This window comes from Podarcis erhardii, assembly GCF_964252035.2.
Source record: "Podarcis erhardii genome assembly, chromosome: 2".
NCBI lineage: Eukaryota > Metazoa > Chordata > Lepidosauria > Squamata > Lacertidae > Podarcis > Podarcis erhardii.
Window position 1 is genome coordinate 121,034,757 of NC_138498.1, and position 270,278 is coordinate 121,305,034.

The window sequence follows — 270,278 nt, forward strand, 5'->3', positions numbered from 1 at the left end:
ACAGCTCTTCCTGTCAGAAAGCCCTTCCTAATGTTGAGTCGGAATCTCCATTCTGGTAGCGTGAAGCCCTTGGTTCGAGTCCTACCCTCCAGAGCAGGAGAAAACAAGCTTGCTCCCTCTTCCATGTTATTTGAAGATGGCTATCTCCTCTTGGTTGCCCCTTTTCCAGTGGAAAGAGCCAGTTTACTTCCAGGACGGAGCAAAGGTGAACATCAGCAGGAATGGAAAACTACAGAGCATGGAAAAATCATTAGGGAAGCTGTGGCCCTCCAGATGTTGCTGCACTCCCAACCCCCAGCAGAAGCCAGCAGGGCCAATGGTCAGAGCTGGAGTCCAGCAGTGTCTGGAAGGGTCACTGTGTGATGTGGTGTCTCTGTGCAGAAATGTTTCCTGCCGGTTCATTACCAGGCTCCAGGCTTGGAGCATGACATCAGGGGAAAACCCCAAGGCTATAATTAACTTCCAGCTCAGTGAGTGTTTGGCTTGTCCTCCTCTCTAGGGACTGAGAATTTCCCGTCCTGCCTCAAGAGCTACACAGCAGGCAGGAATCCACCTGGTGCTGCTGTTCCCAGGACTGGAGAGTTGGCAGGAGGTTTTTTGTTTGTTTTTGCACTGCAATCAAAGGCACAGGAGCCCTGCTTGAAGAAGCAAGTTGGCAACCCTTTCCTAGGAAAGCGTTTCCATGCAAACAGCGGGTGCTTTAAGGGCAGGACCGGGGAGGCCAGCTAGCCAGGCCCTCATTCTGCAGAAACAGCAGGAGGGGCCGCTTTTGAACTCAGGGAAATAACGCAAAAGTCCAGAATCCAACATAATTGCAATTGCAGCAGAGCTGCGATTTTATGGGGCCTGGAAGGTGGACTTTTTGGGTTGATCAGGAAGGCAAGGGGGAAGGGCAAGAACACTGGCCATCTGCTGCTTCTCTTCTTCCTCTATCGCGTCGATCTAACAGGCAGGATGCGGCCCCTGCGGTTTCCTCTCCTCCCGCCCCTCCTAGTACAGCGCCTGGCACTCCGCCCAGCTGATAAACTTGGCCGTGTCCCGCCGAACCAATGGCTAAAGAAGGCATGGGTGGGTCATCAGTTGCTGGGTAGATTCGGTCACGCAAGGTTGGAACATTCGGGGATTCCCCTTGCTGGCCGCCGCGGCGCGTTTAGCTAGCGCCACCTAGCGGTTGAAAGGAGCAGCGCAGCGCACCGGTTGCTCGCTTTTGAACCGATTTGTAGCTGCTATTGACAATGTTTCACGAATTCTGTGCTCGCTTTTCTTTTGTTTGCCAGCAAGCGAGACCTCCCATCTTTGCAGGCTGCAACCCTGAGCATAATCAAGGCTAGGGAGTTTTTATTAGGATCAGATTGTAAAGAAGCCGCTCTTCATTTTATTGTGATTGGAACTGCATGCTGGAGATAAAAAAAAATTAAAATCAGAATGGAGTTGCGGCTGTTGAAGTCAAGTCTGTTTCCAACCCAGCGACGGGTGCTGTGCCCTATTCCAGATCGGACCCTGTTGCAGGGCCTGCGAGACCCCGATTCAGCAAATGCATGCTCATGCGCAGGGCCGGATTAGGTTTGATGAGGCCCTAAGCTACTGAAGGTAATGAGGCCCTTTATATGTCCAGCTGTCCTTTGTCAACAACAAATTGCCGCTGTTTTTTGTGTTGACTATATGCTATATGGTAATTTATGGACCTAATAGGTATCTAAAGCCATTTGCACATAACAAATAGGAGCCTACACAACACAAAACACTGTTGCTGTATGTAGGTTTTATTTTATTTGTTTTTTATCTTATATTTTGCAAATACACATCCAGTTTTTATCCTTTAAATTTTTGGGGGGCCCCCAAGAGAGTGGCGCCCTAAGCTATAGCTTGTTTAGCTTATACATAAATCCGGCACTGCAAGTCTTGCGGGAGTGCGTTGGGAACGAAGGTAGCACCCAACTCAGGTTGCCACAATTATTCGTTTGTTGTTGTTGTTTAGTTGTGTCTGACTCTTCGTGGCCCCATGGACCAGAGCACGCCAGGCACTCCTGTCTTCCACTGCCTCCTGCAGTTTGGTCAGACTCATGCTGGTAGCTTTGAGAACCCTGTCCAACCATCTCGTCCTCTGTCGTCCCCTTCTCCTTGTGCCCTCCATCTTTCCCAACATCAGGGTCTTTTCCAGGAAGTATTCTCTTCTCATGAGGTGGCCAAAGTATTGGAGCCTCAGCTTCAGGATCTGTCCTTCCAGTGAGCACTCAGGGCTGATTTCCTTAAGAATGGATACATTTAATCTTCTTGCAGTCCATGGGACTCTCAAGAGTCTCCTCCAGCACCAGAATTATTCGTTTAGTTGCAGCTTTTTTGCAGTCTCTTCTTAAGTTCTCCTTCCTTTTAAAGGTTTTAAAGCAGATGTTCGAATGGCTGTCTGTCATGGATGCTTCAGCTGACATTCCTGCCTTGCAAGGGGGTTGGGCTAGATGACCCTTGGGGTCCCTTCCAAGTTCTGACACCAGTGGGAAGGTTGCAAGCAAGAGTAGCACTCTTCCCAGCTGCAAGCTCTCCAGCAACTGGCCGAGGCATTTACTGCTTCACATGGTGGGGGGACATAGCCATGAGCTCTGCAAGTGCGGCTTTCTCCAAGACTGAAGTGCAGAGTGTATGAGAACCGGGACATTCGCAGAGAAACCAAAATGCGGTGGTGCCTTGCAAGACGAAAATAATTCGTTCCACGAGTCTCTTCGTCTTGCGGTTTTTTCGTCTTCAGAAGCACGGCTATTAGCGGCTTACCGGCTTACCGGCTATTAGCGGCTTAGAAAAAGGAAAAAAACTCGCAAGAACTCGCAAGATGTTTCGTCTTGCGAAGCAAGCCCATAGGGAAATTCGTCTTGCGAAGCACCTCAAAAAACGGAAAACTCTTTCGTCTAGCGAGTTTTTCGTCTTGCGAGGCATTCATCTTGCGGGGCACCACTGTGCTTGTTTACAAAGCTATTGTACTATCAACCTTACTATATGCTTGTGAAACATGGACCACTTATAAACGCCATCTCCAACTCCCCAAAATATTCCATCAATGGTGTCTCCGAAAAATTTTACACATCACTTGGGAAGACAGGTGAACTAATATCAGTGTGCTGGAAGAAGCAAAGATCCCCAGGGTTGAAGCAATGATTCTTCAACATCAACTTCGTTGGACTGGTCATGTTGTGTGGTGCCTGGTGATCGTCTTCTAAAGCAACTACAGTGGTACCTCGGGTTAAGAACTTAATTCATTCTGGAGGTCCGTTCTTAACCTGAAACTGTTTTTAACCTGAGGTACCACTTTAGCTAATGGGTCCTCCTGCTGCCACCGTGCCGCCATAGCACGATTTCTGTTCTCATCCTGAAGCAAAGTTCTTAACCCGAGGTACTATTTCTGGGTTAGCGTAGTCTGTAACCTGAAGCATCTATAACCCGAGGTACCACTGTGAAATAACGCAAGACAGAGAAAAGCAAGCAATTGAAACCACAGCTGGGGCGCAATGAACCTGGAAATATCCAAAGGGCCATGGCAAAAATTTACAGAACCCTGCAGGGAACTTGCCGTGGGGGGGGGTTCTTCCCTTTGGATTCCCCCCCCCCACAGCTTCCCCCCACTTCCTTCCCCAGATTCTCCCACCCCCCTCCAACAAAGAGGGTGGAGTGGGGTCCGTTTGGATAGTGCACCCTCGGTGCGCGCCTCTCCCCAGCCGTGCGCCCTGCTCCTTCGCCGACCTCTCCAAGCGCGCCCTTGCCCATCCCCGACGTGGCGCACGGAGGAAGGCGGGGAGGGAGGAGCAGAGCGGTGGCGGGGGAGACACGGAGAGGAAACACGGGTCGGGCGCTGCTGCTTTCGCTTTCACCGAGAAGAAAAGAGGCGAAGCGGCGATGGCGCTCCTCGACGTTTGCAGACTGGAGCGCGGCGCCTGGGACTGGAACCCGCTCGGAGGAGCCGCCACCCCGCGGCCGGGGGCAGCCGGGCATTACGCCTTCGGGGTAGAGAAGCCCCAGATCGCCGTGCCCCCTGGGAGGCAGGTGAGATGGGGAAAGGGGCGAAGAAGAGGCGGGAGGGCCACTGCGGCTAGTGCCTTTCCAACGCCAGCGAGCGATCCCTGCCCGCTGCCCTCTGCTGGGCGGTGACAGAAGCAGGAAAATATGTACAGTATCTGTATTCCGGAAGGCGCAGATTGGGGGCTCGCTTTGACCTACATGTTAGGGTCTGGAAATCGTTGTTGTTGTTGTTTATACCTCACCCATCTTGCTGGGTTTCCCAGCCACTCTGGGCAGCTTCCAACAAAATCTTAAAAATACAATGAAACATCAAACATTAAAAACTTCCCTAAAGGGGGCTCCCTCCCCCGCCCTCTGTCATTTGTTCTCCCAACCCACCAGAGGCTGCTGTGTTTTTGCATTTGTTCAGTACTGTTGTAGCATCTGTCTCTGGACCCATGTGCGCCTCACTGAACTTTCTCCTTGCTTGATTTGTGTTAACTTTCAAGAAAGCACTGGTGGGATGACAGCTCTTTAAAAGCAGTGACCCTAAAACAACTCCCAACTGATGAAATCGGAACAAAATTAAAAAAAATCCTTCCAGTAGCACCTTAAAGAGTGTGCATGCACACGAAAGCTCATACCTAGAACTAACTTAGTTGGTCTTTAAGGTGCTACTGGAAGGAATTTTTTTTATTTTGTTTTGACTATGGCAGACCAACACGGCTACCTATCTGTGATGAAATCAGGTTTAAGCTGCATATCAGAAGTGCATTCCTTCCGATGTAACCACCTTGGTCTAGCAAGGAAGGGTGGGGAACCCCCCCTTTTCTTTGGGAAAATGGGCTGTCCCTCTGGCCAGTGGCATAATCTGCGGGTTGCCTTCTGGTCGGATTTTATTCTGATCCTGATTGGATTTTAGAATGTATTTTAATTAATTGTCTGATTTTATGTTAATGTGTTATACATTTGATGTTAGCCGCTCTGAGCCCAGTTTAGCTGGAGAGTGCGGGGTATAATAATAATAATAATAATAATAATAATAATAATAATAATAATGCCCCATTTCCAATTGTTATATGAAAATTCAGAAGACCCAAAAGGAGACAGATAGGGAGCTTTTGTGACTGCTTCTGCCTCAGGCACCAAGACAGCCTCCTGCTATGCTGGCTTTCTTTTATATCTTACTTATGATAATTTGCTGTAATTCTGGGGATTTATTTTATGATTTGTGATCTTGTCTTTTGCAAAGTTAACTACTTTTAAAACGCCTGCCTGCTGAGAATGACGCTGCCCGTGAGCATGTGCAGAATGTTGCTCACCGGCCTTCACCAGCACTTGAAAGATCTGTGAGGAAGATTGACATGTGTCACTTCGAAACGGGATGGGGTGCCGAGCTGAGAGGCCCCCACAGCAAGTGCCGCAGTGACTTAGGACAGAGGGCGGGAGGTGGTTGGCGGCACCAAATTTTGGCATCGCATAGGACACCACTGAAATTTGAGAGCCCCAAATGCACCACTGCCAGCTTGATACCAGTTTGTTTTGTTTTTGTCTTTTTCAATGTTTTTTGTTTGATTTTACAACTCCAGTCACAATTATAATCACACACGGTAAAAAAAGCACAAGATTCTTCCGAATCTCAGGACTTCCCTCCTCCCCTCTGTGGGTTCTTTAAGTAACTTTTTAAACTGCATATAATAAGTCCATCTAATTTACAACCCTCCATTATATCTAAAGTCTATGCATCATTGCAAGAGTTACCGTATTTTTCGCTCTATAAGCCGCACCAGACCATAAGACACACCTAGTTTTTGGAGAAGGAGAACAGGAAAAAAAATATTCTGAATCCCAGAAGCCAGAACAGCAAGAGGGATCGCTCGTAGCGAAAGCAGCGATCCTTCTTGCTGTTCTGGATTCTGGGATAGCTGCGCAGCCTGCATTCGCTCCATAAGACTCACACACATTTCCCCTTACTTTTTAGGAGGGGAAAAGTGAGTCTTATAGAGCAAAAAATACGGTACAGTGGTGCCCCGCAAGACGAATGCCTCGCAAGACGAAAAACTCGCTAGACGAAAGAGTTTTCCGTTTTTTGAGGTGCTTCGCAAAACGAATTTCCCTATGGGCTTGCTTTGCAAGACGAAATGTCTTGCGAGTTCTTGCGAGTTTTTTTCCTTTTTCTTAAAGCCGCTAAGCCGCTAATAGCCGCTAAGCCGCTAACAGCGCTAATCCGCTAATAGCCGTGCTTCGCAAGTCGAAAAAACCGCAAGACAAAGAGACTCACGGAACGAATTAATTTTGTCTTGCGAGGCACCACTGTAGTTAAAACCTGCCAAAGAGTTCAAGTGTTGACAATGGTCTTTCAAATATACTGTACATTTGTCCCCTTCTTTATAGAAGCTCAGCTTGATACCAGTTTGGGTAGGGGAGTGTTTTGTGGCCGTCTTCCTAGGAGGAAAGGAAGCACCCAAACATTGAGATAATTTATTGTTGCTGTGTATTACAGAAGTCTCAAAATTGGCTTCAGGTGGCAGATAAAAGAGATTTCTAAACATTAACCATTTCTGTCCCTTGCCTCCTCTCTCCCCCCCACCAGCCATCTGAGTTCCTGCAGACCCACTGCGAGGGCAGCAGCAGCAACGGGCAGCGGATTGAGCTGCAGCATGGCACAACCACCATGGCCTTCACTTTCCAGCATGGCGTCATCGTCGCCACCGATTCCCGGGCATCGTCCGGCAGCTACATCAGTGAGTAACCACAGAGACATAGAGAGTTGAAATGGCACCACAGATTAAATGGAGGAGGCCTGGCTGACCTGGGCCTCGACTGTGGGGGCAGAGGCTCCCCACCGCTGGCTTGAACCCCCCACAAACAACTCTCTTCCCCACAGGTGAAAAGGTGTTCAACAAAGTCATTGAGATCAACCCCTACTTGTTGGGCACCATGTCTGGGAGTGCTGCAGATTGCCAGTACTGGGAGCGACTCCTGGCCAAACACTGCAGGTAGGTACCTAGAATCAGAGATTTGTAGAGCTGGAAGGCACCCTGAGGGGCAATCTAGTCCAACCGCCTGCAATGCAGGAATCTCAGCTAAACTCGGTAAACCTCTGTCTTCTGCAGGTATTTTCCCCATCTCACAAATATGCAGGACAGGGCAATGAAAAAAAAATGAATTATTGAGTGTGTGCTCGTGTAAAGGCAGCCGGGCTGACCCATAAATAAACTCCAATATCCATTCTAAGGTAATGCCTTTTATTAGGCCAACCAAAATGGCACAAAACAGTTGTGCAGGTCTGAGAGTTCTGCAGAATTCTTCATCTAGCCTGATGAAGAGTTCTGGAGATCCCGAAAGCTGGTACGCTTTTATTGTGAATATTTTGGTGGGCCTGATAAAGGTATTGCTCTGATATGCATTGACTGTCGTTTTTGCTTCCTAAAAGTCACATGTCCTTCCTTCCTTCCTTCCTTCCTTCCTTCCTTCCTTCCTTCCTTCCTTCCTTCCTTCCAAGCACAATTCAAAATGTTGGTGCTGACCTTTAAAACAGCCTTGGTCCAGTATACCTGAAGGAGCATCTCCACCCCCATCGTTCTGCCTGGACACTGAGGTCCAGCTCTGAGGGCCTTCTGGCAGTTCCCTCACTGCGAGAAGTGAGGTTACAGGGAACCAGGCACAGGGCCTTCTCGGTAGTAGCGCCTGCCCTATGGAACACCCTCCCATCACATGTCAAGGAGATGAACAACTTTTTGACTTTTAGAAGACATCTGAAGGCAGCCCTGTTTAGAGAAGTTTTTAATGTTGGATGTTTAATATTCTGTTGGGAGCCACCCAGTGGCTGGGGAAACCCAGCTAGATGGGCGGAGTACTAATATATTATTATTATTATTTATTCCGGCAGGTTGTACTACTTACGCAACAAGGAGCGAATCAGCATCTCGGCTGCTTCCAAACTGCTGGCCAACATGCTTGTTGAGTACAGGGGGATGGGACTGTCTGTGGGGAGCATGCTGTGCGGCTGGGACAAGAAGGTACCAGCAGCGTGACTGCGAGGAGGGGGGCAGTTGGGGGGCAGGCGGAGTTGGGGGGAGTCAAAGGAGGGGCTGCTGGGTATTCTGATGAGAGAAGAAGTCTGGTTGGAAGAGCGATTCTAGGATTCCTCCTCATTCATTGCCAGCCAGGTCCTGCCTAAATACACACTGCACATTTAAAGCCAGCCCACCCCAACCCCCAGAATCCTAGGAATTGTAGTTTGCAAAGGTTCTGGGAACCGTAGTTTATTTATTTGTTGGTTTAATTTGCATTCCGCCCTTCATCTGAACTTCTTCTTCTTCTTTGGCGATCCCTCGTAGCCGAGTAAGATTGTCTTCCATAAACACGGTTTTAACAATCAGTCTGTAAGTGACTGTGGAGGCCAATTCTGGATCCACACGTCCTTCCACAGTGGGGACATAGGATTCTGGACGGGAGTTGATCACGGTGAGGGTTTGCCAAGCGTGCCTTCCTCTTAGCACATTTCTCCCTCGAGTCCTGAGTTTGAGTGTCTTCAAAGCCCATGACACCTTTGGTCAAGGCTGTTCTCCAACTGGAGCACTCGCAGGCCAGTGTTTCCCAGTTGTCGGTGTTTATACTACATTTTTAAAGATTTGCCTTGAGAGAGTCTTTACACCTCTTTCGTTGACCACCAGCATTACGCTTTCCTTTTTTATGTTCGGAATATAGTACAGTGGTACCTCGGGTTACATACGCTTCAGGTTACAGACTCCGCTAACCCAGAAATAGTACCTCGGGTTAAGAACTTTGCTTCAGGATGAGAAGAGAAATCGTGCGGCAGCAGCAGGAGGCCCCATTAGCTAAAGTGGTGCTTCAGGTTAAGAACAGTTTCAGGTTAAGAACGGACCTCCAGAACGAATTAAGTTCTTAACCCGAGGTACCACTGCAGTTACTTTGGAAGACGATAATCAGGCATCCGCACAACATGACCAGTCCAACGAAGTTGGATGATGTTGAAGAGAATTGCTTCGACACTGGTGATCCTTGATTCTTCCAGTACACTGATATTAGTTCGCCTGTCTTCCCAAGTGATGTGTAAAATGTATTTCACCCTTCATCTAAACATCACAGGGCAGTTTACAACATAAAAATACCAAATGAGAACACAAAGCACATAATGAAAGCAAGAACAAACCCGCTGTCCCACAAACATATTTAAAAGGCCATAGAATCAGCCAGAGGCCTGGTTATAGAGGAACATTTTCACCTGGTGTCTGACGACATGAAATGAAGGTGCCAGGTGAGCCTCCCTGGCGAGAGCATTCCACAAGCAGGGGGCCACTGCAGAGAAGGCCCATTCTCGTGTTGCCACCCTCCGGACCTCTTGTCAAGGAGGCCCACAAAGGTCTCTGATTATCTGTTCTGTGGGGGTCAGTAAACTAATGTTCCCAGGATTCCTTTGGGGGAGGAGGTTTTGCTTTAAATGTATGGTGTATACAAGGCTGATGAATATTTATCATACCGCCGGGAACTCACCCAGGGCACATTTTCAAGAGAGGTTTAGTGGAGGGGGTTTAGTGTGGGTCTTGGGGGGGGGGGGGCACATGGGAAGTGCTGCCAGAATGAGGGCCTGAGGGAGAGAAACAACTTTGTGACTTTCAAGGAGTGGGGTGGGAATGAGCGGGTGGGGAGTGGGTGCGAGATCAGCTAGGCAGGGGACTTGGGTGGAAGCGGCCGCAATCAGAGGCAAAAGAGGCCAGTTCTTCCTCTTTTTCTAGGGTCCTGGACTTTACTACATAGACAATAACGGGGTGCGCCTGGGTGGCCCCCTCTTTTCCACGGGAAGCGGGAACTGCTATGCCTATGGGATCCTGGACAGCGGCCATCGCCCCGATCTCAGCGTGGAGGAGGCCTACGAACTCGGCAGGAAGGCCATCTCGTACGCCACCCACCGCGATGCCTACTCAGGCGGTGTGGTGAACAGTAAGTGCCCCCCACCCTCACTCTGCAGTCCAAGCCCCACGTCCCCCTTGTTTGGTGAGAGCCTGCTTTCATTTTGCACAAGCTCACTGGTGTGGTGGTACCTCTCTGTCGCCCCGCGCAGTGTATCACATGAAGGAAGACGGCTGGATTCGGGTCGGGCGCACAGATGTCAGCGAACTGCTCCACCAGTACGCCGAAGCCAAGAAGTGAGCGGCCGGGAACCACGAGGAACGTCGGATATGCTTCAACACTCAGGGGCGAAGGGCAGAAAGGGACAGAGCTACATTTATGACGGGGCAGCAATAAAGTATTTTCATTGATAAAGTCTTTGATTCGGCGCTGGTGTTTTAAAGAAGATTTTAACCGGTCTGAAGTAGCATACAGGATACACGTAGGGGGAGGTTCTGGACTGAACATTTGGGAATTATTGTGTTTAAGATAAGCTTATCCACGACAGCTTCATTGGATGAATTTAGATGAGTAGGACAGGATATTTTATTTATTATTCTTCCTCTTTTTCTCACTTGTGTGAGAATGCAGATATAGTGGTACATCGAGTTACATACGCTTCAGGTTACAGACTCCGCTAACCCAGAAATAGTACCTCAGGTTAAGAACTTTGCTTCAGGATGAGAACAGAAATCATGCTTCAGCGGCGCGGCAGCAGCAGGAGGCCCCATTAGCTAAAATGGTGCTTCAGGTTAAGAACAGTTTCAGGTTAAGAACGGACTTCCGGAACGAATTAAGTACTTAATCCGAGGTACCACTGTACCTCTTTCAGCAGATTAAAATCACCACCCGTTTGCCGTTTATCTTTAGACGCTTTTGGGGAAAAGGTTGCTTAATCTTCTAGACCAATTATGATACCCAAGGATACTTAGGCAGACTTGAATTCCTTTTCTCCCATCTACATTTCCCTCTTAACAAAGAAATCACTCACAGACTGCTTAAGTAAACAAAAAAATATAAGTTTACTCACATTAAAAGCCTTGCCAGGATTCAACAGGCACAGTGATGAAAATCAGGCAGGCAATAATCCTTAAAAGTTACAAAAGTCCGTAATTCAGTTCAAAATGGAGTGGCCTTGACTGTCCTTTAATCTTGCTGCCACACTTAAACTGCGTTGGGCCGTTAGTCCACCTGCCCCAGTATTCCCTGCACTGACTGGCAAGGCTCCCCAGGGGTTCTGAGAGGGGGACTCTCCCAGTGGAGATGCTGGGGGATCAGGGATGATGGGAGCTGTAGTCCAACAACATCTGGGGACCCACAGGTTGAGAACTGCTGCTCCAGAGTCAAACCCACAACAGTTGTTCTGAGCCCACGTGGGTGTCTTGTGGCATTGCAGTTCCAGGAACCTCAACTGCTCTCCGTTAAGGAAGCACCTGCGGTCATCAAGCTATTGAGAAGATCTGGGAGGTGTTTTCTGGCTCTCTCAGTTTTGCACAGCAGAACAGCGAAGCACAGCCCTTTCTGAGATGCTGACGAACCTCTCTGGTTTAGGTTCGCTGTGAGGACTTCAGGGTCTGGAACCTCTTCCTCATCTCATTGCCTTCCACATAAAGTGTATGCAGAGGGTTCATGTAGATCAATCCTGATATGGGGGGAGGGGGTGCCCCATGCCTGTTGCTCATTCCTCATTCTGCCTTCTCGAGTCCACACAGCTCAGCATTGTCCACACCAGGGACTAGGAATAGAAGGAGAAGAAATTTATTTATACCCTGCCCATCTGACTGGGTTTCCCCTGCCACTCTGGGTGGCTCCCGACAGAATATTAAAAACACGATAAAACATCAAACATTAAAAACTTCCCTAAACAGGGCTGCCTTCAGATGTCTTTTAAAAGTCAGATAGTTGTTTATTTCCTTGACATCTGATGGGAGGCCGTTTCACAGGGCGAGCGCCACCACCGAGAAGCCCCTCTGCCTGGTTCCCTGTAACCTCACCTGAAAATAGGGACGTCCCAAGGAAAAGCGGGACATTCTGGAATCAAATCAGAAATCAGAAACTGGGGCGGCTTCTGGAAATCCGGGACCCTCCCTGGAAAATAGGGACACCTGGAGGGTCTGACTTTGATCCCTGCCCATTGGGGATGATAAAATCTAGCAGGGAGTTGTTCAGTATAGATATCTTTTCAAAATGAGAGCAAGAGCATCAAGTTGTAGCCTTATGAGCCTTTGCCCTCGGGTGGGAAAAATATTGCGCCTGGGAAAGGGAAGTGGGAGTCAACAGACACTCAAGGAATATCAGGACATCAGGACATCGGACATCAGGAATCACAAGACAGAGAAACCAGTAGGAGAACATTTCAATCTCCCAGGACATTCTATACAAGATCTCAAAGTAGCTGTTTTACTACAAAGGAATTTCAGAAATAGACTGGAAAGAGAAGCTGCTGAATTACAACTTATCACCAAGCTCAAAACCATGGAGAAACCTGGTCTGAACAAAGACCTTGGATTCTTATCTCATTATACATGACAAAGCCATTTTTCACCTTTTCACCCCTTGCTTTTTCCTGTAAGACCTATTGCAGTCGTTAAGAGTCGTCAACAGGCTCATCACAGCTATCTGCCAATCACCTATTCCCAATCACCCATTCCCACCACCCATTCCCAACACCCTTCTGAGTAATACCCCTCCCCACCTTCTCACTATATAGAAGGGTCTGGAAACTTCTGTTTCAGTGTATCTGAAGAAGTGTGCATGCACACGAAAGCTCATACCAAGAACTGACTTAGTTGGTCTTTAAGGTGCTACGGGAAGGAATTTTTTTTGTTTTGACTATGGCAGACCAACACGGCTACCTATCTGTATCAAGGAATAGTTTCGGAGAAAAAGGTTTTTATTTCTACCATCCATGAACTGGTAGAAGGAGCAAGTGTGATAAGTCACAAAAAGCATGCACGAAATTCACAGTCATGTGCACAAACAGATATACCCCTTTCCAGTTCCCTCCTCCTTTCTCCTCCCTCAGGAGTTCTGCCCCATGAGTTCCTCTGAGCATGGACAGAAAGCTGTCTTGGGACTCTTGGACTCTTGGTGCCCTTCCCAGGAAAAGGGGAATGGGAGTGGTTCAGCATGTCCACTAGAATGAGATAAGATTCAGTTTCTCAGGCCTGCTATGAACAGAGCCTATTTATTAGCCTTTAAAAGTAACATTTTGCCTATGCACAGCATCTTGTGATAGAGCAGAGGAGAGCAGAGAAAAGCTGTTTTGGATTTTTAGAAGACAAAATGAGTTTTGGACAGTTTTGAGGCCTGGTGTGATGGGGTGATTTCACAGACAGGATTTGGGTATCCTGTCCCTTCAAAGTGATATTGCAAGCTCACATTTCTTGACCAGTTTGTATACCTGCATAAGGTACGTGACAGGTATGAGACTCGTTTATAATTCTATTTTGGGAATGATTCCTGTTCTTCTGTAGCTGCATTGTTTTAGACCAGGGGTCAGCAAACTTTTTCAGCAGGGGGCCGGTCCACTGTCCCTCAGACCTTATGGGGGGGCCGAGTATATTTGGTGTGTGTGTGAATGTATTCCTATGCCCCACAAATAACCCAGAGATGCATTTTAAATAAAAGGACACATTCTACTCATGTAAAAACACGCTGATTCCCGGGCTGTCCACAGGCCGGGTTTATAAGGCGATTGGGCCTGATCCAGTCCCCGGGCCTTAGTTTGCCTACCCATGTTTTATACTTTATGGATGCCCCACACTCATATTACAAAGTATTTGCGTCCTGTGCGAGTTGTTCTCCAATGTACTTCGCATCAATAAAAAAACTGGGAGCGGCGCAAGCAAACATTAGCCTGGAGAAGAGGAGGTTAAGGGGTGATATGATAGCCATGTTCAAATATATAAAAGGATGTCACATAGAGGAGGGAGAAAAGTTGTTTTCTGCTGCTCCAGAGAAGCGGACACGGAGCAATGGATCCAAACTACAAGAAAGAAGATTCCACCGAAACATTAGGAAGAACTTCCTGACAGTGAGAGCTGTTCGACAGTGGAATTTGCTGCCCAGGAGTGTGGTGGAGTCTCCTTCTTTGGAGGTCTTTAAGCAGAGGCTTGACAACCATATGTCAGGAGTGCTCTGATGGTGTTTCCTGCTTGGCAGAGGGTTGGACTCGATGGCCCTTGTGGTCTCTTCCAACTCTAGGATTCTATGATTCTATGATTCATTTTTCCTGAAAATGTCAGCCAAGAGTTTGAGAACAGCTGTGATGGAGGTTGTCTAAAGCGCAGGCGGCGGGCTCCCCCTGGCGGCGGAAGCGGGGAGCGCGGCCGCGTGGGCGGGGGAAGGGAAGCGGCTGGATTTCCCCTTTCGAAAGCGAAAGTGGGCGCCGGTTCGATCCCCCGCGAGCGCAGAAGAGCTCAGTTCCTCCCTGGGAGACCGGAGGGCAGGTAAGGCGGGCAGGGAGAGGAAGGCCAGGGGGCTGGGGGGTGGGAGACCCAGGATAAGGGCATCATGGGGGGGGTGCTGGCTGGGGGGGTGCATCAAGCAATGCAAATCGGGGAGATGCTGCAAAAGAGGCTCTCGCGCAATGTTTGATTTCTTCTTTTGGGGGGGGGTTTACTTAATGTAAAATAATTTGTAGTCCCTGAGATCGGATCTGCATTTTAGCAGGGCTGGGACACACACAAACACACAATAAAAAATCGCCCCACAATAAATATTCCCCCACCTTTTAAAACCATCCCGTTTCAGTTTTATTTTCTGATCGGAGATGGAAAATAATAATAATAAGTGTTACAAGAAAGAACCCGGTTCCAGAAAGGGCAGCCCCGCCAGTCTCTTCGGAGCAAAATGCCCCAAACTAGAAAAGCCCCCAAAGTTAGAAAAGTGGCTTCTACTGGGTCTTGAAAGTTTTTTTATCACTTTCTGCGCAGTCTTGGGCAGTCTAACTCAGAGGTAAGAGTAAGCCCCCTTGATTTCAGTAGGGACTTACTTCTGAGTAACGGGCCTCATGTGCACTATTCATTTAAGCTGTACTGTATTCTATTGCCTTAAACAGTCCTGTCCTCTCCCAAAGCCTTCTGGGAACTGTAGTTTCAGGCTGCAGAAAGTTGTTAGGAGACTTCGGTTCCCAGAGGAGTTTAACAATCAACCCCTTTTCCCAGGGAACGGAAGTTCTGTGAAGTTCATGCTGTTTTAAATAATAAATAAATAAATAAATTTTATTATGCTCCATCTTCCCTGGCCAGAGCCGGGCTCAGGGCAGCTAACACCAGTCAAATTACAGTAAAAACGTAATAGGAAAAGAAAAAAACCAATCTAAAATACAGGTTAAAATGCAGTTTAAAATGCAGCCTCATTTTAAAAGTAGCCCATAGATGTTAGGATTGCTCTTTAAGTGCCATAGGGTAGCTTACATCTGGCTCCTTCTTAAGCACAATGCAATTTTTATTTTGCAAAGTGCTCAACAGTCGTAGGATCCTAGGGCTGGAAGGAAGCATGAGGGTCAAATAGTCCAAACCCCTGCAATGCAGGAATCTTTTGTCCAAAGTGGGACTCGAACCCACAACCCTGAGATTAAGAGTCTCATTCTCTACCGACTGAGCTATCCAGTAGCTGCTCTCATGAAAACCCACCAAGGCCCCAGTGGGCTCCATTGAACACACTGGGAGTTGTTTCTGGGTAAGAATAGATGGGATTGTGCTACTTGCTGGCGAGGTCACTGCCATGCCCATTTTACAGATGGGTAACTGAGACTGACAGAAAGCATCTGGAGGGTGGGATTTGTGCCTGGCGTCCCTTTAGGCCAGGGATGAGGAACCTCAACCTGGTACCCTGGACTACAGTTCCCATCATCCTCAGCCATTGTCCATGTTGGCTGGCACTGATGGGTGTTGCGGTCCCTCCCCCTTTGGGGGGAGTGTCGCATGGGGAGGTCGAATTCAGCTTTGATGATGGTGGTGACGGTGATGATAATTTATTATTTATACCCCGCCCATCTGGCCGGCTCCCCAGCCACTCTGGGCAGCTCCCAACACAATATTAAAAACAAGATAAAACATCAAACATTAAAAACTTCCCTAAACAGGGCTGCCTTCAGATGTCTTCTAAAAGTCAGATAGTTGTTTATTTCCTTGACATCGGATGGGAGGACATCTTATTACGTTCTGTACATCGGAACTCAAATGGAATCTGTTCTGGAAGTCTGTTCAACTGTTCCACAACCAAGGTGCAGCTTCTGATTGGCTGCAGGAGCTTCCTGCAGCCAATCGGAAGCCTTGCTGGACGTTCAGGTTCCAAAGAACATTTGCAACCAAAATACTCACTTCCAGGTTTGCAGCGTTTGTGAGCCAAAACATTCGACTGCCGAGGCATTTGTGATCCTTGATACAACTGTATTATTATTATTGGTGCTGCTGTTGTTGTACAACTGTATTATTATTATTATTATTATTATTATTATTATTATTATTATTGGTGTTGGTGTTAAATTTATATCCCGCCCATCTGGTTGGGTTTCCCCAGCCACTCTGGGCAGCTTACAACATATATAAAAACACAACAAAACTTCAAACATAAAAAAAAAATCCTATACAAGCAACAAACAAACCAATAAACCAATAGCAACCAATAACAACAACAATAACAAGAATAAAAAGTTTACAGTTCTACTCAAAATAACCGCTAACCCCAAGTAAACATTTGACCAACACCAATCTGACAAAAACAAAACAGAGGAAAACGTTTTAAACATTTTAACCAGTTGCCCCAACCCAGCAATGTCCCAGTGCCCTCCCAGGAGCCTCTTTTAGCTGTTCAAGGTGAGTCTGGGCCAGGTGGAAATGGGCCTTGCGCCAGGGAGCAGGTCTCCGTTCCAGCACTTGTGGCGGCAGCAACGTGTGGGTCAGGCTGCTGAGATTCTCCCTGCACAAACCCTCTCTCACACTTCAGACTGTTAATTACACCTGGCCATTCCTTCTCTCCCCAGACTCGGCCGCCATGATGCTGCCTGCCCCCTTGAAGCTGGCCGTCCCTCTCATCCTGTGCGACTTGGTCCTTCTCCCCTTGCTAGATCTCCAGCGCTCCGCCTTGGCCTCCCTGGGGGTCCCTGCGGCCTGGCTGGAGGCGGCTCTGCGCCTGCTGGTTCTCTGTGGGGCCCGGGGGCTCCTCTCCCTGGCCTGGCCCTCCCAGATGCCCCTCGCAGGCCTGGCTGCTGTGAGCCTGCTGCAGCCCCTCTATCTTGCCGTGGGGCGCTGCTTTGGAGACCCTCCGTTCCTGCTGTCGTCAGCCCCTCGGTCCTGGCTCCTGCTGGGCTATGGGGCAGTGGTTCTGGCCCACTTCATTTGGGACGTCCTGGGGCAAAGGGAGGAGGAGGATAAGGAGAACAAGGGAGGAGAAGACAAGGCCACCCTCTGGAAGCTGGTGAAGCTCTTCCGCCCAGATGTGTCCTACCTCGCAGGGGCGTTTTTCTTCCTTACCACGGCTGTGCTTTGTGAGTAGGGTTGGTTTGCATGTGTGTGTGAGAGAGAAGTGGGAAGTGAGAGAGATACATACAGTGGTACCTCGGGTTACATGCGCTTCATGTTACAGACTCCGCTAACCCAGAAATAGTACCTCGGGTTAAGAACTTTGCTTCAGGATGGGAACAGAAATTGTGCTCCGGCAGCGCAGTGGCAGCGGGAGGCCCCATTAGCTAAAGTGGTGCTTCAGGTTAAGAACAGTTTCAGGTTCAGAACGGACCTCCGGAACAAATTAAGTACTTAACCCAAGGTACCACAGTACATATTATTTGGAAATAGAAGACCGTATGTTTGGTACACCTCCTTTCCACACAGGCTGTAAAAGCTTTATTGCCAGTGAAATGTAAATAATGGCCTTGAGATGTTATAACTCAATAACAATGACTGAACAGGGAAAGGAAATAATCTGGTTTGTGTACGGAAAGGAAGACTCTCCGCTCAAAAGGTTCGCACAAACAGGCAGAGGCTGGAAACTGAGGGATAATTCAGGGTGGAAAGAAGAATGAAAGATTTAAATTACTATAACCTCACTCGTTGTTATTTGATATACAGTGGAACCTCAGTTGTTGAATATAATCCATTCCGGAAGACCGTTTGACTTCCAAAATGTTCAACAACCGAAACACAATGGGCGGTAGGAAAATTCAATTGAGAAAATTGAGAAAACCCAGCGGAAGTTGTTCAACTTCCGAGGCGCATTCATAAACCGAGGTTCCACTGTAATTTTGTTTTATCTATATGCAGGAGCTGGTAAAGGAACAGCTGAGGGATGAGGAGTTTGCCGAAAAATGGATGTTAATTAGAGTAGGGCTGCCATATGTTAGGAATTTCCCGGACACAGCCAGGATTTGGCCAGGGTGGAAATCGTTGGAATGCCCGGGAAAATATGGATGTATGGCAACCCATGCAGGAAGTGTAGATTTTGGCAAAGTTCCTTATAAATAGTTTTTTGTGTAAAACTAAAAAAAACAACCTGGACACCTTTCTGCAATATGGGAACTCTAAATTGGAGTTAGGTAAAGGTACCCCTGACCATTAGGTCCAGTCGTGACCGACTCCGGGGTTGTGGCACTCACCTCGCTCTATAGGCCGAGGGAGCCGGCGTACAGCTTCCAGGTCATGTGGCCAGCATGACGAAGCCGCTTCTGGCCAACGAGAGCAGCGCACAGAAACACTTTTTACCTTCCCGCCAGAGCGGTACCTATTTATCTACTTGCACTTTGACATGCTTTCGAACTGCAGGGACCGAGCATTGGGAGCTCACCCCGTCTCAGGGATTTGAACCGCCGACCTTCTGATCGGCAAGCCCTAGGCTTCGTGGTTTAGACCACAGTGCCACCCACATCCCTTAAATTAGAGATAAATCTGTAAAATAAGTAGCATGTAAAAGGTGAAGGAATGGAATATATCTGAGAGTGTGGGGAATCCATTTTGGGGGTGGTGTGTATTAAATTAAGTTTACTTTGGTTTTGATGTGTTATAAATTTGAAGACGACTAAAAATTAATGGGTAAAAAGGAAATAAAAGACCATAGTTTAACGTTAGAAGGTTCCAAGCTCAATTTCAGATGGAGCCATGCCCCCCACCTGAAATCCTTGGAGAAGCTCTGCCTGTCTGTGCAGGGAGGTGTCAACGGGGTGAATGGGCTCTTCCTGTTTCCAAAGAGTCCCCCTTCCCTATTTTCAAAGCGCAAACTCTCTGCAGGTGAAACCTTCATCCCTTACTACACGGGACGCTTGATTGACATCTTGGGCAAGAAGTACAACTCGGATGCCTTCTCGTCCGCCATCTTCTTCATGTGCCTGGTGTCGCTCGGAAGGTGGGTTTCTTCCTGACAACACCCCCTGCCCAAAAAACAAAGGAGCCCTGGCTCGGCTGGGGTGTGTGCAATCTTCTCATAATCTGGGGAGTTAAATTATTTCTTTGGAATTAAATTGAATTCAGAAAGCAGTTTGGGGGGGGGGAAGGGGGTGCTCGGAGAACAGCTTCTACTGCAAAGGAAAGCCCCCACGTTTCCAGAATGTGACTCAAAAAGGTGATCACATATTTGGGGGGCCAGGAGCTCCGATTTTGCCATTTCGATTCCTACCCTCCAGAGTGGGACTCACACATTCACAGTTTCCTTTTGTAGAGCAGTCTCCATTTCTGTTCCAGCTCACTGTCTGCCGGCACTCGCGGGGGACTCTTCACGATGTCCATCTCCCGGGCCATCATCCGGATCCGAAGCCGCCTCTTCTCTTCTCTCGTCCGGCAAGACCTGGCGTTCTTCCAGGAGGTGAAAACAGGTGAGAGCCCCCTAGCTCCAAACCCAGGCCTGCCTTTCAGTCCAGCTCCCTGAGTGTCCTCTAGTGCACGTACAGAGCGCTTGTGGTGGTTCCTACTTGCAACACCCCTGTTATGACTGGGCCTTAAATATTCCCATTTTATGGGTTGCATAACTGAGGCTCCATGAGGAATGCCAAGATGTGAGGCTTTCCAGAATTTGAACTTGGGTCTCCCAAGATCCTGCTCTGGCACTCAAGTGGGCAACTCTTCATGTTTGTTTTTGCTGCCGAGTTCAGAGGTAAGGAATATCCTGGTGCCCTCCGGATATTATGGGACCCCAACTCCCATCAGCCCCAGCCAGCATGCCCAGTGGGCAGGGATGATGGGAGTTCTAGTTCATCAACAGCGTCTTCTTTCCTTCATCTGTTCATCAAAGGACTTGATTCATCTATCGGTCGTTCTCTCCATCCCTCCATCTGCTAATCCACCAACTATTTCTCCTTTCCATCCTTTTCTTTTAAAAGTGTTTTTCTTTTCACTTTTTCATGCACAGAAAGCAATAGTCACAACAATCAACAATAGAGAGAAAGAGGAGTTTCTTCCTGTCCTTGCAAGATGTTCTGTCTTCTTTCCCCCAGGTGTTGCTGTTATCCGTCTTGGTTCGGGCGGAGCTTTTTAAAATGTTTTTATTATTTTTTATTAGAATGCACTTTCAATTTTTTAAATTTATTTAACATAATTGTTACAAAATATAAGCAAAATATAAGCAAAAGGGGATGCGGGTGGTGCTGTGGTCTAAACCACTGAGCCTAGGACTCAGAAGGTCGGCGGTTCGAATCCCCGCGACGGGGTGAGCTCCTGTTGCTCGGTCCCTGCTCCTGCCAACCTAGCAGTTTGAAAGCACATCAAAGTGCAAGTAGATAAATAGGTACCACTCCGGTGGGAAGGTAAACCGTGTTTCTGTGCACTGCTCTGGTTCGCCAGAAGCGGCTTAGTCATGCTGGCCACATGACCCGGAAGTTGTACACTGGCTCCCTTGGCCAATAAAGCGAGATGAGCGCCGCAACCCCAGAGTCGGTCACAACTGGACCTAATGGTCAGGGGTCCCTTTACCTTTATAAGCAAAATATTGCAAATGCATACATACATACATACATATATCAATTAAGCATGTATATATGAAGAAAGGAACAAAAGAGAAAAAGAAAAGAAAAAAGAGGAAGAAAAAATAAAGAGAAAAGAAGAAGAACAAAAGCTGGAAGAATTTCTTCCAGGTTTATTCTACAGTCTTGCTTAAAATGTATATAGGAAGTGCAGTGTAAGCGAAGGAAGTCAATCAGTGAAATTTTATTATTATTTTTGTACAGTGGTGCCCCGCAAGACGAACGCCTCGCAAGACGGAAAACCCGCTAGACGAAAGGGTTTTCCATTTTGGAGGCGCTTCGCAAAACGAATTTCCCTATGGGCTTGCTTCGCAAGACGAAAATGTCTTGCGAGTTCCTGCGGGTTCCCCCCCCTTTTTCCCCCTTTTCCTAAGCCGCTAAGCCGCTTATCAGCTGATCCACTAAAAGCCGCTAAACCGCTAATAGCGCTAATCCGCTAAGCCGTCAATGGGCTTGCTTCGCAAGACAAAAAAACCGCTATACGAAGAGCCTCGCGGAACGGAATAATTTCGTCTTGCGAGGCACCACTGTATCGAGATATTTGTAGAATTTTTAGAATGCGCTTTTGATCCCTCCAGTCTCCCGGCTCTGAGCGGCCTCTCCTTTCGCCCCACAGGAGACCTGACCTCCCGCCTTTCCAGAGACACCACCATGATGAGCCGCTGGGTGCCTCTCAACGCCAACATCTTCCTCCGCAGCCTGATCAAGGTCTGTGGGCTCTGCGCCTTCATGCTTGGCCTCTCGTGGCGCCTGACGTTGCTCACCCTCGTTGAGGTGCCGGTCATGCTGGCGGCCCAGAAGGTCTACGATGCCCGCTACAAGGTGAGGGGGCCCTTGGGAGCAGGCGGGGGGAGACTGGAAGCTGTGAGTAAATGAAAGGGGAGCTTCTTGCCAGGGATTGCTGTTCCCTCTTTTCCAAACCTTAGAGAGATAGCCTCTCCCTGTGGACGAGAGGCAGGGTCCCATCAGAGGAGTAACACCAATGCCTCCCATTTTAACAGTCAAGGCTTCCCCCAAAGAATCCTGGGAACTATAGTTAGCTTACTGCAATGAGAGTCATTAGGAGGCCACTCGCAGAACTACAACTCCCAGCACCCTTAACAAACTACAATTCCCAGAATTCTTTGGGGGAAGCTGTGACTGCTGTAAGGGTGCTTTATAAATATATGGTGTGGATGTGAGAAGTTGGAATAATAATAATAATAATAATAGTTGTTGTTGTTGTTATTTATTTATACAGTGGTACCTCAGGTTACATACGCTTCAGGTTACATACGCTTCAGGTTACAGACTCCGCTAACCCAGAAATAGTGCTTCAGGTTTAGAACTTTGCTTCAGGATGAGAACAGAAATCGTGCTCCGGCGACACAGCAGCAGCAGGAGGTCCCATTAGCTAAAGTGGTGCTTCAGGTTAAGAACAGTTTCAGGTTAAGTACGGACCTCCGGAACGAATTAAGTATTTAACCTGAGGTACGACTCTACCCCGCCCATCTGGCTGGGTTTCCCCAGCCACTCTGGGCAGCTTCCAACAGAACACCAAAATACAGTAACCTATTAAACGTTAAAAGCTTCCCTAAACAGGGCTGCCTTCAGATGTCTTCTAAAAGTCTGGTAGTTGTTTTTCTCTTTGACATCTGATGGGAGGGTGTTCCACAGGGAGGGTGCCACCACCGAAAAGGCCTAGTTCCCTGTAACCTCGCAGTGAGGGAACCGCCAGAAGGCCGTCAGAGCTGGACCTCAGTGTCTGGGCTGAACAATGGAGGTGGAGACGCTCCTTCAGGTATACTGGGCTGAGGCCGTTGAGGGCTTTAAAGGTCAGCACCAACACTTTGAATTGTGCTCGGAAACGTACTGGGAGCCAGTGTAGGTCTTTCAGGACCGGTGTTTTATGGTCTCAGCAGCCGCTCCCAGTCACCAGTCTACGGAATAGATAGACATAACATTTTACAAGGACAGGAAGGGATACCATGGACGGAATATATGACACACACAGGAGGAAGATATAGATATAGATATAGATATAGATATAGATATAGATATAGATATAGATATAGATATAGATATAGATATAGATATAGTTTGAATGCTTCACCTATGGGTTTATAAATCATTTAATGTGTCAAGACGAGTGGATGTCGTTAATATTGCAGTTGTTGAATAAGGGATTGTTATTTTTACTAGAGTATAATTGAGATGGATAAGATTTTGGAATGCAGAAACAAAGCAAATCATCAAACCATGCGGGAGGCCACCCAAATATAATTTGGCACCTGAATGATTGGGATTAGTACTTGTATAATAACTTGGCAATGTTATAATGAGGCTACCACTGGATTATTGTAACTGAAAACTAATAAAAATTATTGTTAAAAATAAGAGAAGTGATTTTCCCCAAGGAGCCTTTGTGTTTGACTCTGCTTGTGAGGCCAGCTGTTACGATATTTAACCTTTTGTGACATTTGTCTGTTTTTAGCATATTGCATATTTCCACTGTTGCTTGGTTTTTATTTTTCTCTGCTGCTTGGATGGTTTTTTTTACATGACAGGGAGTATATAAATATTTTAAAATAAACGGGATGGAACGGAGTTATGGCCGATTTGCTGGTCTCTTTGGATTTGGTAATGCTGTGGACCAGAGATAAGGAGCCTGGTGCCTTCTAGAGACTGTTGGACTACAACTCCCATCAGCCCCAACCAGCAGGGCCAATGGTCAAGGATGCTGGGAGTTGTAGTCTGTTGAACCCTGCTGTCAATCAGTCATGTTAAGGTAAGCTAAAGCACACACCCCTAAAGGAATCCTGGGAAGTGTAGTTTGTTAGGGGTGAGGGATAAACTACAGTTCCCAATGTTCTTTTGGGAGGGGGGAAATGGGCTTTGAACATTCTTTAAAGGAATGGTGGGCATGTAGTCTGAAGTAATGGGATCTTGCAGCCAAACCCAGTGGTCTGCCCCCCTCTGGCATTTAGCGCAGACTCCTAAACTCTCCCCTTTGCCATTTCTTTTGCTTTCTGCAGGTTCTTCTGCAGGCGATCCAGGATTCCCTGGCACGTTCTGGGGAGGTGGTGCGGGAGACGGTCTCCTCCGTGGAGACGGTGCGCAGTTTCGCCACCGAGGAGGAGGAGTCTGAGCGCTACGATGCGGCCTTGGCCGAGACCCACCGGCTGAAGGACCGGAGAGATTGGGAGAGGGCCGTCTACTTGCTCCTCAGACGCGTGAGTCCTTGGGGTCTTGTGTAGGGGAGAGGCTTGGGGGGATCAGAAAGGGGACAAGCATCCTCCCAAGGAGAGCTGTGGCAGGAGAGCTTTCTGGAAATGGCACCCCTTTCTTTCGTTCTTCCATTGACCAATCAGCTTGGCATCCCGGGCAGCTTTTTCAAGGTCACTGTTCACGTTGGAATATCGAGCGTTGGTGGTGTTATGTATTCAGTGGTCTGTGTTTGCCTGAGCTTGGGTCTGGACTAAGGATTCTGAGCTCCTGTGTTCGGATTCGATACATGATATCCAATCTCAGAACATTTCAGGATTTGGGCCTTAAACTCTGAGTCATGATTTGCAGCTTAGAAGTATAGACAGCCAATCACGTTGCGAGTGGGCCAAGCCTTCAGAAATGTATATAAGCAGTTGCTTTGCCCCTGTGAAGAAGAAGAAGAGTTTGGATTTGATATCCCGCCTTTCACTGTTTTGCGGGGCACCACTGCACCTAAAAAGGTAGAGGGACCCCTGACCATTAGGTCCAGTCGTGACCGACTCTGGGGTTGCGGCGCTCATCTCGCTTTATTGGCCAAGGGAGCCAGCGTACAGCTTCCGGGTCATGTGGCCAGCATGACTAAGCCGCTTCTGGCGAACCAGAGCAGTGCACGGAAACGCCGTTTACCTTCCCGCCGGAGCAGTACCTATTTATCTACTTGCACTTTGACGTGCTTTCGAACTGCTAGGTTGGCAGGAGCAGGGACCGAGCAACGGGAGCTCACCCCGTCACGGGGATTTGAACCACTGACCTTCTGATCGGCAAGCCTAAGGCTCAGTGGTTTAGACCCCAGCGCCACCCGCGTCCCTTCTCATATACCTACCAGTGGGATAAATCAGGCTGGTAGGTGAAAGGGTCTTTGTACTGGTGACCCCACAGACGTGGGATGCTCTTCTAGGTGGGGGGCACATGGCCCCCTTTCTTCCAGACCTTTACGTGCACTCTGAAGACCTCCCTGCTCTGTGGTGTTTTTCCTTTAAAAACTTTTAAAACTGAGCATTGCTTGCCAAAAGGCCTTCATTGGGTTGGACAGTGGAGTTCTCTTTCATAGCCCAACCGGAAGCTCCAAAATAGAAATGAGGACAGGGGAAATCACAAAGAACTTTCCAAAAGGATACAGGCCTATTTAATTCTGATTTAAACTGGGTGCATCTGTGACTCTTGGAGAACCTGGGAGGGAGGGAAAAATCTGTCAACGTCCATTCTCCCGGTTTCTCTCTTTTTGCAATCTTAAATTCTGTTCTTCACATTTCTGCAGCGATTTGTGAGTTTTCTTTTTTAGAAACACATATGAGAATTCCTCAGCATTTCAGAGTGGCTTTCTTCTAATAAACATAAACAGTTTCAAGTAATGGGCACATTTCTGCAAGCATTTCCTCTTAATACACATTACTTGGCTGGAGCAGTGCATTACCAAATTTGGAGAAGTCTAAATTTCAAAGTCTGCCTGTCTTTAGGTTTTTTGTCTCATTTCGGGAAAGTGCAGATTTGATAGATTCAGAGACCAGCTGAATTGAATTTCATCCTTGGAGGGGAAAGGGATAAGCAGAACAGCCAAGCCATCAAACGTGGCCAATAGGGTGGCTGCCAGTCCTCAACATCTTCCCCCGAATTTCTCTCTCTAGCTCCTGCAGCTGGGTCTGAAACTGATCATGCTTCACTCTGGGTACCAGCAGATCCGTTCCGGCCTCATGACCCAAGGGAACCTGTTCTCCTTCATCCTCTACCAGATGGACTTCGGGGACTACATACAGGTGGGTGAAAATCCGCAACGGGAGGCTGCAACAGTGCTGGCATTCCAGCCTTGAATGGCATTCTGGCTATTCCGCAATTGGAGTCACGCTTTCAGCTTTTTAAATGGGTGTGACGCTCCTGCCCTTCCCTTCATTCTCCACATACTGTGTCCATCTGCTGCTTCTACATCCTTCAAGGAGCTGCCTTATATTGAGTCAGACCACTGGTCCATTGGGTTCAGCATTAACCAGTGGCAGCTCTGTAGGTTTGCTGCCTCAGGTGGCGAAATGTCTTGAGCTGCTGGGAACTCCCATTTTGGCCTTGAAGGGCCAGGGCCAAGATGGTGCCAAGGTCTTCTTCACTGGCAATCCCTCATAGCCGAGTAAGATTGTCTTCCATAAACATGGTCTTAACAGTGAGTTTGTAGGTTTCTGGGCGGGAGTTGATCACGGTGAGGGTTTTCCAAACGTGCCTCCCTCTTAGCTAGTTTCTCCCTTTTGTCCTGAATTTGAGCATCTTCAAAATCCATTTACAGATAGGTAGCCGTGTTGGTCTGCCATAGTCAAAACAAAAAATTCCTTCCAGTAGCACCTTAAAGACCAACTAAGTTAGTTCTTGGTATGAGCTTTCGTGTGCATGCACACTTCTTCAGATACACTGAAACAGAAGTCACCAGACCCTTCTATATAGTGAGAAGGTGGGGAGGGGTATTACTCAGAAGGGGGGTGGGATTGTGTGATTGGCAGATAGCTGTGATGAGCCTGTTGACGACTCTTAACGACTGCAATAGGTCTTACAGGAAAAAGCAAGGGGTGAGAAGGTGAAAAATGGCTTTGCCATTGTCAGAGCTGCCTCTAGGTCCCAGCTCACAGAGGACCAACGCCAGGTTGATGTAATGTACAAAAGTCTTTATTGAAGTTTAGTTTCCATTCCAACGCCAGAGCGTGCAGCCCTACGTCTTGACCTTAGATCGGCGAAGTCCCGTCTGACTCACCACCCCTTCCGCACCAGTTTAAGATCCTAGCTCTACTCCACCTCTTCCGTTGTTCTTTCCTCCTCTGGGTCCTTCTGCCCCCTGGGGTTTCCTCCTTTCTGGACTCTTCTGACGCTGACCCCCCTGAGTCTTGCCCTTCCTTCCGGCGGGCTTTAGGACCTGGCTCCCTATCCGGGCTACCTGCTGTGCCGCTCGCCTGTACATTTGAACTTGGCGCGCGCGCCCAGCCGGTAACCTTCCTCCTGACCGTTTCCCCGCTCTCTGATGGAGGCGTGGTCAATCCTGACTCATCCCCTCTCACTGGTAGTGAGAACACTGGTCCCGATTCCTGGGACTCCTCCCCCATACTGCGCTCTGGTGGGGAAGCTGGTCCTGATTTCCAACTGCTGCTCAGGGAGTCCCCGCTGGCCCCTTCCTTCTGGGGTTTCCCCCTTGGCACCTCCCTCGCCCTGGCCATCGGCGCCCCCTTCTGTGAATCTTCCGATTCGCTGGAGAGGCTCGTGGAATCCCTCTGGCCACTGTCACTGCCTACACCCCCCTCGGATTCCTCCTCCTCGCTCTCCATTTCCTCCCTCTCCTGTGCCTCTGCTCCTGAGCCCCTGACAGCCATGTATAATGAGATAAGAATTCAATGTCTTTGTTCAGACCAGGTCTCTCCATGGTTTTAAGTTTGGTAATAAGTTGCAATTCAGCAGCTTCTCTTTCCAGTCTATTTCTGAAATTCCTTTGTAATAGAACAGCTACTTTGAGATCTTGTATAGAATGTCCTGGGAGACTGAAGTGTTCAAAATCCATGACACCTTTGGTAAAGGCTGTTCTCCAATTGGCGCACTCGCAGGCCAGAGTTTCCCATTTGTCGGTGTTTATACTTCATTTTTTGAAATTTACCTTGAGAGCATCCTTAAACCTTATCAGAGCTCTGCATAATCCCTTTTAATTATACAACAGGGCTTTGCTTTGCTGGCTTCTCTCCCCTCTTTTTTTCTTTTTAAAATTCCTCTTTTCGAAGGCAAGGTTGTTTTATGTGTTCTGGCAACCCCAGGAATTTGCACCATAGAACTTCGTGAAGCCAGCGTTGGAAATTTTAACAAAGCCTTGCAGTCCTCACCCTGATTTCCTGTTGGCTATATCTCCACATTTTGAAAACTGATTTTAAAACTTATTTTAAGGACTTTTAACCTTCAAAACCTCTGAATCTCTTACAATCCTTTTTAATTCCTTTGACCCCCTATATTTTAAACAAACTGAGAGGGGAAATTGGTGTTGCCGAAGAGACTACGTTGAAAGAACGTCCTGTTTGGTTTTTATCTTTTTACCCTCCTATTACCTCCCTGTCCACAAAGTAGCTGTAGATAAATCTGGACTGGATGAGACTGTGGATTTGGGTCTCCACCAATTGATCTGAGAAGTATACTTATTTATCAGTATATTCCTGATACATGCAGAATTCCAGAAATGAGAAGAGCAAAAAGACCCAGGTGTCCTGATACAGATAGAGATTCACGGTCTTTAATTCTCAAGCAGAGTAACTTGGACAATTATTTTCTGCCTCTTAAAGAGTCCATATCACCACCAAAAATAAATAAATCCCTTTTTCCCTCCGCAGAGGAGACACTCCCTGGATTTAAGAGAAGGATAAAGCGAATACTCCCCTAATTGTGGGATTGTGAAATAAGTTTAGCATATTGACAAACCTCCTCGTCTTGGTCTTCTTTCGCCCCTCACAGACCCTGATGTACATATACGGAGATGCGCTCAGTAATGTGGGAGCTGCAGAAAAAGTGTTTGACTACCTGCACCGGGAACCGTCCGTTCGCACTGAGGGGACGCTGGCCCCCGACTTCCTCCGAGGTCACGTCTCCTTCAGGAACGTCTCCTTCTGCTATCCTTCCCGCCCTGATCTTCAGGTCTTAAAGGTACGTGGCCAAGAGTCCGGTCCCCTGAGGATGTTGGAGCAGAGAATCTCGGCTCAGTGGTGCTGGGAGGCAGTTTGAGATTCTGGACTTCATGGCCCTATGGGGAGGCCTGTCTCTTTAAGTGAGAACGGGGACCCCCTTGACCGACCTCCCAGTGCAGTGGGCCAGCCCTCCTTAAACCCCATTTGGGCCAAAGGTTCAAAGCAGCATCATACCACTTTAAACAGTCCTGGCTTATCCCAAAGCATTCTGGGAACTGTAGTTTGCTAACAGTTCTGAGGGTGGTTGGGAGACCCCTTATTCCCCTCAGGGAGCTACATTTCCCAGAGTTCCCCGTGGTGAGGGATGGCTTGTTAAAACCACGCTGGGAATTTTAGAACGGTCTTTCAAACCCCATCTAGGTTTATAGCTGTCTGGTGGCTGTGAGTTCCATAGGTGAATCACAGCCCTGGTTTTTTCTCCTTTCATCGCTCCTTCTGTGCAGAACGTCTCCTTTGAGCTCCGTCCCAGGGAGGTGGTGGCGCTTGTGGGTCTCAACGGCAGTGGGAAGAGCACCTGCGTGGCACTGCTGGAGCGCTTCTATGAGCCCCAGTCTGGGGAGATCTTGCTGGACGGGGTCCCGATCCGGGATTATGAGCACAAGTACCTGCACAGCAAGGTGAGCAGGGAGCCCACAAAGTGTGGCTGACATCAAACTCCTGTTTCCCCTTCATTATTTATTATTTATTATTCATTTTATTTATTGAATTTATATTCCGCCGTATACCCTCAGGTCTCAGGGCAGAATAAAATCATAATATAAAACCACACAATCCATAATCCATTCTTCCTTATGGAATATGCAGAAATGGCAAAACTCTACTGGAAGAGTAAGAAATCAAGTTAACAAGTTTTTTTTAATAAAAGAATGGAAATGGTTTATTGAATATTTACAGATAAATTGTAAACAGATTAAAAACACCGGCAGGGTTAATGTAATAACCTGCAGCTACATAAGAGTGTATATTTAAAGAAGAGAAATAAGTTAATTTGGATAGGCAGAAGATACTAACAATAAATTTAAGGAACTGCATAAAGAGGGGGAAGAAAGTCCAGTTTTAAAATGTCAAAATGATTGTAAAATCAGTGAAATGTATCTGAAAAGTATAAATGTGTTTTTTTAAAAAATCCACAATCCCAATAAAAACAGCCCAATAAACCCCCCCAAAAAAACCTACATTTTAAAAGGACATAGGCTCCCAAATTATTCATTTATCTCACAAGATTTATATACCACTTATTTGTAATAAAACCTCAAAGCAGTTAGCAAGAAGATACAATTCAAAAAGTTGAAAACAACTATTTACAGCATTGAAAAATAATTAAAATCAACAATAAGCTAAACAAACAAACAAAACCCAGATTAAAACGCTTGTTAGTGTTCCCCACATTTGGATAGAGTTGCCTGGACATATATTTTAGCAGGCACTGAAAACAATGCGGCAAAAACGTCTGCCTGATGTCAATTGGCAGGGAGTTCCAAAGGATTTTTGGGATGTTAGAGGGTTGTCAGTGCCACGGGGATGGCGGTTCTGTTTTTCACAAAACAGGAAGCGTCTTTTGCAAAAGAGGAAACGACAAGGTGTGGCTGAGCACTGGAGAGGAAATGTGGGTTGCAAAAGGCCATGCCCACCAAGTTTTCGTGATACACAAACACTTCCCAGCCTGGTACTTAAGCTGTAAATTGTGGTTGTTTTTCAGGGGAGGGTGGCCAGAGACGAGTTCCCATAATGAGATGCTTGCAAGGAATAATTGTGGCTGTTGAGCCTTGAGAAGGGATGTGTCAGGGCTTCAGGAGCAGAGACACAGGAGAAGGAGCAAATGGAGAGTGAGGAGGAGGAATCCGAGGGAGGAGTCCCAGGCATCGGGACCAGTCTTCCCACCACCAGAGGGAGGAGAGGAGTCAGGATTGGCCACGCCTCCATCGGAGAGCGGGGAAACGGTCAAGAGGAAAGTCACCAGCTGGGCGCGCGCGCCAAGTTCAAATGTACAGGCGAGCGGCACAGCAGGTAGCCCGGATAGGGAGCCAGGTCCTAAAGCCCGCCGGAAGGAAGGGCAAGACTCAGGGGGGTCAGCGTCAGAAGAGTCCAGGAGGGAGGAAACCCCAGGGGGCAGAAGGACCCAGAGGAGGAAGGAACAGCGCAGGAGGTGGAGCCGGGCTAGGATCTTAAACTGGTGCGGAAGGGGTAGTGACTCAGAGGGGACTTCGCCGGTCTAGGGCCAAGACGTAGGGCTGCACGCTCGGGGTTTGAAATGGAAACTAAACTTCAATAAAGACTCTTGTACATTACATCAACCGGGCGTTGGTCCTCTGTGAGCTGGGACCTAGAGGCAGCCCTGACAGGATGGTTCAGAGGGGATACGAGAGCCTCCTTCAGATATTTGAAAGGATGGAAGGGCCTGCCCCTTCCTGTTCACTCAGTTTCTCATCTTTCCAACTTTAATTTAGTTCTGTACATTAATGCAGTAATTTATGGGTTTTGTTTTTAAAAATTTGCTTGAAAATTTTTCAGTATTTCAGTGCAAATCTCTCCTAATGAACATGCTATTGTCTGCAGATTTGACTAATGCACACATTTTTGCAAGCAATTTCTCCCAATGAAAAAGCATTTTTGTAGGCTGTTTTCACTAAAATCTTCATTTCTTATGCACATTTTTGTAACGCTTCGAGTTGGGAAACGGTTGCAAAATTCAGAGAATTGTGAATGTTGAAGGTTTGCCTGTGTTTCAGTTCTTATATTGTTTGAGAAGGTGCAAATATGGTGGAGTGTGCTTTAAATGCAAAATGAATCCAATTTCTCTCTAGTCGTCACACTTCATTCTGCCTGCAGGTGGCGCTGGTGGGACAGGAGCCGGTCCTCTTCTCTGGCTCCATATGGGACAATATCGCCTATGGGGTGCAGGATTGCAGCCAGGAAGAGGTGGCGGCTGCGGCAAGAGAAGCCAATGCCTTAGGCTTCATCAATGAGCTGGAAGGAGGGTTCGCCGCAGGTGGGTGAAACCTCTTTCCTCCCATCTTCTTTTGTCTCTGCTGGCCTGATTCTTACCCTCTCTAAGATAACATGAATTTCTGTGGCCCACTGAATTCCTCCAGGAAAATTGGTGGGGCTCCAGTCTCTTGTGACGAGTGAGAATTCCAGACTCTGAGCCTCAGCTCCTCTTGTCACTGTGCCCGACCCTCCACCCAACGGCTCACTCCATCCCATCAAATGAACCCAGGAGTTCGGGATCCTCCTTTACCTGCGACTCACCTTTTGCACACCTGCCACCACTCCCACTCCTCTGGCAACCAGGCTTTCTTTTTCCCTCTTCCCACCCCTTCTCTCTCGTTCTTGCCTCCCTGCAGATGTCGGGGAGAAGGGAGGCCAGCTGTCCGCAGGGCAGAAGCAGCGTCTGGCCATCGCCCGGGCCCTGATCCGGAACCCCAAGGTCTTGGTGCTGGATGAGGCCACAAGTGCTCTGGATGTGGAGAGCGAAGCTGCCGTGAGTGTCGGGGCGGGGGAGGAATTGTGGGACTTGGTTGACATGAGAAGCATTAGCCAAGGGGGGGGGGTGCGGCGGTTTTATATTATTGTTATTTATAATATTAATAAGCGGACTTGCATTTTCCAGTGCCAGACAGCTTTTAGTAAAATGCTCACTGGGGACCAGACCAACTTGCCTTTTCAGTTTTTTCCATCATTTCCCCCCAGTTTGGCCAAGCTTAGGATGAGAAAATTATATTGACAGGGAACTTTTTTAAGTTTGATGTTTTATTGTAGTTTTAATATTCTGTTGGGAGCAGCCCAGAGTGGCTGAGAAAACCCAGCTGGATGGGCAGGGTATAAATTATTACGATTATGATGGTTAGTATGTATCCTGGACTGCATCCTATTCTGACACCCAAATGCTAGGCTACTTAACATGGGCAGGATGATGATGATGATGATGATGATGATGATAATAAAAATAAAAATAAAAATAAATGTAGAGCACTCCAAGTTCTATATCCTTGTGTGGGAAAACAGCAGGATTCATAATGCTTACAAACATCTCTCTCAGTCTCTCTCTTACACACACACAGCCAGTGGTTAGTGTGTTAGACTGGGCCCTGGGTTCAAATCTCCACTCAGCCTTGAAGCTCACTGGGTGACCTTGAGCCCATCCCTGCCTCTCAGCCTAGGCTACCTCGCAGGGTTGTGAGGAAGAGCCCCATATACGTCACCTTGAGCTTGAAGGAGGGCTAGGATATAAACCTAATAAATAAATAAAATAAATCTAAGAGGGGGTTTCTGGCTTCTTCCCCTAGATCCAGCAGTCACTGATGAGCGGCCAGGCCAGGGCGGTGCTGGTGATCGCTCACCGGATGCAGACGGTGGAAAACGCGAACAGGATCGTCGTCCTGGAGGGTGGGGAGGTTGTGGAGGAGGGGACGCACTCTGAGCTGATGAGCCGGAGGGGCCCCTATTACCGCCTGGTGCAAAGGAGCCAGGCTGAGTGACTTCCGCACAGGCTGAGTGGTCTTCTGGGGTCCCCCTCTCGAGGTGGTCATGTGTGTGGCATAACTGCGTTTAGAAGGGGGGTCTCTGTGCCTTCTGCTGAGTGGGATCTTGGGCCACAGCCCCAAAGTCCTGCCATGATGGGGCAACTAGGAGACTCACCTAATTGGCTGGTCCTTTCTGAGTGCAGAAACTCTGGCTTAGCCAGAAAAGTGGGTGTGAGCCCCCCTTTGGAGAGCAATGAAGTGGGGTGTGAAAAGGACCGTGTGGCACCCCTTGTAATCACTTTGCAGCTGTTAAATAGCAGACAATTGGGAGTATCAGTGTTTGCCCCAGGAGAACTTAAGCTGTGACTTTGAAAGTCTTGTTCACAAACTCCCATTTTTGAAAAAACCCTCCAAAAAAAGCTTCTTTCCACGTAGCCTTCTGCTCAGAAGCCCTACTGAGTTCAATAGGGCTTACTCCTAGGTAAGGATTTCATCTTGAGTTGCTTAAATAAGGAGTCTGGCTTCTTTCCCAATCCTGTCTCTTGGTCCCGTATGTCTTAGGTGTTTCTGAGTATGTTGTAAAAATATCTTAAGGCACTTTTGGTCTCTTGCTGTTGATTGTCCAGGACTATGATGGCATGAAAGCGGCGTTTTGTAAAATAAAATGTGTGCATGTGATAACTCTTTGAGGTTTGAAATTTTGTGTCTTTGGGGGGTTGCAGAATGGTGCTTCTTCTAGGGTATGGGGACACAAGAGGCTGCTGGATTAGGCCAAAGGGAGCCCCACTAGTCCGGGGCTGGATCTACACAAGATCTGAGTGCTTGAGAGACACATTGGCCTGCCAAATGGCTGCCAGGTTCCTCAGCTAGAGGAGATCCTGCTTTCAAGGGGAGAACACTCTGCCTTGTACAGAGTGAGGCCATGTAGCTCAGTGTTGTCCACTGACTGGCAGATGCTTTCCAGGGTTTCAGGCAGGAACCTTCATCTCAGTCCTAAATGCAAACACCAAAGATGGAACTCATAACCTTTAGCTACAACAAAATTACAAAGAGATGAATCCATTTATTCACTTTCGGAGACGCTGAAAAACATTCCTGTTAACCCAGGTGTTGGGTAGCTGACAGGTGCTGCCTAGGGCTGGGCAATATATTGATATATTGTCTGGAAACCAGTTTGAAGTCCATATCATGGTATCAGTTTCATAATTTTTGACCTAGCACGTGTATTTTTGACCAAAACGGCCTCGGCCCAGTATACTTGAAGGAGCGTCTCCACTCCCATCGTTCTGCCTGGACACTGAGGTCCAGCGCTGAGGGCCCTCTGGCGAGAAGTGAGGTTACAGGGAACCAGGCAGAGGGCCTTCTCGGTGGTGGCGTCCGCCCTGTGGAACGCCTCCCATCGGATGTCAAGGAAACTATCTGACTTTTAGGAGACATCTGAAGGCAGCCCTGTTTAGGGACGTTTTTAATGTTTGATATTTTATCGTGTTGTTAATATTCTGTTGGGAGCTGCCCAGAATGTGTGCTATCCGAAAATGCAGGAAAAACCGTGAAGCCAGCTGACGCCTCTACATAGCTCCATCCTTATTTCAGACATTGTGATATATCAATACATTGCAATGTTTAGCTGGTGGTATATCATGATGTTGAAAACCAGATATTGCCCAGCCCTAATTCTGTCCATGGCAACCCCAAAATGAGTAACGGAGGCAGCAACACAATGTGCTGGTAATCTCCCCTGGGTAGTCCCAATGTTCTGCTCTTGATCTGTTTGTGGTCTGCCCATTGAGGCATCTGTGAGGAGCCTGGACCACATGGGCCATTGGTCTGATTCATCCAGGAAGCTCCTCTTAGATTCTTCACAGGAAGGGTATTCCAACTGTTTAAAGTCATTTTAGGGTGCTTTAATTTGTTTTAAATTATCTTATTTTAAATTTTCATAATTCAAATCTTTTAAATGTAATTTTAAATTTAAATGGTATTGCTTTTAACATTTTGATGTTTGCTGCCCTGAGCTCCTTTGGGAGGAAGAGTGGGATAAAAATTTAAAATAATATTTTGGGGGTCTTTTCATCTCAGTGGGAGAACTTCCTCCTGGGATTGTGGACTTTTGGAGCAACCCTGCCTTGGTTGCCACCACCCCCTGCCCCAGATCACCCCACCACTCCCTGCCCCAGATCAGATATCTGCACATTTCTTTTATTATATTCCCAACCCTCCTTTCTTCCGTCCTGGAACCAAAGGCAGCATCAAGGTGGTCCCCAATCCAGGCAGTGCCCAGACTTCAGACCCTCTTGGCTTCAGCAACACAGCGGCCTCATGTAACTTAAGTGCACCCCTGCAAAACCACAGATTATATCCCCATCTCGCTTTGGATACTTGTTCTTCAGCCATTTTGCAATGTTAGACCAATTATTGGCACCTCTTTGCCAGAGGCTACAAACTCTGAATATTCTGAGGACCCTCAAAATCTCTGGAACTCCTGTGATAAGAAGGAAAGAACCACTAAAGAAGAAGGGGGTGCACTCTTATTTATTTCAATCAAACAGAAATTACAAAAGGAGTAATAATAATAATTACATCCAGTGTCTTCAAAGCAAGATGCAGCAAAGAAGAGTCCTGCGGCCCTTGGAGGTCTAAAAGAGTTATTGCATTCTTATTTCTAAGAAAGAGTTTCCTGAAGGAATGCCGGTCTATGAGAAAGGAAGGAAGATGGTAGGAATCATAAGGAGGGAACCGCAGATGGGCGGAGTATGTTCCTCAACTGACCACAGGTGAACAAGCAAGAACGTGTGAGATAAAAATTAGGCAAATTGAAGGCAACAAAACTAGTTCATTTGAAAGAGTTTGTGTGGTCTGACTCCCAGTGGGTCACCCCTCCTAGAAGGCTGTGGGGACTAGGCTAGAAGTCTCATGAACTGAAAGCTTGCAGTCAAAAAGATGGGGCTTCTTATTTCAGATCAAACTGTGGCCATGAAGCTCCTGACCTGCCTCTTGGCTGTCAGCAGGATCAGACATTACATCCATTTACCCAAAAGCTGGGCGGCCCAAGAGGCAGTAACAGCTTAGCCTATTTCATGCATAATTCACCTAAAGCAGTTCTCAGATGTTGCCTTTCCTTCAATTTGGATGGCAAGCGAGGGACGCAAGGTTGGGGAAGGGATTGTAAAGGAAAACACAGCAACAAAGAACCAAGAGAAAACATCAAAATCACTGCAAGTCATGCTCAATCTCCCCATCCCTTTTAAAAGCTTTTAGTTGCATATATCTGGCACATTTCTGATTAATACAAGCATATTTCCGAAAATCAGCTGCAAAGCAAAAATTGGCCAAAATCCATCCAAAAAACATGATTATCCTCAAATACAAGTTACAGCTGAAGTCAGAGTAGATGACTGAGAGCCAGGATTAAGGAACATCAGAAACAGCATTAAAGGACAGCAGGAGCTCTGAGTCTCTGCAATTCACAGCAAAACCTGGGCAGGCTCCTTCTGGTCTCATCTCACACACTGGGCTGGTATGAAACTGCAGAAATAAAGAACAGGAGTGTTTCAAAAGCCAGCATCATGGTGTGGGGACATCAGCATTACAGAGCTAGTGGGAACCCAAGGGCCATCTAGTCCAGCCTCCCAAGGAAAGCCACCATCCCTCATCATGTCAGATCAGACATGAGATATGCCAAGAGCACCACCAAAATGGGCCTGCAGAGCAAATGCCTGCAGAGGGCAGCTCGGGCAAGTAAGCCAAGCTGAACTCTTTGGGGGAATACCAGAAGGAGAAATCCTTTTCCAGAACCCAAAATGTGACTCCCTCTTATTGAGATCCTGGGGAGAACCCATTTGTCAGATGGAGGGGATCCTCTGTGGAGCTCAGATGGACAGCCAGAATGAGTCACAACAGCTTTTTCCAGCTCAATGGACACTCCAGATTATGTCACACTTGGAAACCCAAAGGGGGGTAACAGGAGAAGCTTTTCACCATTTGGGGATGTTCCCCACGAAGTCTTCTGCAAGAGCCTCCTTTGCCCCCACCTGCATTGCCACTTACCCTTGGTGGAGCTGTCGGACCCCTGGTCACTTGCTGCAAAAGGGAGGAAACACAGGTGTCAGGATCCCGGGGAGGGAGATCCATCCCCCCAGCCCTTCTCCTCCCTCCTTCCAACCCCATCCCAAATCAGTCTCAATATGGGGAGGGGCCTAAGAAGAGTTCAGGGACAGGCAGCCCAGAGGCAAGGGGGCTCAAGGGAAGCACTGGAGGGAGAAGCAGGTGCTGGAGGGCAAAGAGAGATGGGCACAGCCTGGCATGGAGGCAGCGGGGTACTAGAGTGGTGGTGGGTGCGACCTGGGCAGGAAGGCAGAAGGGGGGAGTGCAGTGGGTTCCTGACACCCACAGACTTGAGCCAACGAACCAAATCTTAAGCTTCAGGTCCCAGTAAGTTAAACCACCAGAGACCCCTCCCCCCCACCCTCGGCTCTTCCTCCTGCTCCTTCTTGGAGCCCCTCCCTCAGCCGACAGTCTCTCTGCAGCCTTTTCCTGGCCCTGAGGGGCCCCTTGCTGTCCACAGACAGGCTGAGCGGACAGGCTGAAGCTTTCCATCAGGGTCTTGGGCTTAAGGACTAGGCCACCACCAGGTTTGGTTCTGTCTGTTTGTAACCTGTTCCTGCTCCATATTGGGGGGAGATATGTCAGACAGAGAGAGGGGAGGAGTCACTCACTTGAGGCTGCTTTGTAGGCTAATTTCTCGCTCTGTTTCCCTGTGAAGACAAAAGCAGAAGGTCAGAGCTGGAGGGAACCTGCAGAGGCCACTCAAATCCCATTTTGACCATTTCCCTCTCAGATGCTGAAACCTTCCCAGCAGATGCTTCTCCTGTCTCTTCCAAAAACCTCCAAGGAAGGGGAGCCCAGAAGTGGAGCTTTTCAAGGAACTCATTTTACAAAGAAGTAGAAAAAATTGATAAAATTAAATTTAAAAGATCAACCTGGGAAACCAGGCTGTAGACAAATTCCAAGAGGCTGGAAGGAAACATTATCCAGTCCTTTCATTCATTTTCGGATTATTATTTGGTGATTATCCAAATAAAAATACAAAATGAGAGCACAGAATACATAATAAAACAAAAACAAACCAGTAACTCACATTTAAAAAGCTCAAGGCCTGGCTCGAAATAAACGTTTCTGCCTGGCGCCTAAAGATATGTAAGGAAGGCTCCCTGCTAACTGTGTACAGGATTGAAGCCTTAGGATTGATTAAAACACCAGGTGGGAAGTGAATTTCTTGAGCACAGAGTGAGCGCAAAGCAACAACCACTATGACTTTTGGTTCATGTTCACAGGGTGTTTTATGGGGAGGGGTCACTGTCGGGATATAAGGAGCAGTTGCCAGGAAGCTCCACCAGCACATTCCCAGTCGGAGGCCAAGACAGGAGAGGCAGCAAAGACATCCAGGGTTTACTTACTGCGGATGAAGAAGATGATGATCCCAGAGACCAGCAGGATGGCAGCCATGACACCCAGAATGGCTCCCACAATGAGCCCCAGGTTGACTGAAAGGGGACAAGAGACATTTTTATTCAGACTGGCAGCAGCAGCTCCCCAAGGCTTCAAGCAGGAGATTTGAGTGAAGGTGCTGAGCTATGAGCCCGGGAGGATTTTACATGTGCAAAGCAGGCCCTCTCTCTCTCTCCTGACAGGCCAAGGTCCTCTCTGTAGTGGCCCCGATACAAGGGAGTTTTTTTCCACCAGAGTCCAGCATTAGAGGTCTTCAAAATAACCAATTCATTTAAGGAAGACAGTTGACAGGCAGACCTGTTTCATCACAGACTCAAGACTTAAAGCAGGTCTCCTCCTGCTCAGGCGCTTCAGCCTTCCCTGTCCGGACCTGAGAGGAAGGGATTCCCTCCCCTCTGAGACCCCCCAGAGCCCAGCATTACAGGCCTTCAGGGAAGACACAAACCCTTAGGAAAAAGCATCTTGTGCAGGGTTGCCATACGTCTGGTTTTTCCTAGACATGTCCTCTTTTTCAGACTTAAAATGTCTGTCCAGACAAATTTTTTAAATGAGGCAAAATGTCCAGGTTTTTTTGTTTGGGTGGAATCTCTGAAGTCCGTAGCGCTAGTGAGTGAGCCCTGGTCCCCTCTCCCCTGCCTGGGTGAGTCTTTGGCTCAAGGGCCGCTTCCATAATTCTCGCTTGCCCGTCTGTGAGAAGGAGAGTCTGGGGTGTGGGTGGGGATGTGCGTTCATGTCCTCCTGCTGGGGAAGAGAGAGTTTGGCTGCTAGACATTCTGCTTGACTTCCTGCAGGCGCAGCTTCCCTGGCGGTGTGTCTGTGGGATGAGCTTTGTTATTAAAAAAAACCTTTCTTGCTCTTCCCAGCGGTGTGCGGGTGTTTGGGCTGAGTAGGGATGAATATCAGTTTTTGTCACAGTTGTGAGGAGGAGCGAGTGAGAATCTTTTTCACTGTGAAGTACAGTCAGTCTGGGACTCCCTCTTTTAAGTTCATTGCCCCTTTTTCAGTTGTAGTGATTGTAAGTTTGATTTTGAAGAAGTAAAATATGTGCCCACATTCTTTGACATCACAACTACTTAGGCTTAAAGGCAAGAAGGTTTTTTACCTATAACAGTTTTTACCTATAACATCCAATTTGAGTTTAAGGCCTATGAGACACTTGTCAGAAAAGGCATCTACAGATTCTGATTCAGCTGCTTCCCTCCAGAGACAAAGACAGGATCCAACTGGGGTTTCCCATCTGAGCTGTGCTGCTGCTGAAGGGAGGAGTTGGGTGGAAATCCCCCTCCCAGAGCCCACCCCTTCCCCTCCTGTCTGTCTGTCTGTCTGTCTGTCTCTCACCAGGCTCCTTCTCCCAGGCCACGTCCAGAGGCTTCTCCAGGCTGTCATGCTCCACGCGGCACCGGAAGCGCTCCCTCTCCTCGGGGTCGATCTGGACGCTGAGCAAGAGATAGTAGGTCCCGTCCGAGTTGGGGGCGACCAATCCTCGGAGGGTGCCCTCCTGCCAGACCTCCCCGTCCTTCACCCAGTTGGCCTCAATCTCCTTGGGGTAGAAGCCGTGGACTTGGCAAACGAGGGTCTCCAAGCCGTCATAGTCTGCCTTCCTGGTCACCTTCACCACCGGAGCCTCTGCAAAAAGGGCCACATTGCGGTTAACAGAGAGACATCCACAGCAGAAGGAATCCTGTATTTTTTAAGAGCAGAGGAGCAGGGACCCAAGGGGCAACCTAGTCAGAATCTCACATCTGCAGAAATTTAAAAGAACTGCAAATAAATGGGATTCCTCAACCTGCCTTGGCATCTACCCCAGTCAGTGTCTATGCTGGAACTATTTTTAGATGTTTTATCCTTTGTTTGCCAAAGCAGACTCCTTTGGGGGGGAGGATTGGTACAAATTAAATTTATCATCTTGAAAAGCTCTAACACTACTCAACAATGACTACTTGTGGTTCCAAGATTGTCCCAGTGAGCTGCCTCTAGGCTGAGGGGCAAATTCCACCCGGTCCCCAATGGTGGGATTCATTCAGATCCTTCCAAGTTGCAAGTCATGAACTGAGGGCAGCTCAGGCTGATCCTGGTTCCTCTCTTGAGGGGGAAGAAATGCTGGACTCGCTGCTCTCCGGGACTTTCCAGCTCCATAGTTAGTGAACAAAGCCAAGAGCCCTGGGAAAGACAGAGCTCCTTTCTGGTTCTCCCGCCTGCCCTGAAAGGGTCCCTGGAGGTTGGAAAGGGCCCATCTCCCTTCTCCACAGCAGCCTCCCCTGGAGTGGAAAGGGCAGACCAGGAGGCCCAGTAAGCCAGCAACTTGCGCACATTAAACTTGTGCACATACAGCTTTACGCAGTTGCCAAAAATATTCTAAAAACCAAAAGGAGGAGGCGGGCGTCTGGGGAAGAAGGACTTTGGCAACCCAATCGCCCTTGAATCCAATGTCTTTTGACTATACACAATTTTAGCTTTAGGCACAATCCTCAGAATGTAACCCTTGTTCAAAAACTGGCTCCCTGGGTAGCTGTTGTCTGAAGGGGCTGTTCCAGGATCCCACCCACTTTGCAGTGCCTGGACTGGTTAACTCGGGTCTAGCATGGGATGTGACTCTGCTGGGGGGAGCAGGAAGGAAGGAAGGTCAAGCCCTTTCCCCACAGAAACCCAAAACAAGACCTCCCACCCCATCCAACCCCTCACCTGTCCTCAAGAGAACATCCATCCTAAAGAGGATGATTCCCAGCCTCCTTTGCACGTTGTCACCCTTGAAAATGCTTCAATGTGGCTTTTGGGGTGAAATCCTCAACCTCAACAAATATGCTCAGTGTCTCTGGGGTGAATTATCACCAGGCCCCCATAGATGAATTTGCTCAGATCTCTCTAAGCACGGCTAATATGTATGTGTCAGTCCTCAAAAATGGAGGGTGCTAGAATTATGTCATTTTAAATTTATGTTAATATGAGCAAAGCTAACAGAGAGAGACAGGAAGAAAGCCAGTCAAAACATTGTGCCAGATTCTTGAAGGCAGAAGAGTGGACTGTACCATTTCAAGGCACGGGGTTGGGGAAGATGATACTTGTGAATGTTCCCCATGGGAAAAAGTACTATTCCTCACAAATAAAAAATATTAGAAGGTAGAGGAGGGAATTTCCATACTCTCTCACCATGTGCAGGATTTCTGCTTCTAGGCCATGAGTGGATAACCTACAGACTTAGTGAGGGAGCCACATTTTCTATTTAAAAAAAGGTTAATTAATTAATTTTTAAATACTTTTTAGCGGGGCCAACTAAAAAATTACGTGAAATGTAAAAGTGTTCCAATGCTGTTTTTCATTGTTTAGTTAAGATTTAAAAATACCAAAGGTAAATTATCCCACTCAGTAATCAGGATTACACGTGATTTTTTAAATAAGTTCAGTGGTTTTATTAGAAATTGTTAGTTTTTTGAAAATGTCCATTGGGGCACTTTGATACACTCTAAAAGTGCCCCGCTCATGTACAATAGTGCCCCAATATACAAGTTTGCATGAAATCTCTAATTTCCTACCTATGAAATTTGAAAAGAAAAAAACTGTTGTTGACTATGTGGCTAAAGTCATTTCTAAATATAATATGACCGATTATCAAGTGTCATATCTGAGGAAATATCCAGGATCTTGTATGTTTTTCTTCCCCAATGTAGAAGATAAGGCAAGCGTTGATTTCAAGGATGTTGTTTTGCCAAAACCAAATTTCTCAAAGGACACATCTCGAACATCATCTCTATACTTTTTCTTTTAACTTCAGTGGATATAATGTGCAATAAGCATTTTGTTTAAATTATAAGAATTTTGTTTAAATTACTATTTTTTGACTACCAAATGTGAGATCTTATACTTTCTAAAGGGCTGATTATGATCTCTCACAATAAAAATTGTTTTTTTAATTTTTTTTTTGTAAATAATTGCCATTCTCATGCACTGTATCAAAGTGCCCTGTAGGTGGAGCAGAATGATACAAAACCCATTTTTTTTACTCAAGTCATTATATTCTCATTATCTTCTAACTTGAATGGTTCTTTTGATTGCTATTATAATATTAATTATAATTAATTTATGCCATGCATAAAGCAATTTTTTTAATTATTTGACTCATTTTGGTACATAAAATATGAGAGTGGATTTTTCTGCATCAATCTCCCCCACTTTCCCCTACCCAAGTGTAAAGGCAAAAGGTTTTTCTGTATCCCGCCTCAAATCTGTCCATTTCAATTTTATTTTTTTAGTTAATTTAAAATGCATTTTGCTTTCCTGGCCCCTTCCCTGCTGTTTCTTTGTCCCCTCCTCCTGTTTGTCTTTTGCCTCCCTTATTCTAGCCAAAGGGGCATGGGGGGGCTGTTTTTAAGCATCTCCCCCCCAAATCATACTCTGAAGTGACCCCCTTTTCTCCTCCCAGAGCCCCAAACTTCTTTCTGCCTCCCCCACCAAGAAAAGTGTTTGCTGTTTGGTCCAGAAAGGAAGATTGTTAAGGGGGGGAGGGAAATTTGTAGGGAAACTGCCCCACTGAGCCCCCTCCCCTCCCCCTGCCCCCCTCACCTGTCCTCAGCAGAGTCTCCTTCCCGTACTCCAGGTATCTCTGCAGCCACGCAATGCATTCCTCCTCCAGGTAGGCCTTCTGGTACTGGTTCAGGGCCAAGTCAGCATCCCACTTCCTCTTGCTCACTTGGGCCTCCGTCTCGGCTGCCGTCCAGGTGAGGGTCTCCTTGTCAAAGGCGAGGAAGTCCCTCCCGTCGTAGCTGTACTGTCTATGCCCTCCTTTGCGCCCGTCTGACCTCAGCTCACAGCCAACCATCTCCTGAATGGTGTGGATCCCTGGAAGGACCAGAAGAGGCCCAGGAGGTCAAGGGGGGGTCAGAAAAGCCCCTCCCCCCCATCAGCAAAAGAGCCCAGGAAAAAGGATTTATTTGCCTGAGACTCAGGGAAGAGGCAGCAGTCAGAGGGGGGAAAAATCAACCAGCATTGTATCTTTCTGAAGGCTCATCCGCATAACACGTTCCCTGAGGGAAACGCTACAATGCTGAGCCTATAAAGCCCCCCTTTAATTGCCCTCCTCTCTCTCATCGCCTCACACTTTCTCCCCCCCCCCAATTCCTAGTGGATTCTCCCAACTCCCTGGAGGCGGGGGAGGGGTGGGGTTTCCCATCCTGTCCAACAGGGGCATCCCTTGCGGGGTCAGAGGTCAGTCTGTCCATCTTTCCCCCCAGCTCTGCTCCTCTGGATCTTGCCCCTTTTGGAGAGATGCCTCAGCTGCCCCCCACCCCCCTAGAAAGGGGGACACCCACACATGGGGGGCCCTTTAAAGAGAGCAGGTCTCCTCTTCCCCTCCATCTCTCTCCCCCCAGCTTCTCCATATCAAGGACCTTTTCCCTAAAAGGAGGAAAGTCATGGAAGGGCCTTTGGAAAAGAGAAGTTTCCTCAAAGCCTGGGAGGGAAAGGGAAGCCACAAGGGGGGTTTGCCCCACTTCAAAATGGCCCTCCTTCTCAGCAGAAGCCAGGCTGCCCTTGTCAAAGATGGTGGGTCCCTGCACCCTCCTGCCCACCCCAGGGGGCTACCGCCAAATCTTCAAAACAAACAACAACAACATATAAATAAATAAATAAATAAATAAATAAATAAATAAATAAATAGTGTTTGCTGATGTTTTATGTACATTTTATGGATTTTTCCTGATTTTATTTTAACTTTCTAGGTTGCATACTATCTTGTTACACTTTTATGGAAGCTACATATTATAAATACTTTGATAAAACCTTCAGTCGATTGATAATAAAAGAAGAGCTGGTTTTCATTAGCCAGTCAATGTCCACCAAATAAATCCTTCATCAGTGAACACACGATCCTTATACACTGGTTCCTTGGATGTCAATCGGCTTGGCTCCCGAACACCGCAAACCCAGAAGTAAGTGTTCCGGTTTGCAAACGTTCTTTGGAAGCCAAATTTCCAATGTGGCTTCCGATTGAATGCAGGAAGCTGCGTCTTGGTTTTCAAACGGATCTGGGAGTCAAATGGGAGTGGAATCAACTGACTTTATTGGAAGGCAGCTCAAAGATTCAGTACATCCCATTTATTGCTGTGGAAAGAGGTGCCATGGATAAATTTTGACCTCTGTTACTTCAGTCACAACTGGTTTGAATGGAAATATAGATTATTCTGCTCTCATTCAGACCACATAACTGGAGGATGTTCTTATATATGCTAATGCTCGTGACTTTTAAATCTGCTCTTCAATTCCAGTATCTGAAGCATTGATCTGGTGTTTTCGCTTGGCAGGTGGCATCACCCGGCACCCGCTGAGACCCCAGACCCCTGGCAGGGCCCATGGGTGCTGAGGACCCCAGCCCTGTCTCCTCTAGGCCAGTCAGCAGGGACAGCAGACAGCCATTTTGATTTCCCACCACAAAACCATGGAGAGAAGCTACGTCAGGCACCCCAAGACAGGATGGGAAATGGTAATGGTTGCTCCTGGCCATGCAGAGTTCTGTTGCTCTTTGTGTAGCCTGAGGGAGCTCAGCAATGGAGGAGAGGCTGTCCCAGAGGACACCAGGTTGCTCTCACTTCTGATTTAGGCTTCCCCTTTCATCTCAGGAGCCCTTGGCTTACAGCTGAATTGAGTTTGGGTACAGAATGTCTTGCATTACAGAAGCCTCTCTCAACAGAAATCCTGCTTTTCTGGTCTGGATTCAGCTAACACAGCTAGTCTAAAAACCAAATCTTACTTACACAACTGGGGCTTTCTCCCCATCTCCTTCCCCACAAATCAGCTGGGGGGTGGGGTGGGGCTGGTAGAAGCCCCAGAAAGGTGTGCAGGGGGAAGAGAAGGGAAATTGCTCCCTCTGGGAAGTAGAATGATTGTAACAGAGCTACTTTGGAGTCCTCCCTCTAGAACTACTCAACATATTTAATAATAATAAGAATCAGTATCTTCTACAATGCCATGTCCCAAGGTGATAGAGTTATTTTTATGCACTCAAACAATGGTTTGTGGTTGGCCTATGCAAACAACAAAGGTGATATAGTTATTTCTATGTACTCAATGGTTTGTGGTTGGCGTACGAAAACAACAAACCAAACCACAAACCCCACCAGCTGGTCTGGATATGGAGCTTTTGCTTGGAGGGAAGTTGCTTTGTCTCATTGCTTCTTCAGCATAAATTGCTTTCTCCCTCATTTTATGAATGAAGCTCACTCCCCTCCCGTTTCCTCAAGATGTTAAGTGGGATCAATCCTGATACACCTGTACCTTCAACATTGATGTTAAATAGAATCAGATAACATTTCCGGGGCTGTCCGTGGCACCTTTGAAGTGGCCCCCCAATTTTGGGGGATTTTCTGAGCTAGGAAATTGCAAGAAATGATCAGGAATCGAGAGGCGCCCCTTGGTGACATTTATGGGGCATTTTCCATGGATAGGTGCAGGGGCTCGGGAGGGGCCCAATCCCCATTTTTAAAAGGGGGAGAAGCAGAATTCGCAGGAGCCCAAGAGGAAGCCTGCAAGGCCAGGCCAGGCCTGATCCCACTGCAAGAAAAGCAGACCTGCCCCTTGCAGCGCTGGCTTGGTCTCAGCTGACCCCCTGGGTTTCTTCCTTGCAAGCCTGACAAGGCCAACGAAGGCCCCAGAGGGCTCTGGACACACTCAGGCTGACCCCTTTGGCAAGGCTCCTTCCACCTCCATTATTCTGTGTCACAGGTGGGGAATCTCTTCAGGGTCAGATCCTGATCAGGATTGCCCCCATGGGCCAAAAGGGGCAGGAGGGTGAATCTGACATCCGTCAATCTCACCCACCTTTCTACCCCTCTACTTCAGTTATTGTTTTAAGTGCTTTTGATGCTGTTAGGGGCAGGGGTAAAATCCTGAAGCAGGAAACCTGCTTAGGAAGTGAGGAAGTGGAGAAGCCTGGAAGGTAAAGGTGCAAAATCAGAGAGATCTCCCTCCAGACCCAGCAGAGGCTCCCACTTCTGAAGTTCTGCTCCAAGTTCTGCTCCAAAATTGCAATTAGAGGGGGGAGTCACTCAACTTTGGGGCTAAACTGCCTCCCCCCACCCTTCCAGCATGCTGGCTCCTTTCACACAACTAACGTCTCAAAAGGACTAACATCTTCTGACTCATTTCAGAAGGAAGTTTTAAAAACAAAAATGTGTGCCAAGAGGCTTTTGCTGGATGTCTACTAGCTTTTACTAAGTTTAAATGATTCCTGTCTTCACAGTTCCAAGGCTGGATGGGGCAGGGGGCGGGGGAGGAGTGTGGCAGAAATTGTCATAACTGGACAAAGGGGGTGAAAGACCTTTCTAAAGGGTCCTGCTACTCTTCCCTAAGTGTAGACCATTAAGAGATTAAAGTAAATACAGATGTATAATGAATGCTGGAGGTGTGGGAGCCTTGGGGGCTCTGGTCCACCCCCCACTTCATGTATTTGCCACTCTGACCCCCCCAAAACCCAGTCCATTTGTGTTCCTTAAAAAGGCTTCTCTTTCAACACTGTGCCAGGGAGTGGGAGGGGCTTGGTGATGGTCAGAAGGGCCAGCCAATCAGCACCTCAGTCTGGGCAGCTGGCTTCTCCTTAAGCAGGACCAGAACTCAAGGCTTGCTTGTCTCAGCCTCAGGATCTTCCCCTCCCAGAGGAAAATGAACTAGACAGATTCCCACCTCAGAAGGCCTGAGCCAAGCCCAGCATGGAAGGAAGGGCAGACAATGGAGACATTTCCTTGGTAGGATGTGCAGGTCCAGAGAGGGTCATACTGGGGGGGGGGGTCTCTCCCCTCCAAGTCTAGTTCTCTGTCCCCCCCATCCCACACCATCCCAGCCCCCATTAAGACCTTCATTAAGGGAAGGGGAGATGCCTCTGCCCTGGTGGAGACCCCCACCCTCCATTTCCTTTCCTCCCAGCAGCCCCCTCCCTGCAATTCTGGCCCTTGGAGGAAATGTTATGGGGGGGGGGAAGAGGCGTGACTCTGTTCCTCTCCTGCCTTCCACTCACCTCCGCTCTGGTTGTAGCGATTCTGCAGAGTCTGCAGATTCACCCTGAATGACAGCTCAGAGCCCTGAAAGTTCTGGTTGTTCCTTTCCTGGTACTGAGGATCCTCCATCTCCGCCTTCTTCATCCAGGGAACTAGGGACAGATACTCCTTGGTGTCACTGTCATACTGAACAAATTGCTGGTCATCCACGTACCCCACAGCAATGAACTGGGGCAGCCCCTGGCCAGGCTCAGACACGGCTGTGGCAAAGTAGCGCAGGGAGTGAGAAGTGGAGCCTGGAAAGGAAGAGAAAAGGGGGCAGAGAGTTAGGGGTCCTGCAGATGAAGGAGGCACCCTAATCCTGCTGTATTACAGGCAGCAGCCCTAAATTAGGAGATCCATGGACTACATGGAACTTGCCGAACTGACTGGGAGACTCCGAGACCGGAGAGATGAGACGGTGGAAGAAGATTGGAAGAAGTTTAAAGAATATTTGGAAAAATATGCTAATGGAAGTGGATATAGGCTGTAGGGTTAGAAGTAGAACATAGTGTCTTTTAAAATAGTATTACTTGTAAGGGATAAAATGTCAAGATTTTTATGGTAAAATTAAGTGTGATTTAAAAAATGGTTAAAATTATGATATATGTAAACTGCTAAAGATGAGGTAAAGTGAAAATCAGATACGGGGGACTTGGGGAAGCTCACATAACAATGTTTAGAAAAAATAAGGATAAGACAAGAATTTGTTTGTATTGTCTGTTTTTCTGTTTGTGTTGTTGTGTTATAAAATGAATAATTTTTTTTGGGGGGGGGGAGAATAAATAAATTAGGAGATCCAAAGTTCAGCAGGGTTTGGGAGAGTTTGTAGACCTGCCCTTAAACACAGAGGAGGCAGAGCAGAGGGAGCCTAAGAATCAGAGAGTTGAAAAGGGCAGAGGACATAAATACAAGTAACAACAACAATATCCCATGGAGCAGAGGGCGAGAAAAAGCTCTGCCAGGCAGCACTAAATCCCTGCATGTCTCTGCTGAGGCTCCATGTGAGATAGAGAGAGGCCAGTCCCTCCCTTTTGCCAAGGGGGCAGGAATTGCCCCCCACTTGCAAGCGCCAGGCTGATGAGAGCTCCCACAACATGGTCTGAAGGCTCAGGATGCAGGCACCGAACGGAAGCTAAGCAGGATCAGGTCTGGGAAGTGGATGGAGGGGAGACCAGACTAAGCAAAATCCATATATTGGGAGAACAGGAAGCTGCCTCCTCCTGGGTCAGAACACTGGTCCAGGGAGCTCAGAGTTGTCTGCCCTGACTGGGATGGCTCATATCTGCAGAAACGGGCCTAGTTCAGCCACTCCCTTGGAGCTGCCCCACCATCTGACCTTCTGGAGCCATGCACTGAACAGCTCTGACCTGGGTCTTGCTTCCTGGGCTCTGGGAGGCTTTGGCAAGATCTCCCGGGAACTGAGGAGAACCGCATAAGATCCTGTGAGAACCTGCCAGAGTCTCTTTTGCAAGGCAGAGAGCTTCAAATAATAATAATAATAATAATAATAATAATAATAATAATTTATTATTTATACCCCATCCATCTTCCTGGGCCTCCCCAGCCACTCTGGGCGGCTTCCATAGAAAGCAAAAATACAATAAAATATCACACGTTAAAAACTTCCCTGAACAGGGCTGCCTTAAGATGTCTTCTGAATGTCAGGTAGTTGTTTATCGCTTCAAAGCTCTTTCGGTACTGGGAAAACCTTGCACAAAGAGAGCTCTCTGCCTTCTGCATATGTAATTGGTGTGATTCCAGCATACAGTTGAAGTCCTTCAAGCGAAATGCATTCCAGTTGCTAGTTTCCTGCAATTTCCACCAGTTTTCCAGGGAGATGTCAAGTTAATTGGCCTGTAATTTCTGAGATCTTTCCTTGATCCTCTTTTGAGAATTGATGCTTAAATGGTTCAGTGTTGCAATCTTTCAATGGTCTGAGCTGCCACCCACAGAGCGAGTTCCCCACTTGAGAAAGAAGGCCCCCCGGGGATAGCAGGGGCAGGAGGGCAAAAGCAACTCTGGGGTCAGGTCTCAACATGTGGCCCCACATCCCCTTTCCCCACACTTGCCCCTTCACGAGGTCGAACACAGGAAGGGGCACAGAGCTCTGGCCACCAGGGGGCCTAATGAGTCTCCACAGCAGATCCCCATCAGAAGCAATCACAGTATTTTTCGCTCTATAAGACACACCAGACCATAAGACACACCTAATTTTTGGAGGGGAAAACAAGAAAAAAAATATTCTGCATCCCAGAAGCCAGAAGAGCAAGAGGGATCAAACAGCCACGCAAAGCCTCTTCAGGGCAGGGGGAGCGTTTTTCCCACTACCCTGAAGAGGCTTTGCATTGCTATCCCAGAAGCCCTCTTGTTATCCCAGAAGCGATCCCTCTTGCTGTTCTGGCTTATGGGATAGCTGCGCAGCCTGCATTCGTTCCATAAGACGCACACACATTTCCCCTTACTTTTTAGGAGGGAAAAAAGTGAGTCTTATGGAGCAAAAAATACGGTAACTTTTGTTGACGTCCATCAGCATATTTTGCTGTTTCTGCTCACTCCCCACACTCCTTAACCCTCTTCCCAAGTCACAGTGAATGTGTACCAAGGGGGCTTTGTGCCTCCTTTGCGCAGGAGGAAAGAGCCAAGGCTCCATGGTACTTCTCTAGGGACACCGCTGTACAGGGTACAGGATGAGCCCCACATAGAGGGCCCCCCAAGACAGCTGCAGCCCCTTAATTCCCACCCTGGGCTCCTTTGGGAGGAAGGTGGGGATATAAACTCAATTTTAAAAGATGACTCTGTCAGTACCAAGAAAGGCCTCACAGATTTGGGCGTAAAGACGAGGCCTTCCTTCCAACACCTGTCCCATTCTCTGCCTAGAGATTATCCGAGACCCACAGAAACAGCTCACAAAGACTTGGGGAGGGAGGGAGCTGATCAAAGGCTTTCAGCATCATACCCGGGGCTTCTGCCCCACCAGAACACCCCCCCGACAGAAAACTCGAGTTCAGCGGGAGATGGGGCATTTCCCTGGCGGAAGGTAGAGGGGCACAGTGCTAAAAGGGGAAGAGAAGGCTATTCCTGTTTTGCCTCAGGTAGCAGAAATGGGACGTATAATTATTATTATATATTGAATTTATATACTGCCCTATACCTGGAGGTCTCAGGGTAGTTCACAGAACAAAATCAGAATACAAAACCACAAAATATTCAATAATAAAAAAGCCAACACGCCCCCTCCCCAAAACCCCACACTTTTAAAAGGATGTCAATCAAATCAATCAAAGGCCTGGTTAAAAGGGAATGTTTTTGCCTGACTTAGTCCAACAGGTGTATAATGAAGGTGCCAAGCGAACTTCCCTGGAGAGAGCCTTCCAGACGGGGAGCCACTGCACAGAAGGCCCTGTTCTCACATTGCTTTAGACAGGAGGCACAGGAAGGAGGGCCTCAGAAGATGATCTCAGGGTCCGGGTAGGTTCATAGAGAAAGAGGTGGTCCTTGAGGATCCTGTGAAAATTGTCTTGAATGCGCTTTGGACAACTTCACCCTCAAGGAGGAAGAAGCCCGCTTGAGTTTGGCCAGTGATTCATCTCAAAACAACTAGGAAATAAAAATTATAGACAGGACTCTGAGGGTCCAGCCCCCCTGCGATGCTGGCATCTTGACTGCAGCATCCATGACAGATGGCCTTACAACCTCTGCTAACAAATCTCCAAGGAAGGAGAATCTTCCACCTGCTGAGGGAGATCCACTGTGGAAAACAAAGTTCAAGGAAGCGTAAACCTGCAAGATGAGTTTGCTTGAATTACATACGCCGTGATGGTGTGTGGACTCTGCTACCTCCCTCCGGCTTGGTTTCCTTTCAGGCAAGATCAAATGGGATCCACTTCTAAGACCCTCCCCTCCCAGGGCAGGGGCTCCCCCCACTTCAGACCACAAGAGCTCAGAGCAAGGCTGCCTCTGGTTGTGGCATCTGGCTAAACAACACAGGCAGTTCTGCTCAGTGGTCGGGAGACAAAGAGCCACAAAATGAGTCACACGTGAGACCCCAAAATGAGGAGGAATCTGAAGGAACCAGTGGTCTCCACCACCCTTTGCCCAGCCCTGTAGCACAGTGAGGGGGCAGCCCCCCCCCCATATGGAGAGGGTTCAAGAGAGAAATAACAGGTCTTGCTCTTTAGTTCTTAAAGCTTTTAAGTTACATTGAGAATTTTTATGCAAGAAGCAAGTTTTAAACTAAAGATAGTATTATATTCATACCATTTTCCATTAGAGAACCACAAAAGCTATTTACAATAAAGATCCAAGTAGGTAGCCGTGTTGGTCTGACGCAGTCGAAATTAAAATATTGTCCAGTAGCACCTTAGAGACCAACTAAGTTTGTTCTGGGTATAAGCTTTTGTGTGCATGCACACTTCTTCAGATACAAAGTGTACACAACGTAGTGAAAGGGACTGTACAAAAATGGCACAGAGGAGCCCCCTGCATAATTTACAAAACCTACATTTTTGACAGGCAACAGGAAGGGAATTTTTTTGGGGGGGTGGGGGAGTTACAATTGTAAAGCAGGAGAACCAGATTATGAATATGGCTGTGAAAGGGAACTCCTGAACAAAACAACATTGGGAATTGCGGGTGGGGACCCCTTATTCAGACGTTTCCCCCGCAATGAAGTCAGCTCTACACGCGTCCAGCTCCCACCCCCAGGCTGGTCCCCATGGTTTTTAGCTGAGTTTTTAAGAGCGGCTGAGGGTTAGAAGAGGGAAGGTAAAAAACAGAAGAGGGAAGACTCTGTAACTGTATCTCTCTCTCTCTCTCACACACACACACACACACAAACCAGAGTCACCCCGAAGCTGCGGGGGGCGGGACAGGCGAGTCCCTTTCCCCCCCCTGAATCCTGCCAACCCCTTCCAGCTTTGTCTTGTTCTTTGCTTGAGCCTCGAGCCCAGGAGTGAAGCGGCCCCTGCCCCGGGCGGCACACAAAACAAGACCCAAGTCGGGGAAACAGGTGTCTGGGAAGGGATCCGGCTCCACTTCGGACAAGAAACTCCCCGATCACCCTTTCAGTGCCCGCGAAATGCAATTCACAGAGAGTCGTGTGTGTGTCCCCCCCCCATCAAAGGGGCTTAGTGCAAATGATTTTCTCCCCCCGCCCCCGAGCCCAGTCCTCACCTGCGCAGTCCAGGAGCAGCAGCAGGAGGGCAGCCGCCCCCAGGATCAGGGGGGGGCAGCGAAGGAGGACCCCCATCTCCCCCCAAAACGAAGCTCCTTTTCCTCCTCTGACTCCAGCGACGTCCTTCTCCTTCGACTGTCTGAGACCCGCTCTCTGCCCCGCCCGCGGAACCAGCAGCAGCGAGAGCCGGGATTGGGCAACGGGGTAATATTCCGCCAATCGGAAATCTGCGCGCAGATGGCGGCACCTGTCGCCAGGCAGAACTCGAGGCGCAAGTTTGGGAGCGAGGCTGGAGAGGGAAAGAGAAAGTGATTGCAGCTCCTCGCTGGGAAACGCCGCCTCCCCCCTCCCTCCCTCCCTCTGCCCCCCCCCCGGCAGCTCTTCCTGTCCTGCCCTGCAGGGGGGGCGGAGGGGGGGTTGCCAGGGGAGTGGGGAAGGTAGAGGGGGGGTCCAAGAGAACATCTTCCCTGGAGAGGCGCAAGAAGGTGAAGCCTTGGCTCAGTGGAAGAGAAGCTGCTTGGGAGACCCCAGGTTCTTTCGCATCTCCAGGGGGGTCTGGGAATGTCCCCCTCTCAAAACTGGGGAGAGGGGCTGTGAGATCCCCAGGGAGATGGACTCGTGGCTGTCAGTGCGGGGCAGCCTCCTGGGTCCTGTTTTTAAGAAGCCCTTGCATGACTTCAAAGATGGCTCCCTTCTTCCTCCCCTGTCAGAGGCAGTAAATGCATGAGCATCCCACTCGCTGGGTGTCCCTCCCGTCCTCCTTGCATGCTTCCTTACTGGGGCATCTGGGTGGCCACTGCGAGACAGCCATGCTGGACTCGATGGGCCCCTTTGGGGTGAACCAGCAGCCCACCTCTTCTCCTGTGTCCCTCTATCTAGTGGCAGGGGGTTCCAGCGGTTCACTGTGTGCCTTGTAAAGAAATGCTCAGTGCTGCAACTAGGGCTGAACCTCAGGGTTGAAGTCAAAACGGGGGGAGAGAGAGAGAGAGAGAGAGAGAAATGACCACACAGAGAAGCGCTGCAGGTGCTGGGAGACTGACAAACAGGCCGGAGCCCACCAGCTTGCCACAATTTCCTTTCCCCATGTGGTTTTTAAAAGGGCATTTTATATCTCTACATATCTCTGCTTCCTTCTCTCGTCCTACTGGCCCCAACATGAGTTTCTTTCCCCCTGCCTGGGACCCTCTTAAGTCTGCAGGCCCAGGGGAGTTGGGGGTCAGGGAGGCCCCCTTTGCCCAGCCAGCAAGACCCGGGGGCTGCCCAGCCTCTTCTGGAAGGCCCTGAGCCAAGGCTGGGTGCTTGGCCCAGAGAGTGCTTGGCCCACATCCCACTGCCAGAAGCCTGAACGCTTGAAACCTGAGCTAAGCATGGGACACACGCAGAAGCTGCTGCCTTTTCCAAGAAATCAGGAGAGAGACAAGTAGTGGCCGCTCCTTGCCCAGCTACAAGGAAGCTTTGGACTTAAGGGGGGGGGGGCTGTGAAGTCGGAAGGTAAAGAATTATTTGGGAGTTCTCTATTTCCCAAGCTGCGTGATCTCTATCATCCCTATTTCCCCTTGTCTGATGCCAAAAAGAGAGAGAGAGAGACATTATCCTAGCAGAACTGAATGATAGTTGTATATAATAAACAAATGGAATAAATATACTAGAAGAATATACAGTAAAAGTTATAAAACAAACTGCGACAAAATTAAGACAATAAAAAAGTACAATCTGAATGATTGGAAATTTATTTCAGAAGACTTTATTAGATAAGACAGAATGTTATAACCATTATTCATTTCTTATTGTTAACTCTCTTTTTATTTTTATTATTTTTTAATCTTTTTTCTTTTATAATTTTGTTTTGTTGTGTTTAGTTTTGTTTGCCCAGGAGGACTCCCCTGAGTGAGTGCTTGAGGGTCCTGCTCTTGCCACTTACCATCTGGCCTGGGGCGGGGCCTGAAGCCTCACAAGGACTGCGTGCTGCTTGCTGCCTGCTGCCCAGGAGGACTCCCCTGAGTGAGTGCCTGAGGGCCCTGCTCCTTCCTGCCACTTACCATCTGGCCCAGGGCGGGGCCTGACAGGCCTCACTAGGACAGTGTTACTGCAGGAGGGGCACAGAGTGTTTTTAAAATGTTTTAAAAAAATTTCTTTTGGATTTTTTGTATGTGGGGGGTGGGGGTGGGATGGAAGGTTGGTTGGGTTTGGGGAATTATTTTTTTATTTTGATGTTCTTGTAATTTTTACATTTTTTGTTTGTATTGTTTTATTGGTTTTGTTTGTTTGTATAAGTTGTTATTTTGTTCTTAGGGGGAGGGGTCAGGGCTGCCGGGGAGTGGGCCCCAGCCCACAAAATGGCTGGGGCATGTTCCACAGAGGGGAATGCACTGGGACAACCGATCTCAGTGATCACGGGTAGGAGGAGGAGTTACGCTAAGACCAGACCATGTCATTACAGAGGAGGCAGGTTTAGTCGTTGTCTGAGGACTATTCCTGCCTCCGGGTCTGGTCCTGACCGGATGGATACTAGAATCAGCAAGGGATACCCACATGACCTGAAAGTGTTGCTGTGCAATGCCAGGTCAATGATTCATAAGACCACTGCCATCCATGACTTGATCATGGATGGAGGATTTGATCTGGCATGTGTAACAGAGACTTGGTTGGATGAAGCAGATGGGCCTGTCCTTGCCGCTGCTTGCCCACCAGGTTTCTCTTACGCACAGCAACCCAGGTCATGTGGGCGGGGAGGGGGGGTTGCAGTGATTTTTAGGAAGTCATTAGTCTGCACCAGGCGCCCTATTGGGAAGACCCAGTTTTCTGAGTGCATGTTCTGGAAGTTGGGCAATAGGGGCAGTACAGGATTCCTATTGGTGTACCGACCTCCCCACTGCACCAAGGATTCCCTGCCCGAGCTGCTTCAGGTCGTGGCGGATATGCTCCTGGAGACACCTAGCTTGGTTGTCCTGGGGGATTTTAACATCCATGCCGACACGACCTTACAAGGGGCCGCTCGGGACTTCGTGGAAAGCATGGCCTCCATGGGGCTGTCCCTGAATAAGTCTGGCCCAACTCATAGCCACGGACATGCCTTAGACTTGGTGTTTACCTCTACGGATGCTGGTGATCTGACATTAACTAAAAGCGAAACAAAAGAAGTGCCATGGTCAGATCACTTCCTGGTGCAACTGGACTTCTCCGCAACCCTTCCCCTCCGCAGGGAGGTGGGACCGATTCGGATGGTCCGCCCCCGCCACTTAATGGATCCAATTGGCTTCCAGAGAGTGGTAGGGGATGCTTTATCCCAAGTTGATGGCCTTTCAGCTGATTCCCTGGTGGCCCGCTGGAATGCGGAGTTAACCAGGGCTATTGACTGTCTGGCTCCGAAGCGCCCTCTCCGATTGCATGGAGCCCGGACAGCCCCGTGGTTTTCCCCGGAGCTGAGGGTGATGAAACAATCGTTGAGACGGCTAGAGCGCCGGTGGCGGAAAACTCATTCTGAATCAGACCGGACACGGGTTAGAGCTCAACGTCGAGCCTACCAAGTGGCAATGGCGACGGCGAAGAGGGCCTTCTTCACCGCCTCCATTGCATCTGCAGAAAACAGCAGCAGGAGACTTTTTCAGGTGGTTCGCAATCTATCAGAACCACCTGTACCACCGGGGCCTGGTAGGGACCCCAAGATCTCCTGCAATGCTTTTGCAAAGTTTTTTGCAGATAAAATCGCTCAGATTCAGAAGGAGGTAGACTCCACCGTGGGAGCAGGGCCAGGGCGGGAGAGTGCTAGAGTTCTGTCTGGTCCTGTTACATGGGATCAATTCCAATCTGTTACCTCCGAGGATGTGGACAGGCTGCTTGGACGAGTGAAACCGACCACCTGTCTCTTTGATCCTTGCCCATCCTGGCTGATAAAAGCGAGCCGGGAAGGGCTGGGCGATGGGATCTGCGGGGTGGTGAATGCTTCCCTCTGTGAGGGAGCCTTCCCAGACCCGCTGAAAGAGGCGGTCATTAAACCGCTTCTTAAAAAAACATCTTTAGACCCGGCCAATTTGGCCAACTATTGCCCAGTCTCAAATCTGCCATTCTTGGGCAAGGTGATTGAGCGGGTGGTTGCTGAACAACTCCAAGCACGCCTGGAGGAAACGGACCATTTAGATCCCTTCCAATCGGGATTCAGGCCTCATCATGGGACTGAAACTGCCTTGGTCGCGCTGGTTGATGATCTCCGGCGGGCTAGGGACAAAGGTGAGAGCTGTTTCCTAGTTCTGCTGGATCTCTCAGCGGCCTTTGACACCATCGACCATAACATCCTTATGGACCGTCTAGAGGGGCTGGGAGCTGGGGGCACTGTTATACAGTGGTTCCGCTCCTTCCTCCTGGGCCGTGTCCAGAAGGTGGTGGTGGGGGGTGAGTGTTCAGACCCCTGGGCTCTCACTTGTGGGGTGCCTCAGGGTTCTGTCCTCTCCCCCATGCTTTTTAATATCTATATGAAGCCGCTGGGAGAGATCATCAGGGGGTTTGGACTGGGTGTTCATCAGTATGCAGATGACACCCAGCTCTACCTCTCCTTTAAATCAGAACCAGTGAAGGCGGTGAAGGCCCTGTGTGAGTGCCTGGAGGCGGTTGGAGGTTGGATGGCGGCTAACAGATTGAGGTTGAATCCTGACAAGACAGAAGTACTGTTTTTGGGGGACAGGAGGCGGGCAGGTGTGGAGGATTCCCTGGTCCTGAATGGGGTAACGGTGCCCCTGAAGGACCAGGTGCGCAGCCTGGGAGTCATTTTGGACTCACAGCTGTCCATGGAGGCGCAGATTAACTCTGTGTCCAGGGCAGCTGTCTACCAGCTCCACCTGGTATGCAGGCTAAGACCCTACCTCCCCGCGGACTGTCTCGCCAGAGTGGTGCATGCTCTAGTTATCTCATGCTTGGACTACTGCAATGCGCTCTACGTGGGGCTACCTTTGAAGGTGACCCGGAAACTGCAATTAATCCAGAATGCGGCAGCTAGACTGGTGACTGGGAGTGGCCGCCGGGACCACATAACACCGGTTCTGAGAGATCTGCATTGGCTCCCAGTACGTTTCCGAGCACGATTCAAAGTGTTGGTGCTGACCTTTAAAGCCCTAAACGGCCTCGGTCCTGTATACCTGAAGGAGCGTCTCCACCCCCATCGTTCAGCCCGGACACTGAGATCCAGCGCCGAGGGCCTTCTGGCGGTTCCCTCATTGCGAGAAGTGAGGCTACAGGGAACCAGACAGAGGGCCTTCTCGGTAGTGGCGCCCGCCCTGTGGAACGCCCTCCCATCAGATGTCAAAGAGATAAAGAATTACCTGACGTTCAGAAGACATCTTAAGGCAGCCCTGTTCAGGGATGTTTTTAATATGTAATGCTGTATTGTTTTTAATACTGATTGGGAGCCGCCCAGAGTGGCTGGGGAAACTCAGCCAGATGGGCGGGGTATAAATAATAAATTATTATTATTATTATTATTATTATTGTAACTATTTGTAACATATATGTAAGCTGATATTTTAAATCAATAAAGACAAATTTAAAAAAAAAGGAATCTTGTCCAGCTCAGAGACTGGGGTGCTGTGTGACAGTATATTCAAAGCATATATGAAGAAAACAGCCCCCATAATCATTTGCAGAAAGGGGGAGACTGTGGGGCAGTTGGACCAGCATCTAAAGTCAGTGATGGGCTGGATGAGGGTCAAGAAACTGAACCTCCCTCCCCAAACAAGGCACAAATGCTGCTCAGGGAGATGCCATTCGCCCCGTCCTAAACTTCGACAAACGTGACAGATAGTTCACATTTTGTTCTGTTGCTGCAGAATATCTCCTGGATGCCTTTAGAAGAGGTTGAGATTAATTCATGGAGGAGGAGGAGGGGGCTATGGATGCCCCCCAGCCAAGATGGCTCCGCTCTTGCTCCCCCTTTGGAGGCAGCCATGCTTCCGGATCCCCCTTTCTGGAAGCCCCAGGAGGAGGGCAGAGTGGGGCTCTGGCGCTCAGGGCCTGTTTTGGGGCTTCCCAGAAGAGGAGGCATCATCCAGTCGGCCATTGTGAGGATGGGAGGCTGGACTCGAGGGGCTTTGGCCGGATCCAGCACCCAGGCTCTTCTTCTTGCTTCCCCTGTTAAAGTGACTCTCTCAGAGTCCGTTCTCTTCTTGGCCATTATTCACAGCAACAATTTGTGGTTGCAAGATGAGCCCCTGTGAAGAAGGAGGCTGGCTGTTTTGAGGGGGGCTCTCCAGGACCCACTTTGGGGACTCAATGGGCTCAGTCACCTCAGAGATGTCTTAAGCTTCACTTTTCACCTGCTCCATCCAGTTTTTCTGGACAGGGATATGTCTTCCCACAAGGATCCATGTTCTGCTCACCTCCTGACAAGATTATTGTAATATATGTTGTTTTTCCCAATACAGTAGGGAGGCTTCAGCTGCTACAAGATAAACCTGACAGGATTTTCACTGTCACAGCTCGTTTAGGGCCAAATCTCACCGTGGCCAAAAGACCCTCTGCCTGTTTGACTGGTTCTGAGTTCAATTCAAAGGGCTAGTCTTGTTTTAGAAAGTCCTCGGTGGCTTGAGGCTCCTTCTCCTCCCCTGCTCTCCTCTGTGGAGACTTTTCTCCCTCTCCTTTCTCTTATTTATGGAGGTGCAGTGGGCGACAACAATTAACGGCCAGGAGGAAAATGTTTTGTTCTTCACAGACTTTTTAAAAAGTTTACAGGACTTTAGACATTATTTTTTTCCTGTTCTTGATATCGTGTGGAAACAGCAATGAGTCTTCTTTCCCCTTAAAGGCTAACAAATACAATACTGTATGGAGTCTAACAAATAGATGGCATAAGAAACGTCCTTGGTATTGTTACGGCAAAAATCCAGGTGCGGAATTACCCTTGCCACCCGGCTCGTCGGACGGAGTCCGCGGGTCCTAGCGGAGAAATGAGCTCAGCCGGAGACAGGAGCAATAAACGGAGATCCAAAGTTTATTGCGCAACAGGTTCAAAATGGCATTGAACCCCGATAATGGGGCGACATAAACTTTTAAAAGTTCCCTCCAAGTCCCAGAATACAGTGCAGAAGACGTCACGAATGCATCACAGAAAGGTGGGGTTACACAGATCAGCACTTCAGTACAGTGGGTGGGGGTTTACATAGATCAGCAGTTCAGTAATGTAGGGGTAGCATGGATCAGCAGTTCCGTAACGTAGAAGTAGCATGGATCAGCAGTTCCGTAACGTAGAAGTAGCATGGATCAGCAGTTCCGTAATGTAGGGGTAGCGGAAAGAAAGAAATATGCATAAACGTTTCCTGAGTACAGGTGATGGCAAGACAATGGCGGAGATATGCATCGCCCATCACCTGGCATTGCCCGGAGAAAGGGCTTGACGGAATGATTTGATCAGATTAGGGTCTTCCTGAGTACGTGACCTGCCGCTCAGGGGATTATGGCAGTGAGGCGGCAGCATGGAGTCCAGAGGGGAGAGAGTAGAATGATGTCAAAACGGATAAAATCGGAGCTTTGGCTGATTTTATATCATTTTCCGGAGGTTTCGGCCGCCTCGCCGGCCAAGTGTATATTGTATATTGGAAACGGAAACAAATGGATACATTGTAACCTGACTTTGACAGTTTTACGAGGTTGCTGGAGGTCGCTGGTTTCGGTTCCATTGTTCTCGCAGCGGGGAGCCGTCATCAGCTCGTCAGGAGGTTAAATGAGGCGTGCAAGAGCTCTCTGGGCTAGCTGCTGCAGGGGAATGCACGCTCTTGATTGGCTGAGGCGCAGCCATTATAGTCAATGGAGGATGTAGTTCGACACGGTCAACCCGTGAATAAAATAGGGCGAAGGAAAAGCATAGAAAAGAAGGGCTTATTTCGCCCGTATATGAAAGGAAGAATATTGTTTCATAAGGTCAAGGGGTAGAGTGTGGTGCAGGGGTATAGTGTGGTGCTTGTGCGACAGTGTGGGGGTTTCAGGAACTGGGCACCGTCGAGGTCATCGCCTCGGGCCCGCTTTCCAGAGGAGGAGGAGGTGGAGAGGAAAGGTACCCCCCCCCCTCCTTCCGTATCAGTCCCCCATTCGGAGATAGATTTGCATTAAAGTTCTGTAAGAACTTGCAAATCCTTTCTCCGCACCCTATACCCCTGTGATTTCGTACTCCCCTTCCCCCAGGTGTCTCATTTGCACATATTCGGGGAAGACGGGGGCGCTGTGAGAACGAGAGTAGGCTCGGAGAGTAAGAGGGGTGGATGGAGCAGGACAGCGGAGAAGAGAGCAGCAAGGAGAGACACAGTGTATAGCACAGCAGAGCACAGAGATGCAAAGGGCAATAATAAGGGCAGTAAGCAATATCACCTTAAGCAGCTGCCGGAGCCATCCGAGCTTGGGTAACCATCCCCATAAGTCTATGTCGGACAGTCCTTCATGTCGTATCTCATCCAGCTTTCCTGCCAGTTCGTGAATATTGTTTAGATGTCCGGTGATATTCAGAGTCTGATCAGTCACGTATGTACAGCACTCAGTGCCTATTAGGGCACATGTCCCTCCTTGACTGGACAGGAGAAAGTCCGTCGCAATCCTGGTCTGTAAACTAAGTTGTCTCACCTCTGACAGCTCTGACATCAAAGAATCCGTGATTTGGGTTGCCTCTTGCATGAACTTTAGAAGGATGTCAGTAAGCCGGAGGATGTCCACATGATTAGAGCCGGCCCCATAGGCGGGGAAGAGTGCTCGACCGACAGTCTCCCCATTAGCAGCGACATCGGACAGATCTGACAGCTCCTTCTGTTCTCTCTTATTCCTCTGTCTTCCAGGGGGTAGGTGTGGGACTACCCTTATACCGGGGACAATGTACCCGACAAAGCAGGAACCAGACATATGTGGGCTCACCCAGGTGTATGCGCGATGGCCACATATCCAGAATAGGCCGCTGAGGTAGGATTCCATCCGTCCGGACGCAAAGGCAAGCAATAGCATGGAGTCAGCGGGCTGAGGCTGCCAGGTTGGAGGGTGTCCGATAACGGCAGTCCAAGCAAGGGTGAGATTTGGGAATGTGTGGGATCCGGTCATATCAGTAACGGTGACATGGCCGGTGGGTAAGAGTTCTATGTTGGAGGTGCAGGTGCTGGACCCAATGAAAGTCCCTTCTCCGGTGAAAATGCGACACAGGGGTCCCTTTGTAGGGCCAGTAAGGTAGAGGTATTGGTGGGTCAGGTTCAGGGCAGTCAAGTTCCAAGAAGCGACGTCTCCGGACCGGAACTGTTCAGTGGTCACAGGTACCGGAACAAGGGGAAGACTTTGCTGGAGATGGCTGGGTGCGTGTGCACATATCCAGCACTCCGGATAAGGTGCTTCTTTAGCCACCTGGCCAAGAAGTTTGATGTAAGAGTTCTGTTCCCAAGAGGATAGGAGATCCTCCCCCGGAAGGGCGGGATCTATGCCGAGCTGGCGAGGTGCCGTGCCGACTGGATGAAGTGGGTCGGTGGTATTGAGGAGTCGCCTGTCCTTGGCTATGCCCCCGCACCTCAGAGGACCAACGTTATCCCAAGTGGGAGAGCGTGAGGGATGCGCCGGATGATACCACCCTTCTAAATACTCTGCCCCTCTCCAGTCGTGGGTGACCCCAAGGTTCCAGAGACAGCAAAATCCTCTCAGGCAAAGTCCTTGTAGTTGGGGTTTTCGGGGTTTTGGGGTCATGAGGAGGCATTGGAATCCGAAAATGAAGTTATCAGAGGGGTTTGTCGAGTCGGTGTAAGATGAAACGGCCCCTCCGTTTTCGACTTCGGTCCAATTTGGGTTCCTCAGGAGTTCGCCGTTGCCATAAAGGAAATGAGTTCCGTTCCTACAGGTGAGGCGGTAGTAGGAATGGTCAAGGGTAACTGCTGCTGACCCAATTCGATGTACACATCTGTCTCGGATGAAAAGTTCCCAGTAATCGTTGTCAGTTAACCGGGGTACCAAGGAATGGCGTAACAATGTCCGGGACTCTGGGAGGCAAAAGTCAAAGTCCCCCATTCGTGCGGGATTTAACTTCCCACCGGTTTCGACTCTATGGTAGTCCATAAAATGGTAATCCGTATCTAATCCGGTGCAATGATCCATGGGTGTAGCTGGAGATCGGGCCAAAGTTCCATAAACGATAGAGATGAAATAGAGGTTCATAATCAAAGTGAGGGAATGGCGAGGCATTGTCAAAGGGGAAGAGTTATCAAAAGCGCGTCGTCAAGAGGACTGTCGAGCTGTCAAAGGAGCTGTCAAAGGCGCGCTGTCAAAGGAGCTGTCAAAGGCGCGCTGTCAAAGGAGCTGTCAAAGGCGCGCTGTCAAAGGAGCTGTCAAAGGCGCGCTGTCAAAGGAGCTGTCAAAGGCGCGCTGTCAAAGGAGCTGTCAAAGGCGCGCTGTCAAAGGAGCTGTCAAAGGCGCGCTGTCAAAGGAGCTGTCAAAGGCGCGCTGTCAAAGGAGCTGTCAAAGGCGCGCTGTCAAAGGAGCTGTCAAAGGCGCGCTGTCAAAGGAGCTGTCAAAGGCGCGCTGTCAAAGGAGCTGTCAAAGGCGCGCTGTCAAAGGAGCTGTCAAAGGCGCGCTGTCAAAGGAGCTGTCAAAGGCGCGCTGTCAAAGGAGCTGTCAAAGGCGCGCTGTCAAAGGAGCTGTCAAAGGCGCGCTGTCAAAGGAGCTGTCAAAGGCGCGCTGTCAAAGGAGCTGTCAAAGGCGCGCTGTCAAAGGAGCTGTCAAAGGCGCGCTGTCAAAGGAGCTGTCAAAGGCGCGCTGTCAAAGGAGCTGTCAAAGGCGCGCTGTCAAAGGAGCTGTCAAAGGCGCGCTGTCAAAGGAGCTGTCAAAGGCGCGCTGTCAAAGGAGCTGTCAAAGGCGCGCTGTCAAAGGAGCTGTCAAAGGCGCGCTGTCAAAGGAGCTGTCAAAGGCGCGCTGTCAAAGGAGCTGTCAAAGGCGCGCTGTCAAAGGAGCTGTCAAAGGCGCGCTGTCAAAGGAGCTGTCAAAGGCGCGCTGTCAAAGGAGCTGTCAAAGGCGTTTCAAGCGCAGTTTAATAGTGTCGGGATCTGGGACGATCTCGGATGTCCAATTGGGTGGAACTGTGTCTGGTCCGGTCTGTTGGGCCCGATTTTGGCCCCGATCTGGTCCGGTCTGTTGGGCCCGATTCTGGCCCCGATCTGGTCCGGTCTGTTGGGCCCGATTCCGGCCCCGATCTGGTCCGGTCTGTTGGGCCCGATTCTGGCCCCGATCTGGTCCGGTCTGTTGGTCGTCGTCGTCGTCGATGTATGAAGTTGGTGGAGTGGGAGGGGTCGAAAAGGTGAAGTCGTCGCCGACGTCTTCCTCCGTCTCCGTGGGGGGTGGCGATGACTTACACCTGGTGTGATGTAACCATGAGTGTTTCTCACCTACTTTCACGGCGGTTGGCGATGTCAGGAGGATTTGGTAGGGGCCTTCCCACGCTGGTTGAAGGGGTGCCTTCTGATAGACCTTGACAAGGATCCAATCGCCTGGTTCGAAGGAGTGGGCTTGGACGTCGATGGGCAGGTTTTGTCCTTCGATGGCCGCGTAGTGGTGGAGACGTTGTAGCTGTGTCTGGAGCTGAATAACATAGTTAGTGAGCTCTGCTTCTCCTAGTTCAAGTTCTGAGAGTGGAAATAAAGTGTTGTAAATGGGAGGAGGTCTCCCAAATAAAAGTTCATATGGAGATAGTTTCAATGGTCCAGTTGGGGCACTCCGTATATTGTGGAGAACTAGTGGAAGTGCGTTTACCCATTTCAGTCCAGTGAGTTTGCATAGCTTTCCTAATTGTGTTTTAACTTCCTGGTTCATGCGCTCTACTTGGCCTGAAGACTGTGGGTGATAAGGTGTATGAAGGTCCCATTTTATTTGTAGGGCTTTGGCCACCAGTTGTACTATTTGAGCTGTGAAATGGGTTCCTCGGTCGCTGTCTAGTCGACGGGGTACCCCAAATCGAGGGATAATGTCCTGTAGGAGGGCCCTGGCCACTACAGAGGCGGTGGGTTTCTTGCAGGGAAATCCCTCTACCCAGGAGGAGAGTTTATCGACTATGATCAAGGCGTGTTTGAAACCCTGACAGTGTGGCAAGTCGATAAAATCTAATTGCAGACTTTCGAAAGGGACGAATGCCCATAGCCTGGCTCCTGGCGGTGCTCTGGGTTGTCGTTTGGGGTTAAAGGAGCTGCAGGTAACACAGTTCTTTGACGCGGTCGTGGCTGCGACTGCAAGTCCGGGAGCGTACCAGGACCTTTTAACATGTTCTATCAGTCTCCCTTTTCCCCAGTGTGTACGTTGATGGAGGACCCTCACTAATTTTGGAACCCAGGCCTTTGGAAGGACAGTTCTGCCATCAGGGAGAACCCAAACGTCATTTTGTTCGATTGCGCCCACAGAGCGCCAGAGAGTCTTTTCTTCTTCGGGGGCTTCTTTGTAAATTTGTGTGGGATCTATGTTGAGCGGGATTTGTAAGGCTTGGAATTCTGACTCGTTGTTAGGGGGGCGGAGTGCGGCTGATTGGGCTGCTCTATCAGCTCGCCTGTTACCCCTCGAGATAGGGTCTTTACCACGGGTGTGAGCCTTACAATGGACCACTGCGATTGCGGTAGGTAGGTGGATAGCAGTCAGTAGTCTCTCTACCAAGGCGGAGTGTGAAATTTTAGAACCCGCAGCGGTTAGGAAGCCTCTTTGTAACCATATCTGCCCAGTTGTATGGACTAGTCCGAAACAGTATTTACTGTCGGTGTAGATTGTAGTTCGCTTGCCTTCACTGATTTCACAGGCACGTATGAGTGCTATTAACTCTGCAGCTTGGGCACTGTATTGCGGGTTTATCGGATTAGATTCTACCACTTCAAAGTCCGTGACTACAGCGTACCCTGTTTTCCTTTCCCCTTCTACAACTTTTGAACTACCGTCTGTATAGAGTATTAAGTCTGGGTTCTCTAAGGGTAGGTGATCTAGGTCTTCTCTGGGTTTCTCGGCTTGGCGAACTATGGTCGCGCAGTCATGGTGTGGGGTTCCATCCTCGGGAAGAGGAAGAAGGGTGGCTGGATTGAGGGAGTTAACTCTCTTTATAGTGACGTTTGATGGTGTTAGTAGAAGAGCTTCATACTTATTTAGTCGAGAGTTTGAAAAATGATGACAGCCTCTCAGAGTTAATAGGGTGGAGACGGAGTGGGGCACATGGACGGTGATTTCATGTCCCAGGACTGTTTCCTGAGCCTTTTCAAGGAGGATCGCGGCGGCGGCTATGGCTCTTAGGCAGCTTACTGCCCCTTTTGCGGTGGTGTCTAATTGGAGACTATAGTATGCTACGGGTCTTTCTTGGTCTCGGAAAGGCTGGGTCAATACCCCTGAGGCTACCCCCATTTGCTCATGGATAAACAAGTTAAATGGGATCCTGTAGTCGGGTAAGCCTAGGGCAGGGGCGGACCTCAACTCTCGTTTTAATCGTTCAAAAGATTTGTATGCCTCTTCTTCCCAGACTAGGGTGTCTGGATGATCTTGGCGGGTCATTGCGGATAGTGGTTTTGTTATTTCGCTATAACCCGCGATCCAGGCTCTGCAGAAGCCAGCCATTCCTAAAAATCCTCGAAGTTGTCGTTTAGTTTTTGGAAGGGGAATTTTTGTGACTGCTTCGATCCTATCGGTTGCTAAGCTTCGGGTGCCTACTCCTAGGATATGCCCGAGGTACTTAACTTCTTGTTTGCAGTATTGCAACTTTTTTGGTGATACTTTATGTCCCTTTCTGGCTAATTCCGAAAGGAGATGCTTGGTGTCTTTTTTACATGCTTCCTCACTGGTGGAACAAAGGAGGAGGTCATCTACGTAAAGCAAGAGGGCGGAGCTTGCTGGGAGATGGATATCCTGTAAATCCTGGTGTAAGATGGCCGAAAATATTGCAGGTGATTCTACATATCCCTGGGGTAATCTTGTCCAAGTTAATTGACTGGGTCCCCAGGTAAAAGCGAAAAGGAATTGGCTAGCTGGGTCCAGAGGAATACTAAAGAAAGCGGAACACAGGTCTGCAGCAGTGTACCACTTGGTTTCTGCTGGAATGGCGTTCAAGAGGGAGTTTGGGTTGCCCACTACTGGATGGCGGGGTATCACGAATTGGTTCACCAGCCTCAAGTCCTGTACAAAACGGTATCGAACTGGGGCGCCCTCTGTCGATGGTTTCTTTACTGGGAGTACCGGAGTATTACATGGGGATGCACAGGGGATCAAGATACCTTTCTCTAGGAAGTCTTCTATCATAGGAGTTAGTCCCTCGATGGCTTCCTTGGGCAATGGATATTGTTTAGTACATGGGAAAGGCAAATCAGTTCTGTAGGTGATTTTTACTGGGGCTGCCGACAATAGGAGACCTACTGAGGTTGACTCAGTGCCCCATAGAGAGGAGGGCAAGTCACTTTCCAGTTCGGGAGGGAGTTCCGGAAATTGTCTGTCAGTTTTTACTTCTTCAATTATCCCTTGGAAAGCGGGAATGGATTCTTCTGGCATGTATAAGTAGATGCCCTCTTCGGAGCATTTGATGGTTGCATTTAATTTACAAAGTAGGTCCCTTCCTAAGAGGTTTACTGGGCTGCTCGTTAAAAGGAAGGTATGTTCAGCCAGTAGGGGTCCGAGGGTGACTTTGGTTGGACGTGATAATGGACAAGTACGGGGTATCCCATCTAGACCCATGACTTTCCTTGTCTCCAAACTTGGTTCCAAGTGGCTATCAGTTAAGGTGGAGTAGGTAGCTCCGGTGTCTAATAGACACTGGTATGGATGGCCGTCTATTTCAATAGTACAAAATGGTTCTTCGGAGGACAACGTTAGAATTGGGCAGATTGTTTGGGTTTGATTGGGATCCCCTTCTAATTGTCAATAATTCTCTTGGTCATCTGGAGGGGGTTGGTTAGGGGGGTGTAGGGGAGGTGTTGTAGCGTTCGTCCACGGGTGTGTGGATGTAGCGATTGCGGGCATTTGGGTCCTTGGTCCCGGTAGGGGTCTTTGGTTTTGAGTAGGGGCATTTGAAGGCGGCGGTTGTTTGTAGGGGGCAGGAGCCGCCTGAGGGTTATAGGCGACGGGCGGTGGGTTCCCATATCTATGGGTTGCGTTAGGATGCGGTGTAGCGTAAACCGTGTTATTAAGGTAGGGGCAAAACCTTCTAATGTGTCCCTCTTCTTGACAATAAAAGCATCCGCTGGTAGTAGGTCCCCAGGGTCTATGGGGATTGGAAGACCCTCCTCCTCGTGTTCCCTTTCCTCGGGCGAAACCCCTGCCCCTGTTAGAGTTTAATTCCATGCTGAGGGCAAGGACTCGTTCAACTTCAGGTTTGGGATCTTTTTTCTTCCTCTCGTCTCGTGAGTTATATATTGATTTAGCGATGGAGAGGATTTCGCTGATGCTCTTTCCATCGTATCCTATTTGCAAGTTTAGGGCTTTCCTAATATCAGGGCAAGCTTGATCTTTAAAGAAGCCTTTCACTATTACTTCGTGCTGCGAGTTCTCTGGATCTATTCCTCCCCAGGTCTTTATGGCGGACACCAATCTCGTATAATAATCAGACGGGTGTTCATTTGCCCCTTGAAGCACGGTCTGGACTTTCGTCCAATTGACGGTGCGTTGTCCGGCGGCCTTAATGCCGTCCAAAATCGCCTTTTTAAACAAATTTAGGCACCATATCCCATTTGTAGTGTTGTAGTCCCATGTTGGTTCGGTGCGGAGGCATTGGGCCGTGAGTGCTTCTAGACCTGCCGGGCGACCTGTCTGGTAATCTGGGAGTTCAATCGCTTCGCCAGCTTTGGTTAAAATGTCCGCTTTCTCGGCTTCATTGAAAAGCGCGTTCAAAAGAACATGAACGTCTGGCCAGGTCGGTTTATGGGTCGAAAATATCGCGCTGACCTGGCGGTGACATTTATCCGGGTCGTCTCTTAATGATGGCATTTGATTCGACCAGGTTACTAAATCCGCCGTGTAGAATGGTTGGTGGGTATATACCATTCGGGGGGGTCCGTCTGGCTGCAACGGCGGGATTGGCAAAGCCCTTAAGGGCATCTGGACGGCTGTAGAGTCCGGTTGCCTGGACGTTCCCGGGGCCCCTTCAGGTCTGTCTAAGGGGTTTGAGCCTTCTAGGGTGGCATTTTGTATTTCTCTGGTTAAAGAATTGATGTTTTCTGAGATGGCGTTCTGTATCTCTCTTGCTCGTGCTAAGGGGCTAGTGTTTTCTGCGGTAGCACTTTGTCCCTCCCTGGTTCTTGTTAGGGAGTTTAGGTTTTCTGAGGTGGCATTTTGCATCCCTCTGGTTCGTTGTCTGGTCATTATTTGGTTCGCTCCCCCCCGCGCTCCTTGTTCCCCTGTCTCTTCACTGCTATCGTTACCATCCTGGTCATTGCCCTGACCGTTGCTTGGGGCGGATGGAGCGGTTTGTCTGTAGTAGAAGGGAATGAGCGCTTGTTCCACAGAATCATCTATAGGGTGACCTTCGTAAGGGGGCGGCAGGGACGGCCTCCCATGATTTAAGATAGGCAGTTGGTAGGTCGTAGCTCCCTTTGTAACTTGGAGCAATCCTCTGACTGTTTCAAAGGCGGCTAGGTATTCTAGTTGACGGGGTTTTTCTTCTATCAAATAGTTTCTTAGGTATCTCAGGCGGCCTTCATTAAAAGAGCCACTTGTTGGCCAACGCAACTCGGGCTTCGCGGAGGCTGTTCCGGCCGGCCAGGTTTCCCTACATAGATCTTCTAATTTCTGCCTCGATAGCAAGTTGTGCCCGGGAATAGACTTCCAATAAGAGATGACAAACTCAAGAGGGGAGTCGGGGTCTCTCTGGGATTCAGATGGCTTCCTTGAAGCCATCCTCCCGGGGCGAGCCCGCTCTAGTTTGGAAGCTTGGGTACCCATTTTATCCACGCGTGTCTGGGTAAGGAAAGGAGAAGGGAGGTCGTTAGGGGTTGCTTAGGGGTAAGAGGATTTTCAATAAGGGGTTTTGAGAGCTCTTTCTACCTATTCCTTATTTCTTTCTTTCCTATTTTCAATTCCTGGGGTTCCTTTTCCACTCTGCCGAGTCCCGCCCAATCCTCCCTGGGCAATGCCTCCTGGCAACCTCCTACCTATCGTCAATCTCAGGAAGAAGGGGCCCTACTGAACGCCCGCGTAGTGCGGTGCCAGATCGGGTGGTCCCTTGATAGAGTTTCGAACGGAAAATCCCCCTTGCTTTCGGAAGCGGGCTCACGCACGATTCACGTGTTACGTGGCTCGACCGGTGCGGCTGGGATTGATACAGACAGCAAGACCCCTTCCTGCCCCCTCCGTAAGGGCGCTCGGGAAGTTCGGAAAAGAATTCCAGCCCCTTGCTCTCAACTAGGATGTCCGTTGCGGGGAGTCGGCTATCTTTTCAAGCCGGGTCTCTCCGTCTTATTTTCGGACCCTAATTGGTGCGGCTGGCTGGAGAGTTTGGGAGAAGAAGGAGATAGAGCTCAGAACCCCCCTTTTGGGTCGAGCGGTGGTCCACGTTACCTCTCGCCGAACGGACCAAGAGAAGAAGGGTGAGAGAGATCGATAGAGAAGAGGGCAGAGAATTCAGTTGCCAGGAGATTCCAACCCCCTTATCCACCAGTGCACTGGGTTTCTCTACTATACTCACGAGTCTTCAACGTTGATCCCGGGATCGATGAATATGCCGGCTGGATTCCTTTTGCTCCCCGGCTGAACCCCTGGGGCGTTTGATTACCGCCCGGAAGATGGCCGAGGGTCCTAAGGATCTTCCCAGGCAAATGGCCTGGTGCCGGCTGAAGACTTCGGGGCCCCCGGTCAGCAACACGGGAGAACCGCCTTGCCCCACGTTGGGCGCCAAATGTTACGGCAAAAATCCAGGTGCGGAATTACCCTTGCCACCCGGCTCGTCGGACGGAGTCCGCGGGTCCTAGCGGAGAAATGAGCTCAGCCGGAGACAGGAGCAATAAACGGAGATCCAAAGTTTATTGCGCAACAGGTTCAAAATGGCATTGAACCCCGATAATGGGGCGACATAAACTTTTAAAAGTTCCCTCCAAGTCCCAGAATACAGTGCAGAAGACGTCACGAATGCATCACAGAAAGGTGGGGTTACACAGATCAGCACTTCAGTACAGTGGGTGGGGGTTTACATAGATCAGCAGTTCAGTAATGTAGGGGTAGCATGGATCAGCAGTTCCGTAACGTAGAAGTAGCATGGATCAGCAGTTCCGTAACGTAGAAGTAGCATGGATCAGCAGTTCCGTAATGTAGGGGTAGCGGAAAGAAAGAAATATGCATAAACGTTTCCTGAGTACAGGTGATGGCAAGACAATGGCGGAGATATGCATCGCCCATCACCTGGCATTGCCCGGAGAAAGGGCTTGACGGAATGATTTGATCAGATTAGGGTCTTCCTGAGTACGTGACCTGCCGCTCAGGGGATTATGGCAGTGAGGCGGCAGCATGGAGTCCAGAGGGGAGAGAGTAGAATGATGTCAAAACGGATAAAATCGGAGCTTTGGCTGATTTTATATCATTTTCCGGAGGTTTCGGCCGCCTCGCCGGCCAAGTGTATATTGTATATTGGAAACGGAAACAAATGGATACATTGTAACCTGACTTTGACAGTTTTACGAGGTTGCTGGAGGTCGCTGGTTTCGGTTCCATTGTTCTCGCAGCGGGGAGCCGTCATCAGCTCGTCAGGAGGTTAAATGAGGCGTGCAAGAGCTCTCTGGGCTAGCTGCTGCAGGGGAATGCACGCTCTTGATTGGCTGAGGCGCAGCCATTATAGTCAATGGAGGATGTAGTTCGACACGGTCAACCCGTGAATAAAATAGGGCGAAGGAAAAGCATAGAAAAGAAGGGCTTATTTCGCCCGTATATGAAAGGAAGAATATTGTTTCATAAGGTCAAGGGGTAGAGTGTGGTGCAGGGGTATAGTGTGGTGCTTGTGCGACAGTGTGGGGGTTTCAGGAACTGGGCACCGTCGAGGTCATCGCCTCGGGCCCGCTTTCCAGAGGAGGAGGAGGTGGAGAGGAAAGGTACCCCCCCCCCCTCCTTCCGTATCAGTATGTTTCTCCGTTCCAAGCTGGATTGTTTCCCAGGAGACTTTGCCCCCTTCTGCCTCCCTCAGCAACCTCTGAGTCAGGCTGGAAAGTCCCAGGGCAGTTCCCAGAACAAGGCCAGAATGGTTCGGACTCCCTTTTATATGTTTTGTTTTCCTTTTTACTTCTAAGAAAAATAGCAGAGGGTGCAGTAAACATTCTTTGGCGAGTTCCAATAATCTAAATTTCGTTTGCATACCAAGCTAGCAAAGGAATCTCAAGTGACTGCATCTCAGGCTGCTTGACTGACATTTCTCACAGGGATTGAAGAACAGAGGCAGATTTCGCTGAGAAAGTCCTCATCCTCCATTAACACTGGTGTTTGTGTGTGTTTGTTTCCTGCCCTCCCGCTCTCTGCCATGAGACACCTTCCCCCATTTCTCCACAGTCCCATTGTATTTCCTCGTTTTCCCCTTTTTGCGATCCTCCGCTGCCCCCTGCCGGCTGTTTTCTTCCCCAGCTGAAATGGAAATCAGGTGATTTCTAAGAAATCCTTCAAGTCACGGGTTGCAAAAAAAAGATCACGGTTCCCACATATATCACAGATTTGCAATCATTGAAAATGTGTGCAAGACAGTAAGAGCCGTGGCAAAATGATACAGGCAACTCCCCACATGCACGCAACATTCTTGCCCACAACCACAAGGCGTTGTGAGCAGACCCTCCCCAGAGCCCAAAGAGGATGTGTGCTCAGGCCAAGCCAAACACTTCTGCCTTGGAGGGAGGGCAAAATGCCGGATGTGGTTTCCGTGCTTGATCACCATGTGCCAAAGTCAGGAGAGACCAAAGACTGTCCTTCTGAAAGACGTTTCTGGGTACCGATCTCCCTGCCAGGCGGCAATCCTGGAGGGCTGTTGTGGCTTTCGGTTTGTCACTTGTGGGGGAAAGGGGGCATTTCTCAGTGGGGCTTCAACTGTTTAAGGCAGGCCCCACGCTACTTTTTGGGCTGCTAGAGGTGGCCACTAGTCAGTTTGCAAAAATCCAGCCTGAGACTTTTAATAATCTTCAGGCTGCAGGACATGATGTCATTGACCCAGGAAAGAGACGCACCAGCGAAACACCACCATTTTGTTTCCTCTTCTCCTCTGCAGCCTGGCCTTCACAAAATGGCTTCCGTTCTTGGCAGGCAGGCAGGAGGGTGGGGACCTGCCTTGCCCTGCCCCCTTTCCTCCCTTCAGGGGAGAGGCTTGTTCAGGGTGAGGCTGGCCAAGGAAGAAAGGGAAAGCCACAGCAGCTCCCACCATAACACAGCCTGTTTGAGAGGAATTAATATATAGATTTGGCTGTTTGTCGGGTGATGGTTTTGTCCCCCTCACAAGCAGTGACTGGGACTTGTTATGTATTGAAGTTCTCACCCTGGTCACCAGGGTATTGTGTATATAGTTTTCACTCAGGTCCACGTCAGTTAATTTAGGCGGGAAACCCTGGGTTGTTGTTGTTGTTACAATGTGACAGCCGGCTGCCTATAAAAGCAGGCTGGCTGAGCTGTTTGCTGTTCAGTTCAGTTCCAGCTTACTTATAAAGAACCACTTGGAGGAATCGTTGTGTCGTCTGCTTTGTCAACCCACTACTTAATAGGTCTCATCCACTCTTCCACTTCTCCCACCTCTCTTTCTACTGTAGAAACCGGCTGTTCACGGCTGAATCGGAGCAAACGTCAACCAAGTCTTCTGCAGATTGACGTTTGCTCCGATTTAGCAGTAAAGAGTGGATTTTCTGGGGGGGAGCAGCAGGGCAAACAGAACATGGCTCGGGCCAGGGCTTTTTCCAGCCAGAACTCAGTTCCTTCACCTCTCAGGTGGGCACCTTTGCCATCCTAAGAGAATAAGGGCAGCCTTCATGGCGAGTTCCAGCACCCCTTTTTCTAGAAAAATAGCACTCTCCCCAAGTGGCCCTAGAAGGCCTTCACACTCCAAGAGCCCCAGGAAGCTTCAACCACCTCCCAGTGAGACCAGACTCTCCCCAGTGGCACCTGGTTTCGCCACTCTACACAAGTAGTGGCATTATGAAAAGGATGTTGAGATTCCCCCTCTCATTCAAATGCTGGACCCCATCTGGCGAATGTCCTTCTGCTACAATGCCATGGTCCCCCTGACTCACCCGGGAAATATAAATCACCATTTCACCATTTCTTGCAGGGAATCCACTGGGGGCTGGCCATAGTCCGGGCCTGAACACTTTCCACAAGAAATGAAATGCTGTTATGATTGACTGATTTCACAAAATGTATGTGCCGCCTGATGCCTTCTCAACTCACACATTTCAATCAAAGGGGAGGAGGAAGAGATATTCCAACGCTGACATTGACATTGAAAACCATTCATTCTTTTTTTTTTAAAAAAAAAACACTTTTCAGGGATTGTAAATAAGCAACATAAATGCAATATGCAAGGAAAACTCAAGCATTACCTGCATTTCACCAGCAGGCCCTAAAATTCAACAATAAAATCCGTTTTTAAAAATCCCAGTCACAGTGGTAGTGTGGATCTCAAAAGGACACATCTGAGGTGCCAAAGGGCAAGGCAAAGAGGTGTGTTTTTAGCAAACAATAGCAGCTGTAAAGTGAAGGTGTCAAACCCACCTCTGTGCGTGGAGATGCCACCATTTAGGAGCTGCCACAGATAACACTCTTTCCTGGACCACTAGCACCCCAAGCGTCTGTGAGCAGCGGAAGGTCTGGGGCAGCACCGAGATCCACCCTGAATTGCAGTCGGGACAATCTGATTTTGGTGTGGCAGAACTTTCTTCAGGGGAGTGGGAAGGAGGAGGAAGGGGGCACCTTAAGAGACATGAAAACGGAAGGATTTGGGAGCAGGTGTGTGAAATGTAACAGTCAGTGTGCTGGACTAGGAGCTGGGAGACCAGGGTTCAAATTCCCCCTCGTCCATAAAGCTCACTGGGTGACGTTGAGCCAGTCATTGCCTCTCAGCCTAACCTACCTCACAGGGTTGTTGTGGAGAATAAAACGAGTGGAGGAGAACCATTCAGGGTCATAGCTCAGGGCTGGAAACTTGCATGCAGGCAGCTCCAGGTTCAATCCACAGCACCTCCAGGTAGGACCAGGAGGGAACCTTTTATGAAATCCTGGACAGCCACTGCCAGTCAGTGCAGGCAGTGTAGAGCTAGATGGACCAATGGCTCTCTGACTCAGTGCAAGGCAACTTCCTGTCTTCCTCCTGTGACTCTCTCTCTGGGCAGAAGAAACACACTTCCAGTCCCCACCCAAGAATACATCACCCACATCGACTGGATAATGCCTTCAGCAGTATGAAATTCAAGCAGAGGACCAACAAGGTCTGCCCTGCAGGGGCCTCTTCTCCGGCCTGCGGACTGGAGGCACGTCCATTTGCCCTAGGAGTTCCCGCTCTCCTCCTCTGGGTTCAGCACCAACGTCCCGCCTGGTCAGGGCACCTCGGAACAGAGTTGGCAAGGAGGCCGGATGGCTTCTTCCCTGTGTCTGGAGCTCCTGTTAAAATCTGTTTGAGGGTGTTATTGGGTTGTGATTTTATCCTGTGAACCGCCCTGAGGTCTGCGGGTATAGGGCAACAGACAAATTTAATAAATGAGCAATAACAATGCCTGTCACGGGGCAACAAAAACCCCTTTCGCCCAATTCAGTCCGCAGCTGAAAGCACCAAACCTCTTGGGCCACAGTAATTTGGCCCTTTTCCTCACAGTCTCCTTTTGCTGTTCCTTTGGTGGCAGGAAGGCAAGTTTAAGGTCACTTAACAGAGTGTCTTGGGAGGCTGAAATGGTTTTTGACTCCTCGGAGGTCAAATTCCTGTCCCTTTGTTCTTTTTGTGTTTGTTGTTGTTGTTTAGTCGTTTAGTCGTGTCCGACTCTTCGTGACCCCATGGACCAGAGCACGCCAGGCACTTCTGTCTTCCACTGCCTCCCGGAGTTTGGTCAGACTCATGTTTGTAGCTTCGAAGACACTATCCAACCATCTCGTCCTCTGTCGTCCCCTTCTCCTTGTGCCCTCCATCTTTCCCAACATCAGGGTCTTTTCCAGGGAGTCTTCTCTTCTCATGAGATGGCCAAAGTATTGGAGCCTCAGCTTCACGATCTGTCCTTCCAGTGAGCACTCAGGGCTGATTTCCTTAAGAATGGATCGGTTTGTTCTTCTTGCAGTCCATGGGACTCTCAAGAGTCTCCTCCAGCACCATAATTCAAAAGAATCAATTCTTCGGCGATCTGCCTTCTTTATGGTCCAGCTCTCACTTCCATACATCACTACTGGGAAAACCATAGCTTTTACTATACGGACCTTTTGTGTAGTCTGTTGTTTTCACTGCAGAGGGGGAGATAGTTCTGGATGCCAACCACGTTCCCATCTCAAAGCAGCCCTGAGGAGCCGGTCAGCCTGGAGACCTCTCCCCACTGGGATGGTCAGGTTTGGAGGCAGACATTTCATAAAGAGAAGTGATCTGAAGGTGGCCTCCCTCCTCGTTGAAAATTCCTCATTTCTATTTCTGTGCTGCCTTGAATGTCCCCTGCAGGAGCAACAAGAGGAACAAGCATGATGAAGCTGTCAGTATTGGGGCATTCGATGGCACAGAGGCCGCCTGCTGCAATCCCTTGACCTATCAAGCTGTGCTAAAAATAAACACACTCAGAGCAAAGACTTAAGGTTTCCAGAGGAGGAACCAGCAACTCAGCCAAGCCTCTCACTTTAGGGAAGGTGGGAAATACACAGGGACGCTAAGCAGCCCGATCCGGAATATAAATCCCTTCTTGTTGGTCAGACCCTGGGTAGAACCCCTGGGCTTCTTGGGAGGAAGGGCGAGATATACATTGAATAATAAATAATAAATTCAAAGTAACAGAGGAACAAGATTTCCACAAAATCAGGCGGCAGCAGAGACGGGCTTTCTTTGTGCACGTGTGTTCAGAAGTTCGTCTCACTTGCGGCTGACTCCAGATGGTTTTATCATTCCTAGAAAGTAGAAGCCCCCCATCACCAAAAGAATGATCCCTTCCCCACAGAGGCCTGTTTTCAAGGTGGGCATCCATTCCCCACTTACCGACGGAGGAGCTGGTGGAGCTGGCGGGCTCCTGGCTGCTTGCTGCAAAAAGGAGAAAATAAAGAGAGTGCACATCACTGCCTGTGTTTTAGGGAGGGAGCTCTCATTTCCACTTGTACCTTTCCTCTCTGCTTCCCCCCCCCCCACATACCCCTCCATGCCCCGTTAAGTCCAAATGTCAACATACATCTCAGTCTACAACCTCCTAAGATTATACAGTAAAATTATAATCATACAGGAATAATAATTCGGGATGCTTTGCAACCATCAGTGCAGTTCTCCATGTGTTGCCTGGATACACTATTATCTGTGCGTGTACATGTGCAAATGATTGTGCAGTGCTCCAATGTCGCCTTAAGTTGTGTTTTCTGTGAAGTCCCATTCTACGTAGCATAACTCACACACCAAGGCCAGCCCAATACGTTTTGACACCTGAGGCGGGCCCCAAAATGGCCTCCCACTCCCCACCAGGGACGAAGGGGCGAGGGAAGATTTCTATTCAGGGCAGAGGGAGAAAGAGTGACATGGGGATCTGGTGCCCTGCTGAATCCTGCCGCCTGAGGCAGTCTCCTCCCCTTGCCTCCTGGGTGGGCTGGCCCTATCACACACCATTCTCCTGAAACGGAAGTGCCTTGTGTTTTTCACTGTTCCTAAATGTTTAGCTTTGGAACGGACTGTGGCTAAAAACACACACTCTCCTTTCATGCTCATTGGGTGGTTATAGGATGCTGGAGACAGAGACCCTGCTCCAGAAATCGTGATGGGTCTTTGACCGCCTGTGACCTCTGACCTAGGGTTGCCATACATATTGGAAATCCCAGACATGTCCTCTTTTGGGGGGTCTACATGCCCATCTGGGGGGATTTCTACACTTTTAAGCTAATGGCTGGGGGGGGGGTTAAAAAAACCTGTGTGCATGTGGGCGAAGTGGGCTCTGTCTCTCAACTCTGCCTCTGTTTTTTTTTGGGGGGGGGGCGAGGTCAACAACCTTTGGGGCTATCGTGCAAATAAAAGCTCAACAACATGCCAACCCTACAGTGAACACTATATCACAGGCAGTTAGCACCTAGTGGCTGCTATAAATCTCCAGGGCAAACCTGATGACTGAACCCTTGTCCACTCTGGCACCTGCGGTCACCAATATATTCATGCATCAACTAAAATGCTTCCCCACTTTTTCAAAAACATAAATGAATGCTTTTCAAAGGAAAAGGGAGTCACTCACTTGACGTTCTTTCATAGGCTGCTTCCACTGGCACTCTCCCTACAGAAACAGAGTAAGAAAATCAGATCAGGGATAGGATGGAGCGTGAGAAGCGGGGATTCCAAATTTTGGCACTGCACAGGGCACTGCTGAAATTTGACATTCCACTGCTGCTAGTTACATGTGGCTGGTGGGCAGAAACTGGCTAAGCAACCAGTAGAGTCTGCTTCCTCTCCCCCCCCCCCCCATCACTTGCCCCAACAAGAGATTGCAAGCAGGGCTTTCATGGTACTCATGGCCTACAGGCAGAAAACAAACAGACAGACAGACAGACAGACAGTCAAACAAACAGGAAGGGACACTTGGGCAAGCAGGAAGCCCAACCCTGCTGCTTGTTTTCTCTCTCCCCATGCTTTTATATATTTTATATATTTGAATATGAATTGCTGAAAATGTGTTATGGTCCATTGCCCATGGCTGCCATTTTATTTCTGGTGCCCACAACACTTTCATGTCATTTGATATGTTCCCACTGCTTGAGAAGGGTTGGAAACCCCAGCTGTAGATCGCTACCATCACAGATCTACAGGACACACGGCGACTCAATCGCCAACAATTGTACTGTGGACTCAGTTATACACTGCAAATGAAACATTTTAAATGTGTTGTAAAGTGCAATGTATTAATGTGACACCAGATGGCGACAGTGAGCTATGCCAAAATCAATGACTTTTTCAATACGGTTTTTAAAAACTGTATTTCATTTTCACAGCATTTTTTTAAAAAAAATATGTGTACATTCCAGCTTAGTATCCATGTGTAAATCTGGGCTAGAGGTCAGGGATATTTGTGTCCTTGCCAATGTTGCTGGACTCTGGTTCCCAGCAGCCAGCATGGCTAACTGTCAGGGTTGACGAGAATTGTGGTCCATATGGGAGTCTGGAGGGCCACAAATTCTCCATCGTGGGTCTAGATGACAGGTACTTGCCACCCCCTTGGCATTTTGGAGCCATTATTACATTATGTAACCCACATGAATCCTGCTTCCCAAATATATCAGAATAGGGGGCAGGAGGCAGTGGGGAAGAACAGTTAGGGTACTTTCTGGTTGGTGTTCCACAGGTCATTTATGGGGTGGGGGGAACTTGTGAGGGAGCTGCCAGGAAGGTTTTGCCACCAGCACATTCTCAGTCAGGACAGACAAAACCCAGCAAATCCACCCAGTGTTTACTTACTGCGGACAAAGTACCAGTAGATCACAGCAGCCACCCCAACTACTCCCACCACAGCAGCCAAGCCCCACAAAACATTTTCCAGAGTGGTGAAAGAATGGCCTCCCTTGGCTAAAAGGAAACAAAATATATTTCTGTTCAGACACTGGTGGCAGCTCCCAAAGCCTCATCCAGACATCCCACAAATTTTTTTTGAGAAGAGATGCTGCGTACTAAATCTGAGACCACTCATGCGCAAAGCAATGTGCTATGGCAGTGCTCTCTAGAATGCCCTCCCCTCTAAGACAACCCATTGCTCACCATTAGATGGCTTCAGAGAAGACCAGAAGAACCTATGATTAGGAGTGGCATTCAGCAACCTCATGGAACACCCCATAATTATATCAATAAAACCGGTAAGATTTCTCACCTCCCAGAGAGGGTCCCTCTCCTTCCAAAGATTGCTCTTCAAACTCAACTCTTTGAACACCACGCCCTCCCTACGTCCCTGAACCTAAATCACATCTCCTCCTTTGCAACCTAAAGTATGGACAATGTCACATGTAGTATTAGCCTATGATAGCGCTGAAGTCCCTCGTTCGACTCTGGGAGGACGTTCTCCTCCTAGAATCTAGCAAAGAAGGCCATCCAAGAGGTTGGGTGGTCATCTGTCATGGATGCTTTAGCTGAGATTCCTGCATTGCAGGGGGGTGGATTTGATAACCCTTGGGGTCCTTTCCAACAACTCTATTGTGATTCTCTTATTCCTCCTCCTGCCCCTCTCCTGTCGTTTCTCACCAGGCTCCTCCCAGGCCAAGACCAGAGGCTGTGTTAGGCTGACATGCTCTATGTGGCAATGATAGCGGTTCCTGTCCTGGGGGTCCACGTCAATGCTGAGCCAGGCGTGGTAGGTCCCATTGGAATTGGGAGCGACATCCCTGCGGAAAGTGGCATGCTCCATGACCTTCCCGTCCATCCTCCAGGTGGTGTCAATCTCTCTGGGGTAGAAGCCATAGGCCTGGCAGATGAGGGACTCCTGGCGGTCTGGAAGGGCCTGACGCGTCACCTTCCCCACTGGGAGCTCTGCCAAAAACAAAGGAACCTCTCCAGGAGCTGGCAGGATGGATGGTGCAATTCACGTGGTCGTCCAGTGCCATCCTGACCTGAAATTTGATTACTGATGCCTTCAACATCCCCAAGAGATGACAAGGTCAGAAGAGAGAAATTATCAACTTTCCTTGTGTTTCGTCAGACTTACAACTCCCTGTCCTCCACAAATATGCTTAAGGTCTTTGTAGTGTATATCATCAATAGATGAATTGACCCATGGCTCAGACTGATTATGTCCCCATACCTGTCCCCATAAATGTTCCACTGTGAAACCTTTCTCCGTTTTTAAAAGATATTATTCAGACAAACCCCATGGGTCTCCCTGCTAAGGGCCTGTGATACCCAAAGCAATCTGAAGCTCCTGTGTGGCTGTTGCAGAGACTGAAAGTCCCCACTTCCCCACTATTGTCTAAGTTCCCCCACTTCAGGGTTTTCCCCAAGCAATCTGAGACTGCGCCTGCATGAAGCTAACTTCTCCTCTGCCCTCTTCATGCCTCTCCTGGTTCTTTGAGACCAGGGAGGAGGGGAGCTGGTCACAGCAGGAGGGTGAGACTCCCTGGATTCTTCAGCAGCCTGCCTCGCTTCTGTCTCCCGGCCTCCCTCCTCTCCAGCCTCCGCTTCTGCCTCTGATTTGAGACTGCTCTCTGTCACAGACTCTCCCAGCTCACTAAGCCCTGTTACCTCTTCACATTCTGACACTTCCCAGTCTTCTCCCTCTTCTCCCTTTGACCGTTCATCATTGTCCTACCACCACTCCCTGAGCTCTGAGCCTTCTTCTCTTGAGGGTTCCTCAGCTGGTTCCTCCCACCAGTCCTCTGCATTCAGCCAGCCCATGACACCCAAAAACCTCAAATGTCTCATTTATTTTTACCAACCACACCCACGTTTTTATAGTTTTGACACACAGTCCAAAGATCGCTTCAGCTCCCGGAGTTGCTCATGGGTCAATCTGTCCCTCTGACCCAAAATTTTCAGCCACCCCCTTCTAGGCAGATTTGGGCCTCTTTTTGATTTTTTTTTTAATCAACATCCACACACTGTAGCCTGAAGTGACCCACTCCCAGACTTCCTTCCTGCACAAAACAGAGTTTTGGTCTGAAATATGATGTGGATGGAGAAATAAGTAGCAAAATCACGACTCCAGCCTCCAACAAGAAAGGCGATTCAGACTCAACATCAGGATTAACTTTCATAAAGATAAATTCCACAGTGTAAATAAGTTTTGATGGATGTAATATTGGAATACTGAAAGGCTTAGTTCATGTAAAATATGCAGGGATTTACGGTATGCAAAATGAACCATGGAAAGAGAAGGAGGGAAGTCATTGATATTTTAAGGTTGTTTAAATGAATATTCTAAAATGTAAAACAGAAAAAATTAATAAAAATTATATATATACAGTAGTACCTTGGTTCTCGAACAGAATGCTTTCTGTTCTGTTCAACTCCTGGAACTGTTCATAAACCAAGGTGCGGCTTCTGATTGACTGCTGGAGCTTCCTACAGCCAATCGGAAGCCGCGGAAGCTGCACCAGACATTTGGCTTCCCAAAATTGTTCAAAAACTGGAACACTCAACTCTGGTTTCTGATCATTCAGGCGCCAAAACGTATGAGTTCCAAGGCGTTCAGCAACCAAGGTATGACCGAATTTTTTTTAAAAAGGAAAAACTTTCCAAAGGCAAGAGCTGTTCAACAGTGAAACAGTCTCCCTCAGGAGGTGGTGGCCTCTTCTTCCTTGGAGGATTCCAAGCAGAGGTTGGCTGGCCCTCTGCCCTCGATGCTTTAGCTGAGATCCCTTCATTGCAGGGGGTTAGACTAGATGACCCTGGGGGTCCTTTCCAACTCCACAACTCCACAATTCTACCATTCGATGCATTAGCCCTCCTCCCCACTCCCATTCCCCACCCACCCATCTCACCTGTCCTCAGCAGAGTTTCATTCCCGTAGTCCAGGTATCTCTGCAGCCACTCAATGCATTCCTCCTCCAAGTAGGCCTTCCGGTACTGCTTCTTGGCCAACTCTGCATCCCACTTCCTCTTCATCACTTGGGCCTCTCTGTCAGCTGCCGTCCAGGTGAGGGTCTCCTTCTCAAAACTGAGGAAGTCCCTCCCGTCGTAGCCGTACCGGTAATACCCTTCTTTGCGCCCCTCTGGGCTCAGTTCACAGCCGTACATGAGCTGCAGAGTGTGGAAGCCTGAAACAGACCCCCAAGAGGTCAATTGGGGGGGGGGGCAACAGGACCAGAGCAAGATTTCTGCCCCACAATAACGACAACAGTAAGGTAAAGGTAAAGGACCCCTGGCCATAAGGAAGGCTGATGGCCGAAGAATTGATGCTTCTGAATTATGGTGCTGGAGGAGACTCTTGAGAGTCCCATGGACTGCAAGGAGATCAAACCTCTCCATTCTGAAGGAAATCAGCCCTGAGTGCTCACTGGAAGGACAGATCCTGAAGCTGAGGTCCAATACGTTGGCCACCCCATGAGAAGAGAAGACTCCCTGGAAAAGACCCTGATGTTGGGAAAGATGGAGGGCACAAGGAGAAGGGGATGACAGAGGACGAGATGGTTGGATAGTGTTCTCGAAGCTACCAGCATGAGTTTGACCAAACTGTGGGAGGCAGTGGAAGACAGGAGTGCCTGGCGTGCTCTGGTCCATGGGGTCACGAAGAGTCGGACACGACTAAACAACTAAAGAGCAACAAAGGACTCCTGGAAGGTTAAGTCCAGTCAAAGGTGACTATGAGGTTGTGGCGCTCATCTCCACTTTCAGGCTGAGGGACCTGGTGTTTGTTCACAGACAACTTTCCAGGTCTTGTGGTCAGAATGACGGAAACCAGAGTTCACGGAAACGCCGTTGACCTTCCCAGTGCAGCAGTCCTTATTTATCTACTCGCACTGGCATGCTTTCGAAGTGCTAGGTTGGCAGGAGCTGGGACGGAGCAACGGGAGCTCACCACAGCGCCACCTGCATCCCTTAACAACAACAACAACAATAATAATAATACTAAACAAGGCACACACACCCCTCAGCCTTACTGATGTGGTCCAAAGGAAAGCAGAGCAGGATGTTTGGCACCAGCTTGGCTGCAGGTGTTGCCCGTAGGAGTCATACAAGGCGCCATCCAACACCTTAGGGACTATGCTCTGGATGTGTGTATGGTTTACTCCGTCGCCTTTTCTCCTCCTGCAGCTATCCCACAAGGCATTGGGGGTTTAGGATCAGGATTCACCTTCTCCTAGATGGGCTCCCTTCCCATGTGGATGAGCCCCATCTGCCCCTCACATCCCTCTATGGCAGGGGTAGGCAACCTAAGGCCCGTGGGCCGGATCCGGCCCAATCGTCTGCTAAACCCAGCCTGCGGATGGTCCGGGAATCAGTGTGTTTTTCACATGAGTAGAATGCATCCTTTTATTTAAAATGCATCTCTGGGTTATTTGTGGGGCCTGCCTGGTGTTTTCACATGAGTAGAATGTGTTCTTTTATTTAAAATGCATCTCTGGGTTATTTGTGGGGCTTGCCTGGTGTTTTCACATGAGTAGAATGTGTTCTTTTATTTAAAATGCATCTCTGGATTATTTGTGGGGCCTGCCTGGTGTTTTCACATGAGTAGAATGCATCCTTTTATTTAAAATGCATCTCTGGGTTATTTGTGGGGCATAGGCATTCTTTCTTTCTTTTTTTCAAAATATAGTCCAGCCCCCCACATGGTCTGAGGGGCAGTGGACCGGCCCACGGCTGAAAATGGTTCCTCTACGGCATGTGCAAAAAAAACCCCCTTTTTGACCGTTGGATCCACTCTTGGTCTCATCTGCTCAACCCACCAGAGCCTGTCTTCGCATGCAGGGGACGTCCCTAACTCACCGAGGTTTTGAGACCCATCGGCTCCCCTCACCTGATTCCCAGGATTGTGGCTGCTGTCACAGGCTGAAAGCCTCCGGGAGCCACAGGTGAGAGCCGAGTGCAGGTTGGGGACCAAAGGTGGGCAAACGACCCCGGAAGGAGCCTGACTGGCAGGGAGAAAGAAGCTTATCCCTTTTTAGGAATCACTATTCTCCCTCTCAAGTCACCATCTCCTGCCCCTGGAAGGGACAAACCTGGCAGAGAGAGAGAGAGAGAGAGAGAGAGAGAGAGAGAGAGAGACTGAGCTCCTTTCCTGCCCTCCACTCACCTTTGCTCTGGTTGTATTCATCCTGTAGGTCCAGCAGGTACTGGCTAAATTTCATATCCAGCTTGAGGAATTCCTGGGTGATCTTTTCCCAGTACTCAGCATTGTCCTTCTCTGCTTTCAGCATCCAGGAAACTTGGGGCACAGCCTTCTCGGTTTCGCTGTCATACTTAACAATGGGCTGGTGGTCCACGTACCCCCCAGCAATGAACAGGGGCAGCCCCTGACTGGGCCCCGACACCCCCGTGCATAAGTAGCGCAAGGAGTGACTAGAGCAGCCTAGGAAGACACAGAGAGAGCGGGGGCAAAGCTTCATATATTTATTTGCCATCGTATTCTGTTTTGTTTGCCGAAGCACAAAGAAAATGAAGCAGAGAAACACTTGAAAAATCGGGCAAGTAGGCAGGTAAATGTATCAAATTTTTCAAGTGCTTTTCTTTTTCATCTTCTTTGTTTGTAACAGGGTGGATTTGATTTAAATCGAATGGCAGACGAAGGTGATGGACTATATGGAACTGGCTGAGATGACTGGCAGAATCCGAGACCAAGGAGAAGAGTCGGTGGAAGAAGACTGGAAGAAAATTAAAGTTTATCTTCAGAAATATTGTAAAATTAAGGAATGTTAGAAAGATGTTGGAATAAAATTATCTGGTTTTAGCAGAAAAGATATAAAGGATTAAGTAAAAATAATTTGGTGAAAGAAGAGAATGTAAAATCACAATATATTAAGATAAACTATTATGATAAAAACAAAGCTGGAAAGGATTTGCTGAAATATCTAACTGAATTAGAATACAAAAATGGGAGGTGTGAGGAGGTCAAGGAAGTAAGTGAATGAAAGCAAGTGATGTAAAGGTTGGATCTGTGTGTTTTTTTTCCAATTGTTTGTATTCTTTCTGTCCTTTCTATTTTTCTTTTTTCTTTTTCTTTCTTCTCTTTGTAATCTTTAAAATTTGAATAAATATCATTTTAAAAAAAGGATTTGATTTAAATCAAATTGATATAAATCACGATTTGAATCAGTGAGACTGGTATAATCTTAATATGGTATAATCTTAATATGCTGGTATAATCTTAATATTTACAACCAGATGAACGTTTCCTTTTTGGAATAATAAATTTTCAGAGTAGTTTTTACAGTTATATCCAAAATTACTGAATACTATTAGAAATACTGTAGCAGGAACCCCCCCACCCCAATCATTCTGTTTGTATAAACTTCACACTCACACACTACATACGCCACATTTCTGTTATAAATTCATAGAAAGTCAACCATACATTGGATTTGCACTGTTCCATTTTTATTTTACTCCATATTACAAGAACTAACAAAGGGGGGTGACTTAGTCCTGGTCAGCCAAAATCCCTTCACTGTCTCAGCACATAAACAGGAGCCCTGCCCATGCCAACCCTGATGATCCCAGACAGAAGACAATCAAGATCACAAAGAACTTGCATATGGGAGTGGATTCAACATGGACTGAAACAAAGGACACTGATCAGATCTTCCCTCAGGGGGCAGGAAACTGCCAACTCCCCTTTGTCTCACTGGAAGTTCCTGGAAGTGACTCAGGGGGAGGGGGCAAGGGAGGAACCAGCCAGGTGACAAGACACTCAGGTTACCACCAACTCCTCCCTCAGCCCCTCCTTCCTTTAATGTATGCCTCCCTCAACCCCTCCTTTCTGTAATATATGCATGATGTTTCTGGGGGTGGGCTAGACCTAGAGGAGGGGAATTTCAAAAGTTTTTATAAGACCTTGCACACTATTCTTCTGGGTCTTTCCTCTCTCCTGCACGTGAGGGGAATACCCTGTTGCAACAGTTCAATAAAGGCCAAGCCTACAGGCTGCTGTTTTGCTCCAAGTTATCCTGGTTGGTGTCTTTGTTTTGTCCAAGGGAGCCCTCGGATTTTTCCTGTAACAATACATAGACAGAACATTATGAAATTATTGTGAGCTTTAATAAGTTAACTGCTTATATTTGGACAACTTTTCTGCTGTACTTTATTGGAAGGAAAAAAATAATCATTTCCTTAATAACGATTTAAGCAATTTATTTAACAAAAGCAGTAACATTGTAACATATGTATCCATGTTTGTTAACTGATGTGGTTAAACAATTTTTTAAAAAAGACCACTTCAGACTGAATTTTAGCATACATGAAAAAAAAGTAAAACAAATACTTATTTCCTTATGAATAGCCTTTGGACTATAATGTAACTTAAGTAGAAAACTATATTTAGAAATATTTTTCCTGGAAAAGCATTTTATTTTTAAAATCCTATTTAAATAAAAGAAATCTGACTTAATTTTTAAAAAATCCAATTTTAAAAAGAATCATTAACATTTATGCATTTATGCACCATTAACATTTATGCACCCTGGTTTGTAATAACTAATACCTAATAACCAATATTCTAAAAGCTTCAGTGAGTTCATCAATAGAGATCTCAAATGAAGCCTGAGGCATTTATATTTTCTTGCAACTTGTTCCACCAGCACACGATTTTTAAAAGCCACGGTTTCAACAAAATGATGACAATTTTGTCTACCCTCTCCGACTGGGATCATAGCAGCGAGTTTACAACAATGCAGGCTAACGTCCCAATATTGAGTCAGCTAATCAGCGAGAGGCGGGGATCAGATTTTATTCCATTGTAAGCAATGATTATATGGGCTGCACTCGGTCAGTAGAGGACCATCATCTCCCCATCGCTTGTCGGTGAGGCATCTTTTTTTATAGGCTAAGCCAAAAAGCGAATGAGCCCAGGGGGAGGGTTTGTCCTCTGCTGAGTTCAATGTCTTTAGTAACAGCAATCCAAAGCTTCCTTATAAAAATATTTATTTATTTATTTATTTACAATTTACAATGATTTTTATTTTTTTTAAAAACGACCAGGTTTTTAAGAATCCACTTGCCGGGATTCTTAAGTGGGGAGAGGGCAGCTGTGGCTCTCAGTTCCTGCTTGGGGGGTTCCCCCTGGGGCATCTCCGGGGGGGGGGCGCTGGGAGACCACAATTCTGGACTACGATGAGTCCCCTCCGGCTGGATCTCCCCATTGAATCCCAGACTGGCTTTTGGGGGGAGAGCAGGTCTCCAGAACAGCAGGGAGGGTAGTATCTCCTGCAGATGAGAATATCTTTTTTTTAAAAAAAAAAAAAATAGTATTTATTCAAATTTTATAGATTACAAAGATAAAAAATAAAAGGACAAGACAAAAAAACAGAAAACCCCCCAGAAAAAATACAAACAATTAACAAAGCAAAACAGATCCAACCTTTACATAACTCTCTTTCCTTTGCTTATTTCCTTGACCTCCTCACACCTCCCTTTTTTGTACGTATTCTAGTTCAATTAGATGTTTCAGCAAATCCTTTCCAGCTTTGTTCTTATCCTAATAATTTATCTTAATATGCTGTAATTCACCAATTTTAACCTAATCCTTTATATCATTTCTGCTAAAACCACATGACTTCATTCCAACAACCTTCTAACATTCCTCTCCTGCAGATGAGAAGATCAGGAGGAGGAAGGAGAGACTAGAAAGCGGACTGGATCCGGATCAGGCGGTGGGCAACCCCTCCGCTCTCTTTCTACATTCTGCCCACCCCGACTGGTGGGTAGCATTGGGGGGGGACTCACCGAAGCAGCCCCCCAACAGGAGCAAGAGCGATCCCCACCGAGGGAGGAGCAGCAGCCGCCCCATCGGACTCCCCCCCCCCTCGCCCCACGCAAAGCCCCTCCTGCCCAAAGGGCTTGGTGGAAATGATTTTCTCCCCCGCCCCAGATCACAGTCCTCACCTGCGCAGTCCAGGAGCAGCAGCAGGGGGGCAGCCGCCCACAGGATCAGGAGGGGCCAGCGGAGGAGGAGGACCCCCATCTCCCCCCCCCAACCGAATTTCCCTTTTCCTCCTCCCTCCGACTCTGAGACCCGCTCTCTGCCCCGCCTGCGAAACCAGCAGCAGAGCGAGCCGGGATTGGGCGAGGGGAAAATATTCCGCCAATCGGAAATCGGCGCGCAGGTTGCGGCATCAGTCGCCAGGCAGAACTCGAGGCGCAAGTTTAGGAGCGAGGCTTGAAAGCGAAAGAGAAAGTGATTGCAGCTCCTCGCTGGGAAACGCCGCCTCCCTCCCTCCCTCCCTCCCTCCCTCTCAGGTCTGCCTGTCCTGCCCTGCAGGGGGGGCGGAGGGGGGGCAGGAGAGGACCCAGGTTCAGTCCCCGCATCTCCAGGGGGGGTCTGGGAATGCCCCCCTCTCTGGAACTGGGGGAAGGGGCTGTGAGATCCGGAGCGAGGTGGACTCCTGGGCTGAGTCAGTGCAGGGCAGCCTCCTGGGTCCTGTTTTTAAGAAGCCCTTACATGTCTTAAAAGATGGCTCCCTTCTTCCTCCACTGTCAGAGGCAGTAAATGCATTCGCATCCCACTCGCTGGGTGTCCCTCCCGTCCTCCTTGCATGATTCCTTACTGGGACATCTGGGGGGCCACTGGGAGACCGCCATGCTGGACTCAATGGGCCCCTTTGGGGTGATCCAGCAGCCCAGCTATTCTGTTTCACTGTATGTTGATTGTTTTGTATTTTTGTGATTGGATGTTTTGTGTGTGTGAGATGTTCTTTTTTTTCCTAAAAAAAAAAAAGAATCCTGCCAACACCTTCCAGCTTTGTTTTGTTCTTCGCTTGAGCCTCGAGCCAAGGAGTGAAGCGGCCCCTGCCCCGGGCGGCATACAAAACAAGCCCCAAGTCGGGAAAAGAGATGTCTGGGAAGGGATCATTTTCTCCCTCCCCCCCCCCCAGCGGGAGCCGGGATTGGCCGAGGGGAAAACATTCCACCAATTGGAAATCTCCCCGCAGGTTGCGGCATCGGTCGCCAGGCATAATTCTTTAATATTTATTAAAGTTTCCACATAAAAAAAGTTACAAAAATAACAAAAAGAAGACACAAAAAATACAAACATTAAGAAAAACAAAAACAGTTAAAAACAAATCCGTTTCTATAGCTTACAGTTCATTTACTTATTTTCATGACTTCCTCACACCTCCCTTTTTTGTATTCCAATTCAAATATTTAATTCAGCAAATCCATACTTTCTCTATTTTCTCTTAATTCTTTGTCTTCACATATTATAATTTCAAATTTTCATCTAATATCCATCCCTTTTTACATATTCCTTTTAACCTTATTGCTAAGACCGCTTCGTTTCATTCCAACGTCATTTTAACATTCAATAATTTTACAATGTTTCTGTAAGTAATCTTTGAATTTCTTCCAATCTTCTTCCACCAACTCTTCTCCCTGGTCTCGGATTCTGCCAGTTATTTCCACCAATTCCATATAGTCCATTACTTTCATCTGCCAATCTTCCAGGGTGGGTAAATCTTGTGTCTTCCAATACTTTGCAATAAGTATTCTTGCTGCTGTTGTGGCGTACATAAAGAAAGTTCTGTCCTTCTTTGGCACCAGTTGGTCGACCATGCCCAGGAGAAAGGCCTCTGGTTTCTTCAGGAAAGTATATTTAAATACCTTTTTCATTTCATTATAGATCATCTCCCAGAAAGCCTTAATCCTTGGGCACGTCCACCAAAGGTGAAAAAATGTTCCTTCAGTCTCTTTACATTTCCAGCGGTCGCCAGGCAGAATTTGAGGCGCAAGTTTTGGAGCGAGGCTGGACAGTGTTCTCCAAGCTACAAACATGAGTCTGACCAAACTGCGGGAGGCAGTGGAAGACAGGAGGGCCTGGCGTGCTCTGGGCCAGGGGGTCACGAAGAGTCGGACACGACTAAACGACTAAACAATAACAACAACGTACAGTGAAATTTTAGATCTTACAGGACAGGAGCCAAAACTGAGAAATCTCAAGGAATCAAGAGATCTGGTTATGGATTGGCTCCAGATTGTTGGGGAAATTCTGGGAGAGAGGCTACTCGACAGTCCCAGCTGGTCGGGCAGAGCCCACGGGTCCCAGCCACAAACCGGAGCAAAACAGCCACCAGTAGACTTAGATCAAAGTTTATTGCGCGACAGGTTCAAACAACGGAATGAACCCTGAGAAAGTAGCGACATTGACTTTTAAAACTTCCCACCACATCCCAGAATACAGTTCGTACAGCATCATCACTACATCACCAAAACTCAAGAAAAAGGGAGGGTAACATGGGATTAACATAAGGAAACTGAGTCGAGGTAACACCCAAAGATAGGATTTGCATAGGCAAACATATCTCAAGTACCCAAAAAACCAAAGAACAATCGCCTTTTATATGAATTTCTAAAGTTTTGAGGCTTTTCCTAAAGCTGATAGTCTGGCGGAAATACTTTGGTTTTGCTTGCAACATTGTAGTAGATTTGGAGAGAGTTAACAAGGTAATGATGTTTCGATAGACTCAGTCCATTGTTCTGGCAGCGGGGCTCCACTCAGCTGCAAAGACGAGGGAGCAAACAGCTGGAGCACAGCTGCCTTGCAAGGCAATGTCAAAGGGCAAAGCTTGAGAGCGTAGCTTAAACTCAATTGGCTAGCTGTCAAATTCCAACACTCCTGATTGGTTATGGCGCATCAGCATGCAAATACACAGTTCAGACGTAGGGTATAGGGTAACAGAAAGGAAAGACAAGACTTTATTGAGGGAATTTATGTGCTGTTTGGTGCAACTTAGTGAAAGGACAAGGTCTTCTTGAGCTTATGGTACGTGTGGCGGGGAAGACAGAAGTCTCTCCCCCCCCCCCCGCCCCGTCTCTATTGTATAACAAGCTACATCAGATTGATGAATTGTTTAAGACAGATAGGGAAAACGGCTTTGCTGAGCAAAAGTCTCAGTTTACCAAAGACTTATTAGATACAAATATAAAAGTATTATCAAAAATGTACAAACTGCTCTTTGAGTGGGTAATTAAGAGGAATTGGTGAAATCGAGCATGATTAAGTGGGCACAAGATGTGGATCATAATATTGATCATGAACTATGGGTAAAGTTGTGGAAAAGTAAATATGAATTTTACGGCATGTTTTGCGAGATAAAAGAAAATATGATGAAATAGCCCACAGATGGCATTTAACACCCACCAGATTGGCGAGAATATATAAAAAAAGAAAAAGGTATATGTTGGAAGTATAATAAAATTGAGGGATCTTTTATTCACATGTGGTCCTGTAAAATAATTAAGGAATATTGGGAATTTAATGAAATAAAAAAGATACTTAAAAATCTTTTCCCAAAACACCTGAGTTTTTCCTCTTGGAGATGGTAACAATGGAGGCCCCCTCAAAAGCAAAAGAGTTTACTACTAGACGCCACCGCCACTGTTTACTGGCACAAAGGTGGAGAAGAAGCATAATTTATTATTATTATTATTATTATTATTATTATTATTACCCCGCCCATATGGCTGGGTTTCCCTAACCACTCTGGGTGGCTCCCAACCAAACATTAATACACAATACAGCATCAAACATTAAAAACTTCACTAAACAGGGCTGCCTTCAGATGTCTTCTAAAAGTCAAATAGTTGTTTATTTCCTTGACATCCGATGGGAGGGCGTTCCACAGGGCGGGCGCCACTACCGAAAAGGCCCTGTGGCTGGTTCCCTGTAACCTCACTTCTCACAATGAGGGAACCGCCAGAAGGCCCTTGGAGCTGGACCTCAGTGATGAGCGATGGGGGTGGAGACGCTCCTTCAAGTAAATAATTCTTTTTTTAAAATTCATCCCCACCCCACTGAGGCTTGTTTTTAAGGTGGGCATGCACCCCTACCCATTCTCCCATTTAGCAATGAAGGAGCTGGTGGAGCTGCCCAAACTTTAACATACAACGCAGTCTACATCCTTCTAAGATTATACAATAAAATTATAATGATACAGGAATAATAATTTGGGATGCTTTGCAACCATCAGTTCAGTTCTCCATGTGTTGCCTAGATGTACTATTATCTGCATGTGTACATGTGCAAAACCTTGCCAACATAGGTCCGTATAGTTAAAGCCATGGTTTCCCTGGTAGTGATGTATGGAAGTGAGAGCTGGACCATAAAGAAGCCTGATCGCCGAATTGATGGTTTTGAATTATGGTGCTGGAGGAGACTCAGTCCCATGAATTGCAAGAAGATCAAACGCATCCATTCTTAAGGAAATTAGCCCTGAGTGCTCACTGGAAGGAAAGATCGTGAAGCTGAGGCTCCAATACTTTGGCCTCCTCATGAGAAGAGAAGACTCCCTGGAAAAGACCCTGAAGTTGGGAAAGATGGAGGGCACAAGGAGAAGGGGACAACAGAGGATGAGATGGTTGGACAGTGTTCTCGAAGCTACAAACATGAGTCTGACCAAACTGCGGGAGGCAGTGGAAGACAAGAGTGCCTGGCGTGCTCTGGTCCATGGGGTCATGAAGAGTCGGACACGACTAAACGACTAAACAACAACAACATGTGCAAATGATTGTGCAGTACTCCAATGTCGCCTTAAGTTGTGTTTTCTGTGAAGTCCCATTGTACGTAGCATAACTCACCCACCAAGGCCAGCCCAATACATTTTGACACCTGAGGCGGGCCCCAAAATGGCATCCCACTCCCCACCAGGGAAGAAGGGGTGAGGGAAGATTTCTATTCAGGGCAGAGGGAGAAAATATACCTGTCTGTGTATGTGAATATTCTCAGGAACTTCAAAATCTCTGGAACTCCTGTGATAAGAAGGCAAGAACCACTAAAGACAAAGGGGCTGCACCCTTATTTATTTAAGTCAAACATATATTACGAAAGTACAAATAATAATAATTACATCCAGTGTCTTCAAAGCAAAGTGCAGCAAATCCATTGGGTTAGGCGAGAAGAGTCCTGCGGCCCCTGGAGGTCTCCTTCCTGGCTTCCTCCTTGGCTGTCAGCAGGATCAGTCCCTCTCATCTCTGCAGGAGACTCGCTACACCCCATCCCCTCAGCCTCTCTACCTCTTTCTCAGTTCCCTGCTTCCCTGTTTCCCCCTTCAGCTGCTTCTTCCTCCCCCTCTGCCTGTATCTCAACTCACTGCCCCAGGGCATCATGGGAGGCCCAGGGTGGAGCCCCAGAGCTCAGCAGCTGGTTGTCTTGGGACCTGAAGCTCCATGAACCAGGCTGGAGAACTGGAGCCTTGAAGGTATCGGGACAGAAAGAGGGTCTGGAGCAAACTGCCTCAGCAGCTGCCATTGCTACGGGGAGGGTCTGAATGCCCGCTGGAGCTCCTCATTCTCTGCCCAGCCTGAGGATGTTTGAAGAGAGGCCTCAACTCCAGCAGAGGTCACTAATTTAGCCTATTTCATGCATGATACACCCAAAGCAGTTCTCAGATGTTGCCTTTCCTTCAATTTGGATGGAAAGTGAGTGACATAAGATTGGGGAAAGGCTTGTGGAGGGAACCACAGCAACAAAGAACCAAGAGATTGTTCAGTTTCTGTTAATTGATTCTCACGAAAACTTACAGATTCTGGCTTCACACAATTAACTCAAGGCAGTGTCAATTTACTCTTGGCAGAAAGCCAAGGTCTGCTTGACCTAGAAACTACTCACTCCGATTGGTTAACGACCAGCACTCAACTCTGTTATCTAGGAATGCTAGTAAGTTTGGGGTGTGGTGTGTTAGGAGAAGGAGTGCTGTGTATGGTTAAGAGAGAGAGAGAGAGAGAGAGAGAGAGGGGGAAAGAAAGGATTTATTTTACTTTGTTTTGTATGCAGAAACTCTGCTGGTTTCTTTTTCCTTTTAATAAATCCTGTAATTAGTTATTGAGTCTAGCTGTCTAGTCATTTCCACCGCAACTAGCTTCTTCGCTGTGCAGGAAAACTCTGCTACGTTTGGGCTAAAGCCATTAGAGCTATGCCTGACACTTCAAAGTTCCAAGAGGTTATGGGTATTGTGCTGCCAGCCTGAGTTGTGGTGGTGTCAGCATCAACGGTGTGGGTTCCAGTAGTTCCAGAAGTTGTCGGTCCTGTTGGTGCAGCAGATGGACACTGGCTGGTTCCAGACTGTTGTGAGCTGGTGACGCAGTGGACACAAGGACAACAGCTGCAGTGTGTGCGTGCTGGGTGCTGTGGTTCCTGTTTTCTCTCTCGGTGGTCGTGAGTAGCTGGTTCCGGGTTCCAGGGACATCGCTCTCAAGATGGCCTCTCAACCAGTTCAGATGGCTTTTGAGCGTCTGAATGACTCCAATTACTTGCTGTGGTCGGAACGCATGCAGGCAGTGCTGCAGAGGGATCGTCTCTGGCAAGTGGTGAGTAAGTTTCCTGCGAAGCCTGATGATGAAGACCTCGATAAAGACCAAAGAGCAAGGGCCACAATTGTTTTGGGGCTGGAAGATTCCCAGTTGCCATATGTGAGGGGAATCAAGACAGCTAGAGGTGTGTGGCAAGCACTTAAAGAACTTCATGTGCGTGAGACAGCGGTTTCCAAGCTGTTCATTCGCAAGGCATTGTACAAGGCAACGTTGCAGCCTGGGGTTACAATGCAGGAACACCTACACAGTTTACAGTTAAAGTTTGTTGCGCTACAGGAAAGAGACTGTGCGTTAGACCAGCAGGAGAAGGTGGCTATTATTTTGAGTTCTCTCCCGGAAAGCTGGGATAATTTAGTTTTGTCTCTCGAAAGCATACAGGAGCATGATTTATCAGTCAGTTACGTTACTGGGCGTTTGATTGAAGAATGGCAGAAGAGGCAAGAAAGGTCGTTTGCTGCAGAGGCTTCTACAGGCGGGCGGTTTGGAAGGAGTTCTCATGCCGTGCCAGAGGTGAAGCAAGAGCAGCGTACCGGTGAGGAGTCAGCGTTTGCTGTTAGGCGTTGTTTCCGATGTGGGTCTTCAGCGCATCTAAAACGACAGTGTCCAGAGTTGGTCAAGTCTCAGTGGCCGGTGCAAGAGCAGGGACGAGATCAGCAGCAGCAGCAGCAGCGTAAAAAGAAATTCTTCAAACGAAAACAGTCGGCTCAGCTGGTGACCGCCGAGGTCAAGATTGCTGATGAGAAACAAACTGTCTGGGTGGTTGATTCGGGAGCGTCTCGGCACATCGTAAATTCAGATGAATTGTTTGTTTCCAAGAACTCAGCACAGCGCAGCCAGGTAGCCCTAGCAGACGGAAGTACTTCCGAAGTGATTTCGGGGGGTGCAGTTTTTGTTCCTTGTTTTCGTGAATGCCTGCAAAATGTACTTTGTGTGCCTTCATTAAGGAGCAATCTGATGTCTGTAGATTGTTTGCTAAAAGCTGGGTTTAAAGTGTATTTTGAAGGAGACAGTTGCATTATTAAGAAGGCTGGTGAGATTTTAGGCACTGCTAAGTCAGAGGGAGGCTTGTTTTGGCTTAAAGCAGGATCTCAAGTTGCAGCAGTAGTCAGTAAATCTCAGCCTGCAGTGAATAACAAAGCTATACATGACAACTGTGTGCACTTATTGCATAGGAAAATGGGGCATGCTTGCTGGAAAAGTGTACTAAAAATGTCTGAATTGGCTGATGGGGGTCATTTAAAGAGTTGTAACAAGTACCTTGATTGTAATGTTTGTAAAAAGGTTAAAACCCACAGAGTCTCTTACCCCAGAAGTGACAGAGTTAGTGAGTCACCGCTACAGCTGGTTCACATGGACGTAATTGGTCCATTTGCTGTAAGCAGAGGTGGATCGCGTTTTTCATTAACAATTGTGGATGACGCCACGCGTTACTCTTGGGTTTTTCCCATGAAGAATAAGGGTGACGTGTTCACTAAGTTTAAAGGCTGGGTGGCATCTGTGGAAAGATTTCTGTCCATTAAACTCAGAAGGATTCAGACGGACAGAGGTGGCGAATTTATGTCAAATGCTTTTAGAGATTGGTTACAAAAGCGTGGCATTGGGCATAGAAAAACGAACGCTTTTTCCCCAGAGGAGAATGGTGTTGCAGAGCGAAAACACAGATCTTTACAAGATATGATGTTTGCCATGCTTGATGCTGCTGATTTGCCCATGTCTTATTGGGGGGAGAGCATGCTCACCGCGTGTTATCTCCAAAATAGGCTCTTTCATCAAACAATAGGTACAACTCCGTACTTTAAATTGTTTCAGAAAAAACCCAAAATTGACCATTTGCATGTGTTTGGATCAAAAGCCTGGGTATTAATTCCAAAACAAATGAGAAAGAAGGGAGATCCTAAGACCAAACAGTTAGTGTTTGTGGGTTACCAGGAGCTGGGAAAAGGTTTCCGCTTTGCTGAAGGGACAAATGGCATTGTGATCTCCAGGAATGCCAGTTTTTGTGAACATAGTGGCTGGGAGAGACTACATGCCAATACTGAGGTTTGGTTTGAACCTTCCCAGGAGCTTCATGACTCTGAAGGTAAACATAGAGAATCAGAGTCTGAGGGGGAGGAAAGTTCAGATAAGAGCTCTCAAGAAAGTGGAATTAGTCAGAGACCAGTTGCTAAGCAACAAAAGAGAGGTCATAGTTCTGAGGAGGAAAGTGGGTCAGAAGAAAAATTTTCTCCCAGAAGATCTAAAAGACAAAACAAAGGAGTGCCTCCGGTGCGTTTTTCTCCCGATACTGCAAATGTGTTTAGTGTAATTGCAGAGCCCAAGAGTTTTCAGGAGGTGTTAAAGTTACCAAAAGAGGAGGCAGAGCTCTGGAAACAGGCAATGGAAGAAGAGATGTCCTCTCTGAATGAGCACAAGGTCTTTACACCAGTAGCAGCGCCTGAGGGGGCAAAGATTGTAGGCTGCAGGTGGGTGTACAAACTTAAACCTCTGGTGACAGGAAAGTACAAATACAAAGCTCGTTTAGTGGCTCAAGGATACTCTCAGAGGCCTGGAAAAGATTATGATGAGACTTTTTCCCCTACTGCTAAGGGGGACAGTGTAAGGCTGATTCTAGCGCTTGGAGCAAAGAGAAAACTCCTGTTAAACCATTTTGATATCCAGACTGCATATTTACATGCATCAATATCAGAAGACCTGTATCTAGCCGAACCGCCTGGTTATGAGACAGGTTCCAATAGAGTGTTGAAATTAAACAAAGCTCTATATGGTCTCAAACAGGCGGCAAGATCTTGGAACAAATGTTTCCATGAGGCCTTAGTGTCATTTGGTTTCAAGCTGACAATTGTGTTTATGTACGTGGTACAGGCAGTGATCAAGAGTTTTGTCTGATTTATGTAGATGATGTATTGTATGCTTGCAAAACAGATGAACAAACTAAAAGGTTTGCCAAGCAATTGTCCAGTAAGTTCAAAATGAAGGACTTAGGCCCGGTTAGGACATATCTAGGGTTGGAAGTGTGCTGGGCCCAAGATGGCAGCTGCCTAATTAGTCAGCGGAACAAAGTTAAACAACTACTGACTACATACAGGATGCAGGATTGCAAAGGGGCAGTGGTGCCTATGGATCCAGGTTTCATAAAAACACTTCATATAGATGAGAGTCCTGAATTTGAACATCCTGATATATATCATTCTGTAATTGGAAGTTTATTGTATCTAGCACAGTGGTCCAGACCTGATATTAGCTATGCAGTAGGCATATTGAGTAGATTGGTCTCAAAACCCACACTAAATGCCTGGAAAGGGGTAAAACAAGTTCTGAGATACCTCAAACAGACAATTGGCTATATGTTACAATTAAATTCTTCAGAGGATGAAATGTTGAGTTGCTTCTGTGATAGTGACTGGGGAAATTTGCCAGATAGAAAATCTGTCACAGGACTAGTCATAATGGTCGATGGAGCTTTAATCAGCTGGCGGTCACACAAGCAAGACGTTGTAAGTGTGTCATCAACGGGATCAGAGTACGCCGCATTGAGTGAATTGTGCAACGAGGTGATTTATTTCAAGCATTTGTTAGCAGATTTAAATGTAAATTGTGGAGAACCTGTACGAGTTTACATAGATAATCAGGCTTGTATAACCTTAAGTAAAACAGAGGGTTTCAAATCACATTCTAAACATATCTCTGTAAAATACCAAAATGTACGTTGCTGTGTACAAGACAATATAATCACATGTACTTATGTATCAAGTGAAGAAAATGTAGCAGATGTATTAACTAAACCATTGGCAAAGATAAAGAACAAGCAAATGTGCAAGGGTTTAGGTTTGCTGGAAAAATAATCTCCTACATAGGTGTTATTTGAGGTTAATTGTCCAGCAGAATCTGTGAGGGGGTGTTCAGTTTCTGTTAATTGATTCTCACGAAAACTTACAGATTCTGGCTTCACACAATTAACTCAAGGCAGTGTCAATTTACTCTTGGCAGAAAGCCAAGGTCTGCTTGACCTAAAAACTACTCACTCCGATTGGTTAACGACCAGCACTCAACTCTGTTATCTAGGAATGCTAGTAAGTTTGGGGTGTGGTGTGTTAGGAGAAGGAGTGCTGTGTATGGTTAAGAGAGAGAGAGAGAGAGAGAGAGAGAGGGAAAGAAAGGATTTATTTTACTTTGTTTTGTATGCAGAAACTCTGCTGGTTTCTTTTTCCTTTTAATAAATCCTGTAAATAGTTATTGAGTCTAGCTGACTAGTCATTTCCACCTCAACTAGCTTCTTCGCTGTGCAGGAAAACTCTGCTACGTTTGGGCTAAAGCCATTAGAGCTATGCCTGACACTTCAAAGTTCCAAGAGAGATACCATCAAAATCACTGCAAATAATTGTCAATCTCCTCATCCTTTTTTATATTATGATTTTTAAAAATGTATTTCTATTAAAGATTTCTTAGTTTACAAAATATGTGCAATGTCTCTTATTTCAAGTTGTGTTTTGTACAGATTAGTTCCATTTGTTGTGAGACATTAGTCTCCTCATTAATTTTAAACGCTTTTAGTTGCATATATCTGGAGGATTTCTCATTAATACAAGCACATTTCTGCAAAGCAAAAATTGGCCAAAATCCATCCAAAAAACATGATTATCCTCAAATACAAGTTACAGCTGAAGTCAGAGTAGATGACTGAGAGCCAGGATTAAGGAACATCAGAAACAACATTAAAGGACAGCAGGAGCTCTGAGTCTCTGCAATTCACAGCAAAACTTGGGCAGGCTCCTATTGGTCTCATCTCACACACCGGGCTGGTATGAAACTGCAGAAATAAAGAACAGGAGTGTTTCAAAGTTAAGCCAACATCATGGTGTGGGGACATCAGCATTACAGAGCTCGTAGGAACCCAAAGGCCATCTAGTCCAGCCTCCCAAGGAAAGCCACCATCCCTCATCATGTCAGATCAGACATGAGATATGCCAGGAGCATCACCAAAATGGGCCTGCAGAGGGCAGCTTGAGCAAGTGAGCCAAGCTGCACACTTTGGGGGAATACCGGAAGCACACAAAGCAGTCCTACCAGAAGGAAAACTCCCTTCCAGAACCCCTTCCAAGATCTCTCATTCAGATCCAGCATAGAACCCATTTGTCAGGTAGAGGGGATCCTCTGTGGAGCTCAGATGAAGAGACAGAATGAGTCACAAGAGCGATTTTCAGCTCAGTGAACACTGCAGATTATGTCACTCTTGGAAACCCCAAGGGGGGTAACAGCTTTTCTCCATTTGAGGATGTTCCCCACGGAGTCTTCTACAAGAGCCCCACTTTGCCCCCACCTGCACCCCTACTTACCCCTGGTGGAGCTGTCGGGCCCCTGGTCACTTGCTGCAAAAGGGAGGAAACACAGGAGTCAGGATCCCGGGGAGGGAGATCCCACCCCCCCAGCCCCCCTCAGCCCTTCTCCTCCCTTTGCACAGGCAGCCCAGAGGCAAGGGGGCTCAAGGACAGCACTGGAGGGAGAAGCAGGTGCTGGAAGGCAAAGAGAGATGGGCACAGCCTGGCATGGAGGCAGCGGGGGACTAGAGCGAGGGTGTGTGCAATCTGGGTAGGAAGGGGACAGAAAGGCAGAAGGGTGGTGGGGGGAGAGAGAGAAAGGGAGCAGTGGTACCAAATCCGGAGGGGAGGGTTCCTGACATCCACAGACTTGAGCCACCCCACCAATTCTTTAGCTTCAGGTTCCAGTAAATTAAACCGCCAGAGACCCCTCTCTCCCCGCACCCTCGGCTCTTCCTCCTGCTCCTTCCTGGAGCCCCTCCCTCAGCCGACAGTCTCTCTGCAGCCTTTTCCTGGCCCTGAGGGACCCCTTGCTGTCCCCAGACAGGCTGAGCAGACAGGCTTAAGCTTTCCATCAGGGTTTTGGGCTTAAGGACTAGGCCACCACCAGGTTTGGTTTGGTCTGTTTGTAACGTGTTCCTGCTCCATATTGGGGGGAAATACGTCAGACAGAGAGAAGGGAGGAGTCACTCACTTGGGGTTTCTTCGTAGGCTGATTTCCCTGTGAAGACAAAAGCAGAAGGTCAGAGCTGGAAGGGACCTCCAGAGGCCACCCAGACCTATTTCAACCATTTGGCTCTCAGATGCTGAAACCTTCCCAGCAGATGCTCCTCTTGTCTCTTCCAAACACCTCCAAGGAAGGGGAGCCCCAGAAGGGGAGCATTTCAAGGAACTCATTTTACAAAGAAGTAGAAAAAAATGAGGAAATTAAATTTAAAAAATCAACATGGGAACCAGGCAGTGGACAAATTCCAAAGGGTAGAAGGAAACATTATCCAGTCCCTTCACTTACCGGTACTTATTCCTTTTCAGATTATTACTTCACTCCCAACAGACTCTTAATCCTTAAATTTGCCCGGGGGGGGGGGGGATAATGAACAGTGCAAATCTAGGCAAGTCTGCTCAGAAGAAAGTCTATTCAGTTCAATACAGCGTCCTCCCAGATCAATATTTATTTATTCATTTAATGAAGATGGCAGGGTGGTTCACAACATAAAAATACAAAATGAGAACACAAAATACATAATAAAGCAAAAACAAAGCAGTAACTCTGCTCCCACAAACACATTTAAAAGGCCAAAGGCCTGGTTAGAGAGAAAGGTTTTTATCTGGCACCTAAAAATTTGTAAGGAAGGCTCCCTGCTAAGTGAGTACAGGACTGAAGGTTTAGGATGGATTAAAACGTCAGGTAGATGTTGATTTTGCAGAGTCCTGAGCACAGCGGAATGATGAGGAGTACGTGCCACATACTTTACATTATTTTATTTACACTTCAAAGCTGGTAGATTACAGAAAAGCATCTTGCTTCTCCGAGAGCAGAGAAAGCATTCTCTCTCCTCTGAAACACGGAGAGAACTGAGAAAAACAGGAAACCAGTGTACGTCACATCCAGTCTCCTTTCCCGTGGGAAAACCCAACAGCACAGACTGTGGAATATAAACACCTGTCTCGTGACAAGCACTTCACTGCACAGTGAAGAGAGCAGAAACCAACATCCTCCCCCTTTCTGTGAACATCACTGGGCAGCGTGTTCGTACAATATCAGTACAAACCCAACTTCTGCACATAGGTACAGTGTTGATCCCTTGATACAATCTTGGACAATACATCAGCAGGAATTTCATTACCTGGCATATAGGACACCGTTACAAGTCCCTTCTGAATACATTCCCTAGCATGTTGGAACTTCAATTGCAAGTGTTTCGTGCTTTGCTTACAACCTTCAGAATTCAGCAAAGCCAAACATGCTTTGTTGTCCTGGTAAACCTGGATTGGACATTTGACAGGAATTTTCATGTCTTTGCACAATTGTAACAACCATTCACAATCTTTAAGTGAATAAGACCGTGCATTCAGTTCAGCTTCACAAGTACTTAAGCTAACTGTTGTTTGCTTCCTGCATGACCAATCAAATAGACCCTGATTGTACATGTAGCAAACTACTTTTCCTGTCTGTAGTGTCACTTCCAAAACTTGCATCTGCAAATATTTCAAGACCACCAGACTTCTGATTGTTAAATCTCAGTCTATAATGCATAGTGCCTTTCAAATAGCGCGCTATGCGTTTCAGAGCTTTCCAATCCTTAACAGTAGGATTGTTGACTTGTCTGCTTAGCAAATTACAGCTAACAGCAATGTCTGGTCTTGAACATCTGGCAATGAAGTTTAGCTTGCCTAGCACACTTCTGTACAGTGTAGTGTCAGAAAATGCTTCTTCAGTGTCATCTACCTGATAACCTGTTGTCATCGGTGTGTCTATAGGGTTAGCATCCATCAGGTTTAGTTTGCCTAACACATCAGCAATTTTCCGTGACTGGTGTACTAGAATGTTACCATCTTGATCTCTCTCTATTTCCAGAGATAGGTAGTTGCTTACCTCACCAAGATCTTTCATGTCAAAGTGCTCTTTCAGTTGAGCTAGGGCGTTATTGTACATTGTGACATCTTTCCAAAAGAATAAAATATCATCAACATAAAACAAACAATACAGTTTCTTTTGCCCCTCCTCTTTGACAAATACACATGGATCAGCTTTCCCTTGCTTAAAACCTAGAGAAAACAATACTTCAGTGAGTTTTGTGTGCCAACACCATGCACTTTGTTTGAGACCATAAAGGGACTTCTTCAGAGCACAAACAAATCCCTGTTTTACCTGTACGCCATCAGGTGGAAGCATATAAAGTGATTCACCTAGAGATCCGTACAGAAAAGCTGTATTCACATCATGGTGACTAATGTGTAGATTCTCCTCTGCAGCTAGCTTGAGCATAAGCCTAATGCTCTCATACCTCATGGTGGGTGAGTAGGTCTCGTGATAGTCTTCACCTGGTACCTGTGCAAAACCTCTGGCTACCAATCTGGCTTTGTGTCTGACTATCTTGCCATTTTGATCAGTCTTCGCTTTGAAGACCCATTTGCTTCAAAGCAGTTTCATTCCTGGAACTATTGGAACAAGCTCCCATGTTCTGTTCCTTTCTAAGGAATCAAGCTCAGCCTTCATGGCATTTAACCATGGCTCAGCTTCCTTTGAATCCAAATCCTGGATTTCTTGGAAACTTGAAGGTTCAAATACCTTCTTGGAGCTTTTAACAGCTGTTACTGCTATCTTAGCAAACTCATCAGCAAATCTCTTTGGAGGTCTGCCTTTTGTGGCTCTTTGTGACCTGCGAATTAGCCGTAGGTCTTCAACACTCTCCTCTTCCTTCTTAGGAGAAAAATGACCTATTGTGAACAATGGTTCTTCCAATTCTTGATCAGAGCTTTCAGAGGGTCGCATAGAGGCTTTCACACTCTTGAAATCCTCTGAATCACCCGATTCAGTTTCAGACTCAGAATCAGAACCTTCATCAGTGGGTGTGGGTTGTTGTGGCTGCTTTTGATTATCCTCAGTCTCATCACTGTCATCAGGATAACATTGGAAAATTCCCACATTCTCCCCCCACTTGGCATTGTACTATACACTTCTTGTGAGCTTAATTGTCTTAGAGTCAGTCATCATTATTCTGTAAGAAACTTTCTGATAACCTAGAAAGATACCATGCAATCCACGCTTGTCTAACTTGGAGCTTTGTGGTGTGTGAACCCACATGTCAGAACCAAAAATTCTCATGTGTTTGATGTATGGCTTTTTGCCAAACATCTTCTCATACGGGGTACAACCAATCGCTGAAGATAACCTGCAATTATAACTGTAAGTGAAACACGAGAGAGCTTCGGCCCAATAACTCTCTGGAAGATTTGCATCATGCAGCAAGGTTTTTAACCCTTGAAGCAATGTTTGATTTGCCCTCTCGCAAAGTCCATTCTGCCATGGCGAGCGAGGACTAGACAAATCGTGTTGAATTCCTTTCTCAGTCAGAAAAGCTTCAAACTGCTGAGAAGTGAATTCTCCCCCGCGATCACTGAAAAAAGTCTTTATCTTCTTACCATGCACATTTTCCAACCAAGCACAGAATTCCTTGAACCTTGGAAAAGCCTCTGATTTCTGCTTAAGATTGTACACATAAATATACCTGGAAAATGCATCAATAAGAACCATGAAGTACCTGTTTCCACCCAAAGAGGGCGCTAGTGGTCCAACCAAATCAGCATGAACAATTTGGTATGGTTCTGTAGCTTGCCTACTAGACACCTTACCTTTCGCAGCCATTTTTACCTTGTTTGCTGCGCATGCCTTGCACTTCATGTGGTACCTGCAGGGTTTAATAGTCATACCTTCAACCAAGGCAGGCATCTTAGATACTGCCTCAAAATGCAAATGACCAAATTTCCTGTGAAAATCATGAATACATTCTGCATGCAAACTTTTGTTAGAACTTGCAATGCAACAAGTTTCATCCTGCACATCATCATCAAAATACAAAACATACAAACGATCAACATATTCAGCATGCAATACATAATCATTTTTCTTTGTGATGATGCACGTTTTGTTCTTAAAGGAAACGTCAATTTTCCCCTCATTCAGCTGTCCAACGCTGAGCAGATTATGTTTGGCATCTGGTACATAAAGTACATCTTTTATCGATAAGTCCAAACTGTGAAGAACAACAGTTCCGTAGCCTTTACTGGGGATTGTGTGGTCATCCGCCTGGTGAATCGCACCTTCCTGCAGTGTAAAAGACACAAACAATCGCTTATCGTTGCACATGTGGTGGGTCGCTGCTGAATCAACAACGAAGAAAGATCTAGACGTCTTCTGGACCTTTGCAACGTTTGGAGTGAAGCGTGAGACCATTGCCTTGTGCTGTGTTGTCCTGGACACCGGACCTTTGCCTTTGTTCTGGCCTCTTCCACGCGATGAGCTTTCGCTGCGCTGCTCTGTCTTGGCCCTGGGATATTTGCATTCCCTCTTCATATGGCCTAGACGTCCACACAAGTAGCATTTCACTGCCTTCAAAGCTTTGGCGCCATCTGGTGGTTCCACTGCACTCTGGGATGACGTCTGTGAAGACTCCCCCTTACCCATGCAGCTATCACCCTGGCGGTCTGCTTTATTCTGAATCATGGCAGTATCACAGGCTACTGTGAGCTGAGCAATTGGATCAGCAATCTGAGTGGTAACAGATTCCCCACTTGCATCAGCCAGCCTTCTGCAGCTAGCCATCATGACTCTGGCATTAGCCTTCTGCGTCATCTATGCTGCCTTAAATCAAGCTGCTTTATACAAGCTGCGTCTGTGTACAGCTGCAGCTGCTCCATTCCAAAAGCAAGTTCAGAAGTACTTTCGATTTCCAGCCTCTGCCTGTGAGCCTGTGCCACTCTGCTTAACTGCAGCTGCTTCAAACCTCATTCCAAAGGCAATTTTAAAAATGCACTTTCGGTTTTCCAGCGTCCCAAGCCTTTGCCTTAGAGCCTGGCAAACGGCTTTTTAAAAGTTCAAAGTCCAGCCATAAAGCCATTAACTAGAAGCTGGCAGGCTGCCCGTAGCAGTAGCACGTACCTCATCAATCATCTTGACGCGCAGAGCGATCCGTCCCTCTGTTCCTCTGCATTCCGATCCTTTGCCGGCACTCCGAAGTCCATCCGTCAGATTGATTGCGTTTTTCTGGGCCCGGAACCAAAAATGTTGATTTGTCAGAGTCCTGAGCACAGCGGAATGATGAGGAGTACGTGCCACATACTTTACATTATTTTATTTACACTTCAAAGCTGGTAGATTACAGAAAAGCATCTTGCTTCTCCGAGAGCAGAGAAAGCATTCTCTCTCCTCTGAAGCACGGAGAGAACTGAGAAAAACAGGAAACCAGTGTATGTCACATCCAGTCTCCTTTCCCGTGGGAAAGCCCAACAGCACAGACTGTGGAATGTAAACACCTGTCTCGTGACAAGCACTTCGCTGCACAGTGAAGAGAGCAGAAACCAACAGTGGAAAGTGAACTTCCTGAGCACAGAGTGAGCGCAAAGCAATGACCAACAGGACTTTTGGTTCATGTTCAAAGGGTGTTTCATGGGGAGGGGTCTCTGTAGGGATACAAGGGGTAGTTTCCAGGAAGCTCCACCAGCACATTCCCAGTTGGAGGCCAAGACAGAAGGACACAGGAGAGGCAGCAAACGTATCCAGGGTTTACTTACTGCGGATGAAGAAGATGATGATCCCAAAGATCCCAGAGACCAGCAGGATAGCAGCCACAACACCCACAATGAGCCCCAGGTTACCTATAAGGAGGCAAGAGACATTTTTATTGAGACTGGTGGCAGCAGCTCCCCAAGGCCTCAAGCAGGAGATTTGAGTGGAGGTGCTGAGCTATGAGCCCGGGAGGATTTTACATGTGAAAGCAGGCCCTCTCTCTCCTGACAGGCCAAGGTCCTCTCTGTAGTGGCCCCAATACAACGGAGTTTCCCCCCCCACCAGAGTCCAGCATTAGAGGTCTTTAAAATAATCAATTCATTTACGGAAGACAGTTGACAGGCACATCTGTTTCATCACAGACTCCAGACTTAAAAGCAGGTCTCCTCCTGCTCAGGCGCTTCAGCCTTCTCTGTCCTGACCCTGAGAGGCAGGGATTCCCTTCCCTCTGAGACCCCCCAGAGCCCAGCATTACAGGCCTTCAAGGAAGACATACCGTATTTTTCGCACCATAGGACGTACTTTTTCCCTCCTAAAAAGCAAGGGAAAATGTGTGTGCGTCCTATGGAATGAATGCAGGGGGGAGGCAGGCGGGAAAAGCCCCAAGAGCCTCACACAAGCTTCGTGCGCTCTTGCAGGCTTTTCCCCAGGAGGGAGAAGGGACTGACTGGCCGCATAGTCCCTTCTCCCTCCTCGGGGAAAAGCCCCCAAGAGCGGCACGCTCTTTAAAGGCTGCACGGCTCCTGCGGGCTTTTCTACAAGGTGGGGAAAGCTCCCCACCTCCCAGAAACTCCCAGGGGAAGCCGCACAGCCCCTTTCAAGAGCGCGCGGCTTCTGCGGGAGGTGGGGGAAGCGGCAGCAGATTCCCTCCTCCCGGGCTCCCTTTGAAGTGGAGATGTGGGAGGGGAGCAGCTTACACTCGTGTAAGCAGCTCCTCTCCCACTTTCCTGCTTCAAAGCAACTACGGAGGAGGGAAGGAAGGGGACCATGGATCCTCCGCTGCTCGCGGCTGCAGCGGATTCCTCCTCCTCCGTGATTGCTTTGAAGCAGGAAAGTGGAAGGGGAGCAGCTTACACTCGTGGAGGGAATCCACTGCAGTTGCGAGCAGAGGATCCATGGCTCCGCTTCCTTCCCTCGAAGCAGGTGCGGGGGTGCAGGGTGGAAAGAGGGCAGGAAATAGATGCCGGGCAGGAAGACACAACCACACTTTGACCCCCGGAAAGTCCATCTTAGCCTCCCCAGATTTCCACTGAGGCGGCCAGGCTAATCTCGATGGCCATAAGTCAGGCTCAGCATTATTAACTGGACTTAGATAAGCCATGGTTCCCCTTCCTACCCTCCTCTGAGGCTCAATTTAAAGCAGCAAAGCGGACAGGAGCCGCCCGCTTTGCTCCTTTAAATAGTTTAGTGCAACATTTGATTCAGAATATTTTTTCCCGTATTTTCCTCCTCTAAAAACTAGGTGCGCCCTATGGAGCGAAAAAGACGGTAAACCCTTAGGAAGAAGCATCTTGTGTAGGGTTGCTATACGTCCGGTTTTTCCTGGACACGTCCTCTTCTTCAGACTTAAAATGTCTGTCCAGACAGATTCTTAAAATGAGGCAACATGTCCAGGTTTTTTTGTTTGTGTAGAAATTCTGAATTCGGTAGCGCTAGTGAGTGAGCCCTGGTCCCCTCTCCCCTGCCTGGGTGAGTCTTTGGCTCAAGGGCCGCTTCCATAATCCTCGTTTGCCTGCCTGTGAGAAGGGGAGTCTGGGGTGTGGGTGGGAATGTGTTGTGCATGCATGCGCTCCTGCTGGGGAAAAGGGAGTCTTGCTCTTAGACATTCTGCTTTGGTTCCTGCAGGCGCAGCTTTCCTGGCGCTGTGAGACGAGCATTGTTATTAAAAAACCCTTCTTCCTCTTCCCAGCGGTGTGCGGGTGTTTGGGCTGAGTGGAGATGAGTATCAGTTTTTCTAGCCGGGCCTGAGTGTGAGGAGGAGCGAGTGAGAATCTTTTTCACTGTGAAGTACAGTCAGTCCGGGGCTCCCTCTTTTAACTGAAGTTGCAGGGAGTGTAAGTAAGTCAGCCATGTGGAGGAGGTCGTTTGATTTTGGAGAAATAACACATCTGGCCACATTCTGTGACATCACAACTGCTTGGACTTAAGGCAAAAAGTGATGGCCAGTTTTTACCTCCAATTTGAGTTTAAGGCCTATGAGACACTTGCCAGAAAAGGCTGATTCCGATTCCGATTCAGCTGCTTCCCTCCAGAGACACAGACAGGATCCAACTGGGGTTCCCCATCTGAGGAGTTGGGTGGAAATCCCCCTCCCAGAGCCCACCCCTTCCCCTTCTTGTCTGTCTGTCTGTCTGTCTGTCTCTCACCAGGCTCCTTCTCCCAGGCCACGTCCAGAGGCTTCTCCAGGCTGTCATGCTCCACGCGGCACCGGAAGCGCTCCCTCTCCTCGGGGTCGATCCGGACACTGAGCAAGAGATAGTAGGTCCCGTCCGAATTGGGGGCAACCAATCCTTGGAGGGTGCCCTCCTGCCAGACCTCCCCGTCCTTCACCCATTTGGCATCAATGTCCTTGGGGTAGAAGCCGTGGACTTGGCAAACGAGGGTCTCCAAGCCGTCATAGTCTGCCTTCCTGGTCACCTTCACCACCGGAGCCTCTGCAAAAAGGGCCGCATTGGGGTTAACAGAGAGACATCCACAACGGGAGCCTGAAGGAATCCTGTATTTTTTAAGAGCAGATGAGCAGGGACCCAAGGGGCAACCTAGTCAGAATCTCGCATCTGCAGAAATTAAAAATAACTGTGAATAAATGGGATTTCCTCAACCTGCCTTGGCATCTTCACCAATCTGTCTCTAAGGTGGAACTGTTTTCAGAGGTTTTATCCTCTGTTTGCCAAAGCAGACTCCTTTGGGAGGAAAGACTGGCTACAAATTAAATTGTCATCTTGCAAAGCTCCAACACTACTCAAACATGACAACTTGTGGTTCCAAGATTGTCCCAGGGAGCTGCCTCTAGGCTGAGGGGCAAATTTCACCAGGTCCCCAATAGCGGGATTCATTCTGATCCTTCGAAGTTGCAAGTCATGAACTGATCCTGATTTCTCTCTTGAGGGGGAAGAAATGCTGGACTCACTGCTCTCTGTTCTCCGGGACTTTTCCGCTCCATAGTTAGTGAACAAAGCCAAGAGCCCTGGGAAAGACAGAGCTCCTTTCTGGTTCTCCCGCCTGCCCTGAAACGGTCCCTGGAGGTTGGAAAGGGCCCATCTCCCTTCTCCATCCACGGCAGCCTCCCCTAGAGTAGAAATGGCAGACCAGGAGGCCCAGTAAGCCAGCAACTTGCGCACATTTAACTTGTGCACATACAGCTTTATGCACTTGCCAAAAATATTCTAAAAACCAAAAAGAGGAGGCGGGCATCTGGGAAAGAAGGACTTTGGCAAACCCAATCGACCATGAATCCAATGTGTTTTGACTATACAGTGGTGCCCCGCAAGACGAATGCCTCGCAAGACGAAAAACCCGCTAGACGAAAGGGTTTTCCGTTTTTTGAGGCGCTTCGCTAAACGAATTTCCCTATGGGCTTGCTTCGCAGGACGAAAGCCCATAGGGAAATCTCCGGGGACAGCGGGGAACCGCTGTCCCGGGGCGATTTTAAAATGCTGGCAGGCGGCAGCGCTGCCGTCCCCCAGCATTTTAAAAGCCCCCGGGACAGCGGATGAATTCAACCGCTGTCCCGGGGCGATTTTAAAATGCTGGCAGGCGGCCCGCCAGCATTTTAAAAGCCCCCGGGATAGCGGATGAATTCACCCGCTGTCCCGGGGCGATTTTAAAATGCTGGCAGGCGGCAGCGCCGCCGCCCCCCAGCATTTTAAAAGCCCCCGGGACAGCGGATGAATTCTCCGCTGTCCCGGGAAGGCAGGCGGGGGGAAGCAAAGACTCCCCCCCCCCCGCCGGCCTTCAGAAGAGGTCCGGGGACAGACTGTCCCCGGACCTGGTCTGAAGGCGGTTTCCATAGGAACGCATTGATTGATTTTCAATGCATTCCTATGGGAAACCGTGCTTCGCAAGACGAAAAACTCGCAAGACGAAAAGACTTGCGGAACGAATTATTTTCGTCTTTCGAGGCACCACTGTACACAATTTTGGCTTTAGGCAAGATTTGCAGAATGTAACCCTTGTTCAAAAACTGGCTCCCTGGGTAGCTGTTGTCTGAAGGGCCGGTCCAGGATCCCACCCACTTTGCAATGCCTGGACTGGTTAACTTGGGTCTAGGAGGGATGTGACTCTGCTGGGGGGAGCAGGAGGGAAGGAAGGTCAAGCCCTTTCCCCACAGAAACCCAAAATAAGACCTCCCCACCCCACCCACCTGTCCTCAGCCGAACTTCCATCCCAAAGAGGATGACTCCCAGCCTCCTTTGCACGTTGTCACCCTTGAAAACACTTCCATGTGGCTTTTTGGGGTGAAATCCTCAACCTCAACGAATACGCTCAGTGTCTCTGGGGTGAATTATCACCAGGCCCCATAGATGAAATTGCTCAGATCTCTCTAAGCATGGCCAATACGTATGTGTCAGTCCGCAAAAAGGGAGGGTGCTAGAATTATTTCATTTTCAATTAATGTTAGTATCATCAAAGCTAATAAAGAGAGACAGGAAGAAAGCCAGTCCAAACACTTGATCATGTGACTGGCCCCTGTGCCAGATTCTTGAAGGCAGAAGAGGGGACTGTACCATTTCAAGGCACGGGGCTGGGGAAGATTAAACTTCTGAATGTTCCCCATGGGAAAAAGTAAAATTCCTCACAAATAAAAGAAATAAGAAGGTAGAAGAGGGAATTTTCATACTCTCTCACTATGTGCAGGTTTTCTGCTTCTAGGCCACGAGTGGCTAACCTACAGACTTAGTGAGGGGGCTGCATCCATATCTCATGGGCGCCCCACACATTTTCTATTTTTAAAAAGGTTAATTAATTTTGTTTTAGAGACTTTCCCCATAAGTATGTACCCAAGTGTAAAGGCAAAAGGTTTTTGTATCCCACCTCAAATCTGTCCATGTTTTTACCTAAAATGCATTTTGCTTTCCTGGCCCCTTCCCTGCTGTTTCTTTGTGCCCCCTCCCCCCATTTGTCTTTTGCCATCCCTTATCCTAGCCAAAGGGGCATAAGGGGTGTTTTTAAGCATCTCTCCCCCCCAATCATACTCTGAAGTGATCCCTTTTCTCCTCCCAGAGCCCCAAACTTCTTTCTGCCTCCCCCACCAAAAAAAAGTGTTTGGTCCAGAAAGGAAGACTGTTGGGGGGGGAGGGGAGCTTGTAGGGAAACTGCCCCACTGAGCCCCCGTCCCCCCACTGCCCCCCTCACCTGTCCTCAGCAGAGTCTCCTTCCCGTACTCCAGGTATCTCTGCAGCAACTCAATGCATTCCTCCTCCAGGTAGGCTTTCGTGTGCTGGGTCCCGGCCAAGTCAGCATCCAACTTCCTCTTGGTCGCTTGGGCCCCTGTATCAGCTGCCGTCCAGGTGAGGGTCTCCTTGTCAAAGGTAATGAAGTCTCTCCCATCATAGCCGAACTGCAAATACCCTCCTTTGCGCCCGTCTGGGCTCAGTTCACAGCCGTACATGAACTGAAGGGTGTGGATCCCTGGAAGGACCAGAAGAGGCCCAGGAGGTCAAGGGGGGTCAGCGCAGCCCATCCCCCATTAGCAAAAGAGTCCAGGAAAAAGGATTTATTTCCCTCAGACTCAGGGAAGAGGCAGCAGTCAGAGGGGAGAAAAATCAACCAGCATTGTATCTTTCTGAAGGCTCATCCGCAGAACACGTTCACTGAGGGAAACACTACAAGCCCCCCTTTAATTGCCCCCCTCTCTCTCATTGCCTCACACTTTCTCCCCCCCCCCATTCCTAGTGGATTCTCCCAACTCCCTGGAGGTGGGGGAGGGGTGGGGTTTCCCTTCCTGCCCAAGAGGAGCATCCCTTGCAGGGCCGGAGGTCACAGTCTGTCCCTCTTTCTCCCCAGCTCTGCTCCTCTGGATCTTGCCCCTTTTGGAGAGAAGCCTCAGCTGCCGCCCCCCCGTCGTCGTCCCCAGAAAGAGGAAAGGGGCAACATGGAAGGGGGACACCCACACATTGGGGGCCCTTTCAAGAGAGCAGGTCTCCTCTTCCCCTCCATCTTTCTCCCCCCAGCTTCTCCATATCAAGGACCTTTTCCCTAAAGGAGGAAAGTCATGGAAGGGCCTTTGGAAAAAGGAGTTTCCTCATGGCCTGGGAGGGAAAGGGAAGCTGCAAGGGGGGTTTGCCCCACTTCAAAATGCCCCCCCCCCCTTCTCAGCAGAAGCCAGGCTGCCCTTGTCAAAGATGGTGGGTCCCTGCATCCTCCTGCCCACCCCAGGGGGCTACCGCCAAATCTTCAAAACAACAACAACATTAAAACAATCATTTTGAAGTCCCATAATCCTTAAATTGGAGAGATCATTTTGATTCTCCTATTACGTATTACAGTGGACCCTCCAGATACGAGCTTAATTCATTCCGGGGGTCCATCTGCAACACGAAAAGTGCCACTTCTGCCAGCATCTCAGCCAAAGGCAGCCTGGGGAGCCGGACATTCAGACAGAGCAGTTCCAGGGCCACTTTCCTCATGGCTCACTTTTCAGAGATGGCATTTGGACTGGATTCATCATCAGAGATTTGGGATGGTATCTAATGCTACTCCTCCTAACCCAGAAGTAAGTGTTCTGGTTTGCAAACATTCCTTGGAAGCCGAACATCCAATGTGGATTCCAATTGAGTACAGGAAGCCATGCCTTGGTTTTCGAATGGTTCCGGGAGTTGAATGGGAGTCGAATCAACTGACTTTATTGGAAGGCAGCTCAAAGATTCAATACATCCCATTTATTGCTGTGGAAAGAGGTGCCATGGATAAATTTTGACCTCTGTTACTTCAGTCACAACTGGTTGAAATGGAAATATAGATTATTCTGCTCTCATTCAGACCACATAACTGGAGGATGTTCTTATATATGCTAATGCTTGTGACTTTTAAATCTGCTCTTCAATTTCAGTGTCTGAAGCATTGATCTGGTGTTTTCACTTGGCAGGTGGCATCACCCGGCACCCGCTGAGACCCCAGACCCCTGGCAGGGCCCACGGGTGCTGAGGACCCCAGCCCTGTCTCCTCTAGGCCAGCCAGCAGGGTCAGCAGACAGCCATTTTGATTTCCCACAACAAAACCATAGAGAGAAGCTACGTCAGGCACCCCAAGACAGGATGGGAAATGGCAATGGTTGCTCCTTGCCATGTACAGAGTTCTGCTGTTCTCTGTGTTTCCGGGGAGCCTGAGGGAGCTCAGCAATGGAGGAGAGGCTGTCCCAGAAGACACCAGGTTGCTCTCACTTCTGATTTAGGCTTCCCCTTTCATCTCAGGAGCCCTTGGCTTACAGCTGAATTGAGTTTGAGTATAGAATGTCTTGCATTACAGAAGCCTCTCTCAACAGAAATCCTGCTTTTCTGGGCTGGATTCAGCTAACACAGCTAGTCTAAAAACCAAGTCTTACCTACACAACTGGGACTTTCTTCCCATCTCCTTCCCCACAAATCAGCTGGGGGGTGGGGTGGGGCTGGTAGAAGCCCCAGAAAGGTGTGCAGGGGGAGGAGAAGGGAAATTGCTCCCTCTGGGAAGTAGAATGATTGTAACAGAGCTACTTTGGAGTCCTCCCTCTAGAACTACTCAACATAATAATGATGGCTGACTGGGAACAGTTATGGACCACAGGTATGAAGTTTACGGCATGTAATGCCTTAAGAGAGAATATTATGAAAATGATATACAGGTGGTACATGACACCAGTCAAGCTTGCAAAAATCTATCACTTGCCTGATAATAAATGTTGGAAATGTAAGGAAACTGAAGGTACATTCTTTCACCTTTGGTGGACATGCCCAAGGATTAAGACTTTCGGGGAGATGATCTATAATGATATGAAAAAGGTATATAAATATACCTTCTTGAAGAAACCAGAGGCCTTTCTCCTGGGCATGGTCGGCCAATTGGTGCCAAAGAAGGACAGAACTTTCTTTATGTATGCCACAACAGCAGCAAGAATACTCATCGCAAAGTATTGGAAGACACAAGATTTACCCACTCTGGAAGAATGGCAGATGAAGGTGGTGGACTATATGGAATTGGCGGAAATGACTGGCAGAATCCGAGACCAGGGAGAAGAGTCGGTGGAAGAAGATTGGAAGAAATTTAAAGACTATTTACAGAAATACTGCAAAATTAATGAATGTTAGAATGATGTCAGAATGAAGTTAAGTGGTTTTAGCAGCAATGTTATAAAGGTGTATGTAAAAATGGATTGTTAACAGGTGAAAATCCAAAGTTATAATATATTAAGTTAAGGGATTAAGACAAAAACAAAGAGGGAAAGAAATTGCTGAATTAACCAATAGAACTGGAATACAAAAAAGGGAGGTGTGAGGAGGTCAGGGAAGTAAGGAAATGAAATGTAAGGCATGGAAAGACTGATGTGTTTTTTAAGTGTTTTTTATCTTTTTTCTGTATTTTGTATTTTTTTTCTTTTCTATTTCTTTTTCTCCCCCTCCCTTTTATTTATGTAATCTTTTCTTTGAAACCTTAATAAATATCATTTAAAAAAAATAGAACTACTCAAAAATGAAGAAGTCTCTTTTCCAAGACCATGTCCCAAGGTGATATAGTTCTTTTTATGCACTCAAACAATGGTTTGTGGTTGACCTATGCAAACAACAAACCAAACCACAAACCCCACCAGCTGGTCTGGATATGGAGCTTTTGCTTGGAGGGAAGTTGCTTTGTCTCATTGCTTCTTCAGCATAAATTGCTTTCTCCCTCATTTTATAAATGAAGCTCACTCCCCTCCCGTTTCCTCAAAATGTTAAGTGGGATCAATCACAATACGCCTACCAGAAAAACAGGCAGATGCAGACCCACAGCAGGACCAGAACTCAAGGCTTGCTTGTCTCAGCCTCAGGATCCCACCCTTCTCTTCCCCTCCCAGAGGAAAATGAACTAGACAGATTTCCACCTCAGAAGGCCTAAGCCAAGCCTAGCATGGAAGGAAGCGCAGGCAAGGGAGACATTTCCTGGTAGGATGTGCAGGTCCAGAGAGGGTCATACTGGGGGGGGGGGTCTCTGCCCTCCAATTCTCGTTCTCTGTCTCTCACCCCACACCATCCCAGCCCCCATTAAGACCTTCATGAAGGGAAGGGGAGATGCCTCTGCCCTGGTGGAGACCCCCACCCTCCATTTCCTTTCCTTCCAGCAGCCCCCTCCCTGCAATTCTGGCCCTTGGAGGAAACATTGTGGTGGTGGGGGTGTGTGATTCTGTTTCTCTCCTGCCTTCCACTCACCTCCGCTCTGGTTGTAGTGATTCTGCAGATTCTGCAGACTCACCCTGAATGACAGCTCAGCGCCCTGAGCGCCCTGAGTCTGCTTGTTCCAGTACTGAGGATCCTCCTTTTCCACCTTCCTCATCCAGGGGACGCGAGGCAGCGCCTCCTTGGTGTCACTGTCGTACTGAATAATTTGCTGGTCATCCACGTATCCCACAGCAATGAACTGGGGCAGCCCCTGGCCAGGCTCAGACACGGCTGTGTGGAAGTAGCGCAGGGAGTGAGAAGTGGAGCCTGGAAAGGAAGAGAAAAGGGGGCAGAGAGTTAGGGGTCCTGCAGATGAAGGCAGCAGCTTAATCCTGCTGTATTGCAGGCAGCAGCCCTAAATCAGGAGATCCAAAGCTCAGCAGGGTTTGGGGGAGTTTGTTAGACCTGCCCTTAAACATGGAGGAGGCAGAGCAGAAGGAGCCTAAGAACAGAGTTGGAAGAGGTAAAGATAGGATATAAATACAAGTAAACAACAATAGCCCATGGAGCAGAGGGCGAGAAAAAGCTCTGCCAGGCAGCACTAAATCTCTGCATGTCTCTGCTGAGGCTCCGTGTGAAGGAGAGAGAGGCCAGCCCCTCCCTTTTGCCAAGGGGGCAGGAATTGCCCCCCACTTGCAAGCACCAAGCTGATAAGAGCTTCCCCAACATGGTCTGAAGGCTCAGGATGCAGGCACCGAATGGAAGCTAAGCAGGCTCAGGGCTGGGAAGTAGATGGAGGGGAGACCAGACGAGGCAAAATCCATATATGGGAGAAGAGGAAGCTGCCTCCTCCCGGGTCAGAACACTGGTCCAGGGAGCTCAGAGTTGTCTGCCCTGACTGGGATGGCTCATATCTGCAGGAATGGGCCTAGTTCAGCCACTCCCTTGGAGCCGCCCCACCATCTGACCTTCTGGAGCCATGCCCTGAACAGCTCTGACCTGGGTCTTGCTTCCTGGGCTCTGGGAGGCTTTGGAAAGATCTCCTGGGAACTCAGGAGAGCCCCACAAGATCCTGTGAGAACCTGCCAGAGTCTCTTATGCAAGGCAGAGAGCTTCAAAGCTCTTTCGGTACTGGGAATACCTTGCACAAAAAGAGCTCTCTGCCTTCTGCATATATAATTGGTATGGTTCCAGCATACAGCTGAAATCCTTCAAGCGAAATGCATTCCAGTTGCTGGTTTCCTGCACTTTCCACCAGTTTTCCAGGGAGATGTAAAGTTAATTGGCCTGCAATTTCCAGGATCCTTCCTGGATCCCCTTTTGAGAATCGGTGTTTCAATGGTTCAGTGTTGAAATCTTTCAATGGTCTGAGCTGCCACCTACAGAGCGGGTTCCCACAGGAATAGCAGGGGCAGGAGGGCAAATGCAACTTTGGGGTCATGTGTCTTAACATGTGGCCCCACATCCCCTTTCCCCACACTTGCCCATTCACAAGATGAAACACAGGAAGTGGGGCAAAGCGTGGCAAAGGAAGAACCTTATCCGCAAAAGGGCTCATTTCCCCACAGGCTGTACCAGCTCTGGCCACCAGGGGGCCTAATGAGTCTCCACAGCAGATCCCCATCAGAAGCAATTAACTTTTGTGGACGTCCATCAGCAGATTTTGCTGTTTCTGCTCACTCCCCACACTCCTTCACCCTCTTCCCAAGTCACAGTGAATGTGTACCAAGCAAGGGGGCTGTGTGCCTCCGTTGCGCATGAGGAAAGAGCCAAGGCCCCATGGGACTTCTCTAGGGACACCGCTGTACAGGGTACAGGATGAGTCCCACAGAGATGGCCCCCCAAGACAGCTGCAGCCCCTTAATTCCCTCCCTGGGCTACTTTGGGAGGAAGGTGGGGATATAAACTCAATTTTAAAAGATGACTCTGTCAGTACCAAGAAAGGCCTCACAGATTTGGGCGTAAAGATGAGGCCTTCCTTCCAACACCCGTCCCATTCTCTGCCTAGATATTATCCGAGACCCACAGAAACAGCTCACAAAGACTTGGGGAGGGAGGGAGCTGATCATAGGCCTTCAGCATCATACCTGGGGCTTCTGCCACCATCAAAACACCCCCCTCTGACGGAAAAGCTGAGTCGAGTTCAGCGAGAGATGGGGCATTTCCCTGGCGGAAGGTAAAGGGGCACAGTGCTAAAAGGGGAAGAGGAGGCTATTCCTGTTTTGCCTCAGGTAGCAGAAATGGGACGTATTATTATTATTATTATTATTATTATTATTATTATTATTATTTATTGAATGGATATACCTCCCTATCTTCTTTTTCTTCTAAAGCTCACCAAAACCGGATTCCAATGAAGATATTAAAGAAAATACTGAAGAGAAGAAGAAGAGTTTGGATTTGATATCCCGCCTTTCACTCCCTTTAAGGCACGGGTGTCAAACACAAGGCCCGCGGGCCGAATCCGGCCCGCCAGACCTCGTCATGTGGCCCGTGTAGCCGCCGCCGGCCGCCAGCCTTCACCTTTTATTCTCGCTTTATTTTTATTTTTTGACACAAGAAAGCCGCCTCTTCAGCGCATGCGCGGCAGCCTACAAGCCAGAGAACGTCTGCCCTCTAGCGGCGCCGCCCGTTCTACACAGGAAACCTCCACTTTACATGCATTCAGGGAACCTCCACTTGTTTTTATATTGAGTGCATGCCATCCTGTGATGTGACAGATCCAACGGCTGCCTGAACCCTTCTCTCCTGTACTGTAAGTCCTACAGATACAACCGGCCCTTTGAGGGTGACCAAACTGCTGATGCGGCCCCTGATGAATTTGAGTTTCACACCCCTGCTTTAAGGAGTCTCAAAGCGGCTAACATTCTCCTTTCCCTTCCTCCCCCACAACAAACACTCTGTGAGGCGAGTGGGGCTGAGAGACTTCAGAGAAGTGTGACTGGCCCAAGGTCACCCAGCAGCTGCAGGTGGAGGAGCGGAGACGCGAACCCGGTTCCCCAGATTACGAGACTTAACCACTACACCACACTGGGTCTCCAATACTGCCCTATACCCAGAGGTCTCAGGGCGGCTCACAGAACAAAATCAAAATATACCAAAACCACAAAATATGAAATAATAAAAAAGCCGATCCCCCCCCCCCAAAAAACTTTTAAAAGGATGTCAATCAAAGCCCAACCAAAGCCCTGGTTAAAAGGGAATGTTTTTGCCTGACTTAGTCCAACAGGTGTATAATGAAGGTGCCAGGCAAACTTCCCAGGGGAGAGCCTTCCAGACAGGGAGCCACTGCAGAGAAGGCCCTGTTCTCGCACTGCTGCCACCCTCCGCCCTCCAGAGGAGGCGGCACAGGAAGGAGAGCCTCAGAAGATGATCTCGGGGTCCGGGTAGGTTCATATAGAAAGAGGTGGTCCTTGAGGACCCTGTGAAAATTGTGTTGAATGCACTTTGGACAACTTTACCCTCAAGGAGGAAGAAGCCCGCTTGGGTTTGGCCAGTGACTCATCTCAAAACAACTAGGAAACTAAAATAAAAATCATAGACAGGACTCTGGGGGTCCAACCCCCCTGCAATGCTGGCATCTCGACTGCAGCATCCATGGCAGATGGCCATACAACCTCTGCTAACAAATCTCCAAGGAAGTAGAATCTACCACCTGCTGAGGGAGATCCACTGTGGAAAACAAAGTTCAAGGAAGCGAAAACCTGCAAGATGAGTTTGCTTGAATTACATACGCCGTGATGGTCGGTTTGGTTTCCTTTCAGGCCAGATCAAATGGGACCCACTTCTAAGACCCTCCCCTCCCAGGGCAGGGGCTCCCCCCAGTTCAAACCACAAGAGCTCAGAGCAAGGCTGCCTCTGGTTGTGGCATCTGGATAAACAACACAGGCAGTTCTGCTCAGTGGAGACAAAGAGCCACAAAATGAGTCACACGTGAGACCCCAAAGTGAGGAGGAATCTGAAGGAACCAGGGGTTTCCACCACCCTTTGCCCAGCCCTGTAGCACAGTGAGGGGGCAGCCCTCCATATGGAGAGGGTTCAAGAGAAAAATAACAGGTCTTACTCTTCAGTTCTTAAAGCTTTTAAGTTATTGTGAGAATTCTATTGCAACAAGCAACTTTTAAACTAAATATAGTATTATATTCATACCATTTTCCATTAGAGAACCACAAAAGCTATTTACAATAAAGATTCAACTAGGTAGCCGTGTTGGTCTGACACAGTCGAAATAATTTTTTAAAAAACTGTCCAGTAGCACCAACTAAGTTTGCTCTGGGTATAAGCTTTCGTGTGCATTTACACTTCTTCAGATACAGTGTACGAAACGGGCTGTACAGAAACGGCACAGAGGAGCCCCCTGCATAATTTACAAAATCTACATTTTTGACAGGCAACAGGAAGGGGTTTTTGTGGGGGGGGGGGGAGTCACAATTGTAAAGCAGGAGAGCCTGATTATGAATGTGCCTGTGAAAGGGAACTCTTGAGCAAAACAACATTGGGAATTGCGGGTGGGGACCCCTTATTCAGATGTGTCCCTCCCCCCGCAATGAAGTGTTGCCGGAGACCCCCCCCTTCATTCACACCCACACGTAATACACAAGCACCATACTCACACATGCACACGTCCCCCCTCCCTGACCCCGGAGATGTCCCTTTAGAGGGTCATGTTGAACTTAAAACAGTGCTCCCAACGCTCTATCAGCATGTGAAATGTCCCACAAGAGGAGACAAGACACTGGATAAAGTTTATTCGAATGTAAATCACGGCTATAGGGCTTTACAGTTGCCACATTTGGGCCAGTCCGACCATATGTCTCTGTTCCTGGTACCAGCATATATCCCACTCAGGAAACGGGCTCCCACAATATCAAGGACTGTTAAAATCTGGCCTGAAGGTGCTATTCACCATCTGCAGGACTGTTTTGAGAGAACCAATTGGGATATTTTCGATCGTTCAGACCTGGAGGAGCACACGGCGGCAGTTCTGTGCTATATCAATCACTGCACAGACACTGTCACAGTAAATAAATCCATCCGGTTTTACCCCAATCAGAAACCCTGGATGAATAGAGAGGTCCAGTGCCTGTTGCGGGAAAGAAACAGGGCTTTCAGGTCGGGCGAGGTGCAGCTTTACAGTGTGGCAAGAGCAAACTTGAAGAGGGGTATTCGACGGGCAAAACTGGTCTATAGGCAGAGGATTGAGGATAACTTAAGGAGTAACAACACAAGACAGATGTGGCAGGGGATTCAGCATATTACTAACTACAAACCTAACCTTGGTGCTGTCGACGGTGACCCTTTGCTGGCGGAGGAGCTTAACCTCTTCTTTGCTCGCTTCGAGAGGGAGCCACCTGAGACGTCGGTATTACAGCCACCACCCCATAGGGGCCCCTCATTCACTGTAGAGGAGCATGAGGTGAGACAGGTATTGAGGATGGTGAATCCGAGGAAGGCTGCTGGACCTGATGGCATCACTGGAAAGGTGTTGAAGGGCTGTGCGGATCAGCTGGCGAGGGTCTTTACTAAGATCTTCAACAAGTCCTTACACCAGTCTATTGTCCCACCCTGCCTGAAGTCGTCAACTATTGTTCCTCTGCCTAAAAAACCCACTATCAGTAGTTTGAATGACTACAGACCAGTTGCACTGACTCCAATCATCATGAAGTGTTTTGAGAAACTGGTGCGCCGTCACATTATTTCCTGTCTTCCACCAATTTTTGACAACTACCAGTTTGCATACAGGGCAAATAGATCCACAGAAGACGCTATCACCACCACTCTCCATGCTGCTCTGTCCCATCTGGAGCAGCCGGGGAGTTATGTGAGGCTGCTGTTTGTGGATTTTAGCTCTGCTTTTAACACTATCCTCCCCCATAGACTGGTGTCCAAGCTAGAGGCGATTGGACTCTCCAACTCCACCTGTCTCTGGGTTTTGGATTTTTTGTCAGAACGTTCTCAGAGGGTTAGAGTAGGGTCACATATGTCCAAAGCCCTTAGCCTTAACACCGGCTCACCACAGGGTTGTGTGTTGAGTCCCCTGCTCTTTACTCTCTACACGTATGACTGTACAGCCATCTATTCCAGCAACAAAATCATCAAGTTTGCTGATGACACTACGGTGGTGGGGCTCATTTCAGGAGGGGATGAGTCCGCCTATCGGGACGAGGTGGAGCGGCTCTGTGTTTGGTGTGGAGAGAACAATCTGGCTCTTAATACAGCTAAGACCAAGGAATTGGTGGTGGATTACAGGACAAAAAAGGCGGTCATTCAGCCCTTGTATATCAACGGGGAACGGGTGGAGAGGGTGGCGGAATTCAGGTTTTTGGGAGTGACTATCGATCAGGGCATGACTTGGAGCGCAAATACCACTGCTCTGGTGAAGAAGGCTCAGCAGAGAATTTATTTCCTCAGACTTTTAAAGAAGAACAATCTGAGTGAGAAACTGCTGGTGTCCTTCTACCGAGGCTCCATAGAGAGCATTCTCACATACTGTATTTGTGCTTGGTTCTCCAGTTGTACAGCTAGGGAGAAGAAGGTGCTCCAGAAGGTCATAACCACAGCCCAAAGGATTATTGGTCATCCTCTCCCATCTTTGGAAGAACTGTACGGTTCCCGTTGTCTTAGGAAAGCAAACAACATCCTGCAGGATTCATCTCACCCGGGATACAGTCTGTTTGCACTACTGCCTTCTGGCAGGAGATATAGAAACATCAAGTCAAGGACAAATAGACTGAAAAATAGTTTCTATCCAAGAGCTGTGGCCTTTTTGAATGCTGTAACTCGATAGTGTGACCTGGAAGTTTGATGGGTGTGGGTGTGGGTGTGGCTGGAATGTGGTTTGTTTGGTTGTTGTTGCTGTTTTGCTTTTGTTGTTTTTTTAAGGGATGGCATCCAATTTCGTTGCACTGTGCAATGTTGCACTTGTGTAATGACAATAAAGAATCTATCTATCTATCTATCTATCTATCTATCTCCTAAAAATGCGTTCCGTAAATAAGGAAGCGCTAGCCTGACAGCTTTTCGTTGTAGTGCTCCGCATCGCCCTATCTTTAACATGAGTAGACCGGGCGACCGAACCCTGGGTTAGCCGCCTGCCGTCTCAACCAATCCGCATTAGCGAACAGCGCCCCTGGCAGTGGCTACGCTGGTACTGCAGCCGGTATTTTGCTGTTTCCCCTGTTTGACAGCTCGCTGATACAACGTTTCCGAATTCAATCAACCGTGACTGATCCAATCAAGGTCTTGCAACATTGTTTCCGAAAACTTGGGGTTGGTTTGAACTTCAAAGTCCTTTTCGTTTTATATTCACCAAAAATCAGCCGTACGTTGGATTTTCATTGGACCGCTTTTATTCTGCTCTAAATTACAAGGACTATCAAAGGGGGGTGACCTGGCTCCGACCAGCCATAATCCCCCAACCGAACGAGCACGTACACAGCGTCTCCTCCCAACTGATCTGTTTACCCTGAAGGTTTGCTTGATGGACGCAGACACCAGGCGGCCAAGGACACAATGGGCTGCATACGATGGTGAATTCTGCCCCGTCCAAGACAAAGGGACTGTGTCCGGATTCCCTCAGGGGGCAGGAAACTGCGCCCTTTTCCTTTGACTTTCAAATTGACTTACAGGGGAGGGGGAGAGGGACACTGACCAGGTGTTGAGATACTCAGGTTACCTGCCCAGTCCATCCCCTGACTCCTCCTGTTTTCTGACATAATCATGATGTAAATATGATGAAATTCTGAGGGTGTAGCTAAGGTGATTAGCAGTTAATAAAAGTAAGGGTCTCCTTTTGTTCGGGGCTTCCATCTTGCTTCACCTCATGGGCGGTGGGAGTCCTGTCGCGACAGTCTTTCCTTTGAATAAAGACTGAGCCTACTGGCTGCTGTTTTGCTCTGAATTGCTCTGGTTGGTGTCTTCATTTGTCCAAGAGAGCCCTCGGATTTTCCGGTAACAGAAGTCTGCTAGACGCGTCCAGCTCCCACCCCCAGGCTGGTCGCCAGAGTTTTTAGCTGAGTTTTCAGAGAGAAAAGGAAAGACCTGTACTCACTCACTCTCTCTCTCTCTCTCTCTCTCTCTCTCTCTCTCACACACACACACACACACACAAACCAGAGTCAACACGAAGCTGCGGGGCAGGACAGGCGAGTCCCTTTCCCCACCATTAAACCTGCCAACACCTTCAAGGGTGTTGACACATGAACAAAACTGTTCATGCCAACACATGAACATGTTGTTTGTTCATGTTTGTTCATGCCAACACATGTTTGTTCATGCCAACACATGAACAATGTTTGTTCATGCCAACACATGAACAAAACTGACTACATTCAGGAGGCTCACAGACAACTTTCCAATACCGCCTTTTACATAAAATTGGACTCAGACCCCACACAAGAATACAAAAAAGAACTGAATAAGATTGTTAAGGAGCTACCCCCACACATCCAAGAACAGATCCTCACAAACACACCAACAGACCTCGACCAGGAACTTTCTATCTTCTACCTAAAATACACAAACCAGGAAATCCAGGACGCCCCATCATTTCAGGTATTGGCACTATTACAGTGGGTGTCTCTGGTTATATGGACTCTGTTCTGAAACCATATGCCATCAGTGCTCCCAGCTATGTACGTGACACCACAGATTTTCTGAGGAAAATACAATCTTTAAATAATCTTCCTAACAATACTATACTAGCTACTATGGATGTGGAATCTCTGTATACCAACATCCCACACAACAATGGTTTACAAGCTATAAGGAACACCATTTCAGATAAAACCACAGCGGACTTTGCTACCAAACTCTGCCAATTTGTCCTTACCCACAACAACTTCAAATTCGGCGATGACCTGTTCCTTCAGATCAGCGGCACAGCAATGGGCACCCGCATGGCCCCACAGTATGCCAACATCTTCATGGCAGATTTAGAACAACGTTTCCTAAACTCCTACCCACTCAAACCTCTCTTGTACCTGCGATACATTGACGATATCTTTATCATCTGGACACATGGTCAACAGACCCTGGACACCTTCCACCAGAAATTCAATGATTTTCACCCCACAATCAACCTAACAATGAATCAATCTATGCAAGAAATACATTTTTTGGACACCATTATAAAAATACAGGATGGGCGCATAGACACCACCTTATACCGTAAACCAACTGACCGACAAACATATCTACATGCCTCTAGCTACCATCCCAAACATACCAAACAGTCCATTGTATATAGCCAGGCACTACGTTACAGTTCCAATTCCACAGACAGAGACTCTCACCTAAGAGATCTACAGCAAACCTTTTTAGAACTAAAATACCCAGCAGATGAAGTTAAACAACAGATCAACAGAGCCAGACTGATACCCAGAGAGAACTTGCTGCAAGACAGACCCAAAAAAGAAAATAACAGAACACCTCTAGTCATCACATACAGCTCCCAAGTTAAAACAGTACAACGCATCTTCAGAGATCTACAACCTCTCCTGGACAATGACAGTTCTCTTTCTCAAGCTCTGGGAGGAAGACCTTTCATTGCCTACAGACAGCCACCCAATCTTAAACAACTCCTAACCCACAATAATACTACAACCAGACCTAACACGGACACTGGCACCAGAGCCTGCAATAAACCCAGATGCCAACTTTGCTGCCACATACACCCGGACAACACCATTACTGGCCCCAACAACATCACACATACCATCTCGGGACTATTTAATTGCTCATCGTCTAACATTGTGTATGCCATTAAATGCCAACAGTGTCCTTCAGCTCTCTATATTGGACAAACAGGCCAAACCTTACGCCAAAGAATAAACGGACATAAATCTGACATCAGGAATCACAAGACAAAGAAACCAGTAGGAGAACACTTCAATCTCCCAGGACATTCTATGCAAGATCTCAAAGTAGCTGTTCTATTACAAAGGAATTTCAGAAATAGACTGGAAAGAGAAGCTGCTGAATTGCAACTTATTACCAAACTTAAAACCATGGAGAGACCTGGTCTGAACAAAGACATTCGATTCTTATCTCATTATACATGACAAAGCCATTTTTCACCTTCCCACCCCTTGCTTTTTCCTGTAAGAACTATTGCAGTCGTTAAGAGTCGTCAACAGGCTCATCACAGCTATCTGCCAATCACCCATTCCCACCACCCTTCTGAGTAATACCCCTCCCCACCTTCTCACTATATAGAAGGGTCTGGTGACTTCTGTTTCAGTGTATCTGAAGAAGTGTGCATGCACACGAAAGCTCATACCTAGAACTGACTTAGCTGGTCTTTAAGGTGCTACTGGAAGGAATTTTTTTATTTTGTTTTGACTATGGCAGACCAACACGGCTACCTATCTGTAACACCTTCAAGCTTCGTTTTGTTCTTTGCTTGAGCCCCGAGCCCAGGAGTGAAGCGGCCCCTGCCCCGGGCGGCATACAAAACAAGCAACAAGTTGGGGAAAGAGAGGTCTGGGGAGGGATCATTTTCTCCCCCCCCCCCGCCCCAGAGCCCAGTCCTCACCTGCGCAGTCCAGGAGCAGCAGCAGGTGGGCAGCCGCCCCCAGGATCAGGGGGGGCCAGCGGAGGAGGAGGAGGAGGACCCCCATCTCCCCCCAAACGATGCTCCTTTTCCTCCTCTCACTCCAGCGACGTCCTTCTCCCTCCAACTCTCTGAGACCCGCTCTCCGCCCCGCCCGCGGAACCAGCAGCAGCGAGAGCCGGGATTGGCCGAGGGGAAAATATTCCACCAATCGAAAATCTGCACACAGATGGCGGCACCGGTCGCCAGGCAAACCTTGAGGCGCAAGTTTGGGAGCGAGGCTGGAAAGGGAAAGAGAAAGTGATTGCAGCTCCTCGCTGGGAATCGCCACCTCCCTCCCTCCCTCCCTCTGCCCCCCCCGGCAGCTCTTCCTGTCCTGCCCTGCAGGGGGGGGCGGAGGGGGTGGCTAGGGGAGGACCCAGGTTCAGTCCCTGCAACTCCAGGGGGTCTGGGAATGCCCCCCTCTCTGAAACTGGGGGGAGGGGCTGTGAGGTCCTGAGCGAGGTGGACTCGTGGCCCAGTCAGTGCAGGGCAGCCTCCCGGGTCTTCTTTCTAAAAAGCCCTTGCATGGCTTCAGTGATGGCTCCCTTCTTCCTCCACTGTCAGAGGCAGTAAATGCATTCGCATCCCACTCGCTGGGTGTCCCTCCCGTCCTCCTTGCATGATTCCTTACTGGGACATCTGGGGGGCCACTGGGAGACCGACATGCTGGACTCGATGGGCCCCTTGGGTGTGATGTAGCAGCCCGGCTATTCTCCTGCGTCCCTCTGTCTAGTGGCAGGGGGTTCTAGCGGTTAACTGTGTGCCCTGTAAAGAAATGCTCAGTGTTGCAACTAGGGCTGAACCTCAGGGTTGAAATCAAAACAGAGAGCGAGAGTGAGCGTATGACCACACAGAGAAGGGAAGTAGGTGCTGGAACACTGACGAACACGTTTGGTTTTAGCACAGGGTCAGGCCAGAGCCCACCAGCTTGCCATTATTTCCTTTTTCCGTGTGCTTTCTAAAAGGGCCTTTCATATCCCCACATATCTCTGCTTCCTTCCCTCATCCTACTGGCCCCAGCATGAGTTCCTTTTTTTTTTTAATGATGTTTATTGAGAATTTTAAAATTACAAAGAAAAAAGAAAGAAAAGACAAGAGAAGAGAAGAATAAAAAGAAAGAAAGAAGTAGATAAACATAACAATTCAATAAAAACCCAAGTAAAAAAACAAAACACACAATACATCTAAATCAAAAAACAAAAATAAACAAACAATTAAAAAACAAATCTAATATTCCCAAATCCTTAACTTTCATTAACTTATTTCAACAACCTCCTCACACCTCCCTTTTTTTGTATTCTAGTTGTTAATTATCTCAGCAAATCCTTTCCATCTTTCACAATATTCTGCCATTTAAATTACCTTAATCTATTTTAAGCTTATCTTACCTAAAAAAACCCCTAAAACTTAAAACTTATATATACCAAACTTTTTGAACCATAACATATTCTTTCACAATTCTTTTTCACATTTCTGCTGAAGCCAAATAATTTCATTCCAACATTTTTCTAATACTCATTTATTTTACAATACTTTTCTAAATAAATTTTGAAACTTTCTTCCAATCTTCATCCCTCATCTCTTCTTCCTGGTCTCGGGTTTTGTCAGTCCTTTCTCGTCTATCTAATCCATCAACCTGGTGCCCTTATGTCCGAGGCTCTTAAATATTTTCCATGTCCCTTCTGCAGGTCTTCTTCTTGTTTATACCTGCCCTTTACTTTATCTTTTGTTGATCTTTTTCTTATTTTCTTTCCTTTCTCATTGGGGGGTAGGTCTCGGGAGGACTCCAATCCAAGAGTATCTCCATCTCTCCTCAGCAGATCAGCCCATTCCCCACAGTCCCATTCCCCACAGTCAACACTGTAATCCAGAAAGTAGTTAAAAGCATGTTTCAAAGTCTTTCCAAAGTTAAGAGCCCTCACAACTCCAGACCCCCCCGGTCCACTCCAAATTCGAGCTTCAAGAACAACGGCTTATACTCCTGCAAGGCCTCGGGTCTCTCCATTTGTGTTATTTGAGGTTCAACAACAACCTCCTCAATTTTCTTCTGCCCTTGCACTTGCCCTATCAAAACAGATTCCTGGGCTGGTTCCTGAATGGTTTCTATATGGGTATTCACAGTTTGTCCAAAGTTTTTAACTGCAACAGTCATCAAATCCATCTTCTCACGCATCTGCTCCAGCAAAGCACTTGTCTTGCAAAAAGCAAAAGGAAAAAGAAGTGCAGAAGATCCCGACGGAGAAAAAAGATTTTTTGAACGCCCCAATTGAAACAGAAGAAATAAAAGAGGTAATAAAGGAATTGAAAAAAAGGAAAAGCTCCAGGACCAGATGGATTTACAGCCAGATATTATAAGGAAATGAGAAGCACCCTACTTATACCATTGAAAGAAGTCATAAACAACATATTAAAGAACTGTGAAATTCCGGAAACATGGAAAGAAGCCTTTATCACACTTATCCCAAAACAAGATTCGGATTTGACACAGGTTAAAAAGTATAGGCCTATTTCGCTGTTGAACACTGACTATAAAATCTTTGCGAGTATATTAGCAAAGAGAATGAAAAAAGTATTGCAAGAATTTATACATAAGGATCAAGCGGGCTTTCTTCTTGGCAGACAGATGAAAGATAATATAAGAAACATAATAAATATATTGGAATATCTGAATGCCAGGAATGAAAAACAAGCTATTTTAACCTTTGTGGATGCTGAAAAGGCCTTCGATAATATATCATGGAACTTTATGTTAAAAAACCTAGAGTATATGGAAGTGGGTAAGGAATTTTATAATGGGATAAAGGCAATATATACAGAACAGAAAGCGAAGCTAATAGTAAACAACTATACCACAGAAGATATTACAATAACCAAAGGTACAAGGCAGGGATGCCCACTGTTGCCACTGTTATTCATTATGGTCTGGAATTTTTGCTAAAATCAGTAATAATAATATTATAATAATTTATTATTTATACCCCGCCCATCTGGCTGAGTTTCCCCAGCCACTCTGGGCGGCTCCCAATCAGTGTTAAAATTCCAAGTGGAGGTATTGAATAATGAGTATAAAAACCTGTCTAAAATGTATAAAGTGTTGCTGGAGTGGCATACAAAAGATGAAGAGGTAAAAGTAGTAATGATACACTGGGCAAGAGACTTTGGTTACAATATACAGTATGATGATTGGATGAAATTATGGAATAAAAGGCTAAAATTTATGGCATGTACTACGTTGAAAGAAAATGTAATGAAAATGTTTTACAGATGGTATATAACGCCAGTTAAAGTGGCCAAAATGTATAAAACATGCAATAAGTGTTGGAAATGTAAAGAAAAAGAAGGTACTTTCTATCATATGTGGTGGGAGTGTAAAAAGGCGAAAGACTTCTGGGAAATGATATACAATTAATTGAAAAAGATGTTGAAATATACGTTCGTTAAAAAAACAGAAGCCTTTCTATTAGGAATGGTAGGAAACGAAATCAATAAGAGAGACTGTAAACTGTTTCAATATGCAGTGACTGCCGCAAGGATACTTCTGGCCCAAAGATGGAAACAGGAAGAATTCCAACAGTGGAAGAATGGTTAAGGGAAATTTGTTGATTGTATAAAACTTGTTTGGAAAATGAATAAAAATTATTTTTTTTAAAAAAAGCAAGCACCAAGACTTCTTGTAAACACATTTCCCCCCGCAAGGTTAGAGTCTGGTCTCACGAACCTAATCATACAGCTGTGAGGTCCCCAGATCAGCTCTGGCAACAAATTAACAAGCTCCCTCTAGAGGAGACAATTTCTATTTGTATCCATCTTTTAAAAACAGGACCAACAAGGAAAAATTACCGTATTTTTCGCACTATAGGACGCTCCTGACCACAGGACGCACCTTGTTTTAGAGGGGGAGAACAAGGGGGGGAATTCTCCCCCTCTCTGCTCAGCGCCCCTTCAGCAAAGCGGCAGGAGAAACGGAGCCCCTTCCATTTCTCCTTCCACTTGGCTGAAGAGGCACTGCGCAGCTCTCCATCTCTGCTTTTTTCTTCTTCCATATTTCACCAAGAACACTTTTATTAAACATGAAAGATGCCAGGGTGGTAAAAAAAGAAAACACCAGAAAAACCTATGCAGCATTTTAAATTCCTCTTTACAAAAGGGCTAAAGCAAGACATTTAAATGTCCCACCAGTGCAGAGTTCCCTTTTAGTTTGTCCTGCTTCTCTTTATTTCAAGAAAAAGCAGAAGTGAAATTTAAAGCTGCTTGCATGGTTTATGAGCACGTTTAAGAATTTCCTGATACCACCAGTTCTCAGCTCAGCTAAAAATAGTTTGCAAGAGCTTTGCGATCTCTGATAGCCTAGTATCTCTCTCCCCCCCTTTTTCGTAGTTCTTTTCCACATATAGGTTGTGGGGAGGATGTAGCCCTCCATATATTGTTGGGCTCCAGCTCCTATCAGCCAGCGGTGATGGGATTTGTAGCCCAGCAACACCTGGAAGGTCACAGCTTCGCCGTCCCTGATTTTGGTTTCATTCCCACATGAGCTAAGCGTGCCATCAAGTGCAGCTACAGTTGGATTGCTGCGCCTGAGGCTGCAACAGCCGGCACACTTATCTTGGGAGTGAGATTCCCTCAGCATCGCTGAGACTTGCTTCTGAGTAGACCAGAGAGGCTTGCCCTCTGGCCCCGCGAACTAAGCGCGAGCGCCATTGAGTTCAATAGGAACCTTCGACGCAGCGCAACTTTCCTCAGTGCAACCCCGCACAGGATCTGCTTCCTTGTTCAGGTTTGCATCCTCCCCCAATGCAACGGCGGTGCAACCAGGAGTGGATCCCCCACCCCGGAAGAGCGCCCCTTCCCTCCCAAATTGGCCGTGTGCTCTAGAAAGGGAGGGGGGAGATGCGCCGCTTACCCGCCTCACCCAGCCCAGACAGGGTGAGGGCGCAGAATGTCAGCTCGAACAACTTCCTACTGGGCTCCCGGCGGCAGGTGGCTTTTTTTTTTTTTTTTAAAGCAACCTTTTCAACTGGAGCGTGGAGGAAGCGATGAATGGCCAGAAAGGGGAGGTGGCTGACACGCTGCAATCCCTGGGCCGCTGCCGCCTGTCCTGCCTGTGCATCTCGCTCTACCCCGCCGCCGCTGCTACGGCCGCCGCGGAGGAAAGAGGCACCGGGACGCTGCCACCCGGGGCAAGGCACGGGGCAGAGACAGCTGTGCGGGGAACCTGGACGGCGCTCCTCCCCCTCCCCCTCTCTCGCTCTTCCTTTCCCCCCCAGAGCCCGCTACTGCTGCTGCCACAGCCACCTTGGAGGAAAGAGGCACCAGGACGCTGCCGCCCGGGGCAAGGCAGGGGGTGAGATGGCTGCACGGGGAACCTGGACCGTGCTCCTCCTATTCCTCTCTCGCTCTTCCTTTCTCCCCGTAGCCCGCGCTTCCGCTCTTTTTCAAAAACAAAAATGAATGCTTTTCAAAGGAAAAGGGAGTCACTCACTTGACGTTCTTTCATAGGCTGCTTCCACTGGCACTCTCCCTACAGAAACAGAGTAAGAAAATCAGATCAGGGATAGGATGGAGCGTGAGAGGCGGGGATTCCAAATTTTGGCATTGCACAGGGCGCTGCTGAAATTTGACATTCCGCTGCTGCCAGTTACATGTGGCTGGTGGGCAGAAACTGGCTAAGCAACCAGTAGAGTCTGCTTCCTCTCCCCTCCCCCCAGCACTTGCCCCAACAAGAGATTGCAAGCAGGGCTTTCATGGTACTCATGGCCTACAGGCAGAAAACAGACAGACAGACAGACAGACAGACAAACAAACAGGAAGGGACACTTGGGCAAGCAGGAAGCCCAACCCTGCTGCTTGTTTTCTCTCTCCCCATCCTTTTATATATTTTATATATTTGAATATGAATTGCTGAAAATGTGTTATGGTCCATTGCCCATGGCTGCCATTTTATTTCTGGTGCCGACAGCGCTTTCATAACATTTGATATGTCCCCACTGCTTGAGAAGGGTTGGAAACCCCAGCTGTAGATCGCTACCATCACAGATCTACAGGACACACGGCGACTCAATCACCAGCAACTGTACCGTGGACTCTTTAAATGTGTTGTAAAGTGCAATGTATTAATGTGACACCAGATGGCGAAAGTGAGCTATGCCAAAATCAATGACTTTTTCAATATGGTTTTTAAAAACTGTATTTCATTTTCACAGCATTTTTTTTTAAATATGTGTACATTCCAGCTTAGTATCCATGTGTAAATCTGGGCTAGAGGTCAGGGATATTTGTGTCTCTGTCAATGTTGCTGGACTTTGGTCCCCAGCAGCCAGCATGGCTAACTGTCAGGGTTGACGAGAATTGTGGTCCATATGGGAGTCTGGAGGGCCACAAATTCTCCATCGTGGGTCTAGATGACAGGTACTTGCCACCCCCCTGGCATTTTGGAGCCATTATTACATTATGTAACCCACATGAATCCTGCTTCCCAAACATATCAGAATAGGGGGCAGGAGGCAGTGGGGAAGAACAGTTAGGGTACTTTCTGGTTGGTGTTCCACAGGTCATTTATGGGGTGGGGGGGGGGACTTGTGAGGGGGCTGCCAGGAAGGTTTTGCCACCAGCACATTCTCAGCCAGGACAGACAAAACCCAGCAAATCCATCCAGAGTTTACTTACTGCGGACAAAGTACCAGTAGATCACAGCAGCCACCACAGCCACTGCCACCACAGCAGCCACAACGCCCCACGCAACGTTTTCCAGAGTGGCGGAAGAATGGCCTCCCTTGGCTAAAAGGAAACAAAAGATATTTCTGTTCAGACACTGGTGGCAGCTCCCAAAGCCTCATCCAGACATCCCACAATTATTTTTTTTTAGGAGAGATGCTGCGTACTAAATCTGAGACCTCCCATGCGCAAAGCAATGTGCTATGGCCGTGCTCTCTAGAATGCCCTCCCCTCTAAGGCAACCCATTGCTCACCATTAGATGGCTTCAGAGAAGACCAGAAGAACCTATGATTAGGAGTGGCATTCAGCAACCTCATGGAACACCCCATAATTATATCAATAAAACGGGTAAGATTTCTCACCTCCCAGAGAGGGTCCCTCTCCTTCCAAAGATTGCTCTTCAAACTCAACCCTTTGAACACCACGCCCTCCCTACGTCCCTGAACCTAAATCACATCTCCTCCTTTGCACCCCCAAAATATGGACGATGTCACATGGAGTATTAACCTATAATAGCGCTGGAGTCCCTCGTTCGAATCTGGGTGGACGTTCTCCTCCTAGAATCCAGCAAAGAAGGCCATCCAAGAGGTTGGGTGGTCATCTATCATGGAAGCTTTAGCTGAGATTCCTGCATTGCAGGGGGGTGGATTTGATAACCCTTGGGGTCCTTTCCAACAACTCTGTTGTGATTCTCTGATTCCTCCTCCTGCCCCTCTCCTGTCGTTCCTCACCAGGCTCCTCCCAGGCCAAGACCAGGGGCTGTGTTAGGCTGACATGCTCTATGTGGCAATAATAGCGGTTCCTATCCTGGGGCTCCACGTCAATGCTGAGCCAGGCGTGGTAGGTCCCGTTGGAATTGGGAGCGACATCCCTGTGGAAAGTGGCATGCTCCATGACCTTCCCGTCCATCCTCCAGGTGGTGTCAATCTCTCTGGGGTAGAAGCCATAGGCCTGGCAGATGAGGGACTCCTGGCTGTCTGGAAGGGCCTGACGCGTCACCTTCCCCACTGGGAGCTCTGCCAAAAACAAAGGAACCTCTCCAGTAGCTGGCAGGATGGGTGGTGCAATTCACGTGGTTATCTAGTGCCATCCTGACCTGAAATTCAATTACTGATGCCTTCAACATCCCCAAGAGATGACAAGGTCAGAAGAGAGAAATGATCAACTTCCCTTGTGTTTCGTCAGACTTACAACTCCCTGTCCTCCACAAATATGCTGAAGGTCTTTGTAGTGAATATCATCAATAGATGAATTGACCCATGGCTCAGACTGATTATGTCCCCATACCTGCTCCCATAGATGTTCCACTGTGAAACCTTTCTCCATTTTTAAAATAAATTATTCAGACAAACCCCATGGGTCTCCCTGCTATGGGCCTGTGATACCCAAAGCAATCTGAAGCTCCTGTGTGGCTGTTGCAGAGACTGAAGGTCCTCACTTCCCCACAGTTGTCTAAGTCCCCCCACTTCAGGGTTTTCCCCAAGCAATCTGAGACTGCGCCTGCATGAAGCTAACTTCTCCTCTGCCCTCTTCATGCCTCTCCTGGTTCTTTGAGACCAGGGAGGAGGGGAGCTGGTCACAGCAGGAGGGTGAGACTCCCTGGATTCTTCAGCAGCCTGCCTCACTTCTGTCTCCCGGCCTCCCTCCTCTCCAGCCTCCGCTTCTGCCTCTGATTCTGGACTGCTCTCTGCCACAGACTCTCCCAGCTCACTAAGCCCTGTTACCTCTTCACATTCTGATACTTCCCAGTCTTCTCCCTCTTCTCCCTTTGACCGTTCATCATTGGCCTACCACCACTCCCTGAGCTCTGAGCCTTCTTCTCTTGAGGGTTCCTCAGCTGGTTCCTCCCACCATTCCTCTGCATCCAACCAGCCCATGACACCCACACACCCAAAACCCCTCAAATGTCTCATTTATTTTTACCAACCACACCCACCTTTTTATAGTTTTGACACACAGTCCAAAGACCGCTTCAGCTCCAGGAGTTGCTCATGGGTCAATCTGTCCCTCTGACCCACAATTATCAGCCACCCCCTTCTAGGCAGATTTGGGCTTCTTTTTTATTTTATTTTTTAAATCAACATCCACACACTGTAGCCTGACGTGACCCACTCCCAGACTTCCTTCCTGCACAAAACAGAGTTTTGGTCTGAAATATGATGTGGGTGGGTGGAGAAATAAGTAGCGGAATCACGACTCCACCCTCCAACAAGAAAGGCGATTGAGACTCAACATCAGGAATAACTTTCATAAAGATAAATTCAACAGTGTAAATAAGTTTTGATGGATGTTATATTGGAATACTGAAAGGCTTAGTTCATGTAAAATATGCAGGGATTTACGCTATGCAAAATGAACCATGGAAAGAGGAGGGCAGTCACTGATATTTTAAGGTTGTTTAAATGAATATTCTAAAATGTAAAACAGAAAAGTTTAATTATTTATATTATATATAATATAATATATAATTATTTTTTTAAAAAAATTATTAAGTACAAAATAGAAAAATATATATACAAATATACAAAGAAATAAAGAAAATACATGTAACCAAAGGAAAATTAGAAAATATAAAGAATACAAATATTTTACCTCTTCACATGCATATAATTATTTACACCTCTATAAAGCGATGTTCACAAAAAAGAGAAAAAATGAAAGATGAAATATAAGAGAAAAAGAAAAGAAGAAAGTCAAGAATGAAAATTTTAAAAGTAGATAAGTATTCACTATACACAACCATTTCAAATCTATATTTATGTTCAATTATGTATTTCCATCTTATCCATATCTATCTTAATTAAAATATTTTTAAAAGACTTCCACCGTTTGCCCCATGCTTTTTAAATAATCCATTCGCCATATCCTCTGTTCTTCATATTTTTCCTTTAAGCCTCCTTTATATCTCACTTTATATTTTTTATGTTACTCACAAGATTATTCTAAACACAGCCAGATTTAGGTACCAGAATCCTGGTATTGTAAGTAATCATTTAGACACTCCCACTGTTTCATGACCATAATTTTGGGTTTTCTCCTGATTAGATCTGTCAATTTAGCTTTATATATATATTATATATATATACACACACAGTAGTACCTTGGTTCCCAAACAAAATGCGTTCTGGGAGTCTGTTTGACTCCTGGAACTGTTCATAAACGAAGGTGCGGCTTCCGATTGGCTGCCGGAGCTTCCTACAGCCAATCAGAAGTTGCGGAAGCTGCACCAGACATACGGTTTCCCAAAATTGTTCAAAAATCGGAACACTCAACTCTGGTTTTTGATCATTCAGGAGCCGAAACGTATGAGTTCTAAGGCGTTCAGCAACCAAGGTATGACCGAATATTTTTAAAGAAGGAATACCCTTCCAACAGCAAGAGCTATTCAACAGTGGAACAGTCTCCCTCAGGAAGTGGTGGACTCTTCTTCCTTGGAGGATTCTAAGCAGAGGTTGGCTGGCCCTCTGTCCTCAATGCTTCAGCTGAGATCCCTGCATTGCAGGGGGTTAGACTAGATGACCCTGGGGGTCCTTTCCAACTCTACAACTCCATAATTCTACCAGCAGAGTTTCATTCCCGTAGTCCAGGTATCTCTGCAGCCACTCAATGCATTCTTTCTCCAGGTAGGCCTTCCGGTACCGCTTCTTGGCCAACTCTGCATCCCACTTCCTCTTCATCACTTGGGCCTCTCTGTCAGCTGCCGTCCAGGTGAGGGTCTCCTTCTCAAAAGTGAGGAAGTCCCTCCCGTCGTAGCCGTACCGGTAATACCCTTCTTTGCACCCGTCTGGGCTCAGTTCACAGCCGTACATGAGCTGCAGAGTGTGGAAGCCTGAAAGAGACCCCCGAGAGGGGGGGGGGGCAACAGCACCAGAGCAAGATTTCTATCCCATGTTAAGCCCCACAATAACAACAGTAAGGTAAAGGTAAAGGACCCCTGGCCATAAGGAAGGCTGATTGCCAAAGAATTGATGCTTTTGAATTCTGGTGCTGGAGGAGACTCTTGAGAGTCCCATGGACTGCAAGAAGATCAAACCTCTCCATTCTGAAGGAAATCAGCCCTGAGTGCTCACTGGAAGGACAGATCCTGAAGCTGAGGCTCCAAGACTTTGGCCACCCCATGAGAAGAGAAGACTCCCTGGAAAAGACCCTGATCTTGGGAAAGATGGAGGGCACAAGGAGAAGGGGACGACAGAGGCAGGGGTGCTGACTTATAAAAAATATTGGGGGGGCCCATACCGGAGTTCTGCCCTGGGAAGTTTTCTAAATTTTAGATGAAAATTAGTGAGTTTTAAAGTTTTTTAAAAGTATTTTAGAGTCATATGATCAACATTAGAACCCCGAAAACTCGACTCTCTATAACTCCACACTCCAGGAAACTCGACAAGCCTGAAACACTTTTTGGCTTTGAAAAAAGAAACAAAACATAAACACGCACGGTATTTTCGTAAAAAGCTAATTTAATTTACAGTAACAATTATGCTTATAGACTATTACAGAGCAGTGAATATATAGCTCTGAAAAGACTGAAATGATATTTAAATAAATCCTAAACTATCATTAAGAGAATAAAAAATATATCACCTGTCTGATAATAAATGTTGGAAATGTAGAGAGGCTGAGGGGACATTCTTTCACCTCTGGTGGACATGCCCTAAAGTGAAAGCCTTCTGGGAAATGATCTATAATGAACTAAAAAAGGTATTTAAATATACCTTTGTTAAGAAACCGGAGGCCTTCCTCTTGGGCATTGTCGGCCAGAAAGTGTTAAAAAAGGACAGAAGTTTCTTTATGTATGCGACAACAGCAGCAAGAATACTTATTGCAAAGTATTGGAAGACACAAGACTTGCCCACACTGGAAGAGTGGCAGACGCAATTGATGGACTATATGGAATTGGCCGAAATGACTGGCAGAATCCGAGACTTGGGAGAAGAAACAATGGAAGAGGACTGGAAGAAGTTTAAGGACTATCTACAAAAACATTATAAGTTGTATGAATGTTAAGTATTTGCACGATTTAGAAAATATCAGTTCCAGCAAATAGACTTTGTAAAATAGAAAATTAAGTTATAAGTAAGAAAAGGTCGAAATTTAAGGCAACACTACGTTTAATTTTAAGGTATGAGCAATTGATAAAAATTGTTTTAAATTTAGAAGTATAATATTTGGAAAGTACAAAATAAGGTATGAAACAAGGTAATAATTTGCTGACATTCTTATTATAAATAATGCAGGGTAAGGAGATGTGAGGAAGTCCAATCAGTTATATAAGAAAAGTTGTACTGAATGGTTGGTTATATTTTTCTCTTTTTTCTTTTTTCTTTTTTATTTCTTTCTTTCTATATGGCTCTTTGGTATTTTGGTTCTGGCTTTTTGGTGTAGGGATCTTGTATTATGTATTTGAAAATTTAATAAAATATTTATAAAAAAAATAAATGAATATTTTTATGGGTGTGGACAATGAGGAGCGTTTCTTATGCTTAATATCTGCAACACACTGAGTGCTCGTCCAGAAAAGTTGAGACTCACCCTCCAGTGCTATGCTCATGAGGCGCTTTCCTTCTCGTTGCTTAGGACTTCATAGCAGCGGGGGAACCGCCAAAAAAGCCCCTTCGGGCGCGCGGGAGGAGTGAGCCGCCCGCTTTCCCGCCCTCGCCGGCCTCCTGGGGCGCACGCACCGCTCGCGCCCTCTGCAGCCCGCCCAAACGCGCGCCAATGCCGGGCGACGCGCCCCCTCCGGGAAGCGCGACGTAGGCGCTGCTCCTGCATCCGACGGCCTTTTCTGCAGGGCTTCTAGCGGCAAGCGAGTATGCGCGCAGAAGGGGGCGCCTGGGCTGGGGAGCGCGCAGCCTCGTCCTTTCCTTCCTATCCATCCGCGGGGCAAAAGAAGAGAGAGGGGAAAGTCCGCGCACCGGGACAAATTCTAAGTGTGCAATTTTCTTAAATTATTGGGGGGGCAGAGCCCCCCCAAACGAATTTTTGAGGGGGCTCGGGCCCCCTCAGGCCCCATGGAGTCGGCGCCTATGGACAGAGGACAAGATGGTTGGATAGTGTTCTTGAAGTGACCAGCATGAGTTTGACCAAATTGCAGGAGGCAGTGGAAGACAGGAGTGCCTGGAGTGCTATGGTCCATGGGGTCACGAAAAGTCGGACACGACTAAACAACTAAAGAGCAACAAAGGACCCCTGGAAGGTTAAGTCCAGTCAAAGGTGACTATGAGGTTGTGGCGCTCATCTCCACTTTCAGGCTGATGGCCTGGTGTTTTTACATGTGTAGAATGTGTTCTTTTATTTAAAATGCATCTCTGGGTTATTTGTGGGGCCTGCCTGGTGTTTTCACATGAGTAGAATGCATCCTTTTATTTAAAATGCATCTCTGGGTTATTTGTGGGGCATAGGCATTCTTTCTTTCTTTTTTCAAAATATAGTCCGGCCCCCCACATGGTCTGAGGGGTGGTGGACCGGCCCATGGCTGGAAAAGGTTGCTCTATGGCATGTGCAAAAAAACCCCTTTTTGACCGTTGGACCCACTCTCGGTCTCATCTGCTCAACCCAGCAGAGCCTGTCTTCGCATGCAGGGGACATCCCTAACTCACCGAGGTTTTGAGACCCATCGGCTCCCCTCACCTGATTCCCAGGACTGTGGCTGCTGTCACAGGCTGAAAACCTCCAGGAGCCACAGGTGAGAGCCGAGTGCAGGTTGGGGACCAAAGGAAGGAGCCTGACTGGCAGGGAGAAAGCAGCTTATCCCTGATTAGGAATCACTATTCTCCCTCTCAAATCACCATCTCCTGTCCCTGGAAGGGACAAACCTGGCAGAGAGAGAGAGAGAGAGAGAGAGAGAGAGAGAGAGACTGAGCTCCCTTCCTGCCCTCCACTCACCTTTGCTCTGGTTGTATTCATCCTGTAGGTCCAGCAGGTACTGGCTAAATTTCATATCCAGCTTGAGGAATTCCTGGGTGATCTTTTCCCAGTACTGAGCATTGTCCTTCTCTGCTTTCAGCATCCAGGAAACTTGGGGCACAGCCTTCTCGGTTTCGCTGTCATACTTAACAATGGGCTGGTGGTCCACGTATCCCCCAGCAATGAACGGGGGCAGCCCCTGACTGGGCCCTGACACCCCCGTGCATAAGTAGCGCAAGGAGTGACTGGAGCAGCCTAGGAAGGACACAGAGAGAGCGGGAGCAGAGCTTCATATATTTATTTGCCAAATCCTTATTTCCTTATGAATAGCCTTTGGACTATAATGTAACTTAAGTAGAAAACTATATTTAGAAATATTTTTCCTGGAAAAGCATTTTATTTTTAAAATCCAATTAAAATAAAAGAAATCCAACTTAATTTTTTTAAAATCTGATTTTAAAAAAATCATTAACATTTATCCACCCTGGTTTGTAGTAACTAATACCTAATAACCAATATTCTAAAAGCTTCAGTGAGTTCATCAATAGAGATCTCAAAGTATTCCCAACGAAGCCTGAGGCATTTATATTTTCTTGCAACTTGTTCCACCAGCACACGATTTTTAAAAGCCAAGGTTTCAACAAAATGATCACAATTTTGTCTACCCTCTCCAGCTGGGATCATAGCAGCGAGTTTACAACAATGCAGGCTACCGTCCCAATATTGAGTCAGCTAATCAGCGAGAGGCGGGGATCAGATTTTATTCCATTGTAAGCAATGATTATATGGGCTGCACTCGGTCAGTAGAGGATCATCATCTCCCCATCGCTTGTCAGTGAGGCATCTTTTATAGGCTAAGCCAAAAAGCTAATGAGCCCAGGGGGAGGGTTGTCCTCTGCTGAGTTCAGTGTCTTTAGTAACACCAACCCAAAGCTTCCTTATAAAAATATTTATTTATTTGTTTGTTTGTTTGTTTGTTTGTTTGTTTGTTTGCTTGCAATTTACAATGCTTTTTATTTTTTTAAAAAACGACCAGGTTGCCCCCTCCACTTGCCAGGATTCTTAAGTGGGGAGAGGGCAGCTGTGGCTGTCAGGTCCTGCTTTGGGGGTTCCCCCTGGGGCATCTGGGGGGGGGGCGCTGGGAGACCACAGTTCTGGACTACCCTCAGGCTGGATCTCCCCACTGAATCCCAGACTGGCTTTTGGGGGGAGAGCAGGTCTCCAGAACCACAGGGAAGGTAGTATCTCCTGCAGATGAGAATATCAGGAGGAAGGAGAGACTCCGGCAGAAGCGGACTAGAAAGCGGACTGGATCCGGATTAGGCGGTGGGCAACCCCTCCCTTCCCTTTCTATTGCCCACCCACATTCTGCCCACCCCGACTTGTGGCACTCGGGGGTACTCACCGAAGCAGCCCCCCAACAGGAGCAAGAGCGATCCCCACCGAGGGAGGAGCAGCAGCCGCCCCATCGGCCTCCCCCCCCCTCGCCAAGTCCCTCCTGCCCAGAGGAGGAAGCGCCCCCCAATCCGGAGCAAGAGTCGAGATGGGCGGGACCGAGATGGATATCCGCCCAATGGGAAAGGAGCCCGGGAGCTGCAGTGGGGAAAGCGAAACTGAAAGTTCTCCGCCGGATGACGCGTTTGCGGGGGAGGGGAAAGTCAGGCAAGGAGGGGAGTCCACGGGGGGGGGGGCAGCGATGTGCCCTTATTTTGGACGGAGAGGCGGGCAGAGGGGACTCCAGGTATTCCCACAGGCCGCTTCTGTGCAGCGCTTGTTTCTTTCTTCTTCTTTTCATGGGGTTCCTCCCCTCTCCCCGAATTGTACTCTGTGAACCGCTCTGAGATCATAGGATGGAAGGGCAGTCTATAAATAAACAAAACAAATACATTAATTGAAAAAGCGAAGCTTTGCCCTATATGTCAGCACACACTATATTTGTCGCCTCTCTTTCCATGGGCATAGCCAAGAGGGGAGCGAGGGAGGGGCAGCCCCCCCCCAAAGAAATCAATAAAGGTAAAGGACCCCTGACAGTTAAGTCCAGTTGGGAACGACTGGGGTTGCGGCGCTCATCTCGCTTTAAAAAGCACACACTTAGCTAGATGGACAAAGGATCTGACTCTGTGTAAGACAGCTTCCCTTCTTCCAGTTTAAACAGCTTTTTAGAACCATGAGGTCCGGCGTATTATTTCGCCTTTAAGGGAAGGCAATGCGGCCAAGGTTATGCTTAAAATTCTACAAGGAAGGCTCAAGCAGTATGTGGACCGAGAACTCCCAGAAGTGCAAGCTGGATTTAGAAGAGGCAGAGGAACCAGAGACCAAATTGCAAACATGCGCTGGATTATGGAGAAAGCTAGAGAGTTCCAGAAAGACATCTACTTCTGCTTCATTGACTATGCAAAAGCCTTTGACTGTGTCGACCACGGCAAACTATGGCAAGTTCTTAAAGAAATGGGAGTGCCAGATCACCTCATCTGTCTCCTGAGAAATCTCTATGTGGGACAAGAAGCTACAGTTAGAACTGGATATGGAACAACTGATTGGTTCAAAATTGGGAAAGGAGTACGACAAGGCTGTATTTTGTCTCCCTGCTTATTTAACTTATATGCAGAATTCATCATGCGAAAGGCTGGGCTGGATGAATCCCTAGCCGGAATTAAGATTGCCGGAAGAAATATCAACAACCTCAGATATGCAGATGACACAACCTTGATGGCAGAAAGTGAGGAGGAATTAAAGAACCTTTTAATGAGGGTGAAAGAGGAGAGCGCAAAATATGGTCTGAAGCTCAACATCAAAAAAACGAAGATCATGGCCACTGGTCCCACCTCCTGGCAAATAGAAGGGGAAGAAATGGAGGTAGTGAGAGTTTTTACTTTCTTGGGCTCAATGATCTCTGCAGATGGTGACAGCAGCCACGAAATTAAAAGACGCCTGCTTCTTGGGAGAAGGGCAATGACAGGCCTAGACAGCATCTTGAGAAGTAGAGACATCGCCTTGCCAACAAAGGTTCGTATAGTTAAAGCTATGGTTTTCCCAGTAGTGATGTATGGAAGTGAGAGCTGGACCATAAAGAAGGCTGATCGCCGAAGAATTGATGCTTTTGAATTATGGTGCTGGAGGAGACTCTTGAGAGTCCCATGGACTGCAAGAAGATCAAACCTCTCCATACTGAAGGAAATCAACCCTGAGTGCTCACTGGAAGGACAGATTGTGAAGCTGAGGCTCCAGTACTTTGGCCACCTCATGAGAAGAGAAGACTCCCTGGAGAAGACCCTGATGTTGGGAAAGATGGAGGACGGCAGAGGACGAGATGGTTGGATAGTGTTTTCGAGGTTAACAGCATGAGTTTGACCAAACTGCGGGAGGCAGTGGAGGACAGAGGTGCCTGGCGTTCTCTGGTCCATGGGGTCACGAAGAGTCGGACACGACTAAACGACTAAACAACAACAACAAAATGCGGCCAAGTGGCAGGACATCTCCTTTGCAGGCAATAGGTGAATCTCACGTCCCCTCTAGGTAGGGCTGGGCGAGACCCCTGCCTGAAACTCTGGGGAGTTGCTGCCGGTCAGTGTAGGCCATACTGAGCTGGACAGGCGACTGGTTTGACTCTGGATTTGACTCAGCTTCAAGCATCCCTCAAGCCCCGTTTTCCCCTTCCAGCTCTCCGGCCTGGCTCTCAAGGTGGGGATTCTCTACTATGGAGGGCGCCTGGTCACTTTGGGAAGCGTCAGCAGTGGAGAACTCGTTACGTTTGTCCTCTACGAAATTGAGTTTTCCGCGGCAGTGAAGGTAAGTTTTTATTTTGGGTGCCAGGGACGCACAGCAGGGATTGGGAAGGGGGTTCAGGAGAGCAAAGACCAACATAAAGGTAAAAGGGCCCCTGACCATTAGGTCCAGTCGTGGCTGACTCTGGGGTTGCGGCGCTCATCTTGCTTTACTGGCTGAGGGAGCCGGCGTACAGCTTCCGGGTCATGTGGCCAGCATGACTAAGCAGCTTCTGGCGAACCAGAGCAGCGCACGGAAACGCCGCTTACCTTCCCGCCAGAGCGGTACCTATTTATCTACTTGCACTTTGACGTGCTTTCGAACTGCTAGGTGGGCAGGAAGTGGGACCGAGCAACAGGAGCTCACCATGTTGCGCGGATTCAAACCACCGACCTTCTGATCGGCAAGCCCTAGGCTCGTCTGCAAAGAGGCTCTGTAACTTGTGTTTCCCTCCTGGCTCTGGAGGAGAGGAATCACTGCCCTGGTTTTTTCTCCTTTCCTCGCTCCTTCTGCACAGAATGTCTCCTTTGAGCTCTGTCCCAGGGAGGTGGTGGCGCTTGTGGGTCTCAACGGCAGTGGGAAGAGCACCTGCGTGGCACTGCTGGAGCGCTTCTATGAGCCCCAGTCTGGGGAGATCCTGCTGGACGGGGTCCCAATCCGGGATTATGAGCACAAGTACCTGCACAGCAAGGTGAGCCGGGGGGGGGGGCACAAAGGGTGGCTGAGATCAAACTCCTGTTTCCTCTTCATTCTTTATTATTTATTATTCATTTTATTTATTGAATTTATATTCCGCCATATACCCTCAGGTCTCAGGTCAGTTTACAGAATAAAATCATAATATAAAACCACACAATCCATAATCCATTCTTCCTTATGGAATATGCAGAAATGGCAAAACTCTACTGGAAGAATAAGAAATCAAGATAACAAGGGTTTTTTTTGATAAAAGAATGGAAATAGTTTATGGAATATATACAGATAAATTGTAAACAGACAAGAACACTGGCAAGATTATTGTAATAACCTGCAGCTACATAAGAGTATATATTTAAAGAAGATAAATAAATTAAGTTAATTTGGATAGGCAGAAGATACTAACAATAAATTTAAGGAACTGCATAAAGAGGGGGAAGAAAGTCAAGTTTCAAAATGTCAAAATGATTGTAAAAATCAGTGAAATGTATATATCTGAAAAGTATAAATGGTTTTTAAAAAAATACATAATCCAAATAAAAACAACAGCCCAATAACCCCTCCCCCCAAAAACCTACATTTTAAAAGGGCATAGGCTCTCAAATTTATCTCACATTTATCTCACAAGATTTGTATACCATTTATTTGTAATAAAACCTCAAAGCAGTTAACAAGAAGAAAGAAACAATTTAAAAAGTTGAAAACAACTATTTAGAGCATTGAAAAGTAATTAAAATCAACAATATGCTAAACAAACAAAACCCAGATTGAAAGGCTTGTTAGTGTTCCCCACATTTCGATAGGGCTGCCTGGACATGTATGTTTTAGCAGACGCTGAAAAGAATACGGCAAAAACGTCTGCCTGATGTCAATTGGCAGGGAGTTCCAAAGGATTTTGGGGATGTTAGAGAGTTGTCAGTGCCAACGGGATGGCGGTTCTGTTTTTCACAAAACAGGAAGCATCTTTTGCAGAAGAGGAAACGACAGGGTGTGGCTGAGCCCTGGAGAGGAAACGTGGGTTGTGCTTCCGTAATTGACGCCTCTCTCTGACTCATCAGTCAAGGAGCGTGAGGACTTTTGGACTCACTTCCCCCCTCTTTCTGTAATGAAGAGTTACTACCCTGTGGTATTGTTAAGAGCGGCTTATCAGTAGCTTGGCCTCTAGCCAACTCTCTCTGACCTTCATGAGAATTTTTGTTCCCTTCTCCCAAAGAGGAGAAGAGGGGTTGCTGAAGCCTTCCTCATCTGAGCCTCCGTCCCATTGATCCCCTCCCCCTCTTCGCTCAGGGGGGCTCTGAACATGGCAGAAACTGCCCAGCCCTAATTCTGTCCATGGCAACCCCAAAGGTTCTTTAGGAAGAACTTCCTGACAGTAAGAGCTGTTTGACAGTGGAATTTGCTGCCAAGGAGTGTGGTGGAGTCTCCTTCTTTGGAGGTCTTTAAGCAGAGGCTTGACAACCATATGTCAGGAGTGCTCTGATGGTGTTTCCTGCTTGGCAGGGGGTTGGACTCGATGGCCCTTGTGCTCTCTTCCAACTCTAGGATTCTATGATTCTAAAATGAATTAGAGGCAGCCACGCTTCTGAACACACGGTGCTGGTAATCTCTCCTGGGCAGAGTCCCAGCGACTTGTTTGTGCACTGTGAGGAGACTGGGCCAGATGGGACCTCGTGTAACTGGATGATGGCCTGATCCACCCAGGAACCTCCTCTCACGTTCTTAAATGTGAGGGTATTCCAACCGTTTCAAAGGGATTTTAGGTAGCTTATTTTAAATTAAATCTTTAAAATAGTATTTTAAAAACATTTTCATGAGCTCCTTTGGGAGGAAGAGTGGGATCAAAATTTAAAATTAAATATTTTGGGCATCTTCTGTTCATTTCAGTCGGAGAACTTCCTCCTGGGTTTGCGGACTTTCAGGGCAACCCTGCCTTGGTCACCCCCAACCACACTCTGCCCCAGATCAGATATCTACACATTTCTTTTATTATATTCAGAACCCTCCTTTCTTCTATCCTGGAACCAAAGGCAGCATCCAGGTGGTCCACAATCCAGGCACTGATAAGACTTCAAACCCTCTTGGCTTCAGCAACACAGCGGCCTCATGTAACTTAAGCCCACACCTGCGAAAACACAGATTCTGTCCCTATCTGGCTTTAGACACTAGTTCTTCAGTCACTTTACAAAGGAAGACCAATTATTGGCCCCTCCCTGCCAGAGTCTGTGAATATTCTCAGGAACTTCAATATCGCTGGAACTCCTGTGATAAGAAGGAAAGAACCACTAAAGAAGGAGGTGGAGCACCCTTGTTTATTTCAGTCCAACAAGTATTGCAAAAGGAATAATAATAATTATATCCAGTGTCTTCAAAGCAAGGTGCAGCAAATATTAAGAATAATAATAAGAAGAATTTATTATTTGTACCCCGCCCATCTGGCTGGGTTTCCCCAGCCACTCTGGGCGGCTTCCAGCAAAGATTAAAAATACATTAAAATGTCACACGTTAAAAACATCCCTGAACAGGGCTGCCTTCAGATGTCTTCTAAATGTCAGGTAATTGTTTATCTCTTTGACATCTGATGGGAGGGCGTTTGCCTGGTTCCCTGTAACCTCACTTCTCACAATGAGGAAACCGCCAGAAGGCCCTCGGCGCTGGACCTCAGTGTCCGGGCAGAACAATGGGGTGGAGACGCTCCTTCAGGTATACTGGGCCGAGGCCGTTTAGAGCTTTAAAGGTCAACACCAACACTTTTTTTAAAATTAGGAATTCCAACATAACAATTTATCAAAAATACATAATCCTCATCCCCCCCCCATTTCCCCCTCCCCCTCCCCCATATGTGTTTCTCAGCACATATTCTTCTCTGCATATTATAAAATTGTAAAGATCCTTAATTAATCTATCAGTATGTTACCACTAAAAAAATTGTGTATGTTTATTCAAAACCTGCCAAGGAGTCCAGTTCATTTTGTTGTTTCTTTAAGTACTTTGTAAAACTCTTGCCGCTGTTGTCACATACATAAATATATTTCTGAATTTCCTTGGCAGTTCTTTTCCTACAATGCCTAACAAAAATGCTTCAGGTTTTTTTTTACAAATGTTAATTGGAACATTTTCTTTAGCTCATTTAATATCATTTCCCAATTTTTTAAAATCTTACTACAGTTCCCACCACATATGGTAAAAAGTCCCTTCTTTTTCCTTGCATTTCCAGCATATATTTGAAGCAGTTTTATACATCCTTCCTATCTGCACTGGTGTTATGTACCATCTATACATCATTTTCATGTAATTTTCTTGCAGCAAAGAACAATCTGTAAATTTTAAATCGGTTTTCCACAACCTTTCCCAGTCTTCCAACATAATAGTTTGACCTATATCTTGTGCCCATTTAATCATAACTGATTTCACCTCTTCATCTTTTGTTTCCCATTCTAGCAGAACACTATATGCACCTTTCAGCAGCTTCACTTTCCCTTCTACAACTTCCTTTTGGAATCTAGATGTCGTACAGCTAAATCCTTTCTTGTTGTCTTCTTTGTATATTTCATGTATTTGTCGACAGTGTAACCAACCCTGAAAATGGTCTTTTATTTCATCATAATTTCTTAATTTCCATTTTCCTTCTTGATCTTTTAACAAGTCAGCATACATGAGCCACTTTCCTTTCTTTCCAAGTGGTTTAAGCAGTAAGGCTTCATGTGGTGAAAGCCACCACGGGGTCTTCTGTTCTATCAAATCTTTATATCTCTCCCATACTCTCATTAATGATTTCCTAATTATATGGTTATTAAAGTTTCTGTGTACCTTCCCTTTCCCATACCATAAATATGCATGCCAGCCAAATCTATTGTCATGTCTTCCAGTTCTAATGCTTCTTGCTTTTCCAACCTCATCCAGTCCCTAATCCATACCAAGCATGCAGCTTCATAATATAATTTAAGGTCTGGGAGGGCAAACCCGCCTGTGTCTTTGATATCTGTAAGTATTTTATATTTTATCCTTGGCCTTATACCCCCCTCCCCCAGATGAACTTAAAGAGATTTCCTTCTGCCATTTTTTGAAACATTCATCTTTCAGGATTACTGGGACTGATTGAAAGAGGAATAGCATTTTTGGCAACACATTCATTTTAATCGCTGCTATTTTCCCTAACAGTGAGAGATTCATTCTGCTCCATATTTCTAAATTTCTTTTTACCTCAAGCCATTTTTTTTCCATAATTATTTTTATTTAGCTTTATATTTCTTGAAGTTTATGGACTTCTATCACAATATTTTGCTCTAAATCCTTTCTTTCTTCTTCCTTCAATTTTTTGACTAATAATTTGGTTTTGTTCCTATTTAATTTAAATCCTGCCACTTCCCCAAATTTCTGAATCTTTTCTATTACTTTGGGGAGTGAAGTTTTTGGGTCTTCCACTGTTATCACTAACAGCGTATCAGCGTATGCTTTTAATTTAAACTCGCTTTTCCCTGTTTTAACACCTATAAACTCATTGTCTGCTCTTATGTTTTTGGCAAGTACTTCCAGGACCAGGCTTAACACCAACACTTTGAATTGTGCTCAGAAACATACTGGGAGCCAATGTAGGTCTTTCAAGACTGGTGTTATGTGGTCTCGGCAGCCGCCCCCAGTCACCAGTCTAGCTGCCACATTCTGGATTAGTTGTAGTTTCCGGGTCACCTTCAAAGGTAGCCCCGCGTAGAGCGCATTGCAGTAGTCCAAGAGGGAGATAACTAGAGCATGCACCACTCTGGCAAGACAGTCCGCGGGCAGGTAGGGTCTCAGCCTGCATACCAGATGGAGCTGGTAGACAGCTGCCCTGGACACAGAACTGACCTGCGCCTCCATGGACAGCTGTGAGTCCAAAATGACTCCCAGGCTGCGCACCTAGTCCTTCAGGAGCACAGTTACCTCATTCAGGACCAGGGAGTCCTCCACACCAGCCCGCCCCCTGTCCCCCAAAAACAGTACTTCTGTCTTGTCAGGATTCAAATCCATGGAGTTAGGCAAGAAGAGTCCTGCAGCCTCTGCAGGTCTAAGAGAGTTATTGCATTCTTATTTCTAGGAAAGAGTCTCCTTTAGTAATGCCAACCTAAGAGAAGGGAAGGAAGATCATAGAATCATGAATCATAGAATTGGAAGAGACCACAAGGGCCATCGAGTCCAACCTCTGCCAAGCAGGAAACACCATCAGAGCACTCCTGACATATGGTTGTCAAGCCTCTGCTTAAAGACCTCCAAAGAAAGAGACTCCACCACAAGATGGCGGGAATCACATGGAGGGAACCGCAGAGAGACAAAGTATGATCCTCAACCGACCACAGGCAGAAAAGCAAGAATGTGTGAGATAAAAATTAGGCAAATTGAAGGCAACAAAACTAGCTCATTTGGAAGAGTTCATGTGGTCCCAGTCCCAGTGGGTCACCCCTCCTAGAAGGCTGTGGGGACCAGGCAACAAGTCTCAGGAACTGCAGCCAAAAAGATAGGGCTCCTTATTTCAGATCAAACTGGCCATGAAGCTCCTCACCTGCCTCTTCTCTTGGTTGTCAGCAGGATCAGACATTACATCCGCTTAGCCAAAGGCTGGGCGGCCCAAGAGGCAGGTTGGCAGTAACAGCTTAGCCTATTTCCTGCATAATACACCTAAAGGATTTCTCAGATGTTGCCTTTCCTTCAATTTGGATGGCAGGCGAGGGATGCAAGGTTGGGGAAGGGATTGTGGAGGGAAACACAGCAACAAAGAAGCAATAGATACCACCACAAGTCATGCTCAATCTCCCCATCCCTTTTAAAAGTTTTAGCTGCACATATTTGACACATTTCTAATTAATACGAACACATTTCTGAAAATCAGCTGCAAAGCAAAATTGGCCAAAATCCATCCAAAAAACATGATTATCCTCAAATTCAAGTTACAGCTGAAGTCCAAATGGATGAGTAAAAGCCAGGATTAAGGAACATCCTAAACAGCATTAAAAGACAGCAGGAACTGTGAGCCTCTGCAATTCACAGCAAACTTGGGCAGGCTCCTTCCGGTCTCATCTCACACACCAACTGAAGAAAAAAAGAAAGGGAGTGTTTCAAACTTAAGCCAACATCATGGTGTGGGGGCATCAGCATTACAGAGCTAGTGGGAACCCAAAGGCCGTCCAGATTGGCCTCAATCAGACCTAAGATCTGTTAAGAGCATCACCAAAATGGGCCTGCAGAGCAAATGCCTGCAGAGGGCAGCTCAAGCAAGTGAGACAAGCTGCACACACTTTGGGGGAATTCCACAAGGACACAAAGCAGTCCTGCTAGAATGAGAAATCCCTTCGAGCACCCAAAATGTGACTCCCTCTTATTCAGATCCTGGGGAGAACCCATTTGTCAGATGGAGGGGATCCTCTGTGGAGCTCAGATGAAGAGACAGAATGAGTCACAAGAGTGATTTTCAGCTCAATGGACACTCCAGATTATGTCATTCTTGGAAACCCCAAGGGGGGTATCAGAAGAAGCTTTTCCCCATTTGGGGATGTTCCCTACGGAGTCTTTAGCAAGAGCCCCCCTGTGCCCCCCTGCCCCCCCCCCACTTACCCCTGGTGGAGCTGTCGGACCCCTGGTCACTTGCTGCAAAAGGGAGGAAACACAATAGTCAGGATCCCGGGGAGGGAGATCCCATCCCCCAGCCCTTCTCCTCCCTCCTTCCACCCCCATCCCAAATCAGTCTCAATCTGGGGAGGGGCCTAAGAAGAGTTCAGGGACAGGCAGCCCAGAGGCAAGGGGGCTCAAGGACAGCAGTGGGGGGAGAAGCAGGTGCTGGAGGGCAAAGAGAGATGGGCACAGCCTGGCATGGAGGCAGCAGGGGACAACAACAACAACAACAATAATAATAATTTATTATTGTACCCCGACCATCTGGCTGGGTTTCCCCAGCCACTCTGGGCGGCTTCCACAGAGACCAAAAATACACTAAAATGTCACACATTAAAAACTTCCCTGCCTTAAGATGTCTTCTGAATGTCAGGTGGTTGTTTATCGCTTTGACATCTGATGGGAGGGCGTTCCACATGGCGGGTGCCACTACTGAGAAGGCCCTCTGCCTGGTTCCCTGTAGCTTTGCTTCTCACAATGAGCTTTGCTTCTCTCTGCAGCCTTTTCCTGGCCCTGAGGGACCCCTTGCTGTCCCCAGACAGGCTGAGCAGACAGGCTGAAGCTTTCCATCAGGGTCTTGGCCTAAGGACTAGGCCACCACCAGGTTTGGTTTGGTCTGTTTGTAACCTGTTCCTGCTCCAGATTGGGGGGAAATATGTGAGACAGAGAGAAGGGAGTAGTCACTCACTTGAGGCGATTTTGTAGGCTAATTTCTCGCTCCGTTGCCCTGTGAAGACAAAAGCAGGAGGTCAGAGCTGGAAGGGACCTCCAGAGGTCACTCAAATTCCATTTCAACCATTTGCCTCTCAGATGCTGAAACCTTCCCAAGAGATGCTCCTCCTCCTGTCTCTTCCAAACACCTCCAAGGAAGGGGAGCCCAGAAGCGGAGCTTTTCAAGGAACTCATTTTACAAAGAAGTAGAAAAAATTGAGAAAATTAAATTTAAAAGATCAACCTGGGAAACCAGGCTGTAGACAAATTCCAAGAGGCTGGAAGGAAACATTATCCATTGCCTTCACTCATTCATTTTCGGATTATTATTTCGGTGATTCCCCAATAAAAATACAAAATGAGAGCACAAAATACATAATAAAACAAAAACAAACCAGTAACTCACATTTAAAAGGTCCAAGGCCTGGTTTGAGAGCCACGGTTTTGCCTGGCGTCTAAAGATATGCAAGGAAGGCTCCCTGGTAAGTGTGCACAGGATTGAAGGCTTAGGATTGATTAAAACATCAGGTGGGAAGTAAATTTCCTGAGCACAGAATGAGCGCAAAGTAATGACCACTATGACTTTTGGTTCATGTTCAAAGGGTGTTTTATGGGGAGGGGTCTCTGTAGGGATGCCAGCCACAATTGCCAGGAAGGCTCCACCAGCACATTCCCAGTTGGAGGCCAAGACAGAAGGACACAGGAGAGGCAGCAAACGTATCCAGGGTTTACTTACTGTGGATGATGAAGAAGATGATCCCAGAGACCAGCAGGATGGCAGACATGACACCCAAAATGGCTCCCACAATGAGCCCCAGGTTGACTAATAGGAGACAAGAGACATTTTTATTCAGACTGGCGGCAGCAGCACCCCAAGGCCTCAAGCAGAAGGTTGGAGTGGAGGTGCTGAGCTATGAACCTACGGCATCCAATTTGAGTTTAAGGACACTTGCCAGAAAAGGCTGCATCTGTCAAAAACTCCAAATTCCAATAATTGCCTCCAGAGACACAGACAGAATCCAACTGGGGTTCCCCATCTGAACTGTGCTGCTGCTGAAGGGAGGAGCTGGGTGGAAATCCCCCTCCCAGAGCCCACCCCTTCCCCTCCTGTCTGTCTGTCTGTCTGTCTCTCACCAGGCTCCTTCTCCCAGGCCACGTCCAGAGGCTTCTCCAGGCTGTCATGCTCCACGCGGCACCGGAAGCGCTCCCTCTCCTCGGGGTCGATCTGGACACTGAGCAGGAGATAGTAGGTCCCGTCCGAGTTGGGGGCGACCAATCCTCGGAGGGTGCCCTCCTGCCAGACCTCCCCGTCCTTCACCCAGTTGGCCTCAATCTCCTTGGGGTAGAAGCCGTGGACTTGGCAAACGAGGGTCTCCAGGCCGTCATAGTCTGCCTTCCTGGTCACCTTCACCACCGGAGCCTCTGCAAAAAGGGCCACATTGGGGTTAACAGAGAGACATCCACAACGGAAGCCTGGACAAATCCTGTATTTTTTTAAGAGCAGAGACCCAAGGGGCAACTAGTCCTGCCTCCCAGAGTGTCAGAATCTCCTCACATCTCCAGAAATTTAAAAGATCTGCCAATAAATGGGATTCCTCAACCTCCCTTGGCATCTTCCCCCGTCAGTGTCTATGCTAGAACTGTTTTTAGATGTTTTATCCTTTGTTTGCCAAAGCAGACTCCTTTGGGAGGGAGGATTGGTACAAATTAATTTATCATCTTGCAAAGCTCTAACACGACACAAACATGAAAACTTGTGGTTCCAAGATTGTCCCAGGAAGCTGCCTCTAGGCTGAGGGGGCAAATTCCACCAGGTCCCCAATGGCGGGATTCGTTGAGATCCTTCGAACTTGCAAGTCATGAACTGAGGGCAGCTCAGGCTGATCCTGATTTCTCTCTTGAGGGGGAAGAAATGCTGGACTGGCTGCTCTCTGTTCTCTGGGACTTTTCAGCCCAATAGTTAGTGAGCAAAGCCAAGAGCCCTGGGAATGACAGAGCTCCTTTCTGGTTCTCCCGCCTGCCCTGAAAGGGTCCCTGGAGGTTGGAAAGGGCCCATCTCCCTTCTCCATCCACGGCAGCCTCCCCTAGAGTAGAAATGGCAGACCAGGAGGCCCAGTAAGCCAGCAACTTACGCACATTTAACTTGTGCACATACAGCTTTACCCACTTGCCAAAAATATTCTAAAAACCAAAAGGAGGAGGCGGGTGTCTGGGGAAGAAGGACTTTGGCAACCCAATCGCCCATGAATCCAATGTGTTTTGACTATACATGCTTTTGGCTTTAGGCATGATTCACAGAATGTAACCCTTGTTCAAAAACTGGCTCCCTGGGTAGCTGTTGTCTGAAGGGGCTGTTCCAGGATCCCACCCGCTTTGCAGTGCCTGGACTGGTTAACTCGGGTCTAGGAGGGGATGTGACTCTGCTGGGGGAGCAGGAAGCAAAGAAACCCAAAACAAGACCTCCCCTCCCCACCCACCCCCTCACCTGTCCTCAACAGAACCTCCGTCCCAAAGAGGATGATTCCCAGCCTCCTTTGCACGTTGTCACCCTTGAAAACGCTTCAATGTGGCTTTTGAGGTGAAATCCTCAACCTCAACAAATATGCTCAGTGTCTCTGGGGTGAATTATCACCAGGCCCCCATAGATGAATTTGCTCAGATCTCTCTAAGCACAGCTAATACGTATGTGTCATTCCTCAAAAAGGAAAGGTGCTAGAATTATTTTATTTTAAATTAATGTTAATATCATCAAAGCTAATAAAGAGAGACAGGAAGAAAGCCAGTCAAAACACTTGATCATGTGACTGGCCCCTGTGCCAGATTCTTGAAGGCAGAAGAGGGCACTGTACCATTTCAAGGCACGGGGTTGGGGAAGATGACACTTCTGAATGTTCCCCATGGGAAAAAGTAAAATTCATCACAAATAAAAGATATAAGAAGGTAGAAGAGGGAATTCCCATACTCTTTCACTATGTGCAGGTTTTCTGCTTCTAGGCCACGAGTGGCTAACCTACAGACTTAGTGAGGGGGCTGCATCCATATTTTATGGGCTCCCCACACATTTTCTATTTTTAAAAAAGGTTAATTAATTTAGTTTTAGAGATGTTCCCCACAGGTACATACCCAAGTGAAAAGGCAAAAGGTTTTTCTGTACCCTGCCTCAAATCTGTCCATTTCAATTTAATTCTAGCCAAAGGGGCATGTGGGGCTGTTTTTAAGCATCTCCTCCCCCTATCGTAGTCTAAAATGACACCCCCCCCCCCTGAGTCCCAAACCTATTTCTGCCACCACCACCAAGAAAAGTGTTTGATGTTTGGTTCAAAAAGGAAGACTGTTAAGGGGGGAGGGGAGCTTGAAGGGAAACTCCCCCACTGAGCCCCCCTCCCCTCCCCCCTGCCCCCCTCTCACCTGTCCTCAGCAGAGTTTCATTCCCGTAGTCCAGGTATCTCTGCAGCCACGCAATGCATTCCTCCTCCAGGTAGTGCTTCTTGTATTGGTTCCCAGCCAAGTCAGCATCCCACTTCCTCTTGGTCACTTGGGCCCCTGTATCAGCTGCCGTCCAGGTGAGGGTCTCCTTGTCAAAGGTGATGAAGTCCCTCCCATCGTAGCCAAACTGCCTATACCCTCCTTTGCACCCGTCTGACCTCAGCTCACAGCCGTACATTTTCTGAAAGGTGTGGATCCCTGGAAGGACCGAAAGAGATGTAGGAGCTCAATGGGGGTCAGAGCAGCCCCTCCCCCATCAGCAAAAGAGCCCAGGAAAAAGGATTTATTTGCCTGAGACTCAGGGAAGAGGCAGCAGTCAGAGGGGAGAAAAATTAACCAGCATTGTATCTTTCTGAAGGCTCATCCGCAGAACACGTTCACTGAGGGAAACACTACAATCCTGAGCCTATAAAACCCCCTTTCTCTCATTGCCTCACACTTTCTCCCCCCAACCCTCCCATTCCTAGTGGATTCTCATTGGGGGCCCTTTCAAGAGAGAAGGTCTTCTCTTCCCCTCCATCTCTCTCCCCCCAGCTTCTCAATATCTTTTTTTTTTTTTAAATAATATTTATTAAAGTTTTCCAATTAATTACAAATTAATAAAACATCCAATTTCAAATCTTTTTCCAATTACATCCTTTCAGGACTTCCCCTTCCCTCCCCCCCTTGTATTACAAATCTCTCAAATGATCTCAACAAGTTCTTCTCCTCAATTCAGACTTGTTATCCTTAACCCAATTTTTTTTTTAAAAAAAAAACATTATTTTCCATTCCCCTAAAATCGGCTTATTCCCACCACGAGTTCCCCACTTTAGAATACCATGTAGATGTATATAGCCTAAATAAAACATAGTTTACGCCCTTTGGATTCCATATTTCCCACCCCCCCTTTTCCCGGTTGCGTTCCCAATGTTCCTCAATGTCCGATATTTCCACGTCTCTCTAAGTCATAGTCCTTTGCCAGTCCTCTTTAGTTTCGAATGTCCAATCATGGAAGGATTCTGTCTCAAAGAAAGGCCCATTTTTTCCATCCAGATTTTTATATCCAGGAGTGAAAAACTCCAAATTATAATCCTTAAGCTTGTCAAATCTGGATGTCCCAAACGTCCCCACTTTTGACTTGGTCCAATTCTTGTTATTTTGTTGTTCTTATTGATCACACTCCTCTTTCTATTTCTTTCTGTCCCTGTTTTCCTGCACAAATGTCCTAATTCCAAAAGTTAGTTCCTTTACAGAGGCTTGTTATTCAGAAACAAAACATTACGTCAAGTTCCTTTCATTCCACAACAGATGATTCCATTGTCTTCTTCGGTGTAGTGGCCTCTGTAGTCATAATAATGTTCCATTTCTGCAGTTTCCCAGGAGATAAACAGTTCTGTTCCAATTTCCAGCTAAAACCACTTGTAATATCTCTCGGCTCCTCTAGGTGGATTGCAAAAACTGAGTTCTCTTCCAGATCGCGTCCATTAGCCCTAGTAACTTTATAATCCTTATTTAAAACAATTTGTATCCAATTTATAACAAATATAACCAGCAAAGTCCTTGTAACATAGTCTCTATCTTATTTTCCGCTTTGACAGCTCTTTGACAGCTGTCAAAACTTGCCTTTCTCCTCTCCAAACTCCGTCATCGATCGCTCCCGGGGTTCCAGGGGGGGTTGTTTTTAAGTCCGAATTCTACTTTCCTCCTCCAGCTCAATCTCATATTCTTCACTCGTGAGGTTAAAAACTTGCCAAAATGATGTTACTCCGATCTTAGTTATCAGATCCTTTGCTTTGACCCTTCTACAATGGAGGGGGTGGCTGACTTCCTTTTTTGCGCCTCCCCCGCTCGCTCCGAAATTTTTAAAATTTTTGTCCCTCTTTTTAGTCCAAGTTCCAATTACTTACGGGTTGTTCTTTTAGGTCCGAATTTTCAAAGGAAAAAGCCAGCGCTCTCCGCCGAATGGCATGCGGCTTCGCACGGCAGGGATAGCAGAGGACTCAAAACACCACGCTTCTCCCCGGCACCCGATCCGTAGCCTTTAAAAAGGCTCCTTCACGAGTCGGGAGGGCGCTAACGGTGTCAGCCGAGTCTCCATGTCCACGGCCCCCGTGGCCGTGGTTTTTAAGGGTCCCCGCATCGCCGGTGCGGTAGGACCCAGCCCCTGCCGTGCAGGCTCCCTCCGGAGCTCGGAGGGAGTCCGCCATTCGGCGATGGCGCCGACCCGGAAGTCCCAGCTTCTCAATATCAAGGACCTTTTCCCTAAAAGGAGGGAAGTCATCGAAGGGCCTTTGGAAAAAGAAGTTTCCTCATGGCTTGGGAGGGAAAGGGAAGCCACAAGGGGGGTTTGCCCCACTTCAAAATGACCCCCTTCTCAGCAGAAGCCAGGCTGCCCTTGCCAAAGATGGTGGGTCCCAGCACCTTCCTGCCCACCCCAGGGGGCTACCACCAAATCTTCAAAACAACGACAACATTAAAACTATCATTTTGAAGTCCCATAATCCTTAAATTGGACAAATCATTTTGACTCTCCCATTACATATTACAGTGGACCCTCCAGATACGAACTTAATTTGTTCCGGCGGTCCGTGCACAACCCAAAAAGTCTGCAAGCAGAGGCGCCACTTCTGTGCATGCATGCAGCGCGATGAGCACTTCTGCGCATGCAGAGAAAACCCAGAACTATACTTCCGGGTTTGCCACATTCGTATCCCGAAAATTGGAGGTGGATGTAACAAGAGGTACGACTGTACATACATTTCTTTTTGCATATTTGCTTGAAGCTAAGTCACACTGAGTGGGGTTGGACTTACTTCCAAGTAAACATGCAGAGGATCAAGCAGTTACATTTGTGTATGGAATAAAATAATCTGTTTGTGATCCTGGCTGCCCACACAGTGGGACTAGCCCATTTCTGAACTCTCTTGTTGAGGGACTCTTTCCTGGCAGTCAGTTCCATGGGGTAAGGCAGGTTTTTAAGAAGAGCAACTGCCAGATGTGGGGCCCTGTTCTCTATCAGCCCCCCAGCAGGTGGAGTGAGCAGTCCAGACAACCTGATGGATTCTGAAAGGCTCCAAGGAGAAAGAGGAGCTGACAGCCAGCATCCCTGTGGGGACCCCCATCTCCCTATGGAATAAGGATTAGGGACACCATCCTTCCTTCCTGTCGTCTCCAGCACTGCAGACCCCGGACACCCCCCACCCCCAGTTCACCAGGGCAGTGGGGAGGACGAGGAGGAGGCAGAGGGAGAGAACTCATAGCTGTGCCTATTCTGGGGTCATAATTGCAGCAGACTGGGGACTGGCACCTCAATAATGTAACTACAATCAGCTTGCTGCCTGGGACCAGTATTAAGGCACATGAGCCCAGAGTTATCCAAGTTTCAGGGAAACCCCCCCCCCTTTAATTTCAGTATCAGCAGCGCCATGGCTGGATTCCCAACTGGATTCCCAGCTCTTTGCTCTCTTCCAGGATCCCTCCCTATTACTCCTTTGCCACAAAGCCAATGCCAACGGTGCCAGGGAGAGAGACAAGCATCAACTGGCATCCTTGTTTTGTGCCACAAATAACAGGCATGGGGGGTGAAGGGAAGACATCTGTGCCTGCCACTGCAGAGTCTTCTTTCGTAGAATTTTCCATTATTGTGTCCCCCCTCCCAATACAAGTGCTATTGTATATAATATTAAGCAAATGATGCATTTGAGGGATTTGAACCCTGGTTCAAGGACAACTGTAAGGTAACTGTGCTCACAGAGTGGACTATACAGATATAAATTATGGAACAAAGAGATGTTTGTAAATGTGTGCCTAAACACACTTTGGCTATACAGTGGTACCTCGGGTTAAGAACTTAATTCGTTCTGGAGGTCCATTCTTAACCTGAAACTGTTCTTAACCTGAGGTACCACTTTAGCTAATGGGGCCTCCCGCTGCCGCCGCACGATTTCTGTTATCATCCTGAAGCAAAGTTCTTAACCCGAGGTACTATTTCTGTGTTAGCGGAGTCTGTAACCTGAAGCACCTGTAACCTGAAGCGTCTGTAACCCGAGGTACCACTGTACAGGTACTGCTTTTCTGGGCTGAATTCGGCTAACACAGCTAGTCTAAAAACCAAGTCTTACTTACACAACTGGGACTTTCTCCCCATCTCCTTCTCCACAAATCAGCTGGGGGGCAGGAGAAGCCCCAGAAAGGTGTGCAGGGGGAGGAGAAGGGAAATTGCTCCCTCTGGGAAGTAGAATGATTGTAACAGTGCTACTTTGGAGTCCTCCCTCTAGAACTACTCAACATATTGAAGAAGAAGAAGTCGTCTCTTTTCCAAGACCATGTCCCACGGTGATATACCGGTAGTTCTTTTTATGCACTCAAACAATGATTTGTGGTTGGCCTATGCAAACAACAAACCAAACCACAAACCCCACCAGCTGGTCTGGATATGGAGCTTTTGCTTGAAGGGAAGTTGCTCTGTCTCATTGCTTCTTCAGCATAAATTGCTTTCTCCCTCATTTTATAATGAAGCTCACTCCCCTCCCGTTTCCTCAAAATGTTAAGTGGGATCAATCCCGATACACCTGTACCTTCAACATTGTCTATAAATAGAATCAGACAACATTTCTAGGGCTGTCCATGGCACCTTTGAAGTGGCCACCTCATTTGTTTGGGATTTTCTGAGCTAAGCAACTGCAATAAATGATCAGGAAACGGGAGGCGCCCCTTGATGACATTTATGTGGCATTTTCCATGGATAGGTGCAGGGGCTCAGGAGGGGCCCAATCCCCATTTTTAAAAGGGGGAGAAGCAGAATTCGCAGGAGCCCAAGAGGAAGCCTGCAAGGCCAGGCCAGGCCTGATCCCACTGCAAGAAAAGCAGACCTGCCCCTTGCAGCGCTGGCTTGGTCTCAGCTGACCCCCTGGGTTTCTTCCTTGCAAGCCCTACAAGGCCAACGAAGGCCCCAGAGGGCTCTGGACACACTCAGGCTGACCCCTTTGGCAAGGCTCCTCCCACCTCCAGTATTCTGTCTCACAGGTGGGGATTCTCTTTGGCTTCAGGGCCAGATCCTGATCAGGGTTGTCCCCAGGAGCCAAAAGCAGCAGGAGGGTGAATCTGACATCCTAGCATAGCCCACCCGTCAATCTCACCCACCTTTCTACCCCTCCACTTCAGTTATTGTTTGAAGTGCTGGGACAGCTGTGGTGCTGTTAGGGGCAGGGCTCAAGTCCTGAAGCAGGGAGCCTGCTTAGGAAGTGAGGAAGTGGAGAAGCCTGGAAGGTAAAGGTGCAAAATCATAGAGAGATCTCCCTCTCCCAGACCCAGCAGAGGCTCCCACTTCTGAAGTTCTGCTCCAAAATTGCAATTAGAGGGGGGAGTCACTCAACTTTGCGGCAAAATGGAGTTGAGAGATGACCTAACCTGGGGAGAAAACAGCAAAGACCTGATGAAAATTAATCTCTCAAAGAACCTGTTGATAGCATTTTACCATTGTACTGTGTAGAGTGTGTTAACTTATTGTCTGTGTGTGTGGTTTGGGAGCTGCACAGTCAGGGAAAGAACAATGCTGTCCAGGGTTGTAACGACTGCGGAGAGAATAACTGGGTGGACTCTTTCCACCTTGAATCAAATCTACACTTCCAGGTGCCACAAAAAAGCTGCAGAGATAGTGCAGGATAGTGCACACCCCGGAAATGATCTATTTCAGCTTCTGCCTTCTGGAAGGTACAGGGTTATAAAGACAAGGACTAGGCATCTGAGAATAAAGATTATTGTATCATAATTTGTGTGATTCCAGCATACAGTTGAAATCCTTCAAGTTAAATGCATTCCAGTTGCTAGTTTCCTGCACTTTCCACCAGTTTTCCAGGGAGATGTAAAGTTAATTGGCCTGTAATTTCCAATATCCTTCCTGGATCCTTTTGATGTTTAAATGGTTCAGTGTTGCAATCTTTCAGTGGTCTGAGCTGCCACCCACAGAGCGGGTTCCCCACTTCAGAAAGAAGGCCCCACAGGGATAGCAGGGGCAGGAAGACAAATGCAAGTTGGGGCTCAGGTCTCAACATGTGGCCCCACATCCCCTTTCCCCACACTTGCCCCTTCATGAGATCGAACACAGGAAGGGGGACAGAGCTCTGGCCACCAGGGGGCCTAATAAGTCTCCACAGCAGATCCCCATCAGAAGCAATTAACTTTTGTTGACGTCCATCAGCAGATTTTGCTGTTTCTGCTCACTCCCCACACTCCTTAACCCTCTTCCCAAGTCACAGTGAATGTGTACTAAGGGGGCTTTGTGCCTCCTTTGCGCATGAGGAAAGAGCCAAGGCCCCATGGTACTTCTCTAGGGCCACCGCTGTACAGATTTTTTCAATTTCGTTGTTCTGTACGGGACAATGACAATAAAGATTATCGTACTGTGTCGTATCCACAAATGCCTCCCCCCACCCTTCCAGCATGCTGGCTCCTTTCACACAACTAACGTCTCAAAAGGACCAACATCTTCTGACTCATTTCAGAAGGAATTTTTAAAAATAAAAATGTGTGCCAAGTGGCTTTTGCCGGATGTCTACCAGCTTTTACTGAGTTTAGTGATTCCTGTCGTAACAGTTCCAAGGCTAGATGGGGCAGGGGGTGGGGGAGGAGTGTGGCAGAAATCACCGTAACTGGACAAAGGGAGTGAAAGACCTTTCTAAACGGTCCCTAAGTGTAGACCGTTAGAGAATAAAGTAAGCACAGATGTATAATAAATGCTGGATATGTGGGATCTTATGCAGGTTTACTCAGAAGCAAGTCCCATGAAGTTCATTGGGGCTGTTGAATGGTCTTTTTAAATTTGAGCGTTCATCATCGTTTCACAAGATGTATATTTCTTTAAAGGCCAGAGCAAATAATGTGACCTAGTTTTACAGCTGTGAAGCAGTATAGCAGGTGCTGTTAAGTTGTGGTAATTAAGCTGTTGGGTATGGTATATAAAGAGCAGCATGTAGCTCTCTCAGTACCCTGGTGGATGGGTCACACTTATTGATATATTTAGTGTAAAAGGAGTTTTTGTTTTTGTTATTAAAACCTAGCAAAAGTTATTTATCGTTTCTTGAATATGTGGTCTCCCCAGCAAGCTTTCTGTAGTGCAACTAATCTGCAAATAGCCAACATGGTTATGGGCCCAGCTGCTGAGTGGATGACTGCACATTTTTGAACTTTGAGAAAGGTCTGGAAACTCCTCCTGTTGGTGTGGTTCTGTGGGTCTGGAAGAGTTCCAGAATGGTCGACAGGGTTCCAGAAGCCGAGAAAGCTCTGACCTTCCCACAGCTGACAGATGAGAACTATAGTTTATGGTCATTTCGGGTGGAGGCACCTTTCACCTCTCGGGAAGTGTGGACCTATGTAACTGATGACCCTCCTGATCCTGTGACTAATGCTTGGTCAAAAGGAGATGCGAAAGGTATTTAAGTATACCTTCCTTAAGAAACCAAAGGCCTTCCTTTTGGGTATTGTTGGCCAAGGGGTGCTAAAGAAGGATCGAACATTTTTTATGTATGCAACAACAGCAGCAAGGATACTCGTTGCCAAGCATTGGAAAACTCAAGATCTACCCACACTGGAAGAATGGCAGATGCAACTGATAGACTATATGGAACTGGCCGAGATGACGGGCAGAATCCGAGACCTGGGAGAGGAGACGGTGGAAGAAGACTGAAAAAAATTTAAGATTTATTTGCAAAAATATTGTAAATTGTATGAATGTTAAGCAGGATGCTTGATCATAAACAATTTGGCACCATCGAAACAGACGAAGTGAATTATGAAGATAAGTTAAATTCACGAAAAAATCAAACTTTTAGATAACTATTAGGCTAAGTTTAATGTTATAAAGAGTGAAATGAACATATCTAAAATTTAAGATATAACATTGGAAAATTAGATTGTAAGGTGGGGATAAGGTGATAAATTGCTGGCTAAAATTTTTATAAATTTGGAACGCAGGAGCGGGAGATGTGAGGAAGTCCAAAGAGGACAAGAAAATATGTTATAAAATGTGATATTTTTGTATGTTTTGTTTTGTGTGTTGTAACCAATAAATCCTTAATAAATATTATTTAAAAAAAAACAAAAAACAAAAGGAGATGCGAAAGCTAGGGCGATAATTAATTTGGCTGTCAGCGACCAGCAAGTAATATACAGTGGTACCTCCCGTTACGTACTTAATTTGTTCCGGAGGTCCGTTCTTAACCTGAAGCACCACTTTAGCTAATGGGACCTCCCGCTGCCGCGCCGCCAGAGCACAATTTCTGTTCTCATCCTGAAGCAAAGTTCTTAACTCGAGGTACTATTTCAGGGTTAGTGGAGTCTGTAACCTGAAGCGTATGTAACCCAAGGTACCACCGTTTATAAGGAATAAGAAAACTGCCAAAGAAATGTGGGACAGCCTTGGAGCAGTACATATTAGAAGAGAGTCAGCGTCTGCACTGATGTTTTTCAAGCAGCTGTACCAGACGAAGTTGCAGCCTGGTGGTGATTTGGCAGCACACTTGAGACGTCTGGAGGCAATATGCAGCGAATTGATTTGAAGGGACATGGAGATACCTGATATTCAGTATGTATTTATCATTCTTTGTTCCCTTAATGAGGACTTTGATGTTGTAGCTAGCCAGATATCTGCCGTTCCACCAGAACAATTAATTGTGGAAGGGGTAACAGCAAGATTAATGGGTGAGTTGGACAGAAGGGAGGCTTGCGCCATAAGCACTCCTATTTCCAGAAATAATGAGCAACACCATATGCAAACTTTGGTGATACGACTGCATTTAAAGCTGCCAAGCGTTGTTGGTTCTGCAATAAACAAGGACATTCCCAAGCACTCCAGATCCAAAAGAAAGCAAAGCACTCCCAAGTCTATTTCTATTTCCAAGGACTGCAGATCCAAAAGAAAGCAAAGCACTCCCAAGTCTATTTCTGTTCGTCTATCACGATCGTTAGCCCAGCAGCCGACATCGTATTGTAAAGACAGAAAAGAGCCACGAGCTTTTCAGGCTCGGACAACAGATCGGAAAAGAATTAAAGGTGCCAAATGGGATTCTTTTATTGTGGACTCTGGAGCATCACAGCATATTTGCAATGATCGGAGCTTGTTTATTTCTTTTGAAGAGGAAATTGGCAATGTACATTTAGCCAATTCACAAGTCTTGCAGTTGCTTGGCAGGGGTACTGTTAAACGACTCTTTAAACATTACGATAGCAAACTGCCCATCAGTAGATAATTTATTGTCAGTAAAGTGTTTTGCTCGTCAAGGCATAACTGTGCGTTTCTTAGTCAATGGCTAATAACTGCCAGTGTCGATCTTCTGGGGACTCCTTGCCTCAGGCTGCAGGAAGACCTTGGGGGCTCTTGTCTACCCCTCCACTTCAGTTGCCTACCCGGCTTATGGTTTATCCATGTAGTTGCCACTCTGACCCCCAAAACCCAGACAATTGTGTTCCTTAAAAAGGCTTTTCTTTCAACACTGTGCCAGGGAGAGGGAGGGGCTTGGTGATGGTCAGAAGGGTCAGCCAATCAGCACCTCTGTCTGGGCAGCTGGCTTCTCCTTAAGCAGGAACAGCAGGTTTTTGTGAATTCTCTTTGAAAGCTTCTTTGCCTACCAGAAAAAACAGGCAGATGCAGATCCACAGCAGGACCAGAACTCAAGGCTTGCTTGTCTCAGCCTCGGGATTCCCAGCCTTCTCTTCACCTCACAGAGGAAAATGAACTAGACAGATTTCCACCTCAGAAGGCCTAAGCCAAGCCCAGCATGGAAGGAAGCGCAGGCAAGGGAGACATTTCCTGGGTAGAATGTGCAGGTCCAGAGAGGGTCATACGGGGGGGGGGGTCTCTACCCTCCAAGTCTCGTTCTCTGTCCCCTCCACCCCACACCTTCCCAGCCCCCATTAAGACTTTCATTAAGGGAAGGGGAGATGCCTCTGCCCTGGTGGAGACCCCCACCCTCCATTTCCTTTCCTCCCAGCAGCCCCCTCCCTGCAATTCTGGCCCTTGGAGGAAACGTTATGGGGGGGGGAAGAGGTGTGACTCTGTACCTCTCCTGCCTTCCACTCACCTCCGCTCTGGTTGTAGCGATTCAACAGATTCTGCAGACTCAACCTGAATGCCAGCTCATGCCCCTGAGAATTCTGAGTGTTCCTCTGCCAGTACTGAGGATCCTCATTTTCCACCTTCCTTATCCAGGGGATGCGAGGCTGCACCTCCTTAGTGTCACTGTCATACTGAACAAATTGCTGGTCATCCACGTACCCGACAATGATGAACTGGGGCAGCCCCTGGCCAGGCTCAGACACAGCTGTTTCAAAGTAGCGCAGGGAGTGAGAAGGGGAGCCTGGAAAGGAAGAGAAAAGAGGGCAGAGAGGGGTCCTGCAGATGAAGGCAGCAGCCTAATTCTGCTGCCCCAAATTAGGAGATCCAAAGTTCAGCAGGGTTTGGGAGAGTTTGTAGACCTGCCCTTAAACACAAAGGAGGCAGAGTACAGGCAGCCTAAGAATCAGAGTTGGAAAAGGAAAAGATAAGACATAAATAAAAGTAACAATATCCCATGGAGATATTATGAGAAAAAGCTCTGCCAGGCAGCACTAAATCTCTGCATGTTTCTGTTGAGGCTCCGTGTGGGGAGACAGAGGCCAGCCCCTCCCTTTTGCCAAGGGGGCAGGAATTGCCCCCCACTTGGAAGCGCCAAGCTGATGAGAGCTCCCACAACATGGTCTTAAGGCTCAGGATGCAGGCACTAAACGGAAGCTAAGCAGGCTCAGGACTGGAAGTGGATGGAGGGGAGACCAGACGAAGCAAAATCCATATATTGGGAGAAGAGGAAGCTGCCTCCTCCTGGGTCAGAACACTGGTCCAGGTAGCTCAGAGTTGTCTGCCCTGACTGGGATGGCTCATATCTGCAGAAACGGGCCTAGTGAAGCCACTCCCTTGGAGCCGCCCCACCATCTGACTTTCTGGAGCCATGCCCTGAACAGCTCTGACCTGGGTCTTGCTTCCTGGGCTCTGGGAGGCTTTGGAAAGATCTCCTGGGAACTCAGGAAATCCCCACAAGATTCTGTGAGAACTTGCCTCCTTTGCGCATTAGGAAAAAGCCAAGGCCCCATGGTCCTCGTAATCTTCTCTTGGGCCACTGCTGTACAGGGTACAGGATGAGCCCCACAGAGAGTGCCCCCCAAGACAGCTGCAGCCCCTTAATTCCCTCCCTGGGCTCCTTTGGGAGGAAGGTGGGGATATAAACTCAATTTTAAAAGATGACTCTGTCAGTACCAAGAAAGGCCTCACAGATTTGGGCATAAGGACGAGGCCTTCCTTCCAACACCTGTCCCATTCTCTGCCTAGAGATTATCCGAGACCTACAGAGGGAGGGAGCTGATCAGAAGATGTTCTCAGGGTCCGGGTAGGTTCATAGAGAAAGAGGTGGTCCTTGAGTATCCTGTGAAAATTGTGTTGAATGCACTTTGGACAACTTCACCCTCAAGGAGGAAGAAGCCCGCTTGAGTTTGCCCAGTGACTCATCTCAAAACAACTAGGAAACTAAATTAAAAACCATAGACAGGACTCTGGTCCAACCCCGCTGCTATGCTGGACTCTCGACTGCAGCATCCATGGCAGATGGCGATACAACCTCTGCTAACAAATCTCCAAGGAAGGAGAATCTACCACCTGCTGAGGGAGATCCACTGTGGAAAACAAAGTTCAAGGAATCGTAAACCTGCAAGATGAGTTTGCCTGCATTACATACGCCTTGATGGTGTGTGGACTCTGCTACCACCTCTGGTTTGGTTTCCTTTCAGGCAAGATCAGATGGGACCCACTTCTAAGACCCTCCCCTCCCAGGGCAGGGGCTTCCCCCACTTCAAACCGCAAGAGCTCAGAGCAAGGAGATACACAGCGTACAAAACGTAGTGAAAGGGGCTGTACAAAAATGGCAAAGAGGAGCCCCCTGCATAATTTACAAAATCTACATTTCTGACAGGCAACAGGAAGGGGTTTTTTTTTGGGGGGGGGGGAGTTACAATTGTAAAGCAGGAGAACCTGATTATGAATGTGGCTGTGAAAGGGAATTCCTGAACAAAACAAGATTGGGAATTGCCGGTGGGGAGCCCTGATTCAGACATTCCCCCCCCCCCCCGCAATGAAGTCAGCTCTACACGCGTCCAGCTCCCACCCCCAGGCTGGTCGTCTGAGTTTTAGCTGAGTTTTCAGAGCGGCTGAGAGTTAGAAGAGAAGAGGGAAGGTAAAAAGGGAAGAGGGAAGACTGTACTGTATCCGTATCTCTCTCACACACTCACACACACACAAACCAGAGTCAACCCGAAGCTGCGGGGGCGGGACAGGCGAGTCACTCCCCCCCCCCATGAATCCTGCCAACACCTTCAAGCTTTGCCTTGTTCTTCGCTTGAGCCTCGAGCCCAGGAGTGAAGCGGCCCCTGCCCCGGGCGGCATACAAAACAAGCCCCAAGTCGGGGAAAGAGAGGTCTGGGGAGGGATCATTTTCTCCCCCCGCCCCAGAGCCCAGTCCTCACCTGCGCAGTCCAGGAGCAGCAGCAGCAGGGGGGCAGCCGCCCCCAGGATCAGGGGGGGGCAGCGGAGGAGGAGGAGGAGGACCCCCATCTCCCCCCAAAGCGAAGCTCCCTTTTCCTCCTCCCTCCGCCGCCCGGAGACCCGCTCTCTGCCCCGCCCGCGGAACCAGCAGCGAGAGCCGGGATTGGGCGAGGGGAAAATATTCCGCCAATCGGAAATCTTCGCACAGGTTGCGGCACCGGTCGCCGGGCAGAACTCGAGGCGCAAGTTTGGGAGCGAGGCTGGAAAGCGAAAGAGAAAGTGATTGCAGCTCCTCGCTGGGAATCGCCGCCTCCCTCTCTCTCAGGTCTGCCTGTCCTGCCCTGCAGGGAGGGCGGAGGGTGGGGGTTGCCAGGGGAGGACCCCCGGTCCAGTCCCCGCATCTCCAGGGGGGTCTGGGAATGCCCCCCTCTCTGGAACTGGGGAGAGGGGCTGTGAGATCCGGAGCGAGGCGGACTCCTGGGCTGAGTCAGTGCAGAACAGCCTCCTGGGTCTTCTTTCTAAAACGCCCTTGGATGGCTTCAAAGATGGCTCCCTTCTTCCTCCACTGCCAGAGGCAGTAAATGCATTCGCATCCCACTCGCTGCGTGTCTCTCCCGTCCTCCTTGCATGCTTCCTTACTGGGACATCTGGGTGGCCACTGGGAGACCGCCATGCTGGACTCAATGGGCCCCTTTGGGGTGATCCAGCAGCTTGGCTCTTCTGTGTCCCTCTATCTAGTGGCAGGGGGTTCCAGCGGTTAACTGTGTGCCTTGTAATAAATGCTCAGTGTTGCAACCAGGACTGAACCTCAGGATTGATGTCAAGAGAGAGAGAGAGAGAGAGAGAGAGAGAGTATGATCACACAGAGAAGCACAGCAGGTGCAGGGAGACTGAAAACAGGTTTGCTATCAGCACAGGGTCAGGCCAGAGCCCACCAGCTTGCCACAATTTCCTTTCTCCATGTGCTTTTTAAAAGGGCATTTTATTTCTCCACATATCTCTACTTCCTTCTCTCATCATACTGGCACCAACATGAGTTTCTCTCCCCCTGCCTGGGACCCTCTTAAGTCTGCAGGCCCTGGGTGTTGGGGTCAGGGAGGCCCCCTTTGCCCAGCCAGCAAGACCCAGCGGCTGCCAAGCCTCTTCTGGAAGGCCCTGAGCCAAGGCTGGGTGCTTGGCCCAGAGAGTGCTTGGCCCACATCCCACTTCCAGAAGCCTGAACGTTTGAAACCTGAGCTAAGCATGGGACACACGCAGGAGCTGCTGCCTTTTCCAATAAATCAGGAGAGAGACAAGTAGTGGCCGCTCCTTGCCCAGGTACAAGGAAGCTTTGGATTTAATGCTGTGAGCCCCTCCATCGAAGGCTCAGGTGGTCTATAGATGGTATTAAACCCCACACCCTAAAGACACCACTGTCTCTTCCATCCCTCCTTCTAAAGAAATCAAACTCTCTCTAAATGCCTGGATCCCCTGGAATCTTGCCCCTCTCAGAGACTGGGGTGCTGTGTGACAGTATATTCAAAGCATATATGAAGAAAACAGCCCCCATAATCATTCGCAGAAAGGGGGAGACTGGGGGACAGATGGACCAGCATCTAGAGTCAGTGATGGGCTGGATGGGGGTCAACAAACTGAACCTCCCTCCCCAAACGAGGCACAAATGCTGCTCAGGGAGATGCCATTCACCCCGTCCTAAACATCGACAAACGTGACAGTTCACATTTCGTTTTATTACTGCAGAATATCTCTTGGATGGCTTTAAAAGAGGTTGAGTCTAATTTTTGGAGGAGGTGGAGGAGAGGGCTATGGATGCCCCCCAGCCAAGATGGCTCCGCTCTTGCTCCCCATTTGGAGGCAGCCATGCTTCCGGATCTCCGTTTCTGGAAGCCCCAGGAGAAGGGCAAGAGTGGGGCTCTGGCGCTCAGGGCCTGTTTCGGGGCTTCCCAGAAGAGGAGGCATCATCCAGTCATCCATTGTGGGGACGAGAGGCTACACTCAAGGGGCCTTTGGCCAGATCCAGCACCCAGGCTTTTCTTCTTGTTTCCCCTGTAAAAGTGACTCTCTCAGAGTCCGTTCTCTTCTTGGCCATTATTCACAGCAACATTTTGCGGTTGCAAGATGAGCCCCTGTGAAGAAGGAGGCTGGCTGTTTTGAGGGGGGGCTCTCCAGGACCCACTTTTGGGACTCAATGGGCTCAGTCACCTCAGAGACGTCTTAAGCTTCACTTTTCACCTGCTCTGTTTAGTTTTTCCTGGACAGGGATAGTCTGCCCACAAGGATCCATGTTCTGCTCACCTCCTGACAGGATTATTGTAACATGTGGTGTTTTTCCCAATACAGTAGGGAGGCTTCAGCTTCAACAAGATAAACCTGACAGGATTTTCACTGCCACAGCTCCTTTGACCAAATCTCACCGTGGCCAAAAGACCCTCTGCCTGTTTGTCTGGTTCTGAGTTCAATTCAAAGGGCTAGTCTTGTTTTAGAAAGTCCTCGGGGGCTTGAGGCGCCTTCTCCTCCCCTGCTCTCCTCTGTGGAGATTTTTCTCCCTCTCCTTTCTCTTCTTTCTGGAGGTAGAGTGGGCGACAACAACTAACGACCAGGAGGAAAATATTTTCTTCTTCACAGACTCTCTAAAAAGTTTTCAGGACTTTAGACATTGTCTGTAGCTCTGTTTTCCTTCTGGGTAGCTTTGATATGTGGTTTTAAACCACCCTTGAATCAAGTTTGGGAGATGGTGGCATGAAGATGAACAAATAACAAAGCAGCTGCTTGAGGCAGCCCCTTCATTCAAGGAGGAGGCAGCCATTTCCCTTCCTTCCTGCTCCACTGCCAGCCCTCCACAAAATGGCTTCCGTCCCCGACAAGCGGGCCGGGTGGGGCTGCCTCAGCCTCCCCTCTTCCCTCCCTGCAGAGGAGACCTTTGGTGCAAGTGAGAGCAGCCAAAAAAGGCAGAAACCGAAAGCCACAAAAGCCCACAGATCAGGTTGCCTGACTGGGAGATCGGCAGGCAGAAATGTCGCTCAGGGGAAGACGCTTCCTTTCTCCCCACAATGTCCCTCAGCGCCCAGATGGGGAGACCTTTGGCATTTGTCCCTCTTGGCCTGGCCTGGGCCCCCTCCAGCTTTGGAAAGACCCGTCTCCCTCAGCATGCAGGACAAAACCCTGAGCCTCCACAGCTCTCTTCCTCAAGGCCAAGTGGCCAGGACTCCTGGGTCCCCTTTGGGAGGAGACTCGGCAGGAGCTAGGACTCCTGGGTCCCCTTTGGCAGGAGACTCGGCAGGAGCCAGGACTCCTGGGTCCCCTTTGGCAGGAGACTCGGCAGGAGCCAGGACTCCTGGGTCCCCTTTGGGAGGAGACTCGGCAGGAGCCAGGACTCCTGGGTCCCCTTTGGCAGGAGACTCGGCAGGAGCCAGGACTCCTGGGTCCCCTTTGGCAGGAGACTCGGCAGGAGCCAGGACTCCTGGGTCCCCTTTGGGAGGAGACTCGGCAGGAGCCAGGACTCCTGGGTCCCCTTTGGGAGGAGACTCGGCAGGAGCCAGGACTCCTGGGTCCCCTTTGGGAGGAGACTCGGCAGGAGCCAGGACTCCTGGGTCCCCTTTGGGAGGAGACTCGGCAGGAGCCAGGACTCCTGGGTCCCCTTTGGGAGGAGACTCGGCAGGAGCCAGGACTCCTGGGTCCCCTTTGGGAGGAGACTGGGCAGGAGCCAGGACTCCTGGGTCCCCTTTGGGAGGAGACTCGGCAGGAGCCAGGACTCCTGGGTCCCCTTTGGGAGGAGACTCGGCAGGAGCCAGGACTCCTGGGTCCCCTTTGGCAGGAGACTCGGCAGGAGCCAGGACTCCTGGGTCCCCTTTGGCAGGAGACTCGGCAGGAGCCAGGACTCCTGGGTCCCCTTTGGGAGGAGACTCGGCAGGAGCCAGGACTCCTGGGTCCCCTTTGGGAGGAGACTCGGTAGGAGCTAGGACTCCTGGGTCCCCTTTGGCAGGAGACTCGGCAGGAGCCAGGACTCCTGGGTCCCCTTTGGGAGGAGACTCGGCAGGAGCCAGGACTCCTGGGTCCTGTTTCTGGCAGGCAAAAGGCATCTTCCTCTGTAGCTGACTCTGCCTTCAAAAAATGAGTATTTCTATCCAGGTGGCATTCATGTTCTCCTCATAACGGCCCTAACAGGCCCAGGGTCCCTGAGGGATATTCATGGCTGCATGGGGATTTGAACCCAGGACTCCCAGGCTTCCAGATCCCAGTCAAACCACAGCCCCAGACTGGATCCTTGCAGGCTTCTCCACCTCTCAAGACCAGGCCTGCAGGGACATCTTTCCTGACATTATTTTTGTCCCCTTCTTGGTATCGTGTGGAAACAGCAACAAGTCTTCTTGCCCCTTAAAGGCTAAGAAATAGATTGTGGCATAAAAGTGTCCTTGGTGTGTTTCTCCGTTCCAAACTGGATTGTTTCCCAGGAGACTTTGTCCCTTTCTGCCTCCCTCAGCAACCTCTGAGTCAGGTTGGAAATTCCCAGGGCAGTTCCCAGAACAAGGCCTTTTTATTTTTAATGTTTGTTTTCCTTTTTACTTCTAAGAAGAATAGCTGAGGGTGCAGGAAACAGTCTTTGGCAAGTTCCAATAATCTAAATTTCGTTTGCATGCCAAGCCAGCAGAGGAATCTCAAGTGACAGCATCTCAGGCTGCTTGACTGACATTTCTCACAGGAATTGAAGAACGGAGGCAGATTTCACTGAGAAAGTCCTCATCCTCCATTAACACTGGTGTTTGTGTGTGTTTGTTTCCTGCCCTCCCTCTCTCTCTCTGCCACAAGACACCCTCCCCCATTTCTCCACAGTCCCTAGTTGTCTTTTCTCGCTTTCCCCTTTTTGCGATCCTCTGCTGCCCCCTGCCGGCTGCTTTCTTCCCCAGCTGAAGTGGAAATCAGGTGATTTCTAATAAGTCACGGGTTGCAAAAAAATGGTCAAGGTTCCCACATATGTCACAGCTTTGGAATTGGTGCAAGTGGGTGTATGCCTACCTATGGTATGGAAAAGCGGAAATATATAAAACTTTTACAAATCACGTAATTAGAAAAAAAAACTACGGTATTTAGAGTATGAGGAAAGTAAAACAACTTATTAGAAAGAAAAACACCACTTTGGATATCCCCAGTGGAAGCTAGCAGGAAAAGAATAAATATGGACAAGCAGTGGTTAACTTACAGTGAAATTTTAGATCTTACAGGACAGGAGCCAAAACTGAGAAATCTCAAGGAATCAAGAGATCTGGTTATGGATTGGCTCCAGATTGTTGGGGAAATTCTGGGAGAGAGGCTACTCGGCAGTCCCAGCTGGTCGGGCAGAGCCCGCGGGTCCCAGCCACAAACCGGAGCAAAACAGTCGTCAGTAGACTTAGATCAAAGTTTATTGCGCAACAGGTTCAAACAATGGAATGAACCCCGAGAAAGGGGCAACATTGACTTTTAAAACTTCCCACCACATCCCAGAATACAGTTCGTACAGCATCATCACTACATCACCAAAACGTCAAGAAAAAGGGAGGGTAACGTGGGATTAACATAAGGAAACTGAGTCGAGGTAACACCCAAAGATAGGATTTGCACAGGCAAACATATCTCAAGTACCCAAAAACCAAAGAACAATAGTCTTTCTTCGCATTTCTGTACACCTAGGCGAGTCCGGTGATGGGCTTTTGCCCAGCAATTGTCACTCGTGGGCACTTCCTTGGGTGGGGAGTGCGTACCTGGCTCCTCCCTTGAGGGATCACGGCGGGACCGAGGGATTTTAAAGTTCTAGGTCAAAAGAGCGCAAATGGCTTTGCAATGAAGGAAATCGGTGGAACTAGTGATTTTACATGAATTTCTAAAGTTTTGAAGCTTTTCCTGAAGCTGAGTCTGGCAGAAACACTTTTGTTTTTGCTTGCAGCATTGTAGCAAGTTTAGAGAGAGTTAACAAGGTAATGGGGGACGCAGGTGGCGCTGTGGGTTAAAGCCTCAGCGCCTAAGACTTGCTGATCGAAAGGCCGGCGGTTCGAATCCCTGCGGCGGGGTGCGCTCCCGCTGCTCGGTCCCAGCGCCTGCCAACCTAGCAGTTCGAAATCACCTCCGGGTACAAGTAGATAAATAGGGACCGCTTACCAGCGGGAAGGTAAACGGCGTTTCCGTGTGCGGTTCTGGCTCGCCAGAGCAGCTTCGTCACGCTGGCCACGTGACCCGGAAGTGTCTCCGGACAGCGCTGGCCCCCGGCCTCTTGAGTGAGATGGGCGCACAACCCCAGAGTCTGTCAAGACTGGCCCGTACGGGCAGGGGTACCTTTACCTTTACCTTTAACAAGGTAATGAGGTTTCGATAGACTCAGTCCATTGTTCTGGCAGCGGGGCTCCACTCAGCTGCAAAGACGAGGGAGCAAACAGCTGGAGCACAGCTGCCTTGCAAGGCAACGTCAAAGGGCAAAGCTTGAGAGTGTAGCTTAAACTCAATTGGCTAGCTGTCAAATTCCAACACTCCTGATTGGTTATGGTGCATCAGCATGCAAATACACAGTTGAGTCATACGGTATACCAACTTAGGGTATAGGGTAACAGAAAGGAAAGACAAGACTTTATTGAGGGAATTTATGTGCTGTTTGGTGCAACTTAGTGAAAGGACGAGGTCTTCTTGAGCTTATCGTACGTGTGGCGGGGAAGACAGAAGTCTCTCTCTCCCCCCCCCCCCGCCCCGTCTCTATTGTATAACAAGCTACATCAGATTGATGAATTGTTTAAGACAGATAGGGAAAACGGCTTTGCTGAGCAAAAGTCTCAGTTTACCAAAGACTTATTAGATACAAATATAAAAGTATTATCAAAAATGTACAAACTGCTCTTGGAGTGGGTAATTAAGAGGAATTGGTGAAATCGAGCATGTTTAAGTGGGCACAAGATGTGGATCACAATATTGATCATGAACTATGGGTAAAGTTGTGAAAAAGTAAATATGAATTTTAAGGCATGTTATGAGAGATAAAAGAAAATATGATGAAATAGCCCACAGATGGCATTTAACACCCACCAGATTGGCGAGAATATCTAAAAAAAGAAAAAGGTATATGTTGGAAGTGTAATCAAATTGAGGGATCTTTTATTCACATGTGGTCCTGTAAAATAATTAAGGAATATTGGGAATTTAATGAAATAAAAAAGATAGTTAAAAATCTTTTCCCAAAACACCTGGGTTTTTCCTCTTGGAGATGGTAACAATGGAGGCCCCCTCAAAAGCAAAAGAGTTTACTACTAGACACCACCGCCACAGTTTACTGGCACAAAAGTGGAGAAGAAGCATAATTTATTATTATTATTATTATTATTATTATTATTACTACCCCGCCCATATGGCTGGGTTTCCCCAACCACTCTGGGTGGCTCCCAACCAAACATTAATGCACAATACAGCATCAAACATTAAACACTAAACAGGGCTGCCTTCAGATGTCTTCTAAAAGTCAAATAGTTGTTTATTTCCTTGACATCCGATGGGAGGGCGTTCCACAGGGTGGGCGCCACTGCCGAAAAGGCCCTGTGCCTGGTTCCCTGTAACCTCACTTCTCACAATGAGGGAACCGCCAGAAGGCCCACGGAGCTGGACCTCAGTGATGAGCGATGCGGGTGGAGACGCTCCTTCAAGTAAATAATTCTCTTTTTTTAATTCATCCCCACTCCACGGAGGCTTGTTTTCAAGGTGGGCGTGCACCCCTACCCATTCTCCCATTTAGCAATGAAGGAGCTGGTGGAGCTGCCCAAACTTTAACATACAACGCAGTCTACATCCTTCTAAGATTATACAATAAAATTATAATGATACAGGAATAATAATTTGGGATGCTTTGCAACCATCAGTTCAGTTCTCCATGTGTTGCCTAGACGTACTATTATCTGCATGTGTACATGTGCAAAACCTTGCCAACAAAGGTCCGTATAGTTAAAGCCATGGTTTTCCCGGTAGTGATGTATGGAAGTGAGAGCTGGACCATAAAGAAGACTGATCGCCAAAGAATTGATGCTTTTGAATTATGGTGCTGGAGGAGACTCTTGAGAGTCCCATGGACTGCAAGAAGATCAAACCTCTCCATTCTGAAGGAAATCAGCCCTGAGTGCTCACTGGAAGGACAAATCGTGAAGCTGAGGCTCCAGTACTTTGGCCACCTCATGAGAAGAGAAGACTCCCTGGAAAAGACCCTGATGTTGGAAAAGACTGAGGGCACAAGGAGAAGGGGACGACAGAGGACAAGATGGTTGGACAGTATTCTCGAAGCTACCAGCATGAGTCTGACCAAACTGCGGGAGGCAGTGGAAGACAAGAGTGCCTGGCGTGCTCTGGTCCATGGGGTCATGAAGAGTCGGACATGACTAAACGACTAAACAACAACAACATGTGCAAATGATTGTGCAGTGCTCCAATGTCGCCTTAAGTTGTGTTTTCTGTGAAGTCCCATTGTACGTAGCATAACTCACACACCAAGGCCAGCCCAATACATTTTGACACCTGACGCGGGCCCCAAAATGGCCTCCCACTCCCCACCAGGGAAGAAGGGGCGAGGGGAGATTTCTAATCAGGGCAGAGGGAGAAAATATACCTGTCTGTGTATGTGAATATTCTCAGTAACTTCAAAATCTCTGGAACTCCTGTGATAAGAAGGCAAGAACCACTAAAGACAAAGGGGCTGCACCCTTATTTATTTAAGTCAAACATATATTACAAAAGTAAAAAAATAATAATTACATCCAGTGTCTTCAAAGCAAGGTGCAGCAAATCCATTGGGTTAGACGAGAAGAGTCCTGTGGCCTCTGGAGGTCTCCTTCCTGGCTTCCTCCTTGGCTTGTCAGCAGGATCAGTCCCTCTCATCTCCTGTAGGAGAGTCACTACACCCCATCCCCTCAGCCTCTCTTCCTCTTTCTCAGTTCCCTGCTTCTCCATTTCCCCCTTCAGCTGCCTCTTCCTCCCCCTCCAGCCTGTTTCTCAACTCACTGCCCCAGGGCATCATGGGAGGCCCAGGGTGGAGCCCCAGAGCTCAGCAGCTGGTTGTCCTGGACGTGGAGCTCCATGAACCAGGCTGAAGAACTGGAGCCTTGAAGGTATCGAGACAGAAAGAGGGTCTGGAGGAAACTGCCTCAGCAACCGCCATTGCTACAGGGAGGGTCTGAATGCCCCCTGGAGCTCCTCATTCTCTGCCCAGCCTGAGGATGTTTGAGAAGAGTCCTCAACTCCAGCAGAGGTCACCTCTGGACCACTCTGGATCTAGTCAGAGAGGACAGTGAGGTTCTGGGGATGTAGAAGGTGACCCAAGAGGGCTGGTGGTGGACGTCCCTCTCATCTGCAGAGGAACTGGAGCACGGCTCTTGGTCAACAGACAAAACCCGTCTATATCCAGATGTTGTAACCGGAGATGATGTCCTCCTTGGCTTCCACGGGATCAATGGCCAACATCTGTTCTTCATCTTCTGAGGCAGATTTGCAAGCTTCCAGATTAGAATAGGATCCAATTCTGACAGCCTCTCTGGTCTTCAGCCACTCAGTTCCTTCACACAGAAGGTGGGTGGAAAACACTTCAGCCAGAGCAGTTAGGCTGCTTTTATACATTCCATGACATTACATCCGTTCAGCCAAAGGCTGGACGGCCCAAGAAGCAAGTTGGCAGTAACAATTTAGCCTATTTCATGCATGATACACCCAAAGCAGTTCTCAGATGTTGCCTTTCCTTCAATTTGGATGGAAAGTGAGTGACATAAGATTGGGGAAAGGCTTGTGGAGGGAAGCACAGCAACAAAGAACCAAAAGATACCATCAAAATCACTGCAAGTGGTTGTCAGTCTCCTCATCCCTTTTTTATATTATGATTTTTAAAATGTATTTCTATTAAAGATTTCTTAGTTTACAAAAATATGTGCAATGTCTCTTATTTCAAGTTGTGTTTTGTACAGATTAGTTCCATTTGTTGTGAGACATTAGTCTCCACATTAATTTTAAAAGCTTTTAGTTGCATATATCTGGAAGATTTCTCATTAATACAAGCACATTTCTGCAAAGCAAAATTGGCCATAATCCATCAGAAAAGCATGATTACCCTCAAATTCAAGTTACACCTGGAGTCAGAATGGATGGGTGAGAGCCAGGATTAAGGAACATCAGAAACAGCATTAAAGGACAGCAGGAGCTCTGAGTCTCTGCAATTCACAGCCAAACTTGGGCAGGCTCCTTCTGGTCTCATCTCACACACCAGGCTGGTATGAAACTGCAGAAATAAAAAACAGGAGTGTTTCAAAGTTAAGCCAGCATCATGGTGTGGGGACATCAGCATTACAGAGCTAGTGGGAACCCAAAGGCCGTCTAGTGCAGCCTCACAAGGGAAGCCACCATCCCTCATCATGTCAGATCAGACATGAGATATGCTAGGAGCACCACCAAAATGGGCCAGCAGAGGGCAGCTCGAGCAAGTGAGCCAAGCTGCACACTTTGGGGGAATACCGGAAGGACACAAAGCAGTCCTACCAGAAGGAAAAATCCCTTCCAGAACCCCTTCCGAGATCTCTCATTCAGATCCTGCGTAGAACCCATTTGTCAGGTAGAGGAGCTCAGATGAAGAGACAGAATGAGTCACAAGAGCGATTTTCAGCTCAACGGACACTGCAGATTATGTCACTCTTGGAAACCCCAAGGGGGGTAACAGCTTTTCCCCATTTGAGGATGTTCCCCACGGAGTCTTCTGCAAGAGCCCCACTTTGCCCCCACCTGCACCCCTACTTACCCCTGGGGAAGCTGTCAGGCCCCTGGTCACTTGCTGCAAAAGGGAGGAAACACAGGAGTCAGGATCCCAGGGAGGGAGATCCCACCCCCCCAGCCCCCCTCAGCCCTTCTCCTCCCTTTGTACAGGCAGCCCAGAGGCAAGGGGGCTCAAGGACAGCAGTGGGGGGAGAAGCAGGTGCTGGAGGGCAAAGAGAGATGGACACAGCCTGGCATGGAGGCAGCGGGGGACTAGACTGGGGGTGGGTGCAATCTGGGTAGGAAGGGGACAGAAAGGCAGAAGGGTGGTGGGGAGAGAGAGAAAGGGAGCAGTGGTACCAAATCCAGAGGGGAGGGTTCCTGACACCCACAGACTTGAGCCACCCAACCAAATCTTTAGCTTCAGGTTCCAGTAAATTAAACCTCCAGAGACCCCTCTCTCCCCCCCACCCTCGGCTCTTCCTCCTGCTCCTTCCTGGAGCCCCTCCCTCAGCCGACAGTCTCTCTGCAGCCTTTTCCTGGCCCTGAGGGGCCCCTTGCTGCCCACAGACAGGCTGAGTAGACAGGCTGAAGCTTCCCATCAGGGTCTTGGGCTTCAGGACTAGGCCACCACCAGGTTTGGTTTGGTCTGTTTGTAACCTGTTCCTGCTCCATATTTGGGGGGGGGGGATATGTCAGACAGATGGAGGGGAGGAGTCACTCACTTGCGGTTTCTTCATAGGCTGCATTCTCGCTCCGTTGCCCTGTGAAGACAAAAGCAGAAGGTCAGAGCTGGACCTCCAGAGGCCACTCAAATCCATTTCGACAATCTGGCTCTCAAGTGCTGAAACCTTCCCAGCAGATGCTCCTCTTGTCTCTTCCAAACACCTCCAAGGAAGGGGAGCCCAGAAGGGGAGCATTTCAAGGAATTCATTTTACAAAGAAGTAGAAAAAAATGAGGAAATTAAATTTAAAAAATCAACATGGGAACCAGGCAGTGGACAAATTCCAAAGGGTAGAAGGAAACATTATCCAGTCCCTTCACTTACCGGTACTTATTCCTTTTCAGATTATTACTTCACTCCCAGCAGACTCTTAATCCTTAAATTTGCCCCGGGGGGGGGGGAGGGAGGGATAATGAACAGTGCAAATCTAGGCAAGTCTGCTCAGAAGAAAGTCCTATTAAGTTCAACACAGCATCCTCCCAGATCAATATTTATTTATTCATTTATTGAAGATGGCAGGGTGCTTCACAACATAAAAATACAAAATGAGAGCACAAAATACATAATAAAACAAAAACAAACCAGTAACTCACATTTAAAAAGCTCTAGGCCTGGTTCAAGATAAACGTTTTTGCCTGGGGCCTAAAGAGGTATAAGGAAGGCTCCCTGCTAAGTGAGTACAGGAATGAAGGCTTAGGATGGATTAAAACTTCAGGTGGAAAGTGAATTTCTTGAGCACAGAGTGAGCGCAAAGCAATGACCAACAGGACTTTGGGTTCATGTTCAGAGAGTATTTTATGGGGAGGGGTCTCTGTAGGGATACAAGGGGCAGTTTCCAGGAAGGCTCCACCAGCACATTCCCAGTGGGAGGCCAAGACAGAAGGACACAGGAGAGGCAGCAAACACATCCAGGGTTTACTTACTGCGGATGAAGAAGATGATCCCAGAGACCAGCAGGATGGCAGCCATGACACCCAAAATGGCTCCCACAATGAGCCCCAGGTTGACTGAAAGGGGACAAGAGACATTTTTATTCAGACTAGGGGCAGCAGCTCCCCAAGGCTTCAAGCAGGAGATTTGAGTGGAGGTGCTGAGCTATGCGCCCGGGAGGATTTTACGTGTGCAAAGCAGGCCCTCTCTCTCTCCTGACAGGCCAAGGTCCTCTCTGTATGGCCCCGATAGAAGGGAGTTTATTTTTTCCACCAGAGTCCAGCATTGGAGGTCTTCAAAATAATCAATTCATCTAAGGAAGACAGTTGACAGGCACACCTGTTTCATCACAGACTCAAGACTTAAAAGCAGGTCTCCTCCTTCTCAGGCGCTTCAGCCTTCTCTGTCCTGACCCTGGGAGGAAGGGATTCCCTCCCCTCTGAGACCCCCCAGGGCCCAGCATTACAGGCCTTCAGGGAAGACATACCGTATTTTTTGCACCATAGGACGTACTTTTTCCCTCCTAAAAAGCAAGGGAAAATGTGTGTGCGTCCTATGGAACGAATGCAGGGGGGAGGCAGGCAGGAAAAGCCCCCAAGAGCCTCACACAAGCTTCGTGCGCTCTTGCGGGCTTTTCCCCAGGAGGGAGAAGGGACTGACTGGCCGCATCAGTCCCTTCTCCCTCCTCGGGGAAAAGCCCCCAAGAGCGGCGCCCCCTTTAAAGGCTGCGCGGCTCCTGCGGGCTTCTCTACGAGGTGGGGGAATCCCCCCACCTCCCAGAAAAGCCAGGAGAAGCCGTGCAGCCCCTTTCAAGAGCGCGCGGCTTCTGTGGGAGGTGGGGGAAGCTGCAGCAGATTCCCTCCTCCCGGGCTCCCTTTGAAGCGGCAATGTGGGAGGGGAGCAGCTTACACTCGTGTAAGCAGCTCCTCTCCCACTTCCCTGCTTCAAAGCGATCACGGAGGAGGGAAGGAAGGGGACCATGGATCCTCCGCTGCTTGCGGCTGCGGCGGATTCCTCCTCCTCCGTGATTGCTTTGAAGCGGCAATGTGGGAGGGGAGCAGCTTACATTCGTGTAAGCAGCTCCTCTCCCACTTTTCTGCTTCAAAGTGGAGGGAATCCACTGCAGTTGCGAGCAGAGGATCCATGGCTCCGCTTCCTTCCCTCAAAGCAGGTGCAGGGGTGCAGGGGGGAAAGAGGGCAGGAAATAGATGCCGGGCAGGAAGACACAACCACACTTTGACCACTGGAAAGTCCACCTCAGCCTCCCCAGATTTCCACTGAGACGGCCAGGCTAATCTCGATGGCCATAAGTCAGGCTCAGCATTATTAACTGGACTTAGATAAGCCATGGATCCCCTTCCTACCCTCCTCTGAGGCTCGATTTAAAGCAGCAAAGCAGACAGGAGCCGCCCGCTTTGCTGCTTCAAATAGTTTAGTGCAACATTTGATTCAGAATATTTTTTTCGGTATTTTCCTCCTCTAGAAACTAGGTGCGCCCTATGGTCAGGTGCGCGCTATGGAGCGAAAAATACGGTAAACCCTTAGGAAGAAGCATCTTGTGTAGGGTTGCCATATGTCCGGTTTTTCCTGGACACGTCCTCTTTTTCAAACTTAAAATGTCTGTTCAGACCAATTTTTTAAATGAGGCAAAATCTCCAGGTTTTTTTGTTTGTGTAGAATCTCTGAAGTCCGTACCGCTAGTGAGTGAGCCCTGGTCCCCTCTCCCCTGCCTGTATGAGTCTTTGACTCAAGGGTGGCTTCCATAATTCTTGCTTGCCTGTCTGCGAGAAGGAGAGTCTGGGGTGTGGGTGGGGATGTGCGTTCATGGGCTCCTGCTGGGGGAAAGGGAGTCTTGCTCTTAGACATTCTGCTTTGGTTCCTGCAGGCGCAGCTTTCCTGGCGCTGTGAGACGAGCATTGTTATTAAAAAAAACCTTCTTCCTCTTCCCAGCGGTGTGCGGGTGTTTGGGCCGAGTGGAGATGAGTATCAGTTTTTCTAGCTGGGCCTGAGTGTGAGGAGGAGCGAGTGAGAATCTTTTTCACTGTGAAGTACAGTCAGTCCCGGGCTCCCTTTTTTAACTGAAGTTGCAGGGAGTGTAAGTAAGTCAGCCATGTGGAGGAGGTCGTTTGATTTTGGAGAAATAACACATGGCCACATTCTGTGACATCACAACTGCTTGGGCTTTAAGGCAAAAAGTGATGGCCAGTTTTTACCTCCAATTTGAGTTTAAGGCCTATGAGACACTTGTCAGAAGAGGCATCTACAGATTCCGATTCAGCTGCTTCCCTCCTGAGACAAAGACATGATCCAACTGGGGTTCCCCATCTGAGGAGTTGGGTGGAAATCCCCCTCCCAGATCCCACCCCTTCCCCTCCTGTCTGTCTGTCTGTCTGTCTGTCTGTCTCTCACCAGGCTCCTTCTCCCAGGCCACGTCCAGAGGCTTCTTCAGGCTGTCATGCTCCACGCGGCAGCGGAAGCGCTCCCTCTCCTCGGGGTCGATCTGGACACTGAGCAAGAGATAGTAGGTCCCGTCCGAGTTGGGGGCGACCAATCCTCGGAGGGTGCCCTCCTGCCAGACCTCCCCGTCCTTCACCCAGTTGGCCTCAATCTCCTTGGGGTAGAAGCCGTGGACTTGGCAAACGAGGGTCTCCAGGCCGTCATAGTCTGCCTTCCTGGTCACCTTCACCACCGGAGCCTCTGCAAAAAGGGCCACATTGGGGTTAACAGAGAGACATCCACAACGGGAGCCTGAAGGAATCCTGTATTTTTTAAGAGCAGAGGAGCAGGGACCCAAGGGGCAACCTAGTCAGAATCTCACATCTGCAGAAATTAAAAATAACTGTGAATAAATGAGTTCTAGGTATGAGCTTTCGTGTGCATGCACACTTCTTCAGATTCTTCAGATTCTTCAGATTCTTCAGATGCATGCACACGAAAGCTCATACCTAGAACTAACTTAGTTGGTCTTTAAGGTGCTACTGGAAGGAATTTTTTTATTTTGTTTTGACTATGGCAGACCAACACGGCTACCTATCTGTAACTGTGAATAAATGGGATTTCCTCAACCTGCCTTGGCATCTTCACCAATCTGTCTCTACGGTGGAACTGTTTTCAGAGGTTTTATCCTCTGTTTGCCAAAGCAGACTCCTTTGGGAGGAAGGACTGGCTACAAATTAAATTGTCGTCTTGCAAAGCTCCAACACTACTTAAACATGACAACTTGTGGTTCCAAGATTGTCCCAGGGAGCTGCCTCTAGGCTGAGGGGGGAAATTTCACCAGGTCCCCAATGGCGGGATTCATTCAGATCCTTCCAAGTTGCAAGTCAGACTGATCCTGATTTCTCTCTTGAGGGGGAAGAAATGCTGGACTCGCTGCTCTCTGTTCTCTGGGACTTTCCAGCTCCATAGTTAGTGAGCAAAGCCAACATCCCTGGGAAAGACAGAGCTCCTTCCTGGTTCTCCCGCCTGCCCTGAAAGGGTCCCTGGAGGTTGGAAAGGGCCCATCTCCCTTCTCCACGGCAGCCTCCCCTGGAGTGGAAAGGGCAGACCAGGAGGCCCAGGAAGCCAGCAACTTACGCACATTTAACTTGTGCACATACAGCTTTACCCACTTGCCATAAATATTCTAAAAACCGAAAAGAGGAGGCAGATGTCTGGGGAAGAAGGACTTTGGCAACCCAATCGCCCTTGAATCCAATGTGTTTTGACTATACACCATTTTGGCTTTAGGCACAATCCTCAGAATGTAGCCCTTGTTTAAAAATTGGCTCCCTGGATAGCTGTTGTCTGAAGGGGCTGTTCCAGGATCCCACCCACTTTGCAGTGCCTGGACTGGAAACTCGGTCTAGGAGGGGATGTGACTCTGCTGGGGGGAGAAGGAAGGAAGGAATGTCAAGCCCTTTCCCCACAAAAACCCAAAACAAGACCTCCCCTCCCCACCCCACCTGTCCTCAGCAGAACCTCTGTCCCAAAGAGGGTGATTCCCAGCCACCTTTGCACGTTGTCACCCTTGAAAACGCTTCAATGTGGCTTTTGGATCAAAATCCTCAACCTCAAGAAATATGCTCAGTGTCTTTGGGGTGAATTATCACCAGGCCCCCATAGATGAAATTGCTCAGATCTCTCTAAGCACGGCCAATACGTATGTGTCAGTCCGCAAAAAGGGAGGGTGCTAGAATTATTTCATTTTAAATTTATGTTAATATCAGCAAAGCTAAGAGAGACAGGAAGAAAGCCAGTCAAAACACTTGATCATTTGATTGGCCCCTGTGCCAGATTCCTGAAGGCAGAAGAGGAGACTGTACCATTTCAAGGCACTTCTGAATGTTCCCCATGGAAAAAAGTAAAATTCCTCACAAATAAAAAATATAATAAGGTAGAAGTGGGAATTCTCATACTCTCTCACTATGTGCAGGTTTTCTGCTAACCTACAGTCTTAGTGAGGGGGCTGCATCCTCTAAGACACGGGTGTCAAACACAAGGTCCGCGGGCTGAATCCGGCCCGCCAGACCTCGTCATGTGGCCTGTCATGTGGCCGGCCGCCAGCCTTCACCTTTTATTCTCGCTTTTTTTTTTTTTTTACACAAGAAAGTCGCCTCTTCAGCTCATGCACGGCAGCCTACAAGCCAGAGAACGTCTGCCCTCTAGCGGCGCCGGCCGTTCTACACAGGAAACCTCCACTTTACATGTCCTTTACATAGTCCTACAGATACAACCGGCCCTTTGAGGGTGACCATACTGCTGATGCGGCCCCCGATGAATTTGAGTTTGACACCCCTGCTCTAAGACATATTTTATGGGCTCCCCACACATTTTCTGTTTTTTTAAAAACGTTAATTTATCTAGTTTTAAAGACTTTAAAGGGGGCAAGAGGTTTTCTGTATCTCCCCTCAAATCTGTCCATTTCAATTTTCTTTTTTTTATTATTTAACTTAACATGCATTTTGCTTTCCTGGCCCCTTCCCTGCTGTTGCTTTGTGCCCTCTCCCCCCATTTGTCTTTTGCCATCCCTTATTCTAGCCAAAGAATAACTTCTTTCTGCCTCCCCCACCAAGAAAAGTGTTTGCTGTTTGGTCCAGAAAGGAAGACTGTTAAGGCGAGTAGGGAAACTGCCCCACTGAGCCCCCCTCACCTGTCCTTTGCAGAGTCTGCTTCCCGTACTCCAGGTATCTCTGCAGCCACTCCATGCACTCCTCCTCCAGGTAGCGCTTATTGTATTGGATCCCGGCCAGTTCAGCATCCAACTTCCTCTTGCTCACTTGGGCCTCCATCTCTGCTGCCGTCCAGGTGAGGGTCTCCTTGTCGAAGGCGATGAAGTCTCTCCCGTCGTAGCTAAACTGCCAATACCCTCCTCCTTTGCGCCCGTCTGACCTCAGCTCACAGCCAATCATCCTCTGAAGGGTGTGGATCCCTGGAAGGACCAGAAGAGACCCAGGAGGTCAAGGGGGGGGGGTCAGAGCAGCCCCTCCCCCATCAGCAAAGGAGCCCAGGAAAAAGGATTTATTTGCCTGAGACTCAGGGAAGAGGCAGCAGTCAGAGGGGAGAAAAATCAGCCAGCATTGTATCTTTCTGAAGGCTCATCCGCAGAACACGTTCACTGAGGGAAACACTACAATCCTGAGCCTATAAAGCCCCCCCTTTAACTGCCCCTCTCTCATCGCCTCACACTTTCTCCCCCCCCCCAATTCCTAGTGGATTCTCCCAACTCCCTGGAGGCGGGGGAGGGGTGGGGTTTCCCTTCCTGCCCAACAGGAGCATCCCTTGCGGGGTCAGAGGTCACAGTCTGTCCGTCTTTCCGCCCAGCTCTGCTCCTCTGGATCTTGCCCCTTTTGGGGAGACGCCTCAGCTGCCCCCCGTCCCCCCCCCAAAAAAGAGGAAAGGGGCAACATGGAAGGGGGGCACCCACCCATTGGGGGCCCTTTCAAGAGAGAAGGTCTTCTCTTCCCCTCCATCTCTCTCCCCCCAACTTCTCCATATCAAGGACCTTTTCCATAAAAGGAGGGAAGTCAAGGAAGGGCCTTTGGAAAAAGAAGTTTCCTCATAGCCGCAAGTGGGGTTTGCCCCACTTCAAAATGGCCCCCCTTCTCAGCAGAAGCCAGGCTGCCCTTGTCAAAGATGGCGGGTCCCTGCATCCTCCTGCCCACCCCAGCGGGCTGCCACCAAATCTTCAAAACAACAACAGCAACATTAAAACAATCATTTTGAAGTCCCACAATGCTTAAATTGACAGATCATTTTGATTCTCCCATTACCTATTACAGTGGACCCTCCTGATACAAACTTAATTAATTCCAGGGGTCCGTCCGCAACCCAAAAAGTCCGCAAGCAGAGGCACTGCTTCTGCACACGCATGCGGTGCGATAAGAGCGTTTCTGTGCATGTGCGAGTGGCAAAAACACAGAAGTATACTTCCAGGTTTGCCACATTCGTATCCCGAAAATACACAACCAGAGGTACGACTGTACATACATTTCTTTTTGCATATTTGCTTGAAGCTAAGTCACACTGAGTGGGGTTGGACTTACTTCCAAGTAAACATGCAGAGGATCGGGTAGTTACAATTGTGAAATAAAATAAAATAAAATCTGTTTGTGATCCTGGCTGCCCACACACCGGGACTAGCCCATTTCTAAACTCTCTTGTTGAGGGACTCTTTCCTGGCAGTCAGTTCCATGGGGTGAGGCAGGTTTTAAAGAAGAGCAACTACCAGATGTGGGACCCCGTTCTCTATCAGCCCCCCAGCAGGTGGAGTGAGCAGTCCAGACAACCTGATGGATTCTGAAAGGCTCCAAGGAGAAAGGGGGGCTGACAGCCAGCATCCCTGTGGGGACCCCCATCTCCCTAAGGAATATGGAATAGGGACACCATCCTTCCTGTCGTCTCCAGCACTGCAGACCCCGGCCGCCCCCCACCCCCAGTTCACCTGGGCAGTGGGGAGGAGGAGGAGGAGGCAGAGGGAAGAAGTTTCATAGAAGGGAGAGAACTCCTGGCTGTGCCTATTCTGGGGTCATGATTGCAGCAGACTGGGGGGGGGGGCATTTTGGCACCTCAATAATGCAAATAAAATTCATTTGCTGCCTGGGACCAGTATTAAGGCACATGAGCACAGAGTTATCAAAGTTTCAAAGAAACTCCCCCCCCCCCTTTAATTTCAATATCGGCAGTGCCATGGCTGGATTCCCAACTGGATTCCCAGCTCTTTGCTCTCTTCCAGGATCCCTCCCTATTACTCCTTTGCCACAAAGCCAGTGCCAACGGTGCCAGGAAGAGAGCAAAACGTCAACTGGCCTCCTTGTTTTGTGCCACAAATAACAGGCATGGGGGGGGGGGTGAAGGGAAGACATCTGTGCCTGCCACTGCAGAGTCTTTTTTCATATAATTTTCCATTATTGTGTCCCCCCTGCCCCCCAATACAAGTACTTTTGTACGGTGGTGCCTTGGTTCTCAAACACCGAAAACCCAGGGAGGCTTCCGCACACACTTCCGCTGCGCTTTTGCTGCTTGTGTGGTGGCACCTTGGTTAAACCACTTGTTATGTACTGAGTTGAATAGGATCCAAACTGCAGCAGTCTGATTGGTCCTAGAACAATAGGATCCTGGGCCAGAATTCGCCGGCTACACAACCCGCAAACATGAACTGTCGGCCCACAAGGGGTGCCTGTTATGGGGAAGCAGGGTTGTTGTTCCCCAGCCCCTCCGCAAAAGGGTCCTCACAGCCCTACACGAGACACACCCAGGGGTAGTAAGAATGTAGGCCCTGGCCAGGAGTTATGTGTGGTGGCCGGGGATCGACGGAGAGATAGAGGCCTGGGTCAAACACTGCCAGGCCTGCCAAGAATCCCGCCCAGATCCCCCAAGGGCCCCAGTCCAGTCCTGGGAGTCCGCCCGAGCACCATGGTCACGCCTGCATGTGGACTTCGCTGGCCCCTTTCAGGGGAAAACATTCTTCATAGTGGTGGACTCCTACACCAAATGGCTGGAAGTCGCACTGGTACCGTCCACTTCTACATCCGCAGACATCCAGGTACTACGCAGGCTCTTTGCAACCCACGGGCTCCCTGACACTCTCGTCTCAGACAATGGGACTGCATTTACGTCAGGAGAATTCCAAACCTTCACAGCACAGAACGGCATCCGCCACATCCGTTCGGCGCCATTCCACCCTGCCACCAATGGCCAAGCAGAACGCATGGTGCGGACCACCAAGGACACCCTTCGCCGCATGACGCAAGGGGATTGGGAGTACCGCCTTGCCACATTCCTCCTAGCACAGCACAGCACCCCCAGCTCAACAACTGGCCGGAGCCCCGCTGAACTACTAATGGGTCGGCGCCTTGCAATCAGATTGGACCGCCTTCACCCCGATAGAGCTCAGGATGAGGTAGTGGTGGGGGAAGGCAGGAACCCCCAGACCTTCAAGGCCCAGGACCCAGTGTACGCAAAGAATTTTGGGGCAGGCCCAGCATGGGTACCTGCCACAGTCACCAGGGCCACTGGCCCCGTGTCGTATGAGGTGCTAACGGATGGGGGGCAATGCTGGCGCCGCCACTGCGACCAGATACGGCGACGATTCCCGGGAGAAAACCAGGAGGAGGAAAGGTCAGAGGAGTCCCAAGGGAACAGTGGGGCAGTGAGGCCCATAGAGCAGGAGGGGGCAGCAGGAGAGGCAGAATCAGTAAATACAGAGAGGACCTGCGAGGCCGAAAGGACACCGGAGCCAGAACCACGACTGAGCGAGCCGGTTGCGCCAGACCAAACAGGCCCATCACAGCCAGCATCCTTGGAACACGAGCCAGAACCTGAACCCCAGACCAGGGAAAACCCCAGGCCGCAACGCACACGTAGGCCGCCGGCGTACCTCGAGGACTATGAATGCGACCTCCCGGGCAGGACTGGAACTTAGAGGGGAGGGGTGTTATGTACTGAGTTGAATAGGATCCAAACTGCAGCAGTCTGATTGGTCCTAGAACAATAGGATCCAAATTGCAGCAGTCTGATTGGTCCTAGAACAATAGGATTCAGAATGCAGCAGTCTGATTGGTCCTAGAACAATGCAGCAATATGATTGGTTGGCAGGAACCACCCAATCATGCTCCAGATATAAGTGAATCCACAACCTGATTGGCTTGCAGTAGAATTCCAGAATTAGCCAATCATGTGCAGCCCATTGTGTAAATAATGTATATAAAGCAGATACTTTGAGGGGACATTCATTCATTCCTCCTCACCACTATGAGCTGAATAAAGAGCATGAAATCACTTTGCGACTCTGAGTATATTTCACCACTTCTGACTGTTTGTAGCAGAGTTTTCCCCCGAGGCAGAGGACAAGAACAGGTGTCATACTCAAACTCACAGTCAAGAGCTTCTTTATTGCTTGACTGGTTGCACAAGCATTTCTGTTACTACTAAAAGGTAAAGGGACCCCTGACCATTAGGTCCAGTCATGACCGACTCTGGGGTTGAGGCGCTCATCTCGCTTTACTGGCCGAGGGAGCTTCCGGGTCATGTGGCCAGCATGACTAAGCCGCTTCTGGTGAACCAGAGCAGTGCATGGAAACACAGTTTACCTTCCCGCCGGAGCGGTACCTATTTGCACTTTTACGCGTTTTCAAACTGCTGGGTGGGCAGGAGCAGGGGCCGAGCAACGGGAGCTCACCCCGTTGCGGGGAATCGAACTGCCGACCTTCTGATTGGCAAGTCCTAGGCTCTGTGGTTTAACCCACAGCGCCACCCGCATCCCTTCTGTTACTATTATATACAAGCTATTGACAATCCTTCTTTAGCTCTCCAGCATGGTATTCTCATTCCAGTAATTACCAATCCTGACACAGCAAAACTCACACTATCAGCAGCACACATTGTCTTACTTCCAACCTTGTTGTCAGCATGAGTGCTGACAGTGTGTGTGTGTGTGTGTGTGTGTGTGTGTGTGTTTTCCTCGTGCGGAAATTCCAGCCTGCAACTTCCTCCCTTTATTTGCACCTCCAGCTGACACCAATCATACACGCTAAAGAAAATTCTGGAACCCTCTTTAAGGCTTCCAGGAACCTTTATCTGTTTCTTGAAGAATGTTTTCCTAACAGCTCTTTGTGCTTCTGGGTAGTCTGAGCTCAGCAATGGAGGAGAGGCTGCCCCAAAGGACACCAGGTTGCTCTCACTTGTAATTCTGGATTCCTCTTTCACCTCAGGAGCCTTTGGCTTACAGCTGAATTGAGTTGGGGAATATAAAGCCTTGGATGAGAGCAGTTTCTCTGGAAGGAAATCCTGCTTTTCTGGGCTGGATTCAGCTAACACAGTTAGTCTAGCGGGAGCCAGAAGGAACAAGTCCCACTCACACAACTGGGGCTTTCTCCCCATCTCCTTCCCCACAAATCAGCTTGGGGGGGGGGCCAGGAGAAGCCCCAGAAAGGTCTGCAGGGGGAGGGGAAGCGAAATTGCTCCCTCTGGCAAGTAGAATGATTGTAACAGAGCTACTTTGGAGTCCTCCCTCTAGAACTCCTCAACATATTTAATAATAATAATAATAATAATAATAATAATAATAATAATAATAAATAAATAAATAAATAAATAAATAGTATCTTCTACAAGATCATGTCCCAAGGTGATATGGTTCTTTTTATGCAATCAAACAATGGTTTGTGGTTGGCCTATGCAAACAACAAACCACAAACCCCACCAGCTGGTCTGGAGATGGAGCTTTTGCTTGGAGGGAAGTTGCTCTGTCTCATTGCTTCTTCAGCATAAATTGCTTTCTCCCTCATTTTATGAATGAAGCTCACTCCCCTCCTGTTTCCTCAAGATGTTAAGTGGGATCAATCCCGATACACCTATACCTTCAACATTGTTTTTAAATAGGATCAGATAACATTTCCAGGGCTGTCCGTGGCACCTTTAAAGCGGCCATCTCATTTGTTTGGGATTTTCTGAGCTAAGCAATTGCAATAAATGATCTGCATCAGGAAACAAGAGACATTTTGGTGACATTTATGTGGCATTTTCATGGCCACCTGCAGGGGCTCAGGAGGGACCCAATCCCCATTTTTAAAAGGGGAAGAAGCAGAATTCGCAGGAGCCCAAGAGGAAGCCTGCAAGGCCAGGCCAGGCCTGATCCCACTGCAAGAAAAGCAGACCTGCCCATTGCAGCGCTGGCTTGGTCTCAGCTGACCCCCTGGCTTGGTCTCAGCTGACCCCCTGGGTTTCTTCCTTGCAAGCCCTACAAGGCCAACGAAGGCCCCAGAGGGCTCTGGACACACTCAGGCTGACTCCTTTGGCAAGGCTCCTTCCACCTCCAGTATTCTGTGTCACAGGTGGGGAATCTCTTTGGCTTCAGGGCCAGATCCTGGTCAGGATTGTCCCCATGGGCCAAAAGGGGTGGGAGGGTGAAACTGACATCATAGCACAGCCCACCCGTCAATCTCACCCGCCTTTCTACCCCTCCACTTCAGTTGTTGTTTGAAGTGCTGGGACACCTGTGGTGCTATTAGGGGCAGGGGAAGGTCCTGAATCAGGGAGCCTGCTTAGGAAGTGAGGAAGTGGAGAAGCCTGGATGGTAAAGGTGCAAAATCATAGAGAGATCTCCCTCTGAGGCATCTGATCAAGGCCTGTATTTTAAAATGAGCTTAAAAATATATTTGCAAATGTTTGTATGTTTCATGCCAGGCAGAAAAGCAGCTGGCTAAGTACTTTGGCAGTTGTTTATCTTCCTGAACAGGGCCCCCCTGATTTATAGCATTAACAGGAGACAAATTTCTCAAAGTTGTAAAAGGGAATTACAGGCTGGGAGCAAAGGTTATACTGACCCTACATATTACAGAATACAATCAAGCTGCAAAAACACTAAGTAAGAGTTGGTAAATAGTAATATTTATTGTTTAACAGAAAATAATACTATGTGCCTCCCATCAGACTCTAGTCATATTTTCCTAAGGTTAAAGGGGAAGAGCTAATGGGACTTCCAGAGGTGGCGCCATCGGTAATGGCCGACTCCCTCTGATCCGGAGGGACCAGCTCTGCGGGAATCGGGTCTGTTCCGCTGCGGTGAAGCGGGGACCCTGGAAAAAATCACAGGCGGGTGAAGCCTGTGACCGTGGGACTTGGCGGGCACCTTTTGCGCCCCCCCCCCAACTTGCAAAGGAGCCCGATTACAGGTTCCGGAGCGGAGCGGGGAAGCGGCGCGGTGCTGAGAGTCAATTGCTTCTTCCGTGGAGCAAAGCCGCACAGCCGTTACCGGAGAGCGCTGCCTTTTTCCTGTGACAATTTGGCTACAAAACAACTATCCGTGAGTAGGCTATTTTGCGAAAGAAAAGATCAAAGAAGTAATTTGATACCGAAGCGGAGAGGCATAAACAGGAAGTCTGCCTTCCGTTGTTTGTAAATAGAGTAAAGCAATGAACTTGTAAGCGAAAACCTTGAAAGACGTTTGAAAAGGACTATAATTCTAACATCAAACAAGCGATTTCCCCCCTTAACTGCAGGAGAGGAGGGGGGAAAGGTCTGAACTGTATTTCCCTGCAAAAAGAGAGAAAAGTAAGTTAAAATCCACTGCTTAAAACCTGGGAACGGGTTGCCAGTGAACAATAAGAATGCCGTACGGTGAATGCGCTGTTAGTGAAAGTATCCTTTGACAGCTACCTCTGCAAGTGAGATACAAGTGAGATACAATATTTCTGGTTGGCTTCTCCTGGTCTTAAAGTAACTGGAAAACAACTGAAATTGAAACTGTCATCTTTTTTGTGAAATGGGGGATTAAAAGGGGAAAAAACGGTTAATTATTTTAAGGCAACAACTTCTGACTGTTACTGTGTCCCCCTAGAGGAAGTTTGAAATTGCTACAATAACAGCTGGGCCAGGGGAATTTTCCACTTCAAAATAAATTCTGATCGTAGGATTGACCTTGGGCCTTATCTAGAGTGTTATGGCAGATGGAAAAGAAAAAATAGATTTGCTTCAGGAAAAAACAACGAGGTCTGGTAGATCATTTTGCCCAGACGTTGGGCCGCAGCGAAGAGCATCAACATCTGGTCCTCCTGGATTACCAACAGGAGCTGCATTGGTTCAATCTAAACCCAAAGGAATGGCAGCCGAAGATGTTTTGGCTCAGGCACTAGGTAAAATTAATGAATCTTTGGAAAGAATAAGTAAACAAGTAGCTGAAGCATCAGGTAAAATTGATCAAAATACAAGTATTAACAATTTGGGACAGAAGGTAAATACCAACACAGAAACTATTGAGAAATTACTACAGGAATCTACCTCGACCCGAAAGACAGCTGAAGAAGCAAAGGAAATAGCAACTGCTCTAGAAGAGAAGATACCACCGATACATAAACAACTTGAAGACCACAGGTCAATAATGTCTATGATTGAATTGAAGGAGAAGCAAACGAATTTGAGGATCAGGGCCGTACCCGAACTTGAGAAAGACAATCTGACTGACTTTCTTACGCAGGAATTTGCAGACTTTTGGAACCCAGATTTGGAGAAGGAAAACTTTAAGATAGTGAGTGCTTTTAGGCTTGGAAGAGGAGGGAAGAAGAACAGGGTGAGAGACTGTTTGATCACCCTCCGAACAAAAGAGGAGAGAGATAAAATCTTGGGTCTGCACTTCCAGAAGACTTTGGAAATACATCAGTCAAAAGTGGAGATATATATATATATATTTTAATAAAATATTTATTAGGGTTTTTTATAAAAGAAATACAAAGATAATAAACAGCATTGCTTTGTTTTAACAAAATTTCATAACTTCTTTGGACTTCCTCACGTCTCCCGCTCCCACTTACATCGTTAATAAATTTTTTCAAGCAAATTATCATCTTATTTGCAAATTTATAACCACTCAATTCAATATAGTGTAACAATTCTCCAACAAATTTTTGTTTCTCTTAATCTCATTTATCGTCAATTTCCAATCCAATTTAGTGATGGCCAATTATTTATAACCAAGCATCCTTATTAACATTCCGAAATATCTTCTGGACCTTAGGTCCAATTATCGAGATTTGGTCGCCCTGTTGAGAAGCAACAGAATTATCTTTAGGTGGGAATTCCCCCAAGGCCTATCCTTTAGCTACAAAGGGAGAAAGATAAAAATAAGATCAGAGGACGACAAAGAAAGATTTTTGAGAGACCACGGAGAAGACTTGCAGAAAGAAGCTGGAGAAGAGTTAAGAGCACTAGAAAGAGGAGGAATTTTAGACATACCAAGACTACCTCCTGATTTAAAAGACCGCCTGGAGAAGGTGATACCACTGACAGAACAGGAACAGGCACTTGGTGCAGTTGGAGGAGAAATAAAGTAACTACATCATGGCTCTGCAACTATTAAGCTGGAATTGTAATGGTTTGAACTCCCCTCAGAAAAGGAAAACAGTCTTTCATTTATTAAAAAAGGAACAATTGGACTTGATTTGTTTACAGGAAACACATGTAACAAGGCTACACAGGAAAGTATTGATCAACAAAAGACTGGGCCAGGAGTTTATTTCTTCGGACAAGGTTAAAAAAAGAGGGGTAGTGATTTATGCAAAGGAGAGATTATTACCGAAATTTATCTTCAAAGAGGACCAAGGAAGATTTGTGGCAATTGAAATTCAAACACAAGGAGAGAAATTTTTGATAGTAGGAGTTTATGCACCAATTGAGGGGAAATCTGAATTTTTTAAAAAGTTGCATGAGACCTTGATGGACTATTTGGATTATAATGTGATTTTGATGGGAGACATGAACGGAGTGGTATCTACACATATGGACAAGGCACAAAGACAGGTAATCACTAAAGATGGCAGACTACCGAAAACCTTTTTTGAGATGACAGACAACTTGGACTTAGTTGATATCTGGAGAACAAAGAATCCCTTGGCTAGAGAGGGAACCTTCTTCTCTGAAGCCAAATTGATGTGGACAAGAATTGACCAAATATGGGTAACTAGAGGAATGGCTCCAAAGATAAGAAAAGTGGAAATTTGCCCAAAAACTTGCTCCGACTACAATGCTGTGAAGATGAAGATGAAACTAACACCAACTGGCTCCCTCAGATGGAGGATGAATGACACTTTAGTCAGATACAGATAGGTAGCCGTGTTGGTCTGCCATAGTCAAAACAAAACAAATTCCTTCCAGTAGCACCTTAAAGACCAACTAAGTCAGTTCTTGGTATGAGCTTTCGTGTGCATGCACACTTCTTCAGATACTTTTTCTTCAGATACTTTTTCTTCAGATACTTCAGATACTTCACCTTTAACCAACTGGTCCCTTCTTTTCTTTTCTTTTCTTCAGATACTTCTTTTCTTCAGATACTTTCCTTTTCTTCAGATACTTCAGATACTTCAGATACACTTCTTCAGATACTTTTTCTTCAGATACTTTTTCTTCAGATGCACACTTCTTCAGATACTTCAGATACTTTCGTGTGCATGCACACTTCTTCAGATACAATTCTTCAGATACTTCTTCAGGTGTATCTGAAGAAGTGTGCATGCACACGAAAGCTCATACCAAGAACTGACTTAGTTGGTCTTTAAGGTGCTACTGGAAGGAATTTGTTTTGTTTTGACCTTAGTCAGAGATGAAGAAGTGATTAAGAAGACTCAAAAAACCTTGAGAGACTATTTTGAGATAAATATGAATACCAATGTGGAAAAAAGAGTAATCTGGGACGCAAGCAAAGCTGTTATGAGAGGGTTCCTGATACAACAGAATGTATTAAAGAAGAGAATTCAAAATGAGAAGAAGGATAAGATATTGGAGAAAATAAAAGAAAGTGAAAAGAAATTGAGAGCAAAACCAAAGTCGCAAGAGATTTTGAGAGAAATAAAGTTACACCAAGTACAATATATGAAAATGATGAATCAGGAGATAGAATGGAAAATTAAACAAATGAGACAAAAGACATTTGAGTCGGCTAATAAATGTGGGAAATTGTTGGCTTGGCAAATGAAAAAAAGACAAAAATTAAATACGGTTACAAATTTAGAAGTGGAAGGAAGGAACATACAGAACCCAGCTGAGATAAGAAACTGTTTCCAGAGGTACTTTAAACAATTATATACACAAGGACTGCAGAAAGAAATTGATTTAGATCAATTTTTGAAAACAAATGGATTACAAAAAATCTCCCAAGAAAATAAATTAATGCTGAACTATAAAATAACTGAACAGGAGATAGAAGGTGCCATTCAGAATATGCAACTAGGTAAATCTCCAGGACCGGACGGACTGACTTCTAAATATTACAGATCCTTAAAAGAATGCTTAGTACACCCTTTGAAGGAAGTATGTAACGAAATAATGGGTGGGAAAAGAGTACTAGAGTCGTGGAAAGAAGCGTATATTACACTTGTACCGAAAACAGAGACTGAAAAGACGCAGCTTAAGAACTACCGCCCCATATCATTGCTCAATGTGGATTAAAAAATCTTTGCAGGCATTTTGACTAAAAGATTTAAAAAAGTGTTAATGGAAGAGATCCATAAAGACCAAGCAGGCTTTCTCCTGGGAAGACATTTATCTGATAATGTGAGAAATATAATCGACATTTTAGAAAAATTACAAGTGAACATAAATACTAAGGCAGTTTTGATATTTGTGGACGCAGAGAAAGCCTTTGACAATATTTATTGGAGTTTTATGAAGAAGAACTTACAGGGGATGGGGGTTGGTCAAGGCTTTGAAAACGGTATAAGTGCAATTTATTCAGAACAAAAGGCTAAATTAATTGTAAATAACGTGGTGACGGAAGAATTTAAGATAGAAAAAGGGACACGACAAGGTTGCCCAATCTCCCCATTGCTTTTTATATTGGTCCTGGAGGTCCTGCTGAATATGATTAGAAGGGACCAGTTGGTTAAAGGTGTACATGTCGGAGCTAAACAGTACAAGTTGAGAGCATTTGCAGATGACTTAGTATTGACGTTACAGGAGCCAGAATCTAGTGCCAAAAGGGTTTTGGAACTGATTCAAGAATTTGGTCAGGTTGCAGGATTTAAACTGCATGTTAAAAACTAAGGTTTTAGAGAAAAATCTAACACCGATGGAGAGAGAGAGGCTTCAGAATGAGACAGGTTTAACAGTGGTTAAGAAAGTGAAATACCTGGGGATAAACATGACAGCAAAAAATGGGAACCTATTCAAAGACAATTACAAAAAATGTTGGGCTGAAGTGAAAAAAGATTTAGAAATTTGGTCAAATTTGAAGCTTTCACTGCTAGGCCGTATTGCTGCGATAAAAATGAATGTATTGCCTAGAATGTTGTTCCTGTTTCAAACTTTGCAAATTTTGGATAAAATGGACTGTTTCAAGAAGTGGCAGAGAGATATCTCTAGATTTGTCTGGCAGGGCAAGAAGCCCAGAATAAAATTTAAAATACTAACAGATGCAAAGGAAAGAGGTGGATTTGCCCTGCCAGACCTTAAACTTTACTATGAATCAGCAGCTTTTTGCTGGTTGAAAGAATGGCTGCTCCTTGAAAACACAGATATTTTGGATTTAGAAGGTTTTAATAATGTATTTGGATGGCATGCATATTTGTGGTATGATAAGGTCAAAGCACATAAAGCATTTAAAAACCATATTGTCAGGAAAGCATTGTTTAATGTTTGGATAAGATATAAGGACTTATTGGAAAACAAAACCCCAAGGTGGCTGTCACCGATGGAAGCGAAAGCTCAGAAAAAGCTTAATATGGAGGTTAGATGGCCGAAATATTGGGAAATTTTGGAACAAGAGGGAGATAGATTGAAATGGCAGAGTTTTGAGAAATTAAAAAACAAAGTGTGAGACTGGCTTCATTATTATCAGATAATGGAGGCATATAATTTGGACAAGAAAATTGGCTTCCAGGTGGAAAAATCAAAATTAGAAACAGAACTGTTAGAACCCAAAACTAAGATTTTGTCAAAGATGTATAACTTGCTGTTGAAATGGAATACACAGGATGAAACAGTGAAATCTGCTATGATTAAATGGGCATAAGATGTTGGATATAACATAATGATGGCTGACTGGGAACAGTTCTGGACCACAGGTATGAAGTTTACGGCATGCAATGCCTTAAGAGAGAATATTATGAAAATGATATACAGGTGGTACATGACACCAGTCAAGCTTGCAAAAATCTATCACCTGCCCGATAATAAATGTTGGAAATGTAAGGAAACTGAAGGTACTTTCTTTCAGCTTTGGTGGACGTGCCCAAGGATTAAGGCTTTCTGGGAGATGATTTATAATGAACTGAAAAGGGCAATTAAATATACTTTTTTGAAGAAACCAGAGGCCTTTCTCCTGGGCATGGTCGGCCAAATGGTGCCAAAGAAGGATAGAACTTTCTTTATGTATGCTACAACAGCAGCAAGAATACTTATTGCAAAGTATTGGAAGACGCAAGATTTACCCACCCTGGAAAAATGGCAAATGAAGGTGATGGACAACATGGAATTGGCGGAAATGACTGGCAGAATCCGAGACCAGGGAGAAGAGTCAGTGGAAGAAGATTGGAAGAAATTTAAAGACTATTTACAGAAATATTGCAAAATTAATGAATGTTAGAATGATGTCAGAATGAAGTTAAGTGGTTTAAGCAGCAATGTTATAAAGGTGTATGAAAAATGGATTATTAACAGGTGAGAACTCAAAGTTATATTATATTAAGTTAAAAGATTAAGATAAAAATAAAGAGGGAAAGAAATTGCTGAATTAACTAACTGAATTAGAATACAAAAAAGGGAGGTGTGAGGAGGTCAGGGAAGCAAGGTTATGAATATATGATATGGAAAGATTGATGTGTTTTCTTTTCAAATTTTTTTTATCTTTTTTTGGGACTTTGTATTTTTTTCCTTTCTTTTTTCTATTTTTGTCTTTTTTCTATTTTTTTTTTATTTATGCATTTTTTTTCCTTTGAAAACTTAATAAATATCATTTGGAAAAAAAAGAGCTAATGGGAAAAGCAGCTGGCTGGGAAAGGGGGGTGTAAACTGATGAGGCTGCTTTTGAAGCTGTTTTTATTGTGTTTCTTTTTACTTTCCAAAGGCCTTGTCTTCTAAAAAGCTATCTATGTTATGTATGAGATTTATTGGCTTAATGTAATTATGCAAAGGATTTAGAAAGTAAGAAATGTTAGATTCTTATGTTAGATTTTTATTTCATTGATGGTGTGTGAGAATGTGAACCCAAGATCTCTGTTTAGACAGAATTTAATACCATGAGCCATTTGTTTTGGAATGCAGGGAAACAGGGGCAAAAGGTGATCTGGTAATTAAGGCGCCTTGTCGAGGCAAATGTAAGATATATGGCTACTTGTCTGCCATTTATGGATAGAAGGAAATATAGCTCTTTGTCTCCTATAAAAGGTAATAGGAAATGGGTGTATCTTTTATGATTGGTTCTAGCAAACAGCCAATAGGAATTTCAACCAGGCTGATTGGACAGAGGCAGCCAAAGGAGGAGCAAGGGGGCTGGGCTGAGGAAATATAAGTGCTGGCCATCAGGGCTGGAGTGGGCAGAGCTTTGGTAACCATATACCACTGTGCCTATCATTTATTTGTCTGACAAATAAATTATTATTTTAATTTCTCTATTGCTGCGTTGAATATTTCATTCCAGCTAAGCGTTCACCACAAGCAGGGTGCTACACCTCCAGACCCAGCAGAGGCTCCCACTTCTGAAGTTCTGCTCCAAAATTGCAATTAGAGGGGGGAGTCACTCAACTTTGGAACTAGACACAAATACCTCCCCCCACCCTTCCAGCATGCTGGCTCCTTTCACATAACTAACGTCTCAAAAGGACTAACATCTTCTGACTCATTTCAGAAGGAAGTTTAAAAAACAAAAATGTGTGCCAAGAGGCTTTGGCCAGAGGTCTACCAACTTTTACTGAGTTTAAGACTTTAAGTGATGCCTGTCGTAAGAGTTCCAAGACTGGATGGGGCAGGGGGTAGGGGGAGGAGTGTGGCAGAAATTGCCATAACTGGACAAAGGGAGTGAAAGACCTTTCTAAAGGGTCCCTAAGTGTAGACTGCTAGACAATAAAGAAAGTACAGATGTATAATAAATGCTGGAGATGTGGGATCTTATGCAGGTTTACTCAGAAGCAAGTCCCATGGAGTTCAGTGGGGCTCCTTCCTTCCCAGGTAACTGGCCTTACGTTTTCCAACTAAAATCAGATAGAGTGAAACTCCCGAAATAACACAACCCAAAGTGCTTAGGAAACAGATTATTTCTGATATTAATGGGCCCTGATCCAGTTCTGGCCTAATGCTCCTTTTGCATACAGGACAGTAAAACATGGCAGCCCCAGTGCTTATGGTTTTAACCATGTAACTCTGACCCCCCAAACCCAGTCCATTTGTGTTCCTTAAAAAGGCTTCTCTTTCAACACTGTGCCAGGGAGAGGGAGGGGCTTGGTGATGGTCAGAAGGGTCAGCCAATCAGCACCTCTGTCTGGGCAGCTGGCTTCTCCTTAAGCAGGACCAGAACTCAAGGCTTGCTTGTCTCAGCCTCAGGATCCCCACCCTTCTCTTCCCCTCCCAGAGGAAAATGAACTAGACAGATTCCCACCTCAGAAGGCCTAAGCCAAGCCCAGCATGGAAGGAAGCGCAGGCAATGGAGACATTTCCTGGGTAGGATGTGCAGGTCCAGAGAGGGTCATACTGAGGGGGGTGTCTTTGCCCTCCAAGTCTCATTCTATGTCCCCCCCACCCCATACCTTCCCAGCCCCCATTAAGACCTTCATTAAGGGAAGGGGAGATGCCTTTGCCCTGGTGGAGACCCCCACCCTCCATTTCCTTTCCTCCCAGCAGCCCCCTCCCCGCAATTCTGGCCCTTGGAGGGAAGTATATTGGGGGGGGGGGGAGGTGTGACTGTGCCTCTCCTGCCTTCCACTCACCTCCGCTCTGGTTGTAGCGATTCTGCAGAGTCTGCAGATTCACCCTGAATGCCAGCTCAGAGCCCTGGAAGTTCTGAGTGTTCCTGTGCCAGTACTGAGGATCCTCCTTTTCCACCTTCCTTATCCAGGGGACGCGAGGCAGATACTCCTTGGTTTCACTGTCGTACTGAACAAATGGCTGGTCATCCACGTATCCCACAGCAATGAACTGGGGCAGCCCCTGGCCAGGCTCAGACACAGCTGTGTAGAAGTAGCGCAGGGAGTGAGAATTGGAGCCTGGAAAGGAAGAGAGGGGGGCAGAGAGTTAGGGGTCCTGCAGATGAAGGCAGCAGCCTAATCCTGCTGTATTACAGGCAGCAGCCCTAAATCAGGAGATCCAAAGTTCAGCAGGGTTTGGGGGAGTTTGTAGACCTGCCCTTAAACACAGAGGAGGCAGAACAGAGGGAGCCTAAGAACAGAGTTGGAAGAGGTAAAGATAGGATATAAATACAAGTAACAACAACAATAGCCCATGGAGCAGAGGGCGAGAAAAAGCTCTGGCAGGCAGCACTAAATCTCTGCATGTCTCTGCTGAGGCTCCGTGTGGGGAGAGAGAGGCCAGCCCCTCCCTTTTTGCCAAGGGGGCAGGAATTGCCCCCCACTTGCAAGCGCCAGGCTGATGAGAGCTCCCACAACATGGTCTGAAGGCTCAGGATGCAGGCACTGAATGGAAGCTTAAAGTTACTGTGAGAATTTGTTGTTGTTGTTGTTTAGTCGTTTAGTCGTGTCCGACTCTTCGTGACCCCCTGGACCAAAGCACGCCAGGCACTCCTGTCTTCCACTGCCTCCCGCAGTTTGGTCAAACTCATGCTGGTAGCTTCGAGAATACTGTCCAACCATCTCGCCCACTGTTGTCCCCTTCTCCTTGTGCCGTCCATCTTTCCCAGCATCAGGGTCTTTCCCAGGGAGTCTTCTCTTCTCATGGGGTGGCCAACGTATTGGAGTCTCAGCTTCAGGATCTGTCCTTCCAGTGAGCACTGAGGGCTGATTTCCCTCAAGATGGAGAGGTTTAATCTTGTTGCACTCCATGGGACTTTCAAGAGTCTCCTCCAGCACCATAATTCAAAAGCATCAATTCTTCGGCGATCAGCCTTCTTTATGGTCCAGCTCTCACTTCCATAAATCATTAGGAAGAACATTAGGAAGAACTTCCTGACAGTAAGAGCTGTTCGACAGTGGAATCTGCTGCCAAGGAGTGTGGTGGAGTCTCCTTCTTTGGAGGTCTTTAAGCAGAGGCTTGACAACCATATGTCAGGAGTGCTCTGATGGTGTTTCCTGCTTGGCAGGGGGTTGGACTCGATGGCTCGATGGGTGGTCTCTTCCAACTCTAAGATTCTATGATTCTACTGGGAAAACCCTAGCTTTAACTATATGGACCTTTGTTGGCAAGATGATGTCTCTGTTTTTTAGGATGATGTCTAGGTTTGTCATTGCTTTTCTCCCAAGAAGCAGGTGTCTTTTAATTTCGTGGCTGCTGTCACCATCTGCAGTGATCATGGAGCCCAAGAAAGTAAAATCTCTCACTGCCTCCAGTTCTTGCCCTTCTATTTGCCAGGAGAATTTATATGCACAAGCAACTATTAAACTAATGCTAGTATTATATTCATACCATTTTCCATTAGAGAAGCACAAAAACTATTTACTATAAAAGCAAACAATTTTTTTTTTTTGTGGGGGGAGGAATCACAAACATAAGAAAATAACCAACCAACCCAGACTAGATAATCATATTCTTCTATAGATAGGATCCGAATGCAAAACAAATCTTATCTCCCTCATCTCATAAACAGCAGGGGTCAAGGAGAATTCAAAAATAATCTCAACACCCTATTCCCCCCTCCCACTCACAAAAATGCCCTGCTGCTATCTCCAGATCTTTCTCCCATAAAGAATACGCTTGTCTCACAAAAGTTTAAAATATTTTTCTTTGGACAACCCTATCCAGACAGGCAAATGTTGACATGTTTTGACCTCTCAATGCTAATTTTAGTTATTTTTTAATGTTTTAAACTGTTTTAAACTGTTTTTATTATTTTACTATCTCCTGTATATCAATAAGTTCATACCACAATCGAGCAGGATATACATTTTTTCAGTTAAACAGAGAACATGAGTGGCAACCCCAAAAGGAGAATTCTCCCCAAAAGGAGAATTGGGGGGGGGGAGGGAGAATATAAAGGAGGGGTATTCAAGGGGAACCGGGCTGTAGGGTGGGGGCCCCCCCTTTTGTTTCTCAGGAGTTGTTTGTGCCTGTAGTGCACAGAAACGGCAGAGAGAAGTCCCCTGCATAATTTAGGAAACCTACATTTTTGACAGGCAACAGGAAAGGGGTTTTCTTGGTGGGGGAGACTGGGGGAGTCGCAACTGTAAAGCAGAAGAACCTGATGATGAAAGGGAACTCCTGAGCAACACAAGATGGGGAATTGCGGAGGGGGACCCCTTATTCAGACGTTTCCCCCGCAATGAAGTCAGCTCTACACGCCTCCAGCTCCCACCCCCAGGCTGGTCTCCAGGGTTTTTAGCTGAGTTTTCAGAGCGGCTGAGGGTTAGAAGAGAGAAGGTAAAAAGAGAAGAGGGAAGACTGTACTGTGTCCGTATCTCTCTCTCTCTCTCTCTCTCTCACACACACACTCACACTCACACAAACCAGAGTCACCCCGAAGCTGCGGGGGGCGGGACAGGCGAGTCCCTTTGCCCCCCATGAATCCTGCCAACCCCTTCCAGCTTTGCCTTGTTCTTCGCTTGAGCCTCGAGCCCAGGAGGGAAGCGGCCCCTGCCCCGGGCGGCATACAAAACAAGCCCCAAGTCGGGGAAAGAGATGTCTGGGAAGGGATCATTTTCTCTCTCCCCCCCCCCGCCCCAGAGCCCAGTCCTCACCTGCGCAGTCCAGGAGCAGCAGCAGCAGCAGGGCAGCCGCCCCCAGGATCAGGGGGGGCCAGCGGAGAAGGAGGACCCCCATCTCCCCCCAAAACGAAGCTCCTTTTCCTCCTCCCTCCGACTCGGAGACCCGCTCTCCGCCCCGCCTGCGGAACCAGGGATTGGCCGAAGGGAAAATATTCCGCCAATCAGAATTCTGCGCGCAGATGGCGGCATCTGTCGCCGGGCAGAATTCGGGGCACAAGTGGCGAGCGAGGCTGGAGAGGGAACGAGGAAGTTCTTGCAGCTCCTCGCTGGGAATCGCCGCCTCCCCCCTCCCTCCCTCCCCCCTCTCAGCTCTTCCTGTCCTGCCCTGCAGGGAGGGCGGAGGGGGGTGGCCGGGGGAGGACCCAGGTTCAGTCCCCGCATCTCCAGGGGGGGGGGTCTGGGTTGCCCCCCTCTCTGGAACTGGGGAGGGGGGCTGTGAGATCTCCAGGGAGATGCACTCCTGGGCTGAGTCTGTCAAGCTGTCAGTCAAGCCCAACATTCCTAGAGGACTAGCTGCCTCTATGTGGCAATTGGTCTCTTGGTGGGATGCTGCTGGGAGTGGTGACTGGTAACTGCTCGGATGCAGAGGCGGAGGAAGGTCAGGTGGTACCCAGTGAGGAAAATTTCATGTCACCCCTCCCCCAACATTGAATATTAAAAAAAAAAAAAAATTGCCTGCAAAAATGGTTTTATGTTATTTCATATTTTCTTACAAAGGAATGTGGATTCTCTGCCTCTGATAACAAGTAGGTAACTATGGACTGATACTTAAATCTAAGGATGAATTGTGTTTTGGCTTGTTATTTTATTTATATTTATTGTTTATTTATTTAATAAAAATTATTATTTTTTAACCTGCAAAGTGGTTTACCAAAAAATAAAAACAAAAAAACAAAACACCACAGCAGTAAAATCAAGAAAAATTAACAACCCTACTTTATAGTAATAGTAATAATAATAATAATAATTTATTATTTATACTCCGCCCATCTGGCGGAATTTCCCCAGCCACTCTGGGCGGCTCCCAATCGAGTGTTAAAAACAATACAGCATTAAATATTAAAAACCTCCCTAAACAGGGCTGCCTTCAGATGTCTTTTAAAGATAGGGTAGCTGCTTATTTCCTTCACACATGAAGGGATGGTGTTCCACTACTTAAAAACACACAGAAGCTAAAATATTAAGATTAAAATTACTTCAACTTGCTAAGCATCTAGGTATGCTTGCCTAAAGAAGAATGCTTTCAGCAGGTGCCCGAAAAGAGTCTAGCAAAGGCATGTTCTTTGTTGCAAGAGGCGGGGAGTTCCAAAGTGCAGGTGCCGTCACAGTAAAGAATGCACTACAGGTATTATGCGGAACCTGTAGTAGTGCTTGAAACTACTGAAGGGGAGGTTTTATTTATTGTGATTTCTCCATGCTCTGTATTATCTGAAAAGGTGTTTCTCCGTTCCAAGCTGGATTGTTTCCCAGGGGACTTTGTCCCCTTCTGCCTCCCTCAGCAACCTCTGAGTCAGGTGGGAAATTTCCAGGGCAGTTCCCAGAACAAGGCCAGAATGGTTCGGACTCCCTTTTGTATGTTTTGTTTTCCTTTTTACTTCTAAGAATAGCTGAGGGTGCAGAAAACAGTTTTTGGTGAGTTACAGTGGTGCCTCCTGTTACCGGAAAAATCTGAGGGCTCCCTTGGACAAAAAGTAAAGACACCAACCAGAGTAAATTGGAGCAAATCAGCAGCCTGTAGGCTTGGCCTTTATTGAACTGTTGCAACAGGGTGCTCCCCTCACTTGCAGGTGAGAGAAAAGACACAGAAAAATGGTGTGCCAGACCTTATAAAAACTTTTGAAATTCCCCTCCTCTAGGTCAAGCCCACCCCCAGAAACATCATGCATACATTACAGAAAGGAGGGGCTGAGGGAGGAGTTGCAGTGGTAACCTGAGTGTCTTGTCACCTGGCTGGTTCCCTCTTTCCCCCTCCCCATGAGTACTTTCCAGGTGACAGACGGGGAGTTTGCAGTTTCCTGCCCCCAGAGGGAAGAGCTGATTATTGTCCTTTGTTCCAGTCCATGCTGAATCCACTCCCATATGGAAGTTCTTTGTGATCTTGATTGTCTTCTGTCTGGGACCATCAGGGTTGGCATAGCAACTGGGCAGGGCTCCTGTGGATGTGCTGGGATGGTGAAGGGATTATGGCTGCCCTGTATCAAACCTTCCCCATTTTGTAGTCCTTCCTTCATGGAGAAAAATAAAAGTGGAACAGTGCAAAACCGATGTATGGTTGATTTTCTATGAATTTATAACAGAAGCGTAGCGTATGTAGTGTATGAGTGTGTGTGTGTGTGTGAAGTTTGTACAAACAGAATGATTGGGGTGGGGGGGGTTCCTGCTACACTCGCAAGACGAAATTAATCCGTTCCGCGAGTCTCTTCGTCTTGCGGTTTTTCGTCTTGCGAAGCAAGCCCATAGGGAAATTCCTCTTGCGGAATGACTCGAAAAACGGAAAACTCTTTCGTCTTGTGCATTTTTCGTCTTGCGAGGCATTTGTCTTGCGAGGTACCACTGTACAATAATCTAAATTTTATTTTCATACCAAGCTAGCAAAGCAATTTCAAGCAACTGCATCTCAGGCTGCTAGACTGACATTTCTCACAGGAATTGAAGAACGGAGGCAGATTTTGCTGAGAAAGTACTCATCCTTCATTAACTGCTGTTTGTGTGTGTTTGTTTCCTGCCCTCCCTCTCTCTCTCTCTCTGCCACAAAATACCCTCACCCATTTCTCCACAGTCCCTAGTTTTCTTTTCTCGCTTTTCTCTTTTTGCGATCCTCCGCTGCCCCCTGCCGGCTGCTTTCTTCCCCAGCTGAAATGGAAATCAGGGGATTTCTAGGAAATCCTTCAAGGGACCAGTTGAAGCAAGTCACGGGTTGCAAAAAAATGGTCAAGGTTCCCACATATGTCACTGCTTTGGAATCAGTGCAAGTGGGTGTATGCCTACCCATGGTGTGGAAAAGCGGAAATATATAAAACTTTTACAAATCACATAATCAAGAAAAAACCTATTTAGAGTATGGGAAAATTATAACAACTTATTAGAAAGAAAAACACCACTGTGGATATCCCCAGTGGAAGCTACAACCAGGAAAAGAATAAATATGGATAAGCAGTGGTTAACTTACAGTGAAATTTTATCTCTTACAGGACAGGAACCAAAACTGAGAAATCTCAAGGAATTAAGAAATCTGGTTACCAATTAGCTACAGGTTTTGTTGTTGTTTAGTCGTTTAGTCGTGTCCGACTCTGGTACATTACATTAATGAATTGTTTAAGATAGATAGGAAAAATGGCTTTGCAGAACAAGTCTCAGTTTACCAAAGACCTTTCAGATACAAATATAAAAGTATTATCAAATATGTACAAACTGCTGCTGGAGTGGGAAACAAAAGAGGAATTTGTGAAATTTAGCAGGATTAAGTGGGCACAGGATGTGGGTCACAATATCGATCATGAATTATGGGGAAAGTTGTGGAAAATAAATATGAATTTTATGGCAAGTTATGCGATAAAAAATTATATGATGAAAATGGCCCACAGATGGTATTTAACACCCATCAGATTGGCAAAAATGTCTAAAGAAGAAAAAGGTGTATGTTGGAAGTGTAATGAAATTGAGGGATCTTTTATTCACATGTGTTGGTCGTTCAAAATTATTAAGGGATATTGGGAAACGATATAAAATGAATTTAAAAAGATACACCTGAGAGTTTCCTTTTGGGGATGGTAAAAATGGAGGTCCCCCAAAAACAAAAGCGTTTATAACTATGCTCCACTGCCGCAGATAGAACCTTATTGGCACAAAGGTGGAGAACAACGATAGTACCCACTCAGGAAGAATGGCAGTGTAAAATGTTTGAATGTGCTGAACTGGCTAGTCTAATGAACAGGATAAGAGAAAACAGATATAAGGAATATAAAGAGGAATGGATATGCTTATTGAATATTTCAAGAACCAGTATAGAGAAAGACATAGCTTAGCAGGGCTCGTATAAATCCAGCAGTTGAAATAGATGAGAGTATTTAATAGATAACAAATTGGATGATTAAAAAGATGTGGATTACGCAGAGTAGTAGAAAAGTAAAGGAACCAGGAAAAGTGTGGAAGGAAAGTCATATGGTATATGTATACATGTTGTATTTGGTATGAAGTTGTAAGTGGGCTGAGGGAACGAGAGAGGGGTTAAATATGCTCTGTACTTGTTTTTGAAAATGCAAATAATTTTTTTAAAAAAATTGATCCCCTCTCCACAGAGGCGTTTTCAAGGTGGGCACCCCCACACACCGATGGAGGAGCTGCTCAAATGTTAACATACGTCTCAGTCTACAACCCTCTAAGAGGGTTTTATTGTACGTTACAATAAAATTATAATGGTACAGGAATAATAATTAGGAGTGTTTTGCAACCATCAGTGCAGTTCTCCATGTGTTTCCTAGATGTTCACACACAAACGATTTTGCAGTGCTCCACTATTGCCTTAAGTTGTGTTTTCCGTGAAGCCCCATTGTACGTAGCCTAACTCACACACCAAGGCCAGCCCAATCCATTTTGACACCTGAGGCGGGCCCCAAAATGGCATCTTACTCCCAACCAGGGAAGAAGCAGTGAGGGAAGATTTACATCCAGGGCAGAGGGAGAAAAAATATTTAAATTTTAAATCATTTAAATGGTATTGTTTTAACATTTTGAGGTTTGCTGCCCTGAGCTCCTTTGGGAGGAAGAGTGGGGTAAAAATTTAAAATAAATATTTTGGGCATCTTCTTTTCATCTCAGTGGGAGAACTTCCTTCTGGGACTGTGGACTTTTGGGGCAACCCCGCCTTGTTCACCTCACAACCACACTCTGCCCCAGATCAGATATCTACATATTTCTTTTATTATATTCCCCCCAACCCTCCTTTCTTCCATCCTGGAACCAAAGGCAGCATCCAGGTGGTCCCCATCCAGGCACTGACATCACACCCTCTTGGCTTCAGGTAACTTAATCCCACCCCTGCAAAGCCACAGATTATGTCCCCATCTCGCTTTGGACTCTAGTTCTTCAGTCACTTTACAAAGGAAGACCAATTACTGGCACCTCCCGGCCAGAGTCTGTGAATATTCTCAGAAGCTTCAAAATCTCTGGAACTCCTGTGATAAGAAGGAAAGAACCACTAAAGAAGGAGGTGGAGCACCCTTATTTATTTCAGTCAAACCGATTTTATAAAATAATAATTATACTTATAATTTTATTACTTATACCCTGCCCACCCATTTCCATTAAAAACAGAGTAAAACTTCAAACATTAAAAACAGAGTAAAACTTCAAACATTAAAAACTTCGCTAAACAGGGCTGCCTTCAGGAAAAAATAATAACAATTATATCCAGTGTCTTCAAAGCAAGGTGCAGCAAATCCATTGGGTTAGGCAAGAAGAATCCTGGGGCCCCTGGAGGTTTGTTGAAGGCAACAAAACTAGTTTACTTGGAAGAGTTCATGTGGCCCCACTCCCAGTGGGTCACCCTTCCTAGAAGGCTGTGGGGACCAGGCAGCAAGTCTCATGAACTGGAGGCCTGCAGCCCAAAAGAAGGGGCTGCTTATTTCGGATCAAACTCTGGCCATGAAGCTCCTGATCTTCCTCTTCTCCTTGCTGGCTTCATCCTTGGCTGTCAGCAGAATCTGAAGCAAGAATCCCTCTCATCTCCTGCAGGAAAGTCGCCTCTCTCTTCAGCCTCTCCGTTCCTTCTCTCTTTCAGCTTCAACTCCTGAGCATCTAAGCATCCCTCCTCCTTGCCAACCATTCCTCCCTGCCAGCTTCTTCACTTCCTCACTCAGAAGGTGGGTTGAAAACACTCAGCCAGAGCAGTTAGGCTGCTTTTACACATTCCATGACATGAAATCCATTCAGCCAAAGGCTGGGCGGCCCAAGAGGCAGGTAGACACTAACCATTTAGCTTATTTCACGCATAATACACCTAAAGCAGTTCTCAAATGTAACCTTTCCTTCAATTTGGATGGAAAGTGAGTGACACAAGATTGGGGAAAGAGAAACCATCAAAATCACTGCTCAATCTCCTCATCCCTTTTTAAAGCTTTTAGTTGTGTACATCCGTCACATTTCTGATGAATACAAACACATTTCTGAAAATCAGCTACAAAGCAAAATTAGCCAAAATCTATCAGAAAAACATGATTCTCCTCAAATTCAAGTTACAGCTGGAGTCAGAATGGATGAGTGAGAGCCAGGATTAAGGAACATCATAAACAGTATTAAAGGACAGCAGGAGCTCTGAGCCTCTGTAATTCACAGCAAAACTGTGGAGATAAAAACAACAGGAGTGTTTCAAATTTAAGCCAACATCAGCCAAATTTAAGCCAAGGCATCAGCCTTATAGAGCTAGTGGGAACCCAAAGGACATCTAGTCCAGCCTCCCAAGGGAAGCCACCATCCCTCATCATGTCAGATCAGACATGAGATATGCCAGGAGTATCACCAAAATGGGCCAGCAGAGGGCAGCTCGAGCAAGTGAGCCAAGCTGCACACTTTGGGGGAATACCAGAAGGAAAAATCCCTTCCAGAACCCCTTCCAAGATCTCTCATTCAGATCCTGTGTAGAACCCATTTGTCAGGTAGAGGGGATCCTCTGTGGAGCTCAGATGGACAGACAGAATGAGTAACAAGAGCAATTTTCAGCTCAGTGGACACTGCAGATTATGTCACTCTTGGAAACCCCAAGGGGGGTAACAGGAGAAGCTTTTTCCCACTTTGCCCCCACCTGCACCCCCACTTACCCCTGGTGGAGCTGTCGGGCCCCTGGTCACTTGCTGCAAAAGGGAGGAAACACAGGAGTCAGGATCCCAGGAAGGGAGATCCCACCCCCCAGCCCTTCTCCTCCCTCCTTCCACCCCCATCCCAAATCGGTCTCAATATGGGGAGGGGCCTAAGAGAGTTCAGGGACAGGCAGCCCAGAGGCAAGGGGGCTCAAGGACAGCACTGGAGGGAGAAGAAGACGCTGGAGGGCAAAGAGAGATGGGCACAGCCTGGCATGGAGGCAGCGGGGGACTAGAGCGGGGGTGGGTGCGATCTGGGCAGGAAGGGGGCAGGAAGGCAGAAACTGGGGGGGGGGGGAGGGAGCAGTGGTGCCAAATCCAGAAGGGAGGGTTCCTGACACCCACAGACTTGAGCCACCCAACCAATTCTTTAGCTTCAGGTTCCAGTAAATTAAACCCCCAGAGACCCCTCTCTCCCCCCACCCTCGGCTCTTCCTCCTGCTCCTTCCTGGAGCCCCTCCCTCAGCCGACAGTCTCTCTGCAGCTTTTTCCTGGCCCTGAGGGACCCCTTGCTGTCCCCAGACAGGCTGAGCAGACAGGCTTCAGCTTCCCATCAGGGTCTTGGGATTAAGGACTAGGCCACCACCAGGTTTGGTTTGGCCTGTTTGTAACTCCATGGTGAGAAAAATATGTCAGACAGAGAGAGGGGAGGAGTCACTCACTTGAAGCTGCTTTGTAGACTAATTTCTTGCTCTGTTTCCCTGTAGAGACAAAAGCAGAAGGTCAGAGCTGGAAGGGACCTCCAGAGGCCACTCAAATCCATTTTGACAATTTGGCTCTCAGATGTTGAAACCTTCCGAGCAGCTGCTCCTCTTGTCTCTTCCAAACACCTCCAAGGAAAGGGAGCCCAGAAGGGGAGCATTTCAAGGAATTCATGTTACAAAGAAGTCGAAAAAAGTGAGAAAATTAAATTTAAAAATCAACATGAAAGCCAGGCAGTGGACAAATTCCAACAGGCTGGAAGGAAACATTCTCTAGTCCCTTCACTCATTCCTGTTCATATTATTATTTCAGTCCCAGCCGACCCCTAATCATCAATCTTGCGGGGGGGGGGCGGGGAGAAATAATGAACTTTAATATTGCAATTCTAGGCATGTCTAGTCAGAGGAATGTCCTATTCAGTTCAATACAGTGTCCTCCTTAATAAATATTTATTCATTTAAAAATACAAAATGAGTACACAAAATACATAATAAAATAAAAACATCAGGTGGAAAGTGAATTTCCTGAGCACAGAGTGAGCGCAAAGCAATGGCCAACATACTTTTGGTTCAAAGGGTGTTTTATGGGGAGGGGTCTCTGCAGGGATGCCAGCAACAGTTTCCAGGAAGGCTCCACCAGCACATTCCCAGTCGGAAGCCAAGACAGGAGGACACAGGAGAGGCAGCAAAGACACCCAGGGTTTACTTACTGTGGATGAAGAAGAAGATGATCCCAGAGACCAGCAGGATGGCCGCCATGACACCCAAAATGGCTCCCACAATGAGCCACAGGTTGACTAAAAGGGGACAAGAGACGTTTTTATTCAGACTGGCGGCAGCAGCTCCCCAAGGCCTCAAGCAGGAGATTTGAGTGGAGGTGCTGAGCTATGAGCCCGGGAGGATTTTACATGTGCCAGGCAGGCCCTCTTTCTCTCTCCTGACAAGCCAAGATCTTCTCTGTAGTGGCCCCGATACAAGGGAGTTTATTTTTCCACCAGAGTCCAGCATCAGAGGTCTTCAAAATAACCAATTTCTTTAAGAATGACAGTTGACAGGCACACCTGTTTCATCACAGACTCCAGACTTAAAAGCAGGTCTCCTCCTGCTCAGGCGCTTCAGCCTTCTCTGTCCTGACCCTGAGAGGAAGGGATTCCCTCCCCCCTGAGACCCCCCAGAGCCCAGCATTACAGGCCTTCAGGGAAGGAACAAATCCTTAGAAAAAAGCATCTTCTGTAGGGTTGCCATATGTCCGGTTTTTCCTGGACACGTCCTCTTTTTCAGACTTAAAATGTCTGTCCAGACCGATTTTTTAAATGAGGCAAAATGTCCAGGTTTTTTTGTTTGGGTGGAATCTCTGAATTCGGTAGCGCTAGTGAGTGAGCCCTGGTCCCCTCTCCCCTGCCTGGGTGAGTCTTTGGCTCAAGGGCCTCTTCCATAATTCTCGCTTGCCTGCCTGTGAGAAGGAGAGTCTGGGGTGTGGGTGGGGATGTGCGTTCATGGGCTCCTGCTGGGGAAAAGGGAGTCTTGCTCTTAGACATTCTGCTTTGGTTCCTGCAGGCACAGCTTCCCTGGCGGTATCTGTGAGATGAGCGTTGTTATTAAAAAACCCTTCTTGCTCTTCCCAGCGGTGTGTTGGATGGAGTGGAGATGAGTATCAGTTTTTCTAGCTGGGAACGAGTGTGAGGAGGAGCGAGTGAGAATCTTTTTCACTATGAAATACAGTCAGTCTGGGGCTCCCTCTTTTAAGTTCACTGCCCCTTTTTCAGTCGCAGGGAGTGCGAGTAAGTCAGCCATGTGGAGGAGATAATTTGATTTTGAAGAAATAACACATCTGCCCACATTCTGTGATATCACAACTGCTTGGGCTTAAAGGCAAAAAGTTCTTTTGCCAGTTTTTACCTATGACATCCAATTTGAGTTTAAGGCCTATGAGACACTTGCCAGAAAAGGCTGCATCTCTGTCGAAATCTACAGATTCCGATTCAGCTGCTTCCCTCCAGAGCAGCCTTTCTCAACCTGTGGGTTCCCAGATGTTGTTGAACTACAGCTCCCATCACCCCTTGCTTGCAAGGCCAGAGCTCAGGGATGATGGGAGTTGTAGTCCAACAACATCTGGGGACCCACAGGTTGAGAACCGCTGCTCCAGAGACATAGACAGGATCCAACTGGGGTTCCCCATCTGAGCTGTGCTGCTGCTGAAGGGAGGAGTTGGGTGGAAACCCCCCTCCCAGAGCCCACCCCTTCCCCTCCTGATTGTCTGTCTGTCTGTCTGTCTGTCTGTCTCTCACCAGGCTCCTTCTCCCAGGCCACGTGCAGAGGCTTCTCCAGGCTGTCATGCTCCACGCGGCACCGGAAGCGCTCCCTCTCCTCGGGGTCGATCCTGACACTGAGCAAGAGATAGTAGGTCCCGTCCGAGTTGGGGGCAACCAATCCTCGGAGGGTGCCCTCCTGCCAGACCTCCCCGTCCTTCACCCAGTTGGCCTCAATCTCCTTGGGGTAGAAGCCGTGGACTTGGCAAACGAGGGTCTCCAGGCCGTCATAGTCTGCCTTCCTGGTCACCTTCACCACCGGAGCCTCTGCAAAAAGGGCCGCATTGGGGTTAACAGAGAGACATCCACAACGGGAGCCTGGAGGAATCCTGTATTTTTTAAGAGCAGAGGAGCAGGGACCCAAGGGGCAACCTAGTCAGAATCTCACATCTCCAGAAATTAAAAATAACTGCGAATAAATGGGATTTCCTCAACCTGCCTTGGCATCTTCACCAATCTGTCTCTACGGTGGAACTGTTTTCAGAGGTTTTATCCTCTGTTTGCCAAAGCAGACTCCTTTGGGAGGAAGGACTGGCTACAAATTAAATTGTCATCTTGCAAAGCTCCAACACTACTCAAACATGACAACTTGTGGTTCCAAGATTGTCCCAGGGAGCTGCCTCTAGGCTGAGGGGCAAATTTCACCAGGTCCCCAATGGCGGGATTCATTCAGATCCTTCCAAGTTGCAAGTCAGACTGATCCTGGTTCCTCTCTTGAGGGGGAAGAAATGCTGGACTCACTGCTCTCTTGTTCTCCGGGACTTTTCAGCTCCATAGTTAGTGAACAAAGCCAATAGCCCTGGGAAAGACAGAGCTCCTTTCTAGTTCTCCCGCCTGCCCTTGTTGTCACCCTTGAAAACGCTTCAATGTGGCTTTTGGGGTGAAATCCTCAACCTCAAGAAATATGCTCAGTGTCTCTGGGGTGAATTATCACCAGCCCCCCATAGATGAATTTGCTCTGATCTCTCTAAGCACGGCTAATACGTATGTGTCATTCCTCAAAAAGGGAGGGTGCTAGAATTATTTCATTTTCAATTAATGTTCATATTAGCAAAGCTAATAGAGACAGGAAGAAAGCCAGTCCAAACACTTGATCATTTGATTGGCCCCTGTGCAAGATTTCTGAAGGCAGAAGAGTGGACTGTACCATTTCAAGGCACGGGGTTGAGGAAGATGACACTTCTGAATGTTCCCCATTGAAAAAAGTTGTATACCTCACAAATAAAAAATTTGAGAAGGTAGAAGAGGGAATTCCCATACTTTCTCACTATGTGCAGGTTTTCTGCTTCTAGGCCACGAATGGCTAACCTACAAACTTAGTGAGGGGGCTGCATCCATATTTCATGGGCTCCCCACACATTTTCTATTTTAAAAAAGGTTAATTAATTTAGTTTTAAAGACTTTCCCCACAGGTATGTAGGGGGAGACGGGGCACATTGATGCAAGGGGCACATTGATACACCAACAATATTTCAATATTGAGACACTAAAATGTGTCTATACATGTGGGAGTATGACAGTTGCAACCGCACTGCCCACCAGTTCGCCATTGGCGTCTGACGAGAGTAGGTGTGTTTTTAGCGCAGCCAGCTAAAAAATTACGTGAAATGTAAAAGTGTTCCAATGCTGTTTTTTGTCATTTAGTTAAGATTTAAAAATACCTAAGGTAAATTATCCCACTCTGTAATCAGGATTACATGTGATTTTTAAATAAATTCAGTGGTTTTATTAATAATTGTTAGTTTTCTGAAAATGTCTGTTGGGGCACTTTGACACACTAAGACATGGGGCCCTGCTAGTGTACAATAGTGCCCCAATATACAAGTTTGCATGAAATCTCTAAACTGATTTCCTACACATGAAATTTGAAAACAAAAAAACTGTTGTTGACTATGTGGCCAAAGTCATTTCTAAATATAATATGACCAATTATCAAGTGTCATTTCTCAGGAAATATCCAGGATCTTGTACGTTTGTCTTCCCCATTGTAGAAGATAAGGCAAGCATCGATTTCAAGGATGCTGTTTTGCAGTTGCCAAAACCAAATTTCTCAAAGGACACAACTCGAACATCAGTACTTTATACTTTTTTTTTTTTACTTCCGTGGATATAATGTGCAATAGAAGCTAAACGTTAAGGAAATATCTTATTTTTTATAAGCATTTTGTTTAAAGCACTATTTTTGGACTACCTAATGTGAGTTCTTATACTTTTTAAAGTTTTTCCAAAGTTTTTTTTTTTAATGCATAGGTGTTTGAGTAAAAATTAATTTTAGTTTTTAAGTTTTGTTAAGAAAACCTGCCATAAAGTCTATGATATGTGTGAAACACTGTTAGTTTTGATACGTAATTTAGATTTTTAAGTAACAAATTGTAGGACTGATTATGATCTCTCACAATAAAAATGGTTTTTTTAAATTAAATTTTTGTAAATAATTACCATTCTCACACAATTTATGCTTTTTATCAAAGTGCCCCGTAGTTGGGGCAGAATGATACAAAACCCATTTTTTACTCAAGTCATTATATTCTCATTATCTTCTAACTTTAATGGTTCTTTTGATTACTATTATAATATTGATTAGTTATGCCATGCATAAAGCAACTTTATTATTATTTGACTCATTTTGGTACATAAAATATGAGATTGAATTTTTCTGCATCAATCTGCCCCACTTTCCCCTACCCACGTGTAAAGGCAAAAGGTTTTTCTGTATCCCGCCTCAAATCTGTCCATTTCAATTTTATTTTTTTACTTAATTTAAGATGCACTTTGCTTTCCTGGCCCCTTCCCTGCTGTTTCTGTGCCACCTCTCCTCATTTGTCCTTTGCCATCCCTTATTCTAGGGGGGGTTAAGCATCTCCCCCCCCCCCCAAATCATGCTCTGAAGTGACCCCCTTTCTCCTCCCAGAGTCCCAAACTTATTTCTGCCTCCCCCACCAAGAAAAGTGTTTGCTGTTTGGTCCAGAAAGGAAGACTGTTAAGGGGGGGAGGGGGATTTGTAGGGAAACTGCCCCACTGAGCCCCCCTCCCCTCCCCCCTGCCCCCCCTCACCTGTCCTCAGCAGAGTCTCCTTCCCGTAGTCCAGGTATCTCTGCAGCCACGCAATGCATTCCTCCTCCAGGTAGTGCTTACTGTACTGGTTCTGGGCCAAGTCAGGATCCCACTTCCTCTTGCTCGCTTGGGCCTCCTTCTCGGCTGCCGTCCAGGTGAGGGTCTCCTTGTCAAAGGCGATGAAGTCTCTCCCATTGTAGCCAAACTGCCTATACCCTCCTTTGCGCCCGTCTGAACTCAGCTCACAGCCATACATGTACTGAAGGGTGTGGATCCCTGGAAGGGTCAAAAGTGGCCCAGGAGGTCAAGGGGGGTCAGAGCAGCCCCTCCCCCATCAGCAAAAGAGCCCAGGAAAAAGGATTTATTTGCCTGAGACTCAGGGAAGAGGAAGAGCAGTCAGAGGGGAGAAGAATCAATCAGCATTGTATCTTTCTGAAGGCTCATCTGCATAACACGTTCCCTGAGGGAAACACTACAATCCTGAGCCTATAAAGCCCCCCTTAAATTGCCCTCCTCTCTCTCATCACCTCACAGTCTCCCTCCCCCCTTGCAGGGTTGGAGGTTGTTAAGTTGTGAGTGAACATATCAGACGACACAGCGATTCTTCAAACAGCTCTTGTTTATTCAGAGGCCAGAAGAACTGACTGAAGGGCTCAGTCAGCTTGCTTATATAGAGCTCCAGCACAACGTAACTGTAGCAACTTTCTAAAACTATCCAATCACTGAACGTCACTTTCGATCCTTCATTTGCATAACTATTCTCAGTATCCCCCTGCTGGCCCAGGGTGAGAACTTCAGTACATAACACTGGTCACAGTCTGTCCGTCTTTCTCCCCAGCTCTGCTCCTCTGGATCTTGCCCCTTTTGGAGAGATGCCTCAACTGCCCCCCCCCCTAGAAAGGGGGACACCCACACATTGGGGGCCCTTTCAAGAGAGAAGGTCTCCTCTTCCCCTCCATCTCTCCCCCCCCAGCTTCTCCATATCAAGGACCTTTTCCCTAAAAGGAGGGAAGTCATGGAAGGCCCTTTGGAAAAAGAAGTTTCCTCATAGCCTGGGAGGGAAAGGGAAGCCACAAGGGGGGGGGGTTGCCCCACTTCAAAATGCCCCACCCCTTCTCAGCAGAAGCCAGGCTGCCCTTGTCAAAGATGGCGGGTCCCTGCATCCCCCTGCCCACCCCAGGGGGCTACCACCAAATCTTCTAAACAACAACATTAAAAGAAGTTATCTGGGCAGCTGGCTTCTCCTTAAGCAGGACCAGAACTCAAGGCTTGCTTGTCTCAGCCTCAGGATCCCCACCCTTCTCTTCCCCTCCCAGAGGAAAACGAAATAGACAGATTCCCACCTCAGAAGGCCTAAGCCAAGCCCAGCATGGAAGGAAGGGCAGGCAATGGAGACATTTCCTGGGTAGGATGTGCAGGTCCAGAGAGGGACATAGTGGGGGGGGGTGTCTCTGTCCTCCAAGCCTCGTTCTCTTTCCCCCCACACCATCTCTGCCCCCATTCAGACCTTCATTAAGGGAAGGGGAGATGCCTCTGCCCTGGTGGAGACCCCCACCCTCCATTTCCTTTCCTCCCAGCAGCCCCCTCCCTGCAATTCTGGCCCTTGGAGGAAACATTATGGGGGTGGGGAGGTGTGACTCTGTGCCTCTCCTGCCTTCCACTCACCTCCGCTCTGGTTGTAGCGATTCCGCAGAGTCTGCAGACTCTCCCAGAAGGCCAGCTCAGTGCCCTGAGATTTCTGAGTCTCCGTGTTCCAGTACTGAGGATCCTCCTTTTCCACCTTCCTTATCCAGGGGACGCGAGGCAGCGCCTCCTTGGTGTCACTGTCATACTGATCAATTTGCTGGTCATCCACGTACCCCACAGTAATGAACTGGGGCAGCCCCTGGCCAGGCTCAGACACGGCTGTGTAGAAGTAGCGCAGGGAGTGAGAAGTGGAGCCTGGAAAGGAAGAGAGGGGGGCAGAGAGTTAGGGGTGCTGCAGATGAAGGCAGCAGCCCTAAATTAGGAGATCCAAAGTTCAGCGGGGTTTGGGGGAGTTTGTAGACCTGCCTTCTGTAGCAGGAGAACCCCCCTCAATGTTCCGCACAAGCACAACACATACACCCCCCTCTCACCTACTTTCGACCCCAGGGATGCCCCGTTAGAGAGACATCCCCAAAAAGCCTTCCGTAAATAAGGAAGCGCTTGAATTGACAGCTCGCTTTAATGAAACCCCTTTTCGCCTTATCCTTTTCCTGGGTAGACCTGTTCCCTGAACTCTAGCTCAATCGGCTGCCGCTTCAGCCAATCAGCGTTACCAAACAGCATCCCTTGTGGCCGCCACGTAGGTACTGCAAGCCACTGTGTCTACTTCTCTATACTTTGACAGCTGTTAATACAATGTTTCCGGATTCAATTGACCGTGACTAATCCAATCAAAATGTATCAAGGTGCTTCCGATAAGTGAAAGTAATTTTGGCGTGGCCAAAGGGATCGTGGAAATCTCCTTGCTTCTCTCCTTGACACCTTCTCTCGAAGAGTGCCCGGAAGGGTCCTAGAAGTCTTTATTTCTCTCTCTCTCTCTCTCTCTCTCTCTCTCTCTCTCTCCTCCTATTCCCTCTCTCGGACCATGGCCTGAGGGACCATGGAAAATCTCCTTTTTCTCCCCTCGATGCCTTGTCTTGGAGCGTGGCCGGAAGCATCGTACAAGTCCTTCGCTCTCTCTCTTTCCTGTCCCTACAAATGAAGCCGCCCCTCCTGCACGAAGACCCTTGTTGGGGATGACTCTTGTACTTGAGAATGCAAGATCATTTGTTTCCTTTCAAACCTTTGTTTTCTCGGGCCCCAATCTGGGATTGCACTGCGCAAGTGTCCAGTAGGGAGTCCCAAACTTGGTCCTATATATATATATATATATATATATATATATATATATATATATATTATTAATTCAAAATTTTGAAAGTTACAGTAAGTTACAATAAGAAAAAAGAGGAAAAAGAAAAATAAAAAAGACAGAAAAAATGCAATCATTAAAAAAGAAAAAAAAGCAAATCAAACTTTTACATGACTTTCTTCCTTTACTTATTTCCTTGACCTCCTCACACCTCCCATTTTTGTATTCTAATTTAAATTGTTGTTTCAGCAAATCCTTCCAACCTTATTTTTATCTTAATAATTTGTTTTAAAATACTGTAATTTTACATTCTCTCTTTCATCAATTCATTTTTACTTAATCCTTTATGTCATTTTGCCAAAACCACATAATTTTCTTTTTCAAACATCTTACTAACAAAATCCTTAATTTTACAATATTTTTTTAAAGTATCCTTCAAGGATACTCATCGCTAAGAATTGGAAAACTCAAGATCTACCCACACTGGAAGAGTGGCAGATGCAACTGATGGACTATATGGAACTAGCCGAGATGACTGGCAGAATCCGAGACCTGGGAGAGGAGAGGGTTGAAGAAGATTGGAAGAAATTCAAGATTTATTTAAAAAAACACTGCAATTTGGTTGAATGTTAAGAAAGGATGCTAGATCATAAATAATTATGTACCACTAAATTAGATGGAATTAAGATGATAAGTAAGTTTGAGGAAAAATTACAAAACTATTGGAGAATTAACGGACTATATTTAAAGGAATGTGACACAAGATTGTAAACAAGATGATAAATTGCGGGCAAGAATTGACAATGATGCAAGTGGGAGCGGGAGGTGTGAGGGAGTCCAAAGATGTTAAGAAAGTATGTTATGATATATGTTATACTGTTTTTTATCTTTGCATTTATGTTTAAAAATCCTTATATATATATATATATATATATATATATATATATATATATATATATATGCAGGTTTTGGTGTCCTCGGGTGTCTTCCCGTGTAAAAGTTGGGGTGTCTAGGCGACGTTTCGACGAGGTCTCACTCGTCATCTTCAGGCTGGTGCTTTCGGCTTCTTGTTACTGGAACAGAGCAGGATCTCAGTGTTTGAGTTCCTATAAATACTGTAGAGGGGGTGTGGTGTATGGCCTCCAATGTTCTGGGCAGAGAGGAAGTTCCCAGGCTAGTGTGCCTTTTCTTCTTTTGTTCCTTAATTACTTGAGAGATATCTTGAGTGATTTCTTGAGTGATATCCTGAGTACCACTTAGGTGGGTCATTAGGTGTGGATTAGTTGCTAAAGTCTTTGTGTCTTGACCTCTTGAACTTTGTGAAGCAAACCACCCAGAAGCAATTTACACAAAGAAGAACAGAAAGCACTCACCAACCTGAAGAAAGACAACAACATAATCATTCTCCCAGCAGACAAAGGTAATGCCACAGTGGTGATGAACACATCAGACTACCAAGCAAAACTATCAAATCTACTCCAAGATCCTGCCTACAAACCTATAAAAACAGATCCCACCACCTATCTGGAAAAAACCACCAAATCCAAAATAAAAGCCTCTCCTATCAGTGAAGAAATCCAGCTAAGAATCATCCCCAGAGAAAAATCATCCAGATGCCCCAAACTCTACGGCCTCCCCAAGATACACAAAGAAGGAACACCACTCAGACCAATAGTCAGCTCCATAGGCTCACCTCTACAAAATCTCGCTAAATTTCTCGCCAAGCAACTTCAGCCCTATGCAGAATCCATCTCTTCACACGTACCAAACTCCTTCCAGTTCATAGAAACAATAAAGAAGCAAAACCTACATCCTAATGACCTACTTGTGAGCTTCGATGTTGTATCTCTCTTCACACAAGTGCCCATTAATGAAGCCTTGACAGCTATTCAAAACAAATACAATCCCCCCGAATACATCTTGGACCTGACCAACCACTGCCTAACCAACACGTACTTCATCCACAATGGACAAAGATACAAACAGATAGAAGGAGCACCTATGGGATCACCCCTCTCACCGGTCATCGCAAACCTGTACATGGAACACTTTGAAACCAATGCTTTAGACAAGTCAGAACACAAACCCAAACTTTGGCTCAGATATGTTGACGACACCTTTGTAATTTGGCCACACGGGAAGGAAAAACTGGATAGCTTCCTCACACATCTCAACAACTTACACCCCAAAATACAATTCACTATGGAAATAGAAGCCAACAACCAACTTCCCTTCCTTGACGTCCTAATCTACAAAAAACCTGATGGCTCCCTAGGACACACTATCTACCGGAAAAAAACACACACCAACCGCTACTTACATGCACAATCACACCACCACCCTGCACAAATAAACTCCGTAGCCAAGACTCTCATCTCCAGAACCAAACGCCTGGCTGACAAAGACCACTTGACAACTGAGTTACAGAATCTCTCAAACGTGTTAATTGCCAATGGATACCAGCAAAACAGGATTACGAAGCTAATCCAAAAGGAAACACCCCCCAAAAACCAAGACACAGAAGAAAACAATGGCATGGCCCTCCTTCCTTATATCAAGGGCACTACAGATAAAATTAGCAAAATCCTCCATAAACACAATATCAAAACAGCCTTTTGCACCAACCAAAAAATAGCCAATATCCTCAGAAACCCCAAGGATAAAATCCAGTTGGAAAACCAAGGGATCTATGAAATACCCTGCAAAGTCTGCCCAGCCACGTACATTGGACAAACAAACAGACGAATAAATGCACGTATCGCAGAACACAAGAATGCTGTCAAAAAAGAAGAAAAAACTTCCTCTCTTTTCCAACACATGAAAGAAACAGGACACGAAATTAATTTTGCAGATTCCAAATTGCTCTTTAACACGGAACATCACCACAAGAGAATAATCATGGAAGCCATCGAGATAGAGAAACACCCTCACAACATGAACAAGCGTGACGACACATCCCGCTTGCCAGACATCTGGAAATTAGCCCTCCCCACAAAAACTGACACCAGATCCAGAGGCACACAGAACGCCAACACCAATCAACCACACCAGACCCAAACCCAGACCCTCTCCACAGATGAATTACAGACACCATCCAGTAGCCAATCCATGGTGGCACCTCCGGATGCTGCACCCCCCTGCAATCCCTACACAGATCTGGCTGACACAAGCCACAAAACCACAGCTCGCCCCTATACACGAAGCCAAGCCAGAGCACAACTAAGTACAGTACAGCCATCTTCTCAGGAAAACTCTTCACAAAGTTCAAGAGGTCAAGACACAAAGACTTTAGCAACTAATCCACACCTAATGACCCACCTAAGTGGTACTCAGGATATCACTCAAGAAATCACTCAAGATATCTCTCAAGTAATTAAGGAACAAAAGAAGAAAAGGCACACTAGCCTGGGAACTTCCTCTCTGCCCAGAACATTGGAGGCCATACACCACACCCCCTCTACAGTATTTATAGGAACTCAAACACTGAGATCCTGCTCTGTTCCAGTAACAAGAAGCCGAAAGCACCAGCCTGAAGATGACGAGTGAGACCTCGTCGAAACGTCGCCTAGACACCCCAACTTTTACACGGGAAGACACCCGAGGACACCAAAACCTGCATTCCTGTACCCGTGAAAATCTACGATATATATATGCTTTCGTAGATTTTCACGGGTACAGGAATGCAGGTTTTGGTGTCCTCGGGTGTCTTCCAAAAGGAAACACCCCCCAAAAACCAAGACACAGAAGAAAACAATGGCATGGCCCTCCTTCCTTATATCAAGGGCACTACAGATAAAATTAGCAAAATCCTCCATAAACACAATATCAAAACAGCCTTTTGCACCAACCAAAAAATAGCCAATATCCTCAGAAACCCCAAGGATAAAATCCAGTTGGAAAACCAAGGGATCTATGAAATACCCTGCAAAGTCTGCCCAGCCATGTACATTGGACAAACAAACAGACGAATAAATGCACGTATCGCAGAACACAAGAATGCCGTCAAAAAAGAAGAAAAAACTTCCTCTCTTTTCCAACACATGAAAGAAACAGGACACGAAATTAATTTTGCAGATTCCAAATTGCTCTTTAACACGGAACATCACCACAAGAGAATAATCATGGAAGCCATCGAGATAGAGAAACACCCTCACAACATGAACAAGCGTGACGACACATCCCGCTTGCCAGACATCTGGAAATTAGCCCTCCCCACAAAAACTGACACCAGATCCAGAGGCACACAGAACGCCAACACCAATCAACCACACCAGACCCAAACCCAGACCCTCTCCACAGATGAATTACAGACACCATCCAGTAGCCAATCCATGGTGGCACCTCCGGATGCTGCACCCCCCTGCAATCCCTACACAGATCTGGCTGACACAAGCCACAAAACCACAGCTCGCCCCTATACACGAAGCCAAGCCAGAGCACAACTAAGTACAGTACAGCCATCTTCTCAGGAAAACTCTTCACAAAGTTCAAGAGGTCAAGACACAAAGACTTTAACAACTAATCCACACCTAATGACCCACCTAAGTGGTACTCAGGATATCACTCAAGAAATCACTCAAGATATCTCTCAAGTAATTAAGGAACAAAAGAAGAAAAGGCACACTAGCCTGGGAACTTCCTCTCTGCCCAGAACATTGGAGGCTATACACCACACCCCCTCTACAGTATTTATAGGAACTCAAACACTGAGATCCTGCTCTGTTCCAGTAACAAGAAGCCGAAAGCACCAGCCTGAAGATGACGAGTGAGACCTTGTCGAAACGTCGCCTAGACACCCCAACTTTTACACGGGAAGACACCCGAGGACACCAAAACCTGCATATATATATATCTAAATCTACGAAAGCATATATATATATATATATATATATATATATATATATAAAATACAATATTTTTTAAAAACCACTTTTACTTTATCCAATCTTAACTCTCATCCAAACCTATATATCAATACTTATTCTTGAGACGTTTCTCTAAGGTCAAAAAAGACTCCCTTCCACGAATTTCCCAACTCTCATAAAAAACAAAAAAAAGCAGCTTATATTATATACACGTTGAGTTCCCAGTTTCCATTCCACCCATACCTCCTTCCCGGTTTCAGTCCCCAGCATAAGTCCATCAATCTCAAAAAGCCATCAACCCGGAGATCTTAAATCCGAGGCTCTTAAATCTCTCTCATGACCCCTCTGCCAGTCTTTTTGATAGTCTTTAATATTGAAAGCCAAATCTCGGGGAGGCTCCAACCCAACATCATCCGCATTCCTTCCAGCCAAACCTCCGTACTTAAGAGTAAGGCCTATAGGATATTCCAAATCTTGTTTCATTCTCCTTTCAGATCCAAATGTCCCCAAAACTCCAACTTCCACCTGAATCAAATTTATAATCCAAGGGTCATCTGATCTCCACATAAGGAGATCTCTCCATCTTTCACTTTCCAATTCAGGCCAGGCTTCCATCCAAATTTATTTCTCCTTGTTACCATCATGTCAGGCCTCAAATTGCAGCTCGCCTTTTGCATCTGCAGGGTTATGGCTGTTGGAATCTTCAAGCCTAGTCAGAGGAATTTGCCACTCTCCAGGCATCCGGCTTGAGTTCCTTGTTGACCTCCCTGTCAGCGACTCCCGGCAGGAGACAGGCAAGGTCATCTATCGGCGATTCTCCTCTGACGTGAGAAGAACACACCACTCTTCCCTCCTCCCTGTATTCCCCAGGAGGGGGGAAAGAGACAGAAAGAAATGTATTTACATGCCTTTATTTCTGTCTATGCAGCAGTACAGAGAAACACGTCTGTACTCTCCAAACACCAACAACAGAGAGAGATAAACTCCACCCCTGTACTTCCAGTACAGGTCAGATGACACACTGAGCTAACATCCGGTGCTCAGTACAGTGAATAGGCTGTCCCTTCGTTCCCACGGTACAGCCACAAACATCCTGTTTGGCAATCCAGCCAGCTGCAGCAAATTCCTGTGCCGAGTTCTTATCAAGTTCATTACTGGTACTCACTCTTGTGTCCAAAGTTGTAACATTTGTAGTCAAAACACCTATTTGACCTTGCAACTTTCCCAAGAGAAAGAATGTCCTATTGAATTCAAACTGGAAAGGAAAGGAAATTCAAACTTGGTCCTAAGGCTAGGCAGGAGGCTGTTGTGGATGGTAGAACGGGAGGTTTACAAAACGGGGCCCCACACTAGGGTCAGTCTTATAAGCAGCACTGAGTGAGTTCCAGAACCGTGATTTTTTTCCGGGTTAAGGAAACCCGTGGTTTCCAGGCTGGTTGCCTATGGTTTTAGTTGTAGGTAGGGATTGCCACTCTATTTGAATACTGAACTGAATACTGATAGAATATCCTTCTTCTCTACCCCCTTTGTCCCTTTCTTGCCTGTTCTTAAGAGACGCCTGCTTCTTGGGAGGAAAGCAATGACAAACCTAGACAGCATCTTAAAAAGTAGAGACATCACCTTGCCAACAAAGGTCCGTATAGTAAAAGCTATGGTTTTCCCAGTAGTGATGTATGGAAGTGAGAGCTGGACCATAAAGAAGGCAGATCGCCGAAGAATTGATGCTTTTGAATTATGGTGCTGGAGGAGGCTCTTGAGAGTCCCATGGACTGCAAGAAGAACAAACCGATCCATTCTTAAGGAAATCAGCCCTGAGTGCTCACTGGAAGGACAGATCGTGAAGCTGAGGCTCCAATACTTTGGCCATCTCATGAGAAGAGAAGACTCCCTGGAAAAGACCCTGATGTTGGGAAAGATGGAGGGCACAAGGAGAAGGGGATGACGGAGGACGAGATGGTGGGACAGTGTCTTCGAAGCTACAAACATGAGTCTGACCAAACTGCGGGAGGCAGTGGAGGACAGAAGTGCCTGGCGTGCTCTGGTCCATGGGGTCACGAAGAGTCGGACACGACTAAACGACTAAACAACAACAACAACAACAAATCTAAAACTAAATTTGGAAAACCCCACATTTTTAAAGGGCATTTTTAAAGGGTGTCAATCAAATCAACCTGGTTAAAAAGGAACATTTTTGCCTGGTGCCTAAAGCTGTATAATGAAGGCGCCAGGTGAACGTCCCTGGGGAGAGCATTCCACAGACGGGGAGCCAGTGCAGAGAAGGCCCTGTTCTCGCATTGCTACCCTCCAGACCTCTCAAGGAGGCGGCACAGCACACAAAGAAGGGCCTCAGCGCCCGCCCACCCCACCCCCGACTAGGCCCCCCCCCACTACCCCAGGTGCCAAGGCAGGAAGCTCTGCCCCTGCCTTGATGGTGTGTGGACTCTGCTACCTCCCTCCGGCTCCCTTCTTTCAGGCAAGATCAAATGGGATCCACTTCTAAGACCTTCCCCTACCAGGGCAGGGGCTCCCCCCACTTCAAAGCACAAGAGCTCAGAGCAAGGCTGCCTCTGGTTGTGGCATCTGGCTAAACAACACAGGCAGATCTGCTCAGTGGAGACAAAGAGCCACAAAATGAGTCACACATGAGACCCCAAAGTGAGGAGGAATCTGAAGGAACCAGGGGTCTCCACCACCCTTTGCCCAGCCCTGTAGCACAGTGAGGGGGCAGCCCCCATATGGAGAGGGTTCAAGAGAGAAATAACAGGTCTTACTCTTCAGTTCTTAAAGCTTTCATACCATTTTCCATTAGAGAAGAACAAAAACTATTTACTATAAAAGCAAACAATATATATTTGGGGGGCGGGGAGGAATCACAAACATAAGAAAATAACCAACCAACCCAAACTAGATACGTAATCATATTCTTCCATAAAGAGGATCCGAGTGCGAAACAAATGTTATCTCCCTCATCTCATAAACAGCAGGGGTCAAGGAGGATTCCCACATTATCTCAACACCCTATTTCCCACTTCCCACTCACCAAAATGCCCTGCTGCTATCTCCAGATCTTTCTGCCATGAAGAATACGCTTGTCTCACAAAAGTGTCCGTTTAAAACATTTTTCTTTGGGCAACCCTATCCAGATAACCAAATGTTGACGTGTTTTGACCTCTCAATGCTAATTTTAATTATTTTTAATGCTTTAAACTGCTTTTATTATTTTACTATTTCCTGTAAATCAATAAGGGTTTTTTCCACAATCGAGCAGGATATACTTTTTAGTTAAACAGAGAATATGAGTGGCAAAATATGAGTGGTTATCTGAAGAAGTGTGCATGCACACGAAAGCTCATACATAGAACTAACTTACCGTAGTTGGTCTTTAAGGTGCTACTGGAAGGAATTTTTTTATTTTGTTTTGACTATGGCAGACCAACACGGCTACCTATCTGTAAGAGAACATGAGTGGCAACCGCAAAAGGAGAAAAACACCAAAGGCAGCAATCAGAAATGTGGAATTAATAATTTAATAGTGATAAATCCTTGAATAGTATGCAGAGCCAGTGGATTGGTGGACTGAGGGAGCAGGAATATTCTGAGCAAGGGAAATTCATGTCTAGGAGCTCCAGGCAGAGACTCCAACTTTTTTGAATTATTTTTTGGGGGGAGGGAGAATATAAAAGGAGGGTGTAATCAAGGGTAACCGGGCTGTAGGGTGTGGGCCCCCCTTTTCTCAGGAGTTGTTTGTGCCTGTAGTGCACAAGGGACTGTACAGAAACGGCAGAGAGAAGCCCCCAAAATAATTGACAAAACCTACATTTTTGACAGGCAACAGGAAAGGGGTTTTCTTGGTGGGGGAGACTGGAAGAGTTACAACTGTAAAGCAGAAGAACCTGATGATGAAAGGGAACTCCTGACCAACACAAGATTGGGAATTGCGGGTGGGGACCCCTTATTCAGAAGTTTCCCCGCAATGAAGTCAGCTCTACACCGTCCAGCTCCCACCCCCAGGCTGGGCTCCAGGGTTTTTAGCTGAGTTTTCAGAGCGGCTGAGGGTTAGAAGAGGGAAGGTAAAAAGAGAAAAGACTCTGTATCTGTATCTCTCTCACACACTCACACAAACCAGAGTCACCCCGAAGCTGCGGGGGGCGGGACAGGCGAGTCACTCCCCCCCCCCCGAATCCTGCCAACCCCTTCCAGCTTTGCCTTGTTCTTCGCTTGAGCCTCGAGCCCAGGAGGGAAGCGGCCCCTGCCCCGGGCGGCATACAAAACAAGCCCCAAGTCGGGGAAAGAGATGTCTGGGAAGGGATCATTTTCTCTCACCCCCCCCCGCCCCAGAGCCCAGTCCTCACCTGCGCAGTCCAGGAGCAGCAGCAGGGGGGCAGCCGCCCCCAGGATCAGGGGGGGCCAGCGGAGGAGGAGGAGGAGGAGGAGGACCCCCATCTCCCCCCAAACGAAGCTCCCTTTTCCTTCTCCCTCCGACCCGCTCTGAGACCCGCTCTCTGCCCCGCCCGCGGAACCAGCAGCAGAGCGAGCCGGGATTGGGCGAGGGGGAAATATTCCGCCAATCGGAAATCGGCGCGCAGGTTGCGGCATCGAAAGAGAAAGTGATTGCAGCTCCTCGCTGGGAATCGCCGCCTCCCCCCTCCCTCCCTCCCTCCCCCCCCCCCCGGTAGCTCTTCCTGTCCTGCCCTGCAGGGGGGGCGGGGGGGGGACCCCAGGTTCAGTCCCCGCATCTCCAGGGGGGTCTGGGAATGCCCCCCTCTCTGGAACTGGGGGGAGGGGCTGTGAGATCCGGAGCGAGGTGGACTCGTCGCCCAAGTCAGTGCAGGACAGCCTCCTGGGTCCTATTTCTAAAATGCCCTCGGATGCCTTCAAAGATGGCTCCCTTCTTCCTCCGCTGTCAGGGACAGTAAATGCATTCGCATCCCACTCGCTGGGTGTCCCTCCCGTCCTCCTTGCATGCTTCCTTACTGGGGCATCTGGGTGGCCACTGGGAGACCGCCATGCTGGACTCGATGGGCCCCTTTGGGATGAACCAGCAGCCCGGCTCTTCTCCTGTGTCCTTCTATCTAGTGGCAGGGGGTTCCAGCGGTTAAGTGTGTGCCTTGTAAAGAAATGCTCAGTGTTGCAACTAGGGCTGAACCTCAGGGTTGAAGTCAAAACAGAGAGAGAGAGAGAGAGAGAGAGAGTATGACCACACAGAGAAGCGCAGTAGGTACTGGGAGACTGTGAAGAAGGAGGCTGGCTGCTTTGAGGGGGGCTCTCCAGGACCCACTTTGGGGACTCAATGGACTCAGTCACCTCAGGGACGTCTTAAGCTTCACTTTTCACCTGCTTCATCCAGTTTTTCTGGACAGGGATAGTCTCCCCACAAGGATCCATGTTCTGCTCACCTCCTGACAGGATTATTGTAACATGTGTTGTTTCCCCCCAATACAGTAGGGAGGCTTCAGCTGCAACAAGATAAACGTAACAGGATTTTCACTGCCACAGCTCATTTAGACCAAATCTCACCAGGGCCAAAAGACCCTGAAATATACTCAGAGTCGCAAAATGATTTCATGCTCTTTATTCAGCTCATAGTAGTGAGGAGGAATGAAAGTCCCCTCAAAGTATCTGCTTTATATATATTACAGTATTTACACAATGGGCTGCATGTGATTGGCTAATTGTGGAATACTCCTGTAGGCCAATCAGGTTGTGGATTCACTTCCATCTGGAGCCGGATTGGGTGGCTCCTGCAGACCAATCATACTGCTGCATTGTTCTAGGACCAATCAGACTGCTGCATTCTGAATCCTATTATTCTAGGACCAATCAGACTGCTGCATTTTGGATCCTATTCAACTCAGTACATAACAGACCCTCTGCCTGTTTGTCTGGTTCTGAATTCAATTTAAAGTCCTTGGTGGCTTGAGGCTCCTTCTCCTCCCCTGGTCTCCTCTGTGGAGACTTTTCTCCCTCTCCTTTCCCTTCTTTCTGGAGGTGCAGTAGGCGACAACAATTAACGGCCAGGAGGAAAATATTTTGCTCTTCACAGACTTAAAAAAATTTTTCAGGACATTTCTGTATAGCTTTGTTATGTGGTTTTAAACCACCCTTGAACCAAATTAGGGAGATGGTGGCATCAAGATGAACAAATAACGAAAGCAGCTGCTTGAGGCAGCCCTTCCCAGGAGGAGGCAGCCATTTCCCCTCCCTTTCTGCTTCACTGCCAGCCCTCCACAAAATGGCTTCCTTCCCTGACAAGCAGGCCGGGTGGGGCTGCCTCAGCCTCCCCTCTTCCCTCCCTGCGGAGGAGACCTTTGGTGCAAGGGAGAGCAGCCAAGCAAGGGAGAAACCGAAAGCCACAGCAGCCCACAGATCAGGCTGCCTGACTGGGAGATCGGCAGGCAGAAATGTCACTCTGGGGAAGACGTTTCCTTTCTCCCCACGATGTCCCTCAGCGCCCAGATGGGGAGACCTTTGGCATTTGCCCTCTTGGCCTGGCCTGGGCCCCCTCCAGCCTTGGAAAGACCCGTCTCCCTCAGCATGCAGGACAAAACCCTGAGCCTCCACAGCTCTCTTCCTCAAGGCCAAGGGGCCAGGACTCCTGGGTCCCCTTTGGGAGGAGACTCGGCAGGAGCCAGGACTCCTGGGTCCCCTTTGGGAAGAGACTCGGCAGGAGCCAGGACTCCTGGGTCCCCTTTGGCAGGAGACTCGGCAGGAGCCAGGACTCCTGGGTCCCCTTTGGCAGGAGACTCGGCAGGAGCCAGGACTCCTGGGTCCTCTTCCTGGTGTAATAAAATTTTTTTTCAGGTCTTCTTATATATGATAAATGTTCATAAATGTACCAAGCAAACACGTGCATAAATATATAAACCACATGTCTGAAGCAGTACAGGAAGACAGTCCTGAAACCATTTTGACTCCCAAACTGACCAAATGTTTCTCTGCAAGGGGGGAGGGGGGAGGGAACCTTCCCATTGTCCCATCAGACTACCAGGAAAGGCAATCAGATAAGGCATTATCAGATACAAGGGTGTTTTAGCCATAGAGGCTAGTGGCACGGGGCGCCACGACCCCATGTTCTGGAGGGCGGAGGGAAGAGGCAGAGGCTGGATGTGGCGCCTCCTGGCATCAGCTCGCCACCCTCGTCCGCCTCCACCATGCTGTGCGCACCCAAAGCCTCCTTTCTGCCAGAGGAGCCGCCCTCCAGCACCGCCGGCAGCGCCGCCCTCACCACCCTCCGCCATGCTGCGCCACGCCACACCCGGAGCCTCCATCCCGCTGGAGGAGCCGCCCTCCAGCTGCTGCCCGCCCAGAAGGAAACATGGGGGTGGGGGCACCGGAGGGATCCTTGCACCACAGCGCCAGATAAGCTTAAGACGGCCCTGATCAGATAACCTAGCAGACAGGAGATAAACAACGCACTCAGATTTCTGTTGTAGACCGCCTCTTCTGTGATGTATGTATGATGTTTCTGGGGGTGGTCTTGGACTCCAGGGCAGACAATTTAAATGTCTATATAAGGGCAGGCACAACTTTGTTATGGGTCCTCCTCCATCCTCCTGCGTGTGAGGGGAGCACCCTGTTGCAACAGCTTTAATAAAGATCAGGCTTACTAGCTGCTTTGCTTCTCAATATTCTCTGGTTGGCCTCTGCTATTTTCTCCTACTGATGGAGAACCTACAAAGGACTCTATAAGGGCTCTTGTGTACCCCATACGGGAATAAGGGCAGATTTTATTTACAACACTGGCAGGCAAACACATCTTTCTCTCTAGCTGACTGCCTTAAAAAAATGAATATTTATATCTAGGTGGCATTCATGTTATCCTTGTTTGAGATTGCAAGCTCCTTTGGGGCAGGACCTGCAATGGATATTCTTAGGAAAGTGCCATGTGGTGGAATAATAATAATAATAATAATAATAATAATAATAATAATAATAATAGCTCTCTTAAAAAGACTTGCAGAATGCAAAGCTCATTTGGTCTCCTTCGCTTGATACCAGAGGGAGGTAATGGGGGCATCCCATGGCAGGGAGTTCCACAGACCCCGGGATATGAGAGAAGTACAAAGTTTATATATTTGCCTGTACTTCTGGCTGTTTCATTTCATTCATTCATTCATTCAATTTATATATCATCCTTCATCACAAGATCTCAGGGCAGTTCACAGGATAAAATACAAGGGGGGGGGGACTTAGTTTTGTGCTTCTTTTAATTTTTATATGTTGAGGTCTATGGAACTCCCTGCCACAATAACTCAGAGATCTACAGTGTGACTTTTCCCACTGCCACCAATTCCCTAATAATTTTTTGTTGTTGTGTGGAGTAATTTATTACATCTGAAGGGATGAAACGGACTAGTGGAATAGCCCCATCTGGGCCCCCGACAGCAATATTGGGGGTCCCTTAAACCTGCAAAACCTTTGTTTGAGGTGGTGGAGAGGCAGTCTGCAGTGTCAGCAAGCTCCGACTGTCACTTTGTCCAGAATAAAGTCCAGCAGAGGTTTTGGCCCAGATCCCACAAGCAGGAAAACCCCTGCCTGAATCACAAGTCAAGTGTGAGACAGGCAGCAGCCGGTGCCTTTTCCGTGGCACCAGGTGAGAGAAACCAAAAGCCCACAAGTAGGGGGACATCTCTTCTTATGGGGCCTCGGGACGCCTTTTGGGTGGTGTCGTGGGCTAAGGTAGGAGTTAGCCAGGACTGCCCTCTTTTTTGCTCTTCAAGACACGGCAACCCTAAGTTAGTATGTGGGCCACCCTGAATAATCCCTGCCTCCTCCTAAATCAGATTCATCCATCCAGCCTGGTGCTGAATCCTCTGTTCACTGCCAGCGCCACCCCCTCCACAGGCCCACACAGAGGGGCAGCCATATGGGCCACTTGGCCCGGGCCTCCGATTCCAAAGGGGGCCCACTCAGCATATTCACAATCGCAGGGGATGCACTGGGGTGAACGCGGAGGCGCAAAGGTGGCGGTGGGCGCATTCCCTGGGACCATGGCTGGCAGCGCGAGAGAAAAGCTTAATTCTCCGTGACCGAAAGAAATTGCCGAACAAATACTAACTTGAATTTGGAAAACGTTTTTCCAAATCTTCTAATTGCATCATGCATTTTCTTATCATTACCAGCTACAGTGGCCTCCAATGAGAGAAGTTTTGATATATTAAAACAAATTAAGTCTTTCTTTCGATCAACGGCTCAAGAACGCCTAAATGGTTTAGCAATGATCAACATAAACCACGATAAGGTGAAGTTGCTTGATTTTTCCTGCGTAAGTCAAGACTTTGCAGGAAAGAAAGCTAGGAAAGCATTTTTAAATGTAAATACCTAAAATAATCCTTTTCCCTATGTATTTTTAAAAAGCACTATTGTATATCTATATATTCCATTTTGTCTTTATATGCAGATACGGTTCAAGCCTTGAAATAAAATGATTTTTCAGCATAACTTTTGTGAAAATTATTTATATACTTACTTATTTATAAGACTTCAGTTATCCCAGGGTAAAAAAAGGGAGGGGGGCACATTATCTACCTGGCCTGGGCCTCTGCCTGGCTCTGCAAGGCCCTGCCAGGTACATGATTTCCAGAAACAAGTCTGAACAGGTTTGGGGGGTTTGCCCCACCACTTTCCTCAGGAAAACTCATTGAATTCAGCCGTCAACAGTGGGGTTTCCCAGGAAAAGTGGCAGGACAAAAAAAGGAGAAAAACTGCTCAGATACGTGCCTGAAAAGCACAGACTTTTGCCCACAAATCAGGGCACAAACGAAAGTGTGGGTGAGCCCTCCAGCTAATAAAATGACTCCTCTAATGCTATAACTCTTCTGTAACTCTGTCACTGATAAAATAATTCTTACCTAGGAAGCACAGACTCTATCCTAATAACTCTCCTCTCACTCTCAAGGACTTGCTCTATCTAAAGACGAGTCACGAGCTGTCCAGAAAGGAAATCAGTAGTAAAGGGAGTGAGGATCAGTATAAATACAAAATCAATAGCAATGCACACTCATGAGGGATAAACTTAGGCTTGTGAGTTAGAGCCACCCCACATTGGGCAAAAGATTCCTGCATTGCTGGGGGTCAGACTAGATGAACCGTGTGGTCCCTTTCCACCTCTACAATTATCTGATTCATCTAAATCAAGAGTGACCAGAACTACTGGTACCTTAAACTTCCATTTGACCTTCCTTTTTCTATCTTGTTTTTTCACCCACTGAATTCTGCTAGTCTTTTCTTTTTTTCCTTCTGGGCAGATTTTTCTTTCATGATGTAGCAGTGCCCTCTGGTGGGCAGAGAAGTCAACACTTCTTCATTCTCAGCTGATTTCCCAGAAAAGGCTGAGACCCGCCAGCTGACTCCCTGGTCCTGCCCTGAAAATGCCAGTCAGTCAGAGATGATTAAGAGCCCTTCAGCTGTTGCTCAGAGGTTTCCATAACAACAACAGAGCTGCCAGTTTAGGCCCCTGGCCGGTAGGCAGGTGGTTCAGCTTTTCCAAAATCTGGATCAGGCACTGTAGCAGGGAACTACACCTGTTGAATATCTCACAGCAACCTTGTCAGGAAAATTAAAAGGTGGCAGCCTAAGTCAGCAGATCTGTACATTGATTTTCAGCATGCAAAAACTGTCTCACTGCAACACACATTACAAGCAGACTTTAGAATTGAGTTTCACACATTTTAAGAGGTTTTATTGCTTTTATCTGTGTGGTAATTGTTTTTTGTAATCTATATCTTATAATGCACACTCTTTGAATACGTGATTTACACATATTTCTAAATATATAAATAAAATAAACAACACATCAATTTCCCATAAAACCGCACGCTAAAAACACAAAACGTATGTAAACGTCACAACTTCGGCAATACAGAGAACCAGATGTTAAAAAGTTGCTTGAGGTGCAAACAAAATTTTTCAGGATCCGCTTAAAAGCCGGTGAGGTTGGAGTCATCGATAAGAAGCTGCGCTATACAGCGTTACAATTCCCAAAGTTCCCTGGGAAGAGGGATTAATTGTTAAACCATCCTGGATTTGTTAAACCATTCTGGATTTACCAGGACTACAGGAAGCATGGAGAGAGAAGTTTAAGACTTTCCTCCTTTCCTGTAGCCCTGAGGAAAATCCAGACAGGTTGAGCAGTCTGGCTCCATCTTTTCAACAGTGCCCCACACTCCCCAGATTATTTTATGGGGTGTGGTGGGGTCAGTGAAGCTGTCAGAAGCTCCTCTACAGCTTCTATGCCTAGACCTCCACACACACACAAAACCCCCTCAGAATGGCATGCTGCCCCGCCCCCCCTGGTTTTAAGGTTGAAGGAGAAAGCCCTCTCTTGTATAACAGTTGTCAATCAATAACCGTCTGGGGAATTTATCGAGCGCCCGGTTTCATATTTGACGAAACTGCTGAGCTGCAGATGTGTGTATAAATATCAGTTTCCTTATTCTAAGTAAGGGTTGAATTGGAGACACCTGTGGGCATGTGAACATCATCTCCTTGTTCTGGAGCAAGCTTGGTATTGCATTTCAAAACAAAGAAACCAGGAAGCAACTTCAGCCTGGTCAGGGGAGATCTGGGAGGTGTCAGTTATTTCCACCACACAATAAATTTGATTTGATTTGATTAAAGCAGCAGAATGTGAAGAGGCGAGGGGCTTCTTCCAAGACCTTTCTGGAGGGAACGGCGAATTTTGATGGACGATCTGAAGGGGGGAAAATGGGATCTCACACACAAGCAATCTGGGAGGCAGTTCCAATGTATACGAAGTCCTCTGTGGGGTCCTCGCCCTCTTGGGGGAACAGAGCAGCTCTGCTCCTACCAGAATAAAATACCCTGCGGCTGTCAGCTTGTAACTGGGGGGTTGACAGAGGCACCCATTGTGGAAGTGCCAAAGGAACCCCCATGTTTAGCCACACAACGACCTTGCGAGGCAGACTTTGCTGAGAGGTGGAGACAACTGGCTCCCGATTTCCATAGGAGACAGCTTTAGATAGTGTTTGGGCCACCTAGCCTCTCCAGATGTTTCAGCCATCAACACCTGGAGGACATCCACAGGTTTCCCCACCCCCTGGCCTAGTCCACATTCGCTGGGACGGATGAGGAGTTGGGGTCCAAGACTTCTTACGGAGGGCACGAGGTTGGCAAAGGCTGGAGTGTGCTGCTGCTGCGGCAGCTGCTAACCAGATTCTCGGGTAAGAGATCTTGCTCCATGACCCGTGATCACTTAAGGGGTCAACCAGTCCACGAATGCTTCTGTGTCGTAATGCATTTGTCAAAACTGATCTGTAGAAAATGTAACTTGAAAAAAGAGACATTGCGCATGTTATGTATTGAAGTTCTCACCCTGGCCACCAGGAGTATTGTGTACAGTGGTGCCTCGCAAGACGAAAAGAATCCGTTCCGCGAGTCTCTTCTTGCGGTTTTTTTGTCTTGCGAAGCAAGCCCATTGACGGCTTAGTGGATTAGCGCTATTAGCGGTTTAGCGGCTTTTAGCGGCTTTTAGCGGCTTTTAGCGGCTTTTAGCGGCTTATCAGCTTAGCGGATAAGCGGCTTAGAAAAAGGGGGGGAGGGAAAAAACCCCGCAGGAACTCGCAAGACATTTTCGTCTTGCGAAGCAAGCCCATAGGAAATTCGTTTTGCGAAGTACCTCCAAAACGGAAAACTCTTTCGTCTAGCGAGTTTTCCGTCTTGCGAGGCGTTCGTCTTGCGGGGCACCACCGTATATGGTTTTCACTCAGGTCCACGTCAGTTATTTTAGGCGGGAAACCCTGGGTTGTTGTTACTACAATGTTGACAGCCGGCTGCCTATAAAAGCAGGCCGGCTGAGCTGTTTGCTGTTCAGTTCTGTCCAGCTTACAAATAAAGAGCTGCTTTGGAGAAATCACTGTGTCGTCTGCTATGTCTACCCACTATTCAACAGCACATACTTTTGCAAACCAATAAATCTGTAATAATATGTATGTTAAACATACGGTATAGCTTGGGGGCGGGGACGTGGAACGCCCCCTGGTGTTCAAAGGGGAAAGGCTCGTGAATCGTTTATTTGTTCTTGCATGATTTCCTGGAATTAGCTTTTTAAAAAAAGGGGGTGGGAAGAATGTTATCTCTGTTTCCGTTTCCTCCCTCTCGTGCTCCAAAACCCAACACTAGAAAAATCAACAGAGAAAGGAGAGCGAAGCCGCTGCAGGTAGCTGCTTTCTTAGCAAGCTCACCCTTATTCTGCAGTGCTTAGATAAGGTAAGAATTGAACAGCTTTGAAAACTGGAGGGTGGCTGGAGGGAGAAGAGTCGGTGGAAGAAGATTGGAAGAAATTTAAAGATTATTTACAGAAACATTGTAAAATTAATGAATGTTAGAAGGATGTTGGAATGAAGCTATGTGGTTTTAGCAGAAATGTTATAAAGGATTAAGTAAAAATAGACTGTTAATTGGTGAAAGGAGGGAAAGTAAAGTTAGATTATATCAAGATAAATTATAGGACAAAAACTGGGAAAGATGGAAAGGATTTGCTGAAATAGCTAACCGAACTAGAATACAAAAAAGGGAGGTGTGAGGAGGTCAAGGAAACAAGCAAATGAAAGATAAGTTATGGGAATGTTTGTTGTGTTTTTATTTGTTTCTGTTTTTCTGTGTGTGTTTTTCCCCCTTTTGTTTTTGCTTAATTTGGTGTTTTCTCTTTTTTCTTTTTGTAACCCTAATACTTTAATAAATATTACTTGAAAAAAGAAAAGAAAAGAAAACTGGAGGGTGGAAGGGTTGGAGAGAGTCAGGCGGCTCCTCTGCTGCTACAGAAGATGTTGAGGAGACCCAGTGGTCCGTTAGCTCAGCTTCCCAGGCTTTCTGGCTTTTTCACCTGGAGATTATCATAACAACAACAACAACAACAACAACAACAACAACAACAACAACATTTATTTATACCCCGCCCTCCCCAGCCAAGGCCGGGCTCAGGGCAGCTAACAACCAATAATAAAAACAAGTTGAATGAATACAACCAGTGGCGTAGCGTGGGTTGTCAGCACCCGGGGCAAGGCAAGTAATTTGCGCCCCCTAACCCGTGGATTTGCGCCCCCTAACCCTAACCCCCAGATGTTGCGGCCGGTGCGGCCGGCCCCCCCTGCACCCCCCACGCTACACCACTGCCACAAAGTAGTGCGAGGCTTAATCACATGGCGGGGAAGAAGGCAGCAACTGGGTCCCGGGGGCGTCTCTGATGTGACTTTACGGGCACCATTTGCAAGCGGGGAGCGGCACCCCATCCGCGCGAGCGCGCCCCCAGACGCAGGAGCCGCGCAGGCAGGGCTGGGGGCTGAGGCGCCAATGGAGGGGAGATGAAGGGCCTGCGAAGCCCTCGAGCACCAGAGAGCTGCTCCTGGTTTCGCGGGGGGGGGGGGCTCGGCCGGGGGCGGCAGCCCTTTTGTCCGCAGGATGGCAGCGGCGCCACCGGCCAGCCCCATTACCGGCCCGGCCAGCCTCCCGGGGCGCCAGGGCTCCGCCGCAACTAACACCTTCCCTCCAAAACTGGGCTGGTCGGATGTAGTTCTCTCCTGCGCTCAGCTCTGCGCTGGGCGGCCGCTGCATTTTCCCTCCCCCAGATAGTCCCTCCCTCGCTCTCTCTCCGCTCCGCAATGCACGCCTGGCACCCTCCCCCTCCACAGTGGGCGGCGACCCGGCAGCTCGGATCAGATTCGCACAGCCAGCACTGTGAGAGAGAGAGTGAGCCAGGACCAGGTAGGGGCAGAGAGCTCCGAGTGCGCCCCCAAAAATGTTGCGCCCGGTGCGGCTGGCACCCCTTGCACCCCCCACGCTACGCCACTGAATACAACTTAAAAACAAGATTAAAATGCAACATTAAAACATTAAAATGCAGCCTCATCACAGGAGGAGAAAGGAAAAAAGAAAGAGGGGGAGGGAATCAAATTGACTCCAAGCCAAAGGCCAGGACTACCACTCCGATCATCCATTTCTGAGGCAGAGGAGGATTAATAATAATAATAATAATAATAATAATAATAATAATAATAGGTCCGTTCTCATGTTGCCACCCTCCAGACCTCTCGTGCAGGAGGCACACAAAGAAGGGCCTCAGAAGATGATCTCAGGGTCCGGGTAGATTCATATGGAAATAAATCTCCTACAAATGTATACATTGGTACCTTGGTTATCAAACTTAATCTGTTCCAGAAGCCCGTTCCAAAACTAAAGCGTTCCAAAACCAAGGCACACTTTCCCATAGAAAGTAATGCAAAAAGGATCAATCCATTTCAGACTTTTAAAAACAACCCCTAAAACAGCAATTTAACATGAATTTTATTATCTAACGAGACCATTGATCCATAAAATGAAAGCAATAATCAATGTACTACTGTACTATAAAATAAATAAGACAGTATTGTAGATGATAAAAATTAAAATCATAACAAAAATTACAAACATTGATTAGATTAGAATGATGATATGGTTTTATTTGTAGATGTATGCTTTTTTTTCTCAGTGGCGTAGCGTGGGTTGTCAGCACCCAGGGCAAGGCAAGTAATTTGCGCCCCCTAACCCGTGGATTTGCGCCCCCTAACCCTAACCCCCAGATGTTGCGCCCGGTGCGGCTGGCCCCCCCTGCACCCCCCACGCTACGCCACTGTTTTTTCTTACCTGCACTGGTGATGGTCATTGTTTAGATGGTGGGCTTTTATCCATTTCCGCAGTCACACAATCAATCAATCAGTAGCTGAACTGGGTTCCACACAGTCACAAAAACAAATTAATCAAAAAAGCCTCAAAAACAAAAATGCAAAATAAATAGCAAAAACAAAAATGCCAAACTTAATCTGTTCCGGAAGTTGGTTTGACTTCCGAAATGTTCAAAAACCAAGGCACAGCTTCTGATTGGTGCAGGTGCCCCGCAAACAATAGCCGACAGCTGCATCGGACGTTCAGCTTCTGAAAAACATTCAAAAACCGAACACTTACTTCCGGGTTTTCGGCGTTTGAGTGCCAAGGTACCGCTGTGCATGCTTTGTTTGTCATGAGCTAATCTGCAATGTTCTCTCCAGGGAGCAGCGAGGAGGTTACTAAATTTCTCAGTTGCGTGGTGAGTTCCTGCCCCCCACCAGGATAAATAAAGACACAAGACACCATAATTTAAGGTTAAATGGGCGAATTAGGCCACAACTTTATTGAATTCAGGAATGAGAGGCATTGGCTTAGGCATTGGTCCTATTGACTATCCGGCTCCAGCCCATTTGCTGGAGACACCGGGAAGGGTTAACACCATAGAGGGGGAGTTGAGGCACGTTGACTAGGAGCTCCCCGGACAGGGACACGCCCCCCCAGTCCTTTAACGGACCACCCTTCGCTCACTGGGGGGAGGTGATGGCGTTCCTCCCCCCCATCTTCTTAACCCCTTCTTACCAATGCCTACCGCCAATGCCGAAGAGTTGTGACGAGTAGCTACGAGGTAGGCGAAAAACCAAAAGGCTGTAAATTGCCAATTGGGAAAAATTCCTACCATGCCCCTTGCGGCGACAGACCGAAGTCCATAGCAAAGTCAGAGACCTACCTAAAGCCTACCTAAAGGGAGGGAGGGTGGGAAAACGTGTTCAAAAACCAAGGCACAGCTTCTGATTGGTGCAGGTGCCCCGCAAACCATAACCGATAGCTGCATCGGACGTTCAGCTTCTGAAAAACGTTCAAAAACCGAACACTTACTTCCGGGTTTTCGGTGTTTGAGTACCAAGGTACCAGTGTGCATGCTTCGTTTGTCATGAGCTAACCTGCAATGTTCTCTCCAGGGATCAGCGAGGAGGTTACTAAAATTCTCAGTTGCTGACAAAATGAGTGACAAAGTGAAAATCGCGGTAGCTTCCGCTCAGGTTTTAGGTGAGTCCCTCAGAAGATGCTGCATGGACAATTCAGGCAGCTTCTGTTTTATTTTGTTATCTTCAAAACATTTCTATTGTGTTTAATGAAAACCTGTGTGTCAGGGGAAACGGAATGGGTATTGTATTATTTATTTAAATTTGTATACTACCCTATACCAGTAGATCTCAGGGCGGTTCACAATATATTAAAAAAACACCACAAAACACGCAATAAAAAGAACAAAGACAATCCAATAACTCCCCCCCCCCCGCCCAACACATTTAAATAGGCACCCAATGCCTAAGCAGGTGTAAGAACTAATTAAGTTATATACACTTCCTGGGTTGTGACTTAGGGTTGTAATCCTAGGGAATCCACAAATAGACTCATTTCCTTGCGAGGTGACAGACTTGAGGGGCATAAGAGTTTAGGAAGCCCAAAGCCTCATAATGGCTAGGAGTGAATAGAGGTGAAAAGACTAATCCACTTGCAGGGAATTTCCGTGGGGGTAAAAACCTTTAGCAAAAGCAAAGGATCCAATGGGAAATAAAGGAATCTCAACTAAATCATCCATGACAGATGGCCTCCCGATCTGTGCTTAAATACCACAGCCTCCCAAGGGAGACCATTCTGCTGTCAAACAGCTATTACTGTCAGAAAGCTTTTCCATATGGCTGGCTGGAATCTCCTTTCTTGTAACTCGAAGCTATGAGTTCCAGTCCTACCACCCCAGAGAAAACCCCCAAGGTGTGGGGAAGCCTGCTTTTAGTAAAAGGTAAAGGGACCCCTAACCTTTAAGTATTAAGTCCAGTTGCGGACAACTGGGGTTGCAGCGCTCATTTCGCTTTACTGGCCAAGGGAGCCAGTGTTTGCAGACAGCTTCCGGGTCATGTGGCCAGCATGACTGAGCCACTTCTGGTGAACCAGAGCAGCGCACGTGATACGGAAGGAGAAGGGGGGGGCACCTTTCTTCACCTCCTCCTCTTTGAAAGGGGCCCGAGGCGATGACCTCGACGGTGCCCAGCTCCTGAAAACCCCACACTGTTACACAAGCACCACACTATACCCCTTAACTTTATAAAATGATATTCTTCCCTTCTGATAGTCTTCCCTCATATATACGGGCGAAATAAGCCCTTTCTTCCTAAGCCTAACTCTCGCCCTATTCCTAATACGAGTAGACCGTTTCGTACTGTTTCTCCATTGACTAAAATGGCTGCGCCTCAGCCAATCAAGAGCATGCATTCCCTTGCAGGAGCTAGCTCAGGGAGCTCTTGCACGGCTCATTTAACCTCCTGACAAGTTGTTGACGGCTCCCCGCTGCGAGAACAATGGAACCGAAACCAGCGACCTCGTAAAACTGTCAAAGTCTTGTTACATTGTATCCATTTGTTTCCGCTTTTAATATACAATATACACTTGACCGGCAAGGGGCCAAAAACTTCAGAAAATAATATAAAATCAGCCAAAGCTCCGATCTTCTCCATTTTAACGTCATTCTACTCGGTTCCCTCCGGACTCCATGATGCTACCCTCAGCGCCATAATCCTCGAACCGACAGGTCACGTACACAGGAAAACCTTTTTTATTATTATTAATTTTTTAGAAAAGTTTTTCTTTTACAAATTTAAATAACACATGCTTTCCAATATAATACATAAATTCTTTTAGACTTCCCCCAGCTCCCTCCACAATCCTCATGATTTTAAAATTTAATTCACATTTCCTTTATAATTGTATTGCTAGTTAGTGAATCTTTACAGCTCTTTCCCCTCTTACAACACCCTTTCTCCTACGTACACAGGAAAACCTTAATCCTGTCAGATGGTCCAGTCAAGCCCTTCCTCCGGGCAATGCTAGGTGATGGGCGATGCATATCTGCGCCATTGTCTTGCCATCACCTGTACTCAGGAAACGTTTATGCATATCTCTTTACTCTGTGTAACCCCTCCCTTACTGAAGTGCTGATCTGTGCAACCCCTCCCTTACTGAAGTGCTGATCTGTGTAACCCCCCACCTTCCTGAAGTGCTGATCTGTGTAAACCCCCACCCACCTTCCTGAAGTGCTGATCTGTATAACCCCACCTTTTTGTGATATATTCGTGACGTTTTCTGCACTGTATTCTGGGACTTGGAGGGAACTTTTAAAAGTTTATGTCGCACCATTCTCGGGGTTCAACCTCATCTTGAACCTGTTGCGCAATAAACTCGGATCTCTGCATCTTGCTCCGTCTCCGGCTGAACTCATTTCTTCCGCTAGGACCCGCGGACTTAGTCCGACGAGCCGGGTGGCAGGGCAACTCCGTACCCGGAATTTACCGTAACATTTGGCGCCCAACGTGGGGCGGGCGGTACTCCCGTGTTGCTGACCGGGGCCCCCGAAATCTTCAGCCGGCTCCGGGCCATTTTGCCTGGGAAGATCCTTTGGACCTCCGGCCACCTCCCGGGCGGTAATCGAACGTCCCAAGGGTTCAGCCGGGGAGCAAAGGGAATCCGGCCGGCTTACTCATCGATCCCGGGATCATCATAGAAGACGCGTGAGTATAAGGAAAAGGAAAACCCAGTGCACTGGTGGGAAGGGGGTCGAAGTCTCCTGGCAACTGAATTCTCTGCCCTCCTCTCTATCGCTCCTTCTCGCCTGTCTCTTGGTCCAATTGGTGAGAGAGACCATGGACTGCTGCTCGACCCAAAAGGGGGGTTCTGAGCTCTATCTCTTTCTCTATATTTCTCCAGCCAGCCGCACCAATTGGGAGCCCAAAAGTAAGACGGAGAGACCCGACTTGAAAGATAGCCGACTCTCCGCAACGGGTATCCCAGTTGAAAGCAAGGGGTTGGAGTTCTTTTTCCGAACTTCCCTGAGCGTCCTTTCTAGGGGGCAGGAAGTGGTCTTGCTTTCTATCCTAATCCCAGCCGCACCGGTCGGGCTACGTACCACGTGTATCATAAGCCCGCTTCCGAAAGCAAGGGGGATTTTCGACCCGAAAATTCTATCCAGGGACCACCCGATCTGGCACCGCACGACGCGGGCGTTCAGTAGGGCCCCTTTTCCTGAGATTGACGATAGGTAGGAGGTTGCCAGGAGGTTGCAGTGCTGAATGACCTGCGCTTTCTCCTTGCAGGTGCCGCAGTAAAGGGCCTCAGCGTCGCAGTACCGGTAGCCGTTGTTCCGTATGTGTGCGCTGCTGTTGTGGTGATCACTATTGTCTGTGTCGCTGAAAGGGTCATCAATAACTCCAGTAAGCCAAGCACCCATGTTTTCATCAGCCCAGTCTATCACTAAGATCCTGTCAGTGGGTTTTTTTAGGGACAGGCCTGGCAAAATTGACTTCTGCGTACGTTTTCATCCTGCCTCTCAACACCGAAGTTAACAGTGGCACTTTTAGGCCTGAGCCCCGGACTCTGCAACCCTAGATGCAAGGGGAAACTGACAACACAGTGATTGGTGCATGTGTGTCGTGCCGGGGAAAAGACTGGGTCTCGTTTACACATGCCAGAGCTGACACTGGGTGAGAAGGACAGGGCTTCACCTTCTTCTCCCGGTATGCCCCACGGAGGACCTTAAGGTCCATAAATAGCAACACCCTAGTGGTCCCGGGCCCTAAGGAAGTTAGATTAGCTTCAACCAGAGACAGGGCCTTCTCAACACTGGCTCCGGCCTGGTGGAACACTCTGTCTCATGAGACCAGGGCCCTGCAGGATCTGATTTCTTTCTGCAGGGCCTGTAAGACAGAGTTGTTCCACCTGGCCTTTGGCTTGGAGCCAATTTGATTCCCTCCCCCTCTTTCTTTTTCCTTTCTCCTCCTGTGATGAGGCTGCATTTTAATATTTTAATGTTGTATTTTAATCTTGTTTTTAAGTTGTATTCATTCAACTTGTTTTTATTATTGCTTGTTAGCCACCCTAAGCCCGGCCTTGGCTGGGGAGGGACGGGTAATAATATTATTATTATTACCATTATTATTATTATTATTATTATTATTATTATTATTATAAAACACCACCCAGCTTTGCTTCCTAGGTTATCAAAGTTAGGCTGTTGCTGCAGGTGAGAAAAGACTCGGCTGAAAGCCCCAGCTATCAGTGCAAATTAAAACCAGCTAAAATTTGGTATAGTTTATGTTAAGCTAGAGGGCAAGAGACCCTGGTGACAGGTGAACACCAGTTCCTGAAAAACCACAGGAGGGGAGAATGTTCTTGTGCTCAGTTCCTGACCCAGCAAGCTCTTATGAGTTTATGTCACCACAACATCCCTTTTTTTCTTTAACTGTCCAGGGGTCTTTTACCTTTTAGAGGGACGTGGGATCAGAAGGTCAGTGGTTCGAATCCCCGCGACGGGGTGAGCTCTCGTTGCTGTGTCCCTGCTCCTGCCAACCTAGCAGTTCGAAAGCATGCCAGTGCAAGTAGATAAATAGGTACCACTGTGGTGGGAAGGTAAACGACATTTTTGTGCACTCTGGCTTCCATCACAGTGTTCTGCTGTGCCAGAAGTGGTTTAGTCCTGCTGGCCACGTGACCCGGAAAGCTGTCTGTGGGCAAAAACCGGCTCCCGTGGCCTGAAAATGATGATGAGCGCCACAACCCCATAGTCTCCTTTGACTGGACTTAACCATCCAGGGGTCCTTTACCTTCTACCTTTACTACCCAGGAAAACAATAGCAAGGACTCCATCCATGCCCATTTTCATTTCCCCGGTCCCCTCCTTTATTCTGAGAAAAAGTTTGTTCCCATGGATTTGTGGGTCCTGAAGAAGTTCCGTGGGGACTTCCTCTCCTAAAACCAGCTTCCTCTTCTAAAACCAGGACTTGATCTCTCCTTGTTTCTTTGCAGATAATGCATGAGCATGAAAGAACGAAGCTGAACCCGAGGGAGTTGCTCCTCGTCACGTTGCGCTGTTTCCTGCTGCCAAGTTGCCCCGGGTGTGTCTTTGCGCAAGGAAACTAAGCACAAATAAATCATTCACTTGGATGTATTCTGTGTGACTTACTTATTTTGCTTATACAACCAATCAGCCGCAATCCAGTGACACACTTGGGCAATACCAGGCTCAGGATTTAATGATCCGAACAGCCCCCATGTCTTTTTCCCCGATGACGATACGTGTCCCGTGATTCATTTCAAAATGTGTCACACCAGCCTTCTTGCATTGGGGGTGGGGGGTGGGGGCTTCCTGGCTGACCTTAGTTCCACAACCGAAGAGCCCATTTATATGACTGCTTTGATTATAGCGCAATAAATAAACTGCATATAAGCCACACTTAAAGTTTGGTTTCTTCTCTGCTGGTGACATTAGAGAGGCAAGGAAGGAGCCCAGTTAAGGCTGAAGATGTTTGTCTCCCACAGACAGAAGATTTACCGTATTTTTCGCTCTATAAGACGTTCCAGACCACAGGACGCACCTAGTTTTTGGAAGAGGAAAACAAGAAAAAAAATATTCTGAATCTCAGAAGCCAGAACAGGAAGAGGGATCACTGCGCACTGAAAGCAGCAATCCCTCTTGCTGTTCTGGCTTCTGGGATAGCTGTGCAGCCTGCATTCGCTCCATAAGACGCACACAAATCTTCCCTTACTTTTTAGGAGGGAAAAAGTGAGTCTTATAGAGCAAAAAATACGGTACAGTGGTGCCTCGCAAGACGAAATTAATCCGTTCCGTGAGGCTCTTCGTATAGCGGATTTTTCGTCTTGCGAAGCAAGCCCATTGACAGCTTAGTGGATTAGCGCTATTAGCGGTTTAGCGGCTTTTAGCAGATCAGCTGATAAGCGGCTTATCAGCGGATCAGCTGATAAGCGGCTTAGGGCTTAGGAAAAGGGGGGAAAAGGGAAAAAACCCTGCAGGAACTCACAAGACATTTTCGTCTTGCAAAGCAAGCCCATAGGGAAATTTGTTTTGCGAAGCGCCTCCAAAACGGAAAACCCTTTCGTCTAGCGGGTTTTCCGTCTTGCGAGGCGTTCGTCTTGCGGGGCACCACTGTATGTATGCTCAGCGCAAAAAATGGGAGACTTCAGCTAGGGTTAGGTAAAAGCAAAGCTGCTGAATCTGTTCGTTTATTTGGTCTTTTGCTGCAACGGGGTTCCTACTTCCAGCTGTCAAAGGAAGAGAGACTCTCAAACACGGTAGCATCTTTAAGGAGGCACAATTTTGTGGTTCAGCTCAGGTGCCAAAATGCCTTGGGCCGGCCTGATTCCTTTGCATGGGTTTTATTCACTGTCAACATTCAGCAGCCTTGCCGTCTCTTTGCAAAAGAGGCTTTTGATGGTGTAGCAGTGCCCTCTGCTGTCCAAAAGGGAAAGGGCAACTTCTTCGCTCTCACCTGATTTCCCAGAAAAGGCAGAGAGCGTTATCCTCGGAAAGGAAATCCCCGAAAAGGCCGGCCAGCTGCCTCCTGAACCAGCAGCCAATAACTTTGTTTAATTGCTGGCAGCATTGCAGGGCCTGCTTCCAGCCACAAGGGACTCCCCAAATAGCTAGCCAGTTTTACAGAAAATAAATTCTTACAACATTTGGAGTAGTTAAACCGCTTTCTAAAAAAAAATAGCTGCAGCACAGGGCTGTCTGAGCTCCAACCCAAACACAGGGTTGTGGTGGCTGTTTTCAAAGCTGCAGCATAAGATCAGATTGGTGCTGGGTGGGGAGAGCTCAAAGACAGATGTGGCACGAAAGCAAACTCAGGTAAGAAGCTTCATCTTAAGCCAGCTGGTAAAATAATAAGGAAGGGGGAGAAAGAGACATTTGATGAGGCCAGGAGACGAAAGTCCAGCACTTATTATTATTATTATTCCCCACCCATCTGGCTAGGTTTCCCCAGCCACTCTGGGCAGCTTCCAGCACATATAAAAACATCATAAAATGTCAAGCATTAAAAGCTTCCCGATACAGGGCTGCCTTCATATGTCTTCTAAAAGTTCTCTTCTGAAGCTCTGGGAAGATTTTCAGCTACAATTCGGAGCCACAGTGTTGAAGGTCTCCCAGAAGGCATCTCTTCCAGCCCCCTGCTCGATGCAGGACATACAAAGCACGCTTGTTCTCTCCTGCTCCGGAGGGTAGGACTCGAACCCATGGCTTCAAGCTACAAGAAATAAGATTACGACTAAACATCAGAAAAGACTTTCTGACAGTAAGAGCTCTTCGAACAGTCTCCCTCGGGAGGTGGCAGACTCTCCTTCCTAGGAGATTTTTAAGCAGAGGTTGGGTGGCCATCTCTCACGGATGCTTCAGTTGAGATTCCTGCATTGCAGGGGGTTGGACTAGATGACCCCTGCAGGTCCCTTTCCAACTTGACGGTGTTGTAAACAAAATCTGCCCTTTTTCGTATGGTCGGCCAATTGGTACCAAAGAAAGATAGGACTTTTTTCATGTATGCAACTACAGCAGCAAGAATTCTCTTGGCAAAGTATTGGAAGATGCAAGAATTACCTACTCTGGAAGAATGGCAGACGAAGGTGACTGAATTTATGGGACTGGCAGAGATGACCGGCAGAATCCGTGATCAGAGGAGAGAGACAGTGGAAGAGGACTGGAAAAAATTTAAAATATATCTTAAGAACTGCTGTAAAATTTCAGTGATAAAATGTCAAGGGGTAAGAAACAGAGAATTATAGCTGTAAATGTTTAAGTTAAGAGAACCTGAGGGAAGTTAAATATAGAAATGGAATGAAGGATTGCTAAAAAATTGGAAACAAGGGTGCAGTGAAGGGGAGGTATGGGGAAGTCATGTGTTGTTTGTGAATGTTTTTCTTTGTGTGTTTTTTGTTTATGAAAATTAATAAAAATTATTTTTAAAAACAAAAAACAAAATCTGCCCTTTTTCCCTTATGGGGTATCCAAGAGCCCGTATAGAGTCCTTACATGGGTTCCCTATTGGTAGGAGAAAATAACAGAGGCCAACCAGAGAATATTGAGAAGCAAAGCAGCTAGTAAGCCTGATCTTTATTAAAGCTGTTGCAACTGGGTCCTCCCCTCACAAGCAGGAGGACCCAGAACCTAAGTGTGCCTGCCCTTATATAGACATTTTAAATTGCCCGCCCTAGAGTCCAAGACCACCCCCAGAAACATCATACCTACATCACAGAAGGGGTGTAGCCCAAGACCCCCCCCCCTCGATACATCATAACTACATCAGAGAAAAGGCGGTTGTTACGGCAAAAATCTGGGTGCGAGGCTACTCTGCCACCCAGCTCATCGGACTAAGTCCGTGGGTCCCTGCGGAGGAAAATGAGCTCAGCCGGAGACAGGAGCAAACTGCAGAAGATCCAAGTTTATTGCGCAACAGGTTCAAGGCGAGATTGAACAGTGAGAAAGGGGTGACATGAGTTTTTGAAACTCCCTCCATGTCCCAGAATACAGTGCAAAACACGTCATGAATATATTAAAGAGAGGTTTGGTTACACAGATTACATCATGAATATATTAAAGGGAGGTTGGGTTACACAGATTAACATATGGAGGAGGGAGGGGGGAATATGCAGAGCTGGAGATATGCACAGATAAACACTTCCTGGGGATGAGAAAACAATGGTCCCAAATATGCATAGTCTGTCACCTGACATTGCCTGGAGGAAAGGCTGATCAGAGCAATTTGAAAGGATTAGGGTCTTGACACCTTGCTGGAGGGATTATGCTGGACAGGGGAGGTGTGATGGAGTCCTAGAGTAATTGAGCAAACTGGCACGTTGATTTTCTATGAATTTTATAGATTTTAGCCCCTTTTGACATTGACAATTGGAAATAAATTGATATATTGTAGCGAAGAAGAAGGTGAAGAAGGCATGCCCCCCCCCTTCCGTAACAGTCCCCCATTCGGAGATAGATTTGCATTAAAGTTCTGTAAGAACTTGCAAATCTTTTCTCCGCACCCTAAATCTCGGTGAAGGTAGGGGTGCCGTGTGAGTGGGAATAGGCCCTAATGGAAAAGGAGGTGGGTTGAGCAGGGCAACAAAGGAGGGAGCAACACGGACCAAGACAATGTATGTTTACGTTATATAGATATGCACTAAATAATAACTTTGTATCTATCGTACTAGATGTGTGGGTTTGTGCAAACCTGAAGGGGACTTGCAAATCATGCCTCTTAAGGCCATTTGCAAGTATAGTAGTGCAAAAAGGACACCTGTTGTATTTTGTTCAATAGTGGTCTATGCTTTACATTTAGCAGGAAGGTCCACTACTGACTGAAAAAAAATGCAGTTTGCTTTGTCCCCCGCCATTTTTGTGTTCTCAGGTGTCAAGGTAGCTTTTCTGTGGTCTCACAGTAGTGGCAATCCCTGGTGAATCCACTTAGGGCTTTCATATTAACCATGTTGCCTGGCACTCACCACAGCTGCCATAGGTTCGGGCACGTCCTGAGGGAAATGTCCTTGCCTTGGCTTCCTATGGGGGTTTTATTATTGGTCTTGCAGTCATGGGAAGTTGCGCACTTGCACTTTAAGGACCAAAAGCTAATTGCAGCCTGGATACACTTGCCCAATTCAAACTGAGTCCAATTTGAATTTATCTTTCCCCATGGTTCTCAACTCTTCAAACCAATCTGTTAAAAGAAAACCATTCTTAAAAGGGCACTTGTCCAAATAAGTCAATTTAACTCTATAAGGGATCATTCCTGCTAAATCAAGGCATATACACCTTCCTGAAGCTTCTCCTTGGTAAAGCGAGTTTTAACACATTTTAAAATGGGTAGGGAAGGTTGGCAGTGTGCCAGGTGGGACAGCGAAATGTGGTTATCTAAACATTGAACTACACAATAGCTTGATCCATTAGAAAGCATAAAGTGTATGAAAATCCTCCATTGGGGTATAAGGAATAAGGCAGTATACATTAAACATAAGACAATTACACACACACACACACAAATTCCTCCCTTTGTGGAAATAACACTGTCAAACACATTTCAACATTCCTACATAATAACACATAATACACAACAAACTAATTAAATATCAGTTGAATATAAAAGTCAAAAAATCTCCTTGCAATTCAACTCCTCCCCTTTGAAAGAAATTGCTGTGGCCACTTTGAAAACTGTGTCTGTTGTTGTTGCAGGTAATAAGTCTCGTGGTAGCGAAGCTTTTCATTGGATCTGTAATAACACACTTGTAGAAATGATATCCTGTAAGGGCAGGGTGGACTTAAAAGACACAGTTAAAATAATAATAAAACACACACACAAACACACACACACAATGACCTATGAGGAACCAAAATAAATAAATGCTAAGACACAGAATTTTAAGAAATCTGAAGTAACAATGAAAATAAAAGAGTGTTTCTTGATGTGACAACATCGGCTAGAATGTTAATAGCAAAATACTGGAAAATGACTTAATGGCAATTTAAAGTTGTGCAAGTACCTTGAACTAGCCAAAATGACAGAATTAATAAGAAATGCTCAGGCAAAAGGTAAACAAATACCATTCCACAAACAATGTTTGGTTATGCTTCGATTAATTTCATAGACATCATGGAAAAACGGATTAAATAAATGGAAACAGATTATTTGTAACTTTAAAAGTGTCAAAGCCACGAAGAGATGGAAGTCACTAATACAGCAGGGATTTCACAGAACAGAAAGAAAGTTGTTGTGGGAGGAAAAAGGGACAAACACTTTGTTCACATATCCTGTTAAAAGGGAAAATTATTTCATGTGAGAAGCCTGTCAGGAAATGCTGTTCCTAAAATGCACACAAACAAAGTCTGTGACTTAAATCCCATTGAGGGGTGGAATTCTTTGATATTTACCTGTGAAAAGAATTTGGCATGTTAAGATTTCAAACTTGGGACACATTAAGGGTGATTTCTCTCAATGGTTCCAAGTTTTAACATAAACCTCCTCTCCCCCCCTCCTTCCTCTCTCTCTCTCTCTCCTTTTCCTATCTTTTTTTTTTTTTTTTTAAAGCTGATCTAGTCTCTGTGCATGTGCGGAGTTCATGTCTCAGCAAATCTTTTTTACTATTGACATGTTGCATCTTTTGGCAAAATTAGAATTTGAATAAGGGAAGGGTAAGGAGTAGATTTTAAAAGAGGGTTAGATTTAAAACAAAAAAGAGAAACTCAGCAATTGAAGTATTCACCAACAAAAGCTAGCAATTTCAGCCCAAGCAAAGCGACTGCTTCCTTTGTGTACAGGAAAGGGCTAATATCCCTCTGGCCATTCGCGGAACAATGCCGCGCCCTTATATATGGGAAAATGGCCAGAGAGTCAGAATTCATAGGAATTTTTATTTTATTTATTATTATTTTTTTAACATTCTAAGTTTTTCGGCCTTACCATTTGCAGACAAAAATTTTCCTGCCCCTTTATTTACAGGATTGGTCAAGGCCCATATGTATTTGTCTGATTTTTTAAATAGTAGACAAAATGATAAACACTGTAATCACTCAAATGCTTGATATTACCAGTTGTGCTTCAAAACATCACAGCTTCACCTCTCACCTTTTAAAACTAGAGAGCAAAGCTAGGCTGAATTTCAACTCCATCACCACACCAGAATTTAAGAATTACCCTGCGATGCTTGCGGACACATGTCCTTCCACACAGCCACAAATTGGGAGAGTTGAAAGGGACCCTGGGGTCATCTAGTCCAACCCTCCAAAATATAGGGTTCACAGCAAGATTTCACAGCAAGATTTGTACTACACACACATTCTTATGTATACAGGCACTACTGGGGAAGAGAGCACAATCAGTGCTCCTATCATGTACTAAGGAAGAGGAAAATAAAAATTCCTAACTTTATACAGAACCCTTTAGCAGATCTTGAGATTAGTTTGAGTTTACTTCCTTAGACGTGCAAGTTCCTTAGAGTGCAAGTTCCTAGACAAATGATCTTTAAAGAAAGATTGAAGTGAACATTTTCTTAAGATAGGGAGAGGATCTCTTATAAAGCATAGTTAAAACAGCCATAGATTTGATTTAAAGGGAATACAAAAGTGACAATTTTAAGCCTAATCTATGCCCCCCCCCCTTTTGCAGTTTCCTTTAAAGGAAGCTTACTCGGAAGTAAATTTACCTGGCACAGAAGAAGAGAAAAAGGAAAAAAACCTGAAAGAGACAGAATGAAACAAGGGGGGGCATTTTCTAAGAAAAGAGGCCTGATATCAGGAGCCTTACAATAACTCTTCTGTCCAACCAAATCAAAGTTAAAACTGGACTCAGATATTTTCTTAGAAGGAAGACCATACTTTCATAGGCATGTGCTTCATGAAATAAATACACTGCATTTTAGCTTGAGAGAGCAGTGGTGCTCACCTACGCTTTTGCAGCAGAAACATCTAATTCACATTAGAAACATTCACATTCCAAAATAGACTGTAGACTCACGATCTGAAAAGTTGCAGCAAAGCAAGAGGTGGGGTAAACATTTGCACCCTTCATTCTCATTTTGTCTTATTTAGGACTGATAAGGTCCAGCATAGCTTCCTTAAATTTAAAATTTTGAAGCAAGCTTGCAGTTTAAACTATGCGCGCTTAAGAAAGGCAGTCTGTCAGAGACAGAAGGAACAGACAACACACATAACAGACAACATGTAAACACACATATTCTCATATATGTATTAACACACAACACACATAACAGACAACATGTAAACATATATACTCTCATCCTTTAGTTGGTTATTGCAAGGAGTTGGGCTGCTTCCTTTAGCTTCATTAAGTGAAATTAGTAGGAAGGTCCCACATGGTTTTAAGAGCCTCCTTGCCTCTTCAAACACCACCAGTTAACCAGCCGGCCAACGCAATTCGGGCTTGGCGGAGGCGGTGCTGGCGGGCCAGATTTCAGAACAGAGGTTCTAATTTTGCTTCGATAATAATTTGTGGCCAGGAATCGTCTTCCAATACGTGATGACAAATTGGAGAGGAGAGTCAGGGTCCTTCTGAGACTGAGATGGCTTTCTAGAAGCCTTCTTCCCAGAGTGAGCCCGCTCGCGTTTGGAAGCCTGGGTACCCATTTTATGTTTTACGCGTGTCTAGACAGAAAGAGGGAAGAGAAAGGGTGGTAAGGATTGGTATATCTAGGAGATTGATATACTTAATACGGGATTTATAGTAAAGAGGGGTCTTTAGTCGCTTGGCAACTTCCTTAGAGGGTTTTTAAAGAGCTCTAGCTATCCGGTATTCCTTCCTATTTCCTTAGTCAATAACCTGGGGTCCTTTTCCACTCTGCCGATCCCGCCCAATTCCTCGTGGGCTATCCCTCCTGGCAACCTCCTACCTATCGTCAGTCTCAGGAAAAGGGGCCCTACTGAACGCCCGCGCCATGCGGTGCCAGATCGGGTGATCCCTGGATAGAGTTTTGAACCGAAAATCCCCCTTGCTTTTTGAAGCGGGCTCACGCACGATACACGTGTTACGTGGCACCGACCAGTGCGGCTGGGATTGATACAGAAAGCAAGACCCCTTCCTGCCCCCTCCGTAAGGGCGCTCGGGAAGTTCGGAAGAAGAACTCCAGCCCCTTGCTTTCAACTGAGATGCCCATTGCGGAGAGTCGGCTGTCTTTCCAAGCCGGGTCTCTCCGTCTTACTTTCGGACTCTCAATTGGTGCAGCTGACTGGAGGGTTTGAGAGGAGAAAGAGATAGAGCTCAGAACCCCCCTTTTGGGTCGAGCAGCAGTCCACGGTCTCTCTCACCAATTGGACCAAGAGACAGGCGAGAAGGAGCGATAGAGAGGAGGGCAGAGAATTCAGTTGCCAGGAGATTTCCACCCCTTTCCCACCAGTGCACTGGATTTTTCCTTTTCCTTATACTCACGTGTCTTCTATGATGATAAGCCGGCTGGATCCCTCTTTGCTCCCCGGCTGAACTCCTGGGGCTTTTGATTACCGCCCGGAAGATGGCCGGGGGTCCAAAGGATCTTCCCAGGCAAAATGGCCTGGTGCCGGCTGAAGATTTCGGGGCCCCCGGTCAGCAACGCGGGAGAACCGCATGCCCCACGTTGGGGCGCCAACTGTTACGGCAAAAATCTGGGTGCGAGGCTACTCTGCCACCCAGCTCATCGGACTAAGTCCGTGGGTCCCTGCGGAGGAAAATGAGCTCAGCCGGAGACAGGAGCAAACTGCAGAAGATCCAAGTTTATTGCGCAACAGGTTCAAGGCGAGATTGAACAGTGAGAAAGGGGTGACATGAGTTTTTGAAACTCCCTCCATGTCCCAGAATACAGTGCAAAACACGTCATGAATATATTAAAGAGAGGTTTGGTTACACAGATTACATCATGAATATATTAAAGGGAGGTTGGGTTACACAGATTAACATATGGAGGAGGGAGGGGGGAATATGCAGAGCTGGAGATATGCACAGATAAACACTTCCTGGGGATGAGAAAACAATGGTCCCAAATATGCATAGTCTGTCACCTGACATTGCCTGGAGGAAAGGCTGATCAGAGCAATTTGAAAGGATTAGGGTCTTGACACCTTGCTGGAGGGATTATGCTGGACAGGGGAGGTGTGATGGAGTCCTAGAGAAATTGAGCAAACTGGCACGTTGATTTTCTATGAATTTTATAGATTTTAGCCCCTTTTGACATTGACAATTGGAAATAAATTGATATATTGTAGCGAAGAAGAAGGTGAAGAAGGCATGCCCCCCCCCTTCCGTAACACGGTCTACAACAGAAATCTGAGTGCCTTCTTTATCTCCTGTCTGGCAGGTTACCTGTTAATGGTCACTTGACTGGATTACCTGGGGAGCCTGGCCAGTCTTTTGTAATGATAAATACTTAGTTCCTGAGCCAGGTTATAGGCTCACACCCTATTCATACACAGACATACCCTTAAGACAGGATTTGTGAACGAAAAGAGAATGGGGAGGCTTTTCCATTTTCCTTCGACCTTGCAGAGAAATATTTGAGGTCAATTTGGGAGGGACAAAATGGTTTCAGGACTTTTTCTGTGGGGTTTCAGACATGTGGTTTATATATACAGTTATGAATATATATATATATATATATATATATATATATAAATATATATATAAATATATATATATATATATATGACCTTAAAATTCTTATGGCAACGGTTCTACAATTCTACAGCTCTCTGGTCTGTGCTTTAAGACCTCCAAGAAGGGGAAGTCCAATGTCCCTATAAATCACTGGACTCAGTATCAAACCACTCCATCCCCTCAAGACAACATCAAACATTAAAAAAGCACTTTCCCATAAAGGCCTGCTTTCAGATGTCTTCCAATTATTTATCTCCTTGGCTTGTGGGTGGTATAACTCCATACCCTCCAACATTTCTCCGGCGAAAATAGGGACATCCTAAGGAAAGAAATCAGAAACCTGAAAATCTGGGGCTGTCAATAGAAAACAGGGACACTTGGAGGGTCTGCTCTGCGTGTGTGTGAGAGAGAGAAAGAGAGACACACACATAGAAAGAATAATTGAAGCAGCTGTGATTTCTTGGGGGGGGGGGGGTCTTGAAGGCAGCTCCTGCCAACTCAGTCCTCCAAAGAAGCTAGGAACTGAGCTGCGGTTCCTAGAGAGGCAGGAAGTTTTCCCCATGTGTGGGAGTGAGGGTGGAATTGCAAGACAATGGTCCCTTCGCATCCCAGGGAAAGGTAAGACAGGCCAGGTGAGATTCAGCAGGATGGACAGAGGGAGGGAAGGAGGGAAGGGAGGAAGGAGGGAGGGAGGGAGGGAGGGAGGGAGGGAAGGGGAAGGAAGGGAGGGAGGGAGGGAGGAAGGAAGGGAGGGAGGGAAGGAAGGGAGGGAGGAAGGAAGGAAGGAAGGAAGGAAGGAAGGAAGGAAGGGAGGGAGGGAGGGAGGGAGGAAGGGAGGAAGGGAAGGAGGGAGGGAGGAAGGAAGGAAGGGAGGAAGGGAGGGAGGGAGGGAGGGATGGAGAAGGAAGGAAGGGAGGGAGGAAGGAAGGGAGGAAGGGAAGGAGGGAGGGAGGGAGGGAGAAGGAAGGAAGGGAGGGAGGGAGGGAGGGAGGGTGTGTTTGTGCAGAAAAAGACAAGACCCCCCCCCAAAAAAATGAATAAATTGGAAGGACTGGGCGACACTGGAGGGATGGATTGGGAGGGGCAGGAGGGAACGGGGAGAATTTTCCCTTTTGGGAGAGAAATGGAAAGTCTAACTCCTCTCTTAGACTCGCAGGTGGCGGGAGGGGGGGGGTCGTGATCTTTGCAATCCGAAAGGGGATCCAAATATCTGCCAGGTTTCCATTGCACGATCTCCTTTGAAGCAACAGCCCCGCCTTCCATCCCACCATTCATTCGCTTGGGGAATGTGTGGGTTGGGGGAAAGAAGAGGGTGCCTGGGAATCAGCCCTGCTTGCGAGGTGGGGGGAGAGAAGGAGGTGAAAAAGACGCTCTCCCCAAAAAAGACTCCGAGCTCCTCCAGCTGCAAAGGGGGTCTGCCCTCCAAGCCCCAAATCCCGCTTTGCATTGCATTGTCTTCCTGCCCTCCCTTCGCATTCAGATCTCTCTTCACTAACCCCGGGGCAGAAGAGATGGCATTGGTGGGAGGACTGCAGAATCATGCCATTGTAGAGTTGGAAGGGACCCTCGAAGGGCATCTAGTCCAACCCCGCTGCGATGCAAGAATCCCTGCTGGAAACTTGATGAAATACTTGTTTTCCCTCTGCCAGGGATAGGCTGGCTCAGACCCACTACGAAAGAGAGTTCGGATCTGGTGCGCTTTGCACCTAGAATCATAGAATGGTAACAACAACAACAACAACAACAACAACAACAACAAATTTTATTTATATCCCGCCCTTCCCGGTTCAGTGCCTGGCGTGCTCTGGTCCATGGGGTCACGAAGAGTTGGACATGACTAAACGACTAAACAACAACAAGTGTGTTCAGGGGTCTCTCTTCCTTTGGTAGTTGGAAATAATAATAATAACAACAACAACAATAATAAATTTTTATTTATACCCCACCCTTCCCGGTTCAGAAAACCAGGCTCAGGGCAGCTAACAACAAATTAAAAACACTTAATTGATGCAACAACAACAAAACCAGTATAAAATACAGTATAAAATGTGAATAACAATAAATTCAGAATTCAAAAATCAATTTAGGGGGTAAATTAGTCCTATTTGGGCCAGCAAAGAGACCAGGGGAGAATTAGCTGTGGGATCCCAGAGCAGGTAATCTTCATAAAAAGGGGAGGGGGAGGGAAGGAAGAGGAATAAAAGACGAGGCTAAGTTCAAATTGAAAGCCAGGCGGAATAGCTCTGTCTTACAGGCCCTGCGGAAGGAAGTTAAATCCTGCAGGGCCCTGGTCTCATGGGACAGAGCATTCCACCAGGTCGGAGCCATCACTGAGAAGGCCCTGGCCCTGGTGGAGGATAATCTGACTTCCTTAGGGCCCGGGACCTCTAAACTATGATTATTCATGGACCTTAAGGTCCTCTGCGGGGCATACCAGGTAGAGTTGGTAGACAATCCCAGGGGTCATTTAGTCCAACCCCCTGCAATGCAGGAATCTCAGCTGAAGCATCCGTGACAAATGAGCTGGGCTAGCTCAGTCGGTAGTGCATGGGACTCTTAATCTCAGGGTTGTGGGTTCGAGCCCCACATTGGGTGAAATATTCCTGCATTGCAGGGGGTTGGTCTAGATGACCCTCGGGGTCCCTTCCAATTCTACCATTCTATGAACCTCTGCTTCAAAACCTCCAAGGAAGGAGAGTCCACCAGTTCCTGAGGGAGACTGTTCCACTGCCAAACAGCTCTTACTGTCAGAAAGATCTCCCTGATGTTGAGTCGGAATCTCCTTTCGTGTAACTTAAATCCATTGGTAATCGTGTAACTTAAATCCTGCCCTCCAGAGCAGGAGTAAACCTGCTTAGCTTTTATGCCTGTGGCTTGCATTTCGTTGCAGCTGGGAGTGCTCCCTTGCCTTCACCAAACTGGTGCTCTCCAGATTGTGGCTGGACTACAACTCCCATCAGCCCCAGCCATCATCACAAATGGTGAAAGGTGTTACAGTTAGGTAGCCGTGTTGGTCTGCCATAGTCAAAACAAATTTTAAAAAATCCTTCCAGTAGCACCTTAAAGACCAACTAAGTTAGTTCTAGGTATGAGCTTTCGTGTGCATGCACACTTCTTCAGATACACTGAAACAGAAGTCCCCAGACCCTTCTAAATAGTGGGAAGGTGGGGAGGGGTATTGCAATTCAGCAGCTTCTCTTTCCAGTCTGTTTCTGAAATTCCTTTGTAATAGAACAGCTACTTTGAGATCTTGTATAGAATGTCCTGGGAGACTGAAGTGTTCTCCTACTGGTTTCTCTGTCTTGTGATTCCTGATGTCAGATTTATGTCCGTTTATCCTTTGGCGTAAGGTTTGGCCTGTTTGTCCAATATAGAGAGCTGAAGGACACTGTTGGCATTTGATGGCATACACAATGTTAGACGATGAGCAATTAAATAGTCCCAAGATGGTATGTGTGATGTTGTTGGGGCCAGTAATGGTGTTGTCCGGGTGTATGTGGCAGCAAAGTTGGCATCTGGGTTTATTGCAGGCTCTGGTGCCAGTGTCCGTGTTAAGTCTGGTAGTAGTATTATTGTGGGTTAGGAGTTGTTTAAGATTGGGTGGCTGTCTGTAGGCAATGAAAGGTCTTCCTCCCAGAGCTTGAGAAAGAGAACTGTCATTGTCCAGGAGAGGCTGTAGATCTCTGATGATGCGTTGTACTGTTTTAACTTGGGAGCTGTAGTCCAGCCACACCTGGCAGAGAAACTGGCATAGGGTTCATGCTTCCTCCGTCTCCCCCACAGCCACTGCGATGCCATCGGAGGCCCCACCTAGATCGTCTCTTCTTTGGGCTGGAACGCAAAATCCAACAGGCGCCTCAGGTAAGGGAAGGGACTCGTGGGGAGAGATGGAGGAGGCAGCTGGGGGCCTTCCTTCTGGGTCACGATGTGTTTGCATGCAGGGAGGGGTTCAGGAACTGACAGAATATTCCTCTTTCTGTTCACATTTGGCGCTGCAAGATGTTAACGCTTCCCCTTTCCCATCTGCAGAATCAGCCTTGTCCGTTTCATATATATTTTAAAACACGTTTCAGGTTTATACATTTCACTGATTTTACAGTCATTTTGACATTTCAAAGCTTGGCTTCCTCCCCCCTCTTAAATTTATTTTTAATAACTTCTGCATGTCCAAATTAACTTAATTTGCTCATTTATTCATCTTCTTTAAATATATATTCTTATGAAACTGAAGGTTATTACAGTAATCCTGCCAATGTTCTTATCTGTTTACAATTTATTTGTAAAATGTTCAATAGACTTTTTCAATTCTTTTATAAAAAGTTTGTTAAACAAAAACAGTTAAAAATGAAACAAGCCTTTCTTGCCTCACAGTTTCTGCGGCACAGTGCTGCCGGCAGTGGTTCTACTGCCCCCCCCCCATCTGATTTGGGGGGGGGGGCACTGAGGTGGGAGGAGGGGGAAAGCAGTGTTGCACTGAGAAGACTGGAAATGTTTGTTGAATATATGGGGGGGATTGTGCACCCTTGAAAACGTTGGCAGCATTAAGATAAATTCAACAGTGTAAATAAGCTTTGATGGATGTAATAATGGAATACTGTATGGTTTAGTTTACTTAAAATATGCAGGGATTTTTGATATGCAAAATGAACCATGGAAAGAGAAGAAAGAAAGTCATGGATATTTTATGGTTGTTTAAATGAGTATTCTAAATTGTAAAACAAAATTTAATAAAGATTATTAAAAGGTAAAGGTACCCTTGCCCGTACGGGCCAGTTGTGATCGACTCTAGGGCTGTGCGCTCATCTCACTCAAGAGGCTGGGAGCCGGCGCCGTCCGCAGACACTTCCGGGTCACGTGGCCAGCGTGATGAAGCTGCACTGGTGAGCCAGCACCAGCGCAGCACACGGAAACACTGTTTACCTTCCTGCTATAAAGCGGTACCTATTTATCTACTTGCACTTAGGGGGGCTTTCGAACTGCTAGGTGGGCAGGAGCTGGGACCGAACGACGGGAGCTCACCCCACCACGGGGATTCGAACCACCGACCATACAATCGGCAAGTCCTAGGCACTGAGGTTTTACCCACAGCGCCACCCGCGTCCCAATAAAAATTATGTACATATATAAAAAGAAAGCACTTTTGCAGTAACAAGGGTGGCGCTGTGGTCTAAACCACAGAGCCTAGGGCTTGCCGATCAGAAGGTCAGCGCTTCGAATCCCCGCGACGGGGTGAGCTCCCGTTGCTCTGTCCCAGCTTCTGCCCACCTAGCAGTTTGAAAGCATGTCAAAGTGCAAGTAGATAAATAGGTACCGCTCCTGCGGGAAGGTAAACAGCATTTCTGTGCGCTGCTCTGGTTCGCCAGAAGCGGCTTAGTCATGCTGGCCACATGACCCGGAAGCGGTCTGTGGACAAACACCAGCTCCCTCGGCCAATAAAACGAGATGAGCACACAACCCCAGAGTCGTCTGCGACTGGACCTAACGGTCAGGGGTACCTTTACATTTACTTTTGCAGTAACAGGACTCACAACACTGGCTCTTGCCAGCACAACTATTTAGTTGAATCTAGTTGTAAGAATCCCATTGCTGCATTTTTAATAAGCCTCCACACTATTGGTAAAAATACAAGACAAGACAAGACAAGACAAGACAAGACAAGACAAGACAAGACAAGACAAGACAGTGGTGCCTCGCAAGACGAAATTAATCCGTTCCGTGAGGCTCTTTGTATAGCGGTTTTTTTGTCTTGCGAAACAAGCCCATTGACAGCTTAGCGGATTAGCGCTATTAGCGCTATTAGCGGTTTAGCAGCTTTTAGCGGATCAGCTGATAAGCAGCTTATCAGCGTATCAGCTGATAAGAGGCTTAGGAAAAGGGGGGAAAAAGGGGGGGAAACCCGCAGGAACTCGCAAGACATTTTCGTCTTGCGAAGCAAGCCCATAGGGAAATTCGTTTTGCGAAGCGCCTCCAAAACGGAAAACCCTTTCGTCTAGTGGGTTTTCCGTCTTGCGAGGCGTTCGTCTTGCGGGGCACCACTGTACTCTCCCGGCAGCTTTGTGAGTTTCCCCCTGCTTGGCTTATGTGTCTGTCTAGCTTATTCATTGGCCACTGTTCAAATAATAATAATATAATAATAATTTATTATTTATACCCCGCCCATCTGGCTGGGCGGCTTCCAACAAAGTATTAAAATACAGTGTTCAAAGAGGGAGCAGTGGTACACGTGGGGGAAACTACCTTCAAATGAAGAATGCTCCTTTCTTTCAGCAGAGAAGAAGGTGACTGCGTATTTCGCCAAGGGGGAGTAAAATCTCCCGGATCCAGGCCACAGAGCTTTGTACAAGGAAGCCACGATGGAGAGCTGTGGGGATCTGGACTCTGTGGGTAAAGATCTCTTTGGCTGATTGAGGTTGGAGAAGGGGGAACTCCTGTTCTGAGTATTTGCCACCACAATGGAGGGGTCCCAGCATGGAACATAGTCAGTGCATCTGGCTGTTAACCAGAAGGCTGGTGGTTCGAGCCCTGGGAGGGGTGGCTATGAACAGTATTAATGCATCACAGGGGTTGGGCTAGATAACCCTTGGGATCCCTTCCATGATTCTATAAAATATTTTTACCAATAAATAAACTGGTTTTATTCTTTTATTATTCTTTTGCTTTCGAATAGTGCACCTGGTAAGCACCAGGGCTTGGGCATTGTAGTGAACTTTGGAATAAACCTTTGGAAATAATCATGCAAAATGTTGCAGTCAGCAATCTTTAGGCGAAAGATTTATACGATCTGAGGAGAAGCCAGAGTATCTGAGGGAGCTTATTGTGTATAGTGTTTACTTAATTGAAGTAAAATTGGTTTTATATGGGTGTTTTAACTTGGATTTTATACTGTTTAAATTGTATTGTTTATGGATAAATTTTGATGTATTGTTTTCGATATGGGCCAATGGCCGTAATAAATCAAACTTTGAACTTTGAACAATCTTTAGAGCTGAGAGGAATACAGCTGAGTGCCTGTTGTAATCTAGATTTCAGTAGCATGCACAGAGAAGAATGGGGAGAATTTTGGAGCTGTTGTCATTAGAGAAATGGCTAATTTGACTCAGTCCCCTGATGAGATTTCTGCCTTGAACTCCTAACATGAAGGTGTTTTTTTTTCCTGCACGCAGGCCTCAGACAGAAGGACAATGAGAATTCTGCAGAGCCACCTGAGGTGTCATCAGAAACGGCCAAGCATTCAGTGGGGAAGGAGCTTGGCATTCAAAGGGGATGGGAAAAGCACATGGGAAACCAACCAAAGGCATGGAGGAAGAGATTCTCAGCTTCTCAGGGTGCCAGTGTCCACAAACTCCTAATCCCACAGGAAGATCAGAAAGGAAATAGAAAAGAAAAATGCCCAGCGTGTGGGAAAACATTCAAAGATAAATCAAACCTGAACAGGCATTGTAGAACCCACACAGGGGAGAAACCATATGAGTGCCTGGAGTGTGGAAAGAGCTTTGGTCACAGTCACCATCTTACGGTTCATCAGAGAACTCACACTGGGGAGAAACCCTATAAATGCACACAGTGCGGAAAAGCCTTCAGTGATAGCGGAAGCCTTACTACCCATGAAAGAATTCATACAGGGGAGAAACCATTCAAGTGTACGGACTGTGGAAAGAGCTTCAGCAACAGCGGAAGTCTTCATACACATAGAAGGACTCACACGGGCGAAAAACCATATAAGTGCCTGGAATGTGGAAAGAACTTCATCCACAGCGGAAGCCTTCATGCGCATCAGAGAATCCACACAAGGGAGAAAATGTACGCATGTGTGGACTGTGGGAAGTGTTTTGCTTCTGGCAGCCACTTTAACACACATCCCAAAACCCACACAGAGGAGAAACCTTATAAATGTATGGCGTGTAGAAAGAGGCTCATCAGTAGCAGAAGCCTTAATTCTCTGCAGACAATTCACCCAGGGGAGAAACCATACGAGTGTGTTGTGTGCGGGAAAAGCTTCAGTGACAGCAAAAATCTGACTGCGCATGAAATAACTCACACAGGGGGGAAGCCATATAAGTGCCTGGAGTGCGGGAAAAGCTTCCGCCAAAGCTATAATCTTACGTCACATCAGAAAACTCACACCGGGGCGAAACCTTACAAATGCATGGTGTGTGGGAAAAGCTTCAGTCGTAGTGGGAGCCTTCTTTCCCATCAGAGAACCCACACAGGAGAGAAGCCCTATAAGTGCATGGAGTGTGGAAAGAGCTTCATTGAGAGCCAGCAGCTTACTTTACATCAAAGAACTCACACGGGAGAGAAGCCCTATAAATGCACGGAGTGCGGGAAAACCTTCAGCACGAGCGGAAGCCTTAACAGACACCAAACGACTCACACAGGGGAGAAGCCCTTTCAATGTGCTGAGTGTAGGAAGAATTTCAGCCAGAGGACACACCTGACGAAACATGAAAGAACGCACACGGGCGAGAAGCCCTACAAATGTGCGGAGTGCGGGAAAAGTTTCAGCACGGGCGGAAGCCTTCACAGACATCAGACGACCCACACAGGGGAGAAACCTTTCGAATGCGCGGAATGCGGGAAAAGCTTCAGTCGTCGAGGGAATCTCAATACACATCAGAGAACCCACACAGGGGCAAAGCGACGTAAACGTGTGGAATGTGAGAAAAGCTTCGGTGCAGGTGGCAGCCATACCTCGTGTCAGTGGATCAGTGAAGATGGTTAGCTGTTTCTGGTATAAATGTCTGTACAGTGGTGCCTCGCAGGACGAAATTAATCTGTTCCATGAAACTCTTCGTATAGCGGTTTTTTCCTCTTGCGAAGCAAGCTCATTGACAGCTTAGCGGATTAGTGCAGGTGGCAGCCATACCTCGTATCAGTGGATCAGTGAAGATGGTTAGCTGTTTCTGGTATAAATGTCTGTACAGTGGTGCCTCGCAGGACGAAATTAATCTGTTCCATGAAACTCTTCGTATAGCGGTTTTTTCCTCTTGCGAAGCAAGCTCATTGACAGCTTAGTGGATTAGTGCTGTTAGCGGTTTAGCGGCTTTTAGCGATCAGCTGTTAAGCGGCTTATCAGCAGATCAGCTGACAAGCGGCTTAGCGCCTTAGGAAAAGGGGGGGGAAGGGGGAAAAACCCACAGGAACTCGCACGACATTTTCGTCTTGCGAAGCAAGCCCATAGGGAAATTCGTTTTGCGAAGCGCCTCCAAAACGGAAAACCCTTTCGTCTAGCGGGTTTTCCGTCTTGCGAGGCGTTCGTCTTGCGGGGCACCACTGTATTAATGTGCATTTGTTAGTTTCAAGAATGAGGGTAGCCGTGAGGGGCAAGACTTTTCTGGCACCTGAAAGACTGAATCCAATTTATTAAGGTGTAAGCTTTTATGGCCTAAAGTTCACATCATCAGCTACATGGTTTTATCTCGGTCAGGAGGCACTCCCCCAATTTGTGCACCCCCCTCAATTTTTGTGGGGGTTCCATTCCAGGTCACTGTGCATGTCAACAGTGCACAGGTAAGCCCCCCCCCCCCATTGCACCCACTTCCAGGGCCAAAAATGGTATACACCTGCTTTGAACACGTGGTCTGTGTGTGTGGTTTGGGAGCTGCATGGTCCGGGGAAAAACAATGCTGCCTAAGGTTGTAAAGACTGCGGAGAGAATAATTGGGCGCACTCTTCCCACCTTGGAGCAAATCTACGCTTCCAGGTGCCATAAGAAAGCTGCAGAGATAGCGCAGGACAGTGTACACCCCGGAAACGATCTCTTTCAGCTTCTGCCTTCTGGAAGAAGGTACAGGGTTATAAAGACTAGGACTAACCACCTGAGAAACAGTTTCTATCCAAATGCGATTTTGGTTTTAAATGCAGTGTAAGGAGTCTCTATGGGAGTATATTGTATTTTAAAAATGGGGTATCAAGAGTTTTTAGGGGGCTAACCAGGTTGGGATAGCTGGGATAGCAGGCTTGTTGGTTTTGAATGTCTTATGTAGATTTTTTTTTTCAATTTTGTTGTTCTGTATGGGAAATGACAGTAAAGATTATTGTATTGTATCAAATGGGGAGTTGCCTGTATACACATGTGGGTGTACAAAGAAAAATGAAAATATTGAGGATCGATGGAAAGGAAATGCAGAAAATTCTGTGACAATTAAGTGAAGCTTCAAGGAAAAAGAGTGACTGTGCCCAAGTCATAACACAAGCACCCTAGAGTTGCTCAGTTAGTTAATTCTGGTAGCGGAATAGAAAAACATGAGCTGTCTCAAGAAACAGTGGGGTGCATTTCTGTGGTGAAGTCAAACTGCTGCACTAGCCTGGGCAGTGTGTCTGGAGGTAACTGGGCTGCCCAGATGACAAGACCCCACTCTTGGCCTCGCTGATGGGGTCCAAAGGGACTCTTCTTCTTCGGGACTCCACTCTGAACTCATGTAGGGTTTGCTCCCGATACCTTTTGTTCTCCTGAAGGTATCCCACAAGGCAGCGGAGGTTTAGGATGAGTGTTTTTGTTCTCCTCAATGGTCTCCTTTCCCAGATGGACAAGACCCACCTGTGTGGCGTAGTGGTTAAGAGCGGTAGTCTTGCAATCTGGGGAACCGGGTTCGCGTCTCCGCTCCTCCACATGCAGCTGCTGGGTGACCTTGGGCCAGTCACACTTCTCTGAAGTCTCTCAGCCCCACTCACCTCAAAGTGTTTGTTGTGGGGGTGGAAGGGAAAGGAGAATGTTAGCCGCTTTGAGACTCCTTCAGGTAGTGATAAAGCGGGATATCAAATCCAAACTCCTCTTCTTCTTCTTCTCTCACTTCCCCCTGCAACATGTGCAGAAACCTTGACTGTTGGCTCCCCTCTTTGGTTTCAACGCTCCATCTGCCAGAGCCTGTCTTCACGTGTAGGGGAAGCCCCTAACTCACCGAGGATTTGAGACCCATCGGCTCCTCTCACCTGGTTTAGCTGGCCAGGTGAATCCATTTCCCCAGGTGAGGCTGCTGTCGCATGCTGACAGCTTGTAGGAGCCACAGGTGAGAGCTGGGTGAAGTTTGGGGACCAAAGGTGGACAAACTACCCCATAAGGAGCGAGACATTGTCCCCCACCAGAGGCACCATCCCTCCCCAAATACCCCCCACCCCAAATAATGGATGGAATTCAGTGTTGTGTTCTGAAACACAACATTTCTGCTTCCCATGTGAAATGACACCCTCCCTTCCCTTGCACACTGTTCTGGGGTTTCCCCTGATCTCCCCAGAGCCTTTTTTTTTTTTTTTTTTGAGGGGTGGAAATGAAAGGGGAAAGGCCCTTTGTACTAGCAGGACTTGTGCTGGATCCTCCTAGTGCAACTACTTAGCTGAATCCGGCACACAACATTTATTAAATAGGAACCCACGGTGGCATGTTCGTTTCCAAACGTCCCCCAAGCATATTTTAAAAGGATCAACGCATTATTTCAGACTTTTATTTGGGGTACTTCTCCACATTCTTTAACACTTAAAAAAAATGTCGCCTATACTGGAAGGAGATTCAATTTTTCAAGACATCAGTCTGTACCAGTGAGGCATATTTGCCAGAACACACAAAGCCAGAACACACAAAGCCAGAACACACAAACAATTGGTTCTTTCTCCCAAAGTATCCCAGCACACTAAACACAGAGGTGTCGTACTTAACACCCCTTTTTGGATGAGTCTAGGTATGTAAAAAAAGAAAAAAGAACGATCCTGTGCCAATTTCAGTTATCTATATCGTCTTGTCAGTTACAAATTGATCCATATGCTCATGCTAAGTTACCTTTAAGAGGTAACCTAGATTTTAAAAAGAGGCAACACTTTTGTGGACAAAATGCGTAGACTGTGGGATTGATACATTAGATCATTGGTAGATCACAGACGGATAATTTGTATAGTTCCTATATTTGTGGTTCAGATCCCATTTACCAGGTAGTGCTGAATGGCAGTATTAGTCTATTACAACATTTGTTGGTGTCTGTTTATGTCCTGTCTGCTCCGAGTGCTTCTCATGTGTAGATAGATAGATAGGTGATAGATAGATAATGTTATGTAAAGCAGAACAATCTCTTTCCACATTCCAAACGTTTATAAGGTTTTATCTGCAGCTATAGAAACTGTGAGACAAAAGGGAAGGAAGCAGCAGCCTTTTATACGAGTAACTCCAAATCTGTGCCCAGCATAGAGCAACACACATATTTCCCATTTTTTGCCTGCTCTTCTGTGCAAATCTGATTTATCTAAAGGCTGAATTTCTAACCCCCCCCCCCCATTTGTGTGCTGGTGAGGTTGGACTTTATTAGATTATTGGATAAACAAATACCTGCACATAGGTGCACAGTGGATTCACATTTCCAGAACGTATGCTCAGTGGGGGAAATACTAATAGAGGGAAGGTTTGGGGGAACCTCACATAGCACCAATATATCCCACAAGCACCAATCCCTGGTCTGGACATTTCGGAATCACAAAAATTGAAAGCCGTTGTGCGAGGATAAAGATGACAAAACCTGCAGTGAACCAGGGACCGATCAACACACAAAAATGGAAACAGTCTCGAAAATCGATGCACCTTCTGCCCTGTTGTGATCACCTTCTTGACTAAGTCCTGAGGTTTATTACAGGTTTTTTTTAAAGCAGCATTTATTTCTAAGAGAATCCAAGCAGCTCAAGGTGTCTCCATGAATGTCAGATCCTATGGGTAGGATGTAAAAGAACAGAGGTGATGGGGAAAGACTGAACAATTAAAATGGGGAAGCAGAAACCCTGCCTGGGAATAAGCAAAAATATTAAGCAAGAACATTTGAGATACAGTGGTACCTCGGGTTACATACGCTTCAGGTTACAGACAGGTTAAAGCTAACCCAGAAATAGTACCTCAGGTTAAGAACTTTGCTTCAGGATGAGAACAGAAATCGTGCTCCGGCGGCAGGGCAGCAGTGGGAGGCCCCATTAGCTAAAGTGGTGCTTCAGGTTAAGAACAGTTTCAGGTTAAGAATGGACCTCCAGGACGAATTAAGTACTTAACCCAAGGTACCAGTGTGTGTGTATGTGTGTGTGTGTGTGTCTATATATATATATGTGTGTGTGTGTGCGCGCGTGTGTGTGTATAAGATACAAAGGCAAGATCTGCTCCTAGTTGGTTTTTTATTTATTATACAGTCGTATCTTGGTTGTTGAACGCCTTGTGATTCAAACGTTTTGGCTCCCAAACGCTGCAACCCCGAAAGTGAGTGTTCCAGTTTGGGAACATTCTTTGGAACCCAAATGTCTGAAGGGGCTTCCAATTGAGCGCAGAAAGCTCCTGCAGCCAATCGGAAGCTGTGCGTTGGTTTGCGAACGTTTTAAGAAGTCGAACGGACTTCCGGAATGGATTCCATTTGAAAACCAAGGTAGGACTGTATTTCTGTTCCAAAACCCTAGCCCCAAAGTACTGGTTGTCCCAGTGACCGTGGGCAGCCTTCGTATCACAGAATCAACATCTGTATTATTAATGTTATATTTATTTATTTATGCCCTGCCTCTTCCCCATCTTGGGAGTCAAGGCGGTTTGCTGAAAAAGCTGAGATTGTATAAATCATGATGATTACAAAGCCCTCAAATCCCAATAGAGTGAAAATATATAAATCCTGGGCTTAGCCAGGATTCTTGTTGGGGGGGGGCAGGAACTCATGGGCTACGCCCATA

At 47.3% G+C, this 270,278-nt stretch overlaps 7 protein-coding genes, 5 long non-coding RNA genes and 2 pseudogenes across 18 annotated transcripts; 8 read left to right on the forward strand and 6 right to left on the reverse strand.

Annotated features, from left to right (window-relative positions):
• The first annotated feature begins 3,842 nt into the window (after positions 1–3,842).
• Positions 3,843–10,275, forward strand: PSMB8 (proteasome 20S subunit beta 8). Its single transcript, XM_081853894.1, has 6 exons — positions 3,843–4,029; positions 6,578–6,728; positions 6,872–6,983; positions 7,877–8,006; positions 9,747–9,951; positions 10,073–10,275. Exons 1-6 carry the CDS (start codon positions 3,883–3,885, stop codon positions 10,159–10,161), a joined length of 834 nt encoding a protein of 277 aa, XP_081710020.1. The 5' UTR covers positions 3,843–3,882; the 3' UTR covers positions 10,162–10,275.
• A 3,955-nt stretch (positions 10,276–14,230) lies between these two features.
• On the forward strand, positions 14,231–33,926 carry TAP2 (transporter 2, ATP binding cassette subfamily B member). Its single transcript, XM_081852722.1, has 12 exons — positions 14,231–14,351; positions 16,892–17,395; positions 19,128–19,242; positions 19,578–19,708; positions 21,468–21,673; positions 23,866–24,063; positions 25,723–25,851; positions 28,553–28,741; positions 29,226–29,399; positions 31,612–31,771; positions 32,127–32,263; positions 33,069–33,926. Exons 2-12 carry the CDS (start codon positions 16,903–16,905, stop codon positions 33,258–33,260), a joined length of 2,124 nt encoding a protein of 707 aa, XP_081708848.1. The 5' UTR covers positions 14,231–14,351; positions 16,892–16,902; the 3' UTR covers positions 33,261–33,926.
• A 1,833-nt stretch (positions 33,927–35,759) lies between these two features.
• LOC309336988 (major histocompatibility complex class I-related gene protein-like) lies at positions 35,760–74,155 on the reverse strand (annotated as a pseudogene). The gene is made up of 9 exons (XR_014161659.1): positions 74,120–74,155; positions 52,946–53,235; positions 47,752–48,027; positions 43,311–43,586; positions 40,092–40,379; positions 38,702–38,788; positions 37,961–37,999; positions 37,293–37,325; positions 35,760–36,770 (listed from the first exon to the last, which is right to left on the reverse strand). The product of XR_014161659.1 is annotated as a major histocompatibility complex class I-related gene protein-like (transcript).
• A 2,131-nt stretch (positions 74,156–76,286) lies between these two features.
• On the reverse strand, positions 76,287–88,447 carry LOC309337324 (major histocompatibility complex class I-related gene protein-like; the record flags this gene model as incomplete). Its single annotated transcript, XM_081854101.1, has 8 exons — positions 76,287–76,512; positions 77,044–77,085; positions 78,269–78,307; positions 79,483–79,590; positions 80,257–80,541; positions 82,488–82,763; positions 84,740–85,015; positions 88,384–88,447. The coding sequence occupies 8 exons, from the start codon at positions 88,445–88,447 to the stop codon at positions 76,430–76,432; spliced, it is 1,173 nt and encodes a 390-aa protein (XP_081710227.1). The 3' UTR covers positions 76,287–76,429.
• On the forward strand, positions 77,185–93,575 carry LOC309337332. The gene is made up of 2 exons (XR_014154164.1): positions 77,185–77,401; positions 93,190–93,575. It is a non-coding gene; the product is annotated as an uncharacterized lncRNA (long non-coding RNA).
• On the reverse strand, positions 93,435–229,337 carry LOC309337059 (major histocompatibility complex class I-related gene protein-like). Of its 4 annotated transcripts, XR_014154098.1 has the most exons (9): positions 229,170–229,337; positions 218,740–219,015; positions 217,075–217,350; positions 214,000–214,287; positions 212,422–212,508; positions 211,673–211,711; positions 210,972–211,004; positions 176,838–178,206; positions 93,435–93,638 (listed from the first exon to the last, which is right to left on the reverse strand). XR_014154098.1 is itself a non-coding variant. In XM_081853722.1 (8 exons), the coding sequence occupies exons 1-8, from the start codon at positions 229,258–229,260 to the stop codon at positions 178,184–178,186; spliced, it is 1,113 nt and encodes a 370-aa protein (XP_081709848.1). In that variant the 5' UTR covers positions 229,261–229,337; the 3' UTR covers positions 176,624–178,183. The 4 variants fall into 4 exon arrangements, 3 of the variants coding, with proteins under 3 accessions (XP_081709848.1, XP_081709849.1, XP_081709850.1); XM_081853722.1 differs by lacking the exon at positions 93,435–93,638 and having other exon boundaries at positions 176,624–178,206; XM_081853723.1 differs by lacking the exons at positions 93,435–93,638; positions 176,838–178,206 and adding an exon at positions 209,636–210,494.
• Positions 94,706–98,811, forward strand: LOC309337432. Its single transcript, XR_014154292.1, has 2 exons — positions 94,706–97,417; positions 97,911–98,811. It is a non-coding gene; the product is annotated as an uncharacterized lncRNA (long non-coding RNA).
• On the reverse strand, positions 99,410–126,596 carry LOC309337066 (major histocompatibility complex class I-related gene protein-like). Its single transcript, XM_081853730.1, has 8 exons — positions 126,430–126,596; positions 115,947–116,222; positions 111,922–112,197; positions 108,933–109,220; positions 106,572–106,655; positions 100,972–100,998; positions 100,296–100,328; positions 99,410–99,769 (listed from the first exon to the last, which is right to left on the reverse strand). The coding sequence occupies exons 1-8, from the start codon at positions 126,512–126,514 to the stop codon at positions 99,747–99,749; spliced, it is 1,092 nt and encodes a 363-aa protein (XP_081709856.1). The 5' UTR covers positions 126,515–126,596; the 3' UTR covers positions 99,410–99,746.
• Positions 133,130–204,670, reverse strand: LOC309336875 (major histocompatibility complex class I-related gene protein-like). Of its 2 annotated transcripts, XM_081853340.1 has the most exons (8): positions 204,130–204,670; positions 201,214–201,489; positions 185,460–185,738; positions 182,738–183,025; positions 180,322–180,405; positions 151,893–151,931; positions 151,148–151,180; positions 149,919–150,625 (listed from the first exon to the last, which is right to left on the reverse strand). In XM_081853340.1, the coding sequence occupies exons 1-8, from the start codon at positions 204,653–204,655 to the stop codon at positions 150,615–150,617; spliced, it is 1,536 nt and encodes a 511-aa protein (XP_081709466.1). In that variant the 5' UTR covers positions 204,656–204,670; the 3' UTR covers positions 149,919–150,614. The 2 variants fall into 2 exon arrangements, with proteins under 2 accessions (XP_081709467.1, XP_081709466.1); XM_081853341.1 differs by lacking the exons at positions 149,919–150,625; positions 151,148–151,180; positions 151,893–151,931; ... (1 more) ...; positions 182,738–183,025; positions 185,460–185,738 and adding exons at positions 133,130–133,263; positions 133,933–134,217; positions 155,324–155,599.
• LOC309336332 (major histocompatibility complex class I-related gene protein pseudogene) lies at positions 136,708–141,579 on the reverse strand (annotated as a pseudogene). The gene is made up of 3 exons (XR_014161660.1): positions 141,510–141,579; positions 140,084–140,359; positions 136,708–137,030 (listed from the first exon to the last, which is right to left on the reverse strand). The product of XR_014161660.1 is annotated as a major histocompatibility complex class I-related gene protein pseudogene (transcript).
• LOC309337483 lies at positions 162,158–164,153 on the forward strand. The gene is made up of 3 exons (XR_014154348.1): positions 162,158–162,812; positions 163,504–163,554; positions 163,764–164,153. It is a non-coding gene; the product is annotated as an uncharacterized lncRNA (long non-coding RNA).
• Positions 207,145–209,408, forward strand: LOC309337370. The gene is made up of 2 exons (XR_014154217.1): positions 207,145–207,409; positions 208,455–209,408. It is a non-coding gene; the product is annotated as an uncharacterized lncRNA (long non-coding RNA).
• An 8,567-nt stretch (positions 229,338–237,904) lies between the features above and the next one.
• On the forward strand, positions 237,905–246,630 carry LOC309334840. The gene is made up of 4 exons (XR_014153291.1): positions 237,905–238,044; positions 241,596–241,683; positions 244,785–244,901; positions 246,493–246,630. It is a non-coding gene; the product is annotated as an uncharacterized lncRNA (long non-coding RNA).
• A 1,128-nt stretch (positions 246,631–247,758) lies between these two features.
• On the forward strand, positions 247,759–265,350 carry LOC309336835 (uncharacterized protein). The gene is made up of 3 exons (XM_081853231.1): positions 247,759–247,776; positions 260,385–260,462; positions 263,765–265,350. The coding sequence occupies exons 2-3, from the start codon at positions 260,393–260,395 to the stop codon at positions 265,321–265,323; spliced, it is 1,629 nt and encodes a 542-aa protein (XP_081709357.1). The 5' UTR covers positions 247,759–247,776; positions 260,385–260,392; the 3' UTR covers positions 265,324–265,350.
• The last annotated feature ends 4,928 nt before the right edge of the window (positions 265,351–270,278 follow it).

Coding starts and splice junctions, on each gene's coding strand:
- TAP2 (XM_081852722.1), top strand. CDS start 16,903: ATGATGCTGCCTGCCCCCTTGAAGCTGGCCGTCCCTCTCATCCTGTGC. Junction 21,674..23,865: donor TCTACGATGCCCGCTACAAG/GTGAGGGGGCCC, acceptor TGCTTTCTGCAG/GTTCTTCTGCAGGCGATCCA. Junction 28,742..29,225: donor CTGATCTTCAGGTCTTAAAG/GTACGTGGCCAA, acceptor CCTTCTGTGCAG/AACGTCTCCTTTGAGCTCCG.
- LOC309336835 (XM_081853231.1), top strand. CDS start 260,393: ATGCCATCGGAGGCCCCACCTAGATCGTCTCTTCTTTGGGCTGGAACG. Junction 260,463..263,764: donor AAATCCAACAGGCGCCTCAG/GTAAGGGAAGGG, acceptor TCCTGCACGCAG/GCCTCAGACAGAAGGACAAT.
- LOC309337059 (XM_081853722.1), bottom strand. CDS start 229,260: ATGGGGGTCCTCCTCCTCCTCCTCCTCCTCCGCTGGCCCCCCCTGATC. Junction 219,016..229,169: donor GCTGCTCCTGGACTGCGCAG/GTGAGGACTGGG, acceptor CTTCCTTTCCAG/GCTCCACTTCTCACTCCCTG. Junction 212,509..213,999: donor GGCCTGGGAGAAGGAGCCTG/GTGAGAGACAGA, acceptor GTCCCCTTTTAG/TCAACCTGTGGCTCATTGTG.
- LOC309336875 (XM_081853340.1), bottom strand. CDS start 204,655: ATGTTGGGCTTGACTGACAGCTTGACAGACTCAGCCCAGGAGTGCATC. Junction 183,026..185,459: donor GCAGACTCTGCAAAGGACAG/GTGAGGGGGGCT, acceptor CCCTTTTTGCAG/AGGCTCCGGTGGTGAAGGTG. Junction 180,406..182,737: donor GGCCTGGGAGAAGGAGCCTG/GTGAGAGACAGA, acceptor GTCCCCTTTCAG/TCAACCTGGGGCTCATTGTG.
- LOC309337066 (XM_081853730.1), bottom strand. CDS start 126,514: ATGGGGGTCCTCCTCCTCCTCCTCCGCTGGCCCCCCCTGATCCTGGGG. Junction 112,198..115,946: donor TCACTACAACCAGAGCGGAG/GTGAGTGGAAGG, acceptor TGGTCCTTCCAG/GGATCCACACCCTTCAGTTC. Junction 106,656..108,932: donor GGCCTGGGAGAAGGAGCCTG/GTGAGAGACAGA, acceptor GCCTCCTTATAG/GTAACCTGGGGCTCATTGTG.
- PSMB8 (XM_081853894.1), top strand. CDS start 3,883: ATGGCGCTCCTCGACGTTTGCAGACTGGAGCGCGGCGCCTGGGACTGG. Junction 6,984..7,876: donor CTCCTGGCCAAACACTGCAG/GTAGGTACCTAG, acceptor TTATTCCGGCAG/GTTGTACTACTTACGCAACA. Junction 8,007..9,746: donor TGTGCGGCTGGGACAAGAAG/GTACCAGCAGCG, acceptor CTCTTTTTCTAG/GGTCCTGGACTTTACTACAT.